The 288,358-nt window shown below is 40.2% G+C and overlaps 6 protein-coding genes and 1 pseudogene across 10 annotated transcripts; 4 read left to right on the forward strand and 3 right to left on the reverse strand.

Moving 5' to 3' along the window:
• The first annotated feature begins 6,288 nt into the window (after nt 1-6,288).
• si:dkey-33c9.6 (active breakpoint cluster region-related protein) lies at nt 6,289-29,083 on the forward strand. The gene is made up of 23 exons (XM_067452005.1): nt 6,289-6,429; nt 7,406-7,570; nt 7,690-7,805; nt 8,147-8,251; nt 9,987-10,235; nt 12,113-12,220; nt 12,703-12,757; nt 12,835-12,887; nt 13,705-13,842; nt 14,021-14,136; nt 14,257-14,413; nt 16,014-16,139; nt 16,663-16,738; nt 16,831-16,926; nt 17,101-17,172; nt 19,711-19,808; nt 19,903-20,007; nt 21,879-22,045; nt 24,197-24,336; nt 27,194-27,328; nt 27,456-27,561; nt 27,723-27,843; nt 28,874-29,083. Exons 2-23 carry the CDS (start codon nt 7,516-7,518, stop codon nt 28,961-28,963), a joined length of 2,484 nt encoding a protein of 827 aa, XP_067308106.1. The 5' UTR covers nt 6,289-6,429; nt 7,406-7,515; the 3' UTR covers nt 28,964-29,083.
• Nucleotides 29,084-47,493: 18,410 nt separating this feature from the next.
• Nucleotides 47,494-80,954, reverse strand: ntn5 (netrin 5). Of its 2 annotated transcripts, none has more exons than XM_067446204.1 (7): nt 80,935-80,954; nt 65,392-66,755; nt 59,490-59,678; nt 57,467-57,616; nt 52,344-52,397; nt 49,128-49,208; nt 47,494-48,274 (listed from the first exon to the last, which is right to left on the reverse strand). In XM_067446204.1, exons 2-7 carry the CDS (start codon nt 66,740-66,742, stop codon nt 47,547-47,549), a joined length of 2,553 nt encoding a protein of 850 aa, XP_067302305.1. In that variant the 5' UTR covers nt 66,743-66,755; nt 80,935-80,954; the 3' UTR covers nt 47,494-47,546. The 2 variants fall into 2 exon arrangements, with proteins under 2 accessions (XP_067302305.1, XP_067302296.1); XM_067446195.1 differs by lacking the exon at nt 80,935-80,954 and adding an exon at nt 80,652-80,708.
• Nucleotides 80,955-85,475: 4,521 nt separating this feature from the next.
• cnpy4 (canopy FGF signaling regulator 4) lies at nt 85,476-94,767 on the reverse strand. The gene is made up of 6 exons (XM_067446217.1): nt 94,567-94,767; nt 94,203-94,329; nt 89,944-90,040; nt 89,679-89,801; nt 86,101-86,218; nt 85,476-86,018 (listed from the first exon to the last, which is right to left on the reverse strand). The coding sequence occupies exons 1-6, from the start codon at nt 94,649-94,651 to the stop codon at nt 85,915-85,917; spliced, it is 654 nt and encodes a 217-aa protein (XP_067302318.1). The 5' UTR covers nt 94,652-94,767; the 3' UTR covers nt 85,476-85,914.
• A 2,612-nt stretch (nt 94,768-97,379) lies between these two features.
• On the forward strand, nt 97,380-131,212 carry LOC137078689 (calpain-5-like). Of its 3 annotated transcripts, XM_067446248.1 has the most exons (15): nt 97,380-97,498; nt 98,252-98,304; nt 98,410-98,672; nt 105,406-105,571; nt 110,157-110,288; nt 111,079-111,290; nt 111,442-111,634; nt 113,632-113,825; nt 125,869-125,946; nt 126,034-126,493; nt 127,559-127,681; nt 128,756-128,952; nt 129,116-129,234; nt 130,363-130,499; nt 130,585-131,212. In XM_067446248.1, exons 4-15 carry the CDS (start codon nt 105,407-105,409, stop codon nt 130,747-130,749), a joined length of 2,175 nt encoding a protein of 724 aa, XP_067302349.1. In that variant the 5' UTR covers nt 97,380-97,498; nt 98,252-98,304; nt 98,410-98,672; nt 105,406; the 3' UTR covers nt 130,750-131,212. The 3 variants fall into 3 exon arrangements, with proteins under 3 accessions (XP_067302349.1, XP_067302330.1, XP_067302339.1); XM_067446229.1 differs by having other exon boundaries at nt 98,252-98,672; XM_067446238.1 differs by having other exon boundaries at nt 97,452-97,498; nt 98,248-98,672.
• A 6,425-nt stretch (nt 131,213-137,637) lies between these two features.
• Nucleotides 137,638-163,229, forward strand: LOC137086482 (transmembrane protein 272-like). Of its 2 annotated transcripts, XM_067452006.1 has the most exons (5): nt 156,546-156,640; nt 160,297-160,365; nt 160,452-160,502; nt 160,593-160,802; nt 162,950-163,229. In XM_067452006.1, exons 2-5 carry the CDS (start codon nt 160,302-160,304, stop codon nt 163,141-163,143), a joined length of 519 nt encoding a protein of 172 aa, XP_067308107.1. In that variant the 5' UTR covers nt 156,546-156,640; nt 160,297-160,301; the 3' UTR covers nt 163,144-163,229. The 2 variants fall into 2 exon arrangements, with proteins under 2 accessions (XP_067308108.1, XP_067308107.1); XM_067452007.1 differs by lacking the exons at nt 156,546-156,640; nt 160,297-160,365; nt 160,452-160,502; nt 160,593-160,802 and adding exons at nt 137,638-137,683; nt 137,727-137,936.
• A 5,443-nt stretch (nt 163,230-168,672) lies between these two features.
• LOC137069670 (HMG domain-containing protein 3-like) lies at nt 168,673-173,463 on the reverse strand (annotated as a pseudogene).
• Nucleotides 173,464-177,547: 4,084 nt separating this feature from the next.
• LOC137069830 (paraneoplastic antigen Ma1 homolog) lies at nt 177,548-179,555 on the forward strand. Its single transcript, XM_067437456.1, has one exon. The coding sequence runs from the start codon at nt 177,548-177,550 to the stop codon at nt 179,030-179,032; it is 1,485 nt and encodes a 494-aa protein (XP_067293557.1). The 3' UTR covers nt 179,033-179,555.
• The last annotated feature ends 108,803 nt before the right edge of the window (nt 179,556-288,358 follow it).

A 288,358-nucleotide genomic window follows, 5' to 3' on the forward strand; every position in this document is an offset into this window, starting at 1 on the left:
AAAATAATATTCAAAATAATGGCATAAAAGACCTACCTCAAAAACTAACTTATATAGACATTTAAATGCTATATGCTTCCTTTATAATTTTATTCTATAATTGAACTCTCTTCATTTAATTGTCTATCATAATTGTCATTATTATCTCATTATTCAAATCCCTGTATTTTCCTCATATCCTATTTCTCCCCAGCTCTGTTTTTATTGTATTGCACAGTTACAATCTCTCTCTCTCTCTCTCTCTCTCTCTCTCTCTCTCTCTCTCTCTCTCTCTCTCTCTCTCTCTCTCTCTCTCTCTCTCTCTCTCTCTCTCTCTCTCTCTCTCTCTCTCTCCATTCTTGGTAAAACTAAATGTGCACAGCATTCATTTTTGATTTGTCCAAGTCATTCTGCTTCCCTCATCCCCTCCTTTATTCCCAAGAGATGCGCCTTACAGAATCATTTGAATATAATTGGATTTAGTGGTTTTGAAAGTACTTAGAAAGCTGTTCCATTAGAAAGGAAATGAGCTATCTCCATTTGAAAAGGAAACAAAAAACCAGCTAGTCACAGCGGTTAGGCTGTGAGAAACACTCGAATCTCGAATTTGATCCTAACCAACATCATGCATTAGAGTCAAATAAATGCTGCTTACATTAATGCATTCAATAACTTTTCAATTCAAACTACAAACCACAGCTGAAATCAGCTGAGCATAGAGTGTCATATAGGCCTATATGAAGTAACATCTTTGAATTGCAAATTAATGTTGAGGAGACACTGCATCATGTTCGCTAGTTTCCGTGTTATAACAGTGGCACAATCATGTCATAATTTTATGACATATGTCATAATTTTCTCACCCTCATGACGTTCCAAACCTGTATAACTTTCTTTGATCTGTGAAACACAAAATAATATACTTTAAGAAATGTTTTGTAAGTCCATACAATTGAAGTCAATCGAAACCAAAAGTGTTTGGAAAACAAGGTTCTTCAAAATATTTTCTTTGATGTAACTCATATAGTGTGACTAAACTGAGAAAATGTTTTCATTTTTGGCTTCACTTAAACACATCAATCGGCCTTGTAGTTTCAGGGGCCGTCCACATGACGCTGTTTTCAACACTGCAACAAAAAAAAATGCTTTTCTTACTTAGTATTTTTGTCTTGTTTCTAGACCAAACATCTAAAAATTCTTAAAACAGGGACTATTTACTAGACAAGCAAAAGTAATTGTTTTATTTTAGGAAAAAATAACTCCAAATTAAGAGAGTTTTTGCCAAAAATAAGCAAAATAATCTGGCAGATTATTTTTGAATGTACTTTCCATTTTTAGTACATTGTTGTCGTGAAAAAAACCTCTGATTCACCTTAAAATATTGGTGTGTGGGACACTTTAAGAACAGAGACTGACATTTTATACACTGACAAAAAGTGTGTTGGATTTACATGATTTAATTGTGTACATCGGTCCCACATGAATCAATTAAGTAAACATAATTTGTTCATGTAACTTCAACATCATGGAATGAATATATATTAAGTGACCCGATTAAAGGTGCACTATGTAGTATTTTTGCAGTAAAATATCCAAAAACCTCTAGGCCAGTGTTATATTGTGTTCAGTTGAGTACCTATAATATCCCAACTGTTTCCAACTATTTGTAAATTGTGAGAAAATTGCTATTTTAACTAAGGACCGGGATGTGTCAGCATAGCGTTTGAGGGAGTCGCCTGTCAATCGCGTCATATCTGCGTTACCCTCGTTACCCCGGAAGCGCTTTTCTCTTAGCAGTGTGAACATGTCACAGCAGCGCCGAGTGAACGCACAGAGTAACGTCATAACATCATTTTAAACACACTTAAATGTATCTAATATGATAAACAGAGCTGCTTTACCTTATAATCATGACCGGAAATGCGGAAGTGCGCGCCCCCCGGTGACTGTGTCCCATCCCGTCATAATAAAAGTCCCGCTGCTCGCGAGGCGTGTGTTTGTATAACAATCGCTCCAGCGGCCGTGCTCAGCTCCTCAACACTCGGTCCTGCTCTGTTTTACACTACACTGAAAAAAATTTGGAGTGACATTTACTTAAAAAAAGCTAGGCAACTTTTTCCACACAGAAAGTGCTTGTAATATTTACTCGGGCTATTCTAAGTAATATTTACTTACTAGAACCACTTATTTTTTATGTAAAATACACAAGTAAATTGCACTGGCAATACTCATCTATAGATTGTAACTTTCACTCAGATTACCATTGCATCCAATTACAAACCCAAGTGAATATTGCTGATATTTCTTAGTTTTGCATGATGCTCCCAGAATGCATTGTGGCATGAAGCATGTCACCATTGATGAGATTCTTAGGCTGAATCTTGATATCTGTGTGTGAGAAAAGCTTGCAGATGTTCAAAGTGCTTAGTGTACAGTCTGTTATAAAATGTATTCAACTTTTCTGGTTAAAACTGTGCTGGATCTTTTCTAGAATAAAACAAGGTTAATAGTATATTGCTCATATTCACGTATAAGATTGGTGAATTAAGCCACTACACAATGATCATATTCTGATCATCAAGCGGCCAAAAGCATCTGATCATGTTTTCTCTGCTTTTCTTGCCATAGCAAACTCAGTCACAGCAGTGAGAGAAACATTAACATTAATAAGTCGCCAAACTGCCCAACTAAAGAAAACACTAATCGCCATAATGGTGACATAAAAAAACTCTATTAATTCTCAACAAGAACTTATGTAGCGTTGGCTACCGTTATTGTGATTAAAACTCACGTTCAGTAAAAAGTTAAAACTTATTGAGAATAAGTCAGCCACATAAAAGCAACATCCCAAAATGACCGTCTCTGCCACCACTGAACATGTTGGATCTTTGCGAAAAATCTGTGCGCATTTTCAAATGCACTTTGCTTTTCAGAGTAAAATTTACTTACTATTTTAGGTGAATGTGCTGTGACTATAAAACATTAAATATTATTTGTAAATATATGATAAAATTTACTCTTTTTTCTCAGTTAAGTTATTACATGAATAGACTGTGTACATTTTACTTAAGATATATAGTTCCAACTTAAACTTAATTTTACAATGTAATAATTACATGAATTAATGTAATAGATTTTACCATACCACAAAGTCATTTTTTTCAGTGTACAGTAACGTTAATAACCGCATCCATGAACATGATTTCTGCCCGAGTCCTGTTTTCCGCCGGCTGTGAGGTGAAGACCACATGTCCCAAGATGCTGCGCTCACACTTGACGTCATCAAACTACACCTTAGTTTAGAAAAGGCGCCCTCCAGTGGACGGAAAGTTGCATAGTGCACCTTAATGTAGATTCAAAGTGAATTTTATATAGCTCCCTAACATGCTTCAGGCATTCAATTTTATATATTCATTCACCCACTTCAATTTCATAATGTTACACAACTGAATTATAATATTGCTATAGCTAGTTTTCAAACGTTTAGCTAGCATTAGCATCTTAAATGCTAAGAATTAAAAGCTTCTTCAGAAAAGACGTTATGGTATTAGTTGTTATTCTCCACTCTCCTCTACAATGGTAACCCCCAAGAATTAAAATTGTTCTTATAATTCCAACATAATTAAATATTAAACACAATCAAGTCTCCCTCTTTCTCATCTTTCTCAAAAATACATAAAATAGCACTTTTACATCTTGATTTAGCCATTTGCAGTGCATGCTGGGAACTAACAAGCCCCGCCCAAATCATTCATGTAATCTCAACACAAACGGATTAAGTAAACTTCAATTTTATTTATATTTAAGTTCACTGACCACAATCAAATTAAGTTAGGACAAAATGTATAGCAATTGTGTTGCTCTCATTTTAATTAAGCAATTTGAACAAGCAGTAAAAATATTTTTTTTCAGTGTAGACTAAAAAACGGCTGTGATGGTATTTTGAATTGAAACAGTTCAGAGATTTGAAGCTGGAAACCTGCATTTCATAGTTCACAAGTAGGATACATTTTTTACATGAGGGATTTATGTTCTCTGGAACAACAACAAAAAATCCTAATATCCAAAATGGCATCTACTATATTATATTCTCATTATTACTGTAAAAAGTGTTTTTTTGTCCATACAATGGAAGTCAACAAAAACAAAACTGAGCTGCGTTTTCCAAAAGCACTTTGAGCTAAGTTGATCATAGAGATTACTGGTGGCAATGGTCTCCACAGTCAACTTTTGGGAGACCAATACTCTTTTGAAAATGCAGCTTGGTAACCAGCATATTTCAATATATCTTCTTTTATGTTACACAGAAGAAAAAAAGGGAAGTCACACAGGTTTGGAACAACAAAACTGCCTACTGCCTACACATTTTAATTTTTGTGTTAACTTTCCCTTTACATTTGAATTAAAACAGATCATCTTTAAAGGGTTAGTTCACCCAAGAATTAAATTTATGTCATTAATGACTCCCCCTAATGTCGGTCCACACCCGTAAGACCTCCGTTCATCTTCAGAACACAGTTTAAGATATTTTATATTTAGTCCGAGAGATTCAAACGGTTATTAATCAGCGTATATATTCGTGATTCGGATCGCCAATGTCATGTGATTTCAGCAGTTTGGCATGTGATCCGAATCATGAATCAATATTCGCTGATTCATAACCGTTTGAATCTTTATTTGAGGATTGAAAACCAGACCCGAAGAGAAGACAATGCTGAATAAAGTCGTAGTTTTTGTTATTTTTGGAGCAAAATGTATTTTCGATGCTTCAAGAGATTCTCATGAACTAACTGATGTCTCATATGGACTACTGTGATGATGTTTTTATTGCCTTTCTGGACATGGACAGTATAGTGTGCATACACTTGCATACGCTCTCGGACTAAATATAAAATATCTTAAACTGTGTTCTGAAGATGAACAGAGGTCTCACGGGTGAGGAACGACATTAGGCTGAGTCATTAATGACATACATTTCATTTTTGGGTGAACTACCCCTTTAAGGTCATTGCCCTCCTCAATCCATTGGCCTTGCCCTTGCAGTTTCAGATTCACACGCAGTCTAACCGTTTCCGGGTTCAATCTCTTTCCAAAACCTAACAAACTGTTCTAATATAGGATAGACCATGTACAGTCGGAGCACTTATAGCTTTTTACATTACCACAAAAAAAATGTTTCATGTGATATTTCTTAACAGAACAATTAAAATTAGGCACTATTCTGAAATGATAGTAAATGATGATAAAATTTTAATTTTGGGGTGAACTATCCCTTTAAGCTGGACCCTTTCTGAATGAAAAATGCAGTATGATGAGATCATCTGAAGTCATGTGACAATCTAAGCCGTTTAATGTGGAATGATGATCTTGATGAAGACTGATGGGAGATGCAGAGCTGAGTGTGAAGTCAGCGCCCCCTTCAGGATTTACAGAGAAACACAGATATGTCATTTTTTTTCCTTATTCTCTCTATTGGAGTTATTCTTAAAGGGAGGATAGTTCACCAAAAAATTAAAAGTACCCCATGATTTCCTCACCCTCAAGTCGTAGGTGTAAATGACTTTCTTCTTTCAGCTGAATACCATCGGTCAGAGATATAAATAATGTTCTGGCTCTTCTAAGCTTTACAATGGCAGTGAATATGAAAGAGGATGATATTTTGAAGCCCAAGAAAGTGCATCCATCCATTATAAAAGTACTGCACACGGCTCCGGGAGGTTAATAAAGGCCTTCTGAAGTGAAGCGATGGGTTTGTGTAAGAAAAATATCCATATTTATAAATATTAAATAACTTCCGACGGACGCCAAAAGAGCAACTCCTGAAGTGATGGGAGTAGCATAATCTTTGATACCTTTCGCGGTTCAAACAAGTAGCAACAAACTCAAGCTCCTCTTATATTAAAATCCTTTAAAAGTACTCTTTAAAAATTATCACCTGGTGTTTTGTTTTGCTCTATCCTCTGCGCTTCCAACGGCGTTCACCAATACGTCGTGCGTCGGGTCAAGGGTTAGCCTCCCCCTTTTGCCATAAATCGATGCGTACGGCTTAATATATCTACGATTGTATTCATCTGAAAGAAGAAAGTTATATAAACCTTAGATGGATTGAGGATGAATAAATCGTGTGCTAATTTTCTTTTTTGGTTGTACTATCCCTTTAAGACGCCGGAAAGAATAAAGAAAACATGACACAGCTGCGTTCATTTTTTGCTTCACAAAAAGATTCACTGCCTGCTAATAAATTTGCGTACTATCCATCTAAAATGTAGTATGTGACATTAATATTCAATACTATTTAGTAGTATTGAATAGGGTAAAAATTAGGCTATGCAGAGTGGGATGCAGAGACTGTTTCGAAGCTCTTGAAACGCCATCCGCTGGTGACTTCATGCTCAAAACTCATCAAAAATCCCCGTAGTTTAAAACAAGGATTTTCACAGCTGGGCACAGGTAGTTTTGTTGTGTGGAGATTCTGCCGAATGTAGGACTAGACGAGTTGCTTTTAGTAAAAGTTGTGTCCTAACCTCCGTGAGTCTTTAAATTGACTGTCTGTCTGTATACTGGTTTATGATTAGCTAATTTCTAAAAGTGGCAGATATGTAGATTGTGGTCGTTTCAGTTCTCTATCAGTAGGTGGCAGTGTTGGACAGCGAGTGAATGGCTCACTACATAGGCTACATTATGGCAACAAGAATTATGAAATTGTCTGCCATCGTTTATTTTTATTAGATAATTTATTCATTTTAAAAAGAGTTGTTGTTGTTGCTGCCATTGCATCTGTTAGAAACGGAATCCAATCTATAGGCAACAGTAAGGCTATATATTTATTTGTAAGGCTATTATGTAAAAGTTTGGGATGTTAGATTTTTTTTTAAATAAATAAAAGGCAACTTTTCTTAAACAAGGACTCGTTGAACTGATCAAAAATGACAGTAGCCTACAGACATTTGTAATGTTACAAAAGATATCTATCTCAAATCAGAGCTGTTGAACGTTAATTCTTGTCATCAAATAATCCCGAAAAAAATAGTAGCCTAGTTCATCTGTTTTCAACTTTCACAACAATGAACCTTTCTTGAGCAGCAAATCATCATATCAGAATGATTTCTGAAGGATCATGTGACAGTGAAGACTGAAAGAATGATGCTGAATTTTTTTTACATATATTATAAATATATGAATGTATAGTCTATAATGTTGTTGTATGTTATTTTATAAATTATTATTATTGTTGTGAAATGAATATGGAAGTTTTATTATTTACCCAATGTGCTAATTAGCCCCCCCCCCCCCCCCCCCCCAAAAAAAAGCAAGTGAGCAACCTCTGCTTCTTCCTGTCTTAACTGTCATTGAAAACGTGACTTATTTTCTATTTCAATGAGCATGAGACTTTCCCCGCCTATTTCTTATTGCACTTTCTGAGAAGCAGGAAGAACGTGAGCTTGTTGACCACAAACGACTGCCAGCGAGTGAAAGCGAGATTCACACACCATAGACAGAACTGTAGAGGTGTGTGTCGTGACGGCTCTGCTGCTGATGGAGCTTTATGCGGAGGCATTGAACTATCTGAAGACCTACGGCATCCCGCCGGGTAAGACCGTTTAAAACAAATTCACACTGCCTTAAACTATTTTTCTGGTTTATTTACCTCAGCCTTGAAGCATATACTGTAGGCCTATGTATTATATGTTATGTTATGTTTTCTAACAGAGACCGAAGAGGATGAGATGGTAGATCCTGATTTACTACATGATGTGTTCCCTGAGGAGACGGAGTGGGTTTCTCACAGCCCTCTGCAAACTGAGCCATGCTTGCCATCCACTCCAGTAAGTCTACAAATGATTATATATATATATATATATATATATATATATATATATATATATATATATATATATATATATATATATATATATATATATATATATATATATATATATAATGCATACATACTGTATATGAATATGAACTTCCAAAAAAAAATATCTATCAGTCAGTGAGTTCTAGCCTATATGTGGTCGACCGCATGTTATTGTTGCAGGACTATATCAGAATAGACTTATAATTCCCAAAACAATTCAAATGCCTGATTTATATGCTACCATCTACTTACCTGATCGGTGTTTATTCTCAGTGCTAAATTATTTATCTTTGTGATGTTTTCCAGACAGCTGATAGCCCAGATGACCTGCTTCAGAAGAGGATGGTGGTTCTCAAAGGGGTTTTAATCAGCGAGGAGATCTATCTGACAGAGCTCGAGACGCTGCTCACGGTAATATGCTCAGACTCTCAGTCAGTGGACATTTTTACATGGACAAAATATTCATATATTAGTATACAAACATTGACATTTCCTGGCCTAATAACTTTCTCAGCATAGTGTCTTACTCTTACTTTCCCAGGCTGTGCAGATTGTGAGTTTTGACAAAACCACTGTGGTCGAGCATCAGAGATAAGAGAAAGAAAAAAAACGGTGGATTGCTAGCATATTTTACCAAGCCTGCATGTGAACTACTTCCTTTATTATAAAACAAGCTCGACTGAAATGCCTTTGGTTGCCTAGGTCAACATTTATTGCTTTGTCTTTAAACGCCTCCGGATTATTCCTAGTTTTCCGGTCTATATACAGTTAGGGTTTCTTCTCATGCTCAAGACACCCTTTGGAACTTATTTTTTATGATTCTCTACCAGTTTCACATGCACGTTATTTAAAACGAACATTCATTTCCTGTAGGTCAACTTCTGTTTCTCTTTGTGAAGTATTGCTTCCCTTTCTAGTCAAAACTATAAGTGGCTATCATTAAACTAGAGAGTTTCCAAAAAGCCCAGGATGACATGAAACATAATGTTGAAGTACAGAATGCATGAAAAGTGTCATGTTTTTAACCACTTCCTCACAGGAATGGTGTCAGGAATTCACAAATAGAGTAGTTTAAATGTAATATACTTAAATGTTTTATTCATCAGGACCGTAGGCACCATAGGCATTGAGAAGGACAAGTCCCTCCACTAATTGTAAATGCCCCCCATATTTGATATTTCCTAATGCAGCTCTCTCCATTACGCACAACTCAGTTTGTTTTTAAGATTGCAAACAGCTTAAAAATGTACATTGTACTGCCTATTAATGTCAAAATGATGGCCAATCAGATCAAAGAAGACAAGGCTTAGTGTTCACTGTGAAGATAAGTGTGAATTCCAGCACAACACTTTGTTTTTACTGTGAAAGTGCATGAGATACAAGTAGCTTAACGGTTTAATGATGGATGTGTTTAACGACCCACAGTAACATTCAGTGATGCAAATTACTCAACTTTATAAAATTTATAGTAAATAGTAAATTTTGCTATTTGGAATTGAAAATATGAAATAATTTAACTGATGTCATTCACAACTGAATGTGATGAGACAAGAAAGTGTTTTTTTTTTAACATTTTGAACATATTAGACAAACTAACAAGATTGAATGTGTGCATATTTTTAGAGTTTTAATGGATTACTTCACAACTAAAATCTTATTATTGTGTCTTATTTTTTCCATTAAATCCACTTCAATCCTTGAAATATGTAATTTCTTTAAATATAAACACCCCCAAATCCTTTAATTATGTAATTTATTTCCAAAAATGTGCGCTGTGGGTAATTAATTCACCGTGGGGGGAAAATAATTCAAAATTAAGAGAGTTTTTGCTTACCCCACTGGCAGATTATTTTGCTTATTTTAAGCAAAAACTCTTAATTTTGAGTTATTTTCCCACAAAACAAGACAATAACTTTTGCTTGTCTAGTAAATACTTCTTGTTTTAAGAATTTTTAGATTTTTAGACTAGAAACAAGACCAAAATACGAAGAAAAGCATTTTTGTGCAGTGGTTTTGCTTGGTTTACATCGTTAATACTATAATGAATGTATAAGTGTGTGTAATATTTCAGCCTAAGCAAATTTCAGTTTCCAATCTTTCATTTGTTCTTTGACCTTTGTCCACTTTCTCCCTATAATTTCTACAGCCCATGAAAGCGTTGAGGGCAACTGCAGGTACCTCTCAACCAGTGTTGTCCACTGAGCAGGTCCAGACTGTGTTTTATCAAGTCCCCGAGCTCAGAGATCTGCACAAGGACTTCTACACAAGCCTTCGGACTAGACTACAGCCGGATAAAGTGATGTCGCAGCAAGACCTGGGGAGGAAGGAGGGCCCAGATATGCAACTTTACCAAGAGGAGCATTGTTTATCTGTGGGAGACTTGTTTCTTAAGTTTGTGAGTTGATGTTATTATTATAATAATTTTTTTGCAAACATGTGTTTAGGTTGGTCACATTATAAAACAGATCATATTTTACAACCATTCACAGTTCACGGGTGACATCAGCAGTATTGATAATTGAACATGCTATATTCTATCTTGGCCTAGTTTTTGGTGTAATATGAAACACTTCACTCTTTTGACCCATTTGGTTGTATCATTTCCCACTTAAAAAGTAGGCCTCGTTTCACAAACAGCACTTAGACTAAGCTAGGATTATATCTTCTTAGTAGCTTTTATTATGGTGACAGATATAATTATGTCTTGCAATTATCTTGATTACTTCATTGAATTTTGTTTTGTAGAAAGTCTTTCTTTAAAGTGAATTTTTTTTTAAATGTTTCATCAACTAATTGCCTGTATATTTAAAAAATAAGAAGCAAACCAAAAATTGGGAATGGATTGACTTGCTTAAAGGAACCCATTGGCTTTTTTTTACGGCCTTTGAGTAAGGCTGAAACTATAGTGTCTTTCTATTTTGAGTACATTTCTTGAATATATGTGTTTTTTACAGTAGGCCTATAGATCGTTATATCTGAGGCTGCATCGTCATTACTAGATTAAAGTTACGCCACTGAGGCTAATCATGGAGAGGTCCATGACGCCTAAAAGGTGCTTGTGAACTTGCAAACTCAGCCAAAGTGTGCATCAAGGGCACATAGCAGCCGCAAAGGGGGGCGCTCACGAGCACACTTCTTTAAATGACGAATAGGAAGCGCTACGGTCTTGTTACTTAAAGGAACACTCCACCGTTTTTAGAAATGGGGCTTATTCAACTTCTTTCCTACATATAGATATGTGGGCAAATGCATTTTTGTCTCAGTGCATGCATTGTTTTAGTTTGGTTTGTTTTTGTACGCATTATATAGCAAGCTATGTGTATTTTAAATTAATATCATTTGTATTTATAACCATTAACTTGACAGTTTGGTGAGACCCGATTACATTCAAAATTCACACATATAGAACATACTTTTTTAGCAGTCCCTGAAGTAATTACTTATTTAAAATAAGTAGCCAGCCAGTCTAAAATGTAGACTGAATGACACACTTTAAGCAGAACATCTCAAATGGAGATTGCTGAAATGCAGCTTACTTGTTTATTGTTTTCAGATCATCCGAGCGAGCGAGAGAGAGAGAGAGCTTGCGTGCATATGGTTGCCAGATTGGACATGTTTAGGTAAAACACTGGATATTATACGTGTTTTTTCAAGGAAAAGCTCTGTTTGGGGTATTTAATTACTGAAATCTGGCAACCGCATGCACGCAAGCTCTTTCTTGCGCACGGATGATCTGAAAACACCAATAAGCAAGTAAACTGCATTTTATCAATCTCCATTTGAGATGTTCTGCTTAAAGTGTCATTTAGTCGGCCTGTGTTCTGTCAGGACGGTCAGGACTCACGAGCTGAACTGCTGAACACTGTGAGCTGCTGAAATAAGCCAATCAGAGCAGAGCTCAACATTAATATTCATGACCCTTTCTAATAAGGCGAAAACATGACAATTTATAGGGTTGTAAATGGACCTGTAAAACTGTATCTAGACAATTTTTGCCCTTAAATAAGCCACATACTCTCTGTGTAGTTATCAGAGAACTATTTAACATATTGCTTCAAATCATTTTAGGGCACCTTTAAAAAATAAAAATAAAAAGGTGATACATTTTTTTTTCTTCTAAATTCGGGTACTACGCTGTTAATCTTAACTTTCCTGAAGCAACTCATCGGAAGTCTCGCACATTCGCAGAAAATAGCTTACTTCTGCGTTGCAAAATAAGTTGAATAATTCTGTATTATCTTCTTCATTTCTTTATTGTGGTGTAATTTGCAGGTCAACAAGTTAGGAGTGTATCGGGGCTTCATTGACAACTATGAGAATGCAGTGAAGATCGTGCTGAAGTGTATGCAGTCAGACCAGCGTTTCAGGACACTTGCCGAGGTCTTACATGTTTTCCTTTTTATAATCGCAGACTTCACTATGGCTTATTTTGGGTGAAGAAGCCCCGTAGAGTTAAGATTGGCATGAAATATTTACGATCATATATCTGTGTCATATACCAACTGCTTAGAGCACACTAGCAAACATACAACTATATGAGTAGGCCAAATCTCAGCACAGAACTTGTGTTGTTGCTATATGTCAAGAATTAATTTATAACATACAAATATACAGTATACAAATCAGTCAATTTCTAAAAGGACATTTAAATAGAAGAGAAAATCACAATTGTATAGAAAAAGACTATTTAAAAGCAATTTTATTTTTTCAAAAGCGTGTTTTGATGTGTATGATTAAAGCTATTTCATGTAATAACTTCTGTAAAATATTTCATGGTTAGAACATAATGCATACCATAGAGGGTTAACTTTATTGTCTTTTAAAGGAACTGCACAAATCCCTTTGTCTCTTTTTATCTTTAGAGTATGATGTCCTCCAAAGGGTCAGACAATGTCAAAACGAAGTACACCTTTGAAGGTAAACAGTGTTTTTCTTTATGGTTTTGAATAAATCATTAAATGCTGGGAACATTCAATTATTGTTCTTCTCCACAGCTCTCCTCTATAAGCCGTTAGACAGAGTGATGAAAACCACCCTCGTCTTGCATGTGAGACACCGTTCAGGATCACATCTCTCGTTTATTTAGAAATATTCATTCATGCCTATGGATTTATTAATGGGATAGTTCACCCAAAAATGAAAATATGATGTTTATCTGCTTACCCCCAGTGCATCCAACATGTAGGTGTGTTTGTTTCTTCAGTGAAAGACAAATGAAGATTTTTAACTCCAACCGTTGCTGTGGGCCAGTCATATAATGGATGTGAATGGGTAACAAAAAAAAACATGCTTAGACAACGTGCACAAAGAGCCCTGTGGCTCATGACGACACACTGATATCTTAAGACACAAAACGATCAGTTTGTGTGAGAAATCAAGCCGTATTTATATAATTTTTTACCTCAAATACCACGCTATATCCAACAGCCTAGAGCATGCGTCACTTCCGGTGAGGTCAATAAACACGCTCTGGATATGGGATATACGAGCCAAAGCGTGTTTATTGACCTCACCAGAAGTGAAGCGCGTTCCAGGCTGTTGAATATAGCGTGGTATTTGAGGTAAAAAATTATATAAATACGGCTCGATTTCTCACACAAACTGATCGTTTTGTGTCTTAATATATCAGTGTGATATCTAAAGATAACAGGGCTCTTTGAGCATGAGTTGTAATCAACTCTCATAGAATTCACATGATTATATGACTGGCCCACAGCAACAGTTGGAGTTATAAATCTTCATTTGTGTTCTACTGAAGAAACAAACACACCTACATGTTGGATGCACTGAGGGTAAGCAGATAAACATCGCATTTTCATTTTTGGGTGAACTATCCCCTTAACGTTTTTCTCGATGCTCCTCAGGACCTGTGGAAGCACACGCCCCCCGATCACCCCGACAGCGGCACGCTGCAGGAAGCGCTTCGTCTCACCAGCAGCTTCCTGTCTGGGGTCAATGAAAGGTCGCAGTGCAAACGAGCTGTCATGCTTAGCAGAGGAGAGGTACTCACCTTACACTGCATATGCTTATGCACATTTATTCCTACACTGTCTTATTAATATTTAATTAATAATATAATATTAAATAATATATAAAAATATATATTATAATTATTATATTATATGTTAAATAATATTTAACATTCATCATCATCATACGCACGTGTGTGCATGTCCACAGAGACGTCAACTATTGCGTGATGGGTTTGTGGTAGATATGTGTGAAAGTGGCCCCAACCTGAGACACCTCTTCCTATACGCCGACATGCTGCTGTGTGCTAAACTGACAAATGCAGGGTGAGCCTCCACCAATCATTGCACACTGAAAATATGACATCATCATTTTAATCAATTCTGTAACGTATTAGCATGATATGGATGTGTACTGTATGAGCTTATGTGTATCGTCATATAAAGGAGGCAGGCACAGTACAGATTTTGCTGGTACCTGCCATTGGTCGGCCTGAAGATGCATTGGGCAGCTGAACACCTGCCCCCATCAGACTACCAAATGAAAATCAGCAAAACCAGAGCCAAAATGTACCAGCTCAAACAAGCTCTCCAGCAACACATGGTAAGGCACTTTGCATGTTATTGACTGGGCTTTTCAGTCATTAATCTAAACAAATAAGCAACGTTAAAGGGTTACTTCAGCGATTAGAATATGGCTTTGTTTCAGTAGAAACCCTGGAGTATATTCAAATGATTGTACTGATACTGCTGCATTGGGCTGTGATTATGGGGCGTGTTTCAACCAAACCAGGAAAGACCGCAATTGGACAGACCAACAACCAATCAGAGCAACGAAGCGACACATTGTCAAATGTCAACATAGTTCAACTGAACTGTGTTGCCAAGTCCGCGTTTTTTTTCCAAGGGTTGTTTTCAATGTCCGCGGGTTGAAGCGACTATTATGTGATATAGACCCATGAGTGCGAGTTTTAGCAGGCAACCTTGCCAAAATAACAAACATTTTACCCCCCCAAACACCATTTTTTTCCCCGGAGAACCCCCCGAGAAGCTATTGTTTAGGGCTAGTAGTTGGCGGGTTTTGTTGTAAAAACTTGGCAACCCTGTCTGCACGCGCGCTGGAATAAACGATCTTTGCCGGTGTTGTAAAAAAATAAAAGAATTTAATGATACACAGAGTACTTACCCAACATGATCATCATTTCAGAGAGAAATAGTGAAATTGAATGCATAGAAAGAAGCTCTCCATTTAAGATATGAACAAATATAATCCAAGCCCCTTTGGTGACGCGCATGATTACGTTTCTGTTTATCATCTGTCCGTCATCGTCTAAAACCCGCCATAATGATTTTATTGGTCCGAACTGTTTCTGTTCAGGGATAATTACTCCTCTATGGAGCGAGGCCAGACCGAACTGCCCGACCTAAAAAAATTGTGGCCGGGGCTAAGTTCGGCTGGCATCCAGGCTATTGAATTTATGCATCAACTCACTCTCGCATCAGTTGTGGTAAACGGAAGCTCAAGCATGTTTGCTTGATGTGCGAGAACCAATGAGATTCATTCTCGTGTTACGCATCATGTTTGAGCTTCAGCAAGAACCAATGAGATTCATTCTCGTGTTACGCATCATGTTTGAGCTTCAGCAAGAACCAATGAGATTCATTCTCGTGTTACGCATCATATTTGAGCTTCAGCAAGAACCAATGAGATTCATTCTCATGTTACGCATCACGTTTGAGCTTCAGCAAGAACCAATGAGATTCATTCTCGTGTTACGCATCATGTTTGAGCTTCAGCAAGAACCAATGAGATTCATTCTCGTGTTACGCATCATATTTGAGCTTCAGCAAGAACCAATGAGATTCATTCTCGTGTTACGCATCATATTTGAGCTTCAGCAAGAACCAATGAAATTCATTCTCATGTTACGTGGATTAGCACACTTTATGATCTTTATGATCTCTTTATTAAATGTTTGAAGCGTTAAATTGGTAGTTGCGTAGCTGTCAATGGAGGGACCGAAAGCTTTCAGATTTCATAAAAATAGATCTTCAGTTGTGTTCTGGAGATGAATGAAAGTCTTACGGGTTTGAAATGAACTATCCCTTTAAGAGCGTTAATGCGTCAGGGTGTAACTATAAAAATGGAACAGCAGAAGTGAAGTTCCCTTTTAGCTAGCTTTATAATTGTATGTTTGTTACAGAAAGGAGGCAAGGGGTCAGTTTCTCGTGCCGTTGATCGCTTGAGGAGGAAGTTTGAAGAGTGTGAGATCTGGCTCTTAACAAACACACCATCTTTTACTTTAGACCTACACAGCACCAGTGGAAAGGTAAAACCACAACGTCACACATAACAATGAGAGCATATCCTCTCTTTCTAAGACAGACTTCAAGGTTTTACATACTGTTCCAAAACAGTTGAATAGATACAGAGAATAAAGGTTTAAAACAAATGAGTTGGAAAGAACTTAAAGGCTTGCCAAGTAAAAACAAATAAATAAAAGAGGAAGACACATTGAAAGGAACCAGAGTTTGGGAACAAAGACCTAATTATGACTAGATTAAAAGCTCTTTCACATTAAACATGAATAATGCAAGATTAAGAAGTGCTATTTAACATTTTGAATGCAAAGAAGTGGAATTAAAATGAATGGAATTAAAAATGCATATAATTGTCATAGAAAACATTTATTTATTTATTTATTTAAGTACACAGTTTTTTTAACACGTTGAGGTCTGAGGCTTTGTGAATAGACGGACAGGCAGATGACTCTAAATAATATGTTGTTCAGGAAGCCTTTCAACTACAAGTCTTTCCTGTTAGTGGTCAGTAAAGCTTTTTTTCTTCCACAGAGTCACACTATCCGACTGTTTTCTTTGTTTGACCTGAATGAGTGGAAAGAAGCCATTGAGAAACAGAGTGGAAACTGTGAGTGCATCTTTCTAACTGTATAGTTTGTCCTGATGATTGATTTTCTGATCATAACCCCATGCACATGTGTGTATGTATGTGTTTCACAGGTATAGAGACGGTTCCTCCAGACCTGCTCTCTGTCACTGGTTCCTGTATCAAACTCAGAATGACTCAACAACCGCCCCTTCACTGCGTTCAATCCAGTAAAGACCCTCTGTATTATTCTTTCTAACTTTTACTCAGGAAATATTGCTCTCACTATCTTATCAATCACACTTGTTCACAAAAAACTCTCACAGAAACTCTCTCTCTCTCTCTCTCTCTCTCTCTCTCTCTCTCTCTCTCTCTCTCTCTCTCTCTCTCTCTCTCTCTCGCAGATGAGAGTAAACACATATGTGGGAGCTTATATGTGATGGTTCAATCTGCGTGTGGTCTGCAACACCCGAGCAGTAAGTGACAAAACACACGTTGTCTTTAGATGAACGGGAGTTTCCATGCTACACATCAAACCCACAAGCTCGTCACATACATTCTGCTTTAAATTTAAAGCATATATTACTTTCATAAAACACTGTTTTCGAAGGAATGCACTACAAAAAAAACAGTGTGCCTTAATTAATCTCTCAAATAAAATTAATAGTTAAAAAAAACACATTTCACCTATCAATATACAGGTACTACATATTAGTTTAAAGGTACAGTAAGCAATTTCTATTGAAAATGGTTCTGACCTAGCAGAACAACACACTTGTAGACAATCAGCAGTAAGGGGCATGTCCACTCATGATGGGGAGAGAGAGTGAACCAATCAGCAGTAGGGGGCGTGTCCACTCGTGATGGGGGAGAAGAGAGTGAGCCAATCAGCAGTAGGGGGCGTGTCCACTCATGATGAGGAGAGAGAGTGAACCAATCAGCAGTAGGGGGCGTGTCCACTCGTGATGGGGGAGAAGAGAGTGAGCCAATCAGCAGTAGGGGGCGTGTCCACTCATGATGAGGAGAGAGAGTGAACCAATCAGCAGTAGGGGGCGTGTCCACTCGTGATGGGGGAGGAGAGTGAGCCAATCAGCAGTAGGGGGCGTGTCCACTCATGATGGGGAGAGAGAGTGAACCAATCAGCAGTAGGGGGCGTGTCCACTCGTGATGGGGGAGAAGAGAGTGAGCCAATTAGCAGTAGGGGGGCGTGTCCCCTCATGATGGGGAGAAGAGAGTGAGCCAATCAGCAATAGGGGGCGTGTCCCCTCATTATGGGGAGAGAGAGAGAGCCAATTAGCAGTAGGGGACGTGTCCACTCATGACGGAGAAGAGAGTGAGCCAATCAGCAATAGGGGGCATGTCCACTCATGATGGGGAGAGAGAGTGAGCCAATCAGCAGTAGGGGGCGTGTCCACTCATGACGGAGAAGAGAGTGAGCCAATCAGCAGTAAGGGGCATGTCCACTCATGATGGGGAGAGAGAGTGAACCAATCAGCAGTAGGGGGCGTGTCCACTCGTGATGGGGGAGAAGAGAGTGAGCCAATTAGCAGTAGGGGGGCGTGTCCCCTCATGATGGGGAGAAGAGAGTGAGCCAATCAGCAGTAGAGGGCGTGTCCACTCATGATGGGGAGAAGAGAGTGAGCCAATCAGCAGTAGGGGGCGTGTCCACTCATGATGGGGAGAAGAGAGTGAGCCAATCAGCAGTAGGGGGCGTGTCCACTCATGATGGGGAGAGAGAGTGAGCCAATCAGCAGTAGGCGGCGTGTCCACTCGTGATGGGAGAGAAGAGAGTGAGCCAATGAGCAGTAGGGGGCGTGTCCCCTCATGATGGTGAGAAGAGAGTGAGCCAATCAGCTGTAGGGGGAGTGTCCACTCGTGATGGGGGAGAAGAGAGTGAGCCAATTAGCAGTAGGGGGCGTGTCCCCTCATGATGGGGAGTAGAGAGTGAGCCAATCAGCAGTAGGGGGAGTGTCCACTCGTAATGGGGGAGAAGAGAGTGAGCCAATCAGCAGTAGGGGGCGTGTCCACTCATGATGGGGAGAGAGAGTGAGCCAATCAGCAGTAGGGGGCGTGTCCACTCATGATGGGGAGAGAGAGTGAGTCAATCAGCAGTAGGGGGCGTGTCCACTCATGATGGGGAGAGAGAGTGAGCCAATCAGCAGTAGGGGGCGTGTCCAATCTTTATGGATGATGAGCATTATTTTGCTTCGCTTCTGATTAAGAGACATCCACTCTTTCACTGCGTGTTCATGCATTTTGGGGGCGAAGCAATGAAGTGAAGAGGGTGTGTAAAAATAGTCTTTTCTATACAATTGTGATTTTGTCTTCTATTTAAATGTCCTTTTAGAAATTGACTGATTTGTATACTGTATATTTGTATATTATAAATTAATTCTTGACATATAGCAACAACACAAGTTCTGTGCTGAGATTTGGCCTACTCATATAGTTGTATGTTTGCTAGTCTGCTCTAAGCAGTTGGTATATGTCACAGATATATGATCGTAAATATTTCATGCCAATCTTAACTCTACGGGGCTTCTTCACCCAAAATAAGCAATAGTGAAGTCTGCGATTATAAAAAGGAAAACATGTAAGACCTCGGCAAGTGTCCTGAAACGCTGGTCCGACTGCATACACTTCAGCACGATCTTCACTGCATTCTCATAGTTGTCAATGAAGCCCCGATACACTCCTAACTTGTTGACCTGCAAATTACACCACAATAAAGAAATGAAAAAGATAATACAGAATTATTCAACTTATTTTGCAACGCAGAAGTAAGATATTTTCTGCGAATGTGCGAGACTTCCGATGAGTTGCTATAGGAAAGTTAAGCAGCGTAGTACCCGAATTTACCATGTACCGGTGTGTTTGTTTGGGCTGATTTCAAATATCTGCAGAAGGTTTCTCAGAAATCGTTTGACACACCTTTAATTAAAATACTATGCAATGTATGCATTGAACACTGTTTTCCAATAAGCCTCTTGTCTTTATTTCACTTGAACTTTCAGGTGCGTATGTGTGTGTGGAGGTAGACGGCTTTGAGTTTTACGACCGACGAAAGCAAACCTGCCTTTCAGCCTTCTGTGTTACACCACAATGGGATGAAGTGAGTGGTGGGAAGCCATTATGAATTTGTAGAAATCAGATAATACAATCTGTGATTTGTACTAATGTATAATTTGATGTGTTATGGTGTATAGGAGCTTGTATTTCAAGTGGATGGAGCTCAGCAGCTGTTCCTGGTATTTGTGTCTCAGCATGAGAATGACACACAGGATGACATTGTGGGCAGGACGGTATTAAATGTGAGTTCACACGTACACCACTTTTATGGGGTCAGTAAGATGTTCTTTTTTTAAGAAATTAATACCTTTATTTAGCAAGCAGGCAGAAGTCTAAAGTGACAGTAAAGTAATTTAAAATGTTAGAAAAATGTAATTACAAATAAATGCTGTTCCAACATTGAGAATAATCAGAAATGTTCTGAAGGATCATGTGACACTGAAAACTGGAGTAATGATGCTGAAAATTCAGCTGAATGTACAATAAAACTGAACAGTGATCAGTGGCTGTCACGCTCCAAAAAAGACAAGAACATGTGTTCCCTATTCAAAGTAATCCGAAGCCATGTGATGCTCAACAATATGGTGTCAAAATTTGCGTTTTTGGGTCCAATATGCATAATACTAAATATGGTCTAAAACCGAATCATTGAGACTCACTCAGTGGCGTAGCGTCTGGGCATGCAGGGTATGCACGTGCAAATGGGCCCGGGCCAATAGGAGGCCCGCACGGCCGCCCATGGGGAACCTTTAAAACGAGAAAAATTCATTTTTAATATTTGGCCACAGTAAATATGTGTATGTATGCATGTCATGTGTAGTAATTTCTTGTTTCTCCGTAATTTTTTGTCTGCATTTATTAGGGGTATTTACCTTTTCTTTAACCAATGGCCGAGAAGGCGCTGTGCGCCCTGCAATTTCTCCTTTATGACAGTGCTAACAACTCAATACTCCGTCATTTTTAGCCATACATATAAGTTCAAGACATAATTATAAACTACAAACTGTCTACTTTTATCTGTATACACTCACAACAAAGGCTGTGGATTCTGAGATTATTTTTGCATCCACTCCAAAAGCGGTCTTATTTAAAAAAAAACAAAAAACAAAAATTGTTTATTACGCAGTTTTTCATTTAAAAAACGCATTTCTAAAATCAGTTCATATTTCCAACAAATTAAATTCTGAACCAAAATGATGAAATTGTAAAAAAAAAACATTGGTTTACCACCATGGAAAATTAAAACATTTCGCTCTTCTCTCCTATAGGCTACGCAGTGACTACAACCCGACAGGGAATGGTACCCTAATTAACTAAATGTTCTAAATAAATATGCACATAGCCTAATAATAATAATAATAAACAAATACAACTCATAATAAATAAACTCAAATACTCTATAACTATAGACACACTACAATACCATACATTTCGGAGTTGGCTATTTTAAGTTATGCTGCTTTTGGCCTGAGGAAAAAAATCCAAATTCAGTCTTCATCGTCAGACTAAAAATGCAGTCAACCAAAAAGATAAAGTTATTTGGCTCAATTTATAGCCTACTGTCTGTTGTATTCAATCGTGATTACTGCTCTACAGTGCAGAGGTGTTATTCCAAACACGTTTTCGCTCATGTGAATGCTGAGTCAAAAAAAGCCGAAAACACTATAGCTTAAAAAATAGTTTAGCATCGAAACTCGAATATAGAAATTAGTCTAGGCTATATAAATGATCTAATGTGGAGAAAGACATATTTTGTACACGTCACTATACAACAAATGTCCTTATTGGGAGAAAATATAGATATGTCGTTTTAATGACTTAACATCTCGTTATTACAGCATTGAGTGGAAAAAAATGTGGCAGCAATGCGTCACCGTATGTTTTAATGCTATTGTTTGGTATGGTATTTTCTTGATACACTGAACGTCTATAAGATCTCTTCGATGTACTTGGGCCCGGACTGACTTGCTACGCCACTGGACTCACTGATGGTTTTATCATCATCCATCATAAGCTTTAGGTTAAACTACACAAATGTATACAGTTTTGGTTCAGTCTGTCCATTTATGTGTTGATGTAATGTATAAAGGAACTGTATATGTGTGCTTTACAGCTGGACCCTGATAACATGTTTAAGAAGTGGAAGAAAGTCTCTTGTTCATTGGGTCAAGTTGACGTAACCTTGTCCATCAAGTACGTGCCCCACCCTCTCGAGCCCCCTAGCACCGCCCCTCTCGTACAGGAACCGGTGTTCTGCGTGCCGATTGGACAAGTGGCAATGTGAGTTTACAATCCAAATCATTATGACAGATCACAACTTACTAATACTGCAAAGAAGCTGCCATAATGCTGTATTTATTTGAGTATTATTATTTGAACACTTTAGGTGCTGTATGTAATTTTTTTTTTACTGTACTAAAGCATAGAAATACCATAATATGTTTACATTTACATTTATGCATTTAGCAGATGCTTTTATCCAAAGTGACTTACAACTCAGGAGTACAGGAAGCGATCTGTCAAGAAGAGGCAGATAAACGCAAAAAGGGCCCTAAATACCAAGATTTGTATACTACTCAGAGTAGCAAAAACCAGAAAAAGGGAAGAAGAAAAGAGAAATAGAGGAGGGAGAGTTTTTTTGTTTTGTTGTTGTTGTTTTTATGATAAGATTAAGTGCTCATGGACTTGTCTTTTGAATGAGCGAGTGATTCTGTCGTGCGTATGGAGGACGGACTCCACCAACCAGGAACAGTGAAAGAAAAAGTTCTGGAGAGGGATTTCATGCCTCTCTGTAATGGTACCACAAGCCTTCTCATTAGCTGAGCGAAGGCTTCTGGTGGGGGTGTAGACTCGTAGGAGTGAGTCGAAGTATGCGGGTGCTGAGCTTGTGGAAGATCCATAAGCAAGAGTCAGAGCTTTGAATTTGATCCGGGCAGCGAGTGGTAGCCAATGCAGAGAGATGAATAGTGGTGTGACATGAGACATTTTGGGCTCATTGAATACAATACAGTTTGATTGCACAAAATGGAAGTCCCGCCAGAAGCGCATTGCAATAGTGAAGTCTAGAAATGACCAGGGCTTGGACAAGAAGCTGTGTTGCATGCTCCGTAAGGAACGGTCTGATTTTCCTGATGTTGTGCAATGCAAACCTGCATGACCGAGCTGTCTTTGAGATGTGGTCTTTGAAGGACAGCTGGTCATCAAAGATTACTCCAAGATTTCTGACCGACCCTGAAGGGGTAATCAAAGATGAACCTAGCTGGATGGTGAAATCGTGTTGTATGGTCGGATTAGCAGGGGAAAAAAGCAGCTCAGTCTTTGCTAGATTGAGTTGCAGGTGATGTTTTTTCATCCATGCCGAGATGTCCGCCAGACAGCTTGAGATTCGTGCAGCTACTGTGGGATCATCTGGTTGAAATGAGAGGTAGAGCTGTGTGTCATCAGCATAGCAATGATATGAGAGGCCATGTGCCTGAATGATGGGTCCCAGTGATGTAGTGTAAATGGAGAAGAGCAGAGGTCCAAGCACTGAGCCCTGAGGAACCCATATTTGCAGAGATTTAGGAAAGATACTAAGTTCACATACAAAAAACAGCCAGTTATTCTACATTAAAATGTATGTTCTGTGTTGGACTGTTTTTGTTTTGGTCTGTGTCACCAAGGCTGCGTTTATCTGAATTAAAAAAAAAAACTGTAAAAACATTAATATTCTAAAAATAATATTACAATTTCAAATAACTGTTTTCTATTTTAATATATTTTATAATGTAATGTATTTCTCTGATGGCAAAACTGAATTTTCAGCAGCAATTACTTCAGCAACATAATTTGTGTATATATTTTTTTAGGATTCTTTGATTACATTACTCTCACTTTTGATCAAATAAAATTATTAATTTCTTTTGATAACAAAAAAATCTCAGTGTTCCTAAAATGTTGAATGGTAGTGTTTGTAGATATAGTTTCTCACACTTTCTGGTTATGAAACATTGCAATGTGATTTTTTTTTTTTTTAATTTAGGATTCTTTGATTATCTTACTCTTACTTTTGATCAAATAAAATTATTAATTTATTTTAATAATAAAAGAAAATCTCACTGTTCCTAAAATGTTGAATGGTAGTGTATATACACTTTCTGGTTATGAAACGGTGTAATGGGATTAATTTTAACTATTATTTTGTTTTTCAATTTAATGATATTCAAACAATTTCAAAGTGATTTTATGGTCAAATAATCTGTTAATTAGGAGGAAGACGTACGTTATGATTCTAATAAGCTTCCTTCCTTCGTCATGAGGTTTTCATGTGCGCGTTTGTATTCTGCTTTTTAAGACATGTAGCTATAGAGCTGTTTTGTCATCAAAAAAAGGAAGAGGAAAATGAAAACACAGTAAGAGGGCTTAATTGTGTCTGTCTTTGTGTGTTTACAGGCAAGAGAGTGTGCTGGTTCCTCACATTGTCCGTTCCTGTGCGGAGGAGGTCGAGAGGCGAGGCCTAGAGGAAGAGGGCATCTACAGAATCTCAGGAGCAACTCGCGAGATTCAAGCACTTAAACATGCATTCAACACTAGTGAGTGTGTGTGTGTGTGTGTGTGTGTGTGTGTGTGTGTGTGTGTGTGTGTGTGTGTGTGTGTGTGTGTGTGTGTGTGTGTGTGTGTGTGTGTGTGTGTGTGTGTGTGTGTGTGTGTGTGTGTGTGTGTGTGTGTGTGTGTTTGTGTGTGTGTGTGTGTGGGGGGGCTGGTAATCCCTACGTTATGGGGACAAAATGGCCCCACAAAGATGGCAATATCCGAAATCCTTGTCCTTGTGGGGACATTTTTTGGTCCCCATGAGGCAAACATCTTATAAATCACACAGAAGGAGTTTGTTTGAGAAAGTAAAAATGCAGAATGTTTCCTGTGATGGGTAGGTTTAGGGGCAGGGGCAGTGTAAGGGGATAGAAAATACGGTTTGTACAGTATAAAAACCATTACGCCTATGGAAAGTCCACATAAAACATGGAAACATTACGTGTGTGTGTGTGTGTGTGTGTGTGTGTGTGTGTGTGTGTGTGTGTGTGTGTGTGTGTGTGTGTGTGTGTGTGTGTGTGTGTGCGCGCATGTTAGGAGTTGAGCTGAGACTCGAACGTGGGTTGGGGCATATGACACAGCGCTGCACACAAGGCTATTGCTCCTACTTAACACCTTATCAGTTTATCAGTTCTTTTGTCTTTGGTGGTTATATTTCAAACAGATTTCTGCTCATTCTAAATCAGATACAGATAAAGTTGCACAGCAAAGATAAGATTTACATGAATGCATTAGTGAAAGAGCAGTTGTGTGTGAATGAATTCTACCTGGTAGCTTCTTTCTTCTAATAGTGAAGCTTTGGGTTTTAGTTACTAAGAAATATATGCCAGAACTTTTCAGTTTCACTGTTCAGAACAGTTTTAATACATTTCTGTGCTACTGAAGGTTTCTATATGTACGCGATCTGTGTGTGATCTGCGTGCTACTGTCTGTAGGTGTGTGTTACAATGCAGCAGGGCATTAGTTTAGATTGGCGATTTACTAAAATTTACAATAAGCTGTTTAAACCGTGCATTCACTGATGTGCATGTTTTGAGCATCCACATGGTATAATCCATCTTGTGACGTGCTCTCGGAGTATGCATTTATATTTGTCATTTTTACTGTTGGAAACTGAGCGTAAAAGAGGACTACAAAGATTTCTTATCCCGTTGCGCCCTCTATAGGCCATGATCAGCGACTAGTCGATGTCTAGCTTCAGCAGCAGATGTCATACCGATGGCTGAACGTCTGATGCAGATGGCATACTTTTCTGGAAACACTTCAGGAGTTTAGGAAGTCATCATCTGATTGGTTGAATTCTACAGGATGTCCACTAGATGTGTGTGCTGCGTTCGTTAATGGTCCTCCTGAAAACACACGTTGTGACGCCAAACTCCCTCGTGGAAGAAGAACACCATCGTGTTTACAACTGTGACAATGAGCGCTCCCATTTTTCATGAGCTATACTCAAAGATCTAAGATTTTTTCTACACAAAAGGCCTATTTCTCTCAAGTATTGTTCACAAATCTGTCTAAATCTGTGTTAGTGAGCACTTCTCCTTTGTCGAAATAATCCATCCACCTCACAGGTCTGGCATGTCAAGATGCTGATTAGACAGTATGATTATTGCACAGGTGTGCCTTAGTCTAAACACAATAAAAGGCCACTCTAAAATGTGCAGTTTTACTGTATGGTGTTGACCACCATTTGCCTCATGCAGTGCAACACATCTTCGCATAGAGTTGATCAGGTTGTTTATTGTGGCCTGTGAAATGTAGGTGCACTCTTCTTCATGAACAAAAGTGTTGCGTTTATAATTTTGTTCAGTGTAGATGAACGGTCTGTTATTTCAGGTAGATTGGCTTTACATTTTCCCACCCCTAAACATGATGCGTACAAAACAAACAGTGATTGATTGTGTTACATGTCAGTCAAACGGTCTTTGGCCAATGAAAGCTGTCTTCTACCATCAGTCAGAAGGTCTGACTGTGAGACAAATCAACGTCAAGCTTAAAGCATCATGGCAGAGCAGTAGTGTATAATGACACAGGTATTACAAGGAGAGGGTGAAATATGAGGACATTTCCCATGTCCCCACTTTTCAAAATGATTATAAATAATACAGGATGAGTTTTTTTTTTTTAGAAAGTAAAAATGCAGAATGTTTCCTGTGATGGGTAGGTCTAGGGGCAGGGGCAGTGTGTGTGTGTGTGTGTGTGTGTGTGTGTGTGTGTGTGTGTGTGTGTGTGTGTGTGTGTGTGTGTGTGTGTGTGTGTGTGTGTGTGTTTGTGTGTGTGTGTGTGTGTGTGTGTGTGTGAGCCTGTTTATGTGGTTTATGAGGACACAAATTTGTATAACTACATGGGTATTACACTGGTATTACACTATAAATGTGGTTTATGAGGACATATCAAATGTCCTCATAATTCAAATGGCCTTAAAAACATACTAAATGATGTTTTTTTGAGAAAGTAAAAATGCAGAATGTTTCCTGTGATGGGTAGGTTTAGGGGCAGGGGCAGTGTAAGGGGATAGAAAATACGGTTTGTACAGTATAAAATACATTACGCCTATGGAGAGTCCCTGTAAACCACATAGACCAACATGTGTGTGTGTGTGTGTGTGTGTGTGTGTGTGTGTGTGTGTGTGTGTGTGTGTGTGTGTGTGTGTGTGTGTGTGTGTGTGTGTGTGTGTGTGTGTGTGTGTGTTGGGTAGGTTTAGGGGCAGTGTAGGTGGATTGAAAATATGGTTTGTACGGTATAAAAAACATTACGCCTATGGAATGTCCCCACATTTTACCAAAAAAAACGTGTGTGTGAGAGAAACATTTTCACAGTACTTATCTCTAAAGTGTGTATCTCTCTCTGTCTCTGTAGATTACCGTGAGGCTGTGAGTAAACTGAGGAGTGTAGATGTGAATGCCGTATCAGGCGCTCTGAAACTGTACTTTAGAGAACTTCCTTTACCACTCATTCCCTCTGAGCAATTCAAGGAGCTCACGGATGCACTGGGTAAGTGAGAACAGTATTGATGATGATGATGATGATGATGATGAAGCAATTGTAATTGCTCTCTCTCTATCTCTCTCTCTCTCTCTCTCTCTCTCTCTCTCTCTCTCTCTCTCTCTCTCTCTCTCAGACATTGCCGATCCATATCTCAGGGCCGACAGCATGCTGACTCTGTTGCAGGCTCTACCAGATGTTAACCGCAACACTCTTCTCTTCCTCTTACATCACCTGAGACGGTACATAACATCCTTTGAACTCGTGACTGTCAAAACACTGATTTATTTTCACCCCAGACCGACCTGAGATCACACTCTTTCCAGTGATCGATCATGGATGTAAATAAGAAAAAGATGTTTCTCTGATGATTTTCTTTCTTGTCCTCTCATGTGTCCTTCAGTGTTGCAGAGAGGAAGGAGAAGAATAAAATGTCTCTGAGTAATTTGGCCACAGTGTTTGGACCCAGCCTCTTGCGCCCCCCAGTGGCTCGTGTCGACATATCTCAAGAAGTGGAGGTTCAGGTGAGCTATTACTGCTTCTGCATTACAAAAGAAATGTTTGATGTGCCCAGTGTAGTATTGCGGTATGATAAGTGAGATCATTTCTTTGAAGCCTGACCATTGACGCACACACATCCATTTTTTTTATTCTTTCTGATCGTCTGGGGTTTCTTTTAGAAGAAGTGAAACAGCTCATTTCTACAATCAGTGGATACTAGAGTATCGTCCCTACAATCCTGTGGATTTGTGAAACGGGGAAAGGGAAGGCCCCTTTCTGTGTTTAAAAAAAAAAAACTAGTTACATTTTCACTTGTTGTTTACACAATTTTTAGGGTTAATGGCCTATTTATATTAATAAGTATTAATAAGCAAACGATTATAGTTACATTAAAATCTTAGAAAGTTAATGAATTTCTAATCTTCTTTATAATAATCTTTTTGTACAATAATACAGTAAAATTGACAAAATTTAATTCTAACTTTTTTGCCTGCACGATTTAGGGGAAAAATATCAAATTGCAATTTTTCTGATGAAGAAAATAAATCATTACATATCAATATTATAATAATAATTATGATTATTATTGTCACTAAATCAAATATGAATCTAAATAAGTAAAAAGGATACATTATTTCCGTTTTTTTTAATGTAAAATTACAATACAAATATTTATAGCTTAATTTCTTTATTTTCAAACATTTCAAACATCAAGCTTTTATTTTGCTGGAAAACCACAGGGAGCCCTTAAAGCTTCTCTTTTGTTGACCACATCCAGTTTGTAAGCACTTCTCATTACATTCACTCCAAAACATGCAGTTCATATATCATAAATAATAATTAAATCGTACACATCCTGATTTGAAGACTACACTAAAGCCATATCCTCATTTTGTTACCCCTGCGTCCCTTCTCATAACTGTTTTTCGGATATTTAAGGAAGAGAATTTGATAGGCGGGCATTGATAGGGTAATGAGCCAACTCTAGCCCTGCGTCCTCTTGCATGATTTTTCACATCTACACATTGTGTGTTTTTGTTTTTCTGGTCACAGGTTCAGGTGATTTTTCTCTATCTGCAGTGTCCGAACCTCCCAGAAGCTCTTCTCACAAAACATCTGGACATTGATGAGCTAGAGACATGAGACTCATGTCTGTCTGCATATCAATTGGTCATCTGTATATTTGTAGAAAAAAAAGCTTGCTTTATTTTACAGATGTTTAATATTTTATTTTAAGCTTTTTAATGTCATTAAAAAAATGACATGACCACAAGTTGACCTTGTTTTAATGTTTCAGTACTAAAGTGCGGTCACATTTTCCATTGATCTGCAAAATTTCACTGGCAAAATCCAGGCATTGCTAGCCTCAAAATCTAGACGCACCCTAGTGGCAGCAAATCTAATCTGCCCACGAGTGTCTTCTTGCAACTCTTAATACGCCGGCTTCACACTGCACGCGTAAGCAGGGCGTAGGCAGCGCCGAAGCAGCGCGTGCGTAAAGCAGTAGCAGCGCGCGCACTTTTTCCTTTCACACAGGCAGCGTTTGCCGCGCAGTTGTCACGCGCAGTTATGTACAGAGTAGCCTACTCTATAATGGATACGTTTGCATTTCTCTTTAATGTATTTGAAATGGAAATAAAGCAAAGATTTATCATGAAGCTAATTTTATTTTTAAAAATCGTTTCACTTGTTTCTGATGTTTTTTTTTAAAATTTCGTTTAGCGCAAGTTTTTGATATAAGAAAGGCCATCGCACTATATGTCCATGAAAAGCACACTGCTAAAAAGAGAAACTTCAGGAAATTGTCTTGAAATATTGGATTACCCATCATAAACCTATTAAAGATAATTCATAAATGACTGTAATAACTAAGAGGAAACTTCTTAATGATATATTGTAGGCTAAATGAGCAAATTATCTAAAAACGTTTTTTTAAAAATTACAAAATAACGCACATCATAGTCTAGGTACATGTCTATACTGTATGTGTGCTATATGAATGTGTGTATATTCTATTTATACATTTGCGTGCTTCTAGTAAACACAGAAGCTGGCGAACGGCGGTCTTTCGAATCAGCTCTGACCGCGACTCTGGAAGACTTGGAGTTAAGCTTTTCTCTGAGAAAAGAACAAAGAACGGCACTGAAGTCATTCTTAAAAAGGGAAGATGTGTTCAGAGTTTTGCCGACCGGATACGGCGAATGTTTAATCTGTCAACAAGCTCCGCTTCACCTTCGTTGCTCTGGTTGGTGTAGCGCTATCCTATCGCGTGCAGAGGGAGTTTGAAAGACAACCGTTTATCCGCCCCTCGGATTGAGCTGTCAATGGTGAGTTTCCAGACCAAACATCCTGATGTGGGTCTGGCTTGTCAGGCTAAGGCATTGTAATAGAAATCTGCATGATTGAGAGTTTCCTAAAAGCATAGGGGTTTGACTCCCATGTTCATACAGACTGTATACAGGCCTGTTTGAGTGGGGTATTTCGGGACTCACACCTCAAAGGCCCTGTTTACAGCTGGTATTAAGATGCGTCTTTGGTTGATCGGATCACAAGTGAACCTCTGTATTTTTCCGAGGTGTATATAAATGTGGTGAAATAAATACTTCACCACTACTTTAGTGCAGCAAGGATATTGCACAGCACCAAGATCGTCTCATCTGAGCTGAGCGGTCACTAGGTAAATAAATAACAGCTGTCAAATCTCTGTCTGTTACAGCTTGTCAATGTCAAAATATTTTAAGACGACCAATCAAATTAAAGTTAGTAGGCTTTGTGTTCACAAAAGCTTCTGAGCGTGGATTTGCAGCACCAGTCGCTTCAGTAAACTCAACTGAACATTTCATATTTGACAGCTGTTTTAGTATAGAAATGTTAAACAACTGGCAAAAATAATCAGGAAAACTAATATAATAAAATAAAATATTAAAAAAGGCTTATAATCTATGTCAATTATTAAGTCGATTTAATCAGATTAGGCATAAAATAATGAATGTGTACATATTGTGAATTAATTTAAACTTATTTACCTAGTGTTTGTAGCATTTGGTAAATTAACTTAAGACAATGCTTCTTTTTTTTTTTTAAACATTTAGGCTAAATATAAGTTGACCCTTGCAGTATACGTCTTTACACAGACGCAAATCAAAAGGCTATCAGTCAGAGCTCAGCTTTAGGAAGGGAAGAGACAGGGCAAGATAAGGAGATGAAATGAGGAGAGAACAGGTATCACAAATAATCTACTGCCCAACATGGTTTTGGAAGCTATTTATGTATCTTTTTTTTTTTTTTTTTTTGGCCTTGAAATGCCTTAAACTGCACACATTTATATCAGAGAAATAAAAAAATTCTCTGGGGAGCGCTCATTTTAAAACCCTGCCTATGGCCCTGGTTCGAACAGCCATAAAAGATGCCTACTCTCTGCCTACTGAACTAACGCATAAACATTATGGGAAGCGCTAGCCAGACGGGATTTAAACCGTGTCTGCTCAAGATCCAAGTTTAGTTTGAAGATGAAAAACGTCCCAAGCACTATGTTTTCCCACCATTCCTGATTTCTAACACTCACAGCGTTTGGTGTAATCATGAGGCTGTCCGATCAGAAAGGAAAGCTAATGCTCTCTGAATATTTTCATGTCATCGTTGGTCATGATCATATGTAAATTGCTTATTTTGTCCATTAGATCAAAAGATCTGAAAAAGCCCATACATTTATCCCCCACACCCTACCCTTGAACAAATCCGGACAAAAGTGGTTGAAAGTGGACAAAAGAGATAAAACAGGTGTAAACGGTAATGTGTCTCACTCGTCAACTAGTGGTCCGATCAATTAAAACGCATCTTAGTTCACCCAAAAAAGAAAATTCTGTCAATGTCATTTGACACCCGTAAGACCTCCGTTCATCTTCAGAACACAAATGAAGATATTTTTTTGGAAATCCGGTGGCTCAGAACGGCCTTCATTGACACCAATGTCATTTCCTCTCTCAAGACCCATAAAGGCACTAAAGACGTCGTTACAAAGCCCATCTCACTACAGTGGCTCTACAATCATTTTATGAAGCGGCGAGAATAGTTCTTGTGCGTAAAAAAACTAAATAACGACTTATATAATATATTGATTGCCGATTTCAAAACAAAGATTTGAACCGTTATGAATCAGTGTATCGATTCATGATTCGGATCGCCAAAGTCACGTGATTTCAGCAGTTTGGCGGTTTGACACACGATCCGAATGTGAACCGATACGCTGATTCACAACGGTTCAAAGCTTTGTTTTGGAATCGGCCATATGTTAGTCTTTTTTTCTTTTTCTTTTTCTTTTTTTTTGTGGACAAAAACTATCTTGTTGCTTCATAATATGACTGTTGAGCCACTGTAGTGAGATGGGCTTTGTAACGACGTCTTTAGTGCCTTTATGGGTCTTGAGAGAGGAAATGACATTGGTGTCAATGAAGGCCTTTCTGAGCCACCGGATTTCAACAAAAATATCTTCATTTGTGTTCCGAAGATGAACGGAGGACTTACAGTGATGAACCGTGTTTCTTTAAAGGGTCAGTTCACCCAAAAATTAAATTTCTTTCATTAATGACCCACCTTGATGTCGTATCACACCCGTAAGACCTCCGTTCATCCTTGGAACACAGTTTAAGATATTTTAGATTTAGTCGGAGGCCTTTCTGTCCTTTGAATGTAAGTGTATGCCCACTTGCTGTCCACGTCCACAAGGTAATGAAAACATCATCACAGTAGTCCATATGTGACATCAGTTGGTTAGTTGGACTCCTTTGAAGCGTCAACAATACAATTTGGTCCAAAAATAACAAAAAATATGACATTATTCAGCATTGTCTTCTCGTCCATGCTTGTTTTAAAACCTCAAAAAAAGAATCAAACGGTCGCGAATCAGCAGATTGATTCGTGATTCATATCGCCAATGTCACGTGATTTTAGCAGTTTGACACACGGATCCGAATCTTGAATCATGACCGTTTGATTCTTTATTTGAGGAACACGGAAGAGAAGACAATTGTTGATGCAAAGTCCTTAACTTTACTTGTACTAATAGTGGCTGAAAAAGATGGGTTCTTCTTACTCGTCAAAAAGTCAGTCAAAATCCGTAAACCAGTGGGAGTTTAATAATCAAACACAAAAAATGCAAAAATGTACAAATCCTATTGTTTCCTGTATCCTATGACACTTGTCAAACCTTATCTTGTATTACCTTAAACGTTTAAACACAAGATTTATCCATAATTGACAAGATCGACGAGACGGTAAGAAAACTGTTTCTCCCTTCTTTCTTCCTAAACTCAATCTTCTGCCCACGCGAAGTGGGCGTAAACCATTAAAGAAACAGAACAAAATTATACATTATAAACATAGGAAATAATATTGAAATATATAAACCACAGGAAATATCAGAATTGCTTCTCAAAGAACGTTACATAATACTTTCAGTTATTAATGGCAAAAAATCTGCAATAATAATATAAACTTTATCGCTATGTTAAATTGGCTCTTACATACCAGCCCCTAATTGTCTTTGTGTTCAACAAAACAATTACCAATCTATTTACTAAAGAGCCAAGTAAATTAAAGATGCAAAAATATTCTTCACTAAATTGGAGTAAAAATTTCCAATAAGACCTGATTTAACGCATCGGACTCATACCAGATACTACATACAGGATTATGTGTACGTGATTATAAATCTGCCTCTAAAAGTAAACAAAGCTTAGTAACAGGCCGTAAAAGAGTGCTCGTGTTGGTTTTCACTTGGGCTTGCCGCACAAGACCCTTGTTGTCTGTGAATGTTTGTAGCACACGTCCCATAACCCAAGAGTTTCGTGGTGCAGAATTGTCTGCAATCAATACAATGTCCCCAGGCTTGAGATTTTTCTTTAGGCTTTGCCACTTTTGTCTTTCTTGCAGGTCTGGTAAGTACTCTTTGATCCAGCGCTTCCAGAATAGGTCAGCCATATACTGAACTTGGCGCCACCTACGTTTGGAATACAGGTCTTTTTCGTCAAATACCCCAGGAGGCATGGACGGCTTTACTTTGAGCAGCAGCAAATGATTTGGAGTGAGGGCCTCTAAGTCATTTGGGTCATTGGAGACCTTAGTGATGGGACGACTATTGATTATTGCCTCCACCTCACATAAGAGCGTTTGAAGACTTTCTTCATCGAGAGACTGCTGTTTTACAGTGGAGTTCAGAATTTTTCTGACAGTCCGTATTTGTCGTTCCCAAACTCCTCCATGGTGGGATGCAGTTGGGGGGTTGAAAATCCACTGTACACCTTTTGCAAGCAATGTGGTTTGAATCCTGTCATTATTCAAACTTTGTATGGCTGTTCGCAACTCCCTTTCTGCCCCAATGAAATTTGTTCCATTGTCAGACCTGATTGTTTGAACCTGACCCCTTCTAGAAATAAATCTTCTTAGTGCATGAATGCACGAGTCCGTATCCAAAGAGCTAGCAATCTCAACGTGAACAGCTCTTAAGGTCAGGCAAGTAAAGATTACCCCATATCTTTTAATCAATGTCCTTCCTCTTTTGATTTCAAATGGGCCAAAATAATCAATGCCCACATTTGTGAATGGGGGTTCATCTGGCAAAAGTCTGTCACGGGGAAGATCAGCCATGAATTGTGTGCTTGTAATGCCGTGCTGACGTTTACAAAGTGTGCATTGAGACAGAATTTTTCTGATGGCTGTTTGCGATTTTGGAATCCAATATTTTTCTCGCAACTTTGACAACATGTAATTACGGCCGCTATGACCTACATCTACATGAATTGATCTTAAAATCAGATGTGCAACATGATGGTCCTTTGCTAAGATAGCAGGATGCTTCGACTCCTCAGGCATAGCTGATCTGCTTAGTCTGCCACCTACTCTTAGGATTTTATCTTGCAAAACTGGTGACAACCTGTAAAGAGGGCTACTGCGTTTCACATTTTTACCTTGCTGAAGGGTTTTTATTTCCCCGGGAAACATGATTGTTTAGCTGTAGCGAATGATCTCTTTCTCAGCTTTTTCAACATCACTTACAGTCAATGTAACACCTGACAGTGAAGCTTTGAAGGTTTCCATTTCCATTTCAAGATCAGAATTCACTCTTAGACTGTGGGACAGCTCTTTTCTTTTTTCTACCAGTGCCTTCAGAATGGTTTTTAATTTAAGGAACCATGCAATGGCTCTTCTTAACCTGTACCACTCTGAGTAGTGTGAAAAGAACTGAGAAGTATAGTCATAATTATCTGCACACACTGCATTGACAGAGACTTCCTTAACTTCCACATCATTGCCAGTTATCTTAAGAGTGTGATTTGGCATTTTTGGCCATTCCGATTCTGGCTTAGTCAGAAAGGATGGACCTGTGAGCCATGAATTTGCTTTAAGGAAAGCATCTACAGTGAGTCCTCTTGAGGCAATGTCGGCTGGGTTGTCAGAAGATTTCACATACCTCCATTGCGACACCTTTGAGAGCTCCCTGATGGCAGTTACCCTGTTGGCCACAAAAGTACGGAACCGTGTGCTTTCATTGTTGAGATACTTCAGGACTGAAGTACTATCTGTCCAAAATACAGACTCCTGAAGAATCAAGTCCAATTCAGATATCAGCATATTGTCCATTCTAGAAGCCATTGTAGCTGCTGTGAGCTCAAGACGTGGCACAGTAACTGACTTTACTGGAGCAACCCTTGCTTTACCCATTACAAAGGCACAATGTTGATCACCTCTGCAGTTCTCCATGAGCAAGTAAGACACCGTGCCATAACCCAGTTCACTGGCGTCTGCAAAATGGTGCAGCTGTGCTGAGGTGACTTCTCCAAAGTCAAGTAGCTTCATGCATCTCTCAACCTGAAAGTCATTTAAGTTCTGAAGACTAGCCAACCACAGGTTCCACTGATGTCTGAGCGGTTCTGGAATACTGTCATCCCATTCATGTTTTGTTCTACAAAGCTCTTGCAGTATTTGTTTTGCAGGAAGAATGACTGGAGAAAGTATTCCAAGGGGATCATAAATTGAGCTGACCATGGACAAGATTCCTCTCCTTGTAAGAGGCTTTTCCTGTAGAGTTACTTTGAACTGCAAAGTGTCTGTCTCTACACACCACTGAACCCCTAGGGCTCTTTCCAATGGTAACTTTTCTTTCTCCAGATCCAAGTCTTTCACTGTCTTTGCTTTGCTCTCTTCACTTATGGATGCAAGAACAGTCCGACTGTTGGACATCCACTTGGTCAAGTTAAATCCTCCTGATGCACACACCTCCCTTAATTCATGCAATAGAGCAATACCCTGCTGTTCCGTAGCCACAGACGTCAAACAGTCATCCACATAGAAATTTCTAAGGACTGTCTGAGTTACCTCATATCTGTGATGTGCACTATTGTCTTTTGCACACCTTTGCAGAGCGTAGATTGCACAACTTGGGGAGGATGTAGCACCAAATAAGTGCACAGTCATTCTGTATTCCTCCATTTCCTGCGCAGTGTCTCCTTTTGGCCACCAAAGGAATCTTAACAGGTCTTTGTCTTTATCAGGAACTCTGACCTGATGAAACATTCCTTCTACATCTGTTGCGAGGGCAATCGGCTCATGTCTGAACCTTGTCAGCACACCAATGAGAGAACTATTTAAGTTGGGTCCTTGTAACAGTTGAGAGTTAAGTGATTTTCCTTGGTAGGTTGCTGCGCAGTCAAACACCACTCGAAGTTTGTGTTTCTGCGGGTGATACACCCCGTGGTGTGGAATGTACCAGATTCTGCCAGAGTTTCCTTCAGTTTCACATGCAGGGATTTTTTCAGCATGACCTTTGACTAACATGTCATCCATGAAACTACAGTAGTCATTGTGGAAAGCTGAACTTCTTTTGAATTTCCTTTTCAGAAATTAAGCCCGCAGAGATGCAACAACATAGTTGTTTGGAAACACTACATCATTTTTTCTCAAAGGAAGGCCAATGCAGTAATGTCCATCAACAAGCTCTACTGACTGTGATACAGACTCCATAAACTGTCTATCCTCTATAGACATTTCCAAATTTTCAGCTTGCTTACATTCAGGAAAATCATAACTCATTTGCTGTTGAATTAGGTTCTCCAAGCTTACCACTGAAATCCTGTTTGCCATCACCTGTGGCCATCCTGTGCTTCTGTCAGTTTGGATGTTCTCTCTTTCCAAAGGTCCATTTACAATCCAGCCCAGGATGGTCTTGACAGCATAAGGCCCATTTCCTCTGCTGTTGATAACTTTCCATGGCTCAAGAATCTTGGGTACATTTGTTCCTATTAGTAAGCCAATACCTGAATTGATCTGAGGAAGATGCACCTCTTCAAGGTACTTCCATTTCTTAACATCCTTCTGTTGCGGAATGTTTTCTCTTTTAACTGGAATCTCTTTTTGTGAGAACACCTGAGGGAGACCCACAAAACTGTTTTCATTCGGTCCACTTACTTCCAGTTCGGTGAAAACGTGTGTACTAACAGACCTTTCCTGTCCCATAGTACGCAGCAGGATGTTTGTTTTCCTACCAGTTAGCTTTAACTCCTTCATTAGTTGTTCTGTGCAAAATGTTGCAGAACTTCCTGGGTCCAAGAAGGCGTAGGTCGTAACCTCATGATTGCTTTTTTGGGATTTAACTCTGACTGGTACAATGGCCAAAGAGCACACAAACCCACCAGCCCCCGTACAGCCGCAAGTTTCGCTGGTTGTGGTACATGATTCAGTGACAGTTGTGGAACTGTCTCCATTTTGTGATCCTGGAAGCGCTGGCTTTTCCGGAGGATGAAGAATGGTTGGATGCTTTAGTGAGCATTTTTGACAAACAAGTCTTTGCACACAACCTTTACTCATGTGACCTGGTAATAAGCAACCATAGCACAAGCCCTTAGCTTTCAGAAAGTCCAGCTTTTCCTTGTGTGGCTTGTGCTTCAAAGCGTTGCAAACGTCCAATCCATGCTCTTTATTACAGTATAAGCAGTGAGTTCCATGCCTTGCCTTTGCTCCTTCTTTTACCATTATTCTTTGTTTATTGAGCTCTGGAACAGGTGTCACACTTGTGGCAAATGTTGTTTTCCTTTCTTTCACTTTTAAGTTACTTGATTTGTTTGGTTTAAATCTGAGATTGTCTTTACCCATTTTGTTATCCTGGATATTGCCAAACAGTGGATGTGAAACAATTCTTGCCTGTTTGTCTACAAAACTAACCAAGTCGGAGAATCTTGCTCTCAAGCCAGTCCTTTCCTGAAGCTCACAGGCAACTACTCTCCACTTTTCTCTCAGTTTAAAAGGAAGCTTGGTAACAATAGCACGCATGTTGCTTGGACTGTCCATCTCCTCAACATATTCCACACTGTCAACAGTATTGCGACAACCAGTAAGGAAAAGAGCAAAATCTGTTAAGGCTTTGTTATCCTCAGGCTTTAAATCTGGCCAGTTCAGTGCTTTTTCTGTATAGGCAGTGGCAATTGTGTACTCATTGCCAAAATGTTGGTAGAGTAGTCTCTTAGCCTCATTGTAGCCCTTTTCAGAAAGCATTTGTTGACAGCTGCGTACCAGCACCTTTGGTTGCCCTGTGGTGAACTGCTCTAAGAAGTACAATCTGTCTCTGTTATTTGTGGTCTTATTCTCTACTCCATGCTCAAATGCTCGAATGAAGAATGTGAATTCTAGCGGGTCTCCACTAAATACTGGAATGTCCATTGGAGGGAGAGTAGATAAAGACTGCTGTTTTATGAAAATCTCAGCAATGTCATTTTGACGTTGCATGATGTTGAACAAGCTCCCTGTTTCAACATGTGAAGGAATGCTCACATCTGTTCTTGGTGGCTGTAATTTAGCAAAATCCTGTTGCACATCGCTGACTCTTGGTACGTCATCAGTATCAGGTGCTAACTCACGGAAAAATGTTTTTGGCCTTACTGCTTTGTCAGATGTAGCTTTAAGATTCTCTTTAGTTGTGGCTGCTCTTGCTGCACTACCAGATGCATCAGAAATGCTACGCGATGGTTCATACATTGAAAAAACCTTCAGTTTGGCTTCAGCCGCAGCAATAGCAGTTTGGAGCTCTAAATTTTCCTTTTTTGCTTTGAGCTCAGCTTCTTCCCTCTCAAGATCTTGTTTCTGCTTCAAAGTATTAGCACGTGCCAACAGTTCTGCCCTTTCAGCTTCAATTTTCAGCCTAGAAGAAGCTGTAGATGAAACCCCTGAGGCCACCTGACTACCAGATTTTTTTTGAAAGAGAGGCAGTCGTGAAGAAGAAATAACCATTGAGGCACTGTCAGTACTTTCGACCTCTGCATCACATTGCTCTGCCTCTTTAGATTGGAGATTTACTCTTTCAATCCAATCTTTGACCTTGTCTACAAAGTGCTTAAATGCTTGAGACTTGGGTTCAAACCAATGTATCTGATCTAAATATGCCTCATCAACAGACATAAGTTCTCTGGTTTCATTATTAATGTCTTGAAATGCAATAAAGGACTGTGCAAACTCACCATTTATGCATTCATTTACAGTGTCAACATTACCAGAGTCCTCAAGCAAAGTTTCAATTTCTCTCATTTGCCTTGTTAAATGTCCCAGTTTGGCTCTTCTACTTCCCATCAACTGGTTAAGCCGTTCCTCTTGTGCTTTAACAGTCATCTTCGGCACTCGTTTAGAGGTCGCGTTCAATTCCTCTGTTTCCATAGTAATCAATGTTCGTGTTCAAAGCGCGCATTGTATTCATCACGAAAGCAGATGAGATCGCCCTCTTGCGACATTGTTTGACGGAGCGCACATGGGGAGTCCATGACGCAGCACAATTCAACCATATCCAAAGTCCAATAATATCCCTAAACGTCCAAACTATTGCCAAAGTTCACCAAAGTCCGATCAGCCAAATCCGTTGTGTGTGTAATCCCAAATGCCATCGGAGAATCTCAGCCGCGATGGTGCATTAAATCCAAGTATAGTCCGATGATGGTCTCTGATGATGCGCGAATCACTCGACAATCCTCTTGTTAAAAACAAAAATATTGCTCATCCAATTCGGACGAAAAGAGAAGTTTTCTTACTTATATGTTGATGCAAAGTCCTTAACTTTACTTGTACTAATAATGGCTGAAAAAGATGGGTTCTTCTTACTCGTCAAAAAGTCAGTCAAAATCCGTAAACCAGTGGGAGTTTAATAATCAAACACAAAAAATGCAAAAATGTACAAATCCTATTGTTTCCTGTATCCTATGACACTTGTCAAACCTTATCTTGTATTACCTTAAACGTTTAAACACAAGATTTATCCATAATTGACAAGATCGACGAGACGGTAAGAAAACTGTTTCTCCCTTCTTTCTTCCTAAACTCAATCTTCTGCCCACGCGAAGTGGGCGTAAACCATTAAAGAAACAGAACAAAATTATACATTATAAACATAGGAAATAATATTGAAATATATAAACCACAGGAAATATCAGAATTGCTTCTCAAAGAACGTTACATAATACTTTCAGTTATTAATGGCAAAAAATCTGCAATAATAATATAAACTTTATTGCTATGTTAAATTGGCTCTTACAACAATGCTGAATAAAGTCGTATTTTTGTTATTTTTGGACCAAAATGTATTGTTGACGCTTCAAAAGAGTCTAACTAACCAACTGATGTCACATATGGACTACTCTGATTATGTTTTCATTACCTTCTGGATGTGGACAGCAAGTGGGCATACACTTACATTCAAAGGACAGAAAGGCCTCGGACTAAATCTAAAATATCTTAAACTATGTTCCGAGGATGAACGGAGGTCTTACGGGTGTGGAACGACATTAGGGTGAGACATTAATGAAAGAAATTTCCTTTTTCGGTGAACTAACCCTTTAATACCAGGGTTAAAGAAGACAGTGAGGGGGTCTGTTTGAGCTATAAACAATTGACCAGTTTGCCCACAAAATTTTGCTAATGTGATGCTTTTAGAAGTATAACTGAGTTACTCTTAGAGTGTGAATGTTATTTAATCCGGGATAGAAGAGTATTTTCTTGTTGTATGTAAAGGCATTGACTGAATAGGACATCATAGAAACAGACTCTGGGTGGGCTGAGAGGGTAATAGGGGGAAAAAGGTGAAGTGAGACACTTGTAATATCCTACCACAGATGGCCAATTCTCACACACTCACTTGAGGGGGTCACCAATAACCCTGCCGCTCTCCCCACCCCCTCATTCCCACCTCCATGCAAATCAATCCGCTACGGTTCAGCTTCAACAAGACCAAGTTCACCATGACATGCACCAGCACTTCAAAGAGATCCATGCCTGCTAACCTCTCCCCCCCGGTCGATGGGTGTTGCTTTTCACCTCAGCTTATGTCCCACCTGGCCGGGGTGGGATTCTCTCTCCCTCCCTCCGCCTGATTTTGACTTTGATCCATAATCCAAACTCGGAAAAGCGCTCCTGTTCCCAGCGTTCCAGTCAAGAAAGAGTGCAGCGATCTCAGATGTGTGCCGTAACGCCATCCAGACATGCCCCGGTTACAACGTACAGCATCGAATGAGTTATGAAAATAAATCTGTGCTCCCACGCCGAGACGGCCACCAATAAAACAGGTTCCTGCGGTTAAGTGCTAACGCAGACGGGATGATCAGAAAAGATCTTGCTATTAGAACAAAAAGGAGTGAATGATGGATTGAATGGGAAAAGCACAATGAAAGACGGACATTATTAGCTATGGCTGTGCCTCTCTTGGGGGTTGAACCCGAAACTTAGATTTGAGGGGATAGTTTGAAATGTACATCAGATGCTAACAGACAAAATAGCTAGCCACATGAAATATGATCAGATCACTTTAGTGCAGCGGTTTTCAATCATCTTGATGTCAGAGACCCCTAAATATGATAATCCCCTTGCAAGAGCACCTCCCTAAAATATCAAATCAGCTGTATTCATGTATTCTATATAGAGCAGCTCTACATAGTCATGACACTTTTGCACCATGTGAAAGATAGAAAACAAAACATGTTTTTGTTCAGCTTTAATATTGCCATTAGCTGTTTCATTCCCACCTTAATGAGCATTTTGGGATATTGCATAAAAAATGTTGGATGGAAATGACAAGATGCGCACAAATTGAGGCAGATAATTTTTTTATCTGATAAAAGACATGCACAGGAACTACAATGGAAACACATTACCGAATGAAATCCCTAGATTTCCCCCCCAAAAAAACTCAGTTGACTTTCGCTCAACAGTGGGTGTGATTGGATAGGTGAAGTACCAGCGGACCAATCACATCGTCACATCTCAAATGTTGGTTTAATCATTCTGAATTGAAATGCCTGGACCAAAATCTGTCATCATGATTTGGTTTAATTCCCTCCCAGAAGCGTCTCCCATGACTGTTCACAAACACCAGCGTCCGAACACAAGAACACAAAGCGTTTATTGGCCTTTATCACAGTTCATGTGTCGTCGAATTTGGTGCCTTCTAGACTGAGAAGACAGAAAATTTATTTTTGTCTCATTGGGATGAAAGACTACAATTCCCAGAATTCTTCGCTGCCCTGTGAGGCCAAAGCCACCTACTGGATTACTGTGACTGAGTTAGAGAAGACACTACAATTAAAACTGAACGTGTGTGTTCAATATAAAGAGAGAGTCACCGCGCGAGTATCACAGCACTGAGCACTAACTGCAGGAGTCAGATAAATGAGCTCTCGTGATGAGAGCTGTGGTAATCGTGACTACACTCGCGGCATACATTCACACCGCGAGGTCAGTCTGGCGCTTTTAGTTCATGCCTTTGCAAGATTAACTTTCATAGAAATTAATTTGAGAAGTTGAAAGACTTCCATTGCTCGGCATAGCTCCGTTTAAATGAGTGTCTGTAGCTGCGAGCTGAGCTCTCCCTGCCAGCTGAGTGTGATCTCCGTCCCCCGTGCGCGGATTCAAAACATGCGGAAATGGCTCCCTCTGCTGGCTGTAGTCTTTAGCCTCTGGCCAAACATTCCTCCTATGATGCAAATATCGTCAATTTGCATCATAGGAGGAATTTTTCCAGAAATAAAATGCATAAATCTCTTGTCTCAGGGTGATATGAGGGGGGAGCACAATCATTTGAATATACTCCAGGGTTTCTACTGATACAAAGCCATATGCTAATCGCTGAAGTAACCCTTTAAATAAAGCTTTTAAATTCGGGTAGGCCAAATCCAGGTGGAAATGTTACCAGAGTACTTTAGTCTAAATACAATACTTTGTCTAAAAGAAATGCCAAAGTAATGCATATCTCCAGAAAGTAGAGACTCTAATCTTTCAAATGGTACCACATATGATGTCATAGCTCCTCCACAGACATTTACAATTTAAAGTGTGTAAAGTTGATCATGACATATTTATTATATCTCTACCTCCTTAATATTTATTATTCCAAAGTTTTGTCTGCTTGTCTCTGCTTAATTGCAACAGAAACATTTCTATTAAGTTTTTCGATTCGTTTTGGTTTTAGTGCAGTTTCTATTTAATGCGCAAAACTGGAATATTGCTAGCCTGGATGCCAGACGAACTTAGCCCCGCCCACAACATTTTTAGGTCGAGCAGTTCGACCTCATATTCTGACTAGAATCAAGTATGACCACGTCAGGCTAGAATATTGCATAAAACATTAGCGAATAAAGCAGCGTTTCCATCTCATGGGTTTCAATGAGATTGCTGTGCCATTTTGGAGACCGAGACCACAATGGATGTTATCAAGAGCACTCATTCAACCCCTAATGCAACGCAATAACGAGCGTACAATTGATGTGCACTCAACGGCTAGAGAAATCCCATAATGCCCTGTGAGAGTCGTGTGCTGAATGAATTCCCGCATTTGAGCAGAAGATGAGGCCCGTGTCTGAATTATCCATATATCCATTTTCCAAACTGCTGGCCCAATGTTATGTGTAGATTTTTCCACTTGCAGAAAAAGTTCAAGCTTTCCCAGTTGCACATACTGTACAGGAAAAGCAAGATCTGCTTGTGGAAGTAACATTTCTGAAAGGCAGGTGTTTGCATTTCTTTTTAAGTCACCAACCAGTCAGCTTAATCAAGGTTTGGAAGGTCAAAAGGTCATTTTGATTTTTAGCAAACCCACCTAGCACCATCCTGATGACATGCAGATGCAGATCCACTATACACCTAAAGGTAATTTCATCGGCTGCGGCTCACAACTGTGTTTTTTTTTACACATTATGAAGCTTATGTGTTCTGTTGAGGTTCATCAGTTTGGTACAGTGAACCAATGTATATGTAGCCTACCACAGATGGCACCAGTTTTATTAGAGCCAACGGCGAGCAGGAATCTTGTTGCCATGGACGCAATGTGTTCGTATGAGAGGCATGCATGCAAGGGATCAACTGGATTGACCTCCTCACTCTCGGGTTAACAGAAGCCGCGTGTGTATCTGGTTCCCTGTGCCCGTCTATGCGTATATGTGTGCGTGATTCTGAACAAGAGTGTGTTAGCAACATGTTCGGGAAGGCTTATTAAACAGTGAGGTTCAATCTGCGGTATCATTACTCACACTGTGAGAAAGAACAGAAGAAAGAGAGAGAGCGAGCGAGCGTGAGTGCGGTGGAGCTTGTTGAACTTTGCCTCTGTAATGTACTGTAGGCCTTGTGTCTCGTAAAAATTCCTCTTGCCAGCCAGTAAACACACGGGATCCAGAAGTTGGCGTTTATTCCACATGCATTTACTCTGTATGTTCTACAATACAAGTTGACAGCATAGTAGAATAATGTTGATTTCTTCAGAATAAATAAAACAATTTAACGACTTTGTTAAAGTTTTGATAGTAAAAATGGGTTCTCAAACAGAGTGGTATATGGGTGGGATTTGGTTTTATATTCCATTAGGAATTGTTTAAAAAAATGTAATTGTATATAACCATTTATTGTAATTCTATAACCTAGGCCTAATTGTTTTATGTTTTTTTTAAACACACATTCTATTAAAACTTGTAGTTGTTAAAGCTGTATTGCTACAATTGGAAATAGCTTTGCATAGTAAAAATTATTTAGCAATTTTAAACTCTAAAATCATGGCAACACGCATTTTGTTTGTCTTGCTGTAGGCCTACTTCCTTCTGAAACAGTGAGTATTTTATCGTCTTTCTCTTCCAGTTTAATTTTTAAAATATGTAAGAATTTCCATGTTTTAATCGCTTTTTATTGCCAATGTGTTAACTTAAAGCGAAACTTTGAAAAAGAAAAACGAGACCTTCCTCGACCAGGTTGTTTATGAAAGCCTAAAGTCTAAATATCTAAAAATTCTAAAATCAGTTTACTAGATATGTAAATGACATAAGATATTTGTTCTTGTTTTCTGGGAAATAAATCTAAATAAAGTTGCTTATAACAACTTTAAATAAAGTTTTTTTTATTATTGTTTTATTTATGTATTATTTTTTTTAATTTACGCTCGAATAACAAACTTAAGAACATTGCCAAGGGTATATTTTATGTGAAGGAGTCGGGACGTTTTTACCGGGAAAATTGCGTCACTAATATGGAGTGTCCACAAGAGTGCAAAGCGCGAGCAGCAAAATGGCTGCGGTTGACTATGCATGTACAAGAAAAAGAAACGGTAAATGTAAGTTTATTTTTGTGATAATGTGCTGTCGATTAATGCACTTGTAATGAACCCCGAATAGGCCTATTACTATAAATTCAAGACTAAATGGACAGGTGAGTTAGAACTTTTTTTTATGTGACCAAATGTCACACATGCTATAAGTTATATCTAGACATCTCACAACTGTGTCCAGATTGTGTTAAGAGTGTGTTATCTGATACACATATTTGGCTGCTAGACAAAATAGAGGACATGTGGATATTAGGGCACGAGAGTTAGCGAGAAAGACTTCCTGCAATATTGTTCTCAAAACAAGGCGAGCAGAGGGCAGCTTGGCCCTTCAAGCTGTGGGAGATTTTACACTAAATTAACTGTCGTCAGTCAGCCGGAGAGGAAGGCTGGAAACAGGTGTTTCCTGCGCAAACAAAGCAGGTGCATCATTTGCCGTTTTTACGGTCTTTCTCCATTTGTCTTTCCCCTTTCAGTCTCATATACACGAACTATGCTTCATGTGTCTTATATTTACGTTTTTCCTCTCCCTTTCGCACACTTTTTTCAAAATCACTGATTTTGTACCTTCTGTTTCTTGAAATGAATTTATTAATTTATTAAATGCAAGTATAAATTGAATAAACAACGTTACCAGTCTTGTTAACAATATTTATTATGAGGTAGAGCGTTAAGTTAAACAGAAAAAGTTGTCACATTTGATGCACAAATATTTGTAACATTTACATAATGTATGATAGTTTAAAATATTGACAAGTAATAAGACATCAAGAGATAGTTCACCCAAAAATGAAAATTGTCATCATTTATTCCAAACATCTATGAATTTCTGTCTTCTGCTGGCAGAAGATAATGGAAAATTTTTAATTTTTGGGTGAACTATCCCTTTAAAAGGCACCATATTAACAATCTGTTGAATACAGTCTGAATTCACTGAGATTTTTATATATATATAAAATCAGTGAATTCAGACTAATATATATATATATATATATATATATATATATATATATATATATATATATATATATATATATATATATATATATATATATATATATATACTGTACACACCAAACATGGTGAGTAGAAAAAAAAACTACTGTAATTACTGTGAGCACATAATCCGCACTGACATGTTTAACATTTTACTCTCTTTAGCCACACTTAACATGTCTGTCAATGATCGAGACCAGATTGGGTAAGATTTGTCAGCTGCTGATCTGAAAACAATGTATCTCTTACAGTCCAACAATAAGAGTCTTACACGTTTGACTGTCAGACATAATAACTGTGGATTTGAGAACAACACTAGATTGAACGGGACGACATTTAAGTAATATTAATATTAAGTGAGTAAAATGTGGCGATTTTTCAGTCTTTTAATAGTTTGATTAGACTCGTCTTTTCCTGAATGAAAGGTGCAAAGCATGTGACATTAAAAAGCATGAAAAATACCAGCATGTTTCATTTCACAAAATACAAATGGCTCTGTAATATGATAATGAATATGTAAGACAAAGTACAAAAATACTGAGATACTCACAGCAAAGCTTGCGAATATTTATTGGATTGAGTGGCTCTGTATAAGAAACAGCCTAGATTAGAAACAACCGAAATATCCTTCACCATGCATTTGTCTGAGCCAAAGCCCACTCCAGGCATTTCTTAAAGGGTTAGTTCACCCAAAAGTGAAATTCATGTCATTAATGACTCCCCCTAATGTCAGTCCACACCTGTAAGATCTCCGTTCATCTTCAGAACACAGTTTAAGATACTGAGCACATAATACTGAGATAAAGTCGTAGTTTTTGTTGTTTTTGGACCAAAATGTATTTTCGATGCTTCAAGAGATTCTCATGAACTAACTGATGTCCCATATGGACTACTCTGATGATGTTTTTATTCCCTTTCTGGACGTGGACAGTATAGTGTGCATACACTTGCATACACTCTCGGACTAAAATATAAAATATCTTAAACTGTGTTATGAAGATGAACGGAGGTCTTACGGGTGTGGAACGACATTAGGGGGAGTCATTAATGACATAAATTTCATTTTTGGGTGAACTAACCCTTTAACTTCCTTTTGTATACTTCCGCTCATAATATCTCCCTGTGTCAGACAGGTGGCTCGGGTGACCACGTTGGACACGCTGTCGGGTGATACTGCTCATGCTTTTTGGCCTGACTTGTCTTTGAAGTACCTGAGAGAGGATCCTGGGTGTGCTGTAAAACATGCTGTGTTTCCTGAAGGGAGGGTGGCGTGACGTTTTCAGCCGTACGGCCCTCCTCGAGGTGCGTTACTGTGTATTTTCCATGTATGTCCTGAGTCCCTCTTTGTGTGTGTGTGAGGTCTGATCCTCCGCGTTGTGTGGTTGAATGATGCTGCTTATGCGCCGTGTGTGTATGTTTATGTGGCCTGTGTGGCTCAGAATGCAGTTTGTCAAGATGGGGGGGTGTGTATTCCTCGTACACGTTTGGGTAAGAGTGTTTCTGTGCAGTGATGTTTCCCTGAGGGCACTTTCCTCGGGTGTCCTGCCCGCGGAAGCCTCTTAATTTTGGGCTCCAGTGTTCCCTCCACTGCAAGGCCATCGTGGTGCGGTCTGCGACTAGTCGCCTCTCTTCGGGGACCCAACTCCGGCCGCTTTCCTCCGCACCGATCAGGAGGAAGGTGCGACCCATCTGAAGCGCAGGGCAGCCGCAGCTGAGATCCCGATCTGGGACCCAGAGGGCCTGAATGCCTCGCTTTACGTGTGAAGAGCCCATGCGGAAAACCGACTGCACTAATATGGAAAACTGCCACCAGGGACCAGAGCGTTCCTTACCTTTTACCTGCACCTTCAGCACTGGAAGAAATGTGTCAAAAAACAGAGAAAAGGATGTTAGACAACATGACTAAAGACTGGAATACAGTAAACTACAGGACTTTTGGCTTCATTTGTATTGTGGACAAGTCAATCCCAGTTGCCAAAAGTCAGAGCCAGTCTGCAGAGTTTCTAGCCTGACAAGCCAGACCCACATCATGATGTTTGGTCTGGAAACTCACCATTGACAGCTCAATCCGAGAGGCGGGATAAACGGTTGTCTTTCAAACTCCCTCTGCACGCGATAGGATAGTGCTACACCAACCAGAGCATTGTTAAGCGGAGCTTGTTGACAGATTAAACATTCACCGTATCCGGTCGGCAAAACTCTGAACACATCTTCCCTTTTTAAGAATGACTTCAGTGCCGTTCTTTGTTCTTTTCTCAGAGAAAAGCTTAACTCCAAGTCTTCCAGAGTCGCGGTCAAAGCTGATTCGAAAGACCGCCGTTCACCAGCTTCTGTGTTTACTAGAAGCACGCAAACGCAACTCGGCCGTCATTGTGTTAAGCCCCGCCCACCGACTCTATACACGATGTGATTGGCCCGACCAGAGTTTGGTTTTTACAGCTCAAATGTGTTTTGAGAGTTGCTAGACAGCGAGATACTCACAGCAGATTAGATATGCTGCCGCTAGGGTGCGTCTAGATTTCTCTGGTTGGTGTAGCACTATCCTATCGCGTGCAGAGGGAGTTTGAAAGACAACCGTTTATCCGCCGCTTGTACTGAGCTGTCAATGGTGAGTTTCCAGACCAAACATCTTGATGTGGGTCTGGCTTGTCAGGCTAACTGTTCACAGGTCAGTGGAGCGTAAATAAACACTGTCTAAGGACATACCATAGTCCTTGAGACAGTATGTCTCCAAATTCATTTTGACTCTTGCTTGGGAAGGTGGACAGTAAGAAAGACACTCCTCGCCTGCGGTGAGAGAAAGAGAGAGAAAAGTTCATTACACATCTAAAAAAACGTTTATATTTAAACTGTTTTTTCATTTTTATTAGTGAAAGCAGTAACGGAACATAAAATGTCCAATGCAAAGGTGAATCGTGCGTATAAAATCAAAAACTGACACTTTTTGGAATATATTTTAAATTAAAGTTTAAACAAACTAGACCACCTGAAGGGAAAGTGAAAGGCTGTTCTATATCGCTATTCAAGAATTTAATAGAGCTCAGGGGTCCAGGAGTTAAAGGCAGTTCTGGAGTCTCCAGAGAGCTGGAGTTGGCTTGTCTACTCAGTGCAGATCACAGTAATGTGTGTGAAATCAATCAGCAGTAATGGACTGCACTGCACTTTCTTAGATATTAGCGAAGCAGCTGCGGCAGGTATATATTACCATATAATCATGGCAGACTGTACAATATTCTGTTGCTGTCAATGATAAAACACGGTTTATTCAGAAAGAGAACGTTTTACTGTCTGCTGGTCAGCAGGCCAGATTTCAAGATAGTATCGCACTGGAAAATACTTCAGTCAGTCGACTTGAGACTCATATGTGAGGTTCGTGTCTAAAAACTGCAGGAGCACTTTTTGCAATTTTAGAAAATTGTGACCGGTAGAGCCAGTTCCAGGTTTTTTTTTTTTTTTTTCGGAAGCTTGTTTCCGCCAAGGAATACAAAATAAATAATTCTGACTTTATATCTCGCAATTCACAAAAGAATTGTGAGAGAAAAAGACGTAATTATCTTTTAATATCCTTTAATAATTTTTTGCAAGCCTGAAAGTGTCCATTGAGTTATTCTGACCTTCCTTTGTGTATAGAAAACATGCATTAGCACTTAAAATAAGGGATGATGCCAATGTAGACTTTTTCTACATATATATTTGTATTTATTTATTTATTTGGAAAGCACATTTATAATCTATATTTTAAATTATTTAGATTTATATTATGATTATGATAATTATTGGTATACTATTATTATGATCTCTTTTAATATTAAACATTTTGTGCATTACTTATAACACAGTTCACAATCACAGTTGATTATAGGAACGTGGATGATTCCAATTGTGCATCTGGTTAAGGTGAATCATATTATTGCCGTTATAAACTATCTAATGCATCTAATGATTAAAACCTTCAATGGAGCCAGAAAGCTATAGTGACTGAAGGGATGAGTAACAATAAACTACATGCAGCTTGTGCATTTGATCCTCAACAGAATTGTTGCACACCAAATGCTACAGCCACTAGGGGGCAGTCAATCATAAATAATATGCTTTATTATGCAGTATACTACATGCACCTGAAGCAATTTTAATATTTCTTATATATTGTTTGAATCATGAAAATAAAGTACTTTAAATTGAAAAAACACACATTTTATATAAATATTACTTTACACTATAATTCTGTTTTGTATTTTACATGAACAATGTAATTAATGTTTTATTTATTAAAACCAAGTACAAATCTCAAGTTAGTGTTTTAAGCATTTTTACATTTATTCCAAAATAACTAAAGGCAGTAATAATTTAAAAATATATATTGTATTTGTGAACTGATGTGTAGCTGTTATTTTTGGTCACAGACGCGAAGATGGAGCTTTCTTTTAACTACACCAAGCTTTTGTTTGCTCACTAAAAACTCATTTTTTCAGGCCATTTTAAGTTTAATTTTGACGTGAGATAAAGTGCTGATATCTATGTGGCTGAGCTGTTTACTTACTTTTTCATTAGCCTTCACATTTATTTTTCGATTTGTCACGAGAACAAATCATAGCACGATGGAGGCATTGCCTCCTTTCATGTGACTTTCCCCCATTCGTGTAACTTTAGGAAATCAAGTGATTTATGCACTTTTTACTGTCACATTTTATAATATTTGTGTTGTTTTTTTGTAATATGGATATGGATTATTTTCTCATCCAATTTTTTTTGAAAAGGCACTGCCTCCCTTGCCTCCTCAGGGGAAACGCCCCATGTGTACATTTTTGTTTAGCCAGGCTTGAAATGCTGGTGTTAGAGAGTTATACTCACGGAACACTATAGTTATTCACAATCACGAAAGTTCATTATTTGCATGCGTTTTAAAGCCTTGCCGGATAAACATTTTATTTGCGTGCTTCTGCACTGTTTTACCCAAAAATTAAATTGATGTCATTAATTACTCCCCCCTCGTCGTCCCAAACCTGTAAGACCTCCGTTCATCTTCAGAACACAGTTTAAGATATTTTATATTTAGTCCGAGAGTGTATGCAAGTGTACGCACACTGTACTGTCCATGTCCAGAAAGGGAATAAAAACATCATCACAGTAGTCCATATGAGACATCAGTTAGTTCATGAGAATCTCTTGAAGCATCGAAAATACATTTTGGTCCAAAAATAACAAAAACTACGACTTTATTCAGCATTGTCTTCTCTTGCGGGTTTGTTTTCAATCCGAAAATAAAGATTCAAACGGTTATGAATCAGCGAATCGATTCATGATTCGGATCACGTGTGAAACTGCTGAAATCACATGACATTGGTGATCCGAATCATAAATCAATACGCTGATTCATAACCGTTTGAATCTTTATTTTTGGATTGAAAACCAAACCCGCAAGAGAAGACAATGCTGAATAAAATCGTAGTTTTTGTTATTTTTGGACCAAAATGTATTTTCGATGCTTCAAGAGATTCTCATGAACTAACTGATGTCTCATATGGACTACTCTGATGATGTTTTTATTCCCTTTCTGGACATGGACAGTATAGTGTGCATACACTTGCATACGCTCTCGGACTAAATATAAAATATCTTAAACTGTGTTCTGAAGATGTGAAACGACATTAGGGCGAGTCATTAATGACATCAATTTTATTTTGGGGTGAACTAACCCTTTAACCTCTTTTTGTTCCTGTCGCCTAAGAATAGAATAGAAAAAAAACGAACCGAACCGAACCGAACCGAACCGAAAAACCTGGTTTAAAACCGAGGTATGTATTGAGCCGTGAACTAACTGTATTGTCGCATCCCTTATATATATATATATTTACATATTACATATTACACTTACATATATATATTCGGTGCAGGTAAAAGAAGAAAAAATCAATGGCTTACCAATGCTGTACTGAGGCTGGTAAACTGGGGTGGGCGGTGCAATCTCCTGAATACCTGAACGAACAACAGACAGGCAGAAAGGGGGAAGAGGGTCTCATTAAATTACAGCAAGCAGTGACAAGTTTATTTGTGTGTCTTTCATTTTGTCCTTCCTCTTTTTCACACCTCCGCTGTGGGTGACTGCCTCTAATCCCTGCGCTGGCTCATTAGGGCATACTTGCCATTTGTGAGTGTGTGAGGGAGAAAGGGGAAGTGTGTGTGCTGTGACTGCAGTTTTCCCTGTTGTCTTTTAGCGCATGTGGAATGCCTGTGTTAAAAAACAAGCGAACGTTTGTCACAGCGAGTGAGCCCTGACAATTTGGTGCATGTGTGTGGTCTTAAAGGTCAATCGGGCCACCTATCAGGACGCCCTCTGCCACACATGCATGCATACGGCCCATGATAGGTCTGGAGCGCTGGGTCAACCATATATTACCCATGACTTCTGTACTTCTGCCCATATCTCTGACACAACTGGGACACTGACACCTTATCCTCCTCCTCCAACCCCCCAAACTCAAAAGTCCCTCAGCAATAACTCATATCAGACGTCAAAGGCTTGATGCTTCAAATGCTTCGCTCATTTTTTAGTGTTTTTAGCCTGGGAGGCGTAAGAGCTGGCATTGTTTACGAATGCAGACCTGTACAAATCCGTTTGCTTTAAAGGATGTAGTGTATAGATAGAGTTTAACATGAGACTTCCTGGTCACTGTTATCCAAAATAAAAACCCACAAATCTTCAAGTGCTAATAATATCTAATGTCTGGGTCACTTTCCCTGTGATAAACGACGGCTGCGTTTCCTGCTCCATGAGAGGTGGCAAGCGGTCCGCTGGTGCTGGTCATGTTTTTAGCCGCGGCTCGCCTTTGGTGCAGGAAAGACGGGAGCTCAAGCTATAAATATCCATGTTGAGACGTTCCATGTAGAACAACAAACAAGCTCTTCTATCACTGAGCCGTAACCCGTGAAGAATTATGCGTCTGTCGTGCTGGGAGGGAAACGGGTCTGGTTGTGACAGGTGCTGTTCGCCCGGACCGTGTCAAACTTCTCCCTGTAGCTTGCACTGTCGCGTGAACTTGGAGAAATAAAAATGCAGCAATACACACTGGATTATCACTTACTGAGAGTGAAGCACCCAGAAAGACCATTGCAATGTTGATGAAAGCCAAGCGACACAACCTGAGAAATTTCAGGACTTTGTATGGAACCAGTTATTCACAGGAATGAGGGGAAGGTGTTAGAGTTTCAGAGAGCGGCTTCTACTAAATCCTTCATAAACAAACAGCAGTTTGCGAAGTGACAATGATACTGACTTTGGAGTTTAAATCAATTAAGCAGGTTAATTGAGTCAAGGGCAGTTGAGGTGAATATTAGAATAGAAAGTATATGAGGGTTAATGGAAACGTCTGTAAAATTACTGGATAATGTCCAAGTAATAAGCTGCCAGTACTTATTTTTTAATAGCCCGCCCCTTTTCAGCATTGCGCTTATTGTGCTCTGTCTTCCGGTTTGTATTTCCACAGCATGAAGGAAAGATCTTATGGATTTGTGACTGATCCGTTTTTTTTTCTTTTTCTTTTAAATCTTCACGGCCTACTGGCATTTGTTATGAGATCCGCATCAAACATTACAATGTTCATGAGAACTTTTGGTAACTGTAAAGTAAATCCACTTCACCAGTTAATTACTCTTGGATAGCGATGCCGTAGAAATATACAGAGCTACCACAAAAACGAAAGTTCAAAGACAAAATTTTCGAAAAGATGGCTGTGAGTTTATTTCTCTAGCACATAAGGTCTTATAAAATGGTGCAGGCATGACGTCAGAACCCAGAAGTCTAACTTGCCGCGGGTTCCTTCGCTTTTCCTATGGGGTTTTATAATGTGTTTTTTTTTCAATTTATGGGTAAAATAAAGCCTGTGGTGAACATAACTTGACAATACTTTGACGTTTTGTTCTATAACGTAAATTACACACACACACACACACACACACACACACACACACACACACACAACCATAGCGAAAACGTAATTTTACAAGCAGTTATGTTAATTTTTGAAAACATGTTTTATTTAATTTTTGTATATAATGTTTAATAGAAAACAGTTGTATTTTAAAACGTAATTTATTTGTGTGAACAAAGTTGAATTTTCAGTCGCCATTATGCCCAGTGTTTCCAAGTCTGTGGACCACAGCTGACACAGGTTGATTTTATTGTCCGCAGATTCATTTTTACCCCTCAGAACGTGATTTTGTGTGTTTTTGTTGTTGTTGTTGTTGCTGGTTTTATTATGCAAACCTGGCAACCCTGATTGTGCCAGTGTCAGGTGATCCTTCATAAATCATTCTATGGGCAAATTCCAAGCGACGTTTTTGCACCCATGAAGGGTACTTCGGGAAGAGGCGCCATTTTTAGCGGCAAAAAAAAAAAAAGAACAAATGAATCCCTTCACTAAGGGCCAGTATTGCCACAGTTACTTTGAAAAAGTAATCTGATTACTGATTACTGATTACTCCTTTAAAAAGTAACTTAGTTACTTTACAGATTACTTGATTTTAAAAGTAACTAAGTTAGATTACAAGTTACTTTATAAGTTACATTCAGCAGTTGCCGACAACACCCCTGCCGCCTCAAAATAAAAATGACAACTGTTTTTGGCAACACACTTTATTGCATTTATGCCCGAGCCTGACGGCCCCGACTTTTTTACGCCCATTTTTTTAGGCTTCTCCTTCGTTTTATATTTATTTTAATAATTAAAATGAACAATGAGATGTGCTGTTGGAAACAACATGAGACCATGATAGCTTGCGCCACTGTCAAGATATGGCTCGCGCAGGGTTAAAGAGTCCGTTTCTTCAGTGCAGCTGCTAGAGTTATGGCCTTTTTACAACTGGTTCCTTCATTCGTTTTCTCTGACCAGGTAGGCCTATCTATCTGATTGCGAAATGACCAGGAGTAGGCATAATGCATTCCGAGAGTCTTTCGAGACGTATTTAATTCCGATCACTCAAACAAACCAATTCAGAAGGTGCAAGAAAGCATTTCAAACTAAACCGGACAAATGTAAATGTATTGGTGGTTGTTTAAACCACATGTGTAAATTTTACTCCTGGCAAATAATTAAAAAATAAATGTGTGAGAGCTTGTTATGTTGTAGTCAGATAGATAACGGTGCTACTGCAACATCGCTGCAAATGAGTAAAGCAAGCCAACGCAAATGGCCGTAAATGAAACTTTAAAATAAGTCACACAAAACACAATCATCTTCAATATAAATTAATGAGACTAATGATCTCACCAGTGCTTAGGTCGCTCTCTCTCATATTGCGATCTATGAATTTGAAATGGGCTGCTGAATAAAATGCTAGAATCTTTTGCTTTGATGTGAACTCCGTTAAATGAGCATATACCGCGGGAATTGAAGATCGGATTTATATTAATTTTGCTGAAGTGTAAGGTAGGCTATAAGACAACCTGCATGTACTTTCTTTTCTTCTTTTTTTTAGATTGTGTAGCCCGTTTCGTTTTTTTTTGAGCGCCGTTGCGAGCAGTTGGACAGCCTATCAGCATGCCTCAGCTCGTCAAAAATGCCTTTGTGGTGGTATAATAACTAGCCTACTTTGTTTTTGATGTCAAAGTAGTTATATTTCGTTTCGTTTCTTTATTTAGATCATTTCAAAAAATGTTTAGAGCAATTTTTTGTTTGTTAAATTAAAGTTTTAATTTTTTTATGTGACGACCCAGTGAGTTAACCGCATGTTTAATAGCCTATAGTCTCTCAAACCAACTCTTGAATTGTCTTGCCTATATAAACTTTAATTTAACAAACAAAAAATTGCTCTGAACATTTTTCTTAATTAGGTTTATAAAGAAACGAAACGAAAAATAACTACATTGACATTAAAAACAAAACTGAATTATTTTACGGCTGCAACAATGTAAAAAAAACAAACAAAAAAAAAAACACGGGCTCCAGCCTGACTCGGGCTGAGAATTTTGATAAGCTGTCGGTTTTTACTAAGAAAAATGACTAAAATAGTAACTCACAGTGACTTGGATAAGTAACTTTAATCTGATTACTGGTTTGGAAATAGTAACGCGTTAGATTACTCGTTACTGGAAAAAAGTAGTCAGATTAGAGTAACGCGTTACTATGTAACGCGTTACTGGCATCACTGCTAAGGGCCCTTCTACAAATCCATTAGGGAAGGGAACATGTGATAGTCACTTCAAGGAAGTAATTTAATCGTTTATGATCATGTGACCCCTGAATCCTCACAATATATTTTAAATATAGATATGGCGGGAGAGTTGGAGTTAATGTATAAACGGAATAATAAAAATAAAAAAAAATGTGATATATAGACACATCTTCACATTGCTCTTATATTTTGTGTAATTTAATTACAGTTACTTCACAAGTAATTGAACTAATACTGTGTATAGACTGTAGAACAATTATATATAACACAATAGTGGAATTAAAATCAAAATTTAAAGTCTAACTTAAAAAGGCATGTTTTTTATGTATCCTCACATTTGTAATACATTGCTCAGTTAATAAGTAAAAATGATGTAGTTTTATATTATGTATTTGAATGAAAACAGAGCCATTTCATATCTATCATTGAATCGCTTATCGCTTCATAATTTTTGAAGAGAGTAATTTGTACAGTAATCTAATTACACTATTGAAGATGTAATTAGTAACTAGTAATTAATTACTTTTTTAGAGTAACTTACCTAACACTGGACCTAGATAACTACATGAGAGTTAATCAGACCTGAACATGTTTTTAATCCATCAAATATTCAGTTATGAATGTCATGCACATTTAATTGTAGCATGCCTATAGGCAAAACATGATGTAGCTTGATTAACACTGTGCAAACTGAGACTAAAATGTGATTTTGAAACTGACAAAATAGGGAGATAAACACTTCTATGCATCAAGCAAATGTGGTTAATCGGTGGGCCTATATCCTTATTAAACACAGCGATTGTTGTGGCCAGCAACTTTAGTTATTATGTATACAGAATACAATCGAAATGAGTAGTTTGAGGTGTGATACTTACGGACACATGGCCGGAGGGGGGAGTGACCTTGCTTGTACCCAGGGGCACAGCGGTTACACCTCTGTCCTGTGACTCCTTCTCGACACAAACACTGCCCTGTGGACTGGTTACACCAACGGCCCACTGCACCCATGGGGTGGCACTGACATGCTGAGAGAGACAAGTAAAAAATGGGATGAAAGGATGAAAGTGAAGAATGAGATTTGGATTTTTAAAGGGTAAGTTCATAGCCTGGATGCCAGCCGAACTCAGCCCTGCCCTCAACATTTGAGTTGGGCAGTTCGGTCTGGACTTGATCCATAGAGGAGTGATTATGCCCAAACAAAAACTGTTCGGACCAATGAAATCATCAGGGCGGGCTTTAGACGATGATGGACAGATGATAAACAGTAACGTAATCAATCACGTCCTCAATGCCGCTTGGGTTGCTTTTGTTCTAATCCTAAACGGAGAACTTACTCGTATATGCATTCACCTTTCTCTCGGATATGATGATCATGTTGGTAAGTAACTGTATCCTTAAATAATTTTTTTTACAAACACCGGCAAAGATAATTTATTCCAGCGTGCGTGCAGACAGGGTTGCCAAGTTTTACAACAAAACCTGCCAATTACTAGCCCAAAACAGTAGCTTCTCGGAGGGGGTTCTCCGGAAAAAAATGGCATTCGGGGGGTAAAATGTGTTATTTTGGCAAGGTTGCTTGCTCAAATTCCCATTCCTGGGTCTATATATCACATAATTGAGGTCACTTTAACCCACGGACATGGAAAACAACCCGCTGGAAAACCGCAGACTTGGCAACACAGTGCAGTTGAGTTCTGTTGACATTTGACAACTAACGTAATGCTTCGCTCTGTTGCTCTGATTGGTTGTTGGTCTAATCCAATTGATTTCTTTCCTGGTTCGGTTGAAACACGCCCCATAATCACAGCCCAATGGAGCAGTTTCAGACTCATATTCTGACTAGAATTGATTATGACCACGTCAGGCTAGTTAGTTCGCCCAAAAAAGAAAATTCTGTGAAAATCTCTCTAATTTTTCCAAACCTGTATGAATTTCTTTCTTCTGCTGAACATAAAAGAATATATTTTGAAGAATGTCAACTATCGCTGAAAGAAACTCATACAGGTTTGGAACAACTTGAGGGTGAGCAAGTTCATTTTTTGGATGAACTATCCCTTTAAAAGGACACACAAGGAGTGATGTAGCAAGAAGACGACTAGAGCAGTGCTGGGGGGAAAAAAAACATGCTTCAGAAGAGAATTATCATAAGACTAAGGGTATTAGTGTAAGACTAGACATATGAAGGGAAATGACGAGTAATGCTACACAGAACAAGGCAGCTGTGGTTCCTGTCTTCAGTTGTTACTCAAGTCTCATTGACCCCCGAGCAACATTTTCCCCATAAAACATATGTGTGATGGCTGGAGACCATCGAGAGGAAAGATCTGCTTCTCTGCTTCTGCTCAACCCCTTTTCATCCAAACAAAGCTCCAGCCGTCCTACAAACATTTATATACGCTTAAAAAATCAGGTCTGTTTTAACATTAACAAGTTCTAAATCTTTCACTACCCAAATTTTTAAAGATAATTCTATCACTTAATTCAAATATTTAGCTGTTAGCAGAGGTTTTATGGTATTTCCAAGACATAATTTAGATTGTGTATACATTTGCACACTAAATCACAAGTAAACATTGATGTATGATATGTATGCACAAGCATGCAGTGTAAACTGATGTTATATTGGGACATTGACTAAAATGCTCCGTGAGCGTGCCATAGACATGAGAGCAGTCAAAGGGCAAGTGTCAGTGGACATTCCATCACTCATAGTGTAGCCATAACATAGACACAAACTATGCTGCTTTCACACACCTCAGACCCCACAGGTGGCAAAGCTACACAAAAACATGTTTTTTTTCCACTTGTGGAACAGTAAGAATATATTCACTCACTGACATGGCAGCTTAAACATGATTTCCACAGAAAACATACACAGACAGATCAATTTTTACTGACGTTGGCAGGCCTTGCGGTGACTGAGTGGTTTGCCATGGTCACGCGTGTATCCATTCTGGCAGAACTGGCAGTGGCGTCCCATTGTGTGGTGCCGGCACTTCAAACAAATTCCTCCACTGACTCGACCAGACTGCTGATACACGGCCATACTGAACCTACACTTAGTAGAGTGACCGTTACATTCACATGCTGGAAGAGAAAGAAACAGACAAAGATGAGGGCAGCTAGAGGACTGAATGATGGCAGGAAAAACTAAATCCTTACAGTAGCTTCCTAAATGCTTACTTTATTTGAGAAACAAAACTGCATAAAATATAAATATATACGCATTAAGATTGTATCTTTCTTTTTTTCTTGCTGCACTTGCAGATTTTTTCTTATCCCAGTGCAGTAAGATAAAATTTACTCGTATTAAAGATTCTCTGACACCAAGTCATAGGCTGCATCCGAAACCACATACTATCTTGAGTAGGTACTTATTTTGAATAAGTACTTACTTTTCAAGCACTAAAAAATTATGATCTATGTAAGGAATAATTGACGAACTTAGGCGTGTTGTTTTTTGAATAATTCAGTGTATCGAGTCAGTTATTCCGCTTATACTATGGTTATCACGCCAGGTTATGTATTTCAAGACTTTTGTCAGTTTTTTTCCCTTGAAACACTCTTCTGTTTAGGACTAATTTCTTACACATCTTATCCCACGCCTCCGTTGCTAATTCCCAAATGTCGAGGCTTGAACCACTGATAGCAGTCTAATAGAGAGAGATTAAGCATGTGTGAATTACCTCAGAATGTGCATCTCTAAACAGCATTCGGCAAATGTGTGCGTCTCTACTAATAGCAAAATTGTACGTTTATCTGCTTCAAGAACAGCCCTGTTATTACCCTTACTAGTGAGAAATTCATGCAACTTTTTAAGTTGTTAAACTATTTTACTGATTCAAATCATTAGAGCAGCACTGACAAACACGTTTCTGTGTGAGTGTGTATCCGTGTCCGTACTTGTATATGTGTGCGTTTGAGCGATAGAGAGTATGTGCTTTCCCTACATAATCAAACATAATTTTGTGGCAAAAACATGGAAATAATTTGTTGTTTTTATGCTATTGTTTACTATATTTATTTGCGTCAGTGTCGCTGTGGGTTTTGGTTCTTTCTCCACTCCATTTATTATCCTAAATTAGATGCACCTGTTTGAGGTCGTTGGCTGCATAAAGACACCTGTCCACCCCATACATCAGTAAGAATCCAACTACTAACATGGCCAAGACCAAAGAGCTGTCCAAAGACACTAGAGACAAAATTGTACACCTTCACAAGGCTGGAAAGGGATACGGGGAAATTGCCAAGCAGCTTGGTGAAAAAAGGTCCACTGTTGGTTCCCCTGCTTAAATCAGCACATGTCCAGGCCCGTCTTTAGTTTGCCAATGACCATTTGGATGATCCAGAGGAGTCATGGGAGAAAGTCATGTGGTCAGAGTAGACCAAAATAGAACTTTTTGGTCATAATTCCACTAAACGTGTTTGGAGGAAGAAGAATGAAGAGTACCATCCCAAGAACACCATCCCTACTGTGAAGCATGGATGTGGTAGCATCCTGCTTTGTCCCATGTGCAGAAAACACCCCCAGAGCGACTGCACTGTATTAAGGAGAGGATGACCGGGGCCGTGTATTGCGAGATTTTGGGGAACTTCCCTCAGTTAGAGCATTGAAGATGGGTCTAGGCTGGGTCTTCCAACATGACAATGACCCGAAGCACACAGCCAGGATAACCAAGGAGTGGCTCTTTAAGAAGCATATCAAGGTTCTGGCGTGGCATAGCCAGTCTCCAGACCTAAACCTAATAGAGAATCTTTGGAGGGAGCTCAAACTCTGTGTTTCTGTGTGACTGATCTAGAGAAAATCTGTGTGGAGGAGTGGGCCAAAATCCCTCCTGCAGTGTGTGCAAACCTTGTGAAAAACTACAGGAAACGTTTGGCCTCTGTAATTGCAAACAAAGGCTACTGTACCAAATATTAACATTGATTTTCTCAAGATGTTCAAATACTTATTTTCCTCACTGTATATGGACATGTAATGCAGTCAAGACCTGCCTGGAACTACTTTAGCCATGCATTTCCCTGAAAACAAATGCACACCTTAGAACGTTCGTCAACCAATCAGATTAAAGCATTCAACAGCCCAGTAGTAGAAAATAGCATAAGTAGTATGAATGTCATTCGGACGTACTACCAAATCCACTTGAAGGCAAGCTAGCAACCTTAGCCGAAAAAAAGGTAACGCCCGCTAACGCTGCGGTACGCGGGGAAGGAGACAGGCCGTTTTTTGAATAGATGTCAATAGAGGAGAGACTTCACTACAAAATCACACCTGGAACATTAAAGTCTGTATTTGCACTGCCACTGAGCCAGAGAGAGCAGTTATCATACAGTACTTACTGGTATAAAACAGCTTCACAAACAGTCAGCCACAAAGTTTATTTCAGTGTTATTTCTGTGTTAAAAATATTCATATTATCCCAGAAGTACTAGGATAAAATTTGTAATTGGATGTAAACATATGTCTATGGAGGCCTTTTGAAAGTAGGGGAGACCGGGTATGGTTGTAACACTTTACAACCAGCTAACTACCCCCTTTTTTTTTAGCTACACGTCTGAAACTTTTAGGCAAAGTACCATTTTGTATTTTTCTACTACAAATGACAACAATTAAAAAAAATCAACTACATCACAGACTTTGTGAGATATGACAAATACTAATTGGTCCTTTGTTACAACCTACCCCCCTACTGTATGTTGTAACACATACTGGGGTAAGCAGGGCTGGCCCAGACCAATTTGCTGCCCTAGGCAAGATTTTACTTGGTGCCCCTTGTATCAAGATTCTTATATGTTGGTTGTGTTTTTATATTTAAAAAAATAAATAAATGCACACACACACACACACACACACACACACACACACACACACACACACACACACACACACAGCCCCTAAAACTACCCATCACCGGAAACATTCTGCATTTTTACTTTCTCAAAAAAACTCATCCTGTATGATTTAAAAGCCTTTTGAAAAGTGGGGACCGCTGGCTGTTTCCCACAATGTAGGTAATCTCAGGTTTTACTATCCTTATTGGGACATCTGGTCCCCACAATATAATATAAACAAGGACACACACACACACACACACACACACACACACACACACACACACAAACACACACATACAAAAATGTGTGTATGTATATATCCTCCACTAAACTATGCATGCTCATTTTTTTCACCATGAATTCAACTTTTTAAGAAATGTTTATATTTAGTGTGCATTTTATTTTATTTTTTAGCTATTTTACATAAACCTGTTTATAAATATCATTACTAATTTCAGAAAATAATATTTTTTAAAAACGCCATATATCCCCTTACAATTGCACAACTGAGTAAAAACATTAGTCAATTAAAAAAATTATATATGTTTATAAACAATTTCAATTATTTATTACAGATTCTGATCACCCAGAACAGCTGCTTACATAATGTTTAAGGTAAAAATAACTGGAATTAATAAGCAAACATTCATATTTAGATAAAGCATTTAGATAAACTGTTCATTTATTTCATCACTTTACCTCTGTCTTTATCCCCTTATTCCTTATCTTTCCTGTATCAGAAGGCTTCGGTCTTTTTGACACATTGGCCATCCGTCATAAATAATTAGGCAACTTTCACTGTCTGGCGCGTGAACAAGCACATTAAAAACGAAAGCGCGAGAGGCGACGCGAACAAATTCCCCAATGTTAAACTGATCGCGCGTTCAATATCGGACACACTAAAGCACTCGCTGGGCAGGAGGAGATTTATGCGGTGGTCTGGGAAGAGTCTGGGGATTTGTTTAAGGTTTGTTTGATAATATTTCAAATTAATATTAATAAAAAAGTAGCAGTAATAAAACACTCATTTTGGCGCCCCTATGGACGAGTGGCGCCCCCTAGCATTTGCCTATTTTGCCTATGCCACGGGCCGGCCCTGGGGGTAAGATGAAACAGGTAGACAAAATCCTCAAAAACTTAGGGTACTCCTAGTGGTATGCCACAACAGTTTTTTTTAATGAATGGCTGCAACAATAAAATGTATATATGAGGAGTGTATGTGCATATTGTGTGTTTTGTGTGTGTGTGTGTGTGTGTGTGTGTGTGTGTGTGTGTGTGTGTGTGTGTGTGTGTGTGTGTGTGTGTGTGTATATGTGTGTGTATATGTGTGTGAGAGAGAGTAAATTAACATAAACATAGGCATTCGGTAGAGTTATTAAAATGTTAACCTAAGCCGCCACTGTCGCACATTGTTTAGCTAGCGGTATTAGCATGGTGCTTTGAAATTAGCAGGATTAACACAATTCTTTACTAGAGAAACTACAATTTGACCTGATATAACTCTTACAACATTATTTACAATGGTGGAGTACTATACAAAATATTGTCTTTTTTAACCTCAGAATTAGAATTGCTGCTGTAGCTTCAGCAACACAGACTGGAAAACCTCCTTGTGGGATCGTAAAGGAAGCCAGAGGAAACTGAAACTGTCAAATGACTCCTATCTTATCCGTGATTCATGGAATTGGTAGTGTTACAACTCTCCCTGTGTTACAACTATACCTGGTCTCCCTTGTAGCTATTGTATCGATTACATTGTAATACCAGTAGGTGACGACAAGTGACTATTAAAAATAAAAAAAATTAATTGAATTATTCATTCAAGAGATTCGTTCAAAAACACTGATTCATCTAGTAAAGAAAAAAGTATATTATATGTTATATAAAGTCTACTATATAGTAGTGAATTATGGATTTCGGACACAGCCTTATTATGATTAGCCAGCATGCATTGCGACTGGAATCAAATCCGAGGGAGTTTGATCTGATTACCCACCAGGATTGTAAAACATCATCAATCCAATCATCCAAAGTAAAATAAATTGTATGAAGTTTTGCTTATCATGTAAATTAATTTAAAGGTTTAGTTCACCCAAAAATGAAATTTATTTCATTAAGTACTCACCCTCGTGTCATTGGACACCTGTAACACCTTCGTTCATCTTCGGAACACAAATGAAGATATTTTTGTTGAAAGCTGAGAAAGGCTTCAGAAAGGCCTCCATTGGCATTCAGTGCATTCCCACTGACCCACTCACAAGTCGTTACAAAGTCCATCTCACTACAGTGGCTGTACAATAATTTTACGAAGCGACGAGAATAGTTTATGTGTGCAAAAAAAAATCAAAATAATGACTTTATCCACCAAGTTATTGTCTTTCGTGCAGGTCTCTGACGTGAACTCACGCAATAGCGGCGCTCCTCCTCTTCCGGGTCATGTATTGAGCTGCGTCATATTCTTGGGCATGTGTCGAGTTCACGTCAATAACTTGGTGGATAAAGTCATTATTTAGATTTTTGTGCGCACAATAACTATTTTCGTCATGGACTTTGTAACGACGTCTTTAGTGCCTTTATGGGTCTTGTGAGAAGGTCAGTGGGAATGTACTGAATGCCAATGGAGGCCTTTCTGAAGCCTTTCTCAGCTTTCAACAAAAATATCTTCATTTGTGATCCGAAGATGAACGAAGGTGTTATGGGTGTCCAAACGACATGAGGGTGAGCAATTAATGAAATCATTTTCATTTTTGGGTGAACTAACCCTTTAAGAATTTGGTCAAATCAACAAACAATACTAATATTTTTGTTTTACAGTGGTTTACAATGTAGATTTGTACACGCTTTATGTGATATTGTGTGGAAAATATGCCATTAATTATTAAACAGTGAATTATTCTAAATACTATTTAAAAAATGGACAGTTAAGCACAGACAGACCATCAGACACACACAGGCTCAAACTCACGGACGCACGGGTGTGGTTGGCTGGGTGTGGCCCGTTGCCATGGGCGATCATAAAAAAATGTCTCACATACGTCACAGTCCGGCCCAGATGTGTGATGCTCACATTGACACACGGCGCGCCCCTGGTTATCACGGCGACAGCGAGAGGCGTGGCCGTTGCACTTGCACCTGCCCCCGACCTGTAGGTCAGAAAGGGCGAGAGGGGGTTTGGCTGGGGCGTAAAGAGATGATGGGACGAGGTGTTGCGAGGCGCTTTTTCTCGATTTAGAACGGGACTTCCCCCTCCCTCCATTGTTTCTCCTTCTCCTCAACTCTCGCCCTTTGGAGCCCGGCTGCGGGATATTTAGGGACCAATCACATGTGCCATTCTGGCAGGGCTTGTAACCGTCCCTCTTACGGCCCCTTCCCACTCTACCTTGAGATCCCATCTCCTTTTGGGTAACATTGTGGCCGCTTTGCTGCACTGTGCTTTTATTCCTAACTCTCTGTGTTGAAGTCTGTTTTTCACGACTATTTCCCCAAATTTCAGATGTCTTAACGCCAGAGTTTTTCTCGCCAAACCTCAGAACTTTGTCTCCTCGTTCTCTCCATCTAAACGCGCCTCCCACTTCATTCAATTTCTCCTCTCTTTTTTTCATTTTGTCCAGTGATTGATGAAACACTATCTTTATGTCTGTTGCAGTAACCCAGTCTTGGAGCCCTGGACTATAGTCAAAATCCGGCGAGGAAGGACGTCCATCTAAAGTCGAGAAGGCCAGCATGACATTTCCACGATGCTTCTGCAGTGGTCTGGGATCTGAACACAGCGGCTCCGTCTCCTGGTGCTTTGTCAAAGCGATAGACTGTGCAGGACGGCTGAATGCACCCATGCAGTCGCTTGAGTAAAACTGTAGAGGACGCCAGCTCCTGCCAAAGTCCATTGACTTCAAGATGGAGATGGAGAAGGACTCCATCGACTCCACCTGTTGACAAAACTGAAGACTAATGTAAGTGACTTCAAAGCGTCTGCCCAGGGGAACTGTCAAAGTCCAATCCCCAGCAGCCGAGCTTTCGGCAGCCGTCCAGCACGTCAGATTATGGGGGTTGTGAAGATCTGTTAGAGTGCTGATGTTGGTTTTGGGTCCTTGCTGGAGGTCCTCCATCGTCACTGGCATCCCGTAGGCCGTGTTGATGAATTCAGATAGGCAGTGGCGTGGACGCCCGTCCAGTTGGTAGCAGGGGTCATGAGGAGAGATCCAGCTGAGAGGAGACTGAGAAAGTAGAGGAGAAAGATGGGAGAGAGGGAAGAGGGTGAAGAGGAAAAGAGGGAGGAAGGAGAGTGTCTGGAAAGGAGGGGAGTGATATCTGGACATGATGTCGTCAAGCCTGTAACAGTAGGAAAGGAGAAAAGAAAGATTAAAACATTCATAAGAGGTTCAGGATACTGATGGATTTACTTGATATTTGAGTGAAGCGATATGGATTTTCACTATTAAAAACATCCCAGCTCACGGCACTCATTCTAGTCGACCATTTTACACACAATCCATCCAATCAGAGACCCGTTTGTCAGCAGGAGGCCTCTCTTTATCTGGTCTAGGTCAATGCAGCTTACCTCAATGCTTTTCAATATATATTCATCTTGACATTTTCTACTCTAGGGCATGTGAGTGTAAACGCAGAGAGAATGCAAGACATAGAGCATGTGGAGAAGCTGCTCCAACGCCTTTCTCGTTTATCATATTTATGGCTTTACACTCTCTAAAACTGCCCAATCCAGATGGGGAATTAAGAGTGGAGATAGGAAGATCACTTTATAGAAAGGACTAAAGCCCGGGACACACCAAGCCAACATCAGATAACTAGCGGCGATGAAAGCTGACTTGATTAAAGCTGTTGTAGAACTGATAATGTTGTAGCCTCTCATCTATGGGATCAAATTCCTGCCAAATGTATTGCGGTCAATAAAAATAAGGGTGAATCAATTTTGTTTTTTAAATATGTGAAAATATAACGCACAAAACTGAAAAATCAATGCAAAGTTAACCAGAATCACAAACAACGCAGTCACAGAAATAAAAATAATAAGCGTGAGTCAAACATTTTTAACAAGTTTAAAATTATAATACTCAAAACAGAATCATGAATTCAGAATTATCTGAATCGCACACAAAGTCATGTTTTCTGCTTTTAATTTAAAAAAATGGTATGCCTGTGCACTTTTCTCCTTTGCTCTTGTTTCCACATTCTGCGCTTGCTTTTCCAAATGTTGCAGTTCGAGTTTCATGTAAATCAGGGGCGGGTCTTAGCATCACCATTGGTCCACTAGTTCTAGATTGACAGATCATCCTCTAGCCAATCAAACGAAGAGGGAAGTTGATGTCACAAAAGCCCCTTTCACACTGCACGTCGGACCCGCAATATTCCCAGAACATTGCCGGGTCGCCTTCTGTGTGAAAGCAGGCACGTCCCGGAATTGATTACCGAATTGAACCCGGGTCGGGGACCTAGTAACATTGCGGGATTCGACCCCGGGACGAGCGCTGTGTGAACAAAAGCCGAAACTAATGCCGCAACGTGTACGTAGTTATCGAGCTTTTTTTTTCAATAATGCAACCCTGCAGTGCCAGAAGAGCTAGTCTGTGTTTTAAACACAGAGAGTGTTCGTATACAAAAGAAACTAAAATTAAACAAGCAGAAATGTGCGCAAACTGGACACAAGTCGAGACCACGGAGCTCCTTACTATCCGCGCTGAAGCTGAGATCGCTCGCCGTTATACGTCACATCAGGATGTCACGTGTCAACTCAACCCGGGACCGTTACGGGTTGTGTGTGAAAGCGCACATATTACGGTATTTCGCTGGCAGTGAGAATGGACCAAATCTAGCGGCCCGGGAACAAATGCCGGGTCGCATTATCCTTGTATTTGCAGAAATCGTAGTGTGAAAGGGGCTCAAGCGACTCACGCCTCAGTTCAGCCAGCTGCTGTTGACTTGAGCTCGAGTATAACGCGCTCTCTATTTGAATTCATGATTCAGTTTTGAGCATTATAATTTTACCCTTGTTTAAATGTTTGACTCAAGCTTATTATTATTTTTTATTTTTGTGACCACGTTTTGTTATTCTGGTTAACTTTGCATTGATTTTTCAGTTTTGTGCGTTATATTTTTACATGTGTTTTTTACATTTTGATTCACGCTTATTATTTTTTTATGCGTGACCGCAATACATTTGGCGGGAATCTGATCCCATACTCGTCAAGCTGCGCTTGAACACACCAACAGGACTAAAGGCGACTGTCAACTAGCATGTGCGTTCTGCGCCTGTGTGCAAGGAAATATTTGTCTATATAGTCTATTTTCGTCATTCAGGTATACAAATCGTCAACAAAGCAGCAGCTTTTGTACTTTTTAGCCTGTTGAACACATGACCAAAGAACCACACTGGAATCTTTGATTATATATAAAGAGAAAGACATCCTGTTTTTTTTTAATCTTTATTTTTAGTGTAATGAAATCACTTAAGAATGTACATATAGAGTAAAAATGTAATTCAGTATAACTAATAACTATAACTAACATGGTTTTCTAACTAACTGGCATCTTTTGCAGATTATTTGGCCATCATTCTTGCAGAAAGGGCCAGCACATCTCACAAAAACATTTGCAGCGTGGACAAATTTTACACCACTTCCTTTTTAGCCAACGTTATGCAAAAGTTTGGACTGACCTACAGGTTGTGGTCTTTTAGGGGCCGTTGACACGACACCATTAGCTTTTTCGTCATGCGCATGCGTATTACAAATTCAGTGTATAGGCATTTGTGAGAATCTATACAACAATGGCAGACTACAGGACTGTGGTTTTGCTGCTCAAGATAGTGAGTTTACTAATGCTTCTCCAGTAAAGTGTTGATTTACTGCACCAGTACTGCGACCAGCGGAGACACATTATTAACATTCTTCAAATTCTAACATTGCCAGTTAATTCTAATTTTGGCATCACCAACTACTGGCCAGGCATGCATAACACAGCGTTTTTAGACATTTTTACAACATTGTCATCTATACGTGAAAGTTAAAAAAAAAAGAAAGAAAGGAAAACCTTTTAAATTTTTAAGTGCATTGTTGTTGTATAAACGTACCCTTAGATAGAGAGAACCTTTAATACATGTGTGTCCAAACAAGGGCTGAGTAGTGCATTTATGAAAATGTTTTTTGGAAAATGATAATAAATGAGGGCAAAATCCTGTGGTGCATTGACACTTAAATACATTGAAATGTAGATTTGTCATGATTTAGGATTAAATATAAATGTGACCCTGAATCTCAAAACTAGTCATAAGTCAAGATCATGTTCCATGAAGATATTTTGTAATTTTCCATTGCATTGCTACACTGTAAAAAATTATTTAGAAAAAAAGTTACCTGGTTGCCTTAAAATTTTGAGTTCATTGAAATTGAAATTTTGAGTTAATACAATGAAAAAATGTTGAGATTCGACAACCTTTATTAAAATATTATTAAAAGATTTTGTAAGCATATTGGATAATTGTGTGTGTTTTATTTCTGATTACACAGTGAAACATGCCAAATAGTGCTATTTTCATGATTTGTTAATTTTTTTATGTGGTTCAGATACAAAAAATGTTTTGAGTTTCTATTTATTAAACTAATTTCCTTCATTGTGTCAACTCAAAATTTTAATTTCAATAAACTCAAAATTTTAAGGCAACCAGGTTACTTACTTTTTTAAGTTAAACCAACAAAAAACAACCACAATTTTTTACAGTGTAAGGACTTCATTTGGACAACTTTAAAGGCAATTTTCTCAATATTTAGATTTTTTTTTTGCACCCTCTGATTTTCAAATCTCATCCAATTATTGTCCTGTCCTAACAAACCTCACATCATGGAATCAATTGAAGCAATGGAAAGATTATTTATTCAGCTTTCAGTTGATGTATAAATCTCAATAATAATAAAAAATACTCTTTATGACTGGTTTTGTGGTCTAGGGGAAAAAATATAAAATTTTACAATATAAAATATTTATATTGGAAGAGATAGTGTATTGATATTCTGACTATATATATATATATATATATATATATATATATATACACTGTAAAAAATTATTTAGAAAAAAAGTTACCTGGTTGCCTTAAAATGTTGAGTTCACTGAAATAAAAATTTTGAGTCAATACAATGACAATTTTTTGAGATTCGACAACCTTTATTAAAATATTATTAAAAGATTTTGTAAGTATTTTGGGTACTTGTGTGTGTTTTATTTCTGATGATGCAGTGAAACATGCCAAATAGTGCTATTTTCATGATTTATCAAATTTTTTATGTGGTTCAGATACAATGATATTTTGAGTTTCTATTTATTAAACAAATTTCCTTCATTGTATCAACTCAAATTTTTAATTTCAATAAACTCCAAATTTTAAGGCAACCAGGTTACTTAATTTTTTTACAGTGTATATATATATATATATATATATATATATATATATATATATATATATATATATATATATATGTATATATATATGTATATATAATAAAATATTATTTTGACAAAATAAAACGCCATGGTCCTAAAATGTATTAGGAAATGCATGTGTCTTTATGGTCCCCTTTAAAAAGATCTGTGGTAGTAATCACATACAAGATATATGAGGAATGCATAGATTTTATTGAAAACTTGCATTGCCATAAATCACACTTAATTGGGTCAGTTTGACCCCCTTTATGCGTTCGAGTGTTAATACGTCACTTTAGGGTCTAAAAGTCCCATCTATTCCAGGACTCAACATTTGATCGGCACCCCTGAGCCCTGACTATAAATTCCAGATAGTTATTCACTTCAGGATATATGGCTAAAGAAATCCTTCCTCGCTCTATGTGTGGGACAATGAGAAAGATTATGGGGAGAAAAGAAGAGAAAGTGAGAAGGACAGAGAAATGAGGGGATCTGTGCTAAGATTAGAAGATAAAATAGAGTGGCAGATTTATAGAATGAATGTGAGAAATGCATGTTCGACTTGAGCCACTTCCTTTGGCAGGACGGCGTAAGCTTGTGCCCGCCTGTCTGCAGGCGCTCGGTAATGAATCTCTGTCTTCTTGGCCCGATGATGGAGTCTGTTTATTTATCTGATGAGAATCTACACCAGAAATCTCGCCTGCAGACATGAGAAACAATGCGCTCACTTATCCTCAGACAGAGTGATGTAGAGCCCTGACAACTTGTGGGTTTAGAAACAGGCCGGCAGATGGGCTGCATTTGAGAGCTAACACCCTTCGCTTTCAATGAAACGCACTGTAAAACCCTTAGTGTTCGGTCCGTGCCTCGTACACTCTTCGAAAAAAGGGGTTCATTGGGGTTCTATAAAGAACCATAGGGTTCTTTACTCAACTCCAAAGAATCTTTTTATGCTAAAAAGGTTCTATAATGACAAGAAATCCATTACGAAACAAAATTATATTGCAGTATAGTGGAAAATATAATGCAATACATTAGGCAATATATTCACATATATGAAATGTTATATTAATATATTGCAATATATTGAAAGCAGCAATCATTTGTATATTTTGCAATATATTACATGATATTTTATAATACTATCAATATATTATTCCATATATTTACAATATATTAAAATAAATTTCAAGTAATATATTGGTAAATATATTTTCCTTTCGTAAGGGAAGAACCCTTTTTGTCACAAAGGTTCTTTAGGCTATTGCTCGTTCATGTATTACGTTATTCTGCAACATTTTAGTTGTAAGTTAATTATTGTTTATTAAACTGTTGTAGTAACTTAAAGGGTTAGTTCACCCAAAAATAAAATGTATGTCATTAATGACTCTCCCTAATGTCGTTCCTCACCCGTAAGACCTCCGTTCATCTTCAGAACACAGTTTAAGATATTTTATATTTAGTCCGAGAGTTCAAACAGTTATGAATCAGTGTATTGATCCGAATCATGAATCGATATGCTGATTCATGACCGTTTGAATCTTTATGTGAGGATTGAAAACAAACCCGAAGAGAAGACAATGCTGAATAAAGTCGTAGTTTTTGTTATTTTTGGACCAAAATGTATTTTCGATGCTTCAAGAGATTCTCATGAACTAACTGATGTCCCATATGGACTACTCTGATGATGTTTTTATTCCCGTTCCGGACATGGACAGTATAGTGTGCATACACTTGCATACGCTCTCGGACTAAATATAAAATATCTTAAACTGTGTTCTGAAGATGAACGGAGGTCTTACGGGTGTGGAACGACATTAGGGCGAGTCGTTAATGACTTAAATTAAATTTTTGGTTGAACTAACCCTTTAAAATCACATTTTAATCATGCTGATTTTTGGAGAAGAAAAACTGAAATGGCACTCTTCATGTGATATTAACTACATAAAATGAGATATATATACATATAGATATATACATTATTTTCTAACCCCCATATCTTGAATTTTGTGATCATTCACATGCATTCATAAATACCTTTGAATACACTGAATAATGCAGTGAAATGTTTGTCAATAATATGAAATATTTAATCCGGAAAGGACAAAACAAATGATAATGAATGAATGAATGAACCCCTAAAAGGTTCCATATAGAACCTTTGTCTTGGTTACATAGAACCCTAAAGGGTTCTTTTGATTGAATCCTTACAGGGATAGTTCACTTTAAAATGAAAATTCTGTCATCCTTTACGCGTCCTCAAGTTGTTTCAAACCTGTATACATTTCTTTCTTCAGCTGAACACAAGGGAAGATATTTTGAAGAATGTCAGTAACCAAACAGTTAACTGGAGCCTTTGACTTCCAATAGTATTTTTTTTCCTACTATTGAAAGTCAATGGCTCCAGTTAACTGTTTGGTTACTGACATTCTTTAAAATATCTTCCCTTGTGTTCAGCTGAAGAAAGAAATTTATACAGGTTTAAAACAACTTGAGGACGCGTAAAGGATGACAGAATTTTCATTTTAAAGTGAACTATCCCTTTAAAAAGGGTTCTATAGAACCTTTTATGGGTTCCAAATACGTGGCGCCTAAAGAACCTTTTAAGGTAATTTAAGGTTCTATATAGAACCTTTTCTCCTAAGAGTGTATGATCAGTTGTTAACTGTTAGAAGTGCATCTTATGGACACTTTAGTGCATCACCTGCTCTCAAAGTTCTGAAAATATGCCTAAGTGCTGATGATTGATGATGTCCTAACAAGCGTTTGACATTGACAGCGAAGTCAGCAGGGATGCATAAACGTCCCGGTTGGAGAGGGGAGCACTGAGAGATTCACGAGAGGCGTCACTGGCTCAATTAGCTCATAGGCTGAAATATGAGGCCCCCTGAGGGACAAAGGTCAAAGAAAGCGCACCGAGAGGTAAAACCACACACTGGCTTATCTATTGTTCTTTGGATTTCTAATACATATTTTAAATAATTATGCTTTTTTTCATGCACTTTAAGCATGTTTGCTCTGAAAAATCTGACGCAGGGTGAGGAGCGGCCAGCTGCGGGACGGTCCAGCGCTCTTCCCCGCATTCCCAAGGTCCGGTGTGCAGCTCATTCCACACATGTTTTGTCGTGCCCCGGGGGAAAACTGAGAACACTGTGAAAACCCCTTCCGCATTAATTGATCGCCTGATTAATTGAATCTCCGGTTTCGGAGAGGCGGCAAAGTATCTGAGGGCGATGCGTAAGACTGTAAGTTGGGAAAGTGATGAGGGTGTGGAGATATTCACGGCTGTCTGGACTCGGACGGGCAGGGAGGGTTTTGATATTCTCTTAGCATGATTTGCGTTTGTCCCTGACTTCATTGCCCCACTAGCTAATTAAACATAGCTCATTATTACACATAGCTACTTGAATCTGATGAACTGAAGCTTAACCGATGTGTTTATTGAGCTTGTAAGCCCCTTTCTAGAGGACAAATTCAGGCTTGTTCAGCTCTAGACTTTGGTATCCAGCACCTGGATACAGTTTCCACAATTTGCCTCGCTCTTACCATAAATTCACACCCAGCGTATAGGGTGAGAGCTGCTAAGTGTCCTGTCCTGTTCACCAGAAGTTAGCTTTGAAAACGATCGGGGGCACTTCTTCTTCATAAGTTATCACAAAGTCAGACAGAAATGATCGGATCAGCTTTGTTTGTGCTCGCGCCAACAAGACGAGGCCTTGACTGATAGCCTTAGACTGGGGGATGGCGATACGAACAGATATGTTTAGCCTATAATAGTTTGCCAAAAATATATTTCATCAAGCTAATATAAAAATTGCTCACAAGCATGAAAATAATGGGACTGTAAAAAAAAGGAGTTAGACTTATTGGCTACACTGAATTTACTGGACATTTTAACCATGTTTGGGTCGAAATATGACTTGAAAGTCAGTGGGCCTATTTAAAATAAAAATATAAAATAAACAAGTTTGCCTATTTACATTTCAAATGAACTGATGCTTACATTTATTGAACGCTTTTCCACTAAAATTAGTAGATTTAAATGAGTAGACATTTGCTTAATCCATTCGTTTTAGGAATAGGCCTGCATGAATTAATTTGGTTGAGCTGAATTTGTAGGGTAAAGATCTATAATCGTAAGATTTATAATCGTTTAAATATGAGGTGGTGAATGTGGGCCTTTGAATGAGATCCCATAACAATTTAACATAGATTTACAGTAGTAACAAATAAATATTTTATACTTTTATATAAAATTATCCATATAATGTTTGTTTTTTTTAATATGATTGTTTCATTATCTCTAAGGTGGACACCCAAATTAATATATGATATTTACCATCTGAATCTAATCATGTCACGTCAACAAATGGAAAAGTCAGCCAGCTGTTCATCATCATGTTAAATATTGTGGCTTTTGGCCCAACAGCAGAGGTGACTGACCCCAAATACCATACATTTACATATTCTTCCCTTACTTAAAAAAAAGTAGCATTAATTACCTTGACTGAACAAAACTGAAAAACATTAACAAGGCCTTTGTGACAAAATTTAGAAATTGTTATCAATTATCATTTGATACATAAATCTACAACATGAAAAACATGAAATATTAGCACAGAATTAACTTTGTGCCGCTGACCAAGATCACTGCAAAGATCCGGCAAATCTACACGTGCACCATCTAGTGGTTTAAAAAAGAATAAAGTCAAATACGCCTTTTACCCCTGTGCGCCTCTAGCTGTTGTGTGTCATTTCTGTGCAACCGAATGTAAGTGCAGAAATAAATCGTGTTTAAGTCCGACATCGATTAAACATATAACCCCACCTCCAATGCAGGAGTCAGTCAACACAAATAGAGTGATTTTCATACGGTTTATAATTTTTGAGAAAGTGCGAATGGCGCACTTGGTTGTGTCTGCGTCGTGAGGTGGGATAGGAGAAAGTATTTTACTATTTTATATTATATAAAATAAATAATAATAAAATAAAATAATGCTAATCTAGCTAGTTGACTTTGATACGTCTTTATTCTTCTCAAGTTCTTTAAAGGATTAGTTCACTTCAAAATGAAAATTATCTGATATCCCCCCATCTCATCCAAGATGTTCATCTTTCTTCAGTTGAAAAGAAATGACGTTTGTTTTTTGAGGAACACATTCCAGGATTTTTCTCCCCATCATAGACTTCTATGGCATCCAAAATGTTGAAGGACCAAATCAATGCAGTTTTCAAAGCGTGTCGAATGGCTTTAGAGGCTCTGCACGATCCCAGCCGAGGAATAGGGTCTCATCTAGCAAAATGATTGGTAATTATTTATTTATTTTTAAATGAATATACTTTTTAACCCAAAATGCTTATATTGCGCTGTTTTGCTACATTTACAATTACGCCTGTATTGCAATAACGACTTTTACAAAAAAACACTACATTTTCAACTTCAAAATCGTCCGACATTGTTTTTGTGCTAAAGGGCATTTGTATTAGTATTTGCATGCGCTTTGTAAACACTGGGGTGTTATTTTCGCCTCCGTATAGCATGACTTTTACAACGTGATTGCACAATCACTAGTAAATATCAGGCAATTTTCATTTTGAAGTGAACTACTCCTTTAAGTTGAACAGAGATTAAATTAAATCCACAATATGTCTTTTTTCGTCGCTTGAGGGCGCTTATTAAAAACAAAGCCGTAGTTTGATGATGCCTTGATTTCGCAGAGCTTTTATTCTGCTTGCGCTTCTTCCGCTCATGTGTATGTGGGAGAACACAGCGCTGTTTATCGTATTAGATACACTATTTGAGTGTGTTGAAAATTATGTTATAATGCTACTCTGTGCGTTCACTCGGCTGCTATAAGACACTCGTTCGCACTGCAGTGAGATAGATCGATATTAGGCATGATAAAACATGGTACTCGCGGTAAATAAGAAAACGACATCTAAACAATAAGACTGAGTTGAGATATATAACAATGATTAGTCTCCAAACAGTTACTCACCAGCCTGATAAAACACATAATATATTAAAGCAACTTTGGGGTTTCCATGGTTTCAACAAAATTAAACACTGAGGGTAATTTAGGTATGTCAGTGATCCTGATTAAAAATACTTATCTCTCTGGATTTAAACATTCTTTGAAGAATTTTTTGGATAATGTAAGTACACAAGTCAACAAAATATATAACGTTGTTCTAGTGGGCTTTGTATATTTTAATACAAAAATCTTACATATTGTGCCTTTAAGTTGTCATATAGCTAGAATAATACATTTTATGACAAATACATAAATAAAAACTGTGTGACAAAAACAAGAATAGGTTTTTAGCCAGATAAATAAAATCATCATATATGCAATAAAAGCCAATGATTTAGAATGTGATAGAAAGTCTCCCTCTTTTTCTCTCTGAAATATGATTTTGCAGACATTTGGCAGGACTCGGGTCTATTCTTAGGAGAGCTGGATACCTGTCAGTTCCCGCGCACACAGTGCTGCTCTTAAATTCCTAAAACGTAACCCTTGGGTATGATGTCGGACAGATGAGAGAGATTTGGCCTGCTTAACACATTTGAACGTTCCTCCTCATGGACGACAGCCAGCCAAGGTTGTACTGAATCCTTGACAAGCGATCCCCGAGATGGGCCTATACGCGTGGGATCCATGTTCTTGAAATGGTCTGATTCAGAATTGTCTGATTTATTACTGCTACGTCCCTGTCCATCATTAATTAATCAATCACTGTCTGTCCGTTCGCTTTCCTCAGAAGAATAGCAGCAGCGAGAACACAATGCGCATTCTCTGGCTCTTCCAAATACCTGATGGAGTTGTTCGAGGGAGATACAAACTTGCTCGTGCTCTCTCGTGCCACACACACACAGTCTGGTTAGCTATCTCTGTGGGGACTCTCCATAGACATAATGGTTTTTATACTGTACAAACTATATTCTATTCCCTTACACTAAACCTACCCATCACACAAAACGTAATGCAATTTCTGTATGATTTTTAAGATTGTATCCGCATGGGGACTTCAATTTAGGTCCCCACAGTGACATGAGTCCCAGTGATATGTGCATTCAGGCTGAAGTCTCCACCAGGATAGAAAAACAAACACACACACACACACACACCTGTTTAGCAATAGCAGCTGCCAGTAACACCTCTGCAAGCTTCCGGTTAATTTCAAATGACCCTCTTACACAAAATTAAAGATGTACAAAGTATGGAAACATTGCTCTTGAATTGATATTAGATCAGCTTTCAGTTTTCAGTGATGAATGTCAAACACTAACATCCTTCAGCATAAGTATAGCTCTATACTCCGGGAACCTGACACACAACCAAAGCAGGTTACAGGGAAAAACACCCCGAAACATTGAAGGAGAGGGAAAATTAGTGTTCAAAATTTTTTAGTTTGCATATTCAGTACAGTTGAACATACAGACAGCTGCGACACTGTTCAATAATTATGACTTTGAGATACGCACATCGTGTGAAGTCTTATTCAAACAGCCAAGCCATATGTAACCTGTGCTTTGAAGTCTACATAAGAATATTCACAGTGCACTCATGTCAGCTTTAACATATGCCTAGGTCCAAGCAAGGATACATGTTTGAATGGGAAAACACATGCATGGCTACATTAGACTGCGGCACAGGGAGAGAAAGAAGGAGAAAAAAGAGAGACACTTTCTCTCTCTCTCTCTCTCTCTCTCTCTCTCTCTCTCTCTCTCTCTCTCTCTCTCTCTCTCTCTCTCTTTTCTCTCTCTCTCTCCCCCTCTCTCCCACGCTATGTGCCCTGGCAGTGAAATCATGAAATATCCCTGCAGGTTTCGTCTCAATGTTGAAAAACAGATGCACATGAAATCGCCGTCCGTGATCCCACTCTCCACTTATGCCAAGCATAACATTCCATGATGAACCTAGGGTGGAACAATTAGCAAAGGGGGTTTCACCCCATTTATCCTTAATTAAACGTTTAAAATAAAGGTTCACCATGTGTTTAGAAGATGCACGAGAGAATGCATCATCCTGTCAAGTATGCTGGCACTCTTTCTATCCATATTCAGATCATCCTTGAAAAAAAAGGAAAAAAGATAACCGGTCATCGCGGGGCCTATCGAGATTTCCTCCCAAATCTATATTTCCACTGTAATCTGTGTTTGAATTGTGCAATGTGATTTAAATCACATGGGATGTGAACTAAGGCGAACCCTATAATGATCATTTAATGAAAAATTCTGTTTTATGGAGCTATAATTACAACCATTTGTGTTTATCAGTTGACCCGACATATGTCACAGAATAACGAGGCATGAAGTGCGCCCGCAGAACAGGGAACGGAAATTGCATTTTTACTCAAATATAACGGTTTCGCAGCTGGCCACCTACATGGCCTTAAGCTGTTATTCTGTATTTTATTTATTTATTTATTTATTTATTTTGCTTTTTTTTACCCAGTTGTTGCATGCTATTGCAAGAAACTGTTTGTGTCACATTATATATGCGTATTAATCCGATGGAAATTATTTTAAAATTGACTTTCTAGATTAGTTTGCATCATTACATTTGGTGAATTCACGGTGATTGGGACACTTTTGCCATTTAGATGACTTGGGGGAAAAATGCACCATAATTATGCACCCTAACAAGACATAAAACACCATTAGCCTACATATAAATAAGAGTTCATTTGAGGAGCACTTTCGTGTTTACAAAATGCCAGATTTGCTGCTTGAACTGCGCGCGCGATTCTGGAAAACATTTTATAATTAAACTACGGCTATAATGAAAACACAATTATCCTTAACATGCAAGGGCATGTGAAAGAATATATTCCTTAACTTACCCTAATGTTTCAGGATTGTTTGACAAGATTTGCGGTGTGCGCGCAGACGAATGGTGTCATTATCCTTAAATTACGCGTAGCCTTCCGGCAGAACAATTAGGTACAATTCACAGATCATCCAACCCATCCGCAACTGACAGGTACAGGTTCCTGAGCCCTGACTATCGCAATGAATCACTGCTTTCACAGGCCTGTGTTTAACATCGCTTTATGTTAAAGGAGCCTAAATATTGAGTCGTGCACTAGCGCTTAAAAGAAAGAACATTATAGGGCATATAGCCTATAAAATGCAGATCTATAAAAGCAATATTTACCAATAATAGTAATAATAATAGGCCTAATAATATAGAAATACAATAAGTGTTCATTTATTTGCAAATGGCTTGCTTTATTTAATATTAGGAAGTATGCATTTGAATTATGCAGAACTATGTTTATTTATCTAGTTACATTTTTAACCTTTTTTATTTCTTTATTTCTTTTTTTACAGGACAACAACTGACAATATATGGAAGACTACGGATTCCTTGGTGAATTTTTTTTTAAACTGCATACAAATTCTGTTAATAAAAAACAAATAAAAATAGGTTTAAATGATTAATTGCTGTAATGGTTAAATGGTTGAGATTATAACAATAAACCCTGCTTGATGTTGCCTAAAGAAAATTAAACTTGCTATGTCCCTATTTTTTTTCGTTGGATTTTTAAAATGAAAATATACATGCTTGTATATTTTCATTTAAAAAAATCAAAAGGGAAAAAAAATCGTGTCGTTTATTTTAAAGAACAAATTTGCGTATGCTACTTTAGCACTATCCCCGGTTAAGACTCATCAACAGCTCAGTGTGTTATTCTAAATTTAAATCCCAAGCAGTCCTGAACAAGCCTGTTTTAATTTAGCCATAGAAAAGGTGCACATGCACGAGCAAAAGTGAGTTTACCTACCATGTGCGTGTCAATGCGGGTTGCCAGTGTAGCCGCGTCCTGGTTGATCAATAAGAGCACGACAAGTGGACAGATATTCTCAGGCGGGGCAGCGCGTTCGGTGCGCGCGGCAGGGTTTACGTATCACCCTGACGTCAACTCCTTCACAGGCACAAGACACACACACACACACACACACGGGGTGCCATGCATTAAGCACATTAAGAGTGTAAAGCACAAACTCCCCTGGTTTTCTGACTCTTCAGCTGAGAAAATATCACCTAGGGCAATTTTGGTTACGCACCGTGATCTTGAACTTGTACCCTCGCGGGCGTCAATTCAAAGTTCAGTGCGCAATTGAAACACCACTTTGGGTAACCCCCGCAGGATCGAGGCGCTCCCTCTCTGGAGAGGATCTAAAGCTGACACATATGGAAAAAGTGTGTAAGGGTGAGGCAAGGGGAGAGAGTGAAAAAAGAACAACTGAATTGAAAGGGGAAACAAAAGAAACTCTCCCAGAGCAGTCCTATAAAACTGATTGATGACTTCCCCGGAGGACTGTTTCCCAGGTGTATGGCTGTGTGTGCCCGTATCAGAGCATGCAGTTTAAAAGGGTTGATGTTTTTGGACGCTTGTCAAGTACAACAACACTTAATTGAGGGATGAACTGGTACAATTGAGCATATCGCATATTCTTGGCATTCTTTCACCACACAGATCAGATTGGCTGGGGAGCTACAACACACAAAAGTGTCTGCTGGATCTATTACACCATGTGATATTGAAAGCAGGCTGGAGAAGGTCCAGAGTGTTGGAGAGAAGTGAGCGGCAAGAGCAAATGTCACCAAAAAGAGGTGAGAGCTACTGTGGTCTGACTGCAAAAGCGTTCGGAAAATACTACAATGGCACTTCATTTGTCAGTGTTGTCAAGTTATGGATTTCATTTATTGTTCAAAGCCTAGCGCTTGAGTATTAGCCTTTGATTGCAATTAGAGGTTCTGTAACCTCTTTAAATATTAAAACCAGCTTTAGTCATTTATCACCGCGTTTTTTCTCCTTCATCTTTTGTTGTCTCAACTCGTCTCATTTCATCCTTAATTAGGTTTGGAGTATTTGATGATGCAAACAGTGCAAACTGTGTTTGATTGTGAAGCAGCTGCTCGTGAGAGCTTTGTTTTTCCTAGAGACGAAAGGAAGTCTGAATGCTTGGCATAATTTGTGTTTTGATTTCGAATGAAACACGTCATAATTCATTCCGTGGATACACATTTCATAAATGTTTGGATCAAGCATCACATGGAATAAAATTCAACATTTGAGGAGTTAACGGTGCCAGAAAAATATGTAGTTTAATATAAAATGGCAAGAATTCAGGCTCAGGCAAATATTACATTATCTAAATGATCTTAATTAATTAAAATAGATGTTGAAACCATTCAATCACATTTTTTAGTTGTACTTGTACAGAATCCAGAGAGTATTAATGGGAGGGTGCTGAATAAAGAGTTGTCACGAGTACAAATGACTATTTGAATTGATATTTTTGTCCTGTTAACAATCACTCTTAACAGTTCATGACTGTTCTGATACAGGCACATTATTACCAGATTAATATTCTAAATAATGTGCAGTGTGTGCCTGCAGAACGGTTTCTTTTCAAAACTATATTGTAGCGCTACCCTGCTATCCAGTGCATGCATTAAAGGTAATGTTCACACTGACACTGAGTCATATGATGCAGGTATAGGACTGATCAAAAAAAAGAAGAAGAACGAGCTGTGATAATACAAAAATGACCTATGCTTATGGACAGGAATAAATGACCGAGAACAAAAGAACTGCGCTTGTGGTAAGTCATGCATGTGTGATTAATAATGTTTAAAAGAATGTGTAGTAAAGCTAATGACTGCAATTGGTCATAGAAGTCATTAGCAGCTAGCCCTGGGAATTAAGGAAGTTTATTGAACAAACCCTTTGAAATTAAAATACTTTAGGGAAAGTGGAAAAAGTGCACTTTAGGAGATTCAAATACACAACCCATTGATTTAAAGGTACACGCTGTATCTCTAGTAAATTAAACTGCAAACATTTTGCTGAAGAACGTTTTGTTTGTGCTTCTGCTCTGCATTACTGTGCACGGATGAATATGAGCCTTGACTATAGATAATGGGTTACAATGAACTCTGTTAGAGCTACATATGGTAATTTATCTGCTCAATAAAGTACCTTACTCCCCCTTTGAGAAATAAAAACACCATCTCCGCATCGTTTTGAACAACGTTTCAAATCTCTCAGGTCTCGCCATCTCCAAAAGCCAAGACAATGTTGATTCTTGTTTTATTACGAGCTCTGTCTTGTTCTCCTTTCACCAGCAGACTCTCCTCTGTACAGCGTTTGTTTAAAACAGGTGGTTCGCCGGTTGTAGATTTAGCTCAACCCTTCTCATTCGTTGTGACAACTAACCCCTGCCATTTCCACACCAGACACGCTAAACTAGCCAGAGCAACAGAGACACATGGGTGAGTGCTTTATATACTCTATTTCCCACGGAAACCACCCCGGCAAGGGCTGTTTAAGTCCACTTTTAGACATACACTCGCAAACTTCCCTATAGCACTTCTGCTCAAGGCAATCCCCACCACCATTTTGAAATGCATTCCTCTTCGTCAAGTGTACGAGAGAAGTTTATTTGGACAGAAAAATCTCTCCCTCAATCCCTCGATTTTGACAGAGTCTACTCAACACGTATACTTCAAGCAGATCCATAGACCACAATGCACCATAACTCTGACGTCATAGCATATCTTATTTAAGTTACCCTCACCCCATGATATTGCTGTTATATTGCCATTTAATACTTGTAGCTACCTTAGGCTGACTGTTTTTTAACATAATTATAGTTTACTGTATTCTTATTTTCATTTGTGTATTTTTTTAATACTTTATATTATAAATATTTTAATATTTAATATTTCTTTATATTTCAAATTGTAACTTCCCAAGCATACATACAGGCCTATAGAATGGTTTATAAAAAAAATATTAGGAAAAAATAAATAATCAACTAGGCTATTGATTAATCTTAATCAAGTGAATGATTGAACATTTAAAGGGTTGCAAGGTAAACAATGACAGGTGCGCAAATGAACGAGATAGAGAGAAGTTGCTCATACATGGGCTGTGTTTAAGTTCAGTTTTTATGCCTTTCCCTCCATTATGATGAGGAACGCACTGGCGAGTGATGCAGGAATGCAATTTCCCCCAAAAACCATTCAGACAGGTCTAAAATATAAACACTGAATCATGAACCAGGACAGGACGAAAATATCGAAGGATTGATGATACTTGGAGGTTTTGAGATGTCATAAACTGTCTCTGTTAAAGCAGAAAAATAAACAGAACTTGCCGAACTTTATTAAGCAATCTCTATTTTAGACTGGAGTAAGTGTGCTGGAGCCCCGATTTTTAAATGTTGGACATATTTAACATGATATTATTTGTCAATTTATGGCAGTAAATCATAAATCAGCAAACAGTGTTTTTTAAATACATTTGACTGCTATTAAATCCTAATTGTTTATCATATCCACCTCACTGGTCACTGATATAAAACTTGTGTCACACAAGTAGAACACTACATAAGACTTAACCCCTGAAAGTGATGTAGACACAATATCGTGTTATTTAATTGGACACAGGATGGCTTTCGGCCTAAAACTGCTCCAGGTGAGGCTCGAACTCAACCTCGGCATTGCTCTGCTGTGTACTGCTGTATAAGTACCGCGCGCTGGCCGATTGCGCCACTGGAGCTTCGGATGCGCATTTCAACGCAATCTGAGGATCTGATCATAATAACAATAGAACTGGAGGCATGTTTCTAAAACTTCAAAAGGGATCGTAACCCACTCTCACTAGTGATGCTGCCACACACAAAGGCATCAGTTGTCGGTGTATTCACACGGACAGTTTATCATCTGGACCAGTTTATGAATGAACTTGTTTCTTAGTTTATGTTTTATGACTGGAGCTCTACTGCCCCCTTGTGGTGTCTAATAAGTCCCTTTTTTTAGCCGCCATTGTATTTTCCCTTAAAACCAAAACCCATGCTTAATAGTTAACTAATAATGGGCAAGTGTTACATTGAACTCTATGGGCTTTTTTTTAATTATTGTATGCGTGTTATACATGACGCTACTTTTCGGACCTAGAGCATTATTCACTTGCCATGAACTTATGGTGACATTTCATGCACATCATATTGCTTTTGCCAATTGGGGTCAACAATAATGGATACAAAATATCATATTGTTTTACTTTTTTTGGGGGGGGGGGGTGTTAAATATTAAAGTTAATAGAACGTCTGATGAATAGCATTTTGCTTTAAAAAACGCCCTGCAACTTAATTGCTTACATAATTAAATATATAGTTTGCATAATTTCTCTGGTCTGAGGATAGTCACTGAAGTTTTTAAATTATTGGCTTACCACTTAAAGGCTCTAATTCAAAGCAACGGACACATAACCCAACCCTGAGACCCTAGAGACAATTGCATCAAATCCCTTAATTAAAGGGCCCTTATTAATAATAGCCCTTTGATTATAAATAAGTTTTTATGGTATCTGGACAATTGTGTTATTTATGAAATGCAACCCGGGAAACTTGATTTTGACACAATTGCATACGGGATGTTGAGAACTTCCACACCGAGTTGATGACTAGAGGAGGACATGCATTTTAAAACTGAGTTCGAGTGAACACTTATTTGACACATGATGATATGATTGGTTTTCATCTTGAAAAGACTCCTCGAAGGACTTCGTCCACAAATGAAGACACACTCATGATTTATAGCAACAATGCACCATTTAAAAAAAATATGGCATATTACATAATGAGAAAAATATTTTAAAAGTACCTCAAAATACAAAAATCATAACACCATCGGTTTGGTTTGTGCATAGATATGCAGTAACGATAAATACTATTAATTTCCCAATCTGGTCTACCTGTAAAAAGTGTTAGTGTTATATTTGCTCTAACACACAAGACAGTATACAATAAAAGGCACATTCTGTAAAACTGCACAAAAATAGAAAATTAAAATATCTGCATGGACAAGGAGGTAAAACATCAAGGACTTCACATCCCATGATTTTGGAAAACGTTGACAGTTCATTTCCGTGAATGCTCATGCAGATGCTCGAGAAAATGCTTCCTTTGATGTTTCTTTGGTGTGCTTTGTGCAAATACGTCATCTAGGCTGTAACGCATTCATCTCTGCTTTCACAGTTCTCCTGCGTCGTGGCTCTGTTTTCCATCCGTTCCCTCACTCTCTTCTTTAGATCGCTTCATTCCCGTGTCACCTTTCCATACCTCATTAAGGCACTCTGAAAGAGATGGAAAATGAGGCGCCTTGATGTGTGTTTAAGTGTGTGTTTGTCAGGAAGGATCCGATTGGGTATTTACTACCTTGGTCCGAGTCTCTGAGGACATGGGTTGCACAGAAGAATCGTTCAAGTTTCTCTTCTTGATGATGAAAGTACCAGTTCTCCACAACCTCTTCATGCTCTTCTAACATGGTCTCACACTGTAAAAAAGACAACATCGACAACATACTGACCCCAAAGAATTTTGATTTGGATATCCAGATGTATGCTATAACTACCATTAAAATATTTATTAACTTCAAGCCGGCATTTTCAAGATAAACTTAAAAATTCCCAGCCCCCCTAAATCTCCATCATATATTTACAACGATTCATGACCGCCTCAGTCACCTTTAATACTCGTATGAAACTGGCGGCAGGCTTTGGCCTCCCCGTATTTTAGTCTGCATTATTCGCCGTGTTCTTCAAACCGTAGCAGCGCTGCCCAGTGTCAGAAGCTCAGCACAACATGTGTGCATTTATTGATGGATTGTTATGATATCTGCATCTGTGTAGTTCTTTGTCATAAATGCATTTCACGTAATATGATGCAGGAGCAATTCAAGACCGTTTCCCATCCACTGTCAAATCTGAGCAGTGTTCATTTAGACAGAAAATTTTATTTAGTTTTCACAAGTCTGTATAGTATTTTAAATCACCTGAATTGTTTTTGATTTTAGGCATTTTAGTCGACTAAAATCAAATGAGTTTAGTTTAATTGTAATGCATTAATTGAGGATGTAAGCATTACATAACCGACTGTTATTGAATACATGTCAAAAGTGACATTTTGACACCACTGAGCGGTTTTGACAGTTCAAGTGCAAAAATACAAGAGAGCTCAATTTTTTTGTTTTTTAAGAACATCTATATGGTTTTTATAATGTTGTATTTCTGTTTTAGTATATCAAGTTAAGCTAAAGCTTCAAATAAGTTTAAGTTTATTTATTTTTATTTAAGTTAACATTTGTTTAATTTCAAGTAATTCATATTTTTAATGGTTTTAGTAAACTATTATAACCCTGAAACTTTATTGAATAATGTGTCAAATTCTGTTCTTAGTTTTTCCTTCTGACTATGAATTAAATGGGAATTAAATTAAATACAGTTTATTGTAAAACAAAAAACGAATATATAATGCGTGACGTTTAATTATAAACAAGCTCAAAATGACTCTTATTTTGAAATGCCTTACTACTGCAGTTGCTTATTCAAGCTCAGATGAGGGAGATAAAATATGCAGTAACAACTGTCTAAAACATATTACTATATAAACATAATGTAAACATTGTCATTATTCATCCGCATTAGTTCATAAACAATTGCCTGGCATAAATGTGCGCTATTCATTGATTGCAAACTGCTCTTGCGAAGCATCATGCTTTCCTGCCGTTAGAGCCGCACTTTACAAATTCAGATGAGCACATCTATTATACAGGACATCAGTTCTGACGGGATCTCTTCCCTAATCGTCCCTCCCAAACATTTTCATCTTGTTTTTATTCGTTGGCAAAAATGACAGTAGATTTTTATCATAGTTTTTGTCCTCCAAAACTAATTTAGTTATAGGTTTTAAATTAGTTATGGTGTCATTTTTGTCTTGCCAGCGCATCACCCGCATAACAGAAAATGTGCAAAAAGGCAGGATGTGGGCGGAGCTGAGGTGACACGATGACTAACAGACAGCGGATAAATGGCCATCCACCTGTCACTCAAAGTTGCCACACCCTTAATTATGCAGAACTTTAAGGCTTAATATAATATAAGTCATTTGCTTATAAAATAATACACACCTCTCCCAGTTGTCATGAAGGGCAAAATTACCCGTGAAGACCAAAACCACAATTTGTACCAGGCTTTAAACATGTTTTTTTTTTCTGCTGTAAATTTGGGCATTTTTAAAGGTCCCGTTCTTCGCGATTCCATCTTTCAAACTTTAGTTAGTGTGTAATGTTGCTGTTAGAGCATAAATAATACCTGTAAAATTATAAAGCTCAAAGTTCAATGCCAAGTGAGATATTTTATTTAACAGAAGTTCCCTTTCAAAGCCTACAGCGAACGGCCGGTTTGGACTACACCCCTGCACTTCCTGCTGTAATGACGGAACTAAAACCGTCTGTTGACAAACCCTCCACAAGAACACGCAAATTCGGGGGTGTTGTCCTTTTGCTCTCGCAGGTCGAGAATAGGAAGCGTTGTTTTTGTAGAGTGTGTTTGTCACCATGCCATTGAAACGCTGTTATTTTCATCCCGGAGTCAAATCACCTTTGTTTGGCCTTCTCACGGACGCTGTACGTAGAGATCAATGAAACTATGTGCAGCACATTTCGCTGAGGACTGCTTCCTCAATCTCAATCAGTTTAATGCCGGATTCGCAGAAAGATTATTCTTAAAAGACCACGCAGTTCCCTCTTTGTCTGGAGAAGGCGTTGTTATGGACCACAACCGGTAACTGTATTTTATTATTTAAGTTGGTCCGTTTAACAGTTTATCTAACTCATGACACAAAGTGCAACGCTGTTTAGCTTTGTTAACTAACGTTAGATGGTAATTGAAACTAATCCGAAAAACTTAGCATATAAAAGTGTAGTAATTCATTCAGACACCATCGATTGTTGGTGTTTGTAATGATCAGTTTAAACTACTGAATAGACAGCTTACCATTCTGAAACATCCTGCAAAAGTCTTTCCTGAGCAGGTTGTAATCGATCCTCTTCGATATGCTCCGGGTCTGATTCCGGCTCAAATTGATAAGGCAATATAGACAATTTTTGCAATAACATTGAGCGCGTTATGGTAAGAGGCGGGACCTTTCCGGGCAAAGTGTGCTAAGCTGCTGTCCAATCACAACACGGGAAGTGCTGGCCTAATCAGAACTCGTTACGTGTTTCTGAAGGAGGGACTTCATAGAACAAGGAAATCATCAGGCCGTTTTTAGGACAGAGGAAACAGCACTGTACAGATCAGTAAATTGTGTGAAAAATACTGTTTTTTTACACGCGAAACATGAACTCATGTTATATTGCACACTGAAAACATACTCAAAGCTTCGAAAACACGCAAAGAACAGGACCTTTAACATGAGGCTCAATGAGATTCTGCTCCTTCTGGAGTCTGTCCCTAGTGGCCAGTCGATGAACTGCAGTTTAAGTCACTTCTGTATTGGCTTCAACAGAAACTGGGGGAGGTTGCCGCTTGGTTAAAAGTGTTTGTTTTCAGGTGACAGAAATCCTCCACTAAAGCATGGCACATTTTCCATGTTATCTTTATTAGAGTTAAAAATAGTGTTTAAAACTTTATATAGTTTTACAATATTTTATCTAGACAATTACATTAATATAAAGTTTGTCTATATTCTTTAAAACTATTAGGAAAAATTAAACTATTAGGAATTAATTCAATATTCGGGGATTGACTTAATAGGTGGAACCTACTGTATTGTTCATGTCTATTCTAGTATACAAACAATATATTAAAATATTTTTTTGAAATCATACCCTCATAATATTGAAATCCTAGAATCGCCTCTGACTTCAACTAATAGCGATACATCATCTGAGAACATGAAAACTTGCAACTCCATCACCTACAGCTGTTTCTTTGTGTGTGAATGTGTATTACCTGTCTCTTCATGTCCGCCACCTCCACTGATGGTTCATCCCATAGTTCGTAAGGGACACCCAGCTCTACCTTCACGCCCTTATCCACCAGGTTCTTAAGTGTGTTCATGGTTTGACTTGTGCCCTGACAAACACAGCAGTCGAAAATCAACCATCAATAGTCTGCAAACAAAGATCAACACTTTCACAGTATCTCTTTAAATGAGATCGGACAGAATTTCATGCAATCGAGGACTGGGGAAATAGTGCCAAGGTGAGCTTAATACTTTGGCATAGCGAAGGCTTCCTGGTCTCTCAGCATGGACTTTATACTGCAGAATTCTTTCACAGATGTTGTCCATGGCCTCAGTGAGTCGTGTCTCTCTGAAAACAAATAAATCGTTATAATGCCAACAGGAGGGAGAACATCAATAGATTTACATTTTTTCCTAAACTTCAGGGTTCCCTCTCTTTCTTCCGCTCTCTCTCTCTCTCTCGGGATATAAACGACTCCATTTTTTTAGATGTTTTGAGAATGACATCACTCGCAGAAATACAATTTCTTGATATGAATTATAGTAAAAACTGTAATTATTAATATCTTTAATTGTATTTTCACTAGTGAAATGTCACCATAGGCTGCCATTCAAATTCAATTGTTGATATCAAGAATTGATTTCTTAGTTGAAATTCCAAGTACACATATCAGAATTACAATTCTTACTTGTAATTTTTTTTTAATTTTTTTAATTTTTAATATCAATAATTATGTGAATTATGTGGTAACTAGTAAAAATATAAATTCCTGATATATAATTGAGTAATTTCACTATTTGAAATGTAAGTTCTTGATATCTGTAAACGTATTTCAACATGTTACATTTGTTATTTCTTGTTTTAAAATTGTTTTAAAAACATTTTCTTTATGGAGTTTTAACATTAACCATTACAATTCTTCCCCCATCCCCCTTGACTAAAAAAGAAGAAAAAAAATACATAAATGACATATTCCAGCATTGATAAGGAAAGAATCAAACATTCAGTTTTTGTTCAGTCCATAAGTTATCTTTAAACGTGAGAGGCTTAACAGCAGCTATGAAACACATAAAAAAATAAACCACATAAAAACTTATACAAGAGGGACATCTTTACAAAATACATAATTACACATCCCAAGAATATAAAAAAATAGGAGCACATACTCATTTGTTATTTCTAATATCTGAAAATGTGTTTCTATTAGGGCCGGGACTTTAACGCGTTAATTTTAACGCGTTAACTGTCACCTTTGGCTTGGCTTGCTCAGTTGGGGACACTAAAAATATGATTAAAGTTATTTAACTTATTATACAAATAAAATGTATGAATTAGGTCTTATTTAATTCTATAAACTATAATACTGATCTGCCAACATTGTCGCTATATGATAAATTAAAATAAGCTGATAACATCACTGTTTTCTCCAGTACGACCAAATCTAATTTTGTCGCAATATTATCCTGTTTGACACTGTCAAGCTGCTTTGACACAATCGTGATTGTAAAAGCGCTATATAAAATAAATAACAATTTTAACCACACTTATTTTTGCACCACGGAACGTTTTTCAATGAATGAGTTTCGACAGACCGATTATACCGAAACACCAACTAGCGCTCACTGTTGTCGTGACTCGTGACTCGAAAAAACAAACCATAGTGAACATGAGCGAAGAAGCTGATGAGACCGCTTTGCTTGGCCCCGTGGATGGGAAATTTTGGGAAAACTAAAGGATGGAAGCGTCGACAAGAGCATGGTTGTGTTAAAGCTATACAACAAGGAATTTGCGTATCACCGCAGCACATCGAGCCTCAAATATCACAAATATGCTTTTGCTACACTTAATGGCAAACATTGCACTGGTATGCTGGACTGAAATAAATAATATTTTGTTGATTAAGATTATGTATTCAGTCATTATTCAATGGTATACTAAAAATCCATGGCTCAATACCACACAAACTTGTGCAGCTCACTCTGACAAAACATCACGTCCCCACCAGGGTTAGACACCTCATCACTGATTATTACAACAACTTCAGGATGAGAACCTCATCAGGGGCAGTGACATCAGGCTGGCACAAGATTGAGATCGGTATCATTACAGGCTGTACCATCTCTGTAATTCTGTTCTCCCTGGCCATGAACATGCTCATAAAGTCTGCTGAACCAGAGTGCAGGGGGCCCAAGACGAAGTCAGCTCAACGGCAGCCACCGAAAAGAGCATTTATGGATGACCTCACTGTCACCACAGAGTCAGTACCAGGCTGCCGATGGATTCTAAAGGGTCTCGAAAAGCTAATGGAGTGGGCACGGATGCGTTTTAAACCAGCAAAGTCTAGATCAATGGTGCTTAAAAGAGGAAAGGTAGATGACAAGTCCCGTTTCAGTGTGGCAGGGACAACTATCCCGACCATCACAGAGAAGCCTGTTAAGAGCTTAGGCAAGGTGTTTGACAGCACCTTGAGGGACGCAGCATCCATCCAGTCAACCTGCACTGAGCTGGATGGATGGCTGAAGTCAGTGGATCGGTCCGGATTGCCAGGGAAGTTCAAAGCTTGGCTATACCAGCATGGCATTCTTCCCAGGATCCTGTGGCCACTCCTCATATATGAAGTGCCAATCTCGACTGTGGAAACCTTAGAGAGGAAGGTCAGCAGCCACCTCAGAAAATGGCTGGGGGTTCCAAAAAGTCTAAGTAGCATCGCACTCTATGGGCAGCGCAACAAACTGCAACTGCCACTCAAGTCCTTGGAAGAAGAGTTCAAGGTAACAAGAGCCAGGGAAGTGTTGCAATATAGACTCAAGAGATGCAAAGGTGGCAAAGGCTGGAATTGAAGTTAGGACTGGCCGGACGTGGAAGGCTGAGGGGGCTGTTCAACAAGCAGAAGCAAGATTACATCACAACAAGGAGTGTTGTGTAGGAGTGGTAACAAGAGGCAGGGCTGGACTGGGTTCCTTTTCAACTCCCCATATTGACACCACCAAAGGGAAGGAAAGGAGTCACCTAGTCCAGGAGGAGGTGAGAGCAGTGGTCGAGGAGGAGAGAACCTGCAGGACAGTGGGAATGAGGCAACAGGGTGCCTGGATACGATGGGAGAATGTGATTGAGAGGAAGGTGACATGGGCAGAGCTGTGGAAGGCAGAGCCACAGCGGATCAAGTTTCTCATCCAGGCGGTTTATGATGTGCTTCCCAGCCCATCAAACCTTCATACATGGGGCAAGGTGGAGTCACCAGCATGTCCACTGTGCTCCAGGCGTGGAACACTAGAGCACATCCTGAGTTGCTGCCCAAAGGCACTGGGAGAGGGGAGATATAGGTGGAGACATGATCAGGTGCTGAAGGCCATCGCTGAAGCCATTGCTGCAGGAGTCGAGTGGGCCAAGCGCTCCTGTCTCTCCAGAAGTAAGAAAGCCATCACCTTCATCAGAGCTGGAGAGCAGCCAAGACCAGCTGCAAAAACATCTGCAGGCATCTTGGCCACTGCAAGGGACTGGCAGCTGCTGGTGGACCTGGAGAAGCAACTCAAGTTCCCCAACCACATTGCAACCACCACCTTAAGACCAGACATTGTTCTCTTGTCTGAGTCCACCAAACAAGTGGTTCTGTTGGAGCTAACAGTCCCTTGGGAAGATCGCCTGGAAGAGGCCTTTGAAAGGAAGCTCACTAAGTATGAGGGACTGGTCAGTGAGTGTCGGCAAGCAGGATGGAGAGCAAGGTGTCTCCCAGTTAAAGTCGGAAGCAGGGGATTTGCGGCCTGATCCTTGTGCAGAGCCTTCAGTCTGTTAGGCATTGATGGAGGGAGGAGGAGAAGAGCCATCTACAACATCACCGAAGCAGCAGAGAAAGCCTCAAGATGGCTATGGCTCAAGAGAGGAGATCCATGGGGGCAAAGTAGCTAGATTTGCCAACTGGACACAAGCTGGGGTCTGATCAGCCTCAGCTGGGTCGCCTGGATGAGGGTGTATGATGTTGAAAGACCCGAAACACCCAATGATTCCAGGAACATCACTGAAGATGTGTCCAGTAGCATCATTAGATGTATTTGCACAGCATGTGAAAAATTACTTCTCAATGTTCTCAGGTCAAATATTTATATGCAATTAAAATGTGATTAATTTCGATTAATTAATTACAAAGCCTCTAATTAATTAAATTAATTAATTTACTAGTAACAATCATTTTCATGATTTCAGAAATTAACTGTCACTAGTGACAATCAAATTATTGATGTAAAAAAATTACAATTTTACTAGAAGCAATTCAATTGTTGACATCAAGAACAGACATTTACACTAGTGACCATGTAATTATTTATTATTTACTAGTAAGAATTGTATTTCTGATATATGAAACTGGAATTTCAAGAAAATATTTTTTTTTAAGTAAGCAAGCATTTTTAAGTAGTGAAAATGGAGTTGTTGATATCAAGAATTCATATCCTGGGAATGAATAAAAGTCAAAATGGCTTGCCATAGTAGGCTGTGGTATTTCACCAGTACTTACGAAGTGTTGTATTTGATTTTGCGCCTGCGCTTGCCTGTGTCCAAAACTTCTCCAAGCTCCAGAACTTCCTTCGAGCGGCCAGTTTTTGCTAGAGCATCCTGCAACTCCACCGTCAGTAATTTACAAACTATTAAAAAAACAGATGCCATAAAACATTAATAATGCAAAAGCTTCTTAGTAAAAAAAAAAAAATCTGACTGCATAACATGCACGCTTTTTACAGGTAAGTAAAAGGTAGAACTAAAAAAAATAAGTGCACAGTCTGCACAAGTGGAGCATTACATTTTAGGATGTTTATGATAGTTTCTTTTGTCATTCTAAGTTACATTTAACACCCAAGGGGAAACGATAGTTTGTTTCTTACCCTCGCATTTATTCGGCAATCGCTCCTCTTGGTTTGCCAAAACGAGGCTGAACATACAAAGCAAGAAAACAGCAAACATTTCCATAGTGATCTGTTTACAAACTTGGTCTCAATAGGAGTTTAAAGCCACATCGACATGTTGGATGGTCACTTCAGGCTAGTGGAAGTTGTGGAACAGAGCATGCGCACTGCTAAAGCCGATGGCAAACAGTAAACGCGTGATCGATTTAGGCATGGCTAATCGAAAGCTGATCGAGTTTAACAGAAAGTGCTGTTTTAGTGGTCAAAGTAAAGAAAATCTCTTAGAAGACAGTGGAATGAGTGCAACAATAGATTAATTCACCATTTTCATTAACTCTACAGAAACTAATGTGGCGTGCAGAGGTGTTCTAAAAATAAGATGGCATTTTTTGTTGTCTTTTTTTCAAATAAAAATGAATGTCCCAGTTACAGTATTATTCTGTGTGTTTAATAAATTACTTTTCATCGCCTAAATAAAAAAGAAAACAAATGTGATTCATCTATTTTGTATTTTTGTATAAACGATGTACTTAATGTTGTATTTATTAAAACTAAGTAGGCTGAACAATCTCAAGTTAGTTTTTTAAAGCATTCTTTTATTGCAAAAGTAAAGGCAGTGACAATTGAAACAATATATTTTATTTGTGAACTGATGTTCAGCTGTTTTAAATCCCCCCCAAAAAGTGGGTAGTACAGAAATTAGTCTTCCAAACATCATAATTTTGTTCATTCAGGCCTATTTTATATTGTGCAGGAAAACAAGAGGTAGATTTATCGTATGAACCAATCATACTCAATCATAATGAGATGGAGATGGAGGATGAGATGGGGGGGGGGGGGGGCACTGCTTCCTCAAACTCTTTATTTTTAAGTCTTAATGTAAGATCTGATAAGTTCTAATTTACTAACATAAATTGCCTGGGCTAAAATTTATATTTTTAATAGAAAAAAAGATACGTGTTTGTTTAAATAGTTTTAAAAAACATTTAAAAAAATAGCCTACATCCTTTCGAAAAAACTTTTCTGCTGACAAAAAAAGGCATATAAATTTAAACTCAAAATGTATATTATATTATATTTTTATATTATTTAAAAAATAATATTTCCACAAAAAAACACAAATGAAATGTGAGAGAGATTGAGTACTCCTCATTGCCATTGTTGTAGTACATTCTCCACAGGTCAAAACATAAAGGCAGACCAACACAGATGTTTAGTGGCTTAGTGAATCAACTTTACATTACTATTGATAACTATCTATAGCTATAATCCCAATGACCTTTTGGCTGTCAAGAAGACGGATGCAGTGTCTATGTGATCTATTGTTCCACCTGTCCTGTCCTTGAGCGAGTTGAACAAGTTTAAAATGTAAGTGATGTGTATTTATAACCGTGACATGTTATGTAGATTGCATTAACTCAATTGGCTGGCACTTGAGTTTGTAAAATCCATTGGGAAAAGATTAAAATCCTCAGCAGTAGATTGGCTCTTTATTGGTGTCAATATGGCTTTATTGGATTAGCTGTTGGGAATTAGTTAAAGTTTGTGTGCCTTCACAAGGGGTGTGCCCGTCCCTCTTAGGGATTCAGGTGTCAGTGCCACACGTTTATTGACAGCCAATATGGTATGATGAACCTTCTGGTGGATCCGTGAGGGAGGGGGCTGGGGAGCGAAGGACAGAGAATGATGAGAGAGATGACAAATCCAGACGGAGAACTGAGATAAGTACTATGAGAAAGTACAGCGTGAACAAGAAGACCAGATCGTGATTCGTGAGTGAGACTGATTATGCGCATGAATGCATGTGTATGCAGGGGGAGCTGCATGCCTAATTACGAGACTTGGAAAAGAGGAAAAGCCCATGTGTTAATGTGTTAAAGCCCAGAGACACAGGAAGACAGCGATGACGGGACAGGTGGCAGTGAGAGAGGAGTCTCGCTCAGCATATTCCTCTGAGGTTTCAGGGTCAGACAGAGGGCACGAACAAATAGCCACAGAAAAACAAGGGAAAGGGGCAGAAAAAGAGAACTGGTTACATAAGAAAATATACATTGTTGAAGCAAAAGCAAAAGAGTCACACACAGTATATTATCTTTTAAAGCTGGTTCAACGTTCATGGTTGATTTATCTATATTAATGCATTGTTTAAACATTTTGTGGTAAATGGCCCTTTCTGTCTGTAAGGTCTTAACAGGAAAGCTTTCGTTTAATTGTAATCTAGAAGACTGTGTGTGTGTGTGTGTGTGTGTGTGTGTGTGTGTGTGTGTATGTGTGTGTGTGTGTGTGATATAACTGGGGGCTTCACCCTAAATTGAGGTCCCCATGAGAAAACAAATGATCAATAGAAAATGAGAGAATAGTTTGTACAGTATAACACATTGCATCTACGGAGAGTCCCCACAAAGATAGCCAGTGTGTGTGTGTGTGTGTGTGTGTGGGTGTGGTCCTAACCAATATTTATGTTTATGATGACTAAATGTTCCTACAAAGATAGTAATGCCAGTAAATGTTGACCTTGTGACCTATGTATTTTTTTTAAATTAATTATTTTTTTTGTTTTGTTGTTGTGATTGCCAGGGTTGGCAGTGTGTAACAAAGTATATGTTTACCGTTTTACTGTAGCCGTCAAGTAGGCTATCTAGGAGCCCCGCACATGACGTGCAAGAAAAAAAAGTAATAAGTGCGCACCATTTCGTTACCTCGATTTATAAATCGTGCGCACGTTTTAGCCTACTATTTTTTCCTGCATGTCATGTGCAGGGCTCCGTACTTCTCTTCTCTACATTACAACGCTTAAATCGTAGACTACTTTTTACCCCTCGGCATTTAAAACATTCATGTTGTTACCCGTTGTATTTGAACGGAAGAAATCGTCGGAGCTTGAGTGCGCACGTGACTGACGGCGCTAAAAGTAAGTTAATGCTAATGGCGAATTTTAGGATTGATTGATTATTGCGAATGTAAACGTAGGTCATGGCTGCCAGTTGTTATGAACTCAATGTGAAAGGGCGAACTGTTCAAGCCCACTATACGCTTGAATGTCGACATTTGTTTTATAACGTTAATAAGCCTGCGGTATATACAACTAATAGGCCTATAACGTTAGCTTACATTCTTAAAATGTTATGCAGTTTGCTAACTGTTTGTCAACACGCATTTGGTTTTTCCTTATTTTTTGAATACGTTAGATTAGTTTTATTTTTCCCCCCAAATGTTTGCCGCCATGAAGTAGCCTAATTAGTAACTTTGATGTTTTAATGTATTTAATGATTTGATAGAAAGTTTTGAAAATAAAATACAACTATTTCGTACTTGCAGATCCACTAAATTTCCTTGCTGGCTTCTTGACAATTCATAATAATTCACGATGTCATAATTTTTACTTTTAATACCATTAGTACATTAAAAATAAAATACTTTTCTTTGTACTTTTACTTAAGTACACTTAGTACAAAAAGTACTTATACTGGAGTAATATTTTATGTGGGTATTTCATTGAGTAGCCTACCCTGTTTTGTACCGTACTTCATCCACTGGTTTAGGGTAAAAAGCTAGATATTGCACTGTAGGTGTGTGTGTGTGTGTGTGTGTGTGTGTGTGTGTGTGTGTGTGGACACGTCTCAGTATCAGTAATTTTTTGTTATGTCACTGTGTTTTGAGCTAGACTGGCTGGACGGATGGAGTTACATCCATAAACAAACGACTGTCCTCGTGCAGGTACATACCTGCAGATAGAAAGGCACTCAACATAGACAACATTACATATCATGAAGATTTATTAAATATTAATGCCAATGAGTGCCAGAGTATTTACCTATTTAGAAGACCCAAGGATACCCACACCTGGTCTACTGGACAAATCCTGGTTGTCACAGCGACGTCAAACAGAAAGCCAACACCTGCTGCTGATCCTGTTATATTAGACACATGGACTCTGCAAAATGACTGATGGCTGATGTCTTATACTTACCATCCTACACAATACACTGCCAATAACTGCCTTACCTGAAACTGCCTTAATTACTGGATACAGTGTAACAAGGAACATTTCATGCGAAGGCAAAGCAAATAAAGGGGAGGTACAGGTGAGTGCTGTATCTATTTACTACATTTAGGTTTCAGTAGAATGTTTTTGGTCGTTCATACAGTAGTTTGATATCTATAAGCATCATTGTTTAAATGAGAAATATTTTGCATTACAAAAGTATTCAAAACCAGAAACAGTTATTTAAAATTCGTGTTAAAATTAGGCTATGATGGTTATAATTTTAATAATTCCAACCCAGAGGTGAGTCTTTGTTTCAGGTTTTGTGGAGTTACTGAAATGAGATGTTTGAACATGGTTCAGTCCTGCATAGAAGTTACACGGATGAAAAACAATTGCCTTAACAAGGATGTGATTGCCTTACAATTGGCCTCCATATGTGAATCATTAAAATAACTACCTCCTTTCCTGACAGCCCCACTGTCAAGCATAATCATCCTGGTTGTGAATCCGGGGTGAAAATGAGTCCAAGGAATTTTGCTCAATTTGCTCTTTAGTCATAATTCAAAGACATGTGAAATACAAGTAATACTTTGCCCACTCCTCAAAAAAGGAAGAAAGCATTTTGTGTAATAGAAGCAGGAATGAGTGCAATTTTTACCAGGAGAATGATCCCGAATGCAGACTCAAATTTGCATGGAAATTGCTTGAGAACAAAAAGGTGAATGTTCTGCAATTGGCCAGTCAAAACCCTGATCTCAGTCCAACTGATGATCTGTGACAGATTGTGAAAATTGCAGCGCATCTGACTAACCAGAACAGCCTGCGGTGCAAAAGCAAATCTGCATAGACAAATAGTCCGAAATCAAACCTGAACAGTGTGTGTCGCAAGTTTATCCACAAAATATTAATATGCGTAGACTAAATACAGGGAAATAATTGGAGATGCATATTTTTATTTGTTATTAATGAAATATAAAAGTGTTAATAACAACATAAGTGTTGCATTAATAGTAGCTTTAGCTTTTCTAATAAAAGGGGCCTTTCAAATAAAAATAATGTTATTAGACATGTACACCGGTTAAGAGATGCATTAAGAGAACTGCAGCCAGCATCGTATTGCTCGCACTCGTACTCGTGCTCACGTTATGAGACTGAGGGTGCTTTCACATCTCTAGTTCGGTTCATTTGGTTCGAACCAAGGGCAAAAAATTATACATTGTTGCATTTTTCAGCTTTTTTGGTTCCTATTCACACCACACTGGTCCGAACCAGTTGAAACGAACCAAAACGCAGGCAAGTGACAACATCCACATCACTCATTGGCCATGGCGTATTTCCTAAACTGCTTGTCGATTGTTCAGAATTTACCTGTGGGAAAATTCCAACAGAAGAGGTAAAGCCAGCAAACTATAATTTGTACCTGGCCATAATCTACTACATTGTGTGTATTTACCACAGTATGCAAACAATACATTTCTATAATGAAGCGCGGATACGATGTGAAAACAACATTCTAATGCGCCACAAACGGCGACCGCACATCGCTCGTCACTTCAAGCGGAGGCGTGCATTCATTATTCTTAACTCATGCTCAACTACTGAAAATATTGCCAACGATCAATCAGGTAATAATGTCATGCTCATAATGTCAACGCAGCTGACTACGGCAGCTGGTTTAGTCCAAAAATGATCAGTACTTTTGCAGTTGGTTCTGTTCGAGGTCGGATCACGTTCTCACCACAAACAAACCGCTCCAGAGTTCGTTTGAAAGCGTACCGAGACCAGCTCTTCAAAGAGGTCTCGATAGGCTTGTTTGGTCCGCTTTTGGTGCGCACCCAAGTGCGATTGCTGCTTTCAGACCTGACCAAACGAACCGCACCAAAGAGGGAAACGAACTCTAGTACGATTCAACCGAACTAAATGAAGCAGGTGTGAAAGCACCCTGAATATGATTCAAGGTCCAGATATACTCACGACCGCATTTCTCTTTCGTTCTTCACTTCAAAGTAAAAAGACATTGGAAATAACTTTGCATACTGTTAACAAACTTTTAGGCACTGCTGAGCGTGACGTTTAGATTAATATATACTGTATTTTTCTGAATATAAGGGAATAAAATAAAAAATGGATCTGAAAAAAATAGTTTGCCTTATATTCAAGGTCTTGACTTTTACACGTCATACATCCGCAAACATTAGGTGGCGGCAAATACGTGTAAAACTGTGCCAAAAACAGTGTGTCAGAGTGTAATGTTAGAAAATCATGAGCAGAAAACAATTAAAATGCACACAGTCCAAGAAAAGCTTACTGTATAAGAGCCATGTGACTCATGTTTGCGTGCCTTATTGACGCGACCAAACTTTCCCTGTGATTTTAAAACATAAGACGGTACCCAAATTTCAGTAGTACTTAACTGTTAAAAGGGTCCTATAATGCCCCTTTTACAAGATGTATACGTTTTTGATGTCCTCGGAGTGTGTATGTGAAGTTTTAGCTCAATATACCCCACAGATCTTTTTATGACATGTTAAAATTGTCACTTTTTGAGGGTGAGCAAAAAACGAGCCATTTTTGTGTCCCTTTAAATGCAAATGAGGAAAAGTCAATTGAATTGGGCTGAGCTTCAAAAGCTTGTGTTAGCAGCTCTGATTACCTCAGGACGCACTGAAAATGTCAGAAACCATTCAGCCTTTTTTGTTCAAACCGGAGTCGGAAAAAGATGGAGAGACTCAAAAAGAAGTGCCATGTAGAAAGCAACAGGATGTTTCTGAATGGTTCGTTGATAAATTTATGTAGTTGATGTGAAGTTAACTATTGATTAGCATATTCTGTCATGATAATCTATAAATCGCTCATGTGGGAACTGTTGTAAGGTTCCTTCAGATCCTGAGAATATCTGCTGCTTGAAGATAGAACAGGTGTAGTTTAGTTTAATTACGTTTATAACTTATGTTGTCTTGCTTTTATGACATGCTTTTGCATTTGCGTTACATACTGTATTGCAATAAATGTGAAAAGATGCGACTGCTTGAGTAGACTTTTAAATGTGCTATCACAACAACTCTTCCTTTTCTTAACATGGCCTCACCCACTTTGTTTCGTGTTTCCAGGGGTGGGGTTTATGTACATTTACATTTATGCATTTAGCAGATGCTTTTATACAAAGCGACTTACAACTCAGGAGAACAGGAAGCGATCCGTCAAGAAGAGGCAAAGAAACACAAAAAGTGCCCCAAATACCAAGATTTGTATACTGCTCAGAGTAGCAAAAACCAGAAAAGTGAAGAAGAAAGGTTTATTTTTTAATGTAAGATTAAGTGCTCATGGAAGAGATGAGTTTTTACCTGTCTTTTGAATGAGCGAGTGATTCTGTCGTGCGTATGGAGAACGGAACATCGTTCCACCAACCAGGAACAATGAAAGAAAAAGTTCTGGAAAGGGATTTCATGCCTCTGTGACATAAGCTGAGCGAAGGCTTCTGGTGGGGGTGTAGACTCGTAGGAGTGAGTCGAAGTATGCGGGTGCTGAGCTTGTGGAAGATCCATAAGCAAGCGTCAAAATTATGTAAATTTATATCAGTAACCTGTGAATAAGCTCGTAGTCTCTACCAACCGCTTGTTGTCCTTAAAAGACATTTCTTTATGTATAAGTAAATATCTCCCTTTGCTTTGAACTTTGAGCATCGTAACTTTGCATATATTGTTTATGCTCAAACAGCAACATTACACGATAAAAGTAAAAAAAGTGAAATCATAATCAACCACCCCTTTAATGAAATTTTGGTTTTCACTATGAGATTGATTGCCTGATTGTTATATAGTTCAGATGGGCTTCGAGTTGTTATTATGGTATGCCAAAAAGTGATTATTTTTACATTTTACCATTAGTACTTTCAATAATTCGATGCTAAAAGTTCCGTCTTTCGGATGAGACGTTAAACCAAGGTCCCGACTCTCTGTGGTCATTAAAAATCCCAGGATGTCCTTCGATAAAGAGTAGGGGTGTAACCCCGGCATCTTGGCCAAATTTGCCCATTGGCCTCTGTCCATCATGGCCTCCTAATAATCCCCATATAATGATTGGCTTCATCACTCTCCTCTCCACCAATCAGCTGGTGTGGGGTGAGCGTTCTGGCGCAATATGGCTGCCGTCGCATCATCCAAGTGGATGCTGCACATTGGTGGTGGTTGAGGAGATTCCCCCCTTCTATGTAAAGCGCTTTGAGTGCCTAGAAAAGCACTATATAAATGTAATGAATTAATACAAACATTAAAATATGAAAAATATGCAATATGAAAATTTTCAAATAAAAAGCCTTTTCTTTATAAAATACACGATCTGGTGTTCAAAAAGCCTTTTTCCAAACGGTAATCTTGCAAGGGGGGTCGCCTTATAATACGGTTGGTCTTATATTCGGAACAATACGGTAAATATGTGCTGCATGCTTTTCTCTTAATAACAAAAACAACAAAAATGACAGCGGTGAGAAAACACCAGTTAAGAAAGCATCTGATAACAGCGATGTGAATATTAGCACCAGCTCTGCAATTCACCTGCCTTAAGTACATTTATGAGGTCACTAAAATTACACTTATGATGGTTTGATTATAAAGTATATTTGAGACTATAAACTAGCTCTGGCTATGGGCGACTATAGTTTGAAGCGTCATCACATCCTTTTGATTTTCCCGGCAAAAACGAGTCAGTCTACAGGCATTCACAGACAACCTAGGAAGTTGAGGAAGGTCTCAATTTTTAAGTTGTGCTACAAGCTGTTCACATATTGACAATAAAAGTGATTGCCTAAAGCCCATTTAAATGATCAAAGATAACTTTTTTTTTTTTTAAATGGTTCAAAAAATGTTGTTTGTTAAAGATACTCAGATCATTTAGTATGTTTCCCTCTGAGAGGTAAGAGCACAGTGCTAGTGTTGGTCTGTTATTTGGACACAACTTAGATCCAGAGGACACACACATACTAACACAAACATGCAAACACTCATAGGTGGCTCATATACCAGCACACTTAGTTAGCCCCTGGCCTCCCTGTGCCCCTTGCCAGACCCCCAATAGCTGAAATGTCCCCCTAAATCATATCCATTTGCGCATACACATACTCTTGCACACAAACACACTTGACTGGAAGCTTGACTTTAATATATCCAATAGATATCCAATAACTCTTAAACCTTGACCCCCAAACTCCTCATTGAACCTCTCTAAACACAACTCTACCTCTAAACATGTCTTATTTAGCTGTTTTACCTACAAAGGGACTCCTGACACATTAACCTCTCCAGGGCATGTCTAACCCTTCTCCATTTCCAAGGGAAACTACACCGTCTGCAAATACACCGTTACCCAATCATCCCTGAAACTGAAGCTAAACTCAAGGTTACAGAACAAGACTTAACAACGCTTTACAGATTCTGATGGCCGTTACTGCTGTATGTGGACAAAAGCATCACTTAAATACCAGAAGATTTTTATTTTAAAAATCAAAATAACTGAACTGAAATGAGATATAAAAAATAGCATTGGCCCTTAAATATATTATTTTATTTTACTTTGGATAATCAGTAAACATGGGTTGATTTAAAATCTATATCATGTAGATCAATGAAGATTAAATTATTGGAATTAAATAAAAATAAAATGAATTCTTGGAAATTAAATGTGTGTGTGTGTGTGTGTGTGTGTGTGTGTGTGTGTGTGTGTGTGTGTGTGTGTGTGTGTGTGTGTGTGTGTGTGTGTGTGTGTGTGTGTGTGTGTGTATATATATATATATATATATATATATTTATATATATATATATATATATATATATATATATATATATATATATATATATATATATATATATATATATATATACACACACACACACACACACTAGAGCTGCACAATCGAATTTGTAATCGTAATCACAATTACGTATGTCTGAAATATGTAATTGTTTAATAAAATGTACCGGTAATCGCAATTACACAAAAAGTCCACTCCTGTGCGTAATGTGTTAGTTTTTTTCTACATGTTATCTTAAGTTTTTTTTCCCCATTGTTTAATTTTTCTTTTTAGTATAACATAATATATCATGCATATTATACTTTTTTTTAAATTAAAGAACATTTTCAGCTTGTTTCTTTTTATATATCAATATAGCATGCAGTCGCTTCAAACTATTGTTATAAAGCTATTCAAAGCTTCATTCAATGTTAATTGTTATAATCGTAACTTATAATCACAATTACAATTTCAGGGGAATAATCGACAATTATGATTTTTGTCATAATTGTGCAGCCCTAATATATACACACACTATATTTATTTTATATGTTTTATTTTATACTGGAATAATTAATAAACATTGCTGAAAAAAATGTAGATCAGATATATTTTGGATTGTTCTGAGAAATATTTATATTGATTTATATTAGGATAATCGGTGAACATGTAAAAAAATGGTCATGTTGATCAGATGTATTTTTTTATTGTTCTAAAAACTTTATTTTAATTAAATTATAATTTTTCTATATAAATGATTATTATTATTATTATTTTAAATCATATAATTATTGAACTCAAGTTGCACTTGACATTATTTATTTAAACTGTGATAATCAGTGAACATGGGTTGATTAAAAAAATCTTTCTATCTATTGCAATTCATGTAAATTACATTTTACATACATTATTTTACTGTAATGTAACTATATTTAACTCCGATATATCCATTCCTCCCCCTCCTCATTTCTCCTCCCTTGTCCACCCCTTCTCTATTCTTTAAACCTGTCCTCCTTTGCTTCTTTTCCACCTCTCCCCTGTGTAGTATGCCAGAGAAAGTGTGTAAGTTTCAGGGTCAGTGTTATCATAAGCTGAAGAGATCGTGTCTGAGGCGAGGAGCTTTGTTCCAAGATCCGTTCTTCCCTCCTTCAGCTGAGTCACTTTTCTACAAAAGAACGCCCCCTCCAGGACTGACGTGGAAGAGACCCAGGGTAAGAGGAACTAACCGAAACTTGTTGCTTTGTTATGTATGTGTCTATGTGCTTGCATCAACTTTAGGAAGTGTATTATCAGGTATGGCCTCAAGGATTTTGTTGGGGCTAAAAGATTCACACCATTATATTGGGGAAAATTTACTGAAACAGTAATTATTTTCTTTGTTTGCTGCCCAAATGCAGTCTGTACATAAGTTGTGTGGCAGGTCAGTATACTGTAAAAAGTTATTTTGAAAAAAAGTTACCTGGTTGCCTTAAAATTGAGTTCATTGAAATTAAAAATTTGAGTTAATACAATGAACTATTTTGAGATTCGACAACCTTTATTAAAATATTATTAAAAGATTTTGTAAGCATATTGGGTAATTGTGTGTTTTATTTCTGATGATGCATTGAAACATGACAAATAGTGCAATTTATGATTTATCTTTTTTTTAAGTGGTTCAGATACAATAATATTGAGTTTCTATTCATTAAACCAATTTCCTTCATTGTATGAACTCAAATTTTTAATTTCAATAAACTCAAAATTAAGGCAACCGGGTTACTTACTTTTTTAAGTTAAACCAACAAAACATTTTACAGTGTAGTTTCTGACCCTCTATATCAGTGAGAGGATCTGTCCTGGACACTCTTGTGATCTAAATGTGGCTGCGCAGTCAGCAGTGTTAGAGATATGTTTAATTAAAGGCCTTTCTGCCGGCTGCAAGGCGTCGGTAACCTGACTCTGTGTGTGTGTGTGTGTGTGTGTGTGTGTGTGTGTGTGTGTGTGTGTGTGTGTGTGTGTGTGTGTCACCTCGCACATATGGCTTTAAATGAGGGAGATTACCCACTATTTATTTTACATTTACACATGATATACTGATTAAAAAGAGAACAATTAAATCAATATGCTAGAATAAAAAAAAAACCATTTAACAGAACATAATTCAGAGAATAAATTAATACAACGTTAGTATTTTTCCATTACTTAATACTGTTATCTGTTACTTGTCTACTAATGCTAGTGCTAATTTGTGAAAATCCCGTTTTTTTAGCGATTAAAATTGAATTAAAATACTATTGAATTAAAACAACATTTGATATGCCATTTAAATGGCATTTTTTGTCAATTAATATTCTCCTTATATGTTATGTTTTTTTCTATTTATTATCTAGTTTTGAAAAAAACAACAACTGTATATTGCTCTAAAAACATGTCTTAAAGGGATAGTCATCAAATCATATTATAGTCAATTCTGTCATTAATTCCTCACCCTCAAAAAGGATCGGTTGAGCGGTTTAGTTGAAAGTTTCTGAAGAGACTCAATCGCTTTATATGATGAACAGAGTGAATTTAGGCTTTTATTCACATATAAACATTCATCAACTCACACATCAGTTGTGGTAAACAGAAGATCAAGCATGTTCGCTTGACGTGTGAGAACCAATGAGGTTTGTTCTCATGTGTCAAACAGGATGAATGAGATTCTCTTTATGTTCACTGATCAATGTTTAAATGCAGGGACGTGCACAGGGGGGTTGCTCAGGTTGCCCGGGCAACTGCCCATAAAATCGTACAATGGATGCAGAATTTCACGTAGGCCTAGATACAAAAAAAACAAACAAACACAAAGCCTCATTCACTTCCATATTCGGGTACCCGTCCGAAAGTGAAAGTCAAGCAATTGCTTGGGGCCCCGAGCTGGCCTGGGGCCTCAAGACAACGACAGGTTAAGAATAAAATGCAACGACAAACTGCTTGAGCGCCCCTTTGATAGTCAATGCAGTAAAGTGCAATGACACTGTTATCGGAATCCCCCTCAAGGGGGCCCTCTCAGTCGTCGCTGACAGCAGCCACCCAACCACGCGATCTCTGCTGCCGGCAAAATACAAAACCTCCTCGGCGATCATGAAGCCGAATTATGCTTTAGGAATCCAGAAAAAAAAAGAGAAAAAACAAGATAGTGGTAAGTGATAAATTACACTATATAAAATAGCTCTATTTGTACAAAAATGGTGTAATTTTGCAGCAGGTAGGCTAGCAAAAATATGTTTATGTTAGCTAACCTTACCTGCCTGACGGCAAATGGAATATGGTTACATACTGTAATATGTTTTTAACTGAATAAGGAAGACGCAGATCTGTTCCAGAATAACTGTTTATCGTATTTAATGACATAAAATTGCTATAGCTTTGTAATAGGTTTTGATGAAAGTGGCATAGCATGCTATACTAACTATTTTTATGCTATGCATAAATAACCTGGAATAGTTAATATAGGATTAACTATTATAAACATTATTTAACCAGAAAGAGGCAGAGGAACATGATTTTTTTTTCATAGCTTATCTTAATTTGCTAGTGTCGGGATATATGGTAGTAACAGTTTATGCAAATATGATATTATTTTTATAAGTTACCAATGGATCTTGAACAGTTACTTTATTCTGTGTGGCAATTTTTACACTGTTGCATTTTGAAGTACAGTATCAGAATGTTAGGGGTTAACAGCTTATGACCCGGAACCAGTAGTGAAGACATGAAGACAGAGTCAGGATTGCAATTAATTAAAAGAAAAATTTACTTAAGAATAGTTTGCAGTTTCAAACGCAGAAGCCAGCTTCAAGTCTCACAAGGAGTTCGTAGGCCGCGATCCCTCTCTCACCGTCTCATTGCCTCGCCCTGTCGTACATACAATTGTCCCAACAGTTATACCATTTTCAAGGTCTTATCCACGTCATTACTGCAATGTGGATGGTTCTGATTGGCTCAGAGACAATGCACAGTCATGGTAAATTTCCACTCGAGTCAGTTAATCTGATGCATGTTTACACTGACGTGTCACTTGTTGACGCTTTCACCGCGGAATTAGGCCTGTAATGACCTTCCAGATCTGGAGCAGGCGCCAGCTTGCCCAGAACAACAAGTCCACCCATCGCTTAGGGTGCCCATTGTACACCATTCTGATCTGTAGCATAGAATATTGCGCACATACACAGATACACAGTCTCTCCAAGGTTGGAGCTGATTAAGCTCCAGTTCTAACTAGTTCTTACCAAAACATACTGATAACATGTGCTTTCCTTTAGTGAGAGGGACACACAATAGTACAGGCAATATTCATCTTGAGTCTTTAGTGTTTCAGTAAAAGGAAATATAAAAGGAATAAAACATAATAAATTAAATGAAAGCCAAATCCATATTTCATATCTGGAAGCCGGGCAAACGCTGTTACTGCACTCCTGACATGTTAGGGGTGTGTGATACCTCCAAAATCCAAACACATGACCTTGTTGCCAGTGTTTAGTGACACATCACACATCTCTAGGCCAGACCCTCAGTCACTCCTCAGAGACCAAATACACACTTTAGAAAACAAGAAACTAAAACAAAATCATAACTGGATAGAATCATTATAATAATATAGGATAAATATTGATTAAAGTTTTGATTATGAAATTAATTAGGATATAAATATATACAGGTATATTGAAGCGGCAGTGGATTTCAGAATCCCCCCCTTCAAGAACAACCCACATGTTTTACTGGTAACGTTACTGTTTATTAACTATTTAACAAGGTATTATAGTCATCCGTTGCAACTTTATAATAACCATCCAGATAATGTTTACAAACCAACTAGTAACCCTTAACAAAGTGTTAGGAATATTTGGTCTGTCTATCTAAGTAATGTTTATAGATGTTTTAAAAATGGTTTCTTAAAGTTTTACAAAAAATGTTTAATCATTACCCGTTTATCTGTAGAAGGTTAGCCATGCCCATTTTGCTTGGGGCCCCCAAATTCCTTCTAACCGCCCTGGCTGAGCCTGCATGAGCGGCACTAGAAGGAGATTGTCGCGGTTGTCGGGTGAGACTTAACGTTGTCGGAAAGGTATAACAAACGGACGATCATAAACTGTTGATGGCAGTTAAATTAATATTGTCTTTTATTAGACTATTGATATTGACTGGTTTGAGTTCCTTATTGGTATAGGCAAGGGAAATGGCCTCAAACGCACCATAATGCAGGAAATCACATCTACGAAATAAAAAAAATTCTTGGGGGAGAAACCCCCAGACCCCCCTGCAAAAATTAGCCCCACCTATAATATTTTTCCTGAGCAGAACATAAATACCACTAGGGGGCATTGAAATAATAATGATAATTGCAATAACAATAGTATGTAATTGGACCGATGGTGAGGGGTGGGGGTGGGGGGGTGCCCTTTTTTAGGTCAGAGCAACTGCTCCTCAAAAATCCTGTTCACGTCCCTGTTTAAATGTGATTAAAAGTCTGAATTCAATCTGTGTCGCCAAAAAATTTGGACTAAACTGCTCAATTCATATAGATTACCTTTACGTTTAGCAGTTGGTAAGCTGCCAATGGAGGGACAGAAACCTCTCAGATTTCATCCAAAACATCTTCATTTGTGTTCTGGAGATATTATGGGTTTTTTGAAAGTATTATGGGTTTGGAACAACATGAGGGTGAGTAAATGATGACAGAATTTTTATTTTTGAGTGAACTATCCCTTTAATAAAATGGATCTAATCATAAACACATACAATTAGTTTGAGGGTCTCTTCTTTTATACCCAGGAACTGTGTAAAGACCCTCGACTATTTGTGGATGGGATCAGCACAAGGGATCTGCACCAGGGCAGTCTGGGTAACTGCTGGATGGTGGCAGCCACATCATGTTTGGCAGCAGAATCATCGCTCTGGAAGAAGGTCAGACTATAAACTCTGTGTGTGTGTGTGTGTGTGTGTGTGTGTGTGTGTGTGTGTGTGTGTGTGTGTGTGTGTGTGTGTGTGTGTGTGTGTGTGTGTGTGTGTGTGTGTGTGTGTGTGTGTGTGTGTGTGTGTGTGTGTGTGTGTGTGTGTGTGTGTCTATATATATATATATATATATATATATATATATATATACATATACACACACATGCACATACACACACACACACGCGCTATATATACACACGCTGTAAAAAAATGTTTTAAAGAAGAAATGACTTTTATTTAGCAAGGATATATATATCCTTGCTCCTATATATATCCTTGGATATATAAGGATATATATATATATATATATATATATATATATATATATATATATATATATATATATATATATATATATATATATATATATATATATATATATATTAAATTGATATAAAGTGACAGTGAAAACATTTATCATATTACAAAATTCAAATAAATGCTGTTATTTTCAACTTTCTATCTTAAAAAAAATCTTTTATCACCTTTTCCACAAAAACAATAGCACAACAGTTTTCAAGATTGATGATAAATAAATATGCAAATCATCATATCAGAATGATTTCTGAAGGACAATGTGACTATGAAGACTGGAGTAATGATGCTGAAAATTCAGTTTTGAAATCACAGGAATAATTTTCATTTTAAAATACGTTAAAAAGAAAATATACACTATATATTGTGTATTATATATTGTATACATTTTTTACTCCTTACTTTTGGATTGTCCCTTATTCAGGTGATCCCAGACCACGCTGAACAGGAGTGGCACCCGAAGCGCCCGGATCTGTATGCTGGAATTTTTCACTTTCGTTTCTGGCGACTGGGCCAGTGGACGGATGTCGTGGTGGATGACCGTTTACCGGTCAGCGATGAGGGAGCGCTGCTCTTCTGCCGTTCTGCAACGCCGCGGGAATTCTGGAGTGCTTTGCTGGAGAAAGCCTATGCCAAGTGAGACACTTGTGAAATAAGGCAGAATCTAAACATATACGCACTTTCAAAAAATGATGTGCTAGACTAGGACTTCTGAAAGTATGTCTACTCCAAGCTCCTTTATTTCAAAATCCTATTATTACCTTTCTCTCTCTGTGTGTTTTTTCAGGCTCAATGGGTGTTATGAGGCTCTAGAGGGCGGTAATACAGCCGAAGCTCTAGTTGATTTTACTGGTGGCGTCTCTGAACCACTGAATCTGAAACCAGATGAGCTGATTGACCGCGCTGACCAGAGAAAAATACTGTTCCAGACACTAGCCCACGCACACAGCCACAAAGCACTCATCACTTGCTCCATTCGGGTCAGTTTTTACTGTCTAAACCAGGGGTCTTCAACTAAAATTGCTTGGGGTCCAGTAAATAAACCTTCCTCACCGGCCGAGGTCCGGACAATTATATACCTAAAAACATGAATTGATGTCTTTTTGCCAGACTAAAGAAATTAGTGTAGATTAAAAAAAAGTGTCTTTATTGAACAAAATATAGTATGTTCTCATATAGATAAACATGTCTTTTCATATTGTTAAAGCAAACATAGGTAGTCCTTTAATAAATGTATCTCATTTTGAGGTTGGTACAAAATATCTAATTCAACCAGTAGCCATGTCTGACAAAAAATGATTAATGAAAAAAAGCCTTAATCTCTAAATCTGCACTGAAAATACATTCATTTCAGCATTACTAGCAACTAAAGTGCTTTTCCTGCTGTACTGAGATAAACAGTAACAATCAATGAACACAAACCCTCCTGGTTAAAAAACAAAACGGGAATCTCATAACATAATTTTATGTTCATTCACATGTATGGTCTCTACCTAACTAAATGTAGGCTATCTTCAGCACTGCTCTCTCTGTGCTTCAAATTACACTGGTAAAAAATCATTAGCAATATTATCCAGAAACACAAACAGGTAAAAATAAAGTGCCACCGGTGTTGAAAAAATGAAAAAAGTGCAAGAAACATTTTATCTCTTTATTTCACCTGTTCCTTTAAATCCAGAAAAACGTAACTAACCTCAAATAACATTTCAAAAGGCTGAGCTGAGTTGAACTTAAAGACGGTGTCATGACAAATCCTGTCCCCCTGTGAAATTGTGTCCGCTGGTAGCGGTTTTAAATGCCTGATCAAAAGTTGTTATACATGGTTCTGGACAATCAATTGTTTAAAAATAACTAAATAATAAACTAATAAACTATGAATTCATTGCCACACTAAGTACACACGCAAAACATTCATTTGAAATATATAATTGATTGCTATAATGGGAGCAAAAACATGTTCTGAATTATATACTTATAAGCACTTATAGCTTCAGTTATATACTACTAATATATGAAACATATGCTTTGTAAGACATTAAAGACTATTTTAACACAATTTAAACAGCAAAAATCAAAACGCGATTGTGTAAGAATTGTAATCAGGCTCTGAACAGATTACCATTTAATTTCTTTCAGCCAATAGAATCGCTCTGGGGGTCCTTGCGGACACGATTTCACAGGGGGACAGGATTTGTCATGACACCGGTGTGAGATACCTGAGACGCGGAGCTGAGCTGAGCGTCCGGTGTGCGACCCCTTTAACGGTCAATGCAACCGTGGCAACAAAGGAAAAAATGGTTCTACTGATTTGCCTGATATAAATTTTATTATTTATTTATTTATTTTTAAAATCGCATTTGGCATTTAGTTGTTTCATTACGTCAAAAGGCTTCGCGGTCTGGATCTGGACCGGAGTCCGCCATTTGGCGACCCCTGGTCTAAACCAAGCAGCGACCTCCCCAAGTTTCTCATGAAACCAGTATGAAAGTTTCTTAAACTGCAATTCCTCGACTGGTCACTAGGGACAGACTCCAGAAGGGAGCAGAATCTCATTGAGCCCCATGTTAAAATGCCCAACTTTACAGCAGCAAAAAGCATGTTTACAGGATGGGACAAATTGTGACAGGTGGATAGCCGTTTATCCGTTGTCTATAGTCATTGCGTCACATAAGCTCCGCCCATGTCCGTCTCTTTGTCCATTTTCTGTTATCCGGGCGTGAGGAGCTGGCAAGACGGCAACGGCCAGCTCGTCTCTACTTTACGTTTCAAAACTGCTCTTCAGAATCCTATGGGTGACGTCACGGACACTACATCCAATTGTTTTTTTGTTTTTTTTACAGACTATGGTCTAATCACCCTGCAAATCAAGTCTTGCACCACATGTTAATTGGTTTATGTGGCCTTATAAAAATAGTGACGCATTCAGCCATACATCTCTTATTTTTACCTCTTTCTTTTGTCTCTCTTTTTGCTGTAGCCAGCAGAAGGAGAGCAGGTCGAATCGGTTCTGAACTGTGGACTGATAAAGGGTCATGCATACGGCGTGACTGCCGTCAGGAAACTCCGTATGTCGGAGACTCTGCATGGCATGTGTAACGCGGCTCGTCTGTACATGGTGCGGATGAGGAACCCCTGGGGCACGGCAGACTGGACAGGAGCTTGGAGCCTGGGGTGAGTTAACGCCTGTCTATCTCTCAGAAATCCATAATCAGTGATTATGCCACTGGTTAGCAGACAAAATCAATTGAGTTCTTGACATGGTGCGTTCTAGTGAGAAGACTTTTCTAATAAAAATTCGCTAGCCATCATTAATTGAGGCAGGCACTATGTAACAAGACGTTGATTTTGGGTTTGTGTATTCAAACTTAGTAGCCCCATTCAGAAGCTTCACCAGGCAAAGGCGCCAAATTATTATTTTTAGCTAGTGAGTGCCCACACTCCATTAAAGGCACTCTGGATTATTTCGTCAGTCAATCATGAAAATGGTGGTTGAACCATTTCATTGAACCGATTGGTTGAACCAATCGGTTAGCGTGCGGTACTTATAATCCAGGAAAGGAGATGATTCTAGAGAAAGAGGAAGTAGAGATTCGGCAGTGCATAGGACAAAGTTTGAGCGTGCACATGTAAAATCTGAGCGATAACAGAGCCATGAGACCACTGAATAGTTGAGAATGCATTTGTTTTTAATATAACACCATAGAAATGGCTCGAGTCCCCGAGCACCCATGGGATTGGCGCCTAAATCCAGCGTTGCAATTGGTTAACGTGCAATATTTATATAACAGCACAGAGCAAAGAAATGAGTTTGAGCATGGTTTTAGGATTCAAATGACATTTAAGAGGGAAAACAAATAAAGGGCTAATGTAGTTTTAGACTGTATACTAGAATAGGGACTTACCAGTAAGTCCAGAGTTCAAGGGTTAACATGAAAGTCAGTTCTAACATTGGCTGGCCATTTTAACAAGAGGTGTTAATCTTTAATTAAAAAAAATTGAGAATTGGAAGTTAGGACTGGTTAATTCAAGTTCCATAGGCCATTTTTTTTTTAATCAACATTTTGGTTTGGCTTTCCCTATAGTGTTTTTTATTACACCTTTGTAACAGTAGCTCCAGTGGTGTAATCGGTTAGCGTGCGGTACTTATAAGTCAGTACAAAGCAGAGGATGTGAGAAAAATATAAGAGCTAATCTTCAATTAAGACAGACACACTGTAGCATATGTGTTAAAGCTACACTGTGTAACTGTTTTAGTTTATTCTTAGCTAAAAACAATTAGTTCTTTCAAAAATATATGTGCTCATTAATGTATATTTACTTCTTTCAAGTAATAAAGTATTCTCGTAAGTTTATATGCCATTGAAAATACATACGGGTGAGGGGTTTGAATGCTGGTCACCATGTTGCCCCTCCATCTTGAAAGTACATTAGCCAAAGAGGGACATACCCATAAATTCAAGCTTCGCCTTTCGCGTTGTAACACTCGATGGCACCGTGTCGAATGTGAAGAGGGGGATTGCCATGTTAATCTTGGACTAAATCGGCCACCGTAGGAGTTAAAACGAAATCAGAATTGAGAGGAACAGAAACTATTATTCACTGGATGGTCATATACCTTTACACCACTAGATGGGGGAAAATATCACACAGTGTAGCTTTAATCTTCCACCGAGTGGGAGCTGGAGATTTGAACTTGTGCATTTAAGCTAAAAGGTTAGATTAGGCTTTTTCTTATTGTATTTTATGAAACAGTATTGGAACAACCGCTCCAGTTGCACAATCGGTCAGCAGGTTAGCCCCATTAACGGAATATTCTGGCTTTCCGTGTTTTCCCTTTTATACGGTAGGGGGCGCTATGACATCTTCTGAAAGAGTACTGAGTCTATAGATCAAAAGACACGTGAAGAAGAAGCAGAAACAATGGAGTTTCAATAGTCATGCACGTGACGTCACCGTCAGCTGGATCGACTGCGATTACGCCCCTCTAAGTGGCAAAAAGTCTGAGAGGCAGCACTGGTTTACAACGTGAAAGCAGCGAAAACACACAAAACCAGGCCCGGCGCCGGGGGGGATAGGGGGAGGCTTGTCCACGGACCCCATGGACATCGCTATTCCGAGCTTGAGACGGACTTGATAATAGCGTGTAATTTTCTCACTCAAACCACAGCCAACCTGCTGCTGCTTCTGCTTTAAGAGGGAAACGCTGCCCATAACTGCTTGTCTAGGATCTGTACTCCTCTGTAAGAATTCGTAATAATAGCAGATTATTAGCGAAAAGGAGCTAGCAAAAGATCCAGTGTGCATCTGTATTTGCACTCGTCAAATGATTACATTAACAACGTGTTTTCGCCTCGGTGAGTAATGTAGCCAATCACAGACATGTTTGTAAGTTATGTAGACAGTCACAGACCTGTTTGTAGGATGTTGAACAGGTGTTGAACTTGGAATCCACTCACTGCTCGAGTGTTTGTCCAGGCACTGAGTTCAGTTAACACGTGTGTCTGTAAGTGCAGACATTATAAGAGATTCATTGTATACCAGCTTCACTGTGGAGCTTTGTAAGGTTGCTTTTATTGACAGCTGTTAGTGATTATAAAGGGAGCACTCTTTGCCCGCTGTCTGGGCAATATAATTATTATTTTATTTTTTATTAATAGGTCTATAATATATTCAGAATTTGAATGAAACTTTTGTTTTCCATTCGTGACAACACAAGCCGCCACATACACGCTTCAATTTTTGACCCATCTGCATATACATGCAGGATTCACTTAAAAAATGTGATGACTGAACAGTTATAAATAATAATGTCGAAATCAGGCTCATAAAAATGTCAGGGAAACACGATTCCTGGCTGCATGTCATTATCCATGGATCTCTAAAGGTTGGGCTCGATATAGTGCTCCTTACAACTTACCAAAGATTCAGTTTAAACCATAGACCGTAAAAAAATATGGACGACTTGACATCATCCTTTCCACTTGCCAGAGTTGAAGCTTTCAGGCGGCCTGCACGGCGCTGACATCTTGACATCTAGACCGAGTCTGCGCAGTAGCGATTTCGGGACCGGAGTTGCGCAGTAGAGAGCAGGAAGTAGCGCAGGAAGTACAGCTGCGATATCAAAAGCCCGCCCACACTCTCACTGATGCAGAACAATTAATTATGTTGGTGTGAAATAAACAGTTATGGAAATGTAGAAATTAAAGCTAAAGCTCCAATCTGCTCCCAAAAATCCCGAAAAAAGTCTGTTAGTGCCTCAGTGACAACTTCACTCAGAGAAGCCGTCAGTCTCAGCTGTCAATCATGACGTCACACACACGTTTTTATAGCATCAAATAACTAACGAAAAAAACTTATTTTAAAAACGAACACTTGAAATGAAATCATCGTGATGATAACTGCCTTCAGTGACATAAACTAACTTTGGGGGAAAATATTTGAAGTGTAATTTTATTGTTTTGTTTGCCTCGCGTCCATTAGAAAACACAAAGGGGCGGCTATACTGGGACCGGTCACCGGGGGGCGATCGAGGCGCGAAAGCTTCAAATGTGATTTTTCTCAGCTTTCTGCTCGAAATGAAACTTACCCACATTCAAGTGTTGATAAAAAAGAATGCATGAAGCTAGAATAAAACCGTTTTTGTTTTTTGAAAAGCCGATTTTTCAGGTCTGTTTTTCTTTTGATATATTGCATGTTCAAATACATGCATTAATGCATACATAGGCCTACATACTTTATTCATCTGCTAGGGAAATTCAAGTTTCCAGTAGCAAAAATTAAAACAAAGGTTACACTTTACAATAAGGTTCATTAGTTAATATTAGTTAACTACATTATTTAACATAGTGAACTACACTTTTAAAGTATTTATTTATCTTTGTTAATTTCGAGATTTACTAATTAATTATTAAAATCTTGTTAGCATTAGTTAATGCACTGTGAACAAACCATGAACAGCTATACTTTTATTAACTAAAGTTATCGCAGATGAACTAATGCTGAACAGAGGTGTTGTTCATGTTTACTAATGCATTAATTCATGTTAACTAATACATCTTTATTATTAAGTGTTACTAAAATGAATAAGACAAGCAGCCCAAAATTATATTATGCCCTGCTCACAGGAATTAATTAAAAAGGGACAAAAGATGTCCTCAGTCTGTCTGTGTAAAGCCTAGTTCAGACTGCACGATTTTCAAACTCGTCGGGTCACTGCTCTATTCACACTGCATGACTATCTGGGGTATCATTCAGTCACTGCTGTGTTCACACTGCACGATGGTTTGACGACAGAGGAGTTCACACTGCATGACTGAACAAGAGGAAGAATCACCGACAACTCTCTCTCTCTCCCGTGCGCAAACTACGTTTCCCAAACACGTGCGATGTGCCAAGTAAACAACGCGAGATCACACGTGCGTCAGACCGGAGTTCTCGCGCGAGACTTGGAATTGTTATTAAAAATGATAAACTGCACAAAGTTTGCTTCAAATTGTATGTGTGCTGATTTGTGGAGAAAAAGAAAAAAGATTATGGCGGAAGAAATTGTTGGAAAAACAGAGGGAGACAGGATTTTGTTCTGCAAAAACAGTTTGAGGTAAATAAATAATTTTGTAGTGTGCTGCTGCTGTGGCTGGATGAGCAAATGTTTGGCCTTTGTTTCTGTTTGATAGAATTGTAAATATATCTATTAAAATACTGATATTCTGCTTTATAACTCCTCCCTGAACGTCCTGCTGCCCTGTATCTCACTCTTTCATTGGCTGTCGGTCATCGCCGATGTAATTTTCAGTCAGAACGCAGTTCACACAGCAGGAGTTTGAATTAGAGCCCTGCACGGGCCTCAAATCTAGGCCCTAGCCCGGCCCGGGCCCGAGACGCTGAGGCCCTAGCCCGGCCCGTGTCCGACAGCTTATCAAAATTCTCGGCCCGAGTCCGACTAGAGCCCGTTTTTTTTTTTTTTTTTTTTTTTTTTTTTACATTGTTGCAGCCATTAAAATAGTTCTGTTTTGTTTTTAATGTCAAAGTAGTTATTTTTCGTTTCGTTTCTTTAGTACGTTAATTTAGAAAAATGTTTAGAGCATTTTTTTGTTTGTTAAATTAAAGTTTTAATTTTTTTAAGTGACGACCAAAAGCGGCCAGCGGCCGACAGTGAGTTAACCGCATATTTAATTAATTTAGTCTCTCAAATCAACTCTTGACTTGTCTTGCCTATAATAAAATCCATAAAACACTTCAAGCATCACAATGTTAGTTAATTTCGCCAACTATTACCACCAGTAGCCTAAAAGGCATTTTTGACGAGCTGAGGCAGGCTGATTCTGCTCGCGGCTCTCGCAAACGGAGCTAAACAAATAAAATAAAAAAAGCACATGCAGGTTGTCTTATAGCCTACCTTACACCTACGCAAATGAATATAAATCCCATCTTCAATTCCCGGGGTATATGCTCATTTAACGGAGTTTACAGCAACGGAAGCAAAAGATTAAGATGCATTTTATTCAGCAGCTTATTTCAGATTCAAATACCACATAAGAGAGCGCGACACACTGGTAAGATAATGATCTCATTCATCTCATTCATCTTTATTGAAGATGATGGTGTTTTTGACTATCTTAGACTTATTTTAAGTTTCATTTACGGCCATTTGCGTTGGCTTGCATTAGTCATTTGCGGCGATGCGTGTTGCAGCACCATCATATCTATCTGACTACAACATATAGCCCATAAAACATTGTGACACATAATGACATAATGTTTGAAAGTCTGTAGGTTAACATAAATGCAGATAGGCCTAATTGTAATAATAAAAGACAACATAGCCTAATTATCGATTTTGAAATATTAAACCAGTCAATACAGAACGAATTATTCTGTAGCCTTTTGCCGTCAATACCATGGATATGGCATGGGCCGGCTACTGCTGACGTTGTCTTTGCTGTATCAATAGGCAATATATTTATATTTAACATGAAGTATAGGGCTTCCCTGTACATTAATAGCACCAGACGCCCCGCGGATGACACGCAACAGAAACGCCATGCTCACACCACGCTTGCAGTGTGTCTCCGTGCTGAAGAAACGCGCGCTGCTGCTGGCGCGGACTCTGAACCTATGCTCTGAACACTGTGCGAGCCATCTTGACAGTCGCGTTAGCTATTATGGTCTCGTGTTGTTTCCACCAGCGCAGAACTCATTGTTCCTTTTAATTGATAAAATAAATATAAAACGAAGGAGAAGCCTATAAAAAGGCCCGAAGCCCGGCCCGCGTTTTAGGTATGACATGAAAATTGGCCCGAAGCCCGGCCCGAGGGGCGTAAAAAAGTCGGGGCCCGTCGGGCTCGGGCATAAATGCAGGGCTTTAGTTTGAATCGCCGACAGCTCCAGATATTTAAGCCTAGTTCACACTGCCCGATTTTTGCCCCGATTTTGAGTCGCCGACAGGTTTTGTGAAATCGCCGACAAATGCCCGAGATCACAGGCAAATCGGTGCTCGTGCACGCGAGTGACAATCACGCAGTATGAATGATCAAAGACGCGATCAGAGAGAATCGCCGACGAGTCGCCGACGCCGGTGAGATATTTGGCATGCTAAATATCTGGGCCTGTCGGCGATTCAAACTCCTGCTGTGTGAACAGCGTTCTGACTGAAAATTACACCGACAGCCAATGGGAGAGTGAGATACAGGGCAGCAGGACGTTCAGGGAGGAGTTATAAAGCAGAATTTCAGTATTTTAATAGATATATTTACAATTCTATCAAACAGAAACAAAGCCCAAACATTTGCACATCCAGCCACAGCAGCAGCACACTAAATAATTATTTATTTACCTCAAACTGTCTTTGCAGAACACAATCCTGGCTCCCTCTGTCTCTCCAACAATTTCTTCCGCCATAATCTTTTTTCCTTTTCTCCACAAATCAGCGAACCTACAATTTGAAGCAAACTTTGTGCAGTTTATCATTTTTAATAACAATTCCAAGTCTCGCGCGAGAACTCCGGTCTGACGCACGTGTGATCTCGCGTTGTTTACTTGGCACATCGCACGTGTTTGGGAAACGTAGTTTGCACACCGGAGAGCGAGAGAGTTGTCGGCGATTCTTCCTCTTGTTCAGTCATGCAGTGTGAACTCCTCTGTCGTCAAACCATCGTGCAGTGTGAACACAGCAGTGACTGAATGATACCCCAGATAGTCATGCAGTGTGAATAGAGCAGTGACCCGACGAGTTTGAAAATCGTGCAGTCTGATCTAGGCTTTAGCATGCCAAATATCTCACCGGCGTCGGCAACTCGTCGGCGATTCTCTCTGATCGAGTCTTTGATTATTCACACTGCGTGATTGTCACTCGCGTGCACGAGCACCGATTTGCCTGTGATCTTGAGCATTTGTCGGCGATTTCGCAAAACCTGTCGGCGACTCAAAATCGGGGCAAAAATCGGGCAGTGTGAACTAGGCTTAAGGCAGTACAAAACACTATATTCAACTATTCTCACCTGGAATATAGTTTTAGGATGCAAGAGACATTCTAGTGAGAAAAAAAGAGTTCAGGGTCTAATGCAAAAGACAAATCTAACATTGAAACGGAAAATCTTTAGCGTATGTTGTCGAATGAGACATCAAAATTATGGGGACAAATTATGACATGAAAGTGTAATATACTTGAATAACTGGAGGAGACGTCACAAGTTTAGGAACTTTACTGAAGTATCAGGCAGTGTTGAACGTACAACTTCATTCGGCCATAGCCGGAACTTAACTGGCCCAAACACATATACAATCCCCCAGGGGGAAAAACCGGAACGCCCTCCCCCGTCTTGGGTCTCTTAAAGGAGCCTACTATGCAAAGGTTCGTCAATACATTACACCCCTTTCCCCCAGTCCACAAAATCTGAAAATCTTCTTGGAGGGCGATGCTCTCTTACAGGGTACCTCCGAGAAGGAGGAGGCTCAGGCAGGCCCTCAGCTCCCGTAAAGTCATCAACACCAGGGTTTCTCGCCTCTAATGCCGGCGGCTGTAACTCAACCATTTCAGCTCCTGCAAGCTCTGACGGGGGAACAGTGTAGCCATCTGGCTCGGGCCTTGATTGGTCAGCCAAGGGTGCCACCCTGTTCAGCAGTTGGTCAACATGTCGTCTGTGCACCTGCCCATCGCCAGCCTTGACTTTGTAGGACAAGGGACCTGTGATGTCTACGATGATTCCCGGCATCCACTTAGAATCTCTGGTGTAACTTCTCATGAACACCAAGTCATTCTGTCTAAACTCTCTGACCGTGCCAGGGCATTTCTCAGCATTCAGCTCCTGCCTGCGGAGCATATCACCATCATGGTCAGGATGCAGACGATCCAGGGCAGTTGTAAGTCGACGGTTCATAAGCAACTCAGCAGGACTTTTTCCAGTTGCCGAATTTGGTGTGACATGCTGTGACAACAAGAAACGAGCAAGCCTGGTTTGCCATTCTCCCTTGGTGATGCGAGACAGGGCCTCCTTTGTTGTCTGCACCATGCGTTCAGCTTGACCATTTGAGCTTGGGTGATATGGTGCTGTAGTGACATGGCGAATGCTGTTCCGTTCTGCGAACTCTTTGAACTCTGCAGAGGTGAAAGCAGCACCATTGTCTGAGACTATGATGTCGGGCAAACCATGTGTTGCAAACAATAGTCTCAGTGCGTTAATGACGGCTGATGATGACATGGAACTCATCAGAGACACTTCCAGCCACTTGCTATGTGCATCAACCACAATGAGGAATATTTTGCCCTGAAAAGGGCCTGCAAAGTCAATATGCAGCCGGGACCATCTTTTTGTTGTCCACTCCCAAGGATGTACTTTTGCTTTAGGAGGTGCATGACGCGACTTCTGACACGTCTCACATGCCTTGACAGTCTCCTCTATATCTCGGTCCATGCCTGGCCACCACACATAACTCCTTGCGAGTCCCTTCATATGTGCAATGCCCGGGTGCGCATCATGCAACATAGCAAGTACTTCTCTTCTTGCCGAACAAGGAACAACCACACGACTTCCCCAAAGCACACAATTTTTATGTGCCGAGAGTTCATGGCGGCGAGAAAAGAAAGGTCTGAACTGGCTATCCTCTATATCAGCCGGCCACCCATGCAGCACCCAGCGCAGTACTCGAGACATGACAGAGTCCTTAAGCGTCATTTTAGCGATTCGCTCAGCATGCATGGGGGCATCTGGCACCATTTCCAGTAGCAGTACTTCCAGGGGTGGTGGCGTAACCGCATCAGATGCTGGCAAGGGTAAGCGACTCAGGGCATCAGCATTGCCCATGTGTTTGCCTGGTCTGTAGCACAGTTCATAGTCGTAAGCTCCTATGATCAGACTCCAACGTAGCATCCGTGGTGAAAGGATGGCAGGCATTGGCTTGGAATGGTGTAGGAGTCCTAGCAGAGGTTTGTGGTCTGTAAAAATCATAAAATGGCGGCCTGCGAGATACTGGTGAAACTTCCTGACAGCAAAAACAACCGCCAATGCCTCCTTATCAATTTGGGCATAATTACGTTCAGTGGTGGTCATTGTTCTGGAAGCAAAGCAAACGGGCCGCTCCCCACCGTCACGTTCCATGTGGAACAATAAAGCTCCAAGCCCATATGGTGAGGCGTCGCAAACCACTGCCAGGGGTTTATTTTCATCATAATGCACCAGCACATCCTCCGTTTGTAGTAACTGTTTCGCCTCAGCATATGCCATCTTGTGCTTAACTCCCCACTGCCATGTGGCAGACTGGTCTAGAAGGCGATGCAATGGTTCCAGGACAGTGGCCTTATTTGGTAGAAAACAGCTGTAAAAGTTAAGCAGCCCCAAGAATGCCTGAAGTTCTGTTTTGTTCCGTGGGGGCGGAGCTTTTTGGATAGCTTCTACCTTTTCACGGGTTGGTTTGATGCCATCCTTATCCACTCGAAACCCCAAAAACTCCACTTGTGTAGCTGCAAAAATGCTTTTCTCTTTCTTTAGTCGCATCCCAGCTTCAGCAAAGCACTTCAGTACGGCCCGTAGCCGTGCGTTGTGTTCTTCTATGGTTTTGCCTGAAATTAGGATGTCATCCAGGTATGGCTGGACCCCTGGAATTCCTGCGAGCAAGGTGTCCATAAATCTTTGAAATATTGAGACTGCTGTTGACACCCCAAATTGCAACCTTCGAGCTCGGAACAGCCCACGGTGAGTATTAACAGTTAGCAAGTCAGCTGAATCGTCATCCAATGGAAGCTGCTGATAAGCTTGTTTCAGATCAAGTTTAGTGAAAACTACTCCTCCAGCTAGCTTTGAGAACAGTTCAGATGCTGTGGGTATAGGGTACACGTCAGGCTTAACAGCTGTATTCACAGTACAGCGGTAATCACCGCAGATCCTCAGGCCTCCATCTTTTTTTGCTACCACAACTATAGGCGTTGCCCACTTTGCATGCCGAACAGGTTCAAAAATGCCTTGAGTGACTAATTTGTCCAATTCCTCGTCAAGCTGCGGTCGTAAAGCAAAAGGAACTGGGCGGGCCTTGAAGAAACGTGGAGTAACTGTGGAGTCAATATCAATAGAGATCGGGGGGGTCCGGCAAACCCCAATGTCCTGAAAAACCTCTGAATATTCAGTCAAAATGTCGTCTATCGACTGCAGCTGTACCCTGTGTACTCCTTCGACTGATATTCCTAAAGCATCAAACCAGTCCCGTCCCAACAGACTAGTGCCCTGGCCCTGAATGACAAACAGGGGTAGTGTATTTTGCGTCCCCTTGTATATTACTTCCACAAATATTTTGCCTTTCACTTCCAAGGTTGCCTGTGACCACTGCTTTAGTATTCCACTGTTTGCATGCATTTCAGGGGGTTGAAAAGGCCACAACGAGTGATAAGTATGCTCACTAATCAAGGAGCATGCAGCTCCTGAATCCACTTCCATTGTGTGTGCTTGTTTGTTCAATATAACAGTGGCCAGATACGGCTTCTGCCCCCCTTGTTTTGATTTTGTAGTGGTGCTGTACACAGAGTAATCATTCTGTTCTTTATGAGTTATAACGTTTGTATGCCGCTCTGCTGTTGTGTTGTCTGCCTCCTTGTCCGTACCATGTCTAGTCTTTGTTAAACACACACGAGCTATGTGCCCTCTTTTTTTACAGTAATGGCATACCGCTGCGGAAAACCTACAGGTTTGTGGAGTATGCTGACTGCCACATCTGAAACATGGTTTGTCACGTCTCTGATTTTCACTAGGAACTGTTGTCTTGTGTACTGATGCATGTGCATGGGCTGCAAAATGAACATCGTCCTCCTGCAGTGATTCGTTTTGCTGCTGACGAAGTAGGCGAGCATTTAACAGTGCTGTTTCAGCAGCTAGTGCCTTTTCCTCTGCCTCTTTAAATGTGAGTGTGGGTTCAGCCAGTAGGCGTCGCTGTAGCGCTTCATCCAGAGCCCCACACACTATTCTATCACGTAGCATGGCTTCTAACTGGTCTCCGAAAGCACAGTGCACAGACAATCGTCGAAGCTCAGCAATGTAGTTAGAGATGCTTTGATTAGGTTTCTGCTTACAATTGTGAAAATGAAACCGTTGAACAATCTCTGACGGCGCTGGGCTGTAATGGCGTTTAAGGGCAGCGACAATGTTTGCATAGGTCACAGTAGACGGTTGTGTCGGGGCCAGCACTGAACGTAAAGTGGAATATGTTTTTGCCCCACAGACACTGAGCAGCACGGAACGTTTCTTCGCATCGTCCTCGATGTCATTTGCATGAAAAAAACATTCCAGTCTTTCTACGTATTCCTCAAAAGAGTGTCTTGAGCATTCATCAAACTCTTCTATACGGCCGAGTGTAGTCATTTTCGTTTCGAGATGGCAGACAAAGCACGTTCACTATAACAGGCACACACCAAAAAAAACTTATCTGCACATAGTTGGTTCGAGTCCACTCGTCGCCAGTGTAATATACTTGAATAACTGGAGGAGACGTCACAAGTTTAGGAACTTTACTGAAGTATCAGGCAGTGTTGAACGTACAACTTCATTCGGCCATAGCCGGAACTTAACTGGCCCAAACACATATACAATCCCCCAGGGGGAAAAACCGGAACGCCCTCCCCCGTCTTGGGTCTCTTAAAGGAGCCTACTATGCAAAGGTTCGTCAATACATTACAGAAAGTATTTGTGATTCAATGCATGTGATATCTATTGTGTTCACACTGGTTCCTTCACAGATCTCCACAGTGGCAGCAGCTTAGCCGCAGAGAAAGGGAGAAGATGGGCCTTATTGTCCAAGATGTTGGAGAGTTTTGGTAATGTAAATGAAGCTACAGTATTTCAATATGGATGGGTATTTTGCACAAAAAAACTCAATGTTGTACATTTCTCATTTTCTTTAGGATGGAGTTTGAGGACTTCTGCCGTTACTTCACAGACATGGTGGTGTGTAGGCTGGCAGAAAAATCCCTCCTCTGGCCACAGACCCACTGGAGGGAGGTGTGCTGTCAAGGGGCCTGGACCTACGCATCTGGGATCCCACTTCCTTCCTCGTCTTCCTGCCGTCTGAACATCAAGAATCAAAAGCCTTCGACGGGGCTCCAATGGTCCAAACAAAGGCCAGCTCAAAGGCGAGATAAAAAAGAGCAAAGGCTGAGTGAAAGAAAGAAGGAGGGACCAATCCAAGGAGAAAAACAGAAAAAGAAAGAGAGCTCAGAAGTAAAACCAAAGCAAAAGAAGGGAGGAAGAGAACGTGTTAATAAACAAGGAGGCGTGGAGATGAGATGGGAGAGGCAACTTGACAGAAGAAGTCGATGTGGAGGATGCATCAATCACAGAGACACATTTCTACACAACCCCCAGGTGAATATCCCTGAACTGAAATTATATTAAAAGGTTCACCCAAAGTTCACCCAAAAATGAAATCTCATTATGTCATTAATGACACCCTAATGTTGTTCGACACCCGTAAGACCTCCGTTCATCTTCAGAACACAGTTTAAGATATTTTAGATTTAGTCCGAGAGCGGATGCAAGTGTATTTGTTACAGGCCCCGTGCAGAGGGCCGTGTTTGCAGATTAGAAAACTCCTGTGAAAACAGGAAGAGAAATGAGGAGACAGGAGCGAATGCGTGTGTCACGCACAATCCCCAGCAATTGTGAGGGCGACGCCGCACAATTCTCCTCTGCGAATCCTACGTTCACTTTCAAAATAAGAGTCCCGATCTCACTTTGCAAAAAAACAATGATTTATACTGGACATTTTCATATAAAATATAAGCAGAAAAAGGTAAAATAGTGTATATGGAAATTAAACGTTTTCTTTCAAAATCACAATACCCAAAATGTGTACATACTTTAGGGTGTCACATCTGCACACTATGTTTCATATTTAAAATGTTTCCAACTATTTGTAAATCGTGAGAAAATTGCTATTTTAGCCAAGGAACTGGGACGTCTGAGGGAGTCGCCTGTCATATTATACATTCACTCCGATAAACATTCACTCCGAAAAAATGTTTATTTGAATAGGGTTTTAATGATAAATTAAAGTTATATCAATTAGTAATCAATTTTTAATTACTTAATTTGTATTTAAAACATATCCATCATATGCACACAAACACAGCAGATGACCTTCTGTAACACCCACATCTAGAAAACACACTCACCTCTGTAATAAACACAGAGATGTTAGTTAAGTCCAGTCGGTTCATGAAATCATCCAAGATTTATAACTCAGACATCGTTTAGAAAACTATTTCCGTCGAAAAGGGCTTAAGAGAAGCTGGAAAATGACATCAGTACATCATATATTCCCTAATTTCTCATTCACATGCTTGTCATTAATCTTTCTCTCTCTCTCTCTCTCTCTCTCTCTCTCTCTCTCTCTCTCTCTCTCTCTCTCTCTCTCCATCCCTCTTTTAGTTCATTTTTGAACTGGTTGGAGATGGGGCAGAGGTCTTGATAAGTCTGCAGCAGGAGGACAGGAGGATGAAAAGGAGGGAAGGAAGTGGGGAGAACCTACCGATTGGCTTTGAGGTTCTACGGGTAAGTGACTGAGTTATCAGAGAATTAAAACAGAGGAACAGATTTTGAATGTGTCCGTTTCATTAAGGTGGATTTTGGGGTTTGTTTATTTATTATCGGTTTATCCGCAGACAAACGAATCGATATGAATTGAGGAATGTAAATGACTGTAAACTTCTAGACTTTAGAGGTATAAAGCTGATAAAAATATGTTACATTATATGTACATTTTAAGTTCTAAAAATGTTATTTTTGAATGTTCTTAATGTTTGAACACCATTTTTCTTAATGTGAACGCTATGGAAACATTCAATTTTTTAATGTTCCCTGAACATTCCCAGATCATTTGGAATGGACATTCTATTCAACTGGATGAACTGTAAAGGCGGGCGTACACGGTGCGATTTTTGCTGTCGTACGAACTCACTTTTTTTTTTCTCGGGAGAAATCGCGTGGACATCGTGGATGCTCATATGGTCACGGCTCGCACCGTGTGAGAGGAAATCCGAGACGAGCTGAGCACGTTAGGATCACCTCCCGACATTACGATCATTTTTAAGCATGTTTAAAAAGTTTGGCGAGTCGGCCTGATTTTTACCAGCATATGACTGTCCCCTATTGCCAAATCATGCACAAGCACATAGGCTCAATCTATGAGTATTATTAGCTCAGTGGCTGCAAACATACAGCGTTCACACACACACACTTTCTCTCTCTCACGCGCACCCTTCTCTCTCCCTCTGGTTGTTTCGCTACTGTTCTCTGCATTTCAACAAATCATTTGCACACATTTTTTCTTTATTTTTTGTATCTGAAGCTATTGCAGCAACATTGAAAGCTCTGGTGTCTTTTTTTAACACAAAAGCTCGTGTGATCGGGGGCCGGCTCGCGGTGCAAACAGTCTTGCCGTGTACCAGCTGATTTGATGCGATGATCAAATTAAATTACTTGTAGCATCTGCAATATCTCACGACCTCCCGAGTGTCCCGAATTCGCACAGTGTCCGCCCGCCTTGAGAGAACTTTGCCAGAACATTAGCTAAAGTTCTGAGGATGTTCCCTGTCCTAGCTAGGCCTCTATTTTTCTTCCCGTCAGGTGGAGGTGAATCGTGTGTGTCGTGTTCAGTGTTTATGTGAGCAGGCTGCTAGTTCTGTGTATATGGACTCCCGTAGCGTCACTTTGCGAGTGACTCTTGGTCCTGGACGCTATGTCATCCTCCCCACTACTTTCCAGCCTGGTGCCACCGGTCGGTTCCTTCTGCGTTTTTTCTCACACTCACACGTGCGCCTCAGGTACAGGAGATTAGGCCACTCTGTGACAGTTTTGCATTAGAATAAGCAACTGATAAGTAAACAAAATGTCAGACCTTTGCCTGGTAGTTTTAAGCAGGGATGAAAGGTGGTCATGATTCTAGGGCCCACTCATCACATCTTTTATTTTGTCTACTGTCTTTAGGGAGCTGAAGAAAGAGCTTCCTGCTCCTTCAGTGTGGCAGTGTTGTATTCCTGAGCCCAGCGCTGTAACTACAGTCCATCTGCTCAAAGCATCTGGCCTTAGCCATCCCAAACAAACAGGTTCAACAACTCTACAACTCACAAACAATAGACCAGTAGGCAATAAAACATCAAACAGGACTATGATTTTAGTAAGCATTTTATGTTTGGGTCCATTCATTTAAAAGAAAAAAGGAAAATGTGGGTTAGCAGACCTAGCAGTCTTAGGGTGTGTTCACACTTGTAGTTCGGTTCTCTTGGTCCTTTTGGAATAATTAACAACAAACATTTAGTCCTGGTCTGCTTAGCATTCACATTGGCTTTTTAACACCGAACCTAAAAGCATAGGGATATGTTCACAACCTGGCTTTTATTACATATGTTTTGCTACAGAACTTACCGAACAGCCAAATCAATGCTGTGTGCTGGGCTACATGCACTCGCCATATGTGTGTAGCTACATATGGTGGTATTTTGTTTAGTTGCAAACACATGAAGAGCTTATAAAATGTGTAAAGGAGTCAAAACAGCGGCAGGAATCCCTCCGTCACACACACAAATAAAGATCTGCTGCGAGGAGACGCGGTTCTGACTCCTTTACCAAACTTTGATGGACAATATCGTGACTAAGACGATAAAAAAACAGGTATGAGTGAGCATTCTGTCCTTTTCAGGGTCACTCATATCTTGTGACATCATGCCCTATTTTCATTTAATTTGAACCGCACTGAAGATGGGTCTCAGTCTCCTAGTTTTGCCCGCTCCAGAGTTCGAAAGCAGCATTCACATTTATTCAAATGAACTGCACCAGCAGAGCAATCACACCAGTGTTCGTCTTAATCGAACCAAACATGTCAAGTGTGAACACACACTTAGTTATAAAAAAATAAAAAGTGATCACATTGGTCTTGAAAACACATTCTTGTCATTATTTATTTACATTCATGCTGATTTCATGTTGTTCATAATGAAATAATCCCATTTAAGAAAAGTGAAGGCTCTTTCTGCTTTCACAAAGTTGTTAGCAAGCAGCATATTAGTTTCAAATTTAATTTATACTTTTCTTATACATTCTTAGAAGAAAAGGTTCTATATAGAACCTTAAAACTTTCTGTCAAGCTCTTCATTTATAGAACATTTTGATGTAAAGGGCTCTGGGTTCTATATAGAACCCCACTGAACCTTTGTTTAAGAGTGTGTATTTTTCAGCTCCTGACGTGTATGCTGTTATCCGGTGTGAGGAAGACTCTGTCAGGACTAGAATTGTCAAAAAAGATGGAAGCCCTGAATTCAACACCAAAGCCATCTTTTACAGTAGGAACCCAAAGTCAACAATCTCCATTGAGGTCAGACGCTTTAAGACATTATATATAGATGATGTTTGTTTTACTGAGGCAAATGGTAGTTATGTGTGTTTTCGATTATGCATAGCTGTGGAGCAGAGGCTTGCTGTTGGACTCATTCCTGGGTGGAGCACGACTTCAGACTTCAGGAAATGAACAAGGACAAAACAGAGTGATTGACTTGCAGGGTGGCCAATCACGGGGCTGTGTTTTTGTAGAGACCTCCTCCAGCCAGTGCCTGACAGACCTGTGACTGACCGGTGTTCTCAAGGTAATGTCTGATGATATAGCAATGGACTGAACAAGACAAACAGCTAAACTTCAGCACACAACAGCACAATGAACTTCTAACAGGGACAAGCCCCCTCGATTATCTGTGGATTATGTGCTTTGCTCAAAGGCACAATAATGAAATTCAGTGCAAGTTTGTATGGTACTTTTAATAACAAATATTGTTTCAAAGCAGCTTTACAGAAAATTATTGTTTAATCTTTAAATGAATATGTGAACCTGCCAAAGCTCGTAGTATTGTGCTAATCTGAACAATAAATATGTCAGTCAGTTTGTGTGCGTGTCCTGGTAAATATATGATATGGGGACCAAATTTGGGGACATTTTTGGTCCTCATGAGTAAAGCAGCTTATAAATGATATAGAATTATGTTTTTTGAAAATGTAAAAATGCAGAAAGATTTCTGTGATGGGTAGGTTTAGAATACACTTTGTACAGTAAAAATAATAATGTCAAAAGTCATTATAAAACACGGAAACCCTGCATGTACCTGTGTGTAGGGTTGGGAATCGTGAGAAATTTTCCGGTTCCGGTTCCGATTCCGCCTAACGATTCCGGTTCCATTAAAATTATAAAACAAATAGTGGTAAAGGAAAAAGGCACAATACGCAACTTTAAACAATCCTTTTTTGTGTTTATTACTTGCTCTCAAATGAATTTACAGGTTGACAATGTAAAAAAAAAAAAAGTCCTGTACTATACATATATTACAGGATTAATCGAGCCATATGGAATTTATGGAAATTAAAATAAACATGTTCAAATTTACACCTCTGAAATTGTCTTATTACATTTTCTCTCTCTGTTTTAGGGATGTTAACCGATGACCGTTTGACCGATGGTTGACCGTATCAACGTTAACCGATCAAAGTTGTCGGTAAAAAAAAAAAAGTGATCTCTAAATTAGACTATTATAGACAGTGGACTAAACGCTACTACAGTTAGCCGTCTCATTCCAAAATCTTTTTGTGTGAAGTGAACATATCCCTCGCACTCAATTTTTCATAACTCTCCTGTTTGTACTTAATAAACCATTAAAAACATTTGGGGCGAGGTCGCAGCGTTTGCGCGCTCACAAGGTTTGCAAAAAGTAAACAGGCTAAAACACTCGAGGCTAGAGCCAGAGCAGACGACAGTATGAAGCGTGCATTCCGCATAAGATGGGCTTACATTTGGAAATATAACTTATTACATCTACATTTCAGTGGTAACACATAAGGTGTTGATCGTCTTTCTTTATTATTGTTAGCACTAACTTACCTCGAACTAAAGCGGCGTCTCTTCAGAGCTGTCATTTTCTTAAATGAGCCGCGGCAATGTTTCAAATGAGCTCATAATGCTAGACAAATGCCTTTATTTTCAACGCGATCAGCTTGTACCCAAACCATTCATAAAAAAGTGACGTGAGGGGAAGGGAGGCGGCAGCGCTAAGACTTCGTGTGTGTGTGTGTGTGTGTGAGTGTGAGAGAGAGAGAGAGATGTTTTCGGAACCGACACTCAGGAATTTCGCGCGGTTCCGGTATTTTTCAAAAATCAGTATCGGTTCTGCATAAGAACCGGTTCTCGGTTCTCAACCCTACCTGTGTGTGTGTGTAATTCCTGAAAACATGTACTGAAAACAAGGCAAAGGCAACAAAACCATTCTTTGATGTTAAAAAAGAGAGTAAAATGGGTAGCGTGTGAAGATAATCCACAGAGAGAGAAATGCGTATATAAACAAGGGAAAATAATCAACAGAACATGAAACAGGTCCTTAACTTAATTAGAAACGACTAACTGTCAGTCCCACCAATGGGCGCCAATCCGGCGAACAGATCGCAGTTAGAACTTGCTCTGCCGTGAGGTCCTGAGGGATGGACTTATGCCTACCTATTTAGGGTATTCCTACCTGCCTTCGTCTTCAGGTTCTGGACACCCAGGCGGCTAGAAGACCCTCTCATTAATCATCAACCGATAGTGGTGGACCAACATGGCCCAAGAGGTCTCCCGAAATGTTTGTCGCTGCTCATTCTGTACCCTCTCCAAAACTCCTTGTCACCTTCCAGAAGACAAACTCCTATCACTACCAGTCCCAAATCATCCCACATAGGAGTAGATCTTCTGACCGTTCTTCCCCTTACCTGACTCTTGCACATGTACTCGTCATCATCGACCGAATCTCAAAGCATCTTTTCCCGTCACTTCGGCATTCCCGAAGATAAGGTCTCCGACTGAGGTCCTCAATTTATCTCGTGTCTGGCATGCTTCAACTCCAAGAAGTTAGTGTCAGTTTATCCTCTGGATACCACCAGTGTTGGGGTAGTTGCTCAAAAAAAGTAATTAGTTACTAGTTACTTCTGGTAATTTGTAATGAGATTACTATGCTTTTTATTAGATTCATGGCACACACACACACACAAAATAATTAAGTGGTCAATGATAAATATAAAAATAAAGGTCACTTTATGATTAAGAGAGAGAATGAATGTGATTCAAGGCCAAATCTTGCAGATAAAGTTGAAAACTTGCTCATTTAAGCATGTGCATTTATTGCACGGACAGAGCTAGAAAATCATGAAGCTAAGTACTTAAAAATGCAAAGCATAGTTCAGTTGAAACCTTGCCCTCTTTGGCTTGTTGTTGATCCAGTAAACTGAATGTACGAGGCAAGCTGACTGTTTAAATAAAAGGACTGAAATAAAAATGCGCTGTTCATCTCTTAATCAGTTTAGGGCCATTCACACAGACGCTAGCCTAGAAATCTAGACACACCCTAGCGGCAGCAAATCTAATCTGCCCGCGAGTGTCGTCTAGCAACTCTCAATACCCTACTGAGCTGTAAACTCTTGCCGGCCCAATGACATCGTGTATAGAGTCGGTGGGCGGGGCCATAATGACAACGGCATTTGCGTGCTTCTAGTAAACACGGAAACTGGCGAACGGCGGCGGTCTTTCGAATCAGCTTTGACCGTGACTCTGAAAGACTTGGAGTTAAGCTTTTCTCTGAGAAAGAACAAAGAACGGCACTGAAGTCATTCTTAAAAAGGGAAGATGTGTTCAGAGTTTAGCCGACCGGAGACGGTGAATGTTTAATCTATCAACAAGCTCTGTTTTACCTTCGTTGCTCTGGTTGGTGTAGCGCTATCCTATCGCGTGCAGAGGGACTTTGAAAGACAACCGTTTATCCGCCCCTCGGATTGAGCTGTCAATGGTGAGTTTCCAGACCAAACATCTTAACGTGGGTCTGGCTTGTCATGCTAACAGGATGCGGTTTTGCCGTTAAAAATGCGATATGCAGTTCTAGAGATGAGATTTTTTTTTTTTTTTGAGTGCCGTGTCTATAAAGCCGCGTCATGCACGATACTATGCAAACGTATGGAAGAGATGCAAATGCAACAGTTAAACGGTCTACTCTAGGGTAATGTTTACAATAAAAACGAAAGAAAAGTAGCACAATGGAATAAAAAAAAAACCTTCCTGTGTGGCATTTAATTGCCCCTCTCCACACAATTAAGGTTGCATTCATTGCTATATTAACATGTAGGCTTCCATTCTGTTTTCTTTCCAAATTATCACTGGACAATAGAAAAGTGAACATGTTTATCTAAAGTGAAAGTAATGTGATTATCCAACACGATCACATGATAATGTGTATCAATAGTACGAGTGTGCAATCTTGTGGAATGTATATTTCAAAATGAGTTTTGGCGTGCATATGTTTCGCAGTTTTTTGTGTGCATATGACACGCAGTTGGGTAGGGTTAGGGTGGTGGGGTGGGTGGTTCGTATGTATAATACTGTAGTGTGGGAAGCAGCGTGGCGAGGGGCCGCGAGAGCGGCCGGTGACGAGTGGTAATGAGTACCAGCTGCGTGACACACCGGTCTCGTCTCGCGGCCAAGGGACGGGAGCATAAAAGTAGGAGCGAAGGCAGCGGAAGACAAGAGAGGACCAGGCCTGGATTTATGTTATGTTTTATGTGTTTGTGGGCAGTCGTCCGTGAGGGGCTGCCCGCGGTTTACTTTCGTTTTGTTTATTTATTTGGAATTAAAGTTGTTGAACGTTCGCTGGTTTCCGCCTCCTTCCTTCCATCCACGATTTGTATTACAAATACACCATAAAGTGCATATCATATACACGCCAAAACTCATTTTGGTGTATACATCCACGAGACTGCACATTGTAGGCTACTATTTATACGCATTTTCGTGAGATCGGGCTCGAATATCCCCACTGGCCGAACTGTTCCCATCTCCCTCTCTCCTCACACCAGGAGCTACATCACTCAAATCAATCTAGTGTAATGCTTTACTTCTTTACTCAAAAAATTAATATCATTACTGTAATCCGCATTCCTATAGTCTAGTAAAGTAGTGTAGTTACCGATATTTTTTGTGTAATCCTTTACTTTACTTCTTTACTGTAATTCATTACTTTGTAACTTGTTACCCCCAACACTGGATACCACCCATAATCCAATGGCCATATTGGCGCAACCATCAAGACAGCTGGAGTCATTTTCTACCACAGGCCGGTATGCACAGAACTCTCTCTGGCAAGCCACAACAAGGCTCACACCCTTCAAGTGCATACTCAGCTACCAACCGCTCGTTTCCTTGTTCAGGTGAGCCTTCCCAGTGTTCCCGCAGGTAAACGAGAATTCCTGGGAGTCAGCTCGCATCCATCTTCAAAGGGAAAAGAGCCAGGGTGACACCAGAAGAGCGACAACCCCAAAGTACCATCCTGGGTAGAAGGTCTCAACCAGAGACATCCGTCTTCGATTGCGCCACTGAAAGCTGAGTCCCCGCTATGTCGGTCATTTTACAATCTAGAGGCAGATTAACAAAGTCACATACCGGGTCAACCTTCCTCCACACCACAGCATTGCCCCTTCCTTTCATCTTTCCCTTCTTAAACCAGTTACAGCCCCTCTGATTCCTTACGCAGCAGGATCTGGTGCTGACGATGTAACTACCTTCACCAATGGACCTGGATCAATGGTACTGTCGCAGGTTCAGCCATGTCCTCAACACCAGATTCCTCCACACACACTCCCAATCATCTGATTACTGATCAGCAATGCCTGCACCCAATCATGATCGCCTAGCACCATAAGGCCTTGTCCACACGAACACGGGTATTTTATAACTGTGACTTTTTTTTACACGGTTCGGCCGTTCGTCCACACGGAAACGCAGTATCAGGTCACTGAAACCGAACATTTTTGAAAAACCCTGCCAGAGTGAGGATTTTCAAAAACACCGGTTGCAGCGTTGTCGTGTAGACAGTAAAACCGGCGTTTTTGCCTTGCGACACCAGTGTGCGCCGTTATCCGCTGTGTTTGACGTCAGATTGTTCGCCGCTGACTGCTTTGTTGACGACCCTATGGTTGACGATTCTGTGCAATGGCGGACGTAGCCCACATATTGCTGATAGTAACTGTGCTAACAGGGCTGCTTGTATCATGTGCACAGATACATGCTCAGGTAAATTATTACATTGCGTAACAGAGGCGTCAGAATGAAATTCTAGGCTTCTGATTGGCCAGCATGCCTTTACGATTAGGGTGATATCGCTGCCTGCTGGTGTGGCATGCTCTTGACAGCGTTTGATAGCGGGTTTTTGCGTTTTCATGTAGACAGAGATTTTTTTGAAACCAAGCATGTGTGGACGTTTTTTTTTTTTTTTTAAACGCAGGAGGAAAAGCTCCAGTTATAAAAATACCCGTGTCCGTGTGGACTAGGCCTAAAGCTCACACTCTCCAGTTCACCTTCGTCTGGTCTTGTTTGTTCTACCCTGAACACATCAAACTGTCATGTCATCTTCCTCCAGTCACCTCTCGCTGAAACCTGCAGTACAGAGACTGTCATTCTCAAACCAATGTCACCATTACGATCTGCTAACCAGAAACTCACATGCTCTCTGAGTGTTGATCATTAAATACTGTTCAGACGATTACCTGTTTGCATACTTCTGTTCCATGACAATACCAATCAAAGTGCAAGGTGAAAACCATGGAAACATTTTTAATTTACTGCCAAACTTACGCAAAGTAAGTCTCTTCAGAAAGGAGAGCTTTTCTTGTGAGGGATGATGATTTTGTCTTATTGAATACATTCTAGCATAATGCATGCCATGCTTGTGTATTTTTTTCCATACAGCATAGAACTGGTTTATCTTGAAATGTTACCATTATAAGACAAGTATGTTAAAACCTTATAAAACAGAGAGAACAAAACCCATGATAATCTTTTCAGGCTTTCTAATCCCGGACCCAGAGTGTGTTCGGTAAAGACTCCAGGTAGGCGTTTTTAGTCAAAGTAACATTTGGGTTTGTGTAAGAGAAATGACTTTCAGTGTATTATTTAGAGACTCACAATCGTATTTGTTAGTGTAGCAGAATTCAATTGATCAATATTTCTATATTTCATTCAACTCAACACTAACTCAAATCATTATGTTTACACTTAATGTAAATTAAGAAAACACAATTGAACAATTGCTGTCATTAGTTCAGAATGATTTATTAACTGCTTTCTTAGACAGCTAATTTAGACTCTCATTTATAAAGTTTAGTGTTTAAAAACAAATGTGATATTTGAACTCTTCCAGACTCTGCATTCCAGTACCATGACCTTTTGAGCAATGCACAATCAATTATTTTTGAATCAAGTCGTGCATTTATCTGGGTTTGTGAAAAGCTGTATTTTATTATTTTTTATGATTTGCATAGGAACCATGGATTCCTTAATAGGAAATAATATAACATGCATTGGTATGAGAGTTTTCCTCCCTAAATAATTATTACATATGCACTTAATGAACATAACTTATACTCAAGCAAATTTTGGACTGATTTGTATTTCAGTGATTTCAAAACTTCTACTCATGGCTCTTCCCATTGCTCAGATTGCAATAGGTGTGTTGCAGTGAATGTAAGTGCTGTATTTATACCATCACAGGAGCAGTTTATCTCCAAGACTGTCCCCAGCAGCGCTACATCCCAGTGTATGTGCTGGTGTGTGGAGTGTTTGGTGTACTTCTGGCCTTGCTGTCTTGTCTGCCCTGCGCCCGTGAGACAGAGGAGGAGGCAGGCCGTAATTTGCTCAGCCTCACCTGCACCGTATGGAACGCTCTGGTTACTACCTTCTTGTTTTGCTGGCTGATCAGTGGTAAGATTGGATGGCATATGTGGGAGGAAGACGTCATTTAATGTGTTCATACACTCACCTAAAGGATTATTAGGGAACACCATACTAATAATGTGTTTGACCCCCTTTCGCCTTCAGAACTGCTTTAACTCTACATGACATTGGTTCAACAAGGTGCTGAAAGCCTTCTTTAGAAATGTTGGCCCATATTGATAGGAGAGCATCTTGCAGTTGATGGAGATTTGTGGGATGCACATCCAGGGCACGAAGCTCCCGTTCCACCACATCCCAAAGATGCTCTATTGAGTTGAGATCTGGTGACTGTAGGGCCATTTTAGTACAGTCAACTCATTGTCATGTTCAGAAAACCAATTTGAAATGATTTGAGCTTTGTGACATGGTGCATTATCCTGCTGGAAGTAGCCATCAGTCTATTGCACTTTACGTGTGCAACTAGAGTTTCTGAATTCTAGCCCTTTTGAGAATTTAATTAAAGTAAAGGTTAAATGTAAATGATTGTTTTTAAAGTCATTATTGTAAAAATAGTCAAGTAAAGTTGTATGGTCGCCTTTATTGCGCTTTTACAAAGCATCTCCACAGTATTAAACAGGGAAGCAACGATGATGCCAAATTGACAACTTTATCAAATGATAATCTTAAAAAAAAAAAAAGATTAAACAAGAAAGTAAGAGGATCCATGATGTTTAATTCATCAAATAGCCAATGTCATAAAATCATAATCCTAAAATCTTTTTCTGAAAATTCTCTTTCCCCCTTTTTTTTAACAGGTAGTGTGTGGATTTACTCTATTTACCATCCTAACTACAACCAAACCCTGGCTGGAGATCCCTATTGCAATAAGACTCTCTACTTGTTTTCGTTCTGGACCACCATTCTGGGATACATTGTGTTAGTTGTGGGGCTGCTCGGATGCTGTATTTGTATCTGTATTTCTATTCGTAGATTAGCAACATATGCATGTTAGCAAAAACAGAAATTGCTTACTGCTCCTTCAATGGATCTTAATGACAGGGTTCTTGATGGTTTGGGTAATAAACTCAACTTTGTGTACAGCCTTCTTCGCTACACACAGAAAGGGATACAAGCAGATTAACTTTGCTAAATTTTGTATATTAAAAAGGAGAGCAAATGTGGCCATCTGACCACATTTTTGGTTTAAAAATTACAATAAAGCCACCCAGTTATAATACTTGAGAGGTGAAAATCACATCAAACAAGTAATACTGATAGGTGAGTAACCCACTGGCGAGGCTAAATAAGGGCCAGAATGCACTGGCGCACAGAACAGGGAAAACAAAAAAAGGCATTGACATAGCCCTTATAGATAGATAACCCAAACCTTTTAATTGATCATTTGCTCACCATCATGTCGTTCCAAACCTGTACATTTTCTTTTTTCTGTGATAAGATGTATAAGAAAATGACATAAAAAGATTTTTTTAACAACATCCCAGTGGGTTTTGGACTCAATGTTACTTTGGACTTTGCTGTGTAAAGCATGTTTAGAGTTAGTTCTGTTATTGGGAAATGCTAATTAAGAAAATACTAGCCTAACGACTAACAAGATTTACGCATGAGTCTTTTCTTTGGTGCATTAGGTGACCTGGGACACTGAAGTACAGTATTGTTCAAAATAATAGCAGTACAATGTGACTAACCAGAATAATCAAGGTTTTTCGTATATTTTTTTATTGCTACGTGGCAAATGTGACGATCACAAAAGTGTCATATTTGTGTTATAAGAATATTCAGAATTATTGTTTTTTTTTACACAAGTTATTGTATTTCTTTTTGGAAAAAAAGTATCAAACAGGATTTTATTTTAATATGATTTGCCTTCTTTAAAGGGGGGGTGAAACACTCAGTTTCAGTCAATCTCATGTCAATCTTGAGTACCTATAGAGTAGTATTGCATCCTTCATATCTCCGAAAAGTCTTTAGTTTTATCATATTTATAAAAGAAATATAGGCTGTACCGAGTCTTTCCGGAAAAAACCGAGCGCCTGGAGGCGTATCGTGTGGGCGGAGCTAAAGAATGACAAGAGCGCAAAGCGATGACGTCCTCAAGCGTGGAGAAACCCATCTATCTCAGCTAATACAGATAATGATCCAGAATCAAATCTGAGGGAGAAATAAATTGAACAGGAGAAACGGCAACAGCAGGACGTCCGTCTCTGTGTTATGTAAGTTACTGTATTTAATGGCCTCTCCACATTTCTGTGTGTTTACTCGCAGAGTATGAGGACATGATTCGGTTTATGGACTATTGTATGCGACTAGACCTTAGAAGTAGCAAGCAAAACGGTTTTGCACGTCAGAATACTGTAACGTTATACAGAGAACAACAATGGAGTAACCGTTAGCGCATTTGAATGACGAAGCACGCGATCGTGTCGTTTACTGATGTTTACTCATGCGACGGTAGCCAACAGCAGAGACATTTGAAGCAGTTTAAGTTAACTCACCGTCGAAGCTTTATCGCTGGGACCGCTCCGTCAGAAACACACTTCTTTGGTATGATTTGGTAAAGTCCTGTGACAGCAGTGGCGTGTAAATCCATTTTGAGACGCAACTGAAACGATGTTGTCAAGCTTCCCGTCATTTCTGCGTTCAAATCGGTTCAAATGCAGCGCTGCCTTCCCGGAATGCTGTGCTGAAGAGTTGAAGTCGCTCGACGTCACCCATAGGAATAAAGTGGAGCGCGGCGCCGTTCACGGACGACTGGATCTGCAGCTGAGAGACTGTTTACAGCGTGCTCTAGTCACGCGCGCTCGCGCGCGCACCCTACCGGGAGAAGAGCCCGTACGGCCCATACAAGGACCTTCCGCTCTTATTAACGTCAAATAGACCCATACTCGAAAAAAACTCGCCGAAACTTGTGAGAAACCGGAAGGAGTATTTTTGACACAGAAATACTCCATCAAATGTCCAACATTAGTTTTTGAAACTTTGTCTATGTTTAGGATGGGAATCCAAGTCTTTAACAGTGTAAAAAGCTCAGTATGCATGAAACAGCATTTCACCCCCCCTTTAAGAAGTTAAGTGTGTAGTGTTTGCTCCGAGCCAGCAGGGGCGAAATCGAGTGACGGGTTTAGCTGCGTGAGTTGTGGGTTTTCTCATTACTACAGAGAGCTCGAACCTGACACACTGTCTCCTCGTTTCTCTCCTGTGTTACAGGTTGGTAAATGTACAAAAACCCATCAGAACTATAATTTAGCCATGCTAAAATGTGTTTGATATATGATTGAACTGCTTTAGTGAAGTAATTTTCGTTAGAGTCTGTTTCTGATTTTGTTGGTAACTAGTTTGAAACGAGAGGGCAAAGTCCGGCAGATTAACGGCCTACTGGCAACGCGCACATGGAGTGGGTCGACTCACACACACTTTTCAATGTAAATAAAAGCACACAAAGGAATTTTATGCTCTTACAATGTCAATGAGTATTTGTTAGTTCACTGTATGTTAGTTTCTAACTATACGTTGAAAATGTGTTTTCACAATGAGTTTAGACAAAAATGGTTACTGTTTAAACGGAGGTTTGAAGTTACATTTGGAGCACTTTAGTAGTTGTCAGCATGATTTGCAGGACTGTATTAACGTGATACTGATAAAATACTGGAAATAGAAGTTATTAAGCATCCTAAACATAGCTGGTGAATATTACCATTGTCTTTACATTTTGTTTTGATAAATAGTGTAAAATACAAGCATGAAGAGTAAGTGAGCATACATTTGGTACTCAGAGGCGTATTTTATTATGGATTTTGTATTGACATGGACACTGGAATTCATTGTAATGTGAAAAAAAGGCACTGAATATGTAATATGTGAAACATAAAATAACTCTAAATAATAAAGATGTGTTTACTGAAGAAAAATCTTTAATAAATTACTACAGAGAGCTCGAACCTGACACACTGTCTCCTCGTTTCTCTCCTGTGTTACAGGAGTCAATCTGTTCACCACGGTGCCGTTGCCACGGTACCTGTTACAGATTTTTGGTGGCCCGTACGGGGAGCGGCAGCAGTTGCGCAGGCTACAGCACGACAACAAGACACAGTCAAGACCAGCAGAGAAACCATAGGGTCACAACCAGCTCGCAGACGGGGCAGTACACGTGGAGCCAGACCAAAAGCTACGGGTGGAAAGCGCAACCAACTGTGAAAAAGAGAGTTAAGCAGTCATGGCGGACGGTGAGAGAAAAGGCTTGGTGTGGAGCATCAAGAAGAGTCTACTCATGCTGACGGCCGATGAACTTCTCCAACTAGCCCAAAATGTTGGTCCTGTGCCAGGGAAGGATTCATCCGAGCTTAGGTTGGCGAGGAAGAGATTTGCTTCGAGTACATTCTAGCTTTTATGAACAGTGACACTTTGGTGGAATCTGAGGATTCAGGTATGGCAGTGTTGTTAGAGCTTAATGATACTGTGAACAATGTAATTCAGATTCGTTATGCTCAACCTAAAGCAGATAATGTACACAATATAATGTCAACCCCAGTACCGAGTGAGAATATGACAGTAGGTCAGCCAGCGACAATTACTGATGACCTGACTTACGTGACAGCCAGTGGTTCTAACGCTAATACTACGCACACAACCGCAGTCAGCGTAGTTACCCCTTCACCAAACACCAACCCGCCACTCGCACGTACTGATGTCAGAACCACGCAGAACACTGACACAGAGTTACAGAGAATGCTCTCTAGCTACGCTGAGCTTAGCAACAAAGTCCTACAATACATAAACAACCCCACATCATCACCTACACTCACTCCGGCACCAGTACAATCTACTCAACAATACAACAACACTTACACCCCTGAACAACAGCCCCACGGAAAATATGACCGAGCCGTCCCCCTTCGAGACCTTTCACTGCTTCGTCGTGAGTTCAAGATTCAAGGTGGACAGATCGGTGATCACAGCTCAGATTTAAGCTACAATAGCATATGCAGACAAATCGATGAGGGTGTTAAAGAGCGATTCAGTGAGACTGAAATACTTAGAGGTGTTCTCAGAGTCATTAAATCTGGAAACTTTAAAGATATGCTAATGCACAAGGACGATCTGACCATAGATGAGCTGAAAGGCTTTCTGCAATCGCATTTAGGAGGGCGGAGCAACACAGAACTTTTCCAAGAACTTATGTGCACAAAACAAAATGACGGTGAGACTCCACAACAGTTCTTGTACCGGGTAATAGGCCTCAAACAAAAGATCCTGTTTGCTTCAAAATATGCTGACACAGAAGTTAAATACAATGCAAACACGGTTCAAGACATTTTCCTTCACGCCATATACCAGGGCCTCAGCCATAAGCATAATGACATACGTCGAGAACTTAAACCATTTCTCTCAAATAGCAGTGTGTCTGACGAGACAATTCTAAAGCAAATGATGAAGATAACAAATACGGAGAATGAGAGACAGAGACGTTTGGGGTCAGTTGTAAAGCAGAAACAAATAAGCGTGCATAGCACAGAGCTTGAAGTTGCAGCAGTACAAGGCAGTAGCACAAAGAAAGATGCTACAGATAAACAACCAAAGGCTGATGCACTCCAACAGTTAACTGAGAAAGTAGAAGAGTTAATGAATAAAGTTGAACTGCTTCAACGGCCACAGCGAATTCAAAACCCAGAAGCTTGCCATCACTGCCAAGTCAAAGTGGATCAAAAGAGAACCAGATCAAATAGCTGTGCCAACTGCCTTGAAAAGAATCACCCAGGTTGCACCCATTGTTTTTACTGTGGTGAAGATGGCCACAGAGCAGTAGGCTGTCTGAAGAAGTCCAAGCGTCCGGAAAACTGGAGCCGGTCCCTGCCAGGGGACGAGCAGTGACCGGGCTTCACGTTCAGTCCCACAGTGCTGAGTGTAACATCTGGAATTCTGAGAGCCATATGAAGACACGTTTAGTTAATCAGAGACCAAAAGAAAATAATGAACAAGTCAATTCCCAGCCCTCTCTTTCCATACCCACCCAAACAAGTAGGCGGCTGGCCAAGTTTATAGGAGCCAAAGCCCTTGCGCGATGTGACCTTAATGGCTTGACAGTCAACGCTTTGCTAGACACTGGAGCTCAGGTGAGCATGAGTGATAAAAGCTGGAAAGAAAAGTATCTACCAGACGCACCCATTAGGCCACTCAGTGAAATATTTGATGAGAGAGAAGAGCTGGAAGTACATGCTGTGAATGGAGACATCCTCCCTTTTGATGGCTGGGTCCTCATCGCAGACAGCCTCAGGGGAAATAGTGTTCTTAGCCAGTCTATCATGGTGCCTTTCCTCATCTGTAGCATCCCGCTTGCACAGCCACTACTTGGATTTAATGTGCTAGAGGAAGTGATTCAGAATCGGCCAGCAGAACTTGTTCCAGCCCTCACCATGCTTCTTTCTGATGCAATATCTATCCCTGCTGATAAAGTTGAGCTGCTGGTGAACTTCATCCAGACTGACAAACCCTCTACGTATCAGAGACTGTTAAGAACGGGCAATTATGACACTGCAGTTCCAGCTGGACGAGTAGCCTGGGTTAAGTGTCAGATCTCATCCGCTACAGATCAGTCAGACCCCCTCCTCTTGTTTGAACCTGATGAAAACAGTGCCCATCTCACAGAGCTTGAGGTTGAGGAAGGCCTACTAGAAATACAGACCGCAAAGAGACCTTATGTAATTATACCGGTGAAAAATAACACTAAACATGCTGTCACTATACCAAGGAAGACAGCCCTTGGTAGCATCCAGACTGTGGCCAGGGTGATCGAGACCAATCCACTAGAGAGTTCTAGGCCCAGAGTAGTAGTGGACAGCGCCGCCGCCACACCATCTGCTCAAACTGTTTCAGCCTCGTGGCAGCCTCCAGTGGACCTCAGCCATCTGAGTGATAAGGAACAAGAGAAAGTCAAGAAAATGCTGTGGGAAGAATCAGCTGTATTTGCACGAGACAGTCATGATATTGGATGTATCCCTAGTTTACAGATGTCAATCACCCTCAAAGACGAGATTCCAGTACAGAGAGCCTACTCCTCGGTCCCCAAACCACTGTTCAAAGAAGTGAAAGACTATGTACAAGATCTGCTCATGAAAGGCTGGATTGTCAAATCCAAGTCCTCTTACGCTGCACCAGTGGTCTGTGTCCGAAAAAAGGATGGTACACTCTGCCTCTGTATAGATTATCGTCTCTTGAATCAGAAGACCATCCCTGATCGACATCCTTTACCTAGGATACAAGATCTGACTGACACACTTGGTGGCTATTCGTGGTTCAGTATCCTTGACCAAGGAAAGGCCTATCACCAGGATTTTATCGCCAAAGACTCCCAGCACCTCACTGCTTTCATTACTCCCTGGGGGCTGTATGAATGGATCCGTATCCCTTTTGGCCTCTCTAATGCCCCTGCGGCCTTCCAACGGAGTATGGAGGAGATGTTGGGTCCCTTGAGAGATGATTACTGTCTCCCGTATCTTGACGACGTACTTTGCTACGCAAAAACCTTTGACGAGCATGTGGAAGGGGTCCGAAAAGTACTTCAAGCTCTCCAGCAACATGGAGTGAAACTAAGACCTGAGAAATGTGAGCTATTTCGACAGGAAGTAAGATATGTGGGTCGTCTTGTGTCAGCTCAGGGAGTAAGGATCGATCCCAAAGACCTGGATGCAGTGCGGTCGTTAGCCAGCAGGACCCCACAGACTGTTGGAGAAGTGAGAAAGCTCACCGGGTTCCTGGGCTATTACCGTTCCTACATTCAGGACTTTTCAAGGATAGCAAAGCCCATTTATGAGCTATTACAAGTCAAGCCAGAACAAGCAGCTGTAACGCGTGGTAGAAGCAAAGGTCCACAACTACCATCTAGAACACCTGTGGAGTGGGCCTCAGAACATCAGGAAGCCCTTGACCAACTCGTGTCTCTCCTTGTTAGCCCCCCCGTGTTAGCATACCCTAACTTCGACTCACCTTTCGTATTACACACCGATGCTTCAGACCAGGGGCTGGGCGCGATTCTTTATCAACACCAGGATGGCAAGTTGAGAGTTATTGGGTACGGGTCTTGGACCTTAACAGCAGCTGAGCGAAACTACCATCTGCATAGTGGGAAACTAGAGTTCCTCGCCCTGAAGTGGGCCGTGTGTGAAAAGTTTAGAGATTACTTATTTTATGCACCTCACTTCACGATATACACAGACAACAATCCTCTGACCTACGTTATGACCACAGCAAAGCTAAATGCTGTAGGCCATCGGTGGGTTGGGGAACTCTCCGATTTCAGATTTGATATAAAATACAGACCAGGGAAGTCTAACGTAGACGCTGACACGCTGTCGCGTCTCCCTTTAGACATTGAGGCTTATGCTGAGTCCTGTACCAAAGAGTGTGCCGAAGACGTGGTTCGCGCGATATGGGATGGAAGTAAAGTAGCCAAACAGAAAGATGTAGCCTGGGTGGCGGCTCTCAACATCTCCTCCCAAGCTGACTCGTCTCCCTCCTTTGATCACTTAAATGCAATTAGGCATGACGAGCTTGTGGAAGCACAACGTGCAGATGAAGCCATCAGTGAAATGATCAAGTTAAAAGAGACTGGTACACCTTTAACTGATGAGGTACGGAAGGTTGCTAGCGGAGCCACCAGAAGACTATTCCATGAATGGGGAAAGCTATTCTTGGAGAATGGTCTCCTGTACAGGCGTGCTAATGAGAGAAAGCAGTTGGTGCTCCCTGCCAAGTACAAAGGCCTTGTCCTGAAGAAACTCCATAATGAAATGGCCCATGTTGGCACAGAAAGGGTCCTTAACCTTGCCAGAGAGAGATTCTATTGGCCTTTTATGGCTAGAGAGATCGAGGAACATATCACCAAGAAATGTCCATGCATAAAATCGAAGAAACCGGTTACTCATGTTCGCGCCCCAATGGGTAGCATCACATCAAGCTCGCCACTAGAGTTGGTGTGTATTGACTATTTACATCTAGAGACCAGCCGTGGTGGCTATGAATATATTCTTGTAGTCGTTGATCATTTTACAAGATTTGCTCAAGCTTATCCAACAAAGAATAAGAGTGGGAAAACGGCAGCTGAGCGCATCTTTAATGATTTCGTCCTCCGCTTCGGATATCCATCAAAGTTACACCACGACCAAGGCCGCGAATTTGAAAATGAGCTCTTTCGTACACTTCAACAGCTGTCAGGAATTCGTCATTCAAGAACATCTCCATATCATCCCCAGGGAAACCCTGCGGAACGGTTTAATCGGACGATACTCCAGCTGTTAAGAACATTGCCAGAGAGTGAAAAGGAACGATGGAAAGATCAAATCCCACAAGTTGTACATGCATACAACTGTACTCGGCACGAGTCGACAGGCTTCTCACCCTTCTTTCTTCTTTATGGCCGCCATCCTCGCCTTCCCATTGATTTATTGTTTGGATTGGTTGGAGAGACAGAGCCTGACTCGCCAAAGGGATATGCAAAGAAGTGGGCAAAGCAGATGTCTGAAGCTTATCGAATTGCCAATGAGAATAGCAAACAGGCCAGTGCCAAAGGCAAAGTGCTATACGACAAGAAAGCAAGAGGAGTGGTATTACAGCCTGGCGATAGGGTCTTGGTCAGAAACCTCAGTGAGCGCGGTGGACCGGGAAAATTACGGTCATACTGGGAGAAGTCCATCTATGTTGTCAAAGAACAGTTCGCGGATAACCCAGTGTATGTAGTGTACCCTGAGTTTGGAGACAATAGGAAGACAAGAACACTACACCGCAATCTGCTGTTGTTAGCGAATGACCTTCCAGTTGAAGCTCCTCCAAGCGATGACGCTCCTGAAAAGAGGACACAGAAAAGTAAACACCAGACTCGACGTACCAACGTCCCAAGATGTACAGATCTTGAGGAAGAATCAGGTTCAGACTCAGATTCTGACAATGACTCAGGTGGCCATCGTTATTGGCTGAGGGTACCAGCAGAAAGGATACAGGAGATACCCACTGTAGCCCCACAACAACGCCCTGCCATAACTCTGGGTCGCCCAACTCCATTTCCTGGCCAGGAAAAAGAGAGAGTTAGAATGCAATACTTACCTGAACCAGACCTGATGCCTAAAAAAGACACAGCGATAGAAAGCTCTGGAGAGGGTAAAGACCAGTCTGTTGTTGCGGGACCTGAGGAACAAGATGGATATGACGAGGCCCTAGAGCCCATCCAGGAGGAGCAGTCTCCAGCCAATATGGTGCCAGACAACCAGACAGAGGTCAGGAGATCAAGTCGGGGCCGACGACCTAAATAGATTTTTACGTATGAGAACCTTGGTCGGCCCACACTGACAACACAAGCTACAGTTAATATGGCAAATACACACTTCCAACCACCCGCTTACCCTGTACCTCATACTACCATACTACTTGTTTGCTAGGCAACGTGGGGGAGAGGACGCTGGCGTTGTCTGTTCGCCGCTTCTCCACCCACAACAAATCATGTTAATGTACTATTAGATTTACATTTTATTTTATTTCCTTATGTTTGTGACTAGTCTAACAGTCAGAGCTACAATTGGGACTGTTGCTGATTGCTGGCAGCCACTGAGAGGTCGTTGTTCGTCGTTTTCGCCGTTTTCAACCGCTTCTCTAATGTTTACGTTTGAATTGCTGCGGTTGGTTTCTGGTTTGGAGGACATTTGATGTTTCTCGCCACGGGTGCTCACTGGTGGTCTCCCTTGGGCTTAAGCTGCATGGTGGCTGAAGTTTGCACCGGCTAGCGTCATCCGGGCTCTCGTCGGCGGCGTCCGGCATGATGTTGGGATGTTCTGCTTCTCGGCTGCGCCCCTGTTCCGTCCTGCATTGCGACCGTGGAGCGACATCTGCGCCGGCCCCGGTGTGTCCACAGAAGTGCCCGGAGGAATGTTCTGCCTCTTGCATGGTGCTGCAGCGATCCCCATCGTTTGAATCATCATGAAGAAGACCCATCATCTGGTCTTCAGCTGTCGTGCCTCGGCGATGTCATCGGGACACTGCCGCTGGGAGAAATCTGAAACATGGAGTGGACCACAGTGTGCTGCGGAGCTAACAGAGACTTCCACCATCAGCTGTTTTCTGTCCACCATCAGCTCTGTTTCTGTTCACCATCAGCTCTGTTTCTGTTCTGTTTTCTGTGTTGGTTGATTGTTTGTAGTATTCTATATTTTTACTTGTTATTCATTTTTTTGTTGTTATCCCCCCCCCCCCCCCCTTGTTGCACTTTGAGATTCTTCGGAATGAAAAGTGCATTATAAATAAAATCTATTATTATTATTATTTACCCAACCCACGTACTCACTTATCCCACGTCCAACATCAACATATCCGCTTAACCCCTATTCTACCTTTTACCCGCCATTCACATACATGCCTTACACCGTAACATCACCACCATACATAGTACCAGTTCCGGTTGCCTGTTAGGAAGAGAAAAGAGAATTTTAGTTAAGAAAAATTTAGCAGAAAATGGTGGGACCCATTTTTTTTTTGATGGGAAGTGTGTGACGATCACAAAAGTGTCATATTTGTGTTATAAGAATATTCAGAATTATTGTTTTTTTTTTACACAAGTTATTGTATTTCTTTTTGGAAAAAAAAGTATCAAACAGGATTTTATTTTAATATGATTTGCCTTCTTTAAGAAGTTAAGTGTGTAGTGTTTGCTCCGAGCCAGCAGGGGCGAAATCGAGTGACGGGTTTAGCTGCGTGAGTTGTGGGTTTTCTCATTACTACAGAGAGCTCGAACCTGACACACTGGCTGTGTCCCAATTCAGGGGCTGCATCCTCCTAAGGCCGCATTTGAAGGCCGATTGCGTCACCGCAGAGCGACGAGGCTGTCCCAATTCGAAGGAGCCTTCTAATGCGGCCTGCCGTCAGTGTTGCCAAGTCCGCGGTTTTCACGCCGAATTGGGCTACTTTTATGTTGTTGTTGCGGGTAAAAAAATATTTCCACGGGTTGATTTTTAACCCTGTAAGTACGATTTCGTCGCTCCACCATCCCCAAACGCACATATTCAGGGGAGAATTTGGCCGTTCAATGGAGAAAATTGCATTGGGAGTTTTGGGTTAGTTTTGTTGCAGAGACCTGGCAACCCTATCTCCCCGGAACGTGAAGGATTGAACGGATTCTTCGTAGCCTAGCCCATCCCACGGCAGAGGAATACAAATATAAATGTAAGTATTGTGTTTTAATTTACTCAAATAACCAACCAAACGTGTTAAAAACCTGGGGTCTTTATTTCTTAACGTGAACTTGAAGCCTGCGTTACCACTGAGGCTTTATCCTTAGGTGATCTGATGTAACGTTAATATTTTGTTTTGTTTTATGGAGCAGTTAGCAGACAGCTTTATTAAAATAAGGGCAGCAAATTAGTATTTATTTACCCGGCCGAAAAACTCGGCCAGTGTGGATTGACAGTGATCACTGATCACTCTGTCGGGGTTTATTCTGCGATAACAACAGGCTGGGTGTACATTATCCCTTACTTATAGCCCCCCTTATCCAGTTGATAACAATAGTCTATCATAAAAGCTGTGTCTACAAATGTTTTAACCAAATTTGAGTATCTAGAAATATGATTTCTGGAGTATTTTGTATACATGTATAATACATGTATACAAAATGTATAGCTGCATCATATATATAAAATTCCACCCCTGCCTTGCAGGTATACAAAAAAAATTGGGACAACTAAAAAAAAATACATGTATGCAAGTTAATAGACACATCTTTGCTGACATATATTGCTGTTGTGTTTGTTGTTTTTAACAGGAATGTTTATTTTCTCTGCATTAGGATTGCAAGTGTCCTGGGACAGGTGAGGGAGTGAAAAACTTGGCCATGGTTTGTCCTCATGGATGAGGTGTTGGGACAGGCATTCTAACCCTCCTGTCCTCATGGATGAGGTGTTGGGACAGGCATTCTAACCCCCCTGTCCTCATGGCCTTCACCCCTGAGGACCATGGGCGTCGCTAGGCCCATTTCAGAGGGACTTCATTTTTTATTTGTAAATAAAAAGTTATTTCTCTGCAATGTTTATTTTTGTAATGCAATTTTTTTTTTTAATGAAACCAGTAAATTTTAAATGAAATAAATTATTCTGTTGGCTAAATTTTTGTCATGTCAATTAATTTGTAAATGAAACAAATTGTTCTAAAAAAAATATTTACAGTACTTGTTTACAAGTATTTACAAGATAAGTTACGTTTAAGATGGGAAAAACTAAATAAAATGTTAAATGAACTGTACATAAAAAATAATGGAAGAAAGGGTTTTATGTAGACTTTTATTGAGCAGGGTGGAGACCCTGGATGGGCTGCACAATAGAGACCCTGGTATAGCCTCTGTCAGCGGGACATCATCTGGGATCAGTGCATATTTCCACCTGTCCAACAGGTTTGCAGTGCTGACTCAGTCGACTGCTGCCATGTCGCTTAGATGTTTTCAGAAAGAGTGATGAATAAATTAAATGAACTTACATCCTCAAAATCAAACCATAACATATTTTAACATGCATAACTGTTCTATGAGCTGAACTCTGCAGGACAGCGGCCCTCCAGGACCAATGGTTCCTATCCCGGATCTTGAGACTATTTTAGTGTATTTTATTTTTGGATTCTATAATGTTCATATTTTTTAAACAATATCAAAATCTTATATCCATGTATATAAAGTCAGTTTTTCATTGAACTACAATATTTGCCGCTGAGATGAAGTTTAAACTCAAATACAGAGTAAATATATTTTGTTGCAGCATTTGTAATGTTTAGCAACTGTGACAGCTGCCGTTGAAGAGTAGCAGTAACAAACTGAACTGCCTAACAACAAAACAACTAAAGATGTTCACTTCCGTCCATTTATGTACATAATAAAGAGTATAAACTATATAAACTCGCATGTTGGTTACATATTAGTCGACATTTGAATATTTATTGCATTTTTTATTTATTTATCATTAGATAAGGCTACTGGAGTAAATTGAATCCCAATGCTTACGTTACGTTTATGTGTAATCTGGCTTTCTTTAAAAAAAATATCTGACGTCGCGGCGCGCAATGAATTCTGGGGTTGGCAAGGCTGCGAAGCATCCATCCGAGTATCCTTCGTTTCACGGGAAAAGAAGGACGCATTTGCAGGCGTTATTTTGAAGGAGCCTTCGAAGGACCTTTGAATTGGGACAGCCTTCGTCGCGCCGCGGTGACGCAATCCGCTATACCTTCCACTGTAAACAAGTCTCGGTGCGTCCTTTGAAGGCCGCGTCGGCCGCGCACTTCGAAGGACACAGCCTTCAGAGGACGCAGCCCTTGAATTGGGACACAGCTACTGTCTCCTCGTTTCTCTCCTGTGTTACAGGTTGGTAAATGTACAAAAACCCATCAGAACTATAATTTAGCCATGCTAAAATGTGTTTGATATATGATTGAACTGCTTTAGTGAAGTAATTTTCGTTAGAGTCTGTTTCTGATTTTGTTGGTAACTAGTTTGAAACGAGAGGGCAAAGTCCGGCAGATTAACGGCCTACTGGCAACGCGCACATGGAGTGGGTCGACACACACACACACTTTTCAATGTAAATAAAAGCACACAAAGGAATTTTATGCTCTTACAATGTCAATGAGTATTTGTTAGTTCACTGTATGTTAGTTTCTAACTATACGTTGAAAATGTGTTTTCACAATGAGTTTAGACAAAAATGGTTACTGTTTAAACCATTTTTAAACAGGGTTTAAGGTTTGAAGTTACATTTGGAGCACTTTAGTAGTTGTCAGCATGATTTGCAGGACTGTATTAACGTGATACTGATAAAATACTGGAAATAGAAGTTATTAAGCATCCTAAACATAGCTGGTGAATATTACCATTGTCTTTACATTTTGTTTTGATAAATAGTGTAAAATACAAGCATGAAGAGTAAGTGAGCATACATTTGGTACTCAGAGGCGTATTTTATTATGGATTTTGTATTGACATGGACACTGGAATTCATTGTAATGTGAAAAAAAGGCACTGAATATGTAATATGTGAAACATAAAATAACTCTAAATAATAGAGATGTGTTTACTGAAGAAAAATCTTTAATAAATTACTACAGAGAGCTCGAACTTGACACACTGTCTCCTCGTTTCTGTCCTGTGTTACAGGAGTCAATCTGTTCACCACGGTGCCGTTGCCACGGTACCTGTTACACAAACAAGTTACCAGTAGGTTCAGTAGATTCTCAGAAAACAAATGAGACCCAGCATTCATGATATGCACGCTCTTAAGGCTGTGCAATTGGGCAATTAGTTGAAAGGGGTGTGTTCAAAAAAATAGCAGTGTGGCATTCAATCACTGAGGTCATCAATTTTGTGAAGAAGCAGGTGTGAATCAGGTGGCCCCTATTTAAGGATGAAGCCAACACTTGTTGAACATGCATTTGAAAGCTGAGGAAAATGGGTCGTTCAAGACATTGTTCAGAAGAACAGCGTACTTTGATTAAAAAGTTGATTAGAGAGGGGAAAACCTATAAAGAGGTGCAAAAAATGATAGGCTGTTCAGCTAAAATGATCTCCAATGCCTTAAAATGGAGAGCAAAACCAGAGAGACGTGGAAGAAAACGGAAGACAGCCATCAAAATGGATAGAAGAATAACCAGAATGGCAAAGGCTCAGCCAATGATCACCTCCAGGATGATCAAAGACAGTCTGGAGTTACCTGTAAGTACTGTGACAGTTAGAAGACGTCTGTGTGAAGCTAATCTATTTTCAAGAATCCCCCGCAAAGTCCCTCTGTTAAAAAAAAGGCATGTGCAGAAGAGGTTACAATTTGCCAAAGAACACATCAACTGGCCTAAAGAGAAATGGAGGAACATTTAGTGGACTGATGAGAGTAAAATTGTTCTTTTTGGGTCCAAGGGCCACAGGCAGTTTGTGAGACGACCCCCAAACTCTGAATTCAAGCCACAGTACACAGTGAAGACAGTGAAGCATGGAGGTGCAAGCATTATGATATGGGCATGTTTCTCCTACTATGGTGTTGGGCCTATTTATCGCATACCAGGGATCATGGATCAGTTTGCATATGTTAAAATACTTGAAGAGGTCATGTTGCCCTATGCTGAAGAGGACATGCCCTTGAAACGGTTGTTTCAACAAGACAATGACCCAAAACACACTAGTAAACGGGCAAAGTCTTGGTTCCAAACCAACAAAATTAATGTTATGGAGTGGCCAGCCCAATCTCCAGACCTTAATCCAATTGAGAACTTGTGGGGTGATATCAAAAATGCTGTTTCTGAAGCGAAACCAAGAAATGTGAATGAATTGTGGAATGTTGTTAAAGAATCATGGAGTGGAATAACAGCTGAGAGGTGCCACAAGTTGGTTGACTCCATGCCACACAGATGTCAAGCAGTTTTAAAAAACTGTGGTCATACAACTAAATATTAGTTTAGTGATTCACAGGATTGCTAAATCCCAGAAGAAAATTTTTTTTTGTACAAAATAGTTTTGAGTTTGTACAGTCAAAGGTAGACACTGCTATTTTTTTGAACACACCCCTTTCAACTAATTGCCCAATTGCACAGCCTTAAGAGCGTGCATATCATGAATGCTGGGTCTTGTTTGTTTTCTGACAATCTACTGAACCTACTGGTAACTTGTTTGCCACGTAGCAATAAAAAATATACTAAAAACCTTGATTATTCTGGTTAGTCACATTGTACTGCTATTATTTTGAACAATACTGTATTAAAAGCATGCAATATCATAGGCCATGTTCAAACTGTCAGTCCAAATCTGAGTATGTGTGTATCCGATTGGAATCTGATCTAAAATGATTGACTGTCCACGTATTTAACTGTTCTGATTTGTGTCCATGCTGCTCTTTCATTTTCCAAAATATCTGGATTGGTTTCTATGGCATGAAGTTGCATTGGTAGGTATACGCCAAAAACAACAACAATCAACAAGGAGAAGTTTGTAATACAGATGTTGTCTCATGTACAAAATGGTTTTATTCATTTCTGTTGTCTGCACCAGTTTCATTTCAAAACATGTCTCTGTTACATCTGATCGGATTTCAATTGGATATGCACAAAAATCAGATTTGAATTCAACGTAGCCGTGAGCCAGAGTATACTTCGCTTTTTTTATGTGTACACAGGCATTCAATGCATGCGCAGTTTAGAGCAATCTCTCGTCACGAGTTACAAATGTAAATACTGCAAAAAAATGAAATGCACATATGTAAACTGCATTGGCCTACAAAGTATGCACTGTTCCAAAAAAAAAAAATGAAAAGGCAGTGCGCGTTCAGTACACATGTACTCTAATGAAATTGTACGCTGACTCTTAGGTATGTGTAAAAAGTTTACTTTGGCCTTTAGGCACATCAAGAAGTGTTTTTTTTTTTTTTTTTTGTGATTTCTAGTTTCTAGGGGCTTGTGATCAGAATGGACTTCTACGTTCCTGCCATTGGTGGAATTTTTCCATTGCAAACAGGATTGCCAGGCATTCTTTTACTATTTGCACATACCCCTTTTCCGTGGGTGTAAGTGCTCTGTTGCGAAAAATGGTTTGGGCATCTCAGCTATGGCTCTCACATAAACTGTTGTTTATCTTGTTTTTCTTCCCCCTTTTGTGAACTAAGGCTTAGGATTTCCTGAAATGGTTACCCTTTCATTTTTGCCACACTGCAGTAACATTTTAAAACATTAGCCGAGGTGGTACTAAAAAAAGTCACTCCTTCTGATCATATATAACGTATTGCAACACTACCAAGGCCTATCAAAAAAACAAAACCTGAAAACCATGGAAAATTGAAGCATTTGTATAGTTCCCCCAGTATGCTTTTTTTAAAGTTTCCTAATTTAGTTTTAGAGCCTCCTACAGCAGGTTTACATGTTCACATTATTCTCAAACAACTTGTCCGATAAATGTCTCTACATCTCTCCTTTCCTCGAGTCTACTCTGCTCTGATTGGTCCACCGCTTAAAGCGTTTCTGAAGCTAAACGGCCATTACCATAACTGAACTTCAGCTCCGGTTGAGAGGCTTCCTAAAGCTCAGCGATTGTGCACATTGTAAAGACAGTAATGGCGACGTTGATTTTACACAATGGCCAGAATACTAACCTGCCACACCTGTCACTCCGTCATTAAACACCATTCATAGGCACACAGCTCAAACTCCCTCATTGTCCAGTCTCGTCACTTTGAGAGTGAGAGTACATGAAAGTAGATTTACCCAACCACTCACCTGTGTTTACCTACCTTCTTCATCCTCCTCAAACCAATGATCGATCAGACTGCTGCGGGCTCATCCTCCCTCCTGCAAAGAGAAAGACCCGTCAGTTAAGTGCGACTGTCCATTGAACTGCTTATGCTCTTTACTGATTGTAATAAAAACTCACCTCTTGTTTCATGACACAAACTTAGAAGAAACTTGTTTTTTTTTCACTGTGATGACCAAATAAATGTTACTTATGGAGAGATTTTCTTCTGAAGGACAGTGATTGCAGCTTACTTACTGTAAACATTACATAATGCATGCAATGCTTGACATTTTAGAACCGGTTTGACTTGTAATGTTACAATTGCGTGTGTAAAAAAAAAAAAAAAAAACAGACACGATGGAGAAACCCTCAAAACAGAGCACAAACCCCATGATGAATCATTTCAGGCTTTCTAATCCCGGTGTCAGGTAAAGACTTTCCAGAACCAGAACTCCAGGTAAGCGTTTTTATACAAAGTAACACTTAGCCTTTGTGTAAGAGAAATGCCTGTCAGTGTATTATTTAGACTCACAATCGTATTTGTTAACGTAGTAGAATAAAATATCTTTATACTGTCATTTTTCAATATTTCAACTCAACACTAACTCAAACCAATATTTTTACACTTTATGTAAACTGTCTTTAGAAGATAATTGAACATGCAAGTTTAGCATTTAAAAATGAAACGTTTGTTTTTGATGTGATGGTCATTTTTGAACTCCTCCAAACTCTTCATTCCAGTACCATGACCTTTATTAAATGCACAGTGAATGCATTTAATAAACCAGTCTAAACCAGTGCTGCGTTCCAGTTCGTTTTGCTCATGCCCTTCCCTCACTAACTTCCCTGCGTCTCATTCACTCGGATGTGCGTCATTGCTTACGTTGCATGAGTGCCCACTACTGGCGTAAGATTTGCAATGGACTGAACTGGAACGTCCTAAGCCCTTGATCACTTGGAATCCACTATGGAGTTGATTACGAAATTGTTTAAAGGACAACTCCGGTGAGAAATGAACCAAGGGGTAATTAACAGATGGTTACAGACTAGATCGTTCTCTGGGATGCGTTTTCATGAAAATCGAATGTAAAGAGTTTTATCTCTAAAAACAGATTAGCTTATAACACTAGTCTCTGGGGCACAGAGTAAGTGAAATTAAATCGCTAGTTAATACCACTAACAAGGCTCAAAATAGCCTCACACTAACACGGTAGCATAATGAGGGTCCCTACATGCAAACCGAAGCATTGAGAACTTTGTAAGTGTACAAACAGTTTAATAAGAAGATACTTTATAAAGACAGTGCATTACGCGTTCACGGACAGGCGCCATTTTGGAAAACAGTCTCGACGAATCGATCCACGAGCGCTGTTCTAAGTGAGTTGGTCGTTAGGAATTAAGTTTGTGAAATGTAATAACATAGACATTTTTATTTATTTATTATCTTTTGCGTTCAGTGTTTTCTTCCGGAAACAACGGACCATATGAGATTCCAAGTCACAGTTCATCACTTAGAACAGCACTCGTAGCTCGACGAGTCGAGACTGTTTTCCAAGATGCTGCTGTCTGTAAACGCATAATGCGCTGTGTTTATAAAGTATCTTCTTATTAAACTGTTTCTACACTTACAAAGTTCTCAGTGCTTCGGTTTGCATGTAGGGACCCTCATTATGCGACCGTGTTAGTGTGAGGCTATTTTGAGCCTTGTTAGTGGTATTAACTAGCGATTTAATTTCACTTACTCTGTGTCCCATAGACTAGTGTTATAAGCTAATCTGTTTTAGAGATAAAACTCTTTACATTCGATTTTCATGAAAACACATCGCAAAGAACGATCTTCTGGGTAACCATCTGTTAATTACCCCTAGGTTCATTTCTCACCGGAGTTGTCCTTTAATGCAGCATTCTATATGTATATAGGTGTGTTTGGGTTGTTTTAAATATTTAAAAAATATTTTTATAATTATGAGTTGTTTGTGGTGGGGTAAATTAAACGCGATATGCAGCATTCTTTTACTATTTGCACATACCCCTTTTCCGTGGGTGTAAGTGTTCTGTTGCGAAAAAGCAACTGCCTGCTGTAGAAGTGCTGCGCCCAGTCCTGTCTCCGAGTCTGCACTGAACAGCCAGGTCTTCTTCTGGATTGTAGTATTTCAAAACAGGTGGAGATGCAATCATTTGTTTCAATTTATTAAATGCTTCTTCCTGTACATCAGTCCACTCCCAAACCACATCCCTGTGTGTCAGTCGTCTTAATGTATCGCAGCTGTCTGACAAGTGTGCTCAAAATTTGGACACGAAGTTCACCTAAAAATCTCTAGCGCCTTCACATCTGATGGTCTGGACATCTCCGCTATGGCTCTCGCCTTTTCTAGGTCACTCTTTAGGCCTTCTGAACACAGTCTGTGTACGATGTATGGCACATCTTTCTGTCCACTTCACGAAGTGGAACGCACTTCAAAATGGCGGCAGGGATTCCCCGAGGGGAAGTGCTTGTCTAAATGTGGAGTGGAAGTCTGAATATGCGATCCATTTGAATTAGACTTAATTTATGAACAGTCAAATCACATACTGAATCCTGCTAAAACTAGCTCAGATACATGCTTAAGTAACTTTAGCCATTATAGACTATTGTATTTATTAATATTTATTAAAATCAACTGAATCAAGTTCAAACCTAATAGCCTATTATAAACATATTGCTTTAAATAAAAGCTAGTCCACATAAGTCAGTGCGTTAATGGTCCTGTCCCATATGGCACACTTCATATGCACTTATGGCCTTGTGGACTTACAATGGCTACTGCGTACACGTGTCCATCAAGTCCACAAGAACATTGGATGTCCCTTGACCTTGATTGCAATATTGTCTGGTTTAACACTGTGAAGCTGCTTTGAAACAATCGTCATTGTAAAAGCTCTATATAAATAAAGTTGATTGATTGATTGTTTAGTGCGGCATTTGGGATAGGGCCGAGGTATTGTTGTTCATTACCGTCGCAACCACTTGCGTGTCTGGGTTTGAATAAGCTTCTCGTGTACGAAAAGTATCTGTACACATGACAAATATACATTATCTAAGCCCATTCTCTTTTTTAGGATGTTGATATAGCAACTGTTCAAGTGTCAAGTTTCATTAACTGTTCCCCGCCAAACACAGAATTTTCCATTATTTGTGAGAAAACGCTTCCAGGCCCAAAACTGAATTATCCGTGTTTCCACTGCGCTATTACGCATCTTCTGAATGAGTACTGAATCTCCTGATCAAAACACGCGAGCAAGACGCAGTAAAAGTTTTTTGTTTAAAAGCCGAGAGTTTACTCATCATTTTGATGTTGCATGTTCAGATATTTATACAACAAAATATGCTGGGGGCATTACATTTTTGTGAAAAGGACCAAAAATGCTGCCACTGACTGACAAAATACTTTTTTTTTTTTTTTTTTATGGTGGCGGGGAAAGAGTTAAGATTGTTTCTTCTTTAATCCCATTCATTCCATATTGTCCTTATAAGCAAATGTAATTTTTATATAGCCTACTAGTTTGACATGACATAAAAAAATTGAAGTTTTGTGTAAACGAATGCATGTAAAATCTGAGGTTAAATAAAATATGTTTAACATTAACATAGAGGTCATTTAAACGTAGCCTTTGAAAAATGTAAAGCAAAAAATGACATCATCAAATTATTTAGTTGTGATGTTGCATGCTTTGCATACACTGTATACAATTATTGTTGTTTTTTGTTGGTTTAACTTGAAAAAGTAAGTAACCTGGTTGCCTTAAAATTTTGAGTTTATTGAAATAAAAAATATGAGTTGATACAATGAAGGGAATTTGTTTTATAAATAGAAACTCAAAATATTTTTGTATCTGAACCACATAAAAAATTTGATAAATCATGAAAATAGCACTATTTGGCATGTTTCACTGCGGCATCAGAAATAAAACACACAATTACCCAATATGCTTACAAAATATTTTAATATTTTAATAAAGGTTGTCGGATCTCAAAAAATGTTCATTGTATTAACTCAAAATTTTAATTTCAATGAACTCAAAATGTTAAGGCAACCAGTTAACTTTTTTTCTAAATATTTTTTTACAGTGTAGGAACCATGGATCCAAAGCAAATGTGGAATTATGTGAAATCTCCTCCACCGACTAGTACAGCTGTCCTTGGTATGAGCATTTTTCTCCCAAAACAGTTTTTACTTCTGCACTTAATGAACATAACATACTAAATTTTGGACTGATTTGTATTTCAGTGATTTCAAAACTTCTACTCATGGCTCTTCCCATTGCTCAGATTGCAATAGGTGTGTTGCAGTGAATGTAAGTGCTGTATTTATTCCTTTGCTGAACCTTCAGTTATTTAAGGTGCTCTTGTGTTGCCTATACCATCACAGGAGCAGTTTATCTCCAAGACTGTCCCCAGCAGCGCTACATCCCAGTGTATGTGCTGGTGTGTGGAGTGTTTGGTGTACTTCTGGCCTTGCTGTCTTGTCTGCCCTGCGCCCGTGAGACAGAGGAGGAGGCAGGCCATAATTTGCTCAGCCTCACCTGCACCGTATGGAACGCTCTGGTTACTACCTTCTTGCTTTGCTGGCTGATCAGTGGTAAGATTGGGTGGCATATGTGGGAGGAAGACGTCATTTAATGTGTTCATAGGTCTCTGACAGCTTCATTGTTCAGTTAATCCGACACTTGCCAGACAAACAGCATATTTTTATTAGAATTCTAAGCTGTGAATGGAAAATGCTGTCTATATATATATATATATATTTTAGTTTGTTTGTGTGGGTCTGCCTGAAATCTGGGTGTGAATATGAACTTTTGTTCTGTGAAATAGCTAAGACAATGTCTTATTACAATGTAGGCTAACTACAACGCAAATTTGAATTTCAGAAGGGATTTTTTTTGTACAGTTTTGCTCTTTTGTCATTTTTGTTGTTTTTTGTTATTGAGGAGAAAACGTACAGCACATATTTACATATTCATCTAAGTGTCGCTCTCATCAGCATGGATATTCGTTAACAGTATATCGCTGCAAAGTTATCTCCAACTTCTTTTGACTTGAAAAGAACTTCGCCGTGAGCATATCAGGCCCATAGACTGTAAAAAATATAGATGTAGTGTCCGTGACATCACCCATAGGCAGAAGCACGGGAAGGGGGGCTTGTGGACTAAAATTATATTGTATTTAAAAAAATGAAATGAAATAAAATAAATTAAAATAGACCGACATAACATACTGTGTTTGATATGGAATTAAAATAATGGGCAGTGGATAAGATATAAACTAATGATTCATTATTTTAATAATTCCTCAGGAAGTGCTTTCGTCACTGTCACGTCACCTCACTCAGCAGAAACGCATTTTAGACTCTTTTTTTAATAACGTAACTACTAACACAGTTTAAATCTATATAATTGGGAATTCTTCTCAAATATTCGAACCTCTATTTGAACCTCTGATCGATTTGCATCAAAACTTGATGACATGCGTCTTACCCCTACACTATAGCCACAGTGATTAACTCAGAGATTTCCGTAGTTTTGTCTGGCCCAATCAATCGTTTAGTAAACTTCTGTATATTTGTATGTAATGTTAATGGCATCTAATGTTACTCTAGCAAAAAATAATAATCTGAGAACACCCCCTTTTTTTTGTTGCTTCCGACGCCCATGGTATGATCAGGATTTAACAAGTAATTAATTAGAAACAACAATAATCTAGGGCGGTGGGGCCGTCTGTGTTCTTTGATGTGAAAGGGTTGATTCTTCTACAACACCTGTCTGATCGCCAGCAACAAAATAATGACGTCACACATTTTCCGACCCAACTCCTTAATTATGCAGATGTTATAATGTAAACAAATGAGTTATAAAAAAATTCACACCCCTCACAGTTGTCATGAAGGGCAAAATTAGCCTTATAGAACAAAACCACAATTTGTACCAGGCTGTAAACATGTTTTTTGCTGCTTGGGCATGTTAAAGGGATAGTTCACTTTGAAATTAAATGTTGATATGTTTTAGCTTACCTCATGGGCATCCGAGATGTAGGAGTATTTGTGTTCCCCAGTAGTTTCAATTTTGATCATTTTAGGTCAAACCGTTCTTGTCTGTGCCTCACATAATGCAGGTCTATGGTCACCACCTCAAAGAGCATACACAGAGAAGTCCAAATTAAACAATCCCCCATCGTAGGTACACACTGAAGGCCTAAGACCCCAAACGAGCGGTTTGTGTGAGAAAACCAACAGTAAAACCAAAACAGGTAAAAACGAACAGGTAAAAACGATATAAATACTGTTGGTTTTCTCACACAAACCGCTCGTTTCGTGTCTTAGGCCATCAGTGTGTACTTACGATGGGGGATTGTTTAATTTGGACTTCTCTGTGTATGCTCTTTGAGGTGGTGACCATAGACCTGCATTATGTGAGGCACAGACAAGAACGGTTTGACCTAAAATGATCAAAATTGAAACTACTGGGGAAACAAATACTCCTACATCTCGGATGCCCATGAGGTAAGCTAAAACATATTAGCATTTAATTTTAAAGTGAACTATCCCTTTAACATGAGCTCAATGAGATTATGCTCCCTTCTGGAGCCTGTCCCTAGTGACCAGTCGATGAATTGCAGTTTAAATTAATTCCGTATTGGCTTCAAGAGAAACCACGGGTGATAATTAAAATGATTATGATAAATGATAATTAAAATTCTATTTCTGTAATACATGTTTATTTTTTTTAACAGGTAGTGTGTGGATTTACTCTATTTACCCTCCTAACTACAACCAAACCCTGGCTGGAGATCCCTACTGCAATAAGACTCTCTACTTGTTTGCGTTCTGGACCACCACTCTGGGATACATTGTGTTGGGTTTGGGGCTGCTGCTCGGATGCTGTATTTGTATCTGTACTTGCTTTTGTGGATTTGCAAGAGATTAGCAAAGACTCTGTAAGTCATCTTAAAGGTGCAGTGAGTGATTTCTAAGAAACCCCATTGATATTTGAAATCAGCCCAAACAAACACACCCCTCAAAGAATGACACTCAAACTGTCCTGTTACTAGAGCTAACTTTACAACAACAGCATTTCTTGATTCTGTGAAACAGAGCAAAACCAATGTTACTCTCGTAATGAGCAGAAACAAGTCAAACTTCTTCATCTGTTTTCAGGCCTTCCACTTCAGTCTCTCCAGCACTGGAAAGCTTTTCTAATATTAATGTGGGTCCTAAAGCTCTTGCCTGATCATAACTTCTTTTCCTAGTGATATTCCTCTGAGCTTTTCTCTTTCTTCAAATCTCCCTCTTGCTCACTCTATCTCCTCCCCATCAGGAGTGGACATGCCCCCTACTGCTGACTGGCTCACTCTCTCTCCTCCATCATGAGTGGACACGCCCCCTACTGCTGACTGGCTCACTCTCTCTCCTCCATCATGAGTGGACACGCCCCCTACTGCTGACTGGCTCACTCTCTCTCCCCCATCATGAGTATACACGCTCCCTACTGCTGACTGGCTCACTCTCTCTCCCCCATCATGAGTGGACACGCTCCCTACTGCTGACTGGCTCACTCTCTCTCCCCCATCATGAGTGGACATGCCCCCTACTGCTGACTGGCTCACTCTCTCTCCCCCATCATGAGTATACACGCTCCCTACTGCTGACTGGCTCACTCTCTCTCCCCCATCATGAGTGGACACGCTCCCTACTGCTGACTGGCTCACTCTCTCTCCTCCCCATCATGAGTATACACGCTCCCTACTGCTGACTGGCTCACTCTCTCTCCCCCATCATGAGTGGACATGCTCCCTACTGCTGATTGGCTCACTCTCCTCTCCCATCATGAGTGTATATGCCCTGCCCCCTACTGCTGATTGGCTCTCTCTCCTCCCCCATCAGGAGTTGACACGCCCACTACTGCTGACTACTGTTGTGCTGCTTGGTCCAATCAACTTCTTCAGAAATCATTTACTGCACCTTTAATGGATCATGATGAAAAGGTTCTTGATGGTTTGGTGATAAACTCAACTGAACCTAGTGTAAATAATGCATTTAAAACTAATAATTAATTGTCTTTAAAATAAATTGGTTTTGGTAATATTTTAAGAATGTACAGTAAAGAGAATAAATGTTATTGTCTTTTGTGCTTACAATGAATGGTGATTTTAAATAACAATAATAATAATTAAAGCTGCAAGCACCATTTAACGGGGTTCAAGCATTTAAGACCTCAGTTAAGGTATTTTGCATTTAAGGCCTTTCAGCAGCAAAATAATTAGAGACAGAGTAATAAAGAGACAGACAGACAGACAGACAGACACACTTCTGTTTTACATATAGTAGGGGTGTCCATGGTTAACCGATTAACCGTTAAAAATTGCGTAACCGAGTGAAACATTTTGCTCTGTTAAGTGGCGTCAATGAGGTGCTTTGAATTTAGTCGTAATATATTTTTGCACCACTAGAGACCGCCAGAGCGCTCCCAGACATTTGTAGTATCCACAAGAAGAAGTCATGACCAGCTTTCTAACATGAAGTGGGCAAAGAAAACTACAGCGTGGGAGTACTTTAAAATTGAGAGTGACGGGGCAAAATGCAAGTATTGCAATGCAGTGCTTACTGCATTTTTCAGGCTATAAGTCGCTCTGGAGTATAAGTCGCATCAGTCAAAAAATGTGTCATGAAGAGGAAAATAACATAAGTTGCACTGGACTATAAGTCGCATTAGGGCAGAAGCAGAGCGGTGAGTATGAGGTCTCTGCGGAACAAAAAAGGGGACATGTCTCAATTCTGGGCTTTTTCAGACCAGGATGGGTGTTTTTAACCATCCAATCAAAAAAGTATGGAAGCCCTGAAAGCCCATACATCATATCTTTTATTTCTTTCTCGCGATCTAACTATGGCTGAATCCGAGATCGCCCCTGAAAGCCCACACATCGTATTTTTTTATTTATTTCTCGCGATCTAACTATTGCCTATGGCTGAATCCGAGATCGCCCCTAAACCCTCATTCACTATTCACACAGTTCTTGAAGGAGTGAATGAAAACAAGTGAGCGAATTCGGACAGCCGCAGAGTGTAGGCTACATCGGCAGTATCAGTGTATAGAAGTATCAGTGTATACAAATATATATATATATATATATAGAATGAGTGCACTCAATAATGTCCACTATACTTTCGGACACCACAAATGGCTGTCCACTCAAATAGTGCCCTATTTAAGGGTATAGGGGCGATTTTAGATTCAGCCTATGTGTAGACCTTGGGAATCATTTTACGTAGGGCCTATACGTTTTTTTTTTTTTTAAATGAATTTGTAGCCTTAAGGAAATTTGTGACAGGTGATTATTGTAGCCTAGTCTAACCTCACATCAGTAACTGATTAAAGTCAGTGATGAGATCTACACTGCAGTATTCTTGTAATTAAGGATAAGTACAGACATGGCTACAAACTATATTATACCAAATTACAAACATGATCAAAAGATCACCATCTCATAAACCATTTTGCAGTCATACCATAATCTTCAGTATAAGTAGGCTACTACACAGCTGTTGTGCCTCAAAATATGTGAATAGAACAGAAAGGTGCATAAGCACACAGCATTATATTTATATTAGGCAAATATGACAATTTTGTGTAAACCTTCTTCATGAAAGCTATTAATGTGTCATATAACTTCACAAACAGATCAGCATCATTACTTTCCATTAACTTCCACAGACCATACAAGGCTCATATTTAAAAGGGGTGTATTACTTATTTTGAACTAACTTTATTATTGTAAGTGTATTTATATCATATATATATATATATATATATATATCAAAATGACAAATACATAAGCACCTTGCATTATCTTATCGTACTTTTACAGAATGAGCTTGCACTGCACATTCACAGGAACTGTTGCTCCAATTACTTTTTGTTTCATTTATAATATTACTGTGTAATAACATGTTTTTATTGTGTAATCATGTAATTGTGTAACTATGTATAAATTCACTTTTTTTGTACTGTACCAGTACATCACCAAGACAAATTCCTTGTTTGTGTAAAGTAAACACACTTGGCAATAAAGCTCTTTCTGATTCTCAATATTAAGTGATCGTCTAAACTGCATAAATATAGCACGTAAACCAAAAAGATGACGACTCAAAAAACTTTAAACATTAACATTACTTTATTAACCACATGGCCACAACACTATAACAAAAATACTAATGATTTAAATTGCAATATTCTCCAAAAACAATAATAAAAGTAAGAGTAATAAAAACAGAAACTAAAAGGAGGATCTAATTTAAAATATTAGATGGTTCCACCAGCCTCATAAAAACAATCACTTCCGCAGTATCCCTCAAAGTCATCTGAGGAGTAAAACCCCTGTAGCACGCCTCTTTGTCCTCTCCCTCTGTAGCCTGCTCCATGATCTTTATACAGAGCATCACACTGGAGGCATCTAGATACTGTGTAGGGAACTCTGTACAGGGTTCTGAAGTTCTCACTAAATGCCTTCCAGTTCACCACACCTGATAAATGTATTTTTTTTAAAAAGACCACCACATTTACAAGGCAAAAATGCAACAATGTATTGACAAATATACAATAAATGTGAAAGAAATAGACAGCTGTCATGAACCCAACAATGACATCATGAAATATGGGAAGCATAAAAAAAAAAACACTAATAAAACCTACTGTCCAACCACCGAAAGTGAGCCTCTCGCCGGAAACTTTCCATGCACACAATGCTGTTAAAGCACTTGCATGTGAGGGCTAGGGTGCGGATTGGATCATCGCCATCCTGAACAACCTCCAGCAAGATTGTTCGGAGAACTAGCAGGGGAAGCTGTAGATATAAAAAAAGCTTGTTGTGATAATAATTCTCTTGCACTTTGAAGGTTGAGTAAAATGGCATATACATGCCTGTTGTATGTTCAGGGGTGTGTCACTGGTTGCAACTACAGAGAAGAGACAATATAGAAGATCAGCAAGTCAAAAAGCAACATTTATTATCAGTAATAGAGCTCCCCGGACAAAGGAAACAATACCAGTCTCTTGTCTCTTGTCAGCACTGATTTGCATCGTTTTCCTTTGCGTAAGTGACCTAAATTAATTAATGGCATGAAAATACATTAATGATACAGTATATCAGGATTGACTGGATGCAGTTAAGAAATTCAAAATAACACACATTTTTTACATTTTGACATCCTTGTATCAATTTGCACAAACTAATACCAGGAAAAAAATTATACCTTGGTGGGTACATCTCCAGCAAAAGGACAGACCACCATCTCCTTATACTTGACATGTCAGTCTATAGTTTGGAAAAGCACAAGTTTATCAAAAAATCTTAAACCTACAGACTTTCTTTTATGGCCACTGTTAAAGTATGTTAAAGTTATGTAACTTCTAAGCAGACACACACAGAGCATCCAGTGTCCTGGCACAAAAGATGGAAAGACAACAGCATCCATGTTCCTAATGTCAGGCTACATGGATAATGAATAAATTAATATATTAGACAGAATAACTGATTTAATGTACACCACATTGAATTCCAGACTTGCTAAGAATTTAAGCCATACATACAGGTAAGCTGTCCATGGGATGTACACAAAAAGGTGGCAACCATGTCACGATGACATGGCTGTCAACAGGATAGATGTGCACATTCTGAAAACAAAAGAAAAAATGTTAATTTGAGTATTTGATCAAAATGTTTATTACTATTATTATTATTTATTTCTGGTCTTAAGACTTTGTAGTTAAACCTGTGAGAGTGCAATCTGCTGCAGAACACAAAAGCAGGAATTCAACACCTGAGGAGGGGAGAGAATACTTTAAATGGAACCTTCAAAGTTATAATTTTTGATTCATGTTTATTATGCTAGTGTTTCTTACATTTCCTTCAACCTCACAATGTTCCGTCAAAGTTCTTAAGTCTTTCTGTTTTATTACTGTTGATTCCACACATGCCACTTCATCCTCAATATTACCCGAAAAAGCTTGAGCCATCTATCATGAGATAAGACATGTTCAGTTATTGAAAGAAACTGGCTCTGTGACAAATTGCTTATGTTTCTCTATTGTAAGTTGCTGTCATACAAATGTAAATTAAAATAAATAAGTCATAAAAAAAAAAAATATATATATGTAATCATAATTGAGGACTGCAGTTGCAATTGTATTGCTATATTACCAGTTTATGCTGTGAATGAGTCAGTGGCTTGCCCCAGAAAGTTTTGGTGGGTTTTATCATGTGCAGTCTGGTAATTTCAGGAGCCCTGCTCTTTGTATCTAAAGACACAATAAATGCAAAGAGACTTGAAATGTGCATAGAATGCAATAAATAATATTCAAGGTAAAGCATTGATATAAATAATTTACCAACAACCAAACGTCCAAGCAAATCTTTTTGGAGGTTTCTAGTTGATTTTGACTGGCCCTTTTGGATTTTTGTCAGCATTGATTTGTTTTTTTTTCTTCATTTTGAATGTGCAAAATATTTCTGACAAGAAACATATGAGTGGTGGGCTACATCATATTCAGGAAATAGTTATTCTTCCGCATTCCTGAAAAAAGTTGTTCTGCAGCTTGTGTATTAACTCTTCCAGCCAGCTCTGGAACAAGCTGAATCTTTCTGAGTGAGTCTCGCACATCCTTAGAATTTGACTCGTGGAATTTGTCATATAGGGCATAGTGAGCCGAGGATCCAGTCACTGGATGGCAGTTGGCATCTTCATCCAACTTCTTGTCACTCAACCAAGGTAGGCTTACAGTAAGGGTTCCACTCTGTGCAGCCCTCAGATTGTGTTCTGTATCCTCTGCCAGCCGACCTTCAAATGGAGTAAATGGCATTGCTTCTGGTCTCCGTAAGTTAGCATGGGTGGCCAGACCTCTGGCAAAGTCATAAATAGGGTGTTTGGCATGTGTTTCCACGAGAACAACATGTCAGAAAAGTCTCTAGGACTTTCAGCCCGAAGGAGACATTTCACACTGTAAACCACACCACAAGGGCATAAAATGACTGCCCATCCACCTGAAAAGAATAGTTTATTTAGTAAATAACAGTCAATAACTTATCTTGTCGTATGCAGTTCTGTTTTGCATCTCTCCTCTGAGTCTAGATAAAAGATCAGTCTTTGATCCTTGAGTGCCTACACCACAGGCCTTGCAGAGTTTTCGAATGTCTGCAACCTGTTGTTAGACCACAATTATGTTTGATACTTCCATTACAATTATAATTTCCACTTTTAATTGTATGTTAGTTCAATTTGAAGGTGACAACTACTTTAAGCCTATATGGTCATGATTGGTTTTACTTACAATTATCATTATTTTCAAATTGACCCTTTTCACATATGTGATCATGCCTATCCAGGTATCAACATTCTATGAACATTTACACTGCTATAACAACTTCTGCTTCTGTGAACACCAGAAATGTGAAATGGGTCCATTGCAAAATGTAAAAGACTACAGAAAAGGACAGTGAAGTGCAGAAAGGTGTAAAATACCTTTAGATTCATTAATTCATCACTTAGCAGGGTATATGCAGGAATCCTGAAGTTAATTTCAATACCTTTTTAAGACTTTTTAAAGACCTTCTCAAAATATTAAGACCTCATCGCACTTCAAGTTCTAATCGGCAACAAACCTTTAATAAACAGTTGTAGTCGAATGTGGACTTAAAATCTCTATTGTAGGAAACTAAATATGTGAAACTAAATATAAGGACATCACTCAGGCAGCAGTAAAGGCTACTGCGCCTTTAAGACCTGATGCAGGGATATGCTCGTCTTTCTCGACTGTGCATACTATCCAGTTCACTTAAGGCATATTCAGACTATGTCTGCTTGGATACTCATCAAGATGGGCATGATGACATACTTCTTGTGCGAGTTTGTCCGTTTAAGCGCAAGACTTGAAAGAAAACTCTGTGAGACGAGTGCGCGCTCTCGGATGATGCACAGCGTCAGATCTTCTCTCAGCGCGCGCGTCTTCACTCGAGTTGTGACGGAGAAAACGACTGGTCATATGCGCACATACGGCAGCACTCGCATGCATATTTGAACAAAGTTTACAAAGAGGTGAAACAGCTCGGTAGGTGAAGCGAGTTTACCCCCCACAACTCAAAATCAGCCGCATTTGGCTGGTGGCGGGTGCTAATTTCCATCCCTGGCGCGTGCGCTGCGAGCCGATCTCAGACTGAGCACCCTGTTGTTTTTTAATACTTATGGGGATGAAAATAAATATATTCATAAATACTTTTTGGAGTCAAACTCTTTTGACAAAGCTTGAACAAAATACTTTCAAAATTGAAGACTTTATAAAGCCGTGATAAGACTTTTTAATACTTTATAAGGGTCTTAATTTTCCCAAAATTGATTTATCACCTTTTAAGACTTTTCAAGACCCCGCGGATACCCTGCGGAGTCTTTCCTCCGTCATATCCATTTCAGTAATGAGGTCTTGTGCACTTGAGCTCTGCACCTTTTGCCACTCTGAAAGAAATGTAGTGAAACAAATTCATGAAAAAAATTGACATTTTTGTTGTTTTATGAAAAACATCATCATAAACTCTTTTCACTGTACTTCAAAGAGTTGCAACAGATCTATTTTGCCTCATTACATCCAGCTGCACACATTGGATATGCAGATAAGATGAAGAACTTAAGCATTCACAAGAGACAGAAGCAGTTTACATTTTTGTGTATTATTGTTCAACAGACTTACTTTTCAACAAGCCAGCTGCAATCCTCTCCATTGAAAGGGTCTCCCAGAAGTCCTCTGAATTCACCTCCCCATTGTAGGTTTCACACGGTACACTTATGTCACTGACTGGATAAAAAAAGTACATTACACAGCTTGACTGCAAGCTAGAAAATGAAATAAATAAACTAAATTAACCACTAAATTATATTTTTTTACCTGCCATGCTGAACGCTCCCTTTCTGTGTAAATCCATTACAACAACTGGTGGATGATGACCACATTTAAGACATGAAAAGTTGTATTCATGGTGGGTCAGTGCCTCAAAATGTAAATAGCCATGAAGAAACTCTGACTCCTTTGGGTAAGGCACACGTGTTGTTTTTTGCAAAATAGAACGCACTCTTCCAACTGACACATGAGTCTTAGTGAGAATAATCAAAAGAACATGTATTAGTTTCAGCTGAGGAAGAACCTTAGAATAAGAATAATGGGTCTCATTCACCAAGCTTGCGTACTTGGAAATGTCCGTACAAACAATTAGGAACAAATTCATGTGTGCACAAAAGTATATTGAATTAGGTGGACATTTTCTTGAGAAGTTCTCCTGTGCGTATAAATATGAAAAACCATGAAGTTATTAATGAATGAGACCCATTGTCCTTTCCATTTCACAAATAACTCATGTAAGAAACAATACCTGAACAGAATTCCTTATAAAATGGCATAGGAAGATGGTCAGCAGCACTTTGTCACTAAAATTGTGAAGCCCATGCATCCAGTCCTGGTATCTGTAAAACATACCACAATTACTGCATTTCTTGCAGTATGTGGATATTCCTAAAGGGGAAAAAAAGACAATAATAAGACATGATGAGGTAAAACAATCACTTACAATTTACTTTGTGTATGGAATACTTTAATTTAACACTACCCCAGTATTGTAACAATGCAAAATGACTGCAAACTGACATAAACCATTGACTTAACAGATATTAAATATTCACGTATATTAAATATTGAAAATATATTCCTACCAGTCACTACACCAGTGAACATTGCCACTTTAGCATGTCTTGTGATGAGGACAGGAGCACTGAGACGAACAGGTCCAGGGCACTGAGAGCAGAACTCCTCCTCAGGAACAAGATGTTGAGGAATATCTTCCTTCTTTATTCCCTCCATAAAAACATCTGATGGTGTGTCAGGAAGCTTTTTCTTGTGGTATATATTAATGAGCCGTGGTATATATTAATGAGCCGAAGAGAACGCATGTTACGCCTCTCTTCATCAAACTGCACTGGTTGCCAATGGCTGCTCGCATCAAATTCAAGGCTCTAGTTCTCGCCTACAAAACAACCACTGGTTCTGCACCATTATACCTAAACTCAATTGTTCAGACTTACACACCCTCCAGAAGCTTGCGTTCTGCAAATGAGCGGCGCCTCGTGGTTCCTTCCCAAAGAGGCATGAAATCGCTCTCACGGACATTTTCCTGGACCGTTCCCACCTGGTGGAATGACCTGCCGATCTCAATTCGTGCTGCCGAGTCTGTAGCCATTTTTAAAAAACATCTTAAGACACATCTTTTCCAATTGCACTTTTCCTATTGCACTTGACCAATACAGAATAGCACTTACTGATCATATCTACGTCTCTCATCCGGATTTGTGCCTTCAGGCGGGTATGTTACATAGTTATCAGAGCTACCAAAACCCAGTGTTCTGTATTTTGCGTACGTGAGTTTTTGCTGTCGATGGCTATTGCTGCGCGTTTAGCTAGAATGCCATACAAAACCAACCCATTGGGCCACTGAATCCGCATTAACGACAACAGTTGGGGCATCAGCCTTAGTCCTAATGGGTTGTTATCTTAGCTATCCAAATCCAGTGTTCTGTATTTTCCGTACGTGAGTATTTGTTGTAGCTGGCTATAAAAAAAAAAAAAAAAAAAAAAAAAAAAAAACATTGTGTACTCTGCTAATTAATTGCGATTTCTTACAGCTCTTACAGGTTGTTGGCTTTGTTTGTTTCGTTGCTTCTATTGCTCTACCCTTTTTTTGTAAGTCGCTTTGGATAAAAGCGTCTGCTAAATGATTAAATGTAAATGTAAATGTAAATATATATTGTACCTGATATATTGTATTGTACATGATTTCCTACCTTTAATACAAGGGCAGTGCCAAGTGTTTCTCTTGGAATTGTAATTAACCAAGACTCTTCCCAGTCTGCTATATGAAATTTTTGGCTCATACACAGATATATAATACTTGTAGTCAGGGCCTCCAATGCTTACAAGGCTAGTAAATGTGGCACCTTTGCTTTTAGCCTGATCTTGTTGTTTAAGGCATTGTTTTTTTCTTGTGTCTCCAAACCATTTTTGCTCAACGATCTCAGTCAACACATCCTCTGATAACTCTTCACTTGGTGCAATAGCACTGGAGTAGTCTACAGACTTCAGGTGAAGACATGGTGTAACCAAAAGGTCACTCCTTTGTGCCATTTCAGCACAAGTGTTGCAGATGTCCATTTCACACATTACTCTCTGTGAAGAGCCCCAAATTTTTTTCACCACATGAATGGGGATACAAGGGCCACGAAAGGATTTTGCTACAACATACATCCCGTTGTTTTTATCAACACACTGTGCTGGTAGATTATATGTAGAAGTTATAGGATTTATGACTTCATGTTTCCGCTCAATGTGTTTGTTCAAATTTTTTGAATTCAGGCTCACTCCACAGTCAGGACAATTTACAATGATTTGCTTTCTCTTAATCACTGGAGGAGGAGCTGCTGATTCTACAGGATGAGCCGTGGCCTGTGCTGAATGAGTTGGAGGGTGCAGCAAAGTTGTGGCCTGTGCTGAATGAGTTGGAGGGTGCAGCAAAGCCGTGGCCTGTGCTGGATGAGTTGGAGGGTGCAGCAAAGTCGTGGCCTGTGCTGAATGAGTTGGAGGGTGCAGCAAAGCCGTGGCCTGTGCTGGATGAGTTGGAGGGTGCAGCAAAGTCGTGGCCTGTGCTGAATGAGTTGGAGGGTGCAGCAAAGTTGTGGCCTGTGCTGAATGAGTTGGAGGGTGCAGCAAAGCCGTGGCCTGTGCTGGATGAGTTGGAGGGTGCAGCAAAGCTGTGGCCTGTGCTGAATGAGTTGGAGGGTGCAGCAAAGCCGTGGCCTGTGCTGAATGAGTTGGAGGGTGCAGCAAAGCCGTGGCCTGTGCTGAATGAGTTGGAGGGTGCAGCAAAGCCGTGGCCTGTGCTGGATGAGTTGGAGGGTGCAGCAAAGTTGTGGCCTGTGCTGAATGAGTTGGAGGGTGCAGCAAAGCCGTGGCCTGTGCTGAATGAGTTGGAGGGTGCAGCAAAGCCGTGGCCTGTGCTGGATGAGTTGGAGGGTGCAGCAAAGCCGTGGCCTGTGCTGGATGAGTTGGAGGGTGCAGCAAAGCCGTGGCCTGTGCTGAATGAGTTGGAGGGTGCAGCAAAGCCGTGGCCTGTGCTGGATGAGTTGGAGGGTGCAGCAAAGCCGTGGCCTGTGCTGAATGAGTTGGAGGGTGCAGCAAAACCGTGGCCTGTGCTGAATGAGTTGGAGGGTGCAGCAAAGTCGTGGCCTGTGTTGGATGAGTTGGAGGGTGCAGCAAAGTCGTGGCCTGTGTTGGATGAGTTGGAGGGTGCAGCAAAGCCGTGGCCTGTGCTGAATGAGTTGGAGGGTGCAGCAAAGCTGTGGTCTGTGCTGAATGAGTTGGAGGGTGCAGCAAAGCCGTGGCCTGTGCTGAATGAGTTGGAGGGTGCAGCAAAGCTGTGGTCTGTGCTGAATGAGTTGGAGGGTGCAGCAAAGCTGTGGTCTGTGCTGAATGAGTTGGAGGGTGCAGCAAAGCCGTGGCCTGTGCTGGATGAGTTGGAGGGTGCAGCAAAGCTGTGGTCTGTGCTGAATGAGTTGGAGGGTGCAGCAAAGCCGTGGCCTGTGCTGAATGAGTTGGAGGGTGCAGCAAAGCCGTGGCCTGTGCTGGATGAGTTGGAGGGTGCAGCAAAGCCGTGGCCTGTGCTGGATGAGTTGGAGGGTGCAGCAAAGCTGTGGTCTGTGCTGAATGAGTTGGAGGGTGCAGCAAAGCTGTGGTCTGTGCTGAATGAGTTGGAGGGTGCAGCAAAGCCATGGCCTGTGCTGGATGAGTTGGAGGGTGCAGCAAAGCCGTGGCCTGTGCTGAATGAGTTGGAGGGTGCAGCAAAGCTGTGGTCTGTGCTGAATGAGTTGGAGGGTGCAGCAAAGCTGTGGTCTGTGCTGGATGAGTTGGAGGGTGCAGCAAAGCCGTGGCCTGTGCTGAATGAGTTGGAGGGTGCAGCAAAGCTGTGGTCTGTGCTGAATGAGTTGGAGGGTGCAGCAAAGCCGTGGCCTGTGCTGAATGAGTTGGAGGGTGCAGCAAAGCCGTGGCCTGTGCTGAATGAGTTGGAGGTTGTAGAGCTGCAGTTAAAGCAGATGTGGGGTGGGTTTTGCATAGATGTGCTTTTAGGGCAGCTTTATTTATGTAAGTCTGCGGACACTGACAGCAATGAAAATGTTTGGACTTCTGACCACAGCCAAGGCCACAGCTGTATATAACATAATCTAAAACAAGAGATAAAAAAATTGTCAGAACACATTTAAAAATATATAGACATTTTTGAAGCTGTGCTTACATACCTCCATATTCCACAGCTCTTATTTTATGTCCAGCAATGTGGGTCATTATTTGATGATACTGCCTTGGTGTGCATATGTCAGACGTGCAGAAAGGGCAGGTGAATAAATTTGCAAGTATTTTGACCTCTCCGCTGAATCGTTATGTACTGAACAGGCACACAAAAAAAATATCCACACATTTTTTTAAGACACATTTGCACTATACATGTATTATAAATTATGTAGTATTTTAATACTTCAAGCTAAACTTTAAACTAAACCTACAAAAATAAAAAAAGGTTTTACTATACGAATAAAACCAACAAACCATGGTTATCGTAGAGTATTCCACCAATTATCCAAGGTTTTGCTACAAAACTATAGTTTAACTATGGTATGGTTATACAAATCGTATTTCAATATGCCACAAAAAAAAAAAAATAGTTTTGCTATATAAAACCATGGTTCATTCTCGTAATGGTAGTTGGGTTACACTTCATTTACAATGTAATTTTTCATTAAAATTAGCCTGACAGGTGTAGCCCAGAGGGAAGTTATTTGTATGCATATATAAATACAGGCTGCTAGAATTTATAATTGCTCATACACACTAACTGGCATGCATTAAAATACCTGCTGATCTTTATTTGACTATTTTCTGATTGGGTATTTTCCCCGTGGTGACTGTTCATGAGTGGGCGGGGCTTAGGGGATGTGCGCAGCACTTGAAGCAGAGGAGAAAAGGAAAAAACTAGAACTTGCAAACCGCGTTAGTTCTCTAAGAAATGTGATAAGTTACACCCAGTTTATGGATGACAAATCGTTGTGCTCTGCTGGGATGCTTATCTACTGATCTGAAGGTACATTGTCTGTTTTGTGTTTATGCTGTGTATTCATTCTGACATAATCTGGAAAAAGCGCTAATCGCGAATAGCATGTTTAGCAAACAGTTAGTGATTGTTAGGATGTTTGCACACGATGTTATGGTCACTAGTAATGTTTGTATTTTATTTGATAAGTTACAGGGACTGATGATATACTATTTTACACAGGAAACGGACAGTTGTTTCTTTAGTCATTTGTTTATTGACCGGGATAACCTCCTCGTCTATTCCTGCTGCTGATTCGTGATATTCTTCACTGGATTCCATGCTGAAGTGTTATCTGCCATCTGCCTGATTTTGCCACCTGGTACAGTTGTGCCTGACGTTCGTTGCAACTGGATTTCAAACTACAAAGCCCGCGCAGGTACTCTATATTTTTGTGTTTGCTTTTAAAGTGAAGCGGCCAGTTTTGTTTTTGGCCACCACGCTCTCAAGCAACGTCACAGGCCTGCAACACATTTTTGGGTTATTTTGACTGAGTGAATGTGAGACCGGGGTGTGTGTGTGTGTGGGCCCACTGATTATACTGTTACATTGACCTTGTGCCAGTTTGACTAGAGGGTTCATATTGGAACTGGTTTATTTTGTATTGTATAGTGTTTAACTCTTTTGTCCATTTACCCCAAGTTATTTCCTTCTACTGAATACTATATCTCTTGTTTATTTCAGTAAAGTGTATATAATTTCTTTCATTCACAATTTGTTGTGTTATTTGAATTTACAACCGTAATTTAAAGGTCACATTCCTAGTGGGATAATTGAAAGTAAACTTAGCTTTACTACTAAACGGAGGCACCGCTACTAAGTTTTGTTTAAAACCAATAGTTATAAAAAAGAAGCTCAACAATGAAGTTAGGCGTTTATTAGTTTTATTTTTATTTCTTAACCAGACCAGGGGCCCTATCTTGTGTTCACATTTACTACAGTAGTTTCGCTACCGACAGTACTAAAAGCACAGGAAAAAGGGGTTACATAAATGGAGGCACCGCTGGGATCTTTTTGTTTTTTTTGTGCAATTGATGCAAGTGGATAGCTGAGATTTAGTTGAGGCAAAGCAGAGCAGCCATGGCTAGCACACAGAGAACTGCAATGATGGCTGAATTCCGTAATTGGTGTAGGGGTGAAGGAATTGATCCGGCTCATGCAGTTATGATATCCAGAGTGCCAGAAGACTCCGATGTGGCACACATTGAGGAGACCATGGGGATGATCAAAGCTCTTGGTAGAGTAAGAGTAAGAGGGAAAGTATTTAAGCCAGAGCAAAGTTGCCTAAATGTGTTGTGCGAATGTCGTGAACGAGTAGATGCAGCAGTAATCCCTCCTGAAATTGTACCCTTGAGTGGAGGTAATGCTTGGATGATAACGGTGGTCAATGAGGAGAATGAGACAAATGATCCTGATAGTTTCACAGAGAAATTGTCCAGATTACTAAGAGAAGAAGGAAAGACTTGGGAGGATTTTCAAGCTATTCAAGCTTCTAAATTAACATCTGGAGATAGCCCTGAGTCTATCATTAGAGCCGTTGGGGAACTGTTAGAGAAAACAGCTAGACCCATTCCAGAGAGTAGTGCTTATCGTCGTCTACGAACCCTATCAGGTGTAAGTCCTACTCCGGTTGGGGAAGAGTCTTTAGATAGTTGGAGCAATCAGGCCAGACTCATGATTGAAGAGTGTGAGTGCTCAAACAAAGAGAAGAGGAGAAGGATTGTAGAAAGTCTAAAGGGTCCAGCCTTGGAGATCATTCAAGCTGTGAGAATGACGAATCCAAATGCCAGTCCTATGGAATACATAGAGGCGTTAGAAAGTGTGTTTGGAACAGCTGAGTCAGGCGAAGATCTGTACTTCTCTTTTCGACTGCTGCGCCAGCATCCTGGTGAGCTATTATCTGCATTTTTGAGCAGGGTGGAGCGATCTCTTACCAAGGTATTGCAGAAAGGAGGCCTAGAGTCCACATTAGCTGATAAAGCACGGGTGGAGCAGCTTATAAGGGGGGCTACCGAGTCAGAGATCCTGCTGTTGCGTTTACGACTGAGAGAACGAAAGACCCATCCTCCTACTTTTTTGCAGCTCCTTAACGAAATTCGTGAGGAGGAAGAACAGGATGCCGCACGGCACAAGCTCAGTGCGCCTGTGAGGAGACCGCATGTTCGAACTGCGCAGATCAGCCAACCTGTAAATTTGGAAGAATCTGAACTTTCCAATTTACGTACAGAAATAAAGGATTTGCGGTTAATGGTGCGAGAGTTGTCTACCCCAGGGAGTGCCACACCTACTGTTCTTGTAAATAGTAGTAGTGTTACTGCACCGAAGAAGCCAGCTAAAGCAGATCAGAATAGTGAAGTGCAAGCGTTGAGAAAGCAAGTGAAAGAGCTACAGACTCAGTTGACCACTATGGCGGTAAAGTCTGCTAATGATTGGAAAGAGCCCAAGACTCAATCCGTGGACACTTCAAGCAGCTCAGTTATACAAGGGAGAAGCACATTTTTCCAAGATCCTGATGATTTTTTTGTTATCGGTGTGGTCAAGATGGGCATATTGCTACAAGATGTAGTGTTCCAGAGAATCCAACAAAGGTGATTCAGAAGTTGCTTCATGTCTTGCGAAGGCTGAAGGAGGAAAAAAAATCCACCCAGACTAAGTCAACGAGAAACTGTTATGTGAAGAGGAGCACTGTTGAAACTTTGAAGCAAGAATCTAACATTCCAAGGGGACTAGTAGGGCCTTCATCTACAGTAGATATTAAGATTTGTGGTCATCTGTGTGAAGCCCTGCTGGATAGTGGCTCGCAAGTCACCATTATTTTCGAGAAGTGGTACTCCAAACATCTGTCAGATGTACCCATCCAGCCAGTTAACGGTTTGGCCATATGGGGACTGAGTGAGTCAAGCTACCCCTACAAAGGTTATGTTGTGGTAGACATTGAGTTCCCCAAAGACCTAGGGATTGCAGGGTCTTTATCAGTACTTGCCCTGATATGTCCGGAACCCCGAAACTCAGACCAAGTTCCTGTCATTATTGGAACAAATGCCTATTTGTTCAGACGGCTAGCTGATCTCTGTCAGGAGATACCAGATAATATGTCTGCTAAATGTCTTAGGCTACAGCCCTTAATTTCGCAAGTTCTTCAATAGAAACAACTGTCCGTCCCGGAGAAAGTAAAAGATGATGCTGTAGGACAAGTGAAATGGCTAGGCCCGGGTCCCCTCACTATGGCTCCTAGAAAAGAGTGTTTGGTTACCTGCAAAGTGGAGAAATTTTCCCAGACAGACAAAGATATCCTACTTGTTGAAGCACCTAGCTCTCTTCCTTTGCCAGCTGGTATGTTAGTACAGTCCTTTGTACTCCCTTCTTCCAGGGTGGATGAGAAAAGGTTCCCTGTGTTGATGCAGAATGAGTCCTTAAAGGAAATCTCCCTGCCTGTGGGCACGGTCCTTGCTCATATGTATGTCACTGATACAGTGACAGTGGTACAGAAGGATAATACCAAGATTGCTCGTCTAGATCCTAAGCTCTTCAACTTTGGTAACTCGCCCATTTCTGAGGAGTGGAAAAAAAGACTGAGTCATAAGTTGGCAGAACGACATGTTTTTTCTCTTCATGAATGGGATGTAGGTCTGGCTAAAGGTGTAGAACATCAGATCCGGCTCAGCGATACTCGTCCGTTCAGAGAGAGATCGAGGCGTTTGACCCCAGCTGATATTGATGACGTACGCCGCCACATTCAAGAGCTAATGGCAGCTGGCATTGTGAAGGAATCTCGCAGTCCATATGCCTCTCCTATTGTCATAGCTAGGAAGAAAAATGGCAGTGTTCGTATGTGCATTGTTTATAGCACGTTACACAAGCGTACCATTCCTGATCAGTATACGATGCCCCGCATTGAGGATGCTCTAGAGTGCTTATCTGGAAGTAAATGGTTCTCTGTTCTCGATCTCCGAAGTGGATACTACCAAGTAGCGATGGCAGAAGAAGACAAGGAAAAGACCGCTTTTATATGTCCTCTTGGGTTTTTTCAATTTGAGCGTATGCCACAAGGCATTTCTGGGGCCCCTGCTACGTTTCAGAGGCTTATGGAGAAAGCCGTGGGGGACATGCATCTTCTTCAAGTCATTGTCTATTTGGATGACATAATCGTCTTCGGTAAGAGCATGGAAGAACACGAAGAACGCCTTCTAAAGGTTCTCGATCGACTGGAGGAGGTGGGCTTAAAGATCTCTATAGACAAATGTCAGTTTTGTCAACCTCAAGTGAAGTATGTAGGGCACATTGTGTCTGAAGCTGGCATTGCCACAGATCCAGAAAAAGTTCAGGCAGTGAAATGTTGGAAGCAGCCAACTGATCTTAAATCTTTGAGATCCTTTCTTGGTTTTTGTGGATATTACCGCAGATTTATCGCCAATTACTCTGTTATTGTGCGGCCACTCACTGAGCTTACCAAAGGTTACCCTCCCACACAACGTAACAGAAAAGCTGAGACAGACAAGTCAACCTGTTACTTCAAGGAGTCTGAGCCTTTTGGCATAAGGTGGGATCAAGCATGCTCTGAGGCATTTAATAGCATACTCCACTGTTTGACCAATGCTCCAGTTCTAGCTTTCGCAGACCCAACCAAACCATATATACTACATGTTGATGCAAGTACGAGTGGATTGGGAGCAGTGTTAAACCAAGAGCATCCAGAAGGTTTGAGACCAGTAGCTTTTGCCAGTAGGAAACTAAGTCCATCAGAGCAAAGGTACCCTGTCCATCAATAAGAGTTTCTGGCACTTAAATGGTCTGTGGTGGATAAATTCCATGATTTTCTCTATGGCGCCAGATTTACTGTAAGGACAGATAATAACCCTTTGACTTATGTGTTAACCACGGCAAAACTCAATGCCACTGGACATCGTTGGCTGGCTGCTTTGGCAACATATGATTTCACCATCCAGTACCGTCCAGGACGCCAAAACATTGATGCAGATCTTTTGTCAAGAAACTGTTCCACAGAGTCACTGGAAGAGTGGAAAGAAATCCCTTTGTCAGGAATTAAAGCTGTGTGTCATCAAGTCAATCTGTTGCAGCCACCTGAAGTTTCACTACGAATGGTAGACCAGCTTGGAGTGTCATCCAGCATTATTCCGGATGCATATGCATTTCCCACCCAGCTGGAGTTGGGTTCTCTTGAGCATCTAACCCCTCAGCAGTTGAAGAAAGCTCAAGATGTCGATCCTCTCATAAACACAGTGAAGAGAGAAATAGAATCAGGCGAAATAACTACTACAACAACGAGAAATGATCCTCGGTTGTGTCTTCTGCAACGTGAGCGTTCTAAATTGGTGATATTGGATGGTTTGTTACACAGAGTAACTCAAAAGCCCTCAGGAAAGGAAATCAAACAGCTTGTCTTACCCAAGAAATACCAGCATATGGTGTTAAGATCTCTTCACGATGAGTCTGGTCATCTTGGAGTAGAGAGGACTATTGACCTTGTGAAGAACCGGTTTTACTGGCCTAAAATGAACTCGGAGATAGAACAATACATCAAAAACTGTGGAAGATGTATATCCCGAAAGTCACTACCACAGAAATCTCCTTTGAATCAGATCACCAGCAATGGTCCATTAGATCTTGTGTGCATTGATTTCTTGTCCCTCGAATCTGATTCTAGAGGAATTGCCATGTGTTGGTGGTAACCGATAATTTCACCCGCTACGCTCAGGCCTTCCCTACCAAGGACCAAAAAGCCATTACTGTAGCCAAGGTGTTATGCGAAAAGTACTTTGTGCACTATGGTTTACCTGCCAGAATACATTCCGACCAAGGCACTGATTTTGAGAGTAGATTAATTAAGGAGATCTTGTCAATGCTGGGGGTTAGAAAATCCCATACCACACCTTATCATCCCCAGGGAGATCCTCAACCAGAGCGATTTAATCGCACTCTTTTGTCAATGCTTGGAACCCTTGACCCTTCCAAAAAGCAGAAATGGAGTCAATACATCAGTCATCTGGTCCATGCATATAATTGCACAAAAAACGATGCCACTGGCTACTCCCCGTACTTCCTAATGTTTGGAAGGGAAGCTCGCTTGCCGGTTGATATCTGTTTTGGTACCTCACCTGATGGTGAAAATGAGATCCAATACCAGAAGTATGTCAGTGAGATGAGAAGAGACTTAAAGAATGCTTATAAACTTGCTTCTGATGCTGCTAACAAGAGTCATCTGAAAAACAAAACACGATATGACCGAAGGGTTCTAAATCAATCATTGGAGGAAGGTGATCGAGTACTTCTCCGAAATGTTGGAATTACGGGAAAACACAAACTCCAAGACCGGTGGAAGTCGGTACCCTATGTGATAGTAGAGAAGTTGCCGAACTTACCAGTGTACCGTGTCAAGCCTGAACAAGGGGTTGGTGTTATCAAGACCCTTCACAGAGACCATCTGTTACCAATTGGGTACCTGGTTAGGATGTCTACTTTTGTGGAAAAGGAGAGAGTGGCTGAGAAACGGGTCACCCGAGCTCAAACTGCCAAACAGCAGACCAGGGAAAAGAATCCTGACTTATCCAGTTCAGGTGAAGGAAGACAACCAGGCAGTTCAGATTCTGAGGATGACCATGCTTACCCACCTCCTCGTTTCAAGTTAGATGAATTCCAAACGGAAGTCCGAGAAACCTCAGTACCTCAGGAGAACATCCCTAATGTAGGCAATGGAGCGATTGAGGAGGTTGAACACAGTTCATATCAGGTGAATGAAGATTCGGAAGAAACAACAGGTTTGGAGGGTTTGGAAGTTGAAGTTACACATCCACTTCCTGATACTGTGGTGGACACAGATTTAGAAGAAGGAGACGTCCTTGATTCTAGTGCATCAGTGGAGGATGGGGAGGCTTCAGGTTCTCGCGTATCCAGACGAGTTGTGAAGCCAGTCATTCGTTTGACCTACGATGAACCTGGAAAACCTTCGGATATGCCATTAACTATCATTCATAGGGGAATGATGATTCAAATCAGTGGCTACTCAGATTTCCAGGAGAATTGGAGAAGTACCAATAGAACACATGCTGGTTGCTCAGTCTGTGAAAAAACAAAAAACCCCAAACAAACAAACTTTTCCTGAAAAAACAAATGAATCATTGATTGATAAAAGTGTCTGATGAGGACATCAAGACTTTAAGAAGGGGGAGGGTGTAGCCCAGAGGGAAGTTATTTGTATGCATATATAAATACAGGCTGCTAGAATTTATAATTGCTCATACACACTAACTGGCATGCATTAAAATACCTGCTGATCTTTATTTGACTATTTTCTGATTGGGTATTTTCCCCGTGGTGACTGTTCATGAGTGGGCGGGGCTTAGGGGATGTGCGCAGCACTTGAAGCAGAGGAGAAAAGGAAAAAACTAGAACTTGCAAACCGCGTTAGTTCTCTAAGAAATGTGATAAGTTACACCCAGTTTATGGATGACAAATCGTTGTGCTCTGCTGGGATGCTTATCTACTGATCTGAAGGTACATTGTCTGTTTTGTGTTTATGCTGTGTATTCATTCTGACATAATCTGGAAAAAGCGCTAATCGCGAATAGCATGTTTAGCAAACAGTTAGTGATTGTTAGGATGTTTGCACACAATGTTATGGTCACTAGTAATGTTTGTATTTTATTTGATAAGTTACAGGGACTGATGATATACTATTTTACACAGGAAACGGACAGTTGTTTCTTTAGTCATTTGTTTATTGACCGGGATAACCTCCTCGTCTATTCCTGCTGCTGATTCGTGATATTCTTCACTGGATTCCATGCTGAAGTGTTATCTGCCATCTGCCTGATTTTGCCACCTGGTACAGTTGTGCCTGACGTTCGTTGCAACTGGATTTCAAACTACAAAGCCCGCGCAGGTACTCTATATTTTTGTGTTTGCTTTTAAAGTGAAGCGGCCAGTTTTGTTTTTGGCCACCACGCTCTCAAGCAACGTCACAGGCCTGCAACACATTTTTGGGTTATTTTGACTGAGTGAATGTGAGACCGGGGTGTGTGTGTGTGTGGGCCCACTGATTATACTGTTACATTGACCTTGTGCCAGTTTGACTAGAGGGTTCATATTGGAACTGGTTTATTTTGTATTGTATAGTGTTTAACTCTTTTGTCCATTTACCCCAAGTTATTTCCTTCTACTGAATACTATATCTCTTGTTTATTTCAGTAAAGTGTATATAATTTCTTTCATTCACAATTTGTTGTGTTATTTGAATTTACAACCGTAATTTAAAGGTCACATTCCTAGTGGGATAATTGAAAGTAAACTTAGCTTTACTACTAAACGGAGGCACCGCTAAGTTTTGTTTAAAACCAATAGTCATAAAAAAGAAGCTCAACAATGAAGTTAGGCGTTTATTAGTTTTATTTTTATTTCTTAACCAGACCCAGGGCCCTATCTTGTGTTCACATTTACTACAGTAGTTTCGCTACCGACAGTACTAAAAGCACAGGAAAAAGGGGTTACACAGATAAATGTTTAGCATGTGACATGGTTAACGTGACAAGCATTCATCAAATAGGACAGCGAATGTTGCCTAATAATGCTTCACGATAGATGAGAGTCGAAGCAAAAATGCACACACATTAATCAAAAACACGAATTGGTAATTTAAAACAAAATCCACTTACATCCATTAGTACTTCATCTCTCCTCCGCATGGCATCTTGATGACGGAAAATGGGTAATGGGAATCGCTCATTCGACTGTAGCCAATCAGGTAAAGAGGTGGAAACCTGCCTATTTTAATCAAAAAACGCCCAGAATTGAGACACGCCCCCTTTTTTGTTCCGCAGAGACCTATACTTGAGAGCGGGGGCCGCGCACACAAGTGCGCATCCGCTCACGCCCTCGCTGTGCATAACGGAGCAGAAGAAAGAAAGTTTGAAGTGAGAAACTTGTGAGGGACTAGCGAAAAGCAGAGGTTACTTTAACTGTAATGAAGAAAGAAAAAAAAAGCTAATCGTGGACTGAAAGCAAGATGGCCAGAGCTGAAGGGACGAGTCCACAGATGCTTGAACTCTCTGCCGGGAGAGGCTCAGCCGCGCGAGTCAAACGCTGTGTGAATCGTGTAATAAAAATGACAATGAGTTTAATGTTTCGGGGAATAATTAACTCAAAAGGGATTCAATATTCAATATTCATGAATTTATGAATATAATTTGCTAGTCGTTCATTACGTATTCAAATTTTCTGATAAGGAAAATGTTTAATTAAATACAAGTAACCCTTTACGGAATTGCTTGAAATTATCTTACTAAGTTTGTCCTGCAAATTAGTTATGGACTTTCAAATCAATTCTCAATAAGGGATTACTGCTTTACAAGCGCATAAGAAACATTAACTTTACTGATCAGGACAAATCATGTTTCATATGTTCGTAGAGTTTACTTTACTAAAATAGTAGCATAAGCAGTTTAGGTAACGTTAGGATCGTAAGTTTCATTGACTTCGTGTATGTGGAAGAATAAAAGATTAAATTAAAAAATGTCTTTTGGAAGTTTAATAAACACAGACTAAAAATAACACTACAATTCACACAGAAAGTACATACTAAATATGCATAAAGAGAGTAGAAATATAGATAGTAAACGAAAAGAATATGGTACATAAACGAAAATAATGAATAGACCAAAAATAGAGAGAGAGAGAGCGCGAGAGAGAGAGCGCGAGAGAGAGAGCGCGAGAGAGAGAGCGCGAGAGAGAGAGCGAGAGAGAGAGAGCGAGAGAGAGAGAGCGAGAGAGAGAGAGAGAGAGAGAGAGAGAGAGCGTCCAGTTCAGTTCGTTACACAGAGTTAACTTGTCCCAAACGGGAAATAACACGACCCTTTTAACAGCAGTTTGGATTTTAGAAATAAGAATACTTGCTTTAGTTTTGGCTTCTCGCGTGTGTGCGTGTGTTCTGAGTTCAAATGTCCTGCGTGTCTGGCGGTTCTTTCCGAGGTCGGTGTGGAGTGGCGGGTCTCTTTGAAGTGGGCTGAGTTCTCTCTCTCTGAAGAATGCCCTCGGGGGCTGGAAAGTTGGTAGATTGCTCTGAGGCGTTTGATGCGATGCAAGAGAGAAAGGGTGAGGGTCACCACTGCATGAAAAGTGGGATTTTCGTCCCCGTAAACGGCCGGAAATCTCCCTGATTTTCGACAATTAACGTCAGTTTACAGCCTGTGAACATCGCGTTCGTCTGTGCCACATATTGACAACCATGACGTATGTGGAGCTTGCGGAGGCATGCTGGCGCCGGCGCTAATGGCTCTAATTAGCATATGAATAGCAGCTCTGGGCTGCGCCTTGCCGGAATGGCTTGAATTTCCTCACTCAGTATTGGTTGAAACTACTACATTGAAACAAGAAATATCACTCGTGATTGGTTGGCAGATCTGTTACTATTGGTCAACCTGGGTAATAAATTAATAAATTTAAACCCCCAAATTACAATAATTTTACACACACACACACACACACACACACACACACACACATATATATATATATATATATGTATATATGTATGTAAAATTATGATTTGCATATTATTTTTTAATTGTATATATTCATATTCATGTGATATGCTATTATGTTTTATATTCATGTCATTGTTATCCTATGGACTACGCTATTATAACCATCAAGGACATTCATTTATTGAGGAAAGGAAAATATGCCAGGGACGTGCAGTTTATTCAAAGAAAGAGCTTTATTAGAACAAACACAAACACACAACCAAATGCAAAATGTTTGAGATCTACCCACACAACAATAGGAAGCTCATGAGAAGCCCAAAATCCTACAGCACCATGAAGTCTCTGTTTTCCGCTTCAGAGCTGTAGGTAACTAATTTCAGTCCGTTTTTCAGACATCTGTCGTGCGTTGCCCTGTACTTTGGAATCGCCTCTAATCTCGATTGCAGCGTGGCACAGAGCTCGGCGAGCTCCTGGCTGGTCGAACAGTCCATCCAGACACCGTGCCAACGATGCAGTCTTCCTCATCAGACATCAGGTCTGTAGCGCACTTCCAAAGGCCCACCTCATCCTCAGCTAACACACTCTTTCTTGCTTGTAGCAGCTGTAAAAACAACCAATAAAGACAATCAGTATTGCGCGATGTACTGCGTAAAATGCACCTGAAAAATAGTCACACTGACCAAAAACGAATCTAATCTAATAAATCTTACCCTCTTTCTTCTCAATCGACTCCGAGCTGAACTCTTCACAGCTTCTGCTTGCGATGCAAGAACTGGATGTTTGTACCTCCTGCATACTGTCTCTGTCTTACATGCAGCTGGAAAACAATTAAATGAGTGTTATGACGAAGTTGTGAAGACGGCGTTCTGCTTCCTGTAAAATGACCAGAAAAAGAAAACACTTTTATAAAGCAACTTTAATTTGTTCTTTTACAAGGCTAATTTCAGCTTGTGCTACTTAAAAAGCTTTGCTTTAGGTTACTTTAGCTTAGATAACAGTCTTACCGCAATCTTAGGACTGGGCACTTGTCTTCTCTTCTTAAAGTTAGTATCTTCCACACAGTTTTTCGACTCCAAAGCAAGCAACCTATCGTCTATGGACAGCAACCTGGAGATTACTAAAGTGAACTGCTCGTTTACAGCGGCAGCAAACTGAGCAAGCTGACGAGATAGCCCAATGATAGCATTCAGCTGTTTCTTCCCGCCGGTCTGCGGACTGGCTGAAAGGGGTTGATCGCGTCCATGCAGAGGAGTTGAAGGGGAGACGCCGTCCAGCCACTGTAGATCACAAAACAGCAAAGTAGCAAAAACACAGGGAATGGAGGAAAGGGTTTGAGTACAGGAGTGAAAACGTCTGTTTATGCTCGTCTTGCAAGTACTGCTGTATGAGTCGTCATGTCCATTCCCTCGCACGTGATTGGACGGGGACTAGAAGGCTCGTCGGGCTCCTCCAATCACATGTGAGGTCATGGGCATGATGGAAGAACTCAGAGCTCACATGCTTATGAAATAAAGCACAGTGTGCCTATAAAACTACAGTTTTAAAATCTTTTCATACTCAAATGGCCATATTAATGGTGGTCTTTTCACTCTCAAATGGACATATTCATGCGCTAAGGATGGCCGTTTGAGGTGATGAGTATGGGCATTGCGTGAGTTTTAAATGTGTAGGCTACTTAACATTTCCATAGGATGAGTATGTGACTGAAGAGGAGGAAAGCCTTGCTAAGAAGCAGAGTGAAACAATAACAATTAGTCAATGAACTAATAAAATAATAAAACAAAGATTAAATTAAGATGCTAACAATATATATATTCATCAAAATTTCCATCGCATGAAGACAGTTGGTTATGGCTTAAGTGTACGTAAACAGGTGGGTAATAACTTTATATGTGTCACAAATATTACATCCATGCATTCAGCAGCCCAATTAAATACCTGTCTGTCTTTAATATTAATCAAACGACAACAGATGTTAAATAAATGTATACATATAAAATAAATATGTATTAGTATCTGAATTTTTATTTTATTTTTAATAACTATTGTTTTTGTAATTTGCTTAGAGTATTTTTTTAAATTATATATGATGTGACAAACTAGTGCTGACTCCCTACTTGTCACCGGTAGCAACGCTAATTAGGACAACACCTGACAGGTCCCAGCTGAAGACCATGAGGCAATCAACCAGAGGCAGATAAAAGCTCCAGCCAGGAGGAACAGGAGAGGAGCTGCTTTGACTCTCATACGGTGCACATCTAACCTCTGTGTCTCTTCCTTTTGCCTAGAGAGCGACTGACTTTGTTCCAGGGGAGTGTGGATCACCCAGCCAAACCAACGAAAACTCCCCACTCTTCACGGGGCAAGGAGGAAATGACCCCTCACTACAAGGCACTTCACTGGCACTAAACCACAGAGACTGAGTTTGTTTGCACGGACATTGACACTGATTTAGAAGAATAAAAACGCCCCTGGGCAACACTTCACTGCATTTCTGTGTCTGTTCTCCTCTCTTCCCGTAGTCAAGGGCGACATTGGTGGAGAATGCGGGCAGGAGACACTAGACACGAGGACCCCGGTGAGGCCACTTCTCTGCCCACCGTAGGGGATGTAATCCGGCATCTGGCTGAAGTGTCAGTCCATCAACAACAGTTGTCAGAACAGCTGGTGGCAGGACAAAACCGGGTGGCAGAGGAACTGGTGCGGCTTCGTACAGATTATACCAGGAACCTCTTGGCGGATGTCCGACCTCCCGTGCCATCCATAACCCTTTCAAAAATGACAGAACAGGATGACCCAGAGGTCTTTTTGCACACGTTTGAGGTGGCTGCAAGGAGAGAAGGTTGGGACGAAGGGGAATGGATAACGAAATTAGCCCCCCTCCTCACAGGGGAACCCCAACGAGTTTATTTTTCTCTTCCCCCATCTCACTTAAATGATTATGTTTTTTTGAAAAAACAGATCCTGGCTCAGATAGGCCTCTCTCCAGTCTGCACGGCTCAGAAGGTCCACGATTGGGTTTATGATACGCGGATTCCCATTCGCATGCAAGCGGCCCAACTGAGCCGACTCATTAAACTTTGGTTAGAAGCAGACGGGGCCACTGTGGCAAATGTGATTGAAAAAGTCACCGTAGATAGACTGCTACGTGCCCTACCCCGTCTCCACCGGCGCACTGTCGGGCTCCAAAATCCACATACAGTACCTGAGTTGGTGGAAGCTGTGGAGCTGTCTGAGGCTGCAACGGCAAGGGAGGCAGGAGAGAGAGCCGCCTTCTTCCCCCGGAGAGGCACTGGAGAACGGCGAGGCATGAACAGCCCCCACAAGCCGGGGAGCCTAGTGGGGCCCGCTCGACCACCTGAACAAGATGAGCCCATGCCGACTGACCCAAATCCGCCGGAGGCCCGGGCCTGGATGGCGGGGTGTATTGTGCATCATAACGTTCCTGTCGGGGCCCCAGAGGAGGAGGTCCGGGTGAACGGCCGACGAGTTCGAGCCGTGTTGGATACGGGCAGCAGTGTCAGCCTCATTCAACCTCAGTTGCTGGGATCCACAAAACCGGGCAGATCCCTCCTCCCAATCACCTGTGTCCATGGAGATACGAGGTACGTCCCAGCCCAAACCGTCTCAATCTCTGCCTCCCCAGGAACCTGGATGGTTGAGGTCGGGGTGTTGAAGGACCTGCCGGTACCGGTCTTGCTCGGACGGGACTGGCCAGGCTTGGAGCCGCTCCTACGAGGTCGCAACAATCCTGGCCGCCGGAGGGGAGGAGGCCGACCCCGGAAAATGAGAGCTCACCAGGCTTACCTGGCATCTGAAAGTGAGAGAGCAGGTGAGTCGTCCCAGACAAATCTTGAAGTTTTCTCTGATCTGTTTCAGCAAATCACAGGGAGCGGGTCTCTAGGGAGAGAACAACGGGAGGACGATCACCTGAAGCACTGCTGGCAACAGGTCAGGGTTGTTAATGGCGCTGAACGCCAGCCACCTTCTCACCCCTCTCCACACTTCATTGTAAAGAATGACCTGTTATACTGTGTAGCTGAAAGACGGGGAGAGCTTAAGGATCTGCTGGTACTCCCACGTAGCAAAACCGAGATGGTCCTCCACCTAGCTCACTCCCATCCGCTGGCCGGCCACCTTGCAGCAGATAACACGTTGCAGCGGATAAGGGATCGCTTTCATTGGCCGGGCATGAATGCTGAGGTTAAACGGTTTTGCCAGTCCTGTGCAGTTTGCCAACGAACAGCTCCGCAGAGACCGGCCCCCGCCCCCTTGATTCCGCTACCAGTAATCGAAGTCCCGTTCTCACGCATTGGGATGGACATCATGGGACCACTGCCAAAGTCGGCACGAGGCCATGAGTACATTCTGGTTCTGGTAGATTATGCCACTCGTTATCCTGAGGCCATTCCCCTTCGACGGGCCACGGCCGCCACGATAGCACAGGAGTTGTTTGTTTTATGCAGTCGGGTGGGGATCCCGTCGGAAATCCTGACAGACCAAGGCACTCCCTTCGTCTCCCGGGTCATGGCGGATCTGTGTAAGTTACTACAAATGAAACACCTCCGCACGTCAGTTTACCACCCCCAGACAGATGGTCTAGTAGAACGCTTCAACCAGACCCTGAAGCGGATGTTAAAGCGAGTGGCCACGGAAGATGGACGCGATTGGGACCGAATGATCCCCTATGTGCTCTTTGGGATTCGAGAGGTGCCCCAAGCTTCCACGGGCTTTACTCCATTCGAGTTGCTGTTCGGCCGACAACCCCGGGGGCTGCTGGACGTTGCCAAAGAGGCCTGGGAACAACAACCTTCCCCCCACCGTTCGCTAGTGGAACACGTTCAAGAAATGAGGGAGAGAATTGATCGAATCATGCCCTTGGTCAAGGAACACCTGCTTGAAGCCCAACGGTCCCAGCAGCGTCTCTATGATCGCCCAGCGCAGCCTCGGGAATTCCTTCCTGGGGACCAGGTCCTGGTTCTAGTGCCGAATGTGGCCTGCAAATTTCTGGCGTCCTGGAAGGGCCCCTACACAGTCGTTGAGCAGGTTGGCCCGGTAAATTACAAGCTACGCCAGCCTGGAAGAAGAAGGAGTGAGCAGGTATACCACATTAATCTCTTAAAGCGTTGGGTCCCGGAACGGCCAGCTGTAGCTCTGTCAGCAGACAAGGTGGATCCTGTGGTGGACATGAATCCCCAGCTTGGTCCACACCAAAAGAAAGACCTGGAGGCCCTGGTCAGAAGCTTCCAGGATGTGTTTTCCCGTTATCCGGGACGCACCTCCGTCCTGTCGCATGACATTCGAACCCCTCCGGGCATCACAGTCCGGCAGCGGCCCTACCGTGTTCCAGAGTCTCGTCGGCAAGCCATTGAGGAGGAAGTGGAAAAGATGCTCCAGTTAGGCGTCGTGGAGCCCTCCTCCAGCCCATGGTCCAGCCCAATTGTGCTAGTCCCAAAGCCAGATGGCACATTCCGATTTTGTAATGACTTCCGGAAGCTAAATGAAGTGTCAGAGTTTGACAGCTACCCCATGCCTCGGGTCGATGAGCTCATCGAACGTCTCGGTAGGGCCAGGTATATCTCCACACTGGACCTAACAAAAGGGTACTGGCAGGTCCCCCTCTCTCCATCTGCAAAAGAGAAGACTGCTTTTAGTACACCATCCGGGCACTGGCATTACCGGGTCCTACCTTTCGGGCTGCATGGGGCACCAGCGACCTTCCAACGACTAATGAACCAAGTGCTCCGACCACACCAGGCTTATGCAGCAGCCTACCTGGATGACGTGGTCGTCCACTCAGAAACTTGGGAGGAACATGTATTCCGACTAAGGGAGGTACTAAGCGCGCTCCGTCGTGCAGGGCTAACGGCTAATCCTCAAAAGTGTCACCTAGAGCTCTCAGAGGCGCGCTACCTTGGTTATCGCATTGGAAGGGGACTGATCGAACCACAGGAAGAAAAAGTAAAGGCCATCAGGGAGTATCCCCGGCCCACGACAAAGAAGCAGGTACGGGCCTTCATGGGCTTAGCCGGATATTATCGTTGTTTCATCCCCGGTTTCTCTTCTCTGGCTTGCCCCCTTACAGACCTGACGAAGAAGGGCCAACCGGATAAAGTGCGATGGGATGCTGCAACGGAAAGAGCATTCCAGAGGCTGCGAGCAGCATTAACCTCCGCACCAGTGCTCCATGTACCAGATTTTTCCTTGCCGTTCACCCTCCAAACGGATGCCTCCGACACGGGCTTAGGAGCGGTGCTGTCTCAAATGGTTCAAGGAGAGGAACATCCGGTAACGTTCATCAGCCGAAAACTTACCCCTGCCGAAACAAGGTATGCAGCAGTTGAGAAAGAGGCCCTGGCCATAAAATGGGCAGTCGAGGAGCTCAGGTACTATCTTCTAGGTCGTTCCTTCACCCTAGTGACTGATCATGCCCCTTTGCAGTGGATGGCAAGGGCGAAAGACAGCAATGCCCGTGTCACCAGATGGTTCCTGTCTCTTCAAGATTTCCATTTCGTGGTCAAGCACCGAGCGGGCTCTGTCAATGGCAATGCGGATGCACTTTCCAGGATGTTCTCAGGCTGGTCTGGTCGGATCTTCCCCAACCCTCCCTCCCAGGTGATAAGATCTGCATCGGTTCACAGGAGGCCCACCTGTGAGAAAAGGGGGGGGGGATGTGACAAACTAGTGCTGACTCCCTACTTGTCACCGGTAGCAACGCTAATTAGGACAACACCTGACAGGTCCCAGCTGAAGACCATGAGGCAATCAACCAGAGGCAGATAAAAGCTCCAGCCAGGAGGAACAGGAGAGGAGCTGCTTTGACTCTCATACGGTGCACATCTAACCTCTGTGTCTCTTCCTTTTGCCTAGAGAGCGACTGACTTTGTTCCAGGGGAGTGTGGATCACCCAGCCAAACCAACGAAAACTCCCCACTCTTCACGGGGCAAGGAGGAAATGACCCCTCACTACAAGGCACTTCACTGGCACTAAACCACAGAGACTGAGTTTGTTTGCACGGACATTGACACTGATTTAGAAGAATAAAAACGCCCCTGGGCAACACTTCACTGCATTTCTGTGTCTGTTCTCCTCTCTTCCCGTAGTCAAGGGCGACAATATATATATATATATATATATATATATATATATATATATATATATATATATATATATATATATATATATATCCTAACTAAAATAACTCATAGCCTGTCATATTACCTCTCTCATATTAGCCTATTATATTCTATTATAATCTATTATATTGCCCACCTGCACATCCCAGCTGATATACAAGATTTGGGGGGTCATTCTGCATTTGAAAGTTTGAAAGGGTTTTAAATCTTCTAAATAAAGTAAAATGATTCAAAATCAAGTAATTTACGCATGCCAAAGTCAACTTTAAACATATACAATGTAATTTCCAAACAGCAAAATTGTGGCTCCAGTGAAAATGCTGAGTGGCTAGTAACTTTGGAAAACCACTAGCCACAGTGGCCGGTGAGCAAAAAAGTTAATGTCAACCCCTGTATATATGTGACTGTGTTGATTTTGATGGAATAATTTCAGGCAGACAATCAGGTGGATGGTCACTCAAGGTTTCTCTGTTTATTTGGCCTGAAGAAAACACACAAGGCCAAAAAGGCTGGTTAGAGGCACTGCATCACCGTTGCATGAATAATCAGCAGCGAACCATCGCGAAACTGCTCAAAATACATTATTTCCAAGTGATCGTATAGTGGACAATTATTAATAAAACATACATTGAAGAAAAAATAAAATAAAACTGCATCTTTTCTTCACAATAACCATAACATTACATTTATATAATGTAACTATAAACTCAAGTGACCGATATTTTACATATTTTGTGTAAATAGTATAGAGAAGAAAGAACACTCATATCTAAAATGGCGCAGATACACGCACGTGTGATCGCTAACACACAATTCAGACGATAATTCATACACAACATGACAAAACATACCTGAAGAAAACACACAAGGCCAAAAAGGCTGGTTAGAGGCACTGCATCACCGTTGCATGAATAATCTTAAAATAAACAGAGATCGGAGTTCACAAGTACATTAATACACACTCCTTGTTTCATCGTCACAAATAACACATATATGACTCGAATTACAGCGCTATGAGATGACAGACAAAAGCAGGAAACTTGTGTATAGTATAAAAGTTCAGCTTTGCACTTGAAAACAGTCCAAAATAAGTTATAAAGACGGAGCAATGATCAAAGCAGCTTACCAGCAGCGAACCATCGCGAAACTGCTGGAGAATACGCAGCTCCGCCCCTCAACACAACGTGCGTGAGTACAAGTGATGTAACAGCCAATGGCGAGTTTTCCCAATTTGTGCATGAATTTAACTAATATTATTTAAACCCTGTTACATACACCCCCCTTAAATTCTGCTAAATTGGGCAAGAACGAGCATATGTAACGAACAAAGCATACAGTAAAAATGGTAGAGAGAAAAGAAAAAAAAAACCAGGTGTGAGTACAAGAGCTTTGCGATACAATTCGTCAGATAATCAATCTCTTCTCAGGAAGTGTATAAGAATGGAATGGTACCAGGTCCCACACTCAATACAGACAATAGGAGGTGCAGTCTACACACTCCTAGTGGTTATAAACGTATCTCTGCTCTTCAAATTTCTTTTGATGCAATAAACTCCTCAGACTCTTAGAGAAGAAAAATAACTCATTTCAATGTCAGACTCTTAATCAGTTATCTCAGATAGAAATCAACATTAAACAAAAATGTTCCTTATCAACTCAACAACAAAGTTTGTTCCCTGAAAAATAACTCAGCTATCACTGTGTGAATCACTTTTCACTATTTTCTGATTCTCAATTTCACAAATAAGTCTGTTAGGAGGCTTAACTGATCTCCCTAACCGTGTAGTGATATTGCTTGTGTGTGTACTTGTGGGCTGTTCGCAAATGACAGGGGTAAGTCTGTTATCAAGTTCATGCAAACAGCTGGAGAAATCATCTGGCTTAGATTCAGGTAACCTTTCTGTACTTTCAACAGGTTCAGGAACATGCTCAGTTTCTGGACTTTGTAGCTGATCATTATCAAAACACTCGACGATTCATCTCATCAGGGATATCCGAAGCTTCACCACAAGTAGCATCCTGAGTAACATCACTATCATGTGTTCCATCCGTCTGAAGTAACCATTCTGATGTCTTTGAAACAGGATCAGGATCATCCATTAGAGCGGAATCAAGAGCACTGCCACGTGTAGCACCAGTGGAATCTGATCGAACTGACTCCTCACTATCATCATCCCAGGATAAGAAGTTAACTGGAAGCAACAGATTTCTGTGCACCACTTTTTCTTTGCCAGTCTGAACATCCTTGATCTTGTACACATTGATTTCTGGTTTCACTGATTGTACCTCATACAGCACAGAGTCCCACTTGTCCGCAACTTTCCTCATGCCTTCCTCTCCACGGTTAGCCAGCAAAACTCTATCTCCCACTGCTAAGGGTGAACCTCTGACCTTCCGATTGTAAAGAATGGCATGGCGGTTCTGCTCTTTGAGACTGTGTTTTCGGGCAATTTCTGCAGCTGTGTTCAGGTCTCTTCTTAGTGCAGTGACAAACTCATGGTGGCTGACCACTCTATCATCACAAAGTACATGCTGAAACATGATGTCGATCGGCAGCCTCGGGATACGCCCAAACATAAGATAAAAGGGAGCGAACCCGGTCGTCTCATGCACTGTACAATTATAACTGAATGTCAACGTTCGTAGAAGCTGTGGCCACCTCGCTTTAGATTCCACTGGGAGAGCTCTTATCATATTCCCCAGAGTCCTATTGAACCGTTCTGCTAAGCCGTTACCCATAGGGTGGTATGGTGTAGTGTGCGATTTTTGAACACCAGCCATCTCAAGCAAGTTCTTTATGATTTTGCTTTCAAAATTTGCACCCTGGTCCGAATGTATTCTCTTTGGAAATCCATAAATGCAAAAAAAGTCATTCCAAAGGCGACGGGCAACTTGTTTAGCTGACTGGTTTTGGCAGGGAAAGGCATGTGCCATCTTAGAAAAATGATCTGTCACTACTAGAACATCAGCAACCCTCCCTGAAGTCTGTTCAGCACTCCAAAAGTCTATGCATACCAGTTCCATAGGCTCAGAGGTCCGAATGTGCTCAAGGGGCGCACGAGCATCTGGCTCTGGAGTTTTCCCGACAACACATCTCTGGCAGTTTTTCACATAAAGCTTGATGTCCTTACTCATTCCTGGCCAAAAGAACCTTTCAGCAGCGAGGGAGAGAGTTCTCGCACTACCCTGATGTCCAGCTGTATCATGAACACCATGGAGAATTTCCTGCTTTAAGGAATCAGGTACAACATACTGAAGGAGTTTCTTATTCATCAGACGATCCTTCTTTACTCTGTACAGCACGTGATTACGAATCTTTAGCTTTTTTCCAGTGCTTCAAAAGGTTTTTCACAGAGCTAGGTTCCTTTGCTCGCTCACTCTTTGAAGGACATTTATGTCTCAGAACATAGTTGATGACTCTACCGACTATGTTGTCCTGCTCTTGGAGATTAGAGAGTCTGGAAAACGGGATTGCAACAGATGGATCTTCAGCAGGGAGTTGGAGTGACGTCGGACTGGCCACAGTTAACGGACTAACTCCACCATCGCAGTGAGCGCCTAGGACAGCAGAAACTTCAGCAGCATCAAAGGATCCAGGACATGAGTCATCCACAGCATCTTGCAGCTCGTTCTCAGTACTGTCATCACTGGTATCCTGCACACTTTGACAGTTGTTAGTGACACGAAAGGCATCTTACACAGTTCCGGTAACAACACCATTGACCTCATCCAAGAGAGAGACATATGGTTCTTTCAACAGACGATGGCTGACACAAGACTTGACAAAGGGCTCTCTGCTCAAGGCATCTGCAACAACGTTCTTTGTGCCTGGCACATACTTCAAGTCAAAGTCATAAGCAGCAAGCTTCGCCACCCAACGCTGTTCACATGCATCTAATTTGGGTTTGGTCAGAATATAGGTCAAAGGATTATTATCAGACCATGCAGTGAAATGTCTCCCTTTTAGCCAATGGCTAAACTTGTCACAAATGGCCCACTTTAAAGCCAGAAATTCGAGTCTATGTGCTGGGTAGTTCATCTGAGACTTGGAGAGTGTTTTGCTAGCAAAAGCAACTGGGCGTGCGATTTTCTCACCAGGGGGCACCTGAGATAGCACAGCTCCTATGCCATCAAATGAAGCATCAACAGAGAGAACAAAGGCTTGACTGAAATCTGGGTGAGCTAGGGTCACACTGTGCAGAAGGTCTTGCTTCAAAGTTTCAAAAGCCGTTCGACACTCACTAGTCCAATCCTCAGGTGAAAGCTTTTTGACACTGAGTGGCTTCCTCACACGTCTACACTTCCTTTGAGTTTTATTCTGCGATCCATCTGAAAGGAGACTGAAAAGAGGTTTTGCCTTCACAGAACAGTCCTTAATGAAATGCTGATAGTATAAAATCATACCCAGGAAAGATCTGATCTTCTTTTGAGAAGGTGTTATACTATCGGTTTCCATGAGGTCAGCAGTCTGTATGTCACTGATCACTCTCACCTTTTCTGGGTCAGTCTGAACACCATTACCAGTAACGACATGTCCCAAGAACTTAACAGATCTCCTGAGAAACTTGCACTTCTTTGGCGCCAGCTTTAAATTGTGCTTAGACAGGCGTGAGAAAACTAGTTTTAGTCGATCGAGAGCTACCTGCTCACTCGGTGCAAACACCATCAGATCGTCCAAGTAGCAGAGAAGGCTTGTGAAATTCTCATCACCGAAAATGGACATCATCATTCTCATAAAGGTTGCTGGGCTGTTGGTCAATCCCTGAGGTAAACGATTGTACTCATGGAGGCCGAAAGGAGAGGAAAAAGCAGTATACTTCTTATGCTCTTCAAACAAGGGAACATTATAAAAGCCAGAAGTCAAGTCCATGGTAGAAAAGAAAACGTTGCCTCCTAAAGCTGCGAGTGCATCTGCTTGGTGTGGGAGTGGATGGGCATCTTTCACTGTCTTCGCATTCAGCCATCTAAAATCTGTACAAATACGAAGGTCACCATTCTTTTTCCACACCAAAACTAGTGGAGATGCATATTCACTCTGAGATTTCCTTATAATACCTTTTACTTCCATCTCATTCAAGGCAGTGCGCAGCTTATCATAATGACTGGGGGCTACACGTCGATAAGGCAGTCTAAATGGCTTCTCATTCACCAAGTGAATTTTGTGAACAAAGTCGGTGGCTTCTCCACAATCCATTTTTCCACGAGAAAACGTTGACTCATACTTCTCAATGAGATCCAAAAGTCGATCCTTCCACTCCTCTGACACTTCACAGTCATCCAGTTCCAGATCCTCCAATTCTAATGTGTCCAGCACGTTTCTTCTTTCAACACTAGTCCGCACATTACTCACGGGACTCGCAGAACACTGAGCATTACTCTTTAGGGACTCGGGTGTAGACAACTCCTCTACAGCAATACAAGTGAAAACATCAACGATTTTAGAGTTCTTCTTAAGAACGATTACCTTGTCTGTAGGGTTCATTATCTTGAATGGCACCCATCTACTGCTCCACATCGGTGTGATGACTCTCCCTATGATCACATTCCTTGGACGGCATTTACAGAGGGTTGGTTCAACAATGACTGTGCTCCCTACAGAAACAGCTGTTGACTCAGGAAGCTGAGCCCAAGCAAGATGTTCATGGTGTGGTTCTAAAGTGATCTTCTCTCTCAACTTAGCTGTGCCCACTTTATCAGGCATGTCTCCACCCTTCCATCGTTCCACATTAGAAAGAAGAGAAAGGAACTGATGACATTCGACATCATCAGAACTGACTGGATTGGACACAAGTCACCAGTATCCATCGGTTTCTTTCATTTTTTGAATCAGCCACTTGATAGCGTTACTGCCCAAAATCAAATCGTCGGTTTGGCCTGGGACGACTAAGACCGGAACAACCATCTTGCAGGCATAAACTGAGAGCTCAAGTTCATACATCCCTTTTGGGGTGACACGCTGTCCGCCACAACCAATTATGACAACATCACTGGCAGGAAACTTTTGTAAATCTGGCTTGTGCTGCAACAAGTGACGTTCAGCAGCTTCACTCAAAGTGCATGCCATGGAGCCGCTGTCAACCATAGCTTTCAGTTCAAGGTTGCCCCATACTGTTGCTGGTGTGTAAAAGAGACTATCAATTCTCTGTACTCTGTGCGTGTTCTGAAAAATGACTGTATTCCCTGCAGGCTCAACACAACTAGAAAAACTAAAAACTGATGCAGGGTCATTCATACAACACTGGTTGGGAGGAATGTCCTCACGATCTACACTGTCCTCCCTTGAATGCAGATCTTCTAGTTTTCCAGCCCATGAGAAGGGGATCTCACTCTCTCAGGACAGACAAAGCGGGAATGGTCAGGAGAGTGACACTGGAAGCACAACTTTTTCTCAAGACAATGTGTGAGACCAGAATGATCAGGGCTCGAACAGACAGTGCACGGCAGGTCATTGAGGCCTTTTACTCGGGGTAGGCTGACTTTGGGCTTTGTACGTGGACATGGCTCTTTGCTGGTGGACTCTTTTAGCAGGACTTTTTCAAGCAGGCTCATGACTCGCTCTAATGCAGAAGCTTCCAGAGACCTGGACTGCTGGACGTCAGAAGTTGGAAGTGCTGCAGATGACAGTTCCACTTCAGTTCTGTTCACAGGGGTTTTAGTGGGTGCTGCATGTCTCACAGCAGACACAAGAGTGGTCTCTGAGTGATATTCATTCAAAATATCTTGAACTTCTCGCACAGACCATGCATCAATTGTTTTAGATCGAAAGGTGATGGCAAGCTCTTTGCAAGGACAGTGTCTAATGAACATGCGGGTTACCTCTGTTCCAGGACAATCCAGTATTTTACCCTGTTCTTTTAAGCGCTCAGCAGCGATGTCAACTGCACGGTTTAGCCTGAGCCAGTACTCGTAAGTGTCTTCATCCGGTCTGGGTAAGGTTGTATAAAAGTCGGCCAGTGGAAGAGGAGAGCAAGGAGCAGCTTCAAAGTGTTTCCTGAGAATACTAAAGATAGCATCAGGGTTATGCACAATGTCAATGTCACAGTTTCTTATGCCAAACTTGACCACGTCCCTCGCTTTGCCTCTAAGATGAATTAAAATCTCTTCTGCTTGCTGCTCTTTTCTCAGATTATTCCGTTTTATGTAGTCTCTCATGACATCTATCCACTCATTTAAATCAACAGCATCAGAAACTTCACCTCTGAAGCTAGGAGGCTCTTTCACATTTCTTGAAATTGACAACTGGCTTTGTATTAAGTCCAGCATTTGAGAAGCTGTAGCATCTGTCGTCACATTTTTGGAGGGACTAGATAGTGAATGTGTGTCAACTGAATGTGTTGGACTTAGTCTGGTGACTATACTATCAGCAATTTGCTGACCAACTTGGCTGATTATGTCAGTCATTGCAGTGACTACATCTGGGGGCTGTGTGTTAGGGTATGGTGTAGATGAAAACACACCCTGTTGCTCTCTTGAATAATCTGATTCATGACATGTGGACTGGCCGTCACAAACTAAGGAATTTGAATTTGGAGATTGACTCTGTACATCAGGTCCACTAAACTGTAATGACTTTGGTACTTTCAATAAACCCCATCCTCTACCTTTACCACTACAGACTGGAGTGTTAAAGTTTTCAAAACCACTCATATTGAATATCAGTATGTGAAAATAATGAATAGAAAAGACAGAAGAAGAAGGAAAAAACTAAAGTGTGCTGCTGACTATAATACAAATTGTCCTTTGCAACTATTGCAAACTTCTCAGTGCTGCCTCAGAGAGAGAGAAAAAAATATGAAGTCTCTTTTCGTTCCTCTAAAAAAAACAGTTTATGATCAAACTCGTGTCCACCTGACTCCACTGAAAGCTTTAAGATGAACCCTCGGCCGCTTCAGGAACCATCTTGATTGAAGAAACAACGGGTCACGGCACCAATGTGACTGTGTTGATTTTGATGGAATAATTTCAGGCAGACAATCAGGTGGATGGTCACTCAAGGTTTCTCTGTTTATTTGGCCTGAAGAAAACACACAAGGCCAAAAAGGCTGGTTAGAGGCACTGCATCACCGTTGCATGAATAATCAGCAGCGAACCATCGCGAAACTGCTCAAAATACATTATTTCCAAGTGATCGTATAGTGGACAATTATTAATAAAACATACATTGAAGAAAAAATTAAATAAAACTGCATCTTTTCTTCACAATAACCATAACATTACATTTATATAATGTAACTATAAACTCAAGTGACCGATATTTTACATATTTTGTGTAAATAGTATAGAGAAGAAAGAACACTCATATCTAAAATGGCGCAGATACACGCTCAGCACGTGCGAGGGCCTAAAGCATGTGTGATCGCTAACACACAATTCAGACGATAATTCATACACAACATGACAAAACATACCTGAAGAAAACACACAAGGCCAAAAAGGCTGGTTAGAGGCACTGCATCCCCGTTGCATGAATAATCTTAAAATAAACAGAGATCGGAGTTCACAAGTACATTAATACACACTCCTTGTTTCATCGTCACAAATAACACATATATGACTCGAATTACAGCGCTATGAGATGACAGACAAAAGCAAGAAACTTGTGTATAGTATAAAAGTTCAGCTTTGCATTTGAAAACAGTCCAAAATAAGTTATAAAGACGGAGTGTGCTGTTCTCTATGAACATTCAGCATTTATTTAATGATTCTTTTAATAAGTGGTCGTAAAGTGACCCCTTCTGTTCAAAGTTGGGTACTGCACATAATATTGTCCTTATATGATGACATCACAAACGTGAGCCTAGTTTCAGCAGCAGCAGAGAAGAGCATGCGGTCATGGCTTCTATCGCTCCTCAATTTAAGTTGTTTTGAAGGCACTTTCGGTATGTACATGATGCTACATCATTATTTCTATGCATATTTACTTTAAATTGTTATATAATATGTCAAATGTGGATTTCTTCTTTATGTTGTGAATTGTAAGACCAATTTCTGATATAGTTGATGCTAACTATGTGATGTAAATAGCCTTCATTGTGTTATATGAACATGTAGACGCTTTACATTTACAGTAGAATTCTGTATTTTGTATTTCTACAGTTTTACGTTATTCCTTGGGCAACAGTAAAGCTTGAAAATCAATCCCTGTGTCTGTTGTCTTTGGGAGGCGTTATCTGACTGCATACTCAAGCAAGGCGTTTGAGATAAAGGGCAGAACAGTAAAACGAAAATCTTCGATGACCAACTTCTATGTTCTAACTCCACGGCGGGGAGCAAGCAAGTTCATGAGGTGATCTTCTTTCAACAATGTCAAAGTCAAGCTCCAAATCTGGATCACTGAGGCGAGTATCTAATGCATCATGTTCGTCACGACACTCGAGAGGCTCATCAGCTGTAACCACAGCCGCTGCAATGGCTAGAGCAGAGGCCGAAGCGGCTAAAGCAGAAGTAGCGTTTGCTAAGAAAGAGCGAACTGAAAATACAGAAAGCCTAGAGACTTTAAGACTGGAAAAGAGAGCTGCAGCAATACAAGCGAAGGCAGAGGCTTTAGAGACAGCAGCAGAGCAGGAAAGTAGAGGGAATTTGAGTGTAATAGAGCTACCTATAGAAGATTCAACAGAACGCACACAGGCTTACTTATCAAATCGGGCAGATAGTGTCGTGGATTCACAAATGCCAGTAATGGACGGCCCGTTTCATGATAATGGAGGCATAAACATTTCAGAAGTACAACCAACACAGACTACTGAATCGTGCTTGCAGCAGGAGGGTCAGCATAGTTTTTATGCCACACCACCCAAGTCTCAGCCTACCCATGCAGAGGGTAGACAGTACCCTATCATTTCTCAGTCCATGGATGTACGGTTTAAACACCCCGTTCAGCATGAGGCGTTCTTCAGGTCGTCCCACGATGTATATCGCCAACATTCTGCAGCATTTCAGAGCTGTGAGGATAGGAGTGTGGACAGGCAGATGCCGCTCGGCTTTTTTCAGACTCAGTCAGCTTCACCTTTACAAGCTGGGGAAGATAAAGGTAACCAGTATGCAAATAATCAAATGTCTGATGTTGTGAAGTTTATCGCAAGACGTGAATTGGTGTCCACCGGCCTTACGCAGTTTAACGATCATCCAGAGGCTTTCAGAGCATGGAGGGCATCTTTCATAAATGCCACTAAAGACCTTAATCTCTCACCTAGTGAGGAGATGGACTTGCTAGTAAAATGGCTGGGATGTGAGTCAGCTGAGCATGCAAAACGAATCAGAGCTGTGCACATTAACCGTCCACTACAAGGGCTCAGTCTGATTTGGGAGAGACTTTATGAAACGTATGGCTCGCCAGAAATGGTAGAAAGTGCACTATTCAGGAAATTGGAGAACTTCCCAAAAATATCAAACAGAGAAAGTCACAGACTGCGTGAGCTAGGAGATTTGCTCATGGAGATTCAGGCAGCTAAGCAGGATGGCGATCTAATGGGTCTTTCCTATCTAGATACTCCACGGGGAGTAAATCCGATAATACAGAAATTGCCATTCAGCTTACAAGAAAAGTGGCTCGCAGTGGGGTCTAAGTACAAAGAGGACTGCAGGGTTTCCTTCCCACCTTTCAAGTTCCTAGTAGACTTTGTATGTCAGCAAGCTAAGATGCGCAATGATCCAAGTTTCTTTCTCACAACTGTACAGGATGAATCTCGCAGACCAAACAAACAGTTAAACAAACCTGTTTTTCCCAGAGCTGTCATCACACACAAGACTCAGGTCTCCTCTGAAAAGTCATCAGCTTTCAGTGAACTCAAAAATAAGGTAAACCCAGCAAAACACTGCTTTCTACACAATAAGCCTCACCCTCTGTCCAGATGCAGAGGATTCAGGATGAAACCTATGGAAGAGAGGAAGTCATTGCTCAAACATCAAGGTATATGCTTCAAATGTTGCAACTCTGTATTACACATGGCAAAAAACTGTGATCAGGATGTTAAGTGTTCAGAATGTGGCAGCATTACCCACATGGCAGCGCTCCATCCAGGCCCAGCACCATGGGTGAAAGAACCGAGATCCCTGACACTGGAGGATCACAATGTGAATGAGGACATACCCATGGAATCCGAGGTTTCCTCAGCTTGTACAGAGGTATGTGGAGCCAGTCAACTTCCGCACTCATGCTCCAAGGTATGTTTTGTGAAAGTATTTCCAGGAGGCCACCCAGAGAAAGCGGTCAAAACATATGTGATACTAGACGATCAAAGCAACAGATCGCTTGCAAGATCAGAATTCTTCGATCTGTTTGGCATTACAGAGTGTAACGTAGCCTACACTCTCAAAACATGCGCAGGGACAGTCGAAACAGAAGGCAGGCTAGCACGAGGCTTTCAAGTGGAATCCTTTGACGGAAGCTTAGTTTTACCCTTACCAGTGCTACTTGAGTGTAACGAAATTCCAGACAATCGTTCTGAAATCCCCACTCCAGGAGTGGTCAGTAACCACGGCCATCTAAAACATCTTGCGAGGTACATTCCAGAGCCAGATCATCATGTTCCCATTCCTCTCCTGTTAGGCAGAGATATAATCAGAGTCCACAAAGCCCATAAGCAAGTGAACGGGCCACCAAATGCTCCCTTCACGCAAAAGTTGGACTTAGGATGGGTAATCATTGGAGACATGTGTCTTGGGAAAGTTCATAAACCTACCTCCGTTCAAACTTACCATACCACCATTATGGAGAATGGTCGGTCTACCTACTTTCATCCTTGTCCTAACAATTACAGTGTTAAGAATAGATTCCAAAGCATGCCCCTCATCAAGGAGGGGACTCAAAGTCTAGCAGAATGGGATGAATTCCAGAGAACAAAAGACGACGAGAAAACAGCTCCGTCTATAGAGGACAGACTCTTTCTGCAGATCATGGACAGAGAAGTCTATAAAGACGAGGAAAATTCCTGGGTTGCCCCACTTCCATTCAAGCAGCCAAGGCAATATCTTCCAAACAATCGCCCACAAGCTGTGGAACGCTTCAATTCCCTTCTACGATCTTTCAGGAGGAAGCCTGAGATGAAGAAAGACTTTGTAGCCTTTATGGAGAAGCTACTCCAAAATGATCATGCAGAAATAGCTCCTTCAGTTGGTACCAATGAACAGTGTTGGTACTTACCGTCTTTTGGTGTATACCATCCAAAAAAGCCATCCCAGATCCAAGTGGTCTTTGACTCAAGCGCTCAATGCAAAGGTGCGTCATTGAACAAGGTTCTCTTGACTGGTCCCGACCTCAACAACAGTCTCCTTGGAGTCCTCATGCGTTTTCGCAAAGAGCCTGTCGCCTTCATGGTAGACATTCAACAAATGTTCCACTGCTTTAAAGTTCGACCTGCAGACAGAAACCACCTCCGATTCCTTTGGTTTCATGAAAATAACCCAGAGGATGAGCTCACAGAATACCGTATGAAGGTGCACGTGTTTGGGAACAGTCCCTCTCCAGCAGTGGCCATTTACTGTCTTCGTCGTGCAGCTCAAGAAGGAGAAGAGGAATTCGGTCAAGACGCCCGACAGTTTTTGGAGCAAGACTTTTATATGGATGATGGATTGAAATCCGTACCCTCCCCAGAGATGGCAATCGACCTGTTAAAAAGGACACAGGACATTGTAGCGACTCAGGCGAATCAAACACACAATCGCCAGTTACATTTAACAAATATGTTTTGAAAGTTGTGCTGATGGACAGACCTTCCCCCAACACAACAGAGGGAGATTCTTCAGTCACCCTGGAAACCATCTGATAAGATGTTTTATGGCCCCCAAAAGAATTCGGCCACATGAAGTCTTATACACAAAGAGTTTAAGACACAGAGCTTTTGCCTCAAATTATAGACAAACCATCTATAAATGAACATGCACCCCAGGACATTATATGTAAACACATAACTGTCTTGTAAAATGTTTATTCTGTATGGTATTTTGCATCTTTTTATCTTTGTCTTAACAAATTACTAGTTCAGATAACCTCATATATGTCATGTCTCCTATCAAATTAATGCTCACTTCACAACTTACACTTCCATGTATATCACTTATTCAGAAAATGCAGTGTGTGTTTGTTGCATTAATTATAGTATGAAGACTCAGAGACCCACTGAGTCGAACTTTCAAACAAAGAGCCATAAATCTGCTGAGGAATTTCCCGCCGGGAAATCCCAACAATCTCATTGGTTAAGTCTAACCCTGGAGGGTGGGACTACGGCCAGACCATAAAAGGAGGACCTCGGAAGCTCTCTTCTTCTCTTCTCAGAAAAACTCTCTGGCTCTTACTTCTTCAACTCTCTCCCTGTGGGAGCCAACACACACGGGGGGGGGGGGGGGCTGGCACTTAAGCCATGCCACCAATGCAGGCCCTCCAAGCAGGCCTCAGCCCTTCCAAAAATCTTCTCTTCTACAATCCGATCTTCAAGAACACGAAGCCTCGCTAAAGCAAACAGCCGCTTCCCTCCCAACCTCGGAAAGGACCGCCGGACACGCAGGACATTTGAACACGGAACGCACGCGCACACAAGCGAGAAGCCAAAACGAAACCAAAAAGAATGCAAGTATTCTTATTCTTACTGCTGTAAAGAGGGTGTGTTATGTCCCCGTTGGGATAAGTTAACTCCGTGAAGGTCATATTTGATGAACTGAAGGAAAGCATGCCTTGCTTACCCTCCCCCCACTCTCTTTGTCTCTCTCTCTCTCTCACTCTCTTTGTCTCTCTCTCTCTCTTTTATCTCTCTCTAACTTCAGTCTATTCATTATTCTCTTTTATGTATTCTTTCGTTAATATCTATACTTCTACTCTCTTGATGCATATTTAGTATGTACTTTCTGTGTGAATTGTAGTGTTATTTTTAGTCTGTGTTTATTAAACCTTCAAAAGACATTTAATGAGTTGAATCTGTTATTCTGCCACATACACAAAGTCAATGAAACTTGCGATCTAAACGTTACCTAACTGCTTATGCTACTATGTTAGTAAAGTAAACTGTATGACCATTTGAAATATTGAACTTATCCTGATCAGTAAAGTTAATGTTTCTTATGCGCTCGTAAAGCAGTAATCCCTTTATTGAGAATTGATTTGAAAAGTCTATAACTAATTTGCAGGACAAACTTAGTAGGATAATTTCAAGCAATTTCATAAAGGGTTACTTGTATTTAATTAAACAATTTTCCCTATTGGAAAATTTTAATACGTAATGAACAACTGGCAAATCATATTCATAAATTCATGAACATTGAATATTAAATCCCTTTTGAGTTAATTATTCCCCGAGACATTAAACTCATAAGCTCGTTGTTGTTACATGTATTTGGTGGAGAATGCGGGCAAGTTTCAAACGTTTGTGTATGTGTGAATGATATTCATATTCTATTCATTGTGTATTTTTGAGGTATTAATAACCTGCACGCGCGTTTTTGTTTCGTTTTTGTTTTGTTGTTGTTTGGAGAATTGTGAGGTAACGCGCAAAGCGAACCCAAGCATAAACAGATGCTGAGAAATGTTGAAGTAGCCGGATTATATTAATATATTAATAAAAATATGAACGGTACGAAAACCCGCGTGATCTCTGAATAACTCTGCATGCCGTAGGCGCAATAGGTTTTATCCGCGTGATTTCCAAACAAATGTATTGTAGGAAACCCATACATTTGACTCAAGCAATATATTATGTGTTCCATCAAAATAATGAGATTTTGATGAAGTCTGTAGACACGTACGTTGCGTTATCCCGCTTGATCTGAACTACGGAAAGTTTCTATCATTGCGGAAGATTGGGACAGGGCGAGACTCTCCTGTACAATATAAGGGGCCTCAGAATAATTATTATATCGTTAAGATAAACGATAACTCCTGGTTTAAGTCTGGCTTAGCTAACCAAAGACCTGAGACCTAAAACATTTGAATCAGAGATGCTGAAATCCATCAGCCATATTGATAAATGTCTATTGGAGTCCATGTAAAATGCGTGAATAGGCAGACGATAAATTCCTGTTTTTCACCCGTTTCGTTGAGTAATTTTTAAATGATCTGCAAAAGCCAGTAAAGTGCAGAACGCCAGGGCGACTCAGAAATTGCAACACCGCTTGCAAACCGCCAGAGGGCGACTCAAGAATTGCAACGCCGCTTGCAGAACGCCAGGGCGACTCAGAAATTGCAACGCCGCTTGCAAACCGCCAGAGGGCGACTCAAGAATTGCAACGCCGCTTGCAAACCGCCAGAGGGCGACTCAAGAATTGCAACGCCGCTTGTAGCACGCCGGAGGGCGACTCTAGAACCAGACAAAGCCATCTGGTGAGCATTTCCGCCTAACTAACTCTAGTCTAGGGCGGGCGCAATAGCGCCATCGTGTGGATAAATTCGGATAGTTTCACTCTCCGTTATTTGATTCTGCCTTAACAAAATATGTTTGAGCCTATAAATTGTTTATTGCTTACTGTTGTACACAGTTTCATTTATACAATTTTTCTAGCAACAACCAAGTCTCCTTTCTCGCTGATTAAACACCCTTATTCGAATTTGAAGTTTAAAAAGGAAACATAACTTCCTCTAACTCAAAGTGAAATTAGGTTTAAGTCACAGACAGTCCAATTGGAAGGAAGGACGCCACCGTGTGGCTATACCCTGTTAATTCAGCGCACCACTAACTCCCTAATCCCTTTCTGATTAATTCTTTTATTTGGATAACTCCCACTTAGAGATTAATCGTTATAGGATAGGATTTTTGATTGGCTTTCTTTTATTTGATTTTCCTTACAGGCTTATTTAAATTTCATTTAAACTTGCTTTGGATTTAATTTGAATTAAGTTGAGCTTCTAATTTTTTTTATTTTATTTTTTTTTATTTATAATTTTATTTTTAATTTTTAATTTTTAATTTTAATTTTTAATTTTAATTAATTTTTTTTTTTATTAAAATTTTTATTTTTATTTTTATTTTCATTTTTATTTTTCTCTGCAAAAGTTTTTCTTTTCCCCTCCCATTGGGAATAAAGCTCAGTCTGGTAATTACAAACGGTATCAAAAGTGCTTTTTGTTTTATCATTACTTGACAGAAACTTTTGCCTTTTTCTAAATTGCTCTTGATATTTAATCTTCCACGTAAGCGACCTCAATTCACCCCGGATGAGCTAAATGGGACAACCCATAGTACAAGCCGAATTTTAGTATATCTTGAGCATTTAGCCTGTTAATTTCCCTAACACTCCCGGCGCGCACGCTGACATTCCTTTCATTACAGACCAATTCATCTTGTGTTTGTTTCCACTGTGCTCTTTCCTATCCTCACTGTTGGACTATCACGTTTGTGTTTCTTTCAGTTCACCAAGAGACCCCAAGGAGAATTAGATAGTCCCGGGACGACCGAGCAGCAGTTCACCAAGTGACCCCCCCAGGGCTACCGCCCACCTAATTGTCTAAATTGTCTAATTATCTAACTGTCGACATCAGTTAGCCAAAATTCCCAGCTATCCGTACGATAGCTCGTTAGCTTAGAACAAGCTTGCATTGGCTCTCTCTCTGTGTGTGTGTGTGTGTGCTGTGTTTCTCTCGTCCGCAGTAATGTTCCGTGCACCCAGTTCTGCCGTCCCGTGGGACCGCCTAACGACATGGCTGGAAGCGCTAACGGCCACCAGTCAAGGAAGTCTGGGGCAGCTGAGCCAGGAACAACTGGACACCGGGCTAGACCAGCTGATGACACACGACCCCACGCAGAGCTACTCCAACAAGGAAGTGGCCAAGATCCTCGGAAGCCTCGCCCACGTCCTCATCGCACAGGCCCGTCTAAGCGAAGGGAGCTACGACAACCTGGAACAGGAGGCAGCAACGCTAAAGCTTCAAGTCAAGGAGGCCCGGAGAGACCAAGCCCTCACCCAGCTTCGTCTAGATCAGCTTCTAGACACAGAGAAAGACGACGAAACAGACAAAGAACAAAGAAAAGAAATAGAAAGACTTCAAAAGACCCTGAAGGAGCTCCGTCGGGACACCGACCGACGAGTACAGTCAGAGAAAGACGCCAGGAAACACCTCGATGAAAAGCTTCGGCGTGGCGAATCCCTCCTGGAGAGAGCCAATGATGAACTTAAAGACAGAGACATTAAAGCTAAAGTCTATGCAAAACATTTGCAGTCGGCACAAGCAGAGATCGACGAGCTCATCCAGCAAAGACACGAGCTCAAAGATGAACTTGACATGGTGCAAAGAGAACTGAGACAATCATATATAGTGCAACGTTACCGGAAGGGGGAAACACACAACACACAGTTTCCCCTGACCAGTTACTCCGCACATTTTAGCCACGAAGCAAGAGCTACGAAGGGGGACGACAGCCCCCTGTTTAAAAGATCACCTGCCAGTCTCCACGAATCCCCGTCAGCAGCAAAGGAAAGGACGCCCTTCCAGGAAGTCAAGGTCAACAGCCACGAAGCTTCAAAGAACCTCGACAAGCTGGCCAGAAATATTCCTACCTTCAGCCCAGACCCGGCAGGAGGACACGGCGTCCATGCATACTTAAAAGACATAGACTTTTACTTGCAAACTGTCGCTCACGCGAACAACTGGGACAGACTGTACCTGCTCAGGGCAACGTCTAATCGTGACGTACGGTGCTTTCTGGATCGACAACCAGAGGCCATCAAAGCGGACTACTGGCATCTACGACAAGCTCTAATTCGTGAGTACTCCGACCCTGAGTCAGACCAGGGGTTCATCACTGCCATGGACCTCAAGCAAGCTCGACGTGAGACCTCACAGAACTTTTATAACAGACTGCGATGTGCCTACTTCGGGGCACGTAACGACCCAGGCATGGAGGAGGACATCAACTTCAAAACTCTTTTCCTCCGAAACCTGCACCCTACCATCAGTTACCACCTGGGGGTGCTGGCGTGCCCGCGCAGCATGGGCACGCAACAGTTAAGAGACTTGGCTCACAAAGCTTACGTCAAACAGAAAACCATTTCTGAAAAGACTGTAAAACAGCCCACCATCTGCCCTGTCTCTGTGCACCACCCAGAGCTAACCCTAGAGGGCGCCAAACAGAACCACAGTTACCGACCCGTCAACAGAGAGTCCAAACCACTCCAAGCCAGCAGAGGGCAGCGTGGTCATAATGGCGACCGTCCACGGTACCAGAGCGATTGCTCTGAAGGATCCTGGGAGCCGCCTCGCCCAGAAAGCCAGCGAAGAGGCCACTCTCGACGAGACAATGGTAGGCCCAGACCTGAACCCACGTCTGGCAAAGAAAGTGTAGCTGCTTCTGAAGTTATAGAGCTCATAAAGATCCTGAAAGAGCTCCTCCGACAGAAACCTCACAAGGAAGACAAGAAGGACGGACCAGGTACAGCACGACTAGACATGATACCTGAAATCAACCTTCCCGCCCTTCCTGCAACTGAATTATCCACCCTGAACACTGTTCCCCAACCACGGACTAGTGTACTAACTGTTGCACCCCCACACGTCAGCAGCACACCCACACGACAGCTGACAGCAACAGCCTCTAATCAAGACAGTATCATGGCGCAGCCCAGCGTACCAAAAAGCGCTGTTTTGATTGTTTGCACGCATAATGAGACACTTGACACATATCCAGACGGCTTATCAAGCAACACACAGGTCCCCACACCAAGACTCCTGGGAAACCTAATCGAGAAGGGGATGGCTCGAAAACTCTATCTGACTATCACTATGGAAAGGGAATTTAAGCTCGAAGCCCTAGTTGACACTGGCTCCGACCTCACGCTTATATCCGCCCAACTGTTTGAAAGACTCAGATTTGAAGCACAGAGGAAAAATCGCACCCTTAACCTTCACACTTGTAAGCTAAATGTGCAGTCGTATAGCCAAAACGACATCCAGCTCAAGCACGTAGCTTCCATCCACCTGACAATTGGACCTATGAGGCTGATACACCCAGTCTATATCTCCCCTATGAACACTTATCCGTTTCTCATCGGAAAAGACCTGCTGGACCGCTTCGAACCCGTACTGGACTTCAAACAGCTGAAAGTCTGGGCTCAAGTGCGTGACCCTCTGCCCCTTCAGACACACACATCGTCTGAGCAAGACTGTCAAGTCACAGAGGTCACGGGAACTCCCACAGAGCCAGACTGCCAGGTCACAAAGGCCACGGGACCCCCTGCAGCACACTGTGACAACACAGCCTCAGCCCCAAAGCCAAGTTCAAGTTCGCTACTTTGCACATTTCAGCTATCCAAAGACTCTGATGCCGTCTGCCCCCAGGTCATGAATGACCTACAGCTGAATGACATTATCACAACGAACAGTATCCCTGCACTGTGGGCAGACAACTCAACCAAAAGTCTACCACTGTGCAATGCAATCAGTAAAAACACAACACACGGCGACATGTGGGCACCCCCGAACCCCACATCCAGCCCCATTGTTGCAGTGCTAACCCACAGCAAGCGATCGACACCGGCTACAATGCCGGCCTTGCAGCTGCTATCGCTAACTCCGCAAATTTCCAACAACGATATTGCGGATATGCAAACCTCTGACACTGCAATAAAGACAATTCTTGACCACCTCTCAGACCCCTCCAACCACCCTATCACTGACTCTGAGCTCATTGATGACTCTAGCCACAAGCATCTACATAACTCCAGACACATGATGCGTCTTATGGACAACATTCTCTGGTGTGGACCCGATGGCAACACAGCGCCACAGCTTGTAGTGCCACGGTCGCAAAGGGGGGTGATGCTAATGTACGCCCACAACACACCATGTGCTGGACACCACGGCACCAGAGCTACGTATGACACACTGAAACAGGTGGCATATGGGCCTGGGATGCATCAAGATGCAGCAGAGTATGTTAGAGAAGGGCTAGTTCGCTGCCGGTTCCAACCAGCAAACCCGAACCACAGAACCCCACTGCAACACAGAGGGACCACGTTCCCATGGTCAAACCTACAAATCGACCGGGTAGAACCCCTGCCCAGGTCCACAAAAGGCAAAAAGTACTTTCTCACAGTGGTGTGCCAGTTTACCAAGTGGGTGGAGTGTCAACCAGCACCCAACGACACCGCCCAGACCACGGCATACCACCTGATGAATCACATCTTTTTCCTGTCAAGATTGCCACTGAGAATCAACTCAGACAGAGGCATCCACTTCACTACTGAGGCCATGCAACAGATCTGGAAATGCCTAAGAAACGCGGCCGTGATCATGCTCCTGTGCCTCCAGACAATCAGAGGCCAGCCACCACCAGACATCATCACACCGGGTCCAACCTCGGGCATCGCACTGAGAGAGCAACCTGGACTGCTGATCACCAACTGCAAATGAATCCTCAAAAGAAAGACGTACTCTCCTGAACTTCACATCAGCAGCGCAAGCTCCTCCAGCCCTGCACACAAACGCAAAGGGGGGGAGGAGCCCAAGCCCTCTGCCTAACCTTACACCAGCTTCAAGAACCTTCTCCTCCAACACCAGTTAGTCACCTTGTAGGCAATACTGCCAAGCCCCACACTATGTCATGCATGTGATTTGAGAAAGAAGGCCTTAAACAAACACAAGGCCGCCTCTGAAGGGATTCTCAAAACCCCAATGACTTTGAACTTTGAAACAGAGAAACCAAAGTGGATCACCAGAAGGCACCCAGCCTGGCCACAATGCGAGGCACCCTCTGAAAAGTTCCTAGTCAGCATAGGACATAAAAGTGTCAAGATGCACAGTCCATCTTCCTAGGCAGGAGACCTAAAGGACTGACTTGTCATTGCGAGGAACATGGTTCCACCCAGGGCTGCAGAAAGCCCACAGCACACCTGCACCACACAAACGGACTTCTGGATGACAGGTGACGCACCGTCAGGGCACCTGCTGCCTCGACACCTGCTGCACAAGCACAGAGACCTGAACTGGGCTACTGTCTGCCTTATCTGCCGTGGAACGACCATCACTTCAGGAGACACAAACAACTGGAGCCTAACATGGCTATGGTGTGTCTGATCTTCCTGAACCTTTGATATCGCTCGTTGTTGTCCATAGGAGGGACAACAACTAGCGAAAGGGGGGATTATGTAGCGACTCAGGCGAATCAAACACACAATCGCCAGTTACATTTAACAAATATGTTTTGAAAGTTGTGCTGATGGACAGACCTTCCCCCAACACAACAGAGGGAGATTCTTCAGTCACCCTGGAAACCATCTGATAAGATGTTTTATGGCCCCCAAAAGAATTCGGCCACATGAAGTCTTATACACAAAGAGTTTAAGACACAGAGCTTTTGCCTCAAATTATAGACAAACCATCTATAAATGAACATGCACCCCAGGACATTATATGTAAACACATAACTGTCTTGTAAAATGTTTATTCTGTATGGTATTTTGCATCTTTTTATCTTTGTCTTAACAAATTACTAGTTCAGATAACCTCATATATGTCATGTCTCCTATCAAATTAATGCTCACTTCACAACTTACACTTCCATGTATATCACTTATTCAGAAAATGCAGTGTGTGTTTGTTGCATTAATTATAGTATGAAGACTCAGAGACCCACTGAGTCGAACTTTCAAACAAAGAGCCATAAATCTGCTGAGGAATTTCCCGCCGGGAAATCCCAACAATCTCATTGGTTGAGTCTAACCCTGGAGGGTGGGACTACGGCCAGACCATAAAAGGAGGACCTCGGAAGCTCTCTTCTTCTCTTCTCAGAAAAACTCTCTGGCTCTTACTTCTTCAACTCTCTCCCTGTGGGAGCCAACACACACGGGGGGGGGGGCTGGCACTTAAGCCATGCCACCAATGCAGGCCCTCCAAGCAGGCCTCAGCCCTTCCAAAAATCTTCTCTTCTACAATCCGATCTTCAAGAACACGAAGCCTCGCTAAAGCAAACAGCCGCTTCCCTCCCAACCTCGGAAAGGACCGCCGGACACGCAGGACATTTGAACTCGGAACGCACGCGCACACAAGCGAGAAGCCAAAACGAAACCAAAAAGAATGCAAGTATTCTTATTCTTACTGCTGTAAAGAGGGTGTGTTATGTCCCCGTTGGGATAAGTTAACTCCGTGAAGGTCGTATTTGATGAACTGAAGGAAAGCATGCCTTGCTTACCCTCCCCCCACTCTCTTTGTCTCTCTCTCTCTCTCTCTCTCACTCTCTTTGTCTCTCTCTTTTATCTCTCTCTAACTTCAGTCTATTCATTATTCTCTTTTATGTATTCTTTCGTTAATATCTATACTTCTACTCTCTTGATGCATATTTAGTATGTACTTTCTGTGTGAATTGTAGTGTTATTTTTAGTCTGTGTTTATTAAACCTTCAAAAGACATTTAATGAGTTGAATCTGTTATTCTGCCACATACACAAAGTCAATGAAACTTGCGATCTAAACGTTACCTAACTGCTTATGCTACTATGTTAGTAAAGTAAACTGTATGACCATTTGAAATATTGAACTTATCCTGATCAGTAAAGTTAATGTTTCTTATGCGCTCGTAAAGCAGTAATCCCTTTATTGAGAATTGATTTGAAAAGTCTATAACTAATTTGCAGGACAAACTTAGTAGGATAATTTCAAGCAATTTCATAAAGGGTTACTTGTATTTAATTAAACAATTTTCCCTATTGGAAAATTTTAATACGTAATGAACAACTGGCAAATCATATTCATAAATTCATGAACATTGAATATTAAATCCCTTTTGAGTTAATTATTCCCCGAGACATTAAACTCATAAGCTCGTTGTTGTTACAACATGCTGGCTGGATCTAATTTGAAGTTGCATAAATTCGCTTCAAACAGCAAGGAAGTGATGAAAGCTTTTCCGTCTGAAGATTATGCAAACTCACTGAAAGAACTGGATTTAGGTGCCAGCTCACTTCCAATGCAACGCAGTCTCGGCTTGCTTTGGAATCTGGACACAGACTGCTTCAACTTCCATGTCCAGAAGGATAAAAGGCCTTACACTAGGCGTGGATTGCTGTCTGTAATAAACAGTTTGTATGACCCACTGGGATTTGTGGCCCCAATCACAGTTCAAGGCAAAGTACTACTGCGGGAACTAACTGAGAATGCTACCGACTGGGATGCACCCTTACCTGTGCACAAACAAGAGGTGTGGGAGGAATGGAGAGATTCCTTGCAAGAACTGCAACATGTACCAGTCCCAAGAAGCTATGGGCCTACATCAGTGTCAGGCGTCAAATTCAAGGAGCTCTGTGTTTTTTCTGATGCTTCTGAGAAAGTAATTGCAGCAGTTGCTTACCTCAAAACCGTTGACTCAGATGGTAACTGTCATATGGGGTTTATCACAGGCAAAGCAAGGCTAGCGCCACAACCAGAGCACACTATACCTCGTCTGGAACTCTGTGCGGCTGTCTTGGCTGTGAACATGATGGAAACAATCACTTCGGAGATGGCTGTTAAATTCAATGAGATTACCTTCTACACAGATAGTAGAGTGGTCCTTGGCTATATCTACAATGAGAAACGTAGATTTCATGTCTATGTAAGCAATCGTGTACAGAGAATCCGGAACAGCACCAATCCGGAACAATGGCATTATGTGAGCTCAGAGCATAATCCAGCTGATGTTGCAACCCGACCAGTAGCTCCAACCAAATTGCAGGACACCATCTGGTTCAGTGGACCGGCATTCTTGCAACACCCAAAAACAGAGACATCCCCTAGAGAACCCTTTGCACTTGTTGATCCTGATCAAGATTCAGAAGTTCGTCCAGAAGTAACAGTGTTGTATACCAGGGTTTCAAAACGTTTTGAACGCTTTTCGGAATGGAGCCGACTGATCAGAGCTGTTGGAAAGCTGATTCACATTGCACGCTCTTATAAGCAAGACCAAAACAACACCCCTCAGGCATGCAAAGGATGGCACTGTTGCAATCTACCTCTTAATGCTTATACAATACTTCAGAGCACAGAAGTCGTCATTCGAGCAGTACAACAGGAAACGTATGCTGACGAGCTGCAGTGCCTCAAACTAAACAAATCACTTCCCAAAACCAGCACACTTCGAAAACTAGATCCCTTCATTGATCAGAGCGGACTGTTGAGGGTCGGAGGTCGTCTGGTTAAAGCGGAAAGCGGTTCTGAAGAAAAGAGACCCCTCATTATACCTGGTAGGAACCATGTAGCATTACTTCTAACACGGCACTTTCACGAGCAAACGCATCATCAGGGTCGCCACTTCACAGAGGGAGCGATAAGATCCGCCGGCTACTGGATAATAGGAGTCAAAAGACGGGTGAACGGTCTCATCCATTCCTGCGTTATATGCCGTAGACTCAGGAGGGGCTGCAAGACTCAAAAGATGGCAGATCTGCCAGCTGACAGGCTCAGCATGGAGCCTCCCTTCACACATGTGGGATTAGATGTGTTTGGGCCCTGGTCAGTATCTGCTCATAGGACAAGAGGTGGCTATGCAGAAAGCAAAAGATGGGCAGTGCTCTTTACATGTCTAAGTATCAGAGCCATTCATATCGAGGTGATTGAGTCCATGGATACCTCCTGCTTCATTAATGCGTTAAGGAGGTTTCTGGCAATTCGGGGTCCAGTGAAACACATTCGCTCCGACAGAGGGACCAATTTCATTGGAGCCTGTAAGGACTTGCAAATATCTTCCAATGTGGATGAAAAGGCAGTGAAACAATTCCTGTCAGATCACAGCTGCCTATGGACATTCAACCCTCCACATTCGTCGCATATGGGTGGCGCATGGGAAAGGATGATTGGCATTGCTCGCAGGATCTTGGATTCTATGCTTCTTCAGATGACATCCTCTAAACTCACACATGAGGTACTCTCCACCTTCATGGCAGAGGTCACTGCCATTATGAAAAATAGACCACTGTAGTGATTTTTACTCAGTTCACCGATGACGTAGTGATTTTCAGATCACGTGTCACTTAAGGTGTGGTTATGAGTGTATCAGATGACCCCTCCCTCTTTGATACGGGGCACCAGCTAAGAATACTATCTTAACAATATAAGAACACTCGCAAAAGAGCTGTTCAGTAATTCAGAATTAATGTAAATTAGAGGGAGTTGGTCAGCTGATTTATCTGAAGGATTTGTGAGTCTGGACAACCAGTAGAGTCTTTGATCATCAACACAATGAAGACACAGTGTAATAAAATGAATTAAATTTATTAACAATAGATATGCAAGAGTAAATACTTCAACGATTAATAATGCTAGTAATGGATATATACTTCTAAAGGATAGTAAACTAATAACCAAAAAGTAATGAACGAAACAATAAAACCAATAAATGATGTGAGCACAGAATGGATAAATGCAATGCTGTTGAACAGAATGTAGCAATAGAAGAGAATTGTATGGGAATGCTTCTTATGGGAACCACCTAATGGTTCTGGCACATGGTGATAAATAAATGCTTATTTATCATTAAACAAATAATAAACCTATTATTTGTAACAACCTGACCTCAAGTAATTGTTATCTAAACAGGTTAGAAAACATATGCTGCATGTATAAACTAATGCCAAGGTCTCTAGAAAGAGGTTTGGTAAGTTTATATTTACGTTCCACACAGTCGGGTGATCAGTCCTGGCAGTAGATACGTCTTCCACTGGTTATGCGGGTAGCGTGCAGTGGGAAGGGCGCAGAGTTGCGAGAAGCCGTTGCCACGCTGGGCTGAAGGATGCAGAACTCTGGTTGCGCCAAGAGGGTCCTTAAACGTGGACCAGGCAGCTGGGTCAGTCGAATCTTCACAGGGTCCTTTGCAGGCTGGCTGCTTCACTGAGGAGCCGTGTGGGACCGGCAATGTCTGCCGATGCAGAGGTCCTTGGTGGACTGGATGTGCTGCTGGAGGAGTTGTAAAGGTCAGATAAGATCTCTCAAGGAGAGAGCCCTTTTCCAGCTATAGTTTGCCGAAAGCAATATAAAGGTTTTGCTCGCAAAAGCTTAACCTCCACTGTCTTGTAGTCTCTTTCCTCGTCAGGTCAGAAGCTCAGGACGTGGTGTGTCTGTTAGTGTCTCCTTCCCCGTCGGGTTAGAAACGCAGAACGTGGTGTGTCTGTTAGTGTCTCCTTCCCCATCGGGTAAGAAACGCAGAACGAGGGTGTGTCTACCCGGGGGACATATTTATCCCTTTCCGATGAGGAGGAGATTGAAATCCGGTGCCTTTCCAGTCCTGGAGGGTGATTGGCCACTGGATTCTGAAGTAGGCACGGTGTTGCCCACCCTAGTGTGGAACTCATTTGTATAGCATAAAGTGGCATGTTAAAACAATGTCTTAAATGTTTTACCCATGCATTATTTCTTTACCAAACCTCTTTTAAAATATAAAAGGCATCGTATGGACCAGATAGAGACCAAACATGATAAGAAACGGCTAAGTCATCGTCCACGCATTCGTTTATCTGTTAATGGACCTGTCCCGTGGACTGTTGTTTTTACAGTCAATAACCATTAACATAAACTGCACTTTGTGTGAAGATGAGGTGGATGAGTTGCAGTTCATATACATTTAAGACCTCCAAACATGTGTATGAATGGATTTAGATAGACCTCTGTGGCCTCTCTTTTGCTGCTGCCTTCAGGAGGTCCTGGAGGAATTTTTATGGCAGCACTTGCCTAAACCTTAGGAATGAGTTTGGAGGTTAAAATCCACTTGTAGACCAATGAGAAGTCCTCTCTTTGGTGGTGGTGGGTGCAGAAGGTCCCCCCTTCCTGCCATGTAAGAGGTGTCTGGCAGTTGTCTTGGCATCTTATCTGATGTGGCTGAACATTTGTTTATGTTCATTCACCAAGGGTCCAATCATAGTGTGGCACATCTTCTTCCACACTGGTAGTTAGGGAGGGGCCTTGCCATAAACTGGTCTCTGGAATGCCACCCTAACTGATGTTCACTACACCACTGATACCTGTGTCAACCGATCCAGCAGATCCTTTCATCCTCACACCTGCCACATTACTTACCCAAAAGACTGGTACCAGCTCAGTTCCACCTGGGGACTTCGGAAAGCCTGACCTGTACAAACAACAGTGGCGTACAGTGCAAAGCCTCGCAAATACCTTCTGGGACAGATGGCGTAAACAGTACCTTTCAACCCTTCAGCATCGACGAAAATGAAAACATCAAAAGCCCAACATTTCCAGAGGATGCATAGTTCTGCTCAAGGACTCTCAGTCTAAACGGAATGATTGGCCCCTCGGCATCATAACAGAAACTTACCCCAGCCAAGATGGGCGAGTACGAAAAGTACAAGTGAAAATCATTGGGAAAGATGGACCTAAACTGTTTCTGAGGCCTATCAATGAGATAGTACTCCTCCTTCACGAAGATTCTGAATAGGCTATTCAGGATTAACTCAAGTCAGAAGGTTTGGTATTTCCTGAATACCAGACGGGGAGTGTGCTGTTCTCTATGAACATTCAGCATTTATTTTATTATTCTTTTAATAAGTGGTCGTTAAGTGACCCCTTCTGTTCAAAGTTGGGTACTGCACATAATATTGTCCTTATATGATGACATCACAAACGTGAGCCTAGTTTCAGCAGCAGCAGAGAAGAGCATGCGGTCATGGCTTCTATCGCTCCTCAATTTAAGTTGTTTTGAAGGCACTTTCGGTATGTACATGATGCTACATCATTATTTCTATGCATATTTACTTTAAATTGTTATATAATATGTCAAATGTGGATTTCTTCTTTATGTTGTGAATTGTAAGACCAATTTCTGATATAGTTGATGCTAACTATGTGATGTAAATAGCAGGAGACCGCAATGATTGGTAAAAGTTGCGGTGATTGATCAAAATTGCGAGTCGCACTGAATTCACGGGGACTGATTGCTAATGACACACAAATAAATAATCTAGAATACTTTCATCAAATATATAAATTCAAGCTTAAGTTTAAGATTTTACAATTAGGCTATACTGAGCCTGATCTATCTAAGAGATTTTCTTAGAAGGAAGTTAATACCTTTTAGAAAAATGTCACATGGGTTAAAACTCCTGCTACTCTGATTTGCATTTGTATAGCTCACAGCATGTTCATTTACATGTTAAAGCCTCCCCTGGAGTTAAGGGAAGGGGGGTCTTGGGGGGGACAACTGCCAAGCAAGGCCCACGTCAATTTCTCAAGGGGGTAATCTAGCGCTCGGAAAGCGTTCCACCCTGGTTCCACCCCTAGGGGCTGCCATTGCTAACCAAGCCATCACCTGCTGTTAGCATTCCATTGACTCCCATTCATTTTTGAGTCACTTTAACAGTGAATAACTTTACATCTGAGACGTTTAAAGACTCCATTTGTCCATTGTTTATTTCTAAAGAAACACGACAATGTATAAAAGGCTCCATTACCTTGTATCTTACACTATCGCAACCCATTCTCACTCCCAAGGCGTCAAAAACAGAAGCATGGTCAAGTGCCTTCCGCGTCACAATAAAGACGCAAAAGGTACCCCAAGGCGTCATGTTTCGACGCGCTGGGTGTTCCATTCATTTCAGTGAGAAACCTTTGGCGTCATACACAGACGCCCTGGGTATTGGGAATGTTATCGTCATGGTGAAATTGTATTAGTTTATGATTTTGCCATTATGACATGTTGGAGTGTGCTTTTCAATTTAATCAGCAAGCATAAATTTCTTTACATTTATTTTATTTACGCTATTTAGACATGCTTAACATGTAACCCAACCCCATCCCATCCCTAAACCTACCCATTTGTGTGAACATGATATAAAACACAGGATATAACATACGTCTGCATGTTATTCAAAAAGTTAAATAATCCAAGTTTTCCGAGGTCAAACGATTGATTTGTATGAAGAAAATCCCCAAAAGCGATTAGCATCTCCATCCGCCGAAGAACACATCAAATTTCAAATATTGGCGCCGGTTACGTGAGATTTCATAGTGAAATTGTATTGGCTCTCGTATGTCTTGTGACCAATTGCGTCATTACGTCAGCATTGGTTGTAAAATGTCATTGGCTCTCGTGTGTCTTGTGACCGATTGCGTCATGCTCAGGAGTCTTGAATTATTTGAATGAGTTATGAATGAGTTCGTTCACGGGGCAGCGGGATCATCATTTCAGCGATTAAAACATCAAGATCAACTCTGTTCTTCACATGAAGACATCGTAGGACTTCAGAAGACTTGGAATGCAACATGAGTTAATACTTTTATACTTTTTTGGTCCGTTTTTGCAATAAATACTTGTGACTGCATGTTAATTAATAACACAAAATGTACTTACCCAACAGTAGATTTTTAATAATATATCGATACAACTCCTCAATTCCTCTCCTCGTGGTTGTTCAACGGTCCTGTCCGGCCTTCCGGGAGAGCATATCTCGCGAGATAATATCCTATCGCGGGATTTTGTAATATCGCAAGATGTATTAATAATAATAGATTTTATTTATAACTCACTATTACTATATATTGTTACTACATCTTGACAGCACAGTTTTGGCTATCTTCATCCAACTCAGACCTAAATGGTGAATGGAAATGTATCTGTTTTACATAAAAATAATTGCGAATACATAAAACAGATAGAAAAAAAAATGCACTAAAATGCAGCTTTACAATCACTTAACCACATGGGCACTTTGTGATTATAATTAATTAAATGAGATAAAGTAAATATATTAATTTTGCATGCAAATTGTGTCTCAGCAAACATTTGGACGTTTAATGTCTGTGAGAAAGACCCTTAACTAGGTGTGTGTCTGTGAGAAGGACCCTTAACTAGGTATGCGACTATGAGAAAGACCCTTAACTAGGTGTGTGTCTGTGAGAAAGACCCTTAACTAGGTGTGTGTCTGTGAGAAGGACCCTTAACTAGGTGTGCGACTGTGAGAAAGACCCTTAACTAGGTGTGTGTCTGTGAGAAGGACACTTAACTAGGTGTGTGTCTGTGAGAAGGACCCTTAACTAGGTGTGTGTCTGTGAGAAAGACCCTTAACTAGGTGTGTGTCTGTGAGAAGGACCCTTAACTAGGTGTGTGTCTGTGAGAAAGACCCTTAACTAGGTGTGTGTCTGTGAGAAGGACCCTTAACTAGGTGTGCGACTGTGAGAAAGACCCTTAACTAGGTGTGTGTCTGTGAGAAGGACCCTTAACTAGGTGTGCGACTGTGAGAAAGACCCTTAACTAGGTGTGCGACTGTGAGAAAGACCCTTAACTAGGTGTGTGTCTGTGAGAAAGACCCTTAACTAGGTGTGTGTCTATGAGAAAGACCCTTAACTAGGTGTGTGTCTGTGAGAAAGACCCTTAACTAGGTGTGTGTCTGTGAGAAGGACCCTTAACTAGGTGTGCGACTGTGAGAAGGACCCTTAACTAGGTGTGTGTCTGTGAGAAAGACCCTTAACTAGGTGTGTGTCTGTGAGAAAGACCCTTAACTAGGTGTGTGTCTGTGAGAAAGACCCTTAACTAGGTGTGTGTCTGTGAGAAAGACCCTTAACTAGGTGTGTGTCTGTGAGAAAGACCCTTAACTAGGTGTGTGTCTGTGAGAAGGACCCTTAACTAGGTGTGTGTCTGTGAGAAAGACCCTTAACTAGGTGTGTGTCTGTGAGAAAGACCCTTAACTAGGTGTGTGTCTGTGAGAAGGACCCTTAACTAGGTGTGCGACTGTGAGAAGGACCCTTAACTAGGTGTGTGTCTGTGAGAAGGACCCTTAACTAGGTGTGTGTCTGTGAGAAGGACCCTTAACTAGGTGTGTGTCTAGGTGTGTGTCTGTGAGAAGGACCCTTAACTAGGTGTGTGTCTAGGTGTGTGTCTGTGAGAAGGACACTTAACTAGGTGTGTGTCTAGGTGTGTGTCTGTGAGAAGGACCCTTAACTAGGTGTGTGTCTGTGAGAGACCCTTAACTAGGTGTGTGTCTAGGTGTGTGTCTGTGAGAAGGACCCTTAACTAGGTGTGTGTCTGTGAGAAAGACCCTTAACTAGGTGTGTGTCTGTGAGAGAGACCCTTAACTAGGTGTGTGTCTGTGAGAAAGACCCTTAACTAGGTGTGTGTCTGTGAGAAGGACACTTAACTAGGTGTGTGTCTGTGAGAAAGACCCTTAACTAGGTGTGTGTCTGTGAGAAGGACCCTTAACTAGGTGTGTGTCTGTGAGAAAGACCCTTAACTAGGTGTGTGTCTGTGAGAAAGACCCTTAACTAGGTGTGCGACTGTGAGAAAGACCCTTAACTAGGTGTGTGTCTGTGAGAAGGACCCTTAACTAGGTGTGCGACTGTGAGAAAGACCCTTAACTAGGTGTGTGTCTGTGAGAAAGACCCTTAACTAGGTGTGTGTCTGTGAGAAAGACCCTTAACTAGGTGTGTGTCTGTGAGAAGGACCCTTAACTAGGTGTGTGTCTGTGAGAAAGACCCTTAACTAGGTGTGTGTCTGTGAGAAAGACCCTTAACTAGGTGTGTGTCTGTGAGAAGGACCCTTAACTAGGTGTGTGTCTGTGAGAAGGACCCTTAACTAGGTGTGCGACTGTGAGAAGGACCCTTAACTAGGTGTGTGTCTGTGAGAAGGACCCTTAACTAGGTGTGTGTCTGTGAGAAGGACCCTTAACTAGGTGTGTGTCTAGGTGTGTGTCTGTGAGAAGGACCCTTAACTAGGTGTGTGTCTAGGTGTGTGTCTGTGAGAAGGACACTTAACTAGGTGTGTGTCTAGGTGTGTGTCTGTGAGAAGGACCCTTAACTAGGTGTGTGTCTGTGAGAGACCCTTAACTAGGTGTGTGTCTAGGTGTGTGTCTGTGAGAAGGACCCTTAACTAGGTGTGCGACTGTGAGAAAGACCCTTAACTAGGTGTGTGTCTGTGAGAAGGACCCTTAACTAGGTGTGCGACTGTGAGAAAGACCCTTAACTAGGTGTGCGACTGTGAGAAAGACCCTTAACTAGGTGTGTGTCTGTGAGAAGGACCCTTGACTAGGTGTGCGACTGTGAGAAAGACCCTTAACTAGGTGTGTGTCTGTGAGAAGGACACTTAACTAGGTGTGTGTCTGTGAGAAGGACCCTTAACTAGGTGTGTGTCTGTGAGAAAGACCCTTAACTAGGTGTGTGTCTGTGAGAAGGACCCTTAACTAGGTGTGTGTCTGTGAGAAGGACCCTTAACTAGGTGTGTGTCTGTGAGAAAGACCCTTAACTAGGTGTGTGTCTGTGAGAGAGACCCTTAACTAGGTGTGTGTCTGTGAGAAAGACCCTTAACTAGGTGTGTGTCTGTGAGAGAGACCCTTAACTAGGTGTGCGACTGTGAGAAAGACCCTTAACTAGGTGTGTGTCTGTGAGAAAGACCCTTAACTAGGTGTGTGTCTGTGAGAAAGACCCTTAACTAGGTGTGCGACTGTGAGAGAGACCCTTAACTAGGTGTGCGACTGTGAGAAAGACCCTTAACTAGGTGTGTGTCTGTGAGAAGGACACTTAACTAGGTGTGTGTCTGTGAGAAAGACCCTTAACTAGGTGTGTGTCTGTGAGAAAGACCCTTAACTAGGTGTGTGTCTGTGAGAGAGACCCTTAACTAGGTGTGCGACTGTGAGAAAGACCCTTAACTAGGTGTGTGTCTGTGAGAAAGACCCTTAACTAGGTGTGTGTCTGTGAGAAAGACCCTTAACTAGGTGTGTGTCTGTGAGAAAGACCCTTAACTAGGTGTGTGTCTGTGAGAGAGACCCTTAACTAGGTGTGTGTCTGTGAGAAAGACCCTTAACTAGGTGTGTGTCTGTGAGAAAGACCCTTAACTAGGTGTGTGTCTGTGAGAAGGACCCTTAACTAGGTGTGTGTCTGTGAGAAAGACCCTTAACTAGGTGTGTGTCTGTGAGAAAGACCCTTAACTATGTGTGTGTCTGTGAGAAAGACCCTTAACTAGGTGTGTGTCTGTGAGAAGGACCCTTAACTAGGTGTGCGACTGTGAGAAGGACCCTTAACTAGGTGTGTGTCTGTGAGAAGGACCCTTAACTAGGTGTGCGACTGTGAGAAAGACCCTTAACTAGGTGTGCGACTGTGAGAAAGACCCTTGACTAGGTGTGCGACTGTGAGAAAGACCCTTAACTAGGTGTGTGTCTGTGAGAAGGACACTTAACTAGGTGTGTGTCTGTGAGAAGGACACTTAACTAGGTGTGTGTCTGTGAGAAAGACCCTTAACTAGGTGTGTGTCTGTGAGAAGGACCCTTAACTAGGTGTGTGTCTGTGAGAAGGACCCTTAACTAGGTGTGTGTCTGTGAGAAAGACCCTTAACTAGGTGTGTGTCTGTGAGAGAGACCCTTAACTAGGTGTGTGTCTGTGAGAAAGACCCTTAACTAGGTGTGTGTCTGTGAGAGAGACCCTTAACTAGGTGTGCGACTGTGAGAAAGACCCTTAACTAGGTGTGTGTCTGTGAGAAAGACCCTTAACTAGGTGTGTGTCTGTGAGAAAGACCCTTAACTAGGTGTGCGACTGTGAGAGAGACCCTTAACTAGGTGTGCGACTGTGAGAAAGACCCTTAACTAGGTGTGTGTCTGTGAGAAGGACACTTAACTAGGTGTGTGTCTGTGAGAAAGACCCTTAACTAGGTGTGTGTCTGTGAGAAAGACCCTTAACTAGGTGTGTGTCTGTGAGAGAGACCCTTAACTAGGTGTGCGACTGTGAGAAAGACCCTTAACTAGGTGTGTGTCTGTGAGAAAGACCCTTAACTAGGTGTGTGTCTGTGAGAAAGGCCCTTAACTAGGTGTGTGTCTGTGAGAGAGACCCTTAACTAGGTGTGTGTCTGTGAGAAAGACCCTTAACTAGGTGTGTGTCTGTGAGAGAGACCCTTAACTAGGTGTGCGACTGTGAGAAAGACCCTTAACTAGGTGTGCGACTGTGAGAAAGACCCTTAACTAGGTGTGTGTCTGTGAGAAAGACCCTTAACTAGGTGTGTGTCTGTGAGAAAGACCCTTAACTAGGTGTGTGTCTGTGAGAAAGACCCTTAACTAGGTGTGTGTCTGTGAGAAGGACCCTTAACTAGGTGTGTGTCTGTGAGAAAGACCCTTAACTAGGTGTGTGTCTGTGAGAAAGACCCTTAACTAGGTGTGTGTCTGTGAGAAGGACCCTTAACTAGGTGTGCGACTGTGAGAAGGACCCTTAACTAGGTGTGTGTCTGTGAGAAGGACCCTTAACTAGGTGTGTGTCTGTGAGAAGGACCCTTAACTAGGTGTGTGTCTAGGTGTGTGTCTGTGAGAAGGACCCTTAACTAGGTGTGTGTCTAGGTGTGTGTCTGTGAGAAGGACACTTAACTAGGTGTGTGTCTAGGTGTGTGTCTGTGAGAAGGACCCTTAACTAGGTGTGTGTCTGTGAGAGACCCTTAACTAGGTGTGTGTCTAGGTGTGTGTCTGTGAGAAGGACCCTTAACTAGGTGTGTGTCTGTGAGAAAGACCCTTAACTAGGTGTGTGTCTGTGAGAGAGACCCTTAACTAGGTGTGTGTCTGTGAGAAAGACCCTTAACTAGGTGTGTGTCTGTGAGAAGGACACTTAACTAGGTGTGTGTCTGTGAGAAGGACCCTTAACTAGGTGTGCGACTGTGAGAAAGACCCTTAACTAGGTGTGTGTCTGTGAGAAAGACCCTTAACTAGGTGTGTGTCTGTGAGAAAGACCCTTAACTAGGTGTGCGACTGTGAGAAAGACCCTTAACTAGGTGTGTGTCTGTGAGAAGGACCCTTAACTAGGTGTGCGACTGTGAGAAAGACCCTTAACTAGGTGTGTGTCTGTGAGAAAGACCCTTAACTAGGTGTGTGTCTGTGAGAAAGACCCTTAACTAGGTGTGTGTCTGTGAGAAGGACCCTTAACTAGGTGTGTGTCTGTGAGAAAGACCCTTAACTAGGTGTGTGTCTGTGAGAAAGACCCTTAACTAGGTGTGTGTCTGTGAGAAGGACCCTTAACTAGGTGTGTGTCTGTGAGAAGGACCCTTAACTAGGTGTGCGACTGTGAGAAGGACCCTTAACTAGGTGTGTGTCTGTGAGAAGGACCCTTAACTAGGTGTGTGTCTGTGAGAAGGACCCTTAACTAGGTGTGTGTCTAGGTGTGTGTCTGTGAGAAGGACCCTTAACTAGGTGTGTGTCTAGGTGTGTGTCTGTGAGAAGGACACTTAACTAGGTGTGTGTCTAGGTGTGTGTCTGTGAGAAGGACCCTTAACTAGGTGTGTGTCTGTGAGAGACCCTTAACTAGGTGTGTGTCTAGGTGTGTGTGTGTGAGAAGGACCCTTAACTAGGTGTGTGTCTGTGAGAAAGACCCTTAACTAGGTGTGTGTCTGTGAGAGAGACCCTTAACTAGGTGTGTGTCTGTGAGAAAGACCCTTAACTAGGTGTGTGTCTGTGAGAAGGACACTTAACTAGGTGTGTGTCTGTGAGAAAGACCCTTAACTAGGTGTGTGTCTGTGAGAAAGACCCTTAACTAGGTGTGTGTCTGTGAGAAAGACCCTTAACTAGGTGTGTGTCTGTGAGAAGGACACTTAACTAGGTGTGTGTCTGTGAGAAAGACCCTTAACTAGGTGTGTGTCTGTGAGAAAGACCCTTAACTAGGTGTGTGTCTGTGAGAAGGACACTTAACTAGGTGTGTGTCTGTGAGAAAGACCCTTAACTAGGTGTGTGTCTGTGAGAAAGACCCTTAACTAGGTGTGTGTCTGTGAGAAAGACCCTTAACTAGGTGTGTGTCTGTGAGAAAGACCCTTAACTAGGTGTGTGTCTGTGAGAAGGACACTTAACTAGGTGTGTGTCTGTGAGAAAGACCCTTAACTAGGTGTGTGTCTGTGAGAAGGACCCTTAACTAGGTGTGTGTCTGTGAGAAGGACCCTTAACTAGGTGTGTGTCTAGGTGTGTGTCTGTGAGAAGGACCCTTAACTAGGTGTGTGTCTAGGTGTGTGTCTGTGAGAAGGACACTTAACTAGGTGTGTGTCTAGGTGTGTGTCTGTGAGAAGGACCCTTAACTAGGTGTGTGTCTGTGAGAGACCCTTAACTAGGTGTGTGTCTAGGTGTGTGTCTGTGAGAAGGACCCTTAACTAGGTGTGTGTCTGTGAGAAAGACCCTTAACTAGGTGTGTGTCTGTGAGAGAGACCCTTAACTAGGTGTGTGTCTGTGAGAAAGACCCTTAACTAGGTGTGTGTCTGTGAGAAGGACACTTAACTAGGTGTGTGTCTGTGAGAAAGACCCTTAACTAGGTGTGTGTCTGTGAGAAGGACCCTTAACTAGGTGTGTGTCTGTGAGAAAGACCCTTAACTAGGTGTGTGTCTGTGAGAAAGACCCTTAACTAGGTGTGCGACTGTGAGAAAGACCCTTAACTAGGTGTGTGTCTGTGAGAAGGACCCTTAACTAGGTGTGCGACTGTGAGAAAGACCCTTAACTAGGTGTGTGTCTGTGAGAAAGACCCTTAACTAGGTGTGTGTCTGTGAGAAAGACCCTTAACTAGGTGTGTGTCTGTGAGAAGGACCCTTAACTAGGTGTGTGTCTGTGAGAAAGACCCTTAACTAGGTGTGTGTCTGTGAGAAAGACCCTTAACTAGGTGTGTGTCTGTGAGAAGGACCCTTAACTAGGTGTGTGTCTGTGAGAAGGACCCTTAACTAGGTGTGCGACTGTGAGAAGGACACTTAACTAGGTGTGTGTCTGTGAGAAAGACCCTTAACTAGGTGTGTGTCTGTGAGAAAGACCCTTAACTAGGTGTGTGTCTGTGAGAAAGACCCTTAACTAGGTGTGTGTCTGTGAGAAGGACACTTAACTAGGTGTGTGTCTGTGAGAAAGACCCTTAACTAGGTGTGTGTCTGTGAGAAGGACCCTTAACTAGGTGTGTGTCTGTGAGAAGGACCCTTAACTAGGTGTGTGTCTGTGAGAAGGACCCTTAACTAGGTGTGTGTCTAGGTGTGTGTCTGTGAGAAGGACCCTTAACTAGGTGTGTGTCTAGGTGTGTGTCTGTGAGAAGGACACTTAACTAGGTGTGTGTCTAGGTGTGTGTCTGTGAGAAGGACCCTTAACTAGGTGTGTGTCTGTGAGAGACCCTTAACTAGGTGTGTGTCTAGGTGTGTGTCTGTGAGAAGGACCCTTAACTAGGTGTGTGTCTGTGAGAAAGACCCTTAACTAGGTGTGTGTCTGTGAGAGAGACCCTTAACTAGGTGTGTGTCTGTGAGAAAGACCCTTAACTAGGTGTGTGTCTGTGAGAAGGACACTTAACTAGGTGTGTGTCTGTGAGAAAGACCCTTAACTAGGTGTGTGTCTGTGAGAAGGACCCTTAACTAGGTGTGTGTCTGTGAGAAAGACCCTTAACTAGGTGTGTGTCTGTGAGAAGGACCCTTAACTAGGTGTGTGTCTGTGAGAAGGACCCTTAACTAGGTGTGCGACTGTGAGAAGGACCCTTAACTAGGTGTGTGTCTGTGAGAAAGACCCTTAACTAGGTGTGTGTCTGTGAGAAGGACACTTAACTAGGTGTGTGTCTGTGAGAAAGACCCTTAACTAGGTGTGTGTCTGTGAGAAAGACCCTTAACTAGGTGTGTGTCTGTGAGAAGGACCCTTAACTAGGTGTGTGTCTGTGAGAAGGACCCTTAACTAGGTGTGCGACTGTGAGAAAGACCCTTAACTAGGTGTGTGTCTGTGAGAAAGACCCTTAACTAGGTGTGTGTCTGTGAGAAAGACCCTTAACTAGGTGTGTGTCTGTGAGAAGGACCCTTAACTAGGTGTGTGTCTGTGAGAAGGACCCTTAACTAGGTGTGCGACTGTGAGAAGGACCCTTAACTAGGTGTGTGTCTGTGAGAAGGACCCTTAACTAGGTGTGTGTCTGTGAGAAGGACCCTTAACTAGGTGTGTGTCTAGGTGTGTGTCTGTGAGAAGGACCCTTAACTAGGTGTGTGTCTAGGTGTGTGTCTGTGAGAAGGACACTTAACTAGGTGTGTGTCTAGGTGTGTGTCTGTGAGAAGGACCCTTAACTAGGTGTGTGTCTGTGAGAGACCCTTAACTAGGTGTGTGTCTGTGAGAAGGACCCTTAACTAGGTGTGTGTCTGTGAGAAAGACCCTTAACTAGGTGTGTGTCTGTGAGAGAGACCCTTAACTAGGTGTGTGTCTGTGAGAAAGACCCTTAACTAGGTGTGTGTCTGTGAGAAGGACACTTAACTAGGTGTGTGTCTGTGAGAAAGACCCTTAACTAGGTGTGTGTCTGTGAGAAAGACCCTTAACTAGGTGTGTGTCTGTGAGAAAGACCCTTAACTAGGTGTGTGTCTGTGAGAAGGACACTTAACTAGGTGTGTGTCTGTGAGAAAGACCCTTAACTAGGTGTGTGTCTGTGAGAAAGACCCTTAACTAGGTGTGTGTCTGTGAGAAGGACACTTAACTAGGTGTGTGTCTGTGAGAAAGACCCTTATCTAGGTGTGTGTCTGTGAGAAAGACCCTTAACTAGGTGTCTGTCTGTGAGAAAGACCCTTAACTAGGTGTGTTACTGTGAGAAGGACCCTTAAGATCAGTCAGTATATTTGAGTAAAATCACAGGCTTTGCTTATCCTGTGCATATGTGGCACACAAAACTCAGATGTGGGGGAGTAATTTTTAAATCACAGAGGTCTCTAGATAGATAATACTAATCCCGTGCAAACAGGGCTTTTGTCTGGTCTTGTTTGTTCTACCCTGAGCGAATCGAACTGTCATGTCATCGTCCTCTTCAGAGTCTTCAGTCCATCAGCCGCCTCTCACCGAAACCTGCAGTACAGATAAGACTGTCATTCTCAAACCAATGTCACCGAAACCTGAAGTACAGATAAGACTGTCATTCTCAAACCAATGTCACCGAAACCTGCAGTACAGATAAGACGATCATTCTCAAACCAATATCACCATTACGATCTGCTAACCAGAAACTCACATGCTCTCTGAGTGTTGATCATTAAATACTGTTCAGACGATTACCTGTTTGCATACTTCTGTTCCATGACAATACCAATCAAAGTGCAAGGTGAAAACCATGGAAACATTTTTAATTTACTGCCAAACTTACGCAAAGTAAGTATTTTCAAAGATGGAGAGATTTTCTTGTGAGGGATGATGATTTTATCTTATTGAATACATTCCAGCATAATGCATGTCATGCTTGTGTATTTTTTTTCCATACAGCATAGAACTGGTTTATCTTGAAATGTTACCATTATAAGACAAGTATGTTAAAACCTTATAAAACAGAGAGAACAAAACCCATGATAATCTTTTCAGGCTTTCTAATCCCAGAGCGTGTCAGGTAAAGACTTTCCAGAACTCCAGGTAGGCGTTTTTAGTCAAAGTAACATTTGGGTTTGTGTAAAAGAAATGACTGTCAGTGTATTATTTAGAGACTCACAATCGTATTTGTTAGTGTAGCAGAATTCAATTGATCTATATTTCATTCAACTCAACACTAACTCAAATCATTATTATGTTTACACTTAATGTAAATTAAGAAAACACAATTGAACAATAATTGCTGTCATTAGTTCAAAATGATTTATTAACTGCTTTCTTAGACAGCTAATTTAGACTCTCATTTATAAAGTTTAGTGTTTAAAAACAAATGTGATATTTGAATTGCATTCCAGTACCATGACCTTTTGAGCAATGCACAATAAATTATTCTTTTTGAATCAAGTCATGCATTTATCTGGGTTTGTGAAAATAATGTTGGTTTTTATGATTTGCATAGGAACCATGGATTCCTTATTAGGAAATAATACAACTTGCACTGGTATGAGATTTACTTCCTAAATAATTGACATACGCACTTAATGAACATAACTTATACTCAAGCAAATTTTGGACTGATTTGTATTTCAGTGATTTCAAAACTTCTATTCCTGGTGCTTCCCATTACTCAGATTGCAGTAGGTGTGTTGCAGTGAATGTAAGTGCTGTATTTATTCCTTTGCTGTACCTTCAGTTATTTAAGGTGCTCTTGTGTTGCCTATACCATCACAGGTGCAGTTCATCTCCAAGACTGTCCCCAGCAGCACAACATCCCAGTGTATGTGCTGTTGTGTGGAGTGTTTGGTATATTTCTGGCATTGCTGTATTGTCTGCCCTGCGCCTGTCAGACAGAGGAGGAGGCAGGCCGTAGTGTGTTCTACCAAATCTGCACTGCGCGGAACGGTCTGGTTGCTACTTTTCTGTTTTCCTGGATGCCCACTGGTAAGATTGGGTGGCATATGTGGGGGGACGACGTCATTTAATGTGTTCATAGGTCTGACAGCTTCTGCATTCAGGCTTTTCTTGCAATTTTCAGAGATGTATAGTGACAAAATAGAACTACTTCACTGTACTTAAGTACTAAAAAGCGGCATCTGTACTTTACTAGAATATTATTTTATCTTACTAAAAGTTTAATAGTTTTATTCCAATATTTTATATGTGCTGCATAGTTACTCGTTACAATTATACAAATTCTACGAATCATTCCATTCCAAACCCACATTATTAACCACTGCCAGAACGGTAGATGGCAGGTTTGATGAAGCTGGCACATCACTGGGCGACTCAATCGATTCAAGAAGACTGCGCCTGCTCCCGTTCTGCCTTTTTTTAGCTGGCAAAGCCATATTTGTTCGGTGAGTGATGTACAATAGAATAACTGCACCGCTTGTCAGGGCGCATATGAGAGAGAGAGAGAGAGCGTGAGAGAGACCGCGAGTCCCGGCCGCGCGCGCACACATTCACCGTCTAACAACACGAGTGCTGTCTTTCTCTCAAATTGCTGTCTATTTGTTTATATAGTTAATGTGGACTGCATGTGAAGTAACATAAAAACAATGAACAGCTTTATTTTTATTAACTAAGATTAACAAAGATTAATGAATACAGTAAAGCAGTGATCATGGTTATTTATTAGTCTAATACATTAACTAATGTAATGTTAAAGGGGGGGTGAAACACTCAGTTTCAGTCAGTGTCATGTCAATCTTGAGTACCTATAGAGTAGCATTGCATCCTGCATATCTCCGAAAAGTCTTTATTTTTTTTATAATTATATAAGAAAGATGCGCTGTTCCGAGTCTTTCCGAAAAAAGCCGAGCGGGTGGGGGCGTGTCGTGTGAGCGGAGCTAAATAATGACGTGTGCCCGCTGCTGCTTTTGTGTTGAGTCGAGTGCGTCGTAAAGCTGTCATCCCTAACAGCGGGAAAAAAACTTTATTCAAAATAAAAATATGGCTTTTAATCAGATACAGCCATACATCTATGATCCGGAATCAGACCCAGAGGCTGCAGTTGAACAGGAGCAGCAGCAAAAACGACTAGAGCAGGACGTCTCTATGTGGTACAAGTTATACACTAACTATATAATATGCTTAGCGGCTTGTGTTATTTACATATTTATACTTGAATTATATCGTCGTATTTTTGTCTTTGAAGGTGTACATGTGGGAAGTGCAGTTGTGCACGTGTGTGTGTGTGTGTGTTTACGCGTGGTTTGTGTAGACAATTGTAACGTTAGTAAGCGGACTGGCTAAGTTAGTGTTTACATAGAAAGGGAATAGTAGCGCATTTGAATGAAGAAGCTCGCTTATTTAGTTCAACATATTTCCCCACTCTTTGTGTATTGTTGTTTGGAGTGCTTTTACAATACACAAACATAAAGTTACACATATAGTGGCCAGCTAAACAAATGTACACGCACTACACATCGCATGCTCCATTGATCAATTAACTATACGTGATCATGTTTGGGCTACTTGATGAGCATAGGCAAAAACACAGACATTTGAAGCAGTCTTACTCACCGCCTGCGGTTCTAACGTTGGGACCTTTATCGTTGGGACTGCTCCATCATTCAGCATTAGGCGATCGGAAAATCCGGCGTCGAGCTGGGCCTTGTTTATGAAACAGTCGGCACCGAAATGCAGCGAACAGATATAAACATTCGCGTAACTCAGTTGCTGATCCGGAAAAGCAAATTACATCCACTGTTGCCTTAACGCGGGGTTTTTGCCGAATCTGTGCAGGACTGTCTTGGTCTGGCAACCAAAAACGCACTTTTTTTGGTGACATTGTAATTGTGCACATCACCTGTGCAGCAGCCTACAAGCCAGCGCTTTGATGGGCGTAGGCTGTTACTTTCGCTCTCTCCCTCTCTCTCTCTCTCACGCTCTTCCGGTAGAATTGTCCGTAAGGCCCATACAAGGAAATTCCGCCCCCATTAACGTCAAAGGAGACGCATGATCGCAAAAAACTTGCCGAAACTTATGACTAACCGGAAGTAGTATTTTTTGACAAAGAAATACTCCCATCAAACGTCCACCTTAACTTTTGAAACTTTGTCTATGTTTAGTATGGGATTCCAAGTCTTTAACAGTGTAAAAAGATCAGTATGCATGAAACAGCATTTCACCCCCCCCCCCCCCCTTTAACAAATCAAACCATATTGTAAAGTGTTACAAACAAATAATTAACTCAGAACACCGCTTGAAATAAGATTATAAGTGTGCCTAATTAGTTTTTTAGTAAGAGTGGTAAGTAAGATTTAATCTTAATGAACTACAGTATTTTCAGGTTATGACAATGTGTAGAAAAATTACCTAAACAAATTATTTGTGCCTAGACTGGAGTGAGCTGTAAACAGAAAAAAAAAAATGGCAAAGCAAGTTGTTGTTAGCTAGCTGTTCATTGTATTCAATTGTATTTTGGTAGAAAAATAGACTATAGTCAAAATAAACTTTTTGGTAATGAAATAGGATCTTTAAACTTTTAGACTACTTTCTTTAATAACTACATAACACAATACTTGTACTTTTACTTTCAGTACTTGAGTAGTACATTTTTAAATAAACTACTTGCAATTAGGCATGTGCCGATATCAATTTTTCATGTTGTGATTAATTGTTATCATGATATTGAAATAAGTTGCAAAAAAAAAAAAAAAAGTGTTGCCATAGCATAACAGCTTTAAGAACTATTTTTGTAAGAACAAAAATAACTGAATGTTTAATAGAATAATGCACCAAAAATATACAGCTCTGGGGAAAAAATTAAGAGACCACTCAAGGAGAAATCAATGTTAAGTGGTCTCTTGATTTTTTTCAGAGCTGTAAAAGTAAAATTTTCAAACAGATTAAAGTGCAAAAGAATAAAGAACAACAGGTAACAAATTAATATAAGGTCTCATTATTTAATGCATTAACTAAGATTGAGCAACAGCCACATTTGTAACAGAAAGTATAATGTTTTTGGTAATGTTAGTTAAGAAATACTGACCATTGTTAGTTTTATCTTAGGTCCATTAAAAAAGTTATTTTGATTTTAATGTTATTAAACAGTAACTAAGAAATTAACATTACTTAGAATAATTAATTCTTTATAGGTATTTTTCATTGTCAGTTTGGTAATAATGAATTAACATGGTAACTAATGAAGTCCTATGTCTCAAAGTTTTACTGAACAATAACAAATAATCAGAACAGTTCTAATCATTAGGGTTGTAGTCCAGATTAAAGCATAAAAATGTTTAAGTTTGAAAATAAATAGCCTATTAAGTCTTTAAGTGTTTGGTGCTGTGATGAACAACATTGAGATTACAAAAACGAATGGATGTTTTAAAAACTACACGCCGTTTGTTTTGTTTGCGGGTTTCCGGGGTAATCGCCTCATTCTGCAGTTCATCAGCGCCCTCTGCTGTCACTGAGCGGCACTTCAGCAGCGCGTCTCCTTCACTCGTTCATGTGCTTCTCATATTACACCTGAGCTAGTGTCCCTTTGACGCAGAATACAGCGGTGTTGTTGAGCATTTATACGGTTGATGGGCAAAGTATTCTTGAGTGCATTATAAAAAAATTGTTAATAAATTATTGTTTACGATATTTTAAAGTGCCCACGATAACAATATTGTGCATATTCATTATCGTGATAAATCGCATTATCGAAAATCGGCACATGTCTACTTGCAATAAAGGGTTAAAGGGTTTTAGACTTAAAGGGTTACTTCAGTGATTAGCATATGGCTTTGTATCAGAAGAAACCCTGGAGAATATTCAAATGATCGTGCTTTTAAGTCTGGGTCTCTAGAACTTTATACATACCTGGCGATTTTTGCCGCCCATCATGTGTACAGATACTTTTTGTACACAAGATGATTATTCAAACCCAGACACACAAGTGGTTAATGGACAACAATACATTGGCCCTATCCCAAATGGCACCCTAAAGACTTGCAGTCTTTCTCGGAGTCCGCATTTTTGTTACGTAATGCCGCTCTCATTTAAGTGTGGGCTCAGCAAAAGTGTACATCAAGGGTGCATATCAACTGCAAAATGAGCACTCTTTGGAAACATAAAATGATATGTGCACTTGTCTGTTAAGTCAATGGCCCGGTCCCAAATGGCACACTAAATACTCACGGTCTTCCTTTAAGTCCACACATTTGTGATGTAATGCCGCTTTGACTGTCGGGTAGAAATTTGCTGTGAAGCTCGCTTCAGTGCAGGCTGGGCAAAAGTGCGCATTGAGGGTGCATATTGAACGCAAATGGGGACGCCAACGAGCCCCCTTCTGAAACCTAAAATGACAAAATGGGACATACTGGGGTCCATGGACTTAATGGACACTTGGACTTCCAATGGCTGTTGCGTGTTGCATTCCAATGGCTGTTGCTGTTGTGCAAGACTGAGAGTGCATATGAAGTGTGCCATTTGGGACAGGGCCAATGAGTCCATGGGGTGTACCATTTGTAATTTTTGGTTTTAGGGGGGGATCTTGTGAGTTCCCCCTTAGCGGTTGATATGCACCTTATATGCGCATAATTTGCTGAGCCTGTACTGAAAGCGAGCTCTGAAGCAGATTTCTTCCCGACAGTCAAAGTGGCGTTACGTCACGAAAGTCCGGACTCTTGAAAGACTCAGAGAAAGACTTTAGGATGCCATTTTTGAACAAGGCCAAGGGACACCAAATGTTCTTGTGGATTTGACAGTATGGGATTTAACTGTTCAACAGTGACAGGACACTGGCACACTCTTACCCTGCGACTCTCAAGCCCCAGGTCAGCCTTATCTGCGTATCAGGGCCCTGAATCACGTTCAGTCTATTGTACGTTACGTGTGCAAATAGAGTTTCTGAATTCTAGCCCTTTTGAGAATTTAAATAAAGTAAAGGTAAAAAATAAATGTAAATGATTGTTTTTAAAGTCATTATTATTGTAAAAATAGTCAAGTGAAGCTGTATGGTCGCCTTTATTGCACTTTTACAAAGCATCTCCACAGTATTAAACAGGGAAGTAACAATGATGCAACTTTATCAAATGATAATCTAAAATAATTTAGATTAAACAGGAAAGTAACTGGCTAGTTGATGAAGTAAACATCACTGATCTTATGTCAGCAAAATTGTAATCTAATAATCTTTTTCTGAAAATGGTCTTTCCCCCCCCTTTTTTTAACAGGTACTGTGTGGATTTACTCTATTTACCCTCCTAACTACAACCAAACCCTGGCTGGAGTTCCCTACTGCAATAAGAGTCTCTACTTGTTTGCGTTCTGGACCACCACTCTGGGATACATTGTGTTGGGTTTGGGGCTGCTGCTCATATGCTGTATTTATATCTATAATTCCCGTTATTCAAGAATTTAGCAAAAACACTGTAAGCCATCTTAAAGGTGCAGTAAGTGATTTCTAAGAAACCCTGTTGATATTTGAAAACAATCCAAACAAACACACAACCTCTCTTCATTGAAATAACGCAACCTCTGCATCTGTTTTCAGGCCTTCCTGCTTCAGTCTCTCCAGCACTGGAAAGCTTTTCTAATATTAAAGTGGGTCCTAAAGCTACTTCCTGATCATATTACTTCTTTTCGCAGTAATATTCATCTAAGCGTTTTTCTTTTGTAATGTCTCTCAGCCATCTCGCTTTCTACATTCTTTCTTCAAATCTCCCTCTTGATCACTCTCTCTCCCCCATCATGAGTGGACATGCCCCCTACTGCTGATTGGCTCACTCTCTCTCCTCCCCCATCAGGAGAGAATACGCCCCAAACTGCTGACTGGCTACAAGTGTGTTGTGCTGCTCGGTCCAATCCACTTTCTCAGAAATAATTTACTGCACCTTTAATGGATCATTATGACAGGGTTCTTGATGGTTTAGGTGAAACTGAACCTTGTGTATAAATAATACATTTAAATCTAATATTTAATTGTCTTTAAAATAAATTGGTTTTGGTAACATTTTAAGAATTGACAGTAAAGAGAATTAATGCTATTGTCTTTTGTGCTTATGTAACCCAGAGCGCTAGTAGTGCGCCGTAGCTACTCTTTTCTCTATCTGTGTCAGGATACACAGTAATGGACCAGAATACTAGGTTCGCTACAGAGGGCAAGAAATACGGTAAATCACATCAATAGAGAAACCAGACAGACCAGTAAAATGACTTTAGCCAAATTATTTTCTTTACTTGCAGGAAATTGAATAAATGTAGATGAAAAAAATAAACAGTAAAACAAGACAATTATAACCACCAAATAAATTGTGTCTTTCCCTTTAAGAAATGTATGTTTGAGCTCCTTTGTGGTTATTTTATCTAATTATGTTTTTGTTGGCTTTGTTATTGAAATGGTCTTTTTAATAATAATAATATTAATATTGATTTATTTAAATTATTGGGGCTTAGTTTATTTAAATTCTATGTAAGTTTGATGTCTCTTTCTAACTTCTATTTTGGAGCTTTGTTTCCTATTACTTTGGCCGAGTTAGAACCCTTAACTCACAAAGGAAAACACAATTGCAATAAACAGATTGCTTTGAGAAAAAAAATTACAGTTTAACTGAAAATAAAACTTGACCGTAATTCACTGCAGATTAACAGTTCTCAGTGCGTGCAATATAAAGAAAGGAAAAAAATAGTCATTTGAATCTAAGAGATGAATCAAATGAATGCAAAGTCTCTTGGTGGACTCGTAGTGCAAATGGCTTATAATGTAATGTTCAATAGTGTAACGCTCAGTTCAGTGCAACGTTGGGGCGATTGATGAGAAATACCAATAAAGCTGAACAGATTCCACTTGTAACAGCAGAGAAGGCACAGATCACTTGATGAATCGCAGCAGCTCTTCCGATCTCTTTCAGGGTTCTAAGGTGGGTGGCTCGCCATCTCAGGATCACATCTCATTCCAGACTCTCAAAAAAACCTGACCTGTTTATACAAACAGTGCCATGAACATCATAGGCATCTAATACAACATTTAAACTCAACACATCTTCCATACATCAACTCAATTTGGTATAAAATACTCAATATCACTTAATAGCTAGCAAATAATTTACATAAATGATTTTACTGTTCGTTTTCTCACACAAACCGCTCGTTTCGTGTCTTAGGCCATCAGTGTGTACTTACGATGGGGGATTGTTTAATTTGGACTTCTCTGTGTATGCTCTTTGAGGTGGTGACCATAGACCTGCATTATGTGAGGCACAGACAAGAACGGTTTGACCTAAAATGATCAAAATTGAAACTACTGTGGAAACAAAAACTCCTACATCTCGGATGCCCATGAGGTAAGATAAAACATATCAATATTTAATTTTAAAGTGAACTATCCCTTTAACATGAGCTCAATGAGATTATGCTCCCTTCTGGAGCCTGTCCCTAGTGACCAGTCGATGAATTGCAGTTTAAATTACTTCCGTATTGGCTTCAAGAGAATCCACGGGTGGTCGCCGCTTGATCAGGCCTTGTAAGTTATACTTGTGCACGTGTGTAAGCACGAGTTGTTGGCTGCAGTTCACTTAACGACCGGCCACAGTAGTAAAAACAAGGGTTTCTGAATTTCTACAATCTTAAAAATATTAGTAAAGGTTAAAGAAAATAAATGTGAATTGAAGTCAAGAGAAGTCTTTATTGCACTTTATACAACTGAGATAGTTTCAAAGCATCTTCATAGTATAACACAAGGAAATAACAGAATAATGCCAATTTCATCAAATGATAATTAAAATTCTATTTCTGTAATACATGTTTATTTTTTTTAACAGGTAGTGTGTGGATTTACTCTATTTACCCTCCTAACTACAACCAAACCCTGGCTGGAGATCCCTACTGCAATAAGACTCTCTACTTGCGTTCTGGACCACCACTCTGGGATACATTAGCTGTGTCCCAAAGTGAAGTGCGCGCACTTCTTTTTTTTTCTTTTTTCTTTTTTTTTTAACCGGCAAAGCAATACCATAGTTCAAATAAAAGAAAAATAGCACAAAAAGGAGAAAAGAGGGCATTACACAAATTAAAGGACAATTACAAATTGAGTACAGTGAAAAGTTTGTAGGCTGTGCAAACTGTCATTGTTCTAAGAGCTTTTTTGTTAAGAGAGACAGAAATTGTAAGTAAATAATGCTTTATCTCTTGTAAAAATACTATAAAGACAGGTTTACAATTTGTAAATTTACATTTATGAATGTAAAATCTACATAGAAAAAGAATTAGGTTTATTATGAAGCAGGCATTTGGTGCGCGCACTTCGAAGGCCGCATTTGAAGTGCGATTACGTCATACCTGCACTACTAAGACTGTCCCAATAGGCTTGTTTGAGATGAGCAAAATCTGCGCAGAACCGATCACCGGTGATCAGCGCGAGATGCATGCCGGTTAGAAATGTGTCCGAGGGCGGTCCGCCTTGCTCTGATGTCATGCCGACGTATGTCAAAAATCTCTCGCGATGGCGAGGCGGATGTGTCGGATTCTGCAGTCGAGCGCAGTTGCTCTTCACCGACTGCGCTGAACAAAAGCATGATGGGAAACGACTTGCTGACGACACAGCTTAATGCTCATTGGTTTAAATAACCGTGATGCAAGGTTGCTTTTTAAAATATTTGATTTTAAAACTCTGATATCATGTTTTAATGTGTATAAATTGTGTGAGAATATTCCCAAACATTCGGACAGTGCGATCTCTCTGTGGGTTATTTGATTGTTGTCATATTAATAAAAATATATAAAAACATGTGTAATTAAAATAAAAATGCTTGATAAGCAGGCCTTTCGAAAGGAAATAAATAACAAAAACTTTGGGTGTCTTGTTCATAATATTTATTTTCATTTAAAAGCACCAGAACTTAAATTACATCCAGTTTATCAGCAACAGAGTGCACGAGTGTGAATCCCGCGATATCTGCAACTGATCTCGCAGGTGTCTGATCCACTACGAGAGGAGAGAACTGTCCGGCTTGCCTGCTCTTTTTTCACTCCTCCCCTCACTGCAGCCGCCTAGTCTCGCCTATATTTCAGGCGAGGCAAGGCGCATCTCAAACAAGCCTAAAGTGAAGGCTGCACCCTCTGAAGGCCGCATTTGAAGTGCGATTACATCACAGCGGCACTACGTAGGCTGTCCCAAAGGGAGAGCTGCACCTCTGAAGGCCGCATTTGAAGTGCGATTGCGTCACAGTGGTGCGACGAAGGCTGCCGCAATTCATGAGCGACTTCAAAATGCACCCTTCGGTTCTCAGGCAAAGGAAGGGTACAGCAGATGGGACCTTCCCATAACTTCGCAGCCTTCCCAGAATTCATAGCACACTGGTGACTACAGGATTTGACTGGTCCGCATTCCCGCGCCACTCGAACAGATTCCAGTTAAAGACGGTAGCGGTCGGTAACTCAAGTGTAGCCTGGGTAGGCTACTATTGAACACAACAGCGCGAGCGCTAGAAGTAAATAAAACGTCCAACGTTAGTGCATTCACACACTTCCCAGTTCCCTGCCCTGAGCAAGATAAACTTTAATTTCCCAATTTTTAAATGCTATTTATTTCTCAACCATTATCTCAAGAAGAGGAATCAGTCCATTATCACCCTTTTCGTTGTTTCTTTTTTTCCCATACAAAATTTCTTTAAATAGCCTTCAAAATATAATCTGCGCGGCGCTGTATTTTCGTCCTGCTCCTGGCCGCTATTCCGCACCGCACCATTCCGCTCGCGCAAAATTCACTCCGTGCTCACCCGCTATAAATTATTTTATTCCCGACCCGACTGATCCAGCTAATTTTAGATTTTGTTTCCAGAATCTATCTTTTAAATTTCCCTTACAGAAAGAGAGACACTGGATAGGAATTGTCCGTGCAATCATTTATTTTTCTTACAGCCTAGGCTGTAGCCTATCAACACCGTAACTAAAACAAATATCACAGAAAAATAGGCTAAATCAAATGTGACATCTGTCACTCAGAATTATAAGAAAAAATACAAACAAACGAAAACTGCTTACTTAGCTGCTAAAATAAAGTTTTTTTTATATATGATTGAATGAATGTTCACTGACGACGGTCAACGAAACATCGATCCTCCAAAGGCTGAGTGCGTGGCCGACACAGAACAATTTAAATGGCTAGCTTATTATTTTTTATGCAAGTTATTTGTAAATTAAACGAACTGCTGTCTATTGTTCATTTTCGTTAACTTCAAACGTAGGCTAAATTAAAGGGATCGCCTGGTGTTGAGACTTGTATGGCTTAATATAACATAAATGATGTCTCTTACTGAATTATGTAGTAGAAAACCCATTAAAGATCTACGTTATTTTAAAAATCGATTTTATATTTGGACCATGGGCGGCGCCATTTTGTTTGCGTTCTAGGTTGATGACGTAGAGTGGTTGAACTCCTCAATCAGCTGGCATTACCCGTACGCAACTCGAAAATTGTTTCAGAGTTAAACAAAACCAATGAATTCCTTTGTAATTATACTTAAAACACACTCAAACATACATGTGCACACAAACTCACCTACACAAGTCACAAACAGATCGGCGGGCGCGCACACGACAGGCTCTGTCTCAATCGAGATGTTGGGCTGCTCAGTCTCCACGACAGGGGCTGAATCTGAAATCGACCCTATACCCTTAAATAGGGCATTATTTGAAGGGACGGCCATTTGTAGTGTTGTCCGACACCATAGTGCATGTTCGAGTGCAGTCTCACGTTCCACCGCAATAACGAGTAAAGCCGATTTACAAACAGCTGTCCGACTTCACGCACTCAAACATACATGTGCACACAAACTCTCTCACACAGACTCACACACACCCCAACAGATCGGCGCGAACACACACACACACACACACACACACACACACCCCAACAGATCGGCGCGAACACACACACACCCCAACAGATCGGCGCGAACACACACACACACGCACGCACTGCGCGCGCATACATAACCCTCAATCTATTCCCTGTGTTGATATGTTCAACACATCCTGTTCCATAGATAGACTGTTGATAGTAGATTGACTATAATGCCTAATGTGACCAGCAGAGGGAAATATCTAGGTAGGACGATGGGATAAAGTAACGTGAGGAAGAGAGGCAGGATGTTTTGGTGATGATGCATGCGATTGAGACAGAGCAGTCAGGTGTGTGTGTGCGCGCCCGCCGATCTGTTTCTGACTTGTGTAGGTGAGTTTGTGTGCACATACATGTTTGAGTGTGTTTTAAGTACAATTACAAAGCAATTCATTTGTTTTGTTTAACTCTGAAACAATTTTCGAGTTGCGTTGTGGTAAAAATAGCTACGGGTAATGCCAGCTGATTGAGGAGTTCAACCACTCTACGTCATCAACCTAGAACGCAAACAAAATGGCGCCGCCCATGGTCAAAATATAAAATCGATTTTTTAAATAAAGTAGATCTTTCATGGGTTTTCTACCACATAATTCAGTAAGAGACATCATTTATGTTATATTAAGCCATACAAGTCTCAACACCATGGGATCCCTTTAAAGAGAAGTGGTTTTTCTATAGCCTATAGCTATTGTTTATTTTTGTAATGCACGTTATAATTTGTAGCTACATTAAACACATTTATGTTTATACATATATTTTCTTGTCATGTAATTTAAAATGTGTAAATGAAAATAAATTGGTCTAGCCTACGTAGGCTTTTTACAACTATAGCCTATTTATAGACCAATAAAATAACTTAAGTTTAACATTAGAAACAACAAATTTTTATTATCAGCCAAACCAGAAGAAAACCCTTTTCTACTCTTTCATTGCGCTGAGCGGGAGAAGCTGTAGCTGGACCGGGATGGGGAATAATGCACAATAGAGACTCTGGTAAGGCCTGAGCGGGACATCATCTTCTGGGATGAGTGTATATTTCCACTGTCCGCAGCTTTGCGGGGCCGAATCGGTCGACGGCTGCATGGCATGCCATTAAAAAAAAAAAACATGGACGTATATAGGCTAAATGTTTAAAATATATTGTAACAGTTACATTTAACATAAGAAACAAACTGTTAACTAATATTTGCAATTTGACAATATTTAACCGGCTACAGATTTACATGCTTATATGGTCCAGCCCATCGTCGCAGGCTTTGAAGCATGTCAAAACCCAATAGAAAGCTCAAAAAAAGTATATATAGCCTATATATATATTTCTCTTTTTAAATCTCCTCACGAACGTCCGCTGTCAGTTGTCAGAACCTGCTCCATTAACGGCGCTTTGGTTCATTGTTGCCAAGTCTGGAATGGGGTTGCATTTAGGCTACTGTGGCTTTGGGGTGTTTGTAGCCTATAGTCCACAGATTAAGTTGTCTTTACTTAAGCAATATTTCTACTGCCCGCGACCCGCATTTTGGGATATTTTGGCCCATTCTGGCTGTGATTCTGATACTTTTGAATAACAATTGGAGGGGTTTTATTATTCAGACCTGGCAACCCTGTCCCTCGGTTCGCCCTTCGTGCACTTCGTGCACTTTGAAGGCGTGGCCTGGTCTGGCCTTCGAAGTGCATGGCCTTGGAAGTGCGCACCCTTCACTTTGGGACACAGCTATTGTGTTGGGTTTGGGGCTGCTGCTCGGATGCTGTATTTGTATCTGTACTTGCTTTTGTGGATTTGCAAGACATTAGCAAAGACTCTGTAAACCATCTTAAATGTGCAGTGAGTGATTTCTAAGAAACCCCATTGATATTTGAAATCAGCCCAAACAAACACACAACCTCTCTTCATTGCTTCATCCCCAAAATACACAAACACAGTGAAAGAGTGGAGGTCTCTATCATAGCTGAAGTGAAATAAGGCTTTACGACAGTGGTGGAAGTCAGAACTGGGACCATATATGTGACAGGTTAAAGAAAATACTATGGGCTAAAAGGTTCTAGTAAATTAGCAGGATGTGAGAGTAGTATATATGATGGTGCTTCTGTCACTTTGATTTATGACCCCCAATAAAACAGTGTTTTATTGCCCTTAATGAGCATATCAGATGTTTTGACATTTATGGCCGGAAGTAATAAATTTTTACAAACCATTTTATGAGAACAGGAAGGGAGTCTGTTTACTTAGGGGTTCATGTGTTTTTATGAGAACAGGAAGGGGATCTGTTTACTTAGGTGTTATATGTTTTTATGGGATCAGGAAGGGAATCTGTTTACTTAGGGGTTCCTGTGTTTTTATGAGAACAGGAAGGGAATCTGTTTACTTAGGGGTTCATGTGTTTTTATGAGAACAGGAAGGGAATCTGTTCACTTAGGGGTTCATGTGTTTTTATGAGAACAGGAAGGGAATCTGTTCACTTAGGGGGTTATATGTTTTTATGTGATCAGGAAAGGGGATGTTTTGGATTGTTTGTGTTTACGGGGTCCATATGTTTTTTATGTGATCAGGAAGTAATGTGCTGGACTGTTTTGATCTTTGTCACTGTAGATTCAAGCTCTGATTTCAGGACTCTAGCTGGTTCAAGCACAGCAGATCCTTGGGGTTTTGAGCATTTTGTCTGTGAATGAGACAAATCGGTTTAAGAAAAGCAGTAATAAAACATTGAGGATGAAATAAGCTTAAATAATATTTTAATATAGTGTCAAGAGAGCATACATGTCCTTAAAAAGGTGATTGAACTCAGTTGATTTCCCAATTCCCCAAAACGTGCATATATAAGTTCACTTGGCGTGATGCTAACGTTGACTGTTAGGTTCAACTATTTAAATGTTAAACTATTAGGTTCACCAAACTTGGTGTTTATATCCTTTACTTAAACTATTAAGATCACCAAACTTGGTGTTTATATACTTTACTTAAACTATTAAATTCACCAAACTTGCTGTTTATCTACTTTACTTAAACTATTAAGATCACCAAACTTGGTGTTTATGTCCTTTACTTAAACTATTAAGATCACCAAACTTGCTGTTTATCTACTTTACTTAAACTATTAAGATCACCAAACTTGGTGTTTATATCCTTTACTTAAACTATTAAGTTCACCAAACTTGGTGTTTATATACTTTACTTAAACTATTAAATTCACCAAACTTGCTGTTTATCTACTTTACTTAAACTATTAAGATCACCAAACTTGGTGTTTATGTCCTTTACTTAAACTATTAAGATCACCAAACTTGGTGTTTATCTACTTTACTTAAACTATTAAGATCACCAAACTTGGTGTTTATGTCCTTTACTTAAACTATTAAATTCACCAAACTTGCTGTTTATCTACTTTACTTAAACTATTAAGATCACCAAACTTGGTGTTTATGTCCTTTACTTAAACTATTAGGTTCACCAAACTTGCTGTTTATATACTTTACTTAAACTATTAGGTTCACCAAACTTGCTGTTTATATACTTTACTTAAACTATTAGGTTCACCAAACTTGCTGTTTATATACTTTACTTAAACTATTAGGTTCACCAAACTTGCTGTTTATATACTTTACTTAAACTATTAAATTCACCAAACTTGGTGTTTATATACTTTACTTAAACTATTAAGTTCACCAAACTTGGTGTTTATATCCTTTACTTAAACTATTAAGTTCACCAAACTTGGTGTTAATATACTTTACTTAAACTATTAAATTCACCAAACTTGGTGTTTATATACTTTACTTAAACTATTAAGTTCACCAAACTTGGTGTTAATATACTTTACTTAAACTATTAGGTTCACCAAACTTGGTGTTTATATACTTTACTTAAACTATTAAGTTTGATTTACTTAACTTTTTACATCAACAGGTTCCGCCAGTTTGCAGATATATAACCGTGAGACCTTTCCGACGATATGTGTTTTGTCAAGATTAGAAAAGATTTTTATTATAAAGTAGTTAAATAAATATGAAACATGACGAAGCCACTTGGGGAGGAGTCCACTGGAATAATTTAGGGCACCGTTACTATGGTAACCCAAGGTCCGATATCAAAACGGTTTTGCACAGGTTGAATCTAGAGTTTGTAAGCTTTCGAATGATATATAGTTTGTCAACATTAGATCAGGATAACTATAGGATATAATTGTTTTAAACATGCAGAGGCAAATGGGGCCCACCGGTGGGCCAGTGACAGTTAACAGGTTAAACTATTAAGTTTACCAAACTTGGTGTTTATATACTCTACTTAAACTATTAATTTCACCAAACTTGGTGTTATATACTTTACTTAAACTATTAAGTTTGATTTACTTAACTTTTTACATCAACAGGTTCCGCGTAACTTGGTTTTTATTTCAGTAAACTAGCTTTTTTGTTCATCTTTTTTATTTTTATTTTTTTATACATAACCAAAGATTAATTCAATACCATTAAGTTAAATCAGGATAACATTCTTAATTTTGTACAAACCTATTAAGCTCAATTATTCTAATAAGATTAAATTATATTTTAATGTTAGGTTTAAGAGAGCATGCATGTCCTTAGTAAGTCGATTGAACTCAAATAATTTAAGTAAACTTGTATATTTATACTTGTACATGTTTCCCAAAACTTGTATATTTAAATTCACCCAAAAAAATTGGCATTTATGTAACGTATTTAAATTAAGTTCACCAAACTATCTCTTTATATACTGTACTTAAACTAGTTGGTTTTACTTCTAACTGGGTTATGTTGAAATTAATTAACATGGTTTGTTTCAGTAAACTTAAACTCCAGTAAGTTAAATCAGGTTAACATTCTTAATTTTATACAAAACTATTAAGTTCAATTATTCAAAAATGAATATCAAACAAAAACCAAAACAAGTAATCTGGTTTAATTTATTATTTTTATTTAGTGAAATACAATTTTTGCAAATGAAATCTAACATTAAAACCTTTTACAAAATCGTATTGGCTAGCCAGGATATAGTCACATGCCCCAAAGTAGATGTTTTTATTATTAAAACAACTTTATTTGTTATTAGCAGGTCCTTACTCTAAGCGCATCCTCTACACTACACCACGACGGTAACCTGCAAAACATTAACATAATACAACCTTTTAAATAACATCACAAAACATTAAAATCTCCATTTTCTCAGTGTGTTAAAAAATGCATAAATAACACAAAACTCACCAAACTCAGTCCCTCTGCTGTGCGTAATGAACAGCATCAGCATCTTTAGTATACTTACATATTTAACTCAACATGGAAATTAAACTGAAATGAGAAATTATTGAGAATTACAAAGTGCTTATTTTTGAATGTAATTTTTTTGTGTGTGCAAACATACCAACCAGAAAGGGGAAAAACCCACTTAACAGCATATTGAATGTCTTTATACACACTGCTGTAATGGAATTGAGTCACAACCACACAGTACAGCACTGTAAAGGTAGTATAGCAATATCCCAGCATCAACTAATGCATTGCATAAATTGTGGATCTCTGGGCACTTTATTTAAATATTACACCTTTAGCTTGACAATTATGCTAATATAGTAAGCATTTAAATGCAATGATAACTATGTTTGACTGTTTAAGCTTTGTGGAGCCATACTGGGCTGAAATAAAACATACTGAACAACATATTCTATGTCTCTGACAAAAAAATTCCCAATACTAATGAAATAACAGTGACTTACACACTATACTGTAATGGCAATGTAACTCTGTTACAACCACAACTACTAGCCTACCTATGTCAATTGTACACTTAATTTAAACATGCGTTTATCCTTTATTAATGACTGCAAGTCTGCAACAATTTGTCTAGGCCAAAAAGCTGGTTTGCCAAAGACTGTAGCTTCGTTTCTAGGGCATTCTGCCCTATTGACATCAAGGCTACACACTGAGTTCTCAATCACACGGTCAGCAAATTTATGAAAATATTGTTATTGAAGTGAAGGGACAACATCCCTAACTGGCCTCAGAAATAGTTGAATGTTGTTTTGTTTTGTTTTCACACAGAAACGCCCGATTACACTATCTTTAAGTGTATTAACTATTATGTTACAAAATCAAATAAAGAATAATTTGCTCAGTTATCCTACCATCACAACCCTTCAATATTTTACTATAGCAACGTACCATTAGGATTTAAAAAAAAAAAAAAACATTTCACTATTCATATAAAAATCGCACCAAAATAACTTTATATCTACAGATTTTTACTTACCGAGTTTAAGATGCACTCGATGGAAAAGCCCCGTACTAGTTTGAATTAGCCGCAGCAGCAGAGGAGGAGGCGACAAGACAGCCTTTTGCAAATATCCACCAATCAGTGCAATGATTTTCTTGTCGCCAGGCAGAACGCCTTGCACGGCCAATCACATCAAAGGAAGGCCAGAGTGTCAAAAAGTGTATTTTGTTTTATGGGGAGTTGGCGCATATCAAACAATTAAAAGTTAGCCATATGGCCTCCTCTTTTACTATCATGTAATCTGAGCTAAAAAGCTTCCTTCCTTATTTCCTTCCTGCCTTCCTTCCATCCTTCATGTATTCCTTCCTGTCTTTCTGTGAGGAAGGATGTGATAGACCTATTCATTGTTTTCAGGGGAAATTACGTCTGTATTATATTGTAGGGCCAACACCTCTACACTGCCTGTACTTGTAAAAGATCAATTGGCTACACGTTAGTCTCCCAGTCTTGAGTAAGCGGAAACTGTCTGTGACCCGTGCTGCAAAACTACAAAATAGTTTTCTACATCACTCAAAGCTATAGCAGCAGCACTTGACGTTCATTTAGAAAACAGCCCTTTAAATTCCACAATCTTTTACTGATTACTGTTTTAGAAAACACTTTTAGATTACATGACCACTCAGAAAATAAAAACTCTGTGTTTACAGAAAGAAATACATTTATTTTTAACCCTCTTGCATTTCTGTTTATAGTATCAATACCTAATTTGATGACTTGGAAATCAAAAGCCAATGTTTTGAGGAACAAATACAATTTTCACCCATGCCTTTCTGTTTAGTTCTGTAAATATATACTGGACATACATAAGCCGTCACCTTTATTCCTGTAACATTTATATAATACAACTAGTTGAACATATTCAATTTCTGCTCTAATGCAGCTCTAACATTTTTCAGCTCAAGTCAGTTCAGTCTGCGTTGATAACTGTAAAGTACATCAATTGGCCATGCATACTGCACTCACACTGTATTTGTGTGCACATACATGTACACCATGCACTCAACAAACAAAAGACACAATGTTGTACATTTTCCACATCCCTGGGCTTTATCGTGTATTTGACTAATCATTTGAGGTTTATGTCTAGTCACAAAAACAATTTTACAAGAGTTTTGAATGAAGCGGTTGCATTTGTATGACATGTTTGACTATTGTCTTTAGACAAAACTTTTGTTTTATTCTTTAATTTATTTAAAACAGCCTGGTAACTAATTTTGGTGTATTTTTCTCACCTGAGACAACATCTAGGCTACTCATACCAAACACATTTGGGCTATTTGACTATTTTTCTAGAAGGATTTACTCAAATAATAAATGCACCAGAATCACAATGGTTATGATTTATTCATATTTAGTCAGATTTCTTATGGCCATTTTGTCTGTTGGATTTTTTATTTTTATTTTTTGACAGATTCTTCTTTGAGAGCTATCAACATTATAGGAATAAATTAAGAAATCAAGTGATAGTCTTTCTATTTGACAGTGTTTGACTAAATTGATATTTCTTTTAAAGTTCCATCTGTGTACGAAAAACATTCAACAGCAATTGTGAAAGTATGTCAAATTTGGACTTCTTAGTACAATTGTACTAAGAAAAGGCCCTGGTGTACATCACACCAGTTGTAATAAACATTTTACAAAGCTATAATCATAATAAGCACAACATCAGTCTGATGTTACCATACATTAACACAATCAGAGCGTTGCGTGTTCACACAATATGCAGTCTGTTAAAACGATTCTAAAATGCGTTGTTTTTCTTTTCATTCAGGCTTATCCAATGCCAAAATCATGAATTCTTATCTACAAATGCTTAAACACAGTATGTCACAAATGAAGACCTAATGTTCCTTTCTTTTAATATAGTATAAAGCCTCTACTTCCGCAACATCCCCAGCAGCTCAAACTTGTTGAACAATATATATAAAAGAAAGACTGAAACAACGAATAAGCATTTCAAGTAGTAGATCTCTGAAATATTTGATACTTATTTAAAATAAATATTTTAACATATTTTTATTTTATTGTTTTTACTTGCTTTTGCAACTGGAGAACTGTAACCTTGAGAAACGTCCAAAATGTTCATTATGTTGCATATTCAAAATATGCAAATATGACTTTGGACAGAGGCTTAACTATGATGTATAATTCTGTTGCAGTGTTAAGAGTTTAGAAAAGGTACTTTAAAGGGTTAGGTCCCCCCAAAAATCAAGATTCTGTCACACCCCGCAAGACTTCCGTTCATCTTCGGAACACAAATTAAGATATTTTTGTTGAAATCCGATGGCTCAGAATTGTTTGTATGAAAATTTGTGTATGAGAATTGTCTTGTTATGAAATGATAACTGATAACTTGAAAAATGATAACTTCTCTCTGGTGACATATGTAGGACTTTTGCATACGGATACTTCCGTCACATCGTGACTTTAAAGTTCGTTTTTGCTATCATCCCTTTGTCCAATCTGTAGTTACATTTTCAAAAAGCACTATACACAATAAACACAACTTTTGTCTGTTGTTACCATACATGAACAAATGTTCATGCTGTTTTAAACAATATGCAGTCTGTTAAAATTAATCAAAAATGCCTGCATTTTTCTTTTCATACGAGATCTCGTATGAAAATCATGGATTCTCATTTACAAATGCTTAAAGACAGTATGTCACAAATAAAGACCTAATGGTCCAATCAGCTTTGCTAAATAATAAATTACATAATAGTTTTTTATGACTTCCTGGCGACAACCCATCACAACAGGGTGAGGGCGTCCCCAATCTCTCGATCCTGATAAACTCTACAGTGCTCACTCAGTTCTTGCGTTGCAAACTGGGGTTTCCTAACTCTACTAACAAACCAGTACTGGATTTGACATCCGCTTCAACGCAAAGACTGCTGTACAACAACTCATTGATCAAAAAGTTGAAGGCCTCGAGTCAGAGCATTGTACGGTTGTCGTGTGGACCCTCAAAGCCAGCTTTAGCATTCCTGTTTGTCTGAGCCTGACATCTCTTCTGCGACGCACACTTTGGGGGATTGACCCTAACTTATGCCAGGACAAAAGGACTCTTATGCCAGGAGCTATTATAGTCTTTCTGGACTGGAAGAACATTTTTACCGTGCACAAATTTGAGTTCTGAAGAAGAAGACATCTTCAACGCTACATATTTCTGGAATGGCTACACAGAAGCTGATGGAGAGCGACTGCCTGCTGAGTTCTGACCATGCCGTGCACAAGCAACCTGAGGAGTGCGAATGTGCCATTGGGAACGAGTGTCATGTAAAAGCTATGTTAGGCGGCATGTTTAAAGATTATTTTAGAGGCCAGATGGTCCGCTTGATGCGTAAAATCATCGACGATGCATGTGATTCAAATGATGATTGTGCTGGGGATCCCATACGTGTGAAAAATCTAAAAAATGAAATGGATATTGTAAGAGATCTGAAAAATTCATGGCCTGACGTTACAAGTTTGTTTATTTACACCAAAGAGCCTATCTCGGAGATCCTCAGAACAGTTCTGAATGTGTTGGCTGATTGTAGCGATGAGTTAGGAGTTACTGAGGTTCTTTGTATGTATACATTTGTAACAGATCTGTGTGTGTCACTGATGTCAAAAAATGAGAAAACCGACATTGATGAAATAGTGGAAACGCTGGTCAACTATACCCTAGAGCAAAACATGATAGTGTGCAGAGATTTTCTTTTCTGGCTAGATCACCTCTAATGTCATTATTAATGTATTACTTTATGTATGTAATGCAATACACTTCTTCAATACTTCAATTAATGCTTGTATATACAACAATACATTGTTGAAATAAATAAATATATGTAAATCACTTGTTGAATCATTTGTTATTTTATGGACATGTCTACAAACAGTAATACACGGCTTGCAACTCTGATACTTTAGGAGGTAAATAACAATAGTACAATAATCTTAAATGCTTTCAAGCACTGCAAGATATTTCAGAGATCTGCTACTTAAAAACGCTTACTGATTGTTTCTGTCTTCTTTTATACACAACAGACAAAAGTTGTGTTTATTGTGTATAGTGCTTTTTGAAAATGTAACTACAGATTGGACAAAGGGATGATAGCAAAAACGAACTTTAAAGTCACGATGTGACGGAAGTATCCGTATGCAAAAGTCCTACATATGTCACCAGAGAGAAGTTATCATTTTTCAAGTTATCAGTTATCATTTCATAACAAGACAATTCTCATACACAAATTTTCATACAAACAATTCTGAGCCATCGGATTTCAACAAAAATATCTTAATTTGTGTTCCGAAGATGAACGGAAGTCTTGCGGGGTGTGACAGAATCTTGATTTTTGGGGGGACCTAACCCTTTAAAGTACCTTTTCTAAACTCTTAACACTGCAACAGAATTATACATCATAGTTAAGCCTCTGTCCAAAGTCATATTTGCATATTTTGAATATGCAACATAATGAACATTTTGGACGTTTCTCAAGGTTACAGTTCTCCAGTTGCAAAAGCAAGTAAAAACAATAAAATAAAAATATGTTAAAATATTTATTTTAAATAAGTATCAAATATTTCAGAGATCTACTACTTGAAATGCTTATTCGTTGTTTCAGTCTTTCTTTTATATATATTGTTCAACAAGTTTGAGCTGCTGGGGATGTTGCGGAAGTAGAGGCTTTATACTATATTAAAAGAAAGGAACATTAGGTCTTCATTTGTGACATACTGTGTTTAAGCATTTGTAGATAAGAATTCATGATTTTGGCATTGGATAAGCCTGAATGAAAAGAAAAACAACGCATTTTAGAATCGTTTTAACAGACTGCATATTGTGTGAACACGCAACGCTCTGATTGTGTTAATGTATGGTAACATCAGACTGATGTTGTGCTTATTATGATTATAGCTTTGTAAAATGTTTATTACAACTGGTGTGATGTACACCAGGGCCTTTTCTTAGTACAATTGTACTAAGAAGTCCAAATTTGACATACTTTCACAATTGCTGTTGAATGTTTTTCGTACACAGATGGAACTTTAAAAGAAATATCAATTTAGTCAAACACTGTCAAATAGAAAGACTATCACTTGATTTCTTAATTTATTCCTATAATGTTGATAGCTCTCAAAGAAGAATCTGTCAAAAAATAAAAATAAAAAATCCAACAGACAAAATGGCCATAAGAAATCTGACTAAATATGAATAAATCATAACCATTGTGATTCTGGTGCATTTATTATTTGAGTAAATCCTTCTAGAAAAATAGTCAAATAGCCCAAATGTGTTTGGTATGAGTAGCCTAGATGTTGTCTCAGGTGAGAAAAATACACCAAAATTAGTTACCAGGCTGTTTTAAATAAATTAAAGAATAAAACAAAAGTTTTGTCTAAAGACAATAGTCAAACATGTCATACAAATGCAACCGCTTCATTCAAAACTCTTGTAAAATTGTTTTTGTGACTAGACATAAACCTCAAATGATTAGTCAAATACACGATAAAGCCCAGGGATGTGGAAAATGTACAACATTGTGTCTTTTGTTTGTTGAGTGCATGGTGTACATGTATGTGCACACAAATACAGTGTGAGTGCAGTATGCATGGCCAATTGATGTACTTTACAGTTATCAACGCAGACTGAACTGACTTGAGCTGAAAAATGTTAGAGCTGCATTAGAGCAGAAATTGAATATGTTCAACTAGTTGTATTATATAAATGTTACAGGAATAAAGGTGACGGCTTATGTATGTCCAGTATATATTTACAGAACTAAACAGAAAGGCATGGGTGAAAATTGTATTTGTTCCTCAAAACATTGGCTTTTGATTTCCAAGTCATCAAATTAGGTATTGATACTATAAACAGAAATGCAAGAGGGTTAAAAATAAATGTATTTCTTTCTGTAAACACAGAGTTTTTATTTTCTGAGTGGTCATGTAATCTAAAAGTGTTTTCTAAAACAGTAATCAGTAAAAGATTGTGGAATTTAAAGGGCTGTTTTCTAAATGAACGTCAAGTGCTGCTGCTATAGCTTTGAGTGATGTAGAAAACTATTTTGTAGTTTTGCAGCACGGGTCACAGACAGTTTCCGCTTACTCAAGACTGGGAGACTAACGTGTAGCCAATTGATCTTTTACAAGTACAGGCAGTGTAGAGGTGTTGGCCCTACAATATAATACAGACGTAATTTCCCCTGAAAACAATGAATAGGTCTATCACATCCTTCCTCACAGAAAGACAGGAAGGAATACATGAAGGATGGAAGGAAGGCAGGAAGGAAATAAGGAAGGAAGCTTTTTAGCTCAGATTACATGATAGTAAAAGAGGAGGCCATATGGCTAACTTTTAATTGTTTGATATGCGCCAACTCCCCATAAAACAAAATACACTTTTTGACACTCTGGCCTTCCTTTGATGTGATTGGCCGTGCAAGGCGTTCTGCCTGGCGACAAGAAAATCATTGCACTGATTGGTGGATATTTGCAAAAGGCTGTCTTGTCGCCTCCTCCTCTGCTGCTGCGGCTAATTCAAACTAGTACGGGGCTTTTCCATCGAGTGCATCTTAAACTCGGTAAGTAAAAATCTGTAGATATAAAGTTATTTTGGTGCGATTTTTATATGAATAGTGAAATGTTTTTTTTTTTTTTTAAATCCTAATGGTACGTTGCTATAGTAAAATATTGAAGGGTTGTGATGGTAGGATAACTGAGCAAATTATTCTTTATTTGATTTTGTAACATAATAGTTAATACACTTAAAGATAGTGTAATCGGGCGTTTCTGTGTGAAAACAAAACAAAACAACATTCAACTATTTCTGAGGCCAGTTAGGGATGTTGTCCCTTCACTTCAATAACAATATTTTCATAAATTTGCTGACCGTGTGATTGAGAACTCAGTGTGTAGCCTTGATGTCAATAGGGCAGAATGCCCTAGAAACGAAGCTACAGTCTTTGGCAAACCAGCTTTTTGGCCTAGACAAATTGTTGCAGACTTGCAGTCATTAATAAAGGATAAACGCATGTTTAAATTAAGTGTACAATTGACATAGGTAGGCTAGTAGTTGTGGTTGTAACAGAGTTACATTGCCATTACAGTATAGTGTGTAAGTCACTGTTATTTCATTAGTATTGGGAATTTTTTTGTCAGAGACATAGAATATGTTGTTCAGTATGTTTTATTTCAGCCCAGTATGGCTCCACAAAGCTTAAACAGTCAAACATAGTTATCATTGCATTTAAATGCTTACTATATTAGCATAATTGTCAAGCTAAAGGTGTAATATTTAAATAAAGTGCCCAGAGATCCACAATTTATGCAATGCATTAGTTGATGCTGGGATATTGCTATACTACCTTTACAGTGCTGTACTGTGTGGTTGTGACTCAATTCCATTACAGCAGTGTGTATAAAGACATTCAATATGCTGTTAAGTGGGTTTTTCCCCTTTCTGGTTGGTATGTTTGCACACACAAAAAAATTACATTCAAAAATAAGCACTTTGTAATTCTCAATAATTTCTCATTTCAGTTTAATTTCCATGTTGAGTTAAATATGTAAGTATACTAAAGATGCTGATGCTGTTCATTACGCACAGCAGAGGGACTGAGTTTGGTGAGTTTTGTGTTATTTATGCATTTTTTAACACACTGAGAAAATGGAGATTTTAATGTTTTGTGATGTTATTTAAAAGGTTGTATTATGTTAATGTTTTGCAGGTTACCGTCGTGGTGTAGTGTAGAGGATGCGCTTAGAGTAAGGACCTGCTAATAACAAATAAAGTTGTTTTAATAATAAAAACATCTACTTTGGGGCATGTGACTATATCCTGGCTAGCCAATACGATTTTGTAAAAGGTTTTAATGTTAGATTTCATTTGCAAAAATTGTATTTCACTAAATAAAAATAATAAATTAAACCAGATTACTTGTTTTGGTTTTTGTTTGATATTCATTTTTGAATAATTGAACTTAATAGTTTTGTATAAAATTAAGAATGTTAACCTGATTTAACTTACTGGAGTTTAAGTTTACTGAAACAAACCATGTTAATTAATTTCAACATAACCCAGTTAGAAGTAAAACCAACTAGTTTAAGTACAGTATATAAAGAGATAGTTTGGTGAACTTAATTTAAATACGTTACATAAATGCCAATTTTTTTGGGTGAATTTAAATATACAAGTTTTGGGAAACATGTACAAGTATAAATATACAAGTTTACTTAAATTATTTGAGTTCAATCGACTTACTAAGGACATGCATGCTCTCTTAAACCTAACATTAAAATATAATTTAATCTTATTAGAATAATTGAGCTTAATAGGTTTGTACAAAATTAAGAATGTTATCCTGATTTAACTTAATGGTATTGAATTAATCTTTGGTTATGTATAAAAAAATAAAAATAAAAAAGATGAACAAAAAAGCTAGTTTACTGAAATAAAAACCAAGTTACGCGGAACCTGTTGATGTAAAAAGTTAAGTAAATCAAACTTAATAGTTTAAGTAAAGTATATAACACCAAGTTTGGTGAAATTAATAGTTTAAGTAGAGTATATAAACACCAAGTTTGGTAAACTTAATAGTTTAACCTGTTAACTGTCACTGGCCCACCGGTGGGCCCCATTTGCCTCTGCATGTTTAAAACAATTATATCCTATAGTTATCCTGATCTAATGTTGACAAACTATATATCATTCGAAAGCTTACAAACTCTAGATTCAACCTGTGCAAAACCGTTTTGATATCGGACCTTGGGTTACCATAGTAACGGTGCCCTAAATTATTCCAGTGGACTCCTCCCCAAGTGGCTTCGTCATGTTTCATATTTATTTAACTACTTTATAATAAAAATCTTTTCTAATCTTGACAAAACACATATCGTCGGAAAGGTCTCACGGTTATATATCTGCAAACTGGCGGAACCTGTTGATGTAAAAAGTTAAGTAAATCAAACTTAATAGTTTAAGTAAAGTATATAAACACCAAGTTTGGTGAACCTAATAGTTTAAGTAAAGTATATTAACACCAAGTTTGGTGAACTTAATAGTTTAAGTAAAGTATATAAACACCAAGTTTGGTGAATTTAATAGTTTAAGTAAAGTATATTAACACCAAGTTTGGTGAACTTAATAGTTTAAGTAAAGGATATAAACACCAAGTTTGGTGAACTTAATAGTTTAAGTAAAGTATATAAACACCAAGTTTGGTGAATTTAATAGTTTAAGTAAAGTATATAAACAGCAAGTTTGGTGAACCTAATAGTTTAAGTAAAGTATATAAACAGCAAGTTTGGTGAACCTAATAGTTTAAGTAAAGTATATAAACAGCAAGTTTGGTGAACCTAATAGTTTAAGTAAAGTATATAAACAGCAAGTTTGGTGAACCTAATAGTTTAAGTAAAGGACATAAACACCAAGTTTGGTGATCTTAATAGTTTAAGTAAAGTAGATAAACAGCAAGTTTGGTGAATTTAATAGTTTAAGTAAAGGACATAAACACCAAGTTTGGTGATCTTAATAGTTTAAGTAAAGTAGATAAACACCAAGTTTGGTGATCTTAATAGTTTAAGTAAAGGACATAAACACCAAGTTTGGTGATCTTAATAGTTTAAGTAAAGTAGATAAACAGCAAGTTTGGTGAATTTAATAGTTTAAGTAAAGTATATAAACACCAAGTTTGGTGAACTTAATAGTTTAAGTAAAGGATATAAACACCAAGTTTGGTGATCTTAATAGTTTAAGTAAAGTAGATAAACAGCAAGTTTGGTGATCTTAATAGTTTAAGTAAAGGACATAAACACCAAGTTTGGTGATCTTAATAGTTTAAGTAAAGTAGATAAACAGCAAGTTTGGTGAATTTAATAGTTTAAGTAAAGTATATAAACACCAAGTTTGGTGATCTTAATAGTTTAAGTAAAGGATATAAACACCAAGTTTGGTGAACCTAATAGTTTAACATTTAAATAGTTGAACCTAACAGTCAACGTTAGCATCACGCCAAGTGAACTTATATATGCACGTTTTGGGGAATTGGGAAATCAACTGAGTTCAATCACCTTTTTAAGGACATGTATGCTCTCTTGACACTATATTAAAATATTATTTAAGCTTATTTCATCCTCAATGTTTTATTACTGCTTTTCTTAAACCGATTTGTCTCATTCACAGACAAAATGCTCAAAACCCCAAGGATCTGCTGTGCTTGAACCAGCTAGAGTCCTGAAATCAGAGCTTGAATCTACAGTGACAAAGATCAAAACAGTCCAGCACATTACTTCCTGATCACATAAAAAACATATGGACCCCGTAAACACAAACAATCCAAAACATCCCCTTTCCTGATCACATAAAAACATATAACCCCCTAAGTGAACAGATTCCCTTCCTGTTCTCATAAAAACACATGAACCCCTAAGTGAACAGATTCCCTTCCTGTTCTCATAAAAACACATGAACCCCTAAGTAAACAGATTCCCTTCCTGTTCTCATAAAAACACAGGAACCCCTAAGTAAACAGATTCCCTTCCTGATCCCATAAAAACATATAACACCTAAGTAAACAGATCCCCTTCCTGTTCTCATAAAAACACATGAACCCCTAAGTAAACAGACTCCCTTCCTGTTCTCATAAAATGGTTTGTAAAAATTTATTACTTCCGGCCATAAATGTCAAAACATCTGATATGCTCATTAAGGGCAATAAAACACTGTTTTATTGGGGGTCATAAATCAAAGTGACAGAAGCACCATCATATATACTACTTGTGAGTATCTTAAAATATCTAAAGTTAAAAATAAGGAAAGGTAATAAGGAGTGATACAATTTATATTTGTGTTAAAAAGTTAAAATCTGACATGTTCAAAGGGTAAAACTTGTAAAAGTAATATCTAAACATAGCTGTCAACCCTCCCATTTTTCCCGGGTTTCTCACGTATTTTAGCTCTTTTCCCGCTGGCTTCCCGTTTTAGTATTTTCCCGTAAAATATCCTGTTTTTTATGCTCTGATTGTGTTAACTCAGAACACGCAACTACATCTGTGTCTGAAGCTTTTAACGGTCTATGCTGTGTGAAGTGGCTTTTGCACTTGGGTTGCTAGACCTCCAGTCAAGCAGATGGCAGTATACAGACAGTAGCTTACTATCGAAGAAGAAGACAGTTGCAGCGGCGGGCGGGAGAAAGAGGGAAAAGGTAAGTAGTGAGAAAAAAAAATTCAGTATTTTTTTTACAATCTAAGGCGGGAAAACTTCAAGTTAGAGTAGTAGAGTAAATAAATGAGTGTGATAATGATGGATCAGGAGGACGCAGACGGCCAAATCACAGGTTTAACCAACCAAAACCAAAACCGAGGACATTGTGTCGCTATTTAACTAAATGGGAGACCACCTTCCACTACCTGAAAAGCAGCCATATAGGCCCAAACTATGCATTCTGCAAAATTTGTCGTTGCAATTTCAGTGTTAGTCATGGGGGGGAAAATGACGTTTCACAGCACGACAAATCAATAAAACACAAGCGTGCGAGTGCGAGTGCGGTAAAGTTAGTTTTCCCTGCCATTGTTCTATAGATTGGCCAGTCTTACAAAGATATAAACACTATGATCAGTTTCAAGTGTGTAACCATTGTATATCGACATGAAATATCAATTCAAAATCACATACATGAATTATAGCTGCATATGTATACTCGAAAACGCTTTTACTCGCTATCACGGCGCTTGATGCCCAAGAAAACGTCCGCCAATTCCAAGTGGTTGAAACGTATAATTTTATGAATTGAAATTACTTTTGTTTAAATGTTCAAATTCCAATGTTGTGCATTTTTGAGTCAGTTTTTTTTTACAATACAACCAAGCTGTGGAATTTTAACATGTCTGTTTTTAAATGTTAAAGTAATTTTAATTCATACAAATATGTTTCAACTGCATGGTGGAATTGGCAGACGTTCCCTTGGGCATCAAGCGCCTGACAGCGTGTAAAAGCGTTCACGAGTATAAATATGCAGCTATAATGCCTGTAGGTGATTTTGAATTGATATTTCATGTCGATATACACACTTGAAACTGATCGTAGTGTTATATCTTTGTAAGACTGGCCAATCTATAGAACAATGGCAGGGAAAACTAACTTTACCGCACTCTGAGAGCCCCCTAGTGGTCGGGAGCATTTCCGTTGTGCTGTGGTTTAATTTGGTACGGCTGCACTACTGGGCCACCATACTTTCTCATTCTGTCCCCCAACATTAAGCTAAAACATGTAGCAAATTAAAATGTGTAAGTAATGTTAATTTGTTCCTAAATAAAGCACTTCAAACATATACATTGGTCTGTCATTCTTTAATAGATATTGTGTAGTTATAAACTCTAGACTGTTAATTATTAGTGCTTTTTTTTTAGTTTGTGGGATCATGTATAAGAATCATGTATGAAAAAAGCTATACTCTGGTAAATATTACAGTAAACAAACGTCACAGACAATAGACCAAGGCAGCTCTGGCATAATGTCAATAACATAAACATTAATATATATTGTGTAGTTATAAACTCTTTAGACTGTTATGATTAGTGCTTCTTCTTTTTTTCTTCTTTTTTTTAGTTTGTGGACAAGAATGTGTAAAAAAAAAAAATCCCTTATTTTGGGGATGGATTCCGGGAAATCTCCCTTATTTTCAATGTTGACAGCAATGCATTATATTAATTACTTCATGTTGTTGTGCCAAATTTAAGGGTAAAAAGTGTTAATCTGTGATCGCCAAAGTGATCTTAACCTATGCGCCCGAGATCGATTGCTTTTGTCTTCCACCCCTTTCCTCCGGGGAAATCGCGGTCTTTTCCTCTTAACACTAAAGTTTTTAGTGAGGAAACACCCATATCACTCTTGTGATTATTTCTCCCCTTTTTCAGGTACATTATTGATATAAAACTGAGTTATGTAAATGTAATATGACATGTTAGAGTGTTGAAGATGTGTTTTAGTAACATTTTGAGTCAGTGAGGGTTAAGTTTGCAGAGTGTAAAATGTGCGTGTGTGAGCGGAGCTTCCGCTCGGTTACGGAGAAAAATAGCTTTGTAACGAGAGTAATCGCCATTTTATGTCAATTGTGAATTAACAAACATTCGGTTAACAATCTATTTTGTGATGTTACTTGTATAATGAGTTTCAAGCACTTTATTGACATTCGAGGTAAATGTAGTCATGGTTTGCTGAGCTAAAGTTATATTAAAAAATGAGTATGTTCCAGTGAATTAACTTAGCTGTAGTGACTTGAATACGCTCTATTTCCAACAAAGCTACTATTATCTGTTGGTCTGTAAAATGTATTGTTGTAAAAGATATCTGTTGATCTATGAAATGTATTATTGTCGCAAAAATAAAGATAACACTAAAGTTTTCAGTGAGGAAACACCCATATCACTCTTGTGATTATTTCTCCCCTTTTTCAGGGGTGTAACATATACACGTACATACCCTGACGTTACGCCCCTGCTTTGCGAAAAATGATGACAAATGAACATACAAGAGTCAATACAAGCAAGAGTTGGTTGTTAGTCTCCAGCATCGCCAGACAAACAAGGCCACTCAAACTGTCCTGTTACTAGAGCTAACTTTACAACAACTGCATATCTTGATTCTGTGAAACAGAGCAAAACCAATGTTACTCTCGTAATGAGCAGAAACAAGTCAAACTTCTTCATCTGTTTTCAGGCCTTCCACTTCAGTCTCTCCAGCGCTGGAAAGCTTTTCTAATATTAATGTGGGTCCTAAAGCTCTTGCCTGATCATAACTTCTTTTCCTAGTGATATTCCTCTGAGCTTTTCTCTTTCTTCAAATCTCCCTCTTGCTCACTCTATCTATGGATGTGTCGTTCATGAACGATTCGTTCATTTTGAACGAATCTTTATTATGACTCGGGACTACCGAGTTGTCTCAGATAATGATCCGTTCATTTTGTGTTGTGAAACATAAGGGCTGCGTTCCAGTTCGTTTTTATCATGCCCTTCACTCGCAAACTTCCCTCCGTCTCGTTCACTCGGATGTGCGTCATGCCTACGTTGCATGAGTGCCCACTACTGGCGGAAACTTTTCAAATGGACTGAACTGGAACGCCCTAAGCCCTTGATCACTTGGAATCCACTATGGAGTTGATATATTATTTATTTTTTACCTTTACGAAACTGTTTAATGCAGCATTCTATATGTATATGGATGTGTTTGGGTTGTTTTAAATGTTTTTAAAAATAGTTATAGTTGTTTGTGGTGGGGTAAATTAAACGTGATATGTGGTGACGTCACAATCGCGTTGCATTGTGGTATATGAAGCTACCTGAAGTGTACATATGAAGTAGACTCGCTCACTCGGTCAAAATCGAGGGAGCAAGGGTCTGTCCATACAAACTTCCCTTGTCCACTTCACGAAGTGGAACACACTTAAAAATGGCGGCAGGGATTCCCCCAAGGGGAAGTGCTAAGGGAAGTTTGCAAGTGCGTGTCTTAAAGTGGAGTGGAACGCAGCAATGGCCTCTGAATCTCCGAATGATTAGTTCTTTTTTTTTTTTTTTTCATGTTTATTACAAACTCTCGTGGAGACAACAGCATAAGAAACACAACAAAACAAAAAAATTAAAATAAAACAGACAAGGCAACAACAAAGTGCAAGTTGACAGTGAGGACGGGAAAGAAAAAGAAAAAAGGCATTGTTCTCAAAATAAATAATGAGTTACAGGATCAAAAACATTTCAGCAGCATAACAAATATCTTCTATAGTTTGTTTGGAATTTTTGACAAGGTTCATGGAGGATAATAACATACGAAATTCATTTTTAAAACAGTTCACATTTGGCAATTGTTTTTTCCATTTACTTTTGTGAATGTGGTATTTACCCATAATGATGATAAGGTTGATCAGAAGTGAAAGATCCCTCGTTAGTTTAGAATTATAAATAAGAATATCTTCTATTGTAAATTGCTCAAGTTCGCTAATTTTATTACTAACTGAGCAAAGGAAGAATAAATGCTCTGTTCGTTCTGGGTTTTCATGACAAAAATCGCAAGGGTCAACTTCAAAGCCAAATCTACCCCTCAGTGTCTCCGCAGATGGATAGTAATTGTTAAGAATTTTAAATTGCATTTCTTTTACTTTGGGTGCAATTGGCCATTTTATAAATTTCCAATGTTTTTCAGCAATTGTTGGATTATCTAATATTTTAAGTTTTATCTTCCTATCATAGTCGTGATATATATGTCTTTTGAAAGCTTTATTTAAATATTTGCTGTCACATTTTTTGTCCGTAATGTTTAATTCTCCTATCATTAAGTTTGGAAGTTTGATTTGGACATTAGAAAAAATAATTATGTTTTTTATCAACTGTAACAAATTCACTGGAATAGATTTACATATTCTCTTATATTCTTTAAGAGAACATTGAATATTATCAAATTTTATTTTTAAATCTTTTAACTGTAGGATTTCACCCTTTATATCTAAAATGTCATAAACAAAGATAATGCCTTGGTCAAACCAAAGCTGGTTGAACAAAGACTTTTTGTTTTGATACAATTACTCTATTATTCCACAAGGTGGCACAGTGAGGGGTAAAGTTATGGGTAAATACCATCTTCCAGTGATGCAAAACTTGTTTATGAAACTCAGATAATTTAAAAGGTAATTTAGAAATTTCAAAGTCACATTTCAAAAGAAAGTTTAATCCACCGAACCTCTTAAAGATACTTTTTGGAATGTGATACCATATTGAATCCGGCTTCAATAGAAACTCTTTCAACCACTTTATTTTAAATGTTCCTAGCATTGCCTCAAAATCCACTGTTTTGATACCCCCCCTATTATACTCCTTAACCAACTGAGATTTCTTAACATAGTAGGTCTTATTTCTCCAAATAAATTTATATATAATATGTAGTGGCAGGTTATGGCCACATGGTGGGGCTAGAGTAAAAGGGGTTAAGGAACAACGAAGAAGAATAATAAAGAGTTCTCTGATTTCATCCAGTGAGTTGTGTCCTTGAATACAGAGTATAGAGGAACAATACATGGTGTCAGAAACGGTTAACCCACAACAGACAGAGTCTAGTGGCAAAGATAAGGGGTTGGAGCAGTTTAATGGTGTGTGGAGTAATAACAGGGGATTTGTGGAGCAAGAGAGAGTGAAGCAGCGAGAGCTAACATTAGGCTAGCGGCAAGCTAAAAGCACACAGTATGGACCACATATTTACTATCACACCACTGGGACCATTCGATTTCGAGCCAAGCTCGTGGCCCACATGGATTAAAAGGTTTGAACGGTTCAGAATTGCATCTGGATTGAAAGAAAAAGACGGTGCATACCAGGTGAATTCCCTTATCTATACAATGGGCGAGAAGGCTGACGATATTCTGAGCTCACTGCAGTTGACAGAAGAGAAAGAAAAAGACTTTGATGAGGTAAAAAACGCCTTTGATGGACATTTCGTAGGCGTGCATAATGTAATTTATGAACGAGCCAAGTTTAATAAAAGATGTCAAGAAGTCGGCGAAACTGCAGAAAACTTTATCACAACAGTGCACAAGCTAGCTGAACATTGCAAATTTGGCGTTTTGCGTGAGGAAATGATCCGAGACAGGATTGTGGTCGGCATACGTGATGCCAAATTGTCTGAGAAACTGCAGCTCAACCCAAAATTGGATTTAGCTACAGCTATAGTTCAAGTGAGGCAGCACGAGGAAGTAAAAAAGCAGCAAGCTGTTCTACGGTCAACTGAATCACCAGGACAAATAGATGCACTGTCTCATAACAGTAAGAGACATCCTCAAAGAAAAAAATCTTTCCAACGAGGAAGCCATTATCAGCCTCAATCTACCGCAAACAAGTCAAGACAGTGTGGGAAATGTGGCAAAACCCCAAAACATTCTTGGACTGAATGCCCAGCAAAAGACGTTGAGTGTAGAAAATGTCAAAAGAAGGGACACTTTGCAGCGGTGTGCAGATCAGTTCAAAAGCTGGATTCAATTGATGAGGATGGAGCGGCTTATCTTGGGGCCGTTGACTATCCACAGTCATCCACATGGACTGAAATACTTACCATAAACGGCAGCCCATTGCGGTTTAAAGTTGACACGGGTGCGTCTGTGACAGCAATCCCAGAATCAGAATTCACACTGGATAGATATGGCAGACACTCAGCACCGCACAGACCACTACTGGGTCCCGCCAACCAACCCCTGGATGTTAAAGGGCAAGTGTATGCGGTTATTCAGAGAGGGGACAAAAAGATTGAGGAGGAGGTGTTCATTGTGAAAGATTTGACCACTCCCTTATTAGGCCTTCCTGCTATCCGTAGACTGCAGATGATTCCTCAGCTCAATGGCATTGATGATGCAGAGACTCACTTCCGCTCAACTTACCCAGATGTATTTAAAGGGCTGGGTAACCTTAAGGGGGAGTACAAAATTAAGCTGAGAGACAACGCAACACCCTATGCCCTCTCTGCACCACGACGTGTAGCCATTCCTCTCCGAGCCAAAGTCAAAGAGGAACTAGACCGGATGGAGAAGATGGGAGTCATAGCCCGTGTTGAAGAACCGACTGAATGGTGTGCGGGCATGGTCCCTATAGTGAAATCATCTGGGAAAATTCGCATTTGCGTCGACTTAACCCGTCTGAACGAGAGCGTCATCAGAGAGAGACATATCCTACCAGCAGTGGATGAGACACTGGCCAAGCTGGAAGGAGCCAGAGTCTTTACAAAGCTCGATGCGACATCAGGCTTCTGGCAGGTACCGCTCCACAAAGACTCAATGCTGTTGACCACGTTCATTACGCCAGAGGGGCGCTACTACTTCAAAAGGCTACCTTTTGGCATATCATCGGCGCCCGAACATTTCCAAAAGAAAATTTCTCAGCTGATTGATGGTGTGGACGGAGTCCTATGCCATGCTGACGATGTCCTTGTTATAGGAAGAGACCGGGCAGAGCACGATGACAGGCTGCACAGAGTGCTACAGAAATTCAGAGAGGCTGGGCTCACACTGAATGAGAAATGCCAATTTGCCATGTCAGAAATCCGCTTCCTGGGTCATGTCATAAATTCTCAAGGCATCAGAGCAGACCCGGGTAAAATAAAAGCAATCCATGACATGCCTGAGCCAAAGGATGTGGCAGATGTTCGTCGTTTTATGGGCATGGTGAACTTTGTAGGCAAATTTTCTCCACGCCTGCCTGATCTGACAAAGCCCATTCGTGACCTGTTAAAGACAGAGAACAGCTGGACATGGGGAGCACCTCAACAGAAAGCATTTCTGGAGACAAAAAAAGAATTGGGGTCGGAGACAGTGCTAGCCCAGTACAGCACAAATCACGAAACCATGGTATCAGCTGATGCCTCTTCATATGGTCTAGGAGGGGTCTTGACACAAAAACAGACAGACGGTGAGTGGAGACCTGTTGTTTTCATTTCTAGAAGTCTGACTAAAACCGAATCAAGATATGCCCAAATAGAAAAGGAGGCTCTAGCTGTGACCTGGGCATGCGAGCGCTTGCAAGGATACTTGAGTGGACTGGATTTTACCATAAGAACGGACCACAAGCCACTTATAACACTTCTGAAGTCCAGAGCATTGGATGACCTCCCACCAAGGATTATCAGATTCAGACTCAGGCTGCTCAGATTTAATTTTAACATCATTCATGTCCCGGGTAAAAATCTGATAACAGCTGATGCCCTGTCCAGAGCGCCTCTTCCAGCCACAGCTACAGAAGCGGAGCAAGACCTGGAAAGAGAATGCAAAGCTTATCTGGACAGTGTGGTAGAAAGTTTGCCAGCCACACCGACAAAGCTGGAACAGATTAAGAGTGCACAAACTTCAGATAACATCTGTAAACGTCTCAGCCGATACATTGCAAATGGCTTGCCGGGACACAGACGAGATGTGCATGAGCAGCTACTACCCTACTGGCCCAATAGGTCAGTCTTGCATGAAGGAGGAGGACTGCTCATGAAAGGAGAGAGACTCATAATCCCTGAGTGCATGAGACCTGACATCCTGCAGAGACTGCATCAGGGACATCAAGGTATCAACAAGTGTCTAGCTAGGGCCAGAGAATCAGTCTGGTGGCCAGGTATCACATCTGCAGTAAAGCAAATGATTGAGAGATGTGAGATTTGTGCACGCGAAGCTCAAATATCAGTCGAGCCTCTACTCACGACTGAACTCCCAAGCAGACCATGGCAGAGAGTCGCAGCTGATCTTTTCCAGTGGCAGAATGGGAACTATCTAGTCATGATAGACTATTTCTCTCGCTATATTGAGGTTTGCTCTCTGCAGGGCAGCACATCAGCAAAACAGACAATTGCCAGATTTAAAGCTGTGTTTGCCAGATACGGATGTCCAGAGGTGCTGGTCACAGACAATGGTCCTCAATTCTCCTGTCATGAATTTGCTCAATTTGCACAGGACTATGACTTTACCCATGTGACAAGCAGTCCCCGTTACCCCCGCAGCAATGGGGAGGCGGAACGGGCTGTCAGAACTGTGAAATCCCTTTTAGCAAAAGAGGGAGATTTCCACAAAGCTCTGCTGGCCTATAGGGCCACTCCATTGGCACATGGGAGCTCCCCAGCACAATTAATGATGGGGAGGAGAATCAGAACACCAGTTCCAGTGTCACCGGAACAGTTACAACCACATTGGCCTGATCTTGATAGATTCAGAGAAAAGGATGCCGTGTTGAAACTGCAACAACAACAAACGTTCAACCGGAGACACCGTGTTCAAGTCTTACCACCTCTCCAGCTGGGACAGCGTGTATGGATCAAACCTACAAGCACAAAAGGGACAGTTGTTAGTACTGCACCTACTCCACGTTCCTACGAGGTGGAGACTCTGGGTGGAAGACGGCTGCGACGCAATCGTTCGCACCTCAGGAAAGTTCCGATGCCTCCTGCACCAGGTGAAATGACGATGACTAGGTCAGGGAGGCTGTCTAAGGCTCCTGAGAGACTAGACCTTTGAACATGAAACATATGCATACTCACCTCAGAGAAAAGGAAAGAAAGAGTCATAATTTTCAATTTGGAAAGTTAAATGTGTATTAGAAAAGACATGTTTGACGTATTTAAGTTAGCAGTTTCTTTAAGATAAAGTCTACATAATAGCTACTGTGAAGTACAATATCTTCTGTTAGTTTCTCAGGTTACACTTTTAAGTTAAAGAGGATTTGAAGGAATTTGTACATTTATAGAATAAGTGAACAAAATAACAAGAGTGGACATTCGTTAAAGGTATTCCATCACTTTTAAGTTCTGTTAAAACAAGTGCACCTTCATCTAAAAGGGAGATGTAGTGGCAGGTTATGGCCACATGGTGGGGCTAGAGTAAAAGGGGTTAAAGGGATCCCATGGTGTTGAGACTTGTATGGCTTAATATAACATAAATGATGTCTCTTACTGAATTATGTGGTAGAAAACCCATGAAAGATCTACGTTATTTAAAAAATCGATTTTATATTTGGACCATGGGCGGCGCCATTTTGTTTGCGTTCTAGGTTGATGACGTAGAGTGGTTGAACTCCTCAATCAGCTGGCATTACCCGTTGCTATTTTTACCACAACGCAACTCGAAAAATGTTTCAGAGTTAAACAAAACAAATGAATTGCTTTGTAATTGTACTTAAAACACACTCAAACATACATGTGCACACAAACTCACCTACACAAGTCACAAACAGATCGGCGGGCGCGCACACACACACCTGACTGCTCTGTCTCAATCGCATGCATCATCACCAAAACATCCTGCCTCTCTTCCTCACGTTACTTTATCCCATCGTCCTACCTAGATATTTCCCTCTGCTGGTCACATTAGGCATTATAGTTAATCTACTATCAACAGTCTAGGGAACAGGATGTGTTGAACAGGATATCAACACAGGGAATAGATTGAGGGTTATGTATGCGCGCGCAGTGCGTGCGTGTGTGTGTGTGTTCGCGCCGATCTGTTGGGGTGTGTGTGTGTTCGCGCTGATCTGTTGTGTGTGTGTGTGTGTGTTCGCGCCGATCTGTTGGGGTGTGTGTGAGTCTGTGTGAGAGAGAGAGTTTGTGTGCACATGTATGTTTGAGTGCGTGAAGTCGGACAGCTGTGTGTAAATCGGCTGTACACTCGTTATTGCGGTGGAACGTGAGACTGAATGACTGCACTCGAACATGCACTATGGTGTCGGACAACACTACAAATGTCCGTCCCTTCAAATAATGCTCTATTTAAGGGTATAGGGTCGATTTCAGATTCAGCCCCTGTCGTGGAGACTGAGCAGCCCAACATCTCGGTTGAGACAGAGGCTGTGTCCCAATTTAGGGGCTGCATCCTCCTAAGGCCGCATTTGAAGGCCGATTGCGTCACCGCAGAGCGACGAGGCTGTCCCAATTCGAAGGAGCCTTCTAACTGTGCGTTCACACCGCCGGCGGCGAGAGCGGCAAGCTGGCCGGAAGTCATTCATTTTCAATGGTAGCCCGGCGGCGAGCTCCGGCGAGAGCGGCGCGGCGCGTCTTGGACGATTTGGGCGTCGAGGAGAGTTGAAATCAGCTCAACTTTATGGTAATGAGCTATGACGCGGTTCGGCGGCAACAGGCGGCAACCAGTCAGAATGTAGAAGTGCTCCGCTTGAGAGAAATCCAGAGAACGCAGGCCTGTAAACTTTGGTTCCGACCACATTAGTTCCCAAGCAATTTGTAGGAGAGGTTGATCATTTGTGTGCGGGGTTCCCTATCATTTATGACAAGATCATTCATAGTGATGTGTAATTTGTTAAGAAGTCGCGCAACACTATTTTATAGGCGCTAGAACGCTCGTTGTTCAGCGGGTGTGCAATTAATTCTTACTTTCACATTTAAACGATTTCATGAAGTTAATTTATACCCTACTTGTGGTCAGTATATCCATCAACATGCTTGTTTGATTTGCGGCCTCTTTAAATACAGTTTAAAAAAAGAAAAATCATTCGATCTACGTCAGAGCGGCAGCACGTCCACGGAGCTTTCTACAGCGTCGTTGTCAGGGCGGCAAGAGCGAATTTTGACGCTCTCGCCGGCGGCGGTGTGAACGCACGGTAATGCGGCCTGCCGTCAGTGTTGCCAAGTACGCGGTTTTCACGCCGAATTGGGCTACTTTTATGTTGTTGTTGCGGGTAAAAAAATATTTCCACGGGTTGGTTTTCAACCCTGCAAGTACGATTTCGGCGTTCCACCATCCCCAAACGCACAAATTCAGGGGAGAATTTGGCCGCTCAATGGAGACAATTGCATTGGGAGTTTTGGGTTAGTTTTGTTGCAGAGACCTGGCAACCCTTTCTCCCCGGAACGCGAAGGATAGAACGGATTCTCCGCAGCCTAGCCCATCCCACGGCAGAGGAATACAAATATAAATGTAAGTATTGTGTTTTAATTTACTCAAATAACCAACGAAACGTGTTAAAAACCTGGGGTCTTTATTTCTTAACGTGAACTTGACGCCTGCGTTACCACTGCGGCTTTATCCTTAGGTTTGTTTTGTTTTATGGAGCAGTTATAGCAGACAGCTTTATTAAAATAAGGGCAGCAAATTAGTATTTATTTACCCGCCCGAAAAACTCGGCCAGTGTGGATTGACACTGATCACTCTGTCGGGGTTTATTCTGCGATAGGCTGGGTGTACATAATCCTTTACTTATAGCCCCCCTTATCCAGTTGATAACAATAGTCTATCATAAAAGCTGTGTCTACAAATGTTTTAACCAAATTTGAGTATCTAGAAATATAATTTCTGGAGTATTTTGTATACATGTATAATACATACAAAATGTATAGCTGCATCATATATTTAAAATTCCACCCCTGCCTTGCAGGTATACAAAAAAAATTGGGACAACTAAAAAAAATACATGTATGCAAGTTAATAGACATATCTTTGCTGACATGTATTGCTGTTGTGTTTGTTGTTTTTAACAGGAATGTTTATTTTCTCTGCATTAGGATTGCAAGTGTCCTGGGACAGGTGAGGGAGTGGAAAACTTGGCCATGTTTTGTCCTCATGAATGAGGTGTTGGGACAGGCATTCTAACCCTCCTCTCCTCATGGCCTTCACCCCTGAGGACCATGGGCGTCGCTAGGCCCATTTCAGAGCGACTTCAGCTTTTATTTGTAAATAAAAAGTTATTTCTCTGCATTGTTTATTTTTGTAATGCAAATTATTTTTTTTAATGAAACCAATAAATTGCTTACATATTTGTCATGCAAGTTTTGTAAATGAAATCAATTATTCTGTTGGCTACATTTATTTTTGTCATGTCAATTAATTTGTAAATGAAACAATAAATTGTTCTAAAAAAATTTTTTACAGTACTTGTTTACAAGTATTTACAAGATAAGTTACGTTTAAGATGGGAAAAACTAAATAAAATGTTAAATGAACTGTACATAAAAAATAATGGAAGAAAGGGTTTTATGTAGACTTTTAATGAGCTGGGTGGAGACCCTGGATGGGCTGCACAACAGAGACCCTGGTATAGCCTCTGTCAGCGGGACATCATCTGGGATCAGCGCATATTTCCACCTGTCCAACAGGTTTGCAGTGCTGACTCAGTTCACTGCTGCCATGTCGCTTAGATGTTTTCAGAAAGAGTGATGAATAAATTAAATGAACTTACATCCTCAAAATCAAACCATAACATATTTTAACATGCATAACTGTTCTATGAGCTGAACTCTGCAGGACAGCGGCCCTCCAGGACCAATGGTTCCTATCCCGGATCTTGAGACATATTTAAGTGTATTTTATTTTTGGATTCTATAATGTTCATGTTTTAAACAATATCAAAATCTAATACCCATGTATAAAAAGTCAGTTTTTCATACAATATTTGCCTCTGAGATTAAGTTTAAACTCAAATACAGAGTAAATATATTTTGTTGCAGCATTTGTAATGTTTAGCAACTGTGACAGCTGCCGTTGAAGAGTAGCAGTAACAAACTGAACTGCCTAACAACAAAACAACTAAAGATGTTCACTTCCGTCCATTTATGTACATAATAAAGAGTATAAACTACATAAACTCGCATGTTGGTTACACATTAGTTGACATTTGAATATTTATTGCATTTTTTATTTTTTTTATCATTAGATAAGGCTACTGGAGTAAAATGCTTACGTTTCATTTATGTGTAATCTGGCTTTCTTTTTTAAAAAAAAATCTGACGTCGCGGCGCGCAATGAATTCTGGGGTTGGCAAGGCTGCGAAGCATCCATCCGAGTATCCTTCGTTTCACGGGAAAAGAAGGACGCATTTGCAGGCGTTGTTTTGAAGGAGCCTTCGAAGGACCTTTGAATTGGGACAGCCTTCGTCGCGCCGCGGTGACGCAATCCGCTATACCTTCCACTGTAAACAAGTCTCGGTGCGTCCTTTGAAGGCCGCGTCGGCCGCGCACTTCGAAGGACACAGCCTTCAGAGGACGCAGCCCTTGAATTGGGACACAGCTAGAGCCTGTCGTGTGCGCGCCCGCCGATCTGTTTGTGACTTGTGTAGGTGAGTTTGTGTGCACATGTATGTTTGAGTGTGTTTTAAGTATAATTACAAAGGAATTCATTGGTTTTGTTTAACTCTGAAACAATTTTCGAGTTGCGTTGTGGTAAAAATAGCTACGGGTAATGCCAGCTGATTGAGGAGTTCAACCACTCTACGTCATCAACCTAGAACGCAAACAAAATGGCGCCGCCCATGGTCCAAATATAAAATCGATTTTTAAAATAACGTAGATCTTTCATGGGTTTTCTACTACATAATTCAGTAAGAGACATCATTTATGTTATATTAAGCCATACAAGTCTCAACACCAGGGGATCCCTTTAAGGAACAACGAAGAAGAATAATAAAGAGTTCTCTGATTTCATCCAGTGAGTTGTGTCCTTGAATACAGAGTATAGAGGAACAATACATAATAGAGTTAATTTTCCTCACGTTTTTTGGAGCAATGTAAAGGGATTGACAGGGATATATAAGTTTAGCTATACCCTCAGCCTTGGATAGTAAGTTGCGCCCAAAAATGGAAAGATCTCTACTAAGCCAGTGGTTTAAGGATACTTGTATTTGATCAATTTTTTCTTTCATATTAATTTCCTCTCTTTGTTTTTCATCTTCAACCATCTTAACTCCAAGATATTTAACTTCTTTTTTAACAGGGATAGACATTATTTCTGTCTCTTTACAGTCATATAATGCAAGTAGTTCACACTTTTTCATATTTAAACGAAGCCCTGAGGCTTTGGAAAAAATTGAAATGATTTGCAATGCATTGCTAACCATCGATTTATCTCTAAGGAAGAAAACGGTGTCGTCTGCAAACTGACTGAGGCGAAATTCGTAATCAAAAAAATGTATACCCTGAAAATGTGGATGATTTAATATCAGATATGCTAATAGCTGTGTACATAAAATGAACAACTTTGGACTAATTGGACATCCTTGCCTTATTCCACAGGTTATATTTATTCTGGATGTTAATCCTGGGTTTAAGGAGACATAGCTATAAATATCAGTATAGAACATTTTGATCACTGAACAAAATTTTTTGTCGAATCCCAAATTTTCTAACGTAGAAAATAGAAATTCATGTTCTATAGAATCGAACGCTTTGAAATAGTCTATAAATAAAATCAGGCTTTCCGATTCCAGAATAGACCGATAGTCCAGCATGTCCAAAATTAATCTCACATTATTATGTATGCTTCTACCTTTAATAAACGCAGACTGAGATTCATCTACTATTTTATCAATTACTGTTTTCAATCTCTCTGCATAAATTAACGCTAATATCTTATAATCATTGCAGAGCAACGTAATGGGTCTCCAATTGTCTAAACTTGTTATATCTTTTTTTGTTTTAGGGAGTAGGGTTAGTATACCAGTTTTCATTGTTGGAGTAAGACATCCCTCTTCTATACATTCAATAAATACGTTCAATAACAATTCTTTGATATCTTCCCAGAAAAATTTAAAAAACTCAGAGGTTAATCCGTCAATTCCAGGTGACTTCCCATTTTTCATGTGGGGATCTACACAGACAGGCACACAACACAGCTGCATCACATTCACCAAATACCTGGGATCACATGATGTTTTTGGGAGGTCACATGACTAATCAGGAAGTGATAAGTGTTTGCTGGCTGCAAGTCAGACTTTTTTGTGTTGATGCTAGGCACGGTTGTGTGAGTTGGGCTCCCTTTTCATGCAGTGTGATTCTAGAAGCACCTGTCTACTCTCTTCACGCAGGACACAGGCTTCTGAATGACGGATTTACATTTGTGATCACCCCCAGTGTGACCCGAGCTGCTAGGCTGCACTGCAACGGAACATTCACCTTTTTTTGTGCTGTATCAATGTGCTGTTGGGACAGTTGAGCATACTGAGAAGGGACCAGGCCAGCCACTGTTTGTTTTCTTTATTGTACCTTGTTGTTGTTGTTTGATTGTATGTTTGGTTATTCGTGATTTTACCCTTGGGCCCATCACTCATCTGTCACCTTCATAGTACTATTGTGTATCTTTTCTTTTTGATTAATTGTGGTCAATGATGCGGGTGGTTCTCCTCCTTAACTATGTTTTCTGCGTAGGATATTCCTGTACAAGGCCGGATCATCACTGATGCTTTGCCCCTTCCTGTCGGGGGACCACACTGGGGGAGACACTGTATTGGTGTGTACTTGTATCTACAGCACGGTGTGATATTTTGTAGTGGCTTCTAAGGATATTACTTGTGTAGTGCTTGCTGTGTTGCATGTTTCGACTGGTGTGGGGTTGCTGTCTCCTGTTTCTGTCTCTCCAGGGGTCTCCGGAGCAGGGGTTTTGCATTGGCTGATCTGACCTTCTTAGACCGAGGAAAACTTCACCAGTCATTTATTGCAGTATTTTAAAGATCCATTCTTAACAACCTGTTGCATCTGTTTTTTACCCAAGTGTAATAAATTTTGATACTTTTTCATATATGCCTCATGTTGACTATCCCAGTGTGGGGAAAAACTGAGTTAGCCACACTTTATTCACTGAAAGATTTGTGGATTCCTCCTGCCCATCATCAGGGGGTGGCGTAGTCAGACTAAAAAGACGGTACTGCTTGGCAGGTACCACATTCAATTTTTTCAGGGCATTTTCTATTTCTTGTAAATTTATTTCGTTTTCCAAACTTTTTTTTTCACTTTCACCAATCATTTTAATATTGCTCTTAATCAGAGTAAAAAAGGATTCACAGTCCAGTCCTGTATTCTTCTCACCTTCTTCGATCCATCTAGCCCTGGATCGTATTTGCTTTTTCTAAATAAATTTCATCTAACTGTTTTTGGAGGGAGTTCAACTCAGTTATTTCTTCCTCCGAAGCATTAGTTTTACCACAGAGTATGTTAATCCTTATCAGTATTTCTTCCTGTTTTAGTTTATTTGTTTTTGACATGCTTTTCCCTATTTCAATTGCCAACCTCCTCGTTTCAAATTTAAACCATTCCCACTTCCCTTTATTTGACATATCCATTCCTTTTACATTTAAACAAAGGGATTTTATTTGTTTGCAAAAAAAAATCATTTGATAAAAGTCTATTATTTAGTTTCCAAATATTACCTGAAGAGCATGGTTGTTTGGTTATTAACAAGGATAAGCTTATTAAACAGTGGTCGGTGAGCGGAGATGTAATAATCTCACAATTCTGAACATTATTACTTATTGAATGTGAGATTAGCCAGTAATCTAGCCTTGACCGTTGGTTCCTGTTTGAAGCACTAATCCATGTATATTCCAAATTTGTAGGGTTATTCAATCTCCAATAATCAAAAGTATTAGTTTCAATACAGAAATGTTGTAGTACTTCATTGTTTTCAGGTTGTTGGCCTCTAGGAGGTAGCCTATCCAACCAAGAATTTGGAGCAATGTTAAAATCCCCTCCCATAACAACTTTATCTGTCATATGAACAGCTTTCCACTCTGTCACTAGTTTACCAAGTTTTTCTAACATACTTTTGTTGTTCACTTTGTTATTGTATCCATAAATTGAAAGCACAATCATTCTTTGGTTGCATATTTCAATAACTGCAATCAGCCAGTGGCCATCTTTATCTCCTAAGTGACAAATTACTTTTCCGGCAAACCTGTTACAAAGTATCATAACACCTGCCGAATAATTAGTACCATGAGAATATAAAACATTATCCCCCCACTGCTGTTTCCAAAAATTTTCGTCTGCTGTACCTGAATGTGTTTCCTGTAAAAAAATTAAATTTGCCTTAAGTTCTTTACAAAATAAAAAAAGTGCCTTGCGCTTTGTAAGATTTTTCAAACCTCTAACATTTAAGGAAGTAAACAAAACCGACATTGAACACTTAAAGAACAATGAAAATAGTGCTTAATGAAAACGCTCTTGAATTAACAAAAAAGCAGGAATGAGCAATTCTGTCCAAAATATATTAGGGCTCAACCAAAACCCAATGTTTCAGTCTTGGGCTATTTAGCCATGTCAATGAGACTTTTTTCCCAGTCTATTCAACAGCCCATTATAACAGAAGCACAAAAACTCAGAAAACACGTGATTACTTTTTAATCAAAGTTATGGAACATGTCGTATGCATCAAGGATAAACCTTTTTCCCATCAATGATCGCGTATCCTTCCTTCAAAAAGGCCTTCTTTCCGCGTCTCCTGGCTTCGTCCACCCGCGGCCACAGCTTCTCCCTCGCCTCCCGATCCTCTTTGGAAAAATCCTGTTTAAAGATGATCTTCTTCTCTTTACACACTCTGGCCTCCCTCGACATCTTCCAAAGTTCCTCCTTTACCGTTCGCGAAACAAACTGCATAATGATGGGTCTGGGCATGTTGTTGTTCATTGCACCTTTTGTCCCTAAACGGTGAACGGTGTCAACATTTCGGCGGAGATCGTCAACAGAGATGGGGACCACTCTCGTAAGGATACCTATGACTTCATCTCTGGTTTTCTCATCTTCCTTCTCAGGTAACCCCAAGAGCCTGAGGTTCCATCTCCTCTTGTATCTCGCTGTTTCCAACACCTTTTCCTTCAGGGATTTGTTTTCTGCCGCCAGTAACTCAACTTGCCTTTGTAACTTCACAACGTTTTCTTTATTCTCATCCGTGGCTCGTTTAATGGCGTCAGTGCGTTCATCGATGTTCTGCAGTTTGGCTTCTAGGGCATCAAACTTTTTCAGAGCTTCTTGAACATTGTTCATCCTCGCTTCAATGTTCTCAAGCTTCCCATCCAACCCGTCAAATCTTTTCATCACAGACTCAATAGCTAACATAAAGCTATTCGCATTCTCTTCCCTTGTCTTCGCACCTCTCTTTCTCAGCTTTTTGGGTTGTGGACTATTTACAGGAGTTTGATCGCCCTCAAGATTTGCAGAAGATTGCTCCATTTCTTGGATTTCGTTTTCGCTCGTTTCACTCATATCACTCACCACAGTGGTGCTGTAGGCATGGTCGACGATGTTAGCTTCATCATGTTTTTCCATCTTTCCGGTAGGCCTAGTTAGTACTGTATGTGCGATTAATTCTTCAAAAAGTTCAAAAGTTGGTTCAAAAGTTGGTCTAAAACTAATAAAAGTCACTTCTGTCACAATATGGTTTGGTTGATTTTCCTTTAAGTAATGTTTGGACTTAATAAACGTTGTTTTTCTTCTGAGCCTGCTAGAGACTGAACTACTCACTCCGCCATCTTGATTTGTCCCCCCTGATTAGTTCTTTTGAGTCTCGGGTTTGAGTCTTTCGTTCTTCCTGTTAGTCCCATAGAGTCTATGCTGTCAGTAACGGAAACAGAAAAGATTAGTTCTTACGAGTCTTTCTGGTTTGAGTCTTTCGTTCTTCCTGTTAGTCCCATAGAGTCTATGCTGTCAGTAACGGAAACAGAAAAGATTAGTTCTTACGAGTCTTTCTGGTTTGAGTCTTTCGTTCTTCCTGTTAGTCCCATAGAGTCTATGCTGTCAGTAACGGAAACAGAAAAGATTAGTTCTTACGAGTCTTTCTGGTTTGAGTCTTTCGTTCTTCCTGTTAGTCCCATAGAGTCTATGCTGTCAGTAACGGAAACAGAAAAGATTAGTTCTTTTGATCGAGTCTCGGGTTTGAGTCTTTCGTTCTTCCTGTTAGTCCCATAGAGTCTATGCTGTCAGTAACGGAAACAGAAAAGATTAGTTCTTTTGAGTCTCGAGTTTGAGTCTTTCGTTCTTGCTGTCAGTCCCATGCTGTGTGTGTGTGTGTGTGTGTGTGTGTGTGTGTGTGTGTGTGTGTGTGTGTGTGTATATATATATATATATATATATATATATATATATATATATATATAATTGAATTTGTGATGTTAGACTGGAATAGTCAATATATTTTCCATATTTGTATATGTCTGATATTAACTGAGAATAGTATAAAATAAAATTAAAATAATAACTACGTGCTTTTTACTAAAAAGGTTGTGAACTGGTGTTCTATACGGCAACAAGTCACGTGACAAAAGAATGAACGACTCAAACCCGAGACTCGATCAAAAGAACTAATCTTTTCTGTTTCCGTTATTGACAGCATAGACTCTATGGGACTAACAGGAAGAACGAAAGACTCAAACCCGAAAGACTCGTAAGAACTAATCATTTTTGTTTCCGGACCTGTGTCACGCACGGCCCGGGCGGCCCAGCCCCCAGATCTGATCAGAGTCAGACACAGACGAGTCGACAGCTAACGTCTCGAGGAGCTCGAAGACACGAGAGGCGGAGAACAAACGTGATAAATATGAAGTTGCAAGAGAAAGAATGTTTGGGATCAGGAGGTGAGGTGAACTAACAGAGAAACTGCAATAGCCTGACCCAACAACTAATCAATTAATTAAACATTTCAGTTTCTTATAATTTGGCTTTGGTTGCAGTACCCTATAGTTTATTTTTATGTAGTTTTAAAATGTAATCAACATTTTCATAAGTACTAGATGTGTTGGGCTATTTAACATGTCATTTTGGTGAAATGAACGAAATGACTCGAAAAAAGATTCGTTCATTTTGCTGAACGAGACTCAAAGATCCGAACTTCCCACTACTAACTCTATCTCCTCCCCCATCATGAGTGGACATGCCCCCTACTGCTGACTGGCTCACTCTCTCTCCCCCATCATGAGTGGACATGCCCCCTACTGCTGATTGGCTCACTCTCTCTCCTCCCCATCAGGAGTAGACACGCTCCCTACTGCTGATTGGCTCACTCTCCTCTCCCATCATGTGTATACGCCCTGCCCCCTACTGCTGATTGGCTCACTCTCCTCCCCCATCAGAAGTGGACACACCCACTACTGCTGATTGGCTCACTCTCTCCTCCCCCATCATGAGTGTATATGCCCTGCCCCTTACTGCTGATTGGCTTACTCTCTCTCTCCTCCCCCATCAGGAGTTGACACGCCCACTGTGTGTTGTGCTGCTCGGTCCAATCAACTTCCTCAGAAATCATTTACTGCACCTTTAATGGATCATGATGACAAGGTTCTTGATGGTTTGGGTTCTTAACTGAACCTAGTGTACATTAAGCATTTAAAACACACTTAATTGTCTTTAAAATAAATTGGTTTTGGTAATATTTTAAGAATTTACAGTAAAAAGAATACATGTTATTGTCTTTTGTGCTTACAATGAATGGTGATTTTAAATAATAATAATAATAATAATAATAATAATAATCTAGATCTCCTTAATACCTGTTTTGAAACAAAATATTCTTTGATCTAACCTAAACACCTCTGATTGGCAATTGCATTCAAGAAATCAACAGATATGTCTGTGACTGGGAACATAGCTCAAAATATGTTGTAAGTAGAAGCCTTTGATTCTACTCAAATACAGCGAAAATACAGGTCCTGTATGCATGGGATCACGTTTGCCAAATCTCCAATATGCTATTATTACAGAGAAAACTGATCCTTGACCAGCAGTTATGAGCAGCTTTTCCCTCTAAAAGCAATCAGAAGCAGTGTAGCAGCCGAAAATAAAGGATTTAGCTCATGCACTGATGTTGTGCTGTCTTCCTTTGCCTGTTTATTGTCCTTATTATTAAGAGCTACAACAGATGAATACAATATATTGGAATTTGTAAATAATTCCCACTCATATAAATGAACCCCACACTGAGTGGAGCGTGTCGGGTAGGACTGATAACATTTAGGACTGGGGAGAGGGCACCCTGCTCTGAAACCCACCCTGAGCGCTTTATGGGGACGTTCACACAGAATTTGTTTTTCCATTCCACTGCACTACTTTTCCATTATTTTCTATGTAAAAATGCTAGACGGACATGTTTAACCTTGCGCTTGAGTCTTTTGCAGTGTCTCTTACACATGACACGGCATTCCAAAAATGCAGTTCAACTTTAAAATAAAATAAAAGTTTTTCCCCATTCCACTGCCCACGTCTCAAAGCATAAGCAGATTCTCTTTGTGAACCTGCCCTAAGGCCTTTTCATGCTTAATAGAATAATAAATTCCTTTCAAATATCTTTGAGCCCCAAACTGCAGTTATTATTTTCGTTGGTGTTATTTCTGTTTTTATAGTAAATCACAATAACACATTGATCTTATTGTTTTTGTTAAAGCTGCAGCCTGTAAGTTTTGCATCTCTGTTTAAAACCTGCAATTGCAGTTATTTGCATATAGTCATCAATCGTGGGCTGTGCATCGGCACAGCTCGTCAGTGCGGAAGAATCTAATGTTTTGACATTTACATTTAATCATTTAGCAGACGCTTTTATCCAAAGCGACTTACAAAAAAGGGGAGAGCAATAAAAGCAACGAAACAAACAAGGCCAACAACCTGTAAGAGCTGTAAGAAGTCTCAGTTAATTAGCACAGTACAGTTTTTTTGTTTTTTTTTGGACAAACAAAAATTAATGGATAGTTAAAGTGCTATTCTTTATTGGTCAGGTGCAATTGGAAGAGATGTGTCTAAAGATGTTTTTTTAAAAATGGCTACAGACTCAGCAGCACAAATTGAGATCGGCAGGTCATTCCACCAGGTGGGAACGGTCCAGGAAAATGTCAGTGAGAGCGATTTCATGCCTCTTTGGGATGGAACCACGAGGCGCCGCTCACTCACAGAACGCAAGCTTCTGGAGGGTGTGTAAGTCTGAACAAGTGAGTTTAGGTATATTGGTGCAGAGCCAGTGGTTGTTTTGTAGGCGAGAACTAGTGCCTTGAATTTGATGCGAGCAGCCATTGGCAACCAGTGCAGTCTAATGAAGAGAGGCGTAACATGCGCTCTCTTCGGCTCATTAAAGACCACTCTCGCCGCTGCATTCTGGACCAGCTCTAAGGGTTTGATAGTGCATGCTGGAAGCCCTGCCAGAAGAGCATTACAATAGTCCAGTCTGGAGAGAACAAGAGCTTGAACCAGGAGTTGTGCAGCCTGTTCTGATAGGAAGGGTCTAATCTTTCTATTGTTGTATAAAGCAAATCTGCAGGACCGGGCTGTTGCAGTAATGTGGTCAGTGAAGTTTAACTGGTCATCAATCTCAACTCCAAGGTTCCTGGCTGTCCTGGATGGAGTTTTGGTCGATGAACCAAGCTGAGTGGAGAAATTTTGACGAAGTGCTGGGTTGGTTGAGAAAACAAGTAATTCTGTCTTTGCAAGATTGAGTTGAAGGTGATTCCCCTTCATCTAGTCAGAAATGTCTGTGAGACTGTAGGATCATCTGGTTGAAATGAGAAGTAGAGTTGAGTGTCATCAGCATAGCCGTGATAGGAGAAGCCGTGTTTCTGAATGACAGAACCTAATGATGACATGTAGGTGGAGAAGAGGCCCTGGGGAACCCCAGTAGCTAGATGATGTGACTTAGACACTTCACCTCTCCATGACACCCTGTAGGACCTACCAGAGAGGTAAGACCTGAACCACTGGAGAGCAGTTCCTGAGATCCCCGTCTTCTTAAGCGTTGACAGGAGGATCTGGTGGTTAACTGTGTCAAAAGCAGCAGACAGCTCCAGCAGGATGAGCACTGAGGATTTGGAAGCTGCTTTTGCCAGTCTCAGTGCCTCAGTTACCGAGAGCAAGGCAGTCTCAGTCGAATGGCCGCTTTTGAAGTCGCATTGGTTGTTGTCCAGGAGGTTGTTCTGTTCAAGAAACATAGAGAGTTGATTGAGCACAACTCGCTCAAGTGTCTTTGCAATGAAAGGCAGAAGGGATACCGGTCGGTAGTTTTCTAAAAGTGCTGGATTCAGAGAGGGTTTCTTAAGCAGTGGGGTTACCCGAGCCTGCTTAAATGCTGTGGGAAAGGTTCCTGTGTGAAGAGAAGTGTTGACAATGTGAGTGAGTGCAGGAGTGATTGAAGAAGAAATGGCCTGATGGAGGTGAGTGGGTATAGGATCAAGTGGACAGGTAGTAGGGTAATTGGAAAGGATGAGTTTAGAAATATCTGCCTCTGAGAGCGGAGAGAAGGATGGAAGTGTGTTGTTGAGATGTGCATGTCAGTTTGTAGTGAGGAGAACTGGTTGCTGATAAGAGATGTTTTGTTTGTGAAAAATGATGCAAAGTCATCAGCTGTAAGAGTTGATGAAGGAGGGGGAGGAGGAGGACAAAGGAGAGAGGAGAATGTTTTAAAGAGTGTGCGAGAGTCAGAGCATTTGTTGATTTTGTTGTGGTAGTATGTCGTTTTAGCAGTGGAGACATTTGTAGAGAAAGAAGAGAGAAGAGATTGATACAAGGTAAGGTCAGTATAGTTTTTAGATTTCGGCCATTTCCTCTATGCCGCCCTGAGTCCAGAGCGATGTTCAGGGAGAACATCAGACAGCCAGGGGGCAGATGGGGTGGGGCGGGATGGTCTGGATGAAAGGGGGCAAAAACTGTCTAAGGAGGATGTTAGAGTGGAGCAAAGAGTGTCAGTAGCACTGTTAGTGTCCAGTGCTGAGAACTGAGCGGTGGAGGGAGTGAAGATGAAACCATAGTGGATAGGCGAGAGGGAGAGAGTGAGCGTAGATTACGCCGAAAGCTAATCTGTGTAGGAGTACGTGTTGTATCAGGAGTCAGTATGAGGTTAAGAGTGATGAGAAAGTGGTCTGAGGTGTGTAATGGAGTAACTAAAGTGTTGTCCGTGGAGCAGTTGCGTGTGTAGATGAGGTCTAATTGGTTACCTGATTTGTGAGTAGCCAAAGTAGATACTAACTTAAGGTCAAATGAAGTCAGTAGAGTGCTGAAGTCTGCGGCTAGGTGTTTATCAAGATGGATGTTGAAGTCACCAAGCAGAATCAGTGGAGTGCCATCCTCAGGGAAGCCAGAAAGTAACACATCCAACTCCTCCACAAAGTTACCGAGGTGACCTGGAGGACGATAGACCACTACCACATGGATTTTAACAGGGTGAGTAATAGTGATTGAGTGTGATTCAAATGAACTGGCCGGTAGAGGATGATCGAAATGGATCAAATTTCCAATCATTTGAGATAAGCAAATCAGTACCCCCACCCTTCCCAATAGGCCAAGGGGTGTGTGAAAAAGTTAAATTGGTTGAGAGGGCTGCAGGAGTGGCAGTGTCCTCTGGTTTGATCCAGGTCTCAGTTAAGGCCATTAGGCTGAGCTGAGAATTAGTCCCAATAGATTAAATAAAGTCTGCTTTGTTTACAGCAGACTGGTAATTCCAGAGACCAATTGGAATAGAGAGTAAAGTAGCAGAGGATGTTAGGATATAGCGCAAATTATTAGGATTGCGGCATCTCGCACATACAGAGCTTGATTTACGAGTGCTAGTAGTAATAGTTGAAAGCACATGGTGAATACAGATCAGAGAAAAGGCCAGATAGAAATTAGAAAAACCGAACACAAATAATGAAAAGGAAAATGATACTCAAGTGCCTTGTCGGGGTCCTTGCTCGGGCGGAGTTGCACAAGGAAGAGTTGAAGTCTTTACACTCGTCGGTCTTGCACAAGGAAGAGTTGAAGTCTTTACACTCGTCGGTCTTGCACAGGGAAGAGTTGAGGTCTTTACACTCGTTCTTGCACAGGGAAGAATTGAAGTCTTTACACTCGTCGGTCTTGCACAGGGAAGAGTTGAGGTCTTTACACTCGTTGTTCTTGCACAGGGAAGAGTTGAAGTCTTTACACTCGTTGTTCTTGCACAGGGAAGAGTTGAAGTCTTTACATTCGTCGGTCTTGCACAGGGAAGAGTTGAAGTCTTTACACTCGTTGTTCTTGCACAGGGAAGAGTTGAAGTCTTTACACTCGTTGTTCTTGCACAGGGAAGAGTTGAAGTCTTTACACTCGTTGTTCTTGCACAGGGAAGAGTTGAAGTCTTTACACTCGTTGTTCTTGCACAGGGAAGAGTTGAAGTCTTTACACTCGTCGGTCTTGCACAGGGAAGAGTTAAAGTCTTTACACTCGTTGTTCTTGCACAGGGAAGAGTTGAAGTCTTTACACTCGTCTTTCTTGCACAGGGAAGAGTTGAAGTCTTTACACTCGTCGGTCTTCACACAAGGATGGCTTCACACTGCCGCTTCCGCTGCCGCGGACTATCACGCTATTTACACTCACCTGAGTATCGTTATTGAAAGCAGCTGGGAACGCCCCCAACAAACTCACTCACAACGTGGCAATGACCAAACAAATGCTAACTCCTCCACACACACACCGCGAGAATACACCAAAACTAATAATACACATCACTGCACTACACAGACACACTTATCCCAACAACAAATGAACAAACAATCAAATGAGAAAACTTACAAACACTTACAGAGTAATTGTCTATCAGTCAATCGATGCTTGACCTCGGAGGAGGTGAAATTTGAGGAGGATGTGTCGCTGTCAGTCAACGCACTGGTGTGGATACTGTACCACTTTTTAGGGCCCTATAAAATCCGTTTTATTTTTTCCCAAATTCCGTTTTTTCCGTTTTAATTTTTGCTAATTCCGTTTTTTCCGTTTTAATTTTTGCAGATTCCTTTTTTCCCATTAAAAAGTTTGGCAATTCAGTTTTT

This window comes from Pseudorasbora parva, chromosome 1, assembly GCF_024679245.1.
Source record: "Pseudorasbora parva isolate DD20220531a chromosome 1, ASM2467924v1, whole genome shotgun sequence".
In the NCBI taxonomy this organism is placed as follows: domain Eukaryota; kingdom Metazoa; phylum Chordata; class Actinopteri; order Cypriniformes; family Gobionidae; genus Pseudorasbora; species Pseudorasbora parva.

Bases quoted from the DNA above. Each gene is read 5' to 3' on its own strand.
- si:dkey-33c9.6 (XM_067452005.1), top strand. From the start codon at position 7,516: ATGGAGCTTTATGCGGAGGCATTGAACTATCTGAAGACCTACGGCATC. The intron at 13,843-14,020 runs GTACTCACCTTA...GCATGTCCACAG, and splicing joins TCATGCTTAGCAGAGGAGAG to AGACGTCAACTATTGCGTGA. The intron at 16,927-17,100 runs GTAAAGACCCTC...TCTCTCTCGCAG, and splicing joins CCTTCACTGCGTTCAATCCA to ATGAGAGTAAACACATATGT.
- ntn5 (XM_067446204.1), bottom strand. From the start codon at position 66,742: ATGTCCAGATATCACTCCCCTCCTTTCCAGACACTCTCCTTCCTCCCT. The intron at 59,679-65,391 runs GTGAGTTTGAGC...TTTCTCTTCCAG, and splicing joins CCAACCACACCCGTGCGTCC to CATGTGAATGTAACGGTCAC. The intron at 49,209-52,343 runs GTAAGCCATTGA...CTCTCACCGCAG, and splicing joins CCAGCCTCAGTACAGCATTG to GCGAGGAGTGTCTTTCTTAC.
- cnpy4 (XM_067446217.1), bottom strand. From the start codon at position 94,651: ATGGAAATGTTTGCTGTTTTCTTGCTTTGTATGTTCAGCCTCGTTTTG. The intron at 90,041-94,202 runs GTAAGTACTGGT...ATTTGTTTTCAG, and splicing joins AAAATCAAATACAACACTTC to AGAGACACGACTCACTGAGG. The intron at 86,019-86,100 runs GTAGTAAATACC...CATCTCTTTCAG, and splicing joins CCTCAGAGACTCGGACCAAG to AGTGCCTTAATGAGGTATGG.
- LOC137078689 (XM_067446229.1), top strand. From the start codon at position 105,407: ATGCCAGAGAAAGTGTGTAAGTTTCAGGGTCAGTGTTATCATAAGCTG. The intron at 111,291-111,441 runs GTGAGACACTTG...GTGTTTTTTCAG, and splicing joins CTGGAGAAAGCCTATGCCAA to GCTCAATGGGTGTTATGAGG. The intron at 125,947-126,033 runs GTAATGTAAATG...CATTTTCTTTAG, and splicing joins CAAGATGTTGGAGAGTTTTG to GATGGAGTTTGAGGACTTCT.
- LOC137086482 (XM_067452006.1), top strand. From the start codon at position 160,302: ATGGATCCAAAGCAAATGTGGAATTATGTGAAATCTCCTCCACCGACT. The intron at 160,366-160,451 runs GTATGAGCATTT...TTTGTATTTCAG, and splicing joins GACTAGTACAGCTGTCCTTG to TGATTTCAAAACTTCTACTC. The intron at 160,803-162,949 runs GTAAGATTGGGT...TTTTTTTAACAG, and splicing joins GCTTTGCTGGCTGATCAGTG to GTAGTGTGTGGATTTACTCT.
- LOC137069830 (XM_067437456.1), top strand. From the start codon at position 177,548: ATGGCTGAATTCCGTAATTGGTGTAGGGGTGAAGGAATTGATCCGGCT.